The sequence below is a fragment of the Aphelocoma coerulescens genome, chromosome 1 (genome assembly GCF_041296385.1).
Source record: "Aphelocoma coerulescens isolate FSJ_1873_10779 chromosome 1, UR_Acoe_1.0, whole genome shotgun sequence".
Taxonomy (NCBI): domain Eukaryota; kingdom Metazoa; phylum Chordata; class Aves; order Passeriformes; family Corvidae; genus Aphelocoma; species Aphelocoma coerulescens.
The window spans coordinates 112221531-112486983 of NC_091013.1; the positions used below are offsets into that span (position 1 = coordinate 112221531).

Consider the following 265453-nt stretch of genomic DNA (forward strand, 5'->3'; position numbering starts at 1 on the left):
ATCAGTTTGAAAACACACATCTTATTACAGGAGCCCACACATTATTTGAGTGCTTTGAGGTGAAGCACAAGCAGCTCTGAAGCATATTAGGACTGTAACTCCTGAGGGAAGGCATTATCTTGACCCAGGATCTGCATCCAAGCGACCTAAGCTTCATCTCACCCCTTCAGGGTGAAGTGATAGATTTGAAAGCAGGTTTAGCCCAGAGGAACACGTTTGTGGGAAGTGTGTATGAGAGCAAGATTTCTTTTCTGACCGTGTGAAATGGCTGCTCTTGTGATTATTTTTATTCTCTGAGTTTACTAAACTTAATAAACTGTGAGTTTTCAGTGATTTTTCAAGCCTTGCACATTCCACTGAACTCCATGCAACAGGGCACTGCTCAGCTCTGGCTGCTCTCTGAGCACACACCTGGGAACATTGACTTCCCATGGCTGGGACATGGAAAGAATTGCCATGGCGTGCTTGTTGTTCTGTTACCAGAAATAATGAATAGCACTGGTGAAGGGAAAACTCAGACAGAACAAACAGAAAAATGATGATGATTTCTCCTTCATATTTACATTCTCCCCCAGTTAAACAGTATGTGACATGGCACAACAGGGTGCATATATTTATCATACTAATCTTTACTGGTTGAGTTCTAGGTCCAAGCTTTGGCCTGAGACTAATAACAAGTTACCAACTCGATTTATGGCAATGCATTTACTCACATAACTTATCTGCATTGAACTTGCTTTAGTGCTCTGGAACTTCACTGTTCTCTGGTTTCTTTAAAATCAGCATCATGGCTCAGAGAGTTTTCCAACAAGTCCTTTAAATACACAGGTGCATGTTATCTGGGCCTGTAAATTCAAAAAACACTTTGACAGTTGTCATTTCATGATCTCCCACTTTATTGCTCGAGAAGAATGTAGTCCTTACACTGTCAGATGTAACTATATCATGCTGGTTCTTTCCAAACCAGAACAGAAATATTTATTGGGTTCTTTTAACTTTTCTGCACCCTGGTTGACAGCTTTACCTCCTTGTCTAGGATAATCTGTGCACCACTCTCAGTCTTCCATGTTTCTGCTGTACTGAAAGGATTTCCTGCTCTTCACCTCACATTGTTATTCTCTCTAACTTTTCCACACATATCTATTACTCCTAATTAGTAAAAAATTATTCCTCCAACAGCTTCTCAGCTCTCAAAATATTTTATGGTGGGTTTAATGAAGAACACTATTCCCTTTCAACTGATGAAGCTTTCTCACACCATTTTGAAAATGTAATTTTCCTTTGCAACAAAAGGAAAAGGTTCAACCTTAACTACAGTTTTTCACAGTACACTCCTGAAGCAAGTTTATTACCAGCTGAAGACAATGCCTCTTCATACTTAACAAACAGAACCATACATACATTTTCATTCAGAATTTGATATTTACTTTGTTAAGCATTTTACATTTTATTTTAATTCATAATGGATAAATATTGAAAACAGAGAGAGTGCTGATGTGAAAACTTTTTCTGCCAGAAGTGATTATCTATGGAAATTTTTAAATGGTAAATAGAAAATTTTAAAGGAAAATGTGCCTTTGGCAAGCAGCTCTCTCCTTTTTCACTTTTACTTGTTTTAAAAGTAATGAGGATCTGCCCCTGCCCTGTCTATCAGATGTTACAACATTAGGCCATGTTCAGGTTTTCTTTTCAGCACCTCTGATGCAAAAGTCAATTAGTAGTGGTATGGTAGAAGGTAAAAGAGGAACCACATCTGGGGGTTTTTTGGTGAAAGACAGAAAAGCATGTCTTGCATCACTCCACAAAGGTGTGTTGAACAGACTCCTTTACACATTGAGCCAGAACACCTGCTTTAAACTGGTGGTGGCATCAGAAGAGAATTAACTTCTTCCTGTGGTCTGTTTAATTCCCCACAGCACCATTCTGCTTGCTGCATCAGGGAATGCCAAAAGGAATGGCCCCAATGCCATGTGCCCCGGGGGCACTGTGCCATCCCTCCAGGGTTTGTGTGCTAAATGCCCACCACTGTGAGTTCAGGCATTTCAGGCATCTAGCTACTTATGCTGTGGATAGTAGGCAAGGGACAACAACATTTAGGGCTTTGAACTTACAGTTTAGAAACTGTAGGAGGGAAAGTGTCTGTTTAGTTTAAGTTTCTGGATGGAGAAGCTCCTCCAAGCACGACAGGCAACTCAGGAGTACATACACAAGTGGCTGTTTAAAAATTTAACAAGCAGGCAGTGGAGGCTGCTGTAATAGGTTGATCAAAGGCAAGAGCCAGCATCCTGACAGTGAATGAGTGGTAACAGCTATGATGGGGTTGGACTCTAAAGGACCTGGAAGGCAAAAGCAGTTATTTCTGATGCAACACAGGAAAAGGAAAGATGCCAGAAAAGGATAGTGAAAGAAACTGATCTTTTCAGTATTATCCACCACAGCTACAAGTGGAACAGAACACTATTTGTCAAGGCCAGAGTGAGGGATGTTGCTGTAGCTGAGAGAGATGAGAGGCTGAATGATCTGTATACAAAATCTTGTATGGAAATCTTTTTCAGAAGTGCTAAAGGAGGAGATTTGTGAGACTGATATGTTGTCCAGAGGCCTCTCTAGCCAAAGTGAGCAGACTGTGGGCCTGACTGCCAGGTGAGGGTTAGAACACCAGGCAGGGGCTCTTCTATTCCTGCTGAGCTTTCCTGATGGCTCCCTGAATGCAGGTGCCAGAGGCGGACACAGAAGTGAGCTTGAGGAAAACATATAGCTAATTAGATGAGAGAAAGAGGGAAATAAACGTTTGCAAAAAAAAAAAAAAAAAAAAAAAAAACAAACCTGGGATCAAACAGCAGGAGGGACACAAGAAAAATAAGCTTTGAGAAGCATCTGAAGAAAGCAGGAAGGGGCTAGCAGGATTAGACCCCTTGTCAGTTTTTCCCTTACTGCTCAAAGCCCCATTACTTCAATTATTTCATTCCTGTGGCTCATCCCTCACCTGCTACAAAGGACTGCAGTGGAATAAGGATCTCGAGGTGGGGAGCACCAAGGCCAGCTTATGCCAGCCTCAGGTGAGGCTGACAGAACACTGCCAGTCAGCAGGCAGTCACCCATCCTCATTTGGCACAAGCAATCACTATAACTTAGCAAAACCCTCTGCTGGTAGTTGACAATCTGGGAATCTTCTCTGAACAGCAAACTATTGCCTTTTTTTTCTTTTTAATGAACTATTTAATTTTTCCAATGTTCTGCTTAGTCATTCTAAAATATTCCTCTTCCCATTAGCTATATAACACATGGCACAGTGGGAGTACTCTGTGGTTACAGACTAATTCTAAAACCAATTTAAATCAGTGTGGATGTAATTTACCATGTATATGCCTCTAACATTCCCTAGGCTGTTGTACCCTTTATTACAGTCGAGGAAGCCTTTTACTGTCGTTCTTCAGTTTTTCCACACATTACTATTTTTAAATAATGTATTACAAACACTTATGATTCTTAAAGAAAACAAATCCACTTACATATCTACATCCTGTGAACAGGCTAAGTTTATTCCTGCATAAGTTTTTGGGTCTAGTTCTTGCTTACAATTTTTGTAAAATATTATGGTGTCAAGAGGAAAGATGCAAAGAATAGTTCTGTTTATACATCAAAAGAGTCAGAGGACAATCCATTGAGAACAGAGGCAAGAAATCCAGGGAAGGTACGAATCTAAGGACAAATATGGATGACAACATCAGAGGCAACAGCTCAGGGAACAGAGCTTTGGCTGGAAACAAGACTAAAAGGCTTGGAAATCATTTGAAAAAGTAGATTATCAGGTATTGAAGCTAAATTTCAGAAAATCTGGAATGGAAACACAGTTCAGAGGACTTGGGCAGGGCCAAATCCTGCAAGGAAAGGAAAGATAAATTGGGAAAGTTACTTTTGTCACTCTTTGCATGGAATAAATTTGCAGGAAAATTTACCTAGATAGGTGAAATGAGAGGATAGGAGAAAATTTTTGAGATCTTACCTTTGGATCATCATCTGACAATCAAATTAGAAATGTTGCTACAAAAATTAAAAATGTGAGTAAACAATTTGACATTGGAAGAGGAGTGTTACCTTGCATAGAACCATACAGTACTTTATTATTTGAATATTTAAGTGACAATTTCTCTGAAAATAGAGAATTTAACCCACAAGTTACCAAATACTTACAGAAAGAGATGACAAGTTGTAGAAGGGAATCTGAATTGAAAATGACCTTCCACTCTCCTGCATAGAGATACAACATATCTACAATTCCCTGAATCCAGTTGCTGCTTGATTTCATAATTTCTATCTATTTTTACCTGCATTAAAATCACAGTTAAAGTCAGCTTGAAGGTAGAAGCACTATATTTATCTCTCATCTCAAATTTATACAATATTCTTAAGAAGGAAATCCCCAAACCCTGATCTATCTATTTTAGCTTTTGCTGCCTCTTCTGTCCCTCAGGAAGCAGGTTGAGTGCCAGGTCCTGTTGGATAACAAGGATGTAGGACTAGGACTTATTTTCATATATTTAGTTCTTTCTTATCAAATACTGATGCCAATTTGATGTATTTCTTATATCATTTCTGCCATCATCCAAGAGCATTTCACAAAGGCATTAAGGTATTATTTCCTGAGTCTCTGACAATATTGTTTGTTCATAAAAAAGATGAGGTTGCTGAGGAAAAGAGATTAAAAAGGCAAGTCTAAATTCTAATAGAAAAATTACACAACTGGGAGAACCCTACATATTATCCCTTCAAATAATGATGAGAGTGTCCTGAGGCGAGACAAATACATGAGTCAGTGAGCTGATAATCATTACATCAGAAATTAAGTTGCACACAGTACAATCGCAGTTGAGAGAATAAAGGGTTATCCAAACAGGTAAGACTGATGCTCATAAAGTTCCCCAATGCTACAAAAATCTATTTCCTAGATTCTCAGACTGTAAAGTTTCCTGTGTTTTCTGATCAGTCTCAAGGACAGAAAAACTGAGTACTGCACAGTATCTCAGTAGCATTACTCTCGTGAGCAAAACAAACTTCTTGGGTAAGACTTAAGTCATGATAGCAATTAGTAAACTATCAAAGTTACATTAATTTCACCAGTTTGACTGGAAAAACATTCCTAATTGGTAAAATGTAACAACAAAACACCCAATTTAAAATATACATCCATATTTTCAATATATCAGAATGAAGATTCAGATTTTAGGTATCCTGAGTTGCAAATATTTTGGATGTTGTATCAAAGTGAGCATGTGAACCCTACACATGGAAGATGACAATGGGAAAAGAGCAGGTCAAACTTAACCCCTCTTATATCTTCACTGAAGCTTACAAGATGCCCAGAAAGTCAGTGAAGTCCCCAACAACTGGAAAGAGCATTCTGAGTAGACCTGCTTGCATTATCAGAGCCAGCTACAACTGCTTCTGTAGATGGAGGCTGAGATTTATTCCATCAGCTGTCAAAAGCAAGAAGTACAAAATAGCTTCAGCCAAAATAAAGTTGCATTATTTCACATAAGGTCCTATACATTACTGGAGGAAGGTTTAATTCCTTCCTTCCTCTTTGGGCTAGATTTCAAACAACAAAACCAATGAAAAAAAAACCCCATGAATTGGTCTCTCTATTTAATTTAGTTTCACTTGGATAAACTACCTATCTGATGGAGGTAGTTAAAAGTATAATATTAATTAAGACAGGAAAAGCATTTCCTTAAATTTTAGCAGAAATGTTAGGAGTGTTTCAGGGCCAGGTACAACTACTGTAAAGGAAAACATACAGAACTTAAATGGGACAGTCATTTTAGAGTCCTTGCATTATTTTGTTTCTGCCTTGTTCGTCATGAGCTGTCAGGTCATCCTTTTCATTACCATTTCCAAGGACTGTTCAGAGCAGAGCTGCCTGGGATGTGGAGGAAGAGTTTCTTACCTTTGCTTTGAGTTCTTAGTTTCTAACAGAATAGTTTCTAATGAAAAACATTGAACAAGAATTTTGTAGAGAAACGTGTCATGCCCAGGATGACCTGTGACCAGAGCTCACTGCTGAGTTTAGATCCAGGATCTAAACCTCTTTTTTTCCCCCACCCAGTTCAGAGCAAAAATCTGAACATGCACATCTCAGATGCAAATTCTGACCAGGAGGAAATCTGTGCAGAGTAGGGGAAAACAGAAGAGGAATGGGGAAAAAAAAATCTCTCTTGCAGCTCCTCTCTACTCAACATATCATGTCAGCACCTCATAAAAGCCAGCCTTCCTCACTCAGGTGTATATGCTCATAAGCACATTAAACAACAGTGAGTTCAGCCTTTTGAGCACAGATCATCACAAAGTACATGCCAATAAACTTCATCCACAGTGGGCAATAATATGGCTTTCTTTAAACTTTCCAAATGTTTTTTTTTCAGAATTGGACAGACAGAAATAAAACTGAAGGAAAGAGCGGTGTGGGTTTTTTTTTTTTTACCAGGAACATCCAGCTGTCCCTTGTTAGGCATAACATATAACATAACATAACATAACATAACATAACATAACATAACATAACATAACATAACATATAACATATAACATATAACATAACATAGTATAGCATAACATAACATAACATATATAAAAACAGGGCTGATTCTTTTGCTCAGACATGGACTTGAAGAGGTCATCCAACTTAAAGATGCAGACTATGCCACCCAGAGTTAATTACATGAAACACAGGAAGCATTTCCCACAAACCAGTTTTCAAAACATCCCTTGTGGCCCGGGATCAAACAAACAAAATAAGTCACAGCGAGCACTCGAAAAAACATGGAGAAATGCTACTGGGAAGTTGTTTGTACAGAGAGGGAGATTTTGTGTGATTCTCACACAATTTAAAAAGTGGAAGATCCCAATAATTAAATATTAGGAGGGTTTTTGTTTCACTGAAAGAAGTGGTAGGTGAAGTTCAGACAGAAGCAGCTATTTCCAGTTGTAGCACCAAGAGCACCAGTGCAATCCTACTGTCCTTCACTCATAGTCTTGAAAGAAACTTTCCTTCAGGAAGCTGAAAACAAGCAATGAAATTCAGGACACTTAAGGAGCAAAGAGCAGCTTACAGAAAAGCTAGAGAAAAGTTTGAGTTGATCTTTTACTATGAGGCAGGATAACATTTCCCCATCTCTGAGTGATTGTGCGTCTCTGCTTAATAAATAGTGCAATAAAGAAGGCAGCCAGCACATGTCAGAGCAGAGAAATGCATCCTGAGTTCCTGCTCCCATGCAGGAGACAAGGAAAACTTGGGTCACCCACACTAGATCCAGGAATTTATGTTGATGTCTGTTCATCAAACAATTTGAACAATGCTTCTTTTGACATGTAGATTGCTTCTTGAAAGACACCTGCTATATGCATTTTTTTCCTTCTTTTCACACCATTAGAAGTGGAAGAGCATTTTCATATCTGATTTTCTATTGAATTATTTTCTTAGTTTAGTTAGAGCAGGTAAAAAGATAAAGCACTGAATTATCCAGCTCCACATTCCTTAGCATTTCATTCATAAGGAAAAGCTTGTTTTTCAAGCTATCCCTGTCCATCTACTTTTCTGAACAAATACCAGCTTCTCTTGGGCTCTTTTCTTCCTCTTGTTTCTTTCTCTTAGCATGAACAACAGCCCAACAACAAATGTGCAGGCAAACAAACATTTTCACGACAGCTTTGACAATTGTTGGAATTAGGCCTTCTTCCCCTGCTTAAAAATGCTGAAATAACACAACCCAAGCCTACCAAGTATGAGCCTCCCTGTCAAGCTGCAAGCTCATACTTGAGTAAAGTGAAGACAATCAGGAGCTCAACTTGAGCTGCCTATGGCAGTAGGGGAAGGGAATGAGGTACCCTCAGAAATGCTGCCCCTTGTGTGAGGATAGGTCACAAGAGGAAGGGTGGGGGGGCTGACAGATGCAAATGCATGCATTTTGTTGCCATAAGGAAAAGGGTTTAGAGAAGGAAAAGAAATTACTGAGTTTCTTACATTCTTCACTGTTACAGTAGATTTTTGTCCACTCACAACTATCAGTTCATTATTTCAGCTCCAGTCCTACCTGCCACGTTATTCAAGCACCATACAGTAAATTTGTGCTAGGCAGCTTCTCTCCTTTCTACTATTCATATTTCCGGAGACAGCACCATTCTTACAAGAGGAGGTATTTAATTCACATCCCTGCCACAGGCTCCCTGTGTGACCAGAGACAAGCCACTTAACCTTTCAGTGCTTTGGCTTCCCCTTCTCTAAAATGGGAAGAATAATAATGCATTTCTTACCTTTTATTCATTTTGTCTGTTTAGACTGTAAGCTCTTTTAGGGTGGAGGTTATCTGCACTAAGTTACAGGACTGCAGCATTTATCAGTATAAAAATATCTGTTGCTAGTTTAAAATAGTTCAGAATTTTTATTTTCATAGATGAACTGAAGTTCAGCACTATCTGAGCAAGTGCAAAATGTTCAAATGCTTTTTTTAAAAAGCAAGAAAATTGCTCCACACTGCCTGTGCTTACAGATACTCTGCTGTCAGCCTGTAACAGCGGCGTTTAAGCACTGCTGCTGTGCCTGGATTCCTGTTTTGTGACAGCTGAGAATCTTACAGATGGAGAGGGGATTAGGGACTGCCTTGTCTCTGAATTCCCCAGTTCAGTGCATTGTTAATGTGATTTTAATGTAGGTAATGAAGGTATGTTCTTGTTTGATGCAGTGGTCTCAATATGCAGAGTAGCCACAAGAAACAAAATATTTCTTGTTTCAGTCCAGAACGTGTCACAATTTGGGGGCTTAAGCTGCTAACACTTAAATGCAGCCAGCTACTTTGTATTACAAAGAGAAAGAAAAAGCCTGTGTGTATTGGCTTGCTAAGATCCCTGACTCCCTATTTACACTCACCTAGAATCAAGCACAGACCTTCCACCCTCAACAAGAAGACTTGTGGCTTTTTTGAGACTGGGGGAAATGGACACAGTAGTCTACATTGAGTCTCAGCAGGGAAAATGGTAGAATTGCCTGATAAGCTTGTGAAAATGGAAAAGCATTTGTCTTTTAGGCTATCAACCTCATAGTCATGTCTGCAGGCTTTACTTCAGATGCCACAGTCAGAGTGGCTTTGTTCTCCTTATGTGAGCTCCTACCTCTCCAGGAGAGCAGAGGACACACGCTCCTGGGCTTGGAACCAGTTTTAGGGAGTTCAGCAAGGTTGATTCACTCTTCCTAGTAAATTTATACTGAGATCTTTGGGAAGACAGGGAGAGAAAGGGAATATGAGGGACTGGGATGAAGAAACGTGTCTTGTCCGACTACCAGCACTGTTGAATTATTAATGTTCTTTCAAACGGAGGCTGTACCATGGGTGACAAGAGCATTAGCAATTAGACATGTCACCACTATGAAAAATATTTTCCCCTATTCTTAAGACAGCTAGGACTTTCTTATAGTTTAACATTAAAAAATCTCAGCCTCTACTGAGATATTTCCTGATTAGTTTTTTTTTTAACGTCACACTCAAATTTATTCAGCATACAAATTTCTAATGCAATCTGAGTTTTGTGCCCAAGATGATGACTTGCATTTTCAGAAATAGCAAAGTTCCAAATCACAGGGACAATACAGCAACCATTTCAGATTTCACTCAATACTATATATTGCTGACAGCCCAGGTTTTCAGGAAGCTGGGAGTTTGCCTTTGAAGTGAAGGTAGGAAAACATATATTTCAAGAGTTTCAGATCCCAGCTTTATTTTCAATCATCCAAGACTCTTGTGTTTTTCCTTTAAATCTGTCCTCTGTCATTCTTTCTGGGTAGCTTCTTTCAGAACTGATCAGAAATAATCAAGTGACAGAGAGCAAAATTTCTGGTGATATTCACAAGTATTCACAAAAATCAGAGGCTTAGAGCAGAGGTTTAATTCACACTCAACTATTTGAAATGTTACTCATCCTGATTTATAAGTGAGAGTGGGTTTACATTAAAGTTTTTATGATACACATTTAAAGCAGTCACAGAAAAATAAGAGGAGTTGGGATCAGCTGGAATGCAAAAAAACTAAGCAAACCCACTTTAAATAAATATATATTGTACTAAGAAGAGAAAATATTTGTTTGTATTTTATATATAGGTGTCTGTTTACCTCGACCAATGTGTGATTCTTGGAGTGTCCTGAACAGAGTCAGAAGTTGGACTTGATGCTTCTGATGGGTCCCTTCCTACGGAGCATATTCTATGATTCTATGACTTATTCAAAGTTCTATCTGCCTCTTTGTTCAAAGAGCAGTGATGCATAGGAAATAATTTGGATATTTTGTTCAAAAATTATCAGTATAAATAAGCATCATGGTTTGATACATAATAATAGTTTTACATGCAAGCAGAGGCTCATTATTTGCTACAAAGTTGGAAAAAAAGCAATATTTTTGCAGGGAGATATCATGCATCCATTAAATACTTGCTATAAAAAAAACGTGTTGGAGAGGATGTTGTCTTCAGGTTCTTCTTCTTCAGGGCATCCTGACAACTGGGAACTCCCTCCTTAACACAGAATGGTTCCTCTTCTATTAACAAGGAGAAAAGATGAGCCTGCACTTTCCCTCTCAGTGAGAAGAACCGTATTAATGCTGTGTAACTTCAGGCATAAATCCTAAACAAGTCCTGTGATCTATAATCACCAGAACCACTACCAAAATCATTTGCTATCTAAGCAAAACAAGGAAGACAACAAACAGAAGGCAAATACTTATTTCTAAATATTTCATTGTAACCACAAATTATCAGAGGAAAAGTGTCAGGGCTGGAAGCAGCAGAGAAAAGCTGTTCATTTAGTAAACAACTGTAGATGGTAAAATGTAATTATCACAAAAGCAAACTTTACTAAGGGGATAAGTGTGAGACTGTTACAGTAAAAGGTCTCTTTGCATTTCTAATCTGACAGGCTGAAAGTTCTCTGGAGAAAACAGTTCTTAATAAAACCACAGAGGCGAGAGGTTCTTTTCAGCTCTTGTTCTCCACTGAGCCTCTGGTAATAAGCTTACAAAGCAAATTAAACTTGTTTGTTTGCAGTAGTGACCACGTGTGGAAGATAAACAAAAGCCTTGCTCAGTATTCACTGGGAAAGTAATATAAGCAGATTTTAGAAAATTAATCATTCTTGACTCACAAGCTGAACTAATAATCTGGATCCCAGTTCTTCTTTCAGCCTTTGAAAAACGTGACAACTCTTTAAAGTCGCTTTTAGGGATGAAGTAAAATGCTCAAGGGGAGAAATAAAAGCCAAGCTCATTCCGTGACCAGCTTTCTAATCTTAAGCCTAGATACAGGAGACACCAGAAGCACCACCTCTTTTAAGAGCAACCATACACACACAGTTTCTGCCTACATTTTCCCTTGAGAGTAAATTCCTCATAAGAATCTTTAATACTGTAGATAAATTTATTGCAACATTTTAAATGGGAAACATAGTCTTCAGTTTCTACATTTTTATTTAAATATAGCCAACCCAATCCTTGCCATACTGCTTACAAATCTATCATTTAGAGCTTTATTGCTACTCGGTTGCCAAAAATATGCATATGCAAAATTTGAATTGTGAAAAATATATCCTAACATGGGACTGGTGAACAAAAATTCCTACCCAGGGTCCTCATAGCTTCTGTCCCCTGAGTGGGCACAGAGTTGTATTAAAAACAAAGGGGAGACTCACACACAATGTCAACAATCAGAGCTGTAGATCTCACAAGGACAAAAAAATAAAGTTGATAAAAAATGTTAGATGCAAAATATTCCAAGAGTAACCCTCTATGAGGAGTTTTGGAGTAACCGGAAGCAATCTGTACTTCCACTTGCATCCATTTCACAACAGAAATTGTGAAAATCCCTGGTCTAAAAAGTCCAGTCAGCTTTTGGAAGGTCCAAAAGGTCTTTTGAGAGAGAGTTGGAATTGTTTCACCAGTTTAGCCTGTTCATTTGGGAACAGGCACTTTGATGTTTTGAACACCTGCATTTGTTTCTTCCCTGGTCCCCAGGGTCCAGAAGAGCTTCGAACCACAAAATCACTTGCCTGTGTAATAAAACACCAACCTGCTCTTGGCAAGTTATCACAGCTCAGCAACAAGTGTTTGATTGACAAATCTGATGACATTGCTTCCCATTTCTTCCTTGATTCTATTGCTCTTTCTCAGGCAAAGCTCCCACTGAAACTAAATGGAGCTATGCTCTGGTAAAAATGGTTGTTCCTAATTTAGCAGCTGTGCCTGTGTGTGTGGATTAGTGGTTTGTTTGTGGCATCTTAATCACATCTTCAGATATGATTAAGGAGCAAACATTGTCTTAAGTTTCAGGGCCATAATGCCCTATTGATTTTGAAACAAACTCCCCATTGATTTCAGCAGGAAACTCTACTTTTAAAATTAAAAAAAAAGAAAGAAAAAAGAAAAAAAAATAATCAATGGCATATTATGGCCCTTGGAAGGTAAACAGGACAGGAGAAATCATTTGAAGATGTTTCAGGCATTACAGAGGGATTTTGTTTCAAAACATGAGGAAATAAGACTACTGCATTGTCTGAACTTTCTTATTGATTTCCAGGCTCAAACAATGTGTAAAGTAAAAACATGCAATGTTCATACCTGCCTGAGGGAAAGATAATAAAACCTGCTAAAGTTTTGGTGCCAGGCATGTCCAGTGCACAGCTGTAGCAACAGCTGTATGATGGTGAAGGCAGAGTGGGACTGTAGTTTTCTCCAGATCAGTTATTTCACTAGAGTTGGTCAGAGAAAATGTCTTTCCTCTAACACATACTCTCTGGGAATTTAAGTTTATTTAGGTTTGGCTTTGGGGATTTTTTTTGTCTTTTTAACTAGAAATACATTGCTATTAGTGCATAACATTTAGGTTTGGAAGAGAGTTCTTTTAGAAAAATAAAATAAAATAAAACCAATCCCTAATGAAAATGGATAAAACCTTCAATTTGTGTTACTGTAGGATTTTTCCAAAAGAAAGGAAAAAAAAAAAGGTATTTTATAAAAAAAATCTTGCATGCTTTTCCTGCAACTTCCTCTCTGTTGGTCCTGTGAGGAAATTGTAATGAGGAGCTACCAGACTCCAGCAGACACCAGTTCTCCTCTCCAAGAGCATCTCTGAACCTCTCTCTCTCAAAGACCAGCAAAACTTAATGGTGCATTAGCCTGTCAAATAAAATCTCTAATATATGCTCTTCAATTCCTGGTTCCCTTGGTGCTTAGCTTTGCTACACTGTAACTGTCCTCATCAGGTTATTCTCCGTGCTAATGCAGGTAATTTATTGTGGTCACTAGCCCTGTAAAAGCTCCGGAGCCTCTTGATGATGAGAGATGAGAGCCATCCATCCCACCCAGGAACAGCGGAATCATCCCTAACCAAGCGTGGAGAACAAGGAGAGGCAGCCTGGGTCGACCTGAAGTCAGCCATGTGTGCTGTATCAAATAGCACTTAGACTCTGAGGCGAGCCCCTGTTGACACCTCCTCCCTCCGTTTGCTGCTGTTTCCACTCTCACACAGCTTGGAAGAAGGGCTGGAGCTCTGCCCAAGTCCCTCTCTGCAGAGCCTGCAGCCTGACAAGCACATTTAATCCCCCACGTACAGACTGGGGTCAGGGCTGCCAGACTACAGCTCTCTCTCTAAAGCTGAACATTTCAGCTGCTACTGTCTGAAATGAAGGATTGAGGTCTCTACATGGGGCTATAATAGACAAACTCTCTGGATATCGACATAGGTAGGTCTGCAACGCACTTGGCAGTAGGTTACATGTTGCTTCTGACAATGTCAAACAGCATTATTCTCTCCACTTCCCTTTCTTTATTTGTGCTTGGATAGAAGATGTTTGATCTTCCTTCCTCAGGAAGATCAAATTCACATTCAAATTACAGCAAGAGAGGCGAGATGTATTCCTTTCATGTCCTGGCACGGTAGTAGCACTGAAAACTTAGAAGAAAAAGATTCCTGTGCCTGAAGAGTTTTCTAAAGATCCCGCATCTTTGCTTCCCTCTCCCCATCCACCACCCCTGAAAGCAACAGCAAAAAACTCTGAACTGTACAAAGGGAATAAACATTAAATAGAGCTATTAAAAATCTGGTATGTTTTGCTTTCCTTTGTGTTGGTTTTGCCACTAAGTCAACAAATACTGTTGTTATCTACAAATGCAGTGAAAGAAATGAATCTAAATGAACAACTGATTGCTAAAAATGAAGGTTCTGCACAATCCACTCCACCCTGTGAAAATACTGGAGCATCCCTGTGAGTCCCTGTGAGGGTTTCTCTCCCTGCCCCAAGGGAGACAATCCATGCATCCATCCTAGCACCTTCTCCTCTTTCCAACCAGCTGCTGTGGCTCTCCTGGCTGCCCAGAAAGGACACCCCACCCTGCACTTCCATGGGACAGATTCCCTAAGAAAACACACAACCCTCAGAAAAGGAAAGAGAGAGAAATTACTTTTCTAACACAATGATGATGAAGGAACCTTCGCAGACCTTTCTTGAAATGCTCTGTGCTGAGTGTTCAAGGAGAAAATAAAAATGATTGAGATGTTATTTTGTCTCAAAGTGAGGCTGGAAATGCAGTAACATCTCCAATAAAACACTCAAGGGGGTTTTCAGCTTGCAGTCTTAGCACATATTCATGATCAGTGAATAACCCATGGATTCCAAGGTCTGTAGAAATTCATGAACATGTTACCCTAGGACTGCACAAAAAAATAAAGAAGCTATCAAAATTTCTTAGCTTACTGATGAGCTTTGAGTAAGTTTTTAATGACAGACGTACACAACAGATATAATAGTTATGAAAATGAATGTTAGTCAGGTAAATGAAGGGAACTCAACTCATACAATACACATTTTAACAGTTTTGTATTTACCTGAGAGATTCAAATGGCTCCTCCAGAACAATTATGTCAATCCAGAAACAGCACATTCCAGGACAATGGTGTCCTAAGTAAAGAAAAGAAAAAGCATATGTAAATATTCAGAATATTCCTCACACCGCAAGAACCCAATTCAGAATTCAAACCGAAGCTGTGTCCTGAATGCATTGCCCCAGAGATTGGCCTTCCCTGTGGCTCTGAGACCAGCTGAAAGCCAATTATAATGTGTGATCCCTGGGAAAGAGGAAACTTCTTTTTTGTTATTCAAAACAGAATTCCTCTGTAACTGTGGCTGTAAAGTGACTTCTTGAATTTTTTTACATTTCAAATGCATCTGCTTCCTTGACTAGTAGCATTTAGTATTTAATAAGAGGAAGAAAAGGTGATTCCACTTTTAAAAAGGCTCCTGTTATAGGTGATGAATTTCAAAGCACTCTACTTGTTTCTGCTGTTATTTTTGAGTGTGAATGTCACAGAATAATTCTGCTGTTATTTTTCCATGTTATTTCTTGAGTTAAAAGACCTGACTGCTATACATTCCAAGGTTGCTGATTTCCAGTGCAATTCTTATATGTTCAAGCTTACATTATTTATACTGCTTTGTCTGCCACCTTCATACCCAGCTGTCTTCGTCTTAAAGTAATATAAGGAACTTTTAGGCATGCTTTATACTTAAAACAATATCATATGGCACACAAAGTCCTTGTGTTGTCAAAGGACTACAACTCACAGACCAGCTTTGTTTTCTTATTTCAGTTTGGCTCTAAGCTGAAGTACCTGGGCATGTATTCTATTGTACTGCTTGCACTTGAAAATCACAGAGAAGAGCTATCAAGTGCAGTATGTAATCAAATGTAATTAATCAAATGTGTCTGTAATCAGACGAGATGATCTAACTGAAAGATCATACAAGCTAGTGTCAGAAGCAAAGGACAGGTTAGCGAAACAAAATAAAAAAAGACAGCAAATGAATCAGAAGAACTACCCCATCATATGGAGTCTGTCACTGAACTAAGGTTACACAGCAACAACAGAACTGTCTTCAAATAATCCACCTCGGTAACATCACTGATTCTCCAGTTCAAAATGATGCTGCTCTTTGGGGACTGGTGTTCAGAGCATCAAAAGTGCTCTCTTCAAAAAGGAGAACTCAGGTGGCTGAAACAATTCTGAGACCTCAAAAGACCTTTCAGCCTGTGGAGGAGCTGGATGGTATTTGCTGTGCAGTGCAGGGATTTGCAGAGGAGGCTCCCCTGGGGTTGAAGCTATCCATGGCCGTGGGCCTGGCCACCTGGGTGCAGGGCACAACAAGGAAGCTCTGCAGTGGAGGAGCTGTCTCTGGCTGGCTCCAAAGAAAGACAAGGCAACAAAGAGGTGCTTGCAATAAGAAAAAATTCTCCATAAACCAAGGTCACACTTTCAAGGGAGCACTGTCAGCTTTCTTGCCTTTTCTTGAGGTTCCAGGCATTTTAAACAGGCTCTGGCAGAGGAATGACAGGTATTGGGTTTATTCTCTTACTCTCCTCTATAATATATGATAGCTTTCCCTAGAATGCACATATTTACAAATAACAAGCAAAGATTACCACCTCTTGGGCCTCCCATGAGAATCCCCCCGATACTTCTGAAAGACAGAGAGGTGCTGCCAAAGAGATCACCTGGGTGGATTTTTGTTGTTTGTTATAGGAGAGGGTGGAGTCCTTTTCAATCCATTTCTTTGGACTTCATATAACTCAGGAAACAAAGTGGCAATCAGGTGATAGCTTATAGGACAGTCTATTTACTTCTGATTATTTGTTATTATGTTTATATTTATATAATTTATTTACCTGCTAACTAGGAAAACACACAGCCAAACATTACAAAACTTGTGCAGAACTGAGCACCACCTAAACAACTCCCCTATAGTGAAAGTCTAAAAAATAAGTACCATATCAAAAGCTATAGCTTCTAAAGCATCTATCAATATCGATAACTTGTAAAAGACAGAAAAAACTGACTTTCCATATAGAGATCCCCATAGTAAGAATGAAGGGAATTTTTGACAACTTCATTCCCCTTCCCTGGGCGTACAGTGTCTAGTCACTGTAGTGCCTATATTGAGTAATAAAAATGTAGATGGGTGATATAAACAAGATGTTGTTTAAGGTATGAATTTATTCTTATTCTTCACTGGTATTGAGACAGAATAAACATTTCCTCATCGACAAATGAAAATTATTTTTATGACAAAAGGAAGAAGGGATAGAAAAAAATGAGTTACTTTTCTTCAGAAAGAAAGAAGTTTTCACCTGGGAAACCCATGTTCCCTGACACAAAAGAATACTGAGTATTAATTCTGAAATAGCATTCAGACTTTATTATCTCATAGATTCTAATAGGAATGAGTTGCATTCTGAGCCTGCAAAGTTGTACATGAAATAATCCTCTTCTTTCAAAATAAGTTTTAAAGGAAGTGAAGAAAATTCCATGTTTTCAAATGTTAACTATGTCTTGAAAGAGAGGCTGCATAGAGCTCTACCTTTGCGTGGGATTGCTTTGGTGAGGCTAATTTCTCACAATTATACAACATCATGCAAACCGCTGGGGATACTGATTCTATTATATTTTATTGTTCCTGAGTTCAGTGAATTTCTTTAAAGAGACCATTTTACCAATCAAGCTAACAGCAGTTCCAAAAATGTTGTAGTAATCTGTATTCTTTATTAAGTATACATTTGCTGACTAAACAAATGGCTCTTGTATATTTCCATCAGATAATAGCTCTGGTGCTATATTTTTCTGCAAGTCTATTGCATGATTTGCTGCCACAAAGAAATGAGAGTTTTGGCAATGAGCAAGATCCAACTGCAGAACCAAACCTCAATTCCACAGAACCCACCTGAGCAGGACCATAAAATGATTGTGTTCTGCTGTTCTTTATTAACGCTGAACATTTAAGTCTATTAAGATGCATTTCAATACCTCGTCCAAATGCAAATGCCTTTCAACCTTTTCAGAGCTGTAAGATTTATCATAGTATTTAAAGAATGATTGTGCTTTCTTTCTTACACAAACAGATTTGTTTTCATGGGTATGTTCCCAGCAATTAAATAGCTATAATTCAGTGGGCTTGATGTACTCCTGTAAATATTTGTGATGGAACTTGAGTAACAGCCCTGGCACATCGACTTTGATTTACTGAGAGATACTTGCAGGAATGCAGCCACAAATCTCACTGCAGTTCACATTGTTAACTGCTGGAGTAATTACACAGTTAAATCACCATACAGTGCAGAGAGCAACTCAGTCTGCATCTCCTGTTACCAACAAGGATGTTGTTTTGTGGTAGCACATGGGGTGACACACGGCAAAAGGTAATGCTTATGAGCACATTTTCATCCCTGCTCTTCCATGATTCTACATCACAGAAATTAGGTTGCAGAATTAATAAACTGAATGTGAACATGCAAACATGCAGATTTGAGAGGAAATTAACATTCAAATACAAGTTCAGATTGCATGTAAGTTTGTGTAGGCCCTTAAACTTAGAGGATTTTTGCTAAATTTGAATGAAAATAGTCTGTGTTGTTGAGGCATCAAAACATCCCTCAAATCACAGCAAGCAACATGATACCACAATCAATTCTTCTATTCATCACCGTCCATTCCTTGTACCCACCACCACCCCGATGAGATGGAAAACACACTGCTACAGCCACTGCTTCTTCCATCTGTCACCCTGTTCCTTGTCCTCCCCTTCATTAGGACAGATTAAGAACAGCTCCACTGAGTATAGCTGGCAGGGGAAGCATATATGCAGTAGGTCCACCCCACTACACCAGTAATTACTGCACAGAAATGAAGGCAAAACACCTTCTTGGGCCCAAGCACTGATGAAGATGTTTCCCAGACACTGGCAAGGTTGAAGAGTAGCAAACTAATCCACAAGAACACAACAATGAAGTATGAAAATAGTTTATGACATTGATCTCATTGGTTCAGTATTGATTTTTTCCACCTATGGGGGCCCCAAATTACGTGAAGCCTTTAATAATACTTCTCCAAAAAGAAAATTCTTTGGTGTAAAAAAATTCCCCAGAACTGGAATGCCCAATTTTTGGTTTTGTCAGCCTCAAATGTGAGCATAAGTAAAGATTCTACAAATAGACAGGCTTTTGAAATGAGTAAGGTTGTGTCTGCATCAGTAAAGAATCCTTTTGAATTAAGTCTCTCTGATTGGATGTGAAACAGTAATCTGAAGTCAATAGATACCTGGAGGTATTTCTACTCCTCAGCAGCCTACAGAATGTGTTATTCCATTTATTTTCCTTGCACTCTGAAAGAAATATGTCTTACAAACCTAGAGGACAGGCTACATAATGTCATCCCTACAACTCTGAAACCCTTCTCTAAAGTTCAAGCATGGGAATTACTTGAAGCTAATTGGAAGAAGGAAAGATGCATTGGGTAATAAAATGAAGTCAGTGCAATATATGAGCACCAGGAAGACTGCAATTACTCAGCACTGCTTTGAGAAAAACCTCTGCCTTCATTTTCAACTACCAACTTTCTAGAATTGTGGCAAAATTACCCTTGAAGATAAATATGCTTAGTCACTTAAAATATATTTCTGTATTAGGCAGGCTGCCGACTTGTAGGGTATAAAATTTTAACACGGAGTTAGGTATGTCACCAACTAGTCAGAAATAATTTCCCTAAATGACTCTCAGCCTCAGACTGGCTTCTCCAAGAGAAAGACCTTCAGCTAATGCTTCTCACAGTTATGAGGTCTCTGGGACAAAAGCCTTTTTCTAATTTGGGATGTGAATGGCAGCACAGTCTGGTTCTCAGGAGGATCCAGGAGTGCCAGGGCATCAAACAGGAGCCTGGCTTCCTTCCACCTAAACCAAAGATGAAACTTCCTTCTTCAAAATCTTCACACCCTCACTGCCAGGTCCTCCACCACGGGTAGCTTTCTGGAAAGGTTGGTAGCTAGAGCAGCATTAAACCAGGCCCCACAGAGGGGCACAGAAGGACCTCACAGTTCCAGAGCCTTCCTTATGCTTTGCCTTGGGCCTACAGATAAAACCAACAGCTGGCAGGGAATATTCTAAGTCCATGAGAACTCACCAGAAGGAAAAAAACTTCTCCTTTCACTGACAGCAAAGGTCTCCTGTGCTGAAATAATCTGACCTCCAGAGAGGTGAAGTCCCTCCTTCACTGGGTGGCCTCTGTGCAGGTCAGTCACCAAGGCTTTCTGCAAACCTATTGCCATGTCTGTCAATGTGATTTGAAGCAGAGACTTCAGGGCAGGCATCTGAAAAGCTCCTGCCAGAACATAAACACATTTTAACTTGTGCCACTTGAGCAGTTCTGTGAATCCATATTGTTCCGTAAATTCTTGTTTTGGAGAGCTGGCAAACAACACAATGTTTTTTGCTTGTATTTAGAATCTCTCAGCTCAAATAATTCCACCATTTTTAGAAGTAAAACTCACATAGCACTCTTTCTGTGAAGCTTTCCTTTACCAGACCGTAATACAATAATTACAAGGTGTCCCGTGTCTGGGAGCAATTTCAGGAACAGGTATTTTGGCTAAACATACTGAGGAAAATGCTTACATTGGATAATTCAACACAAGAACTTTAACTGCATGTGAATCACCCTTCCCTTGTAGTCTGGCTTTAACCTGAAAGTGAGATTTTTTTCCTGGAACTAGTATACAGCTTGCTTTCTTTTTTGCTGATGACAGGGGCTTCTTTGTTGTTGTGGTCATTTTCCACACTTGATACCTAAAGCATATTTTGCATAGTGGAATAAACAAGAAATACGAAATACACTTTTTTTGCAACATGATCTCTAAGGCTTTGGCCAAGCCTTCCTTCTGTTTTGCATGATTCCAGGACAACATGATTCTGAGTGAAAGAATCATGCATTGCTAAAAAGATAAATCTTACATGCAGTTTAAAACTAGACACAGCTATGATCTTTTCCCTTGGTGCTATTTGAGGGACTATTACTCTGGCCTTTCAAACTATTCTGTTTTTCTAACCCTATCTGCCCATAATCTATAAATGTATACAGGACTATTTATAATAAAATAGTCTGCAGTCACTCAATACATGAGTACTATTTCAACTTGAAATCTGTCTGCATTTGACCAAAAAAAGGGAGAAATCTGAATGAAAATTACGAGTTCAACATCACAAGGTTTCCTAAGTCATGTAATTACACCAGTGAACACTGAGCTAAAGTTACAGTAGCTTGTATCAATTGTCATAGAAAGACTTGACTCAAGTGGGTCCTCTACCCTGCAATCCCTTCCTAAATGTGTATTATTCAAGCTCAATAACTAATTTTGCTGGAATAGTCCAGAAGCCTTCTGATATCTGCTTAGAGTCATTACAGCTCTCCAGAGTAGACATCATATTATTATTATTTAAATAAAAACCGTGGCCATGACCAAAGGGAAGGTTTTATTCTATGCTCCCCAAGCAAGACTTAAGAGGTGACTCCAGATTAATGTTATTCCCTGAGAATTGATCAACCTTTATAAAAAGGAACAGTTAAATACATGTTCAGCAAAGATTTTCAATTTCTACCCCACATACAATCTGAGTGCAATAAGTGCCTCAGTTAAACAATATTTTACGTTGTATGATCTTCAGACTCTGAATGTAATATTTAAAACGTACTAGTTAACCTTGGCTATAGATTTTAAATTCTCAGCAACAGAACTGGCCAGCAGGTATCAGTGCATTCTACCAGATGGAGATTTTTACATTTATGCATAAAGGCACTGGAAAGATATGAAGTTTTCCTTGCAAGCTGTTCCACATGCTGACTGCAGCACAGAGTTTTACTGAGGCGAATGTAAGAGGTTATGAAAATGAGGTGTGCTTGAATCCCTTTAAGGATGCCTGAGCTATTTTGCAGACCCGCACTCTGTCAGGGGCATAAAGTTTAACTCTCAGAAAAATGGGGCACAAATCCTTCCCTTTCTGAACATCACAAGGACATCTGGCTGGATTATGATCAGAGTTTATTTGAAGTGCTGCATGATGAAAAAAGCCCAAGAATCCAAAGATTTTGCAACCTGAAGCCTTGTTCCATGCATTTGTTATTATGTTAAATTATCTATTTTTATAATCATAGTAGCACTTCTCCTAGGTCTCCACTAGAAGAAAAAAAAGGAAAAAAGTCTTCTTTACAAATTATTCTTTTGCCGTGATCTCTCTTTCCCCACATTCAGTACAATCAAATTGCCAAAATGCAAACAGGCCACATACAGTATTCCAAGTACTATGAGACAGATAAGGATGATTCTAAACTATTTTATTACAACCTTAATTCCCCTGACATACTAAACTCAGAAATGGAACTACCCAAACCCCGTAACATCAGCTGCTGCTCAAAAACATGCAAATGAGATACTGTCCTCTGAATCCAGTGAGCTTATCTTGCCACTCATTTAAATGATTGCACAACTGGTACTACAATGGTGAATTTGGAGTGGCAGAACAAGGTTGCATCCTTTAAATTGTACCTGTATATACACATATGTATATTTGACCTTGGAAAACTTATCAGAACGCAATAGGCACCTCACTAGATCCATTTTTGTGTAATGTGAGTGCCCATTTTAGATGAGATAGAGTTAATTTTCTCCCTGGTAGCTGGTAAAAAGCTGAGTTTTGGATTCAGTGTGAGAACAATGTTGAAAACACACTGATGTTTTGGTGCTGAGCAGTGTTTGCCCTAAGTCAAGGGCTGTTTGGTGTCTCAGGTTCTGCATGTGAGGAGTGGACCGTGGACAGGACAGCTGACCTGAACTGTTCCACACCACAGAACAGCACACCTAGGACATAAACTGTGGGAGCTGTCTGGAAGGGGTTGTCACTGCTTGGGATGGGCTGGACATCAGTCAGCAGGTGGTGAGCAGTTGCATTGTACATCACTTGTATTTCTTGGGCTTTATTCCTCTCTCCCTTTTTTTCATGTCCTTTTTCTTCTTCATTATTATTACTATTATTATTATCATCATCATCATCATCAATCATCATCATCATCAATGTTTTTCAGTTATCAGACTGTTTTTGCCTGAACCCATGGGGTTTATCTTTTTTCTGATTCTCCTCCTTCTCTCTACTTCCTGTGTGGTGCTTATTTGCCAGCCAGGGTTAAACCATGACAGTGAGGTAGACATCAATTTGACTTAATCTGTTCTGCCCTTGACTAGATTACAAACCCCTGCAGAATTAAATACTGTTAATGAGCTTTGGACTATATTCAGAAAGCCAGGTCTTGGAAAAAAAAGGAGCTTCAGTTCAGGCAAACGCTTCAATACAAAGGTATATTAAAGTACAGAATGTGAGTGTATTTGGGGGAACAGAGTGATACCTACTGAGCCTCTTCAGAACCTCCAGGCTTGACACCATAATGCCATGTTAGTGCTCTTGACAGCTAAAAGGTGGCTGCATCGACCAGGGACCAGAAGAGAGGGGAAGAAAGGGAAGGAGAAGGAAAAGAAAAAGCAATTTTCAAAAGACAGATATTGCTATTCCTATTGAATATAGGAAGTACAATTTTTAGTTTTCAGCTGCTAAATTTAGTTCACTGCCATCTCACTATCAGAAGAGAAAATAACTAAAACAAGTTTGTGAAAACGATCATGCAGGACCTCTCATGGGTTTGCATGGTTTGTTTTTTGGTTTTTTGTTGTTGGGGTTTTTTACATAAACCAGTTAGCATCAATCCAGTCTGATGAGCTCATAAGAAAAAATAAATGAAACTCCTACCTTTTCCAAATCACTCCTCTCCAAGCCAATCAGGTAGTTTAATTGAAAAATCTTAAAGGGAAAAAAAGATCATGATCATGATCTTTGTAGAAATGATCTAATTGATGCATCTTTGTCTTTACAGATTTTGTATTAGGATACCACACAAGCTTAAAACTTACAACAATAAGCTGTGCTAAAGAAAATTAGGAAGAAAAATGGGATGAAAATAAAATGCAACAATCCCAGAACATGTTTTTTCTTAAGGCAGCAGTTGTACTTTTTCTCGTGCCATGTTCTGTTCTGTTTCTACTCACCCATTGGAGAGCTGCTGTCAGAAGCCACAAATTCCTACCACGTTCTGTGGTGTCTGGGATCCACCAGGCCAGGCCAGGCTAGGCAAGGATGACACAATGATGGAACTTCATCATCTTCTGGACCTTGGTGTTCCCTGTCTCGTCCTTGTGTCTTCAGATGGATAATTGGGCTCTGCCCATGTCAGTGATACCTTTATTGCCACACTCTTGCAATATCCTGAAAGCTGAATTCATGAGATCCTGCTGTTTCTGCTTTGCATTGCACATGGACTTGCTTTCAAGGTGGGAGCCTCATGGAAGCAAAGGGACACAACTCATCCCTTCATGAGTTCATGTCCAAGTGAACTTGTTCAAAGACTGTCTCAGACTCCCACAGGAGAGGTACAGGCTGATTTTCTGCTCCTCTCTTATTCTAAAGAATGCTGGGCTAGGCTGGTTTTGTAATGAAAATACACATGCATGCAACCCACAATGTTTTTTTAAAATTACAGTAATAGTACAAGTAGGCTAGGATGGCTTAAGAGGGGGGCTTATGGGTACCTGTTCCTGTTATTGATGTCCAAAACAAAGACCAACCAATTAAAAGTGCTTTTCCTTTCCCTTTAAAAATTCGGGAATAAAGAGGCCTGTTTACTTTATTCCTCTAGACAGTTTAAAGTACAGCTGTCTAGCTGGTGGCAAGAAAGCAGCTTAGCATATGGTGATTCTTATCCCAAAGAAGACTCCTTCCCTGCTGTTTGAGGATTCTTTTTTCTTCTCCCCCAAACCCAACGTTTGATAGCTGTCTAATTCCTGACTGAGCTGCACACAGCTGCCTCACTCCATACAGTGTGTGACCCAGATATGTAGCTTACTGCTTTGCAAAGCACATTCCCCTGCACTGACAGATAAATCAGTTTCTTGTGGCTGCTTAAAAATAGCAGCTTTAGCTGCTGGAGAAGTTCTCAGCGAGTGCAGCCAAAACACGAAAGGGAGTAATCCACCATGCTCTCAACAAGCCAGAGGAGAGCCTGATGCACAAGCTATCACCCACACACAACCCCACTGGCACAGCAACAGAGCTGCAAAATCCTCGAGGCACAGCAGAGGCTGTCAGCAGCACTAATGTGATTAGTTAGGGGGATCTGCTTGTTTTCCTCACACAGGCCTGGGAAGGGTGAGCACCTCTCAGCTGGGGCACTCCCCTTAACTGGGTCATCTCTGCTGTAGGACCTAATGGATATAAAAGCTGTCAGCCCATGCTAATGCTGTCAATGCCAGCCTGATAATCTTGTCACTTTTTCTCAGGTGTCAGCAAAATTTGGCTCGGCCAAGAGGTAACTCAGCTACTTGTGTCTATGCCATAGCTTTTGGCTGAGGGTGCTTGTTTCACTTCCCACTTATATCATGTTCCATTACTGACAGGCCCCTGAAACACAAATGAATAGGTAAAAAAAGCTTGCCCATATTATAGCTCTTTCCCACACTGAAAATATTAGAGACTAAAAGACTGATAAATTAATGAGAAGCATCTCCTTCTACCTAACCTAACGCAACATTTCTCCTCAGACCCTCCCCCAAATGTTTTTGCACACAAAGCTCTAAAATATAAGGAGCATTATAAAAAAAACCTAGTAGTATAGAGGTGGCTTTTGAAACTAGCAGAGCAAGAGGGTCTCAGGTGCAATCCTTCATCTAGTCAGTATGCCATCACTATCGTGTCTGTGAAAGAAGTATTGCCTGCTTTGGGGTGTGTATTTTTTGTTTTCTTGTTTGTTTATTGTTTTGGTTTTTGATGAGACTGGGAATGTCATTAGGAAGTGGGAGCTGGTGATGATGACTACATAGCATTTGCTACATATCCTCCCTTCTGATGTGAAAATAATAATTCCTGGTTGTGCACTTTGTGTGCTGTAAAGGCCATGATGGGTGTCTTTAGAGCCCAACATGGGCCCCAACTGAAAAACCTGAGCGGAGCAAAAAGAAAAAAATCTTCAGAAAGGTGAATTCATTCATGGCAGTAATTAGGTCAGAAAGGTCTTTGAGAAGGTCAGCCATTCTCAGGAAGTGTTTAATCACTCAGGATGATTGGGAAGTGTGTGCACATACACATCCTAAAGAAAAGAAAATACTGTGATGATGGATTCCCCTGAAAATATCATATTAGACCCAGAATATTAGACCCATTCAATTTGATGGGTATGTTTATTAAATCCAATATATTTTCCTTGAAGCCTGTCAAATCTTGAATATTCACAGTAGACTAGGCAAGGTGAGCTAAAAGCAGCAAGACAAAAAAATGAAACTCCTCTGACAGGTTAAGTTTTGTGGCACATGCTGCAGATAGGAGGTCACATTCTTATCAGAATAATCCATTCTGACCTTAAAAACCTTTTGAACAATGTGAAAATCCTGGCATACCTAGACTTTTATCCACACTGCATATTGCCCAAAATGAAAACTTTAAGACAGCTCTCCAACCATTATGAGAAAGATTTTTCTGTCACTTGCCTGTCCCAGGTAATAGTAAACAAAAAACTAATTAAAAATTGAATAGAAAAAAGTATAACCCTTTTTCACTTCATACAACAGTAAAAAGCAAATATTCTCTCAGTTACAACACACTGGATTATATGACAAAGGACAGAAGAAAAATATTTTTTTCTGTTCCTTTTTGTTGAAGACATCGAGTTTTTTAATGGCTTTGTGTCTTTGCACACTGCATGAGGTTACCCCCACTTTGCTCTACCCAGGGAGATCAGTCAGCAGAATGTATTTCCCCACAGGTACAAATTCCAGTGGCTTGTCCTCCAAACCAACAAGAAACAGGCCAGCTCTAGTCTGGAAGCCAAAGCGGTGTGGAATTCATTCCGAATTGAAATGCAGTGTCTCTCAACCAGCTTATGACAGGGCCAGCCCTGAATTCATGCACTTGTGGAGCTTCCAGATCCCAGCTGATGCTCTCTGAGTGCAGGCTGAGTGGGAGCATGGCTGCTGCTGTCACAGGAGCACCGAGGGTGCTCAGCTTACACAGAGGCTGCACATTTGTAGCTTCCTTGTGAGTCAGTCCTGCTTGCTGGGAGCTGGCATCCTCAGAGGGCTTCACAAATACGCCTTTCAGCAGCTCTGGCCTTAAACTTTTCCCTTGCCTTGTACCTCCTATATCATTCCTGTTCCCTTAGTGCCACCCATGTTAGCAATTAGTAGGGTTTGAGGGAGGTGGGCAGTAAACCTCCAGTAAAATTGATACTACAGTCACAACACTGGCCTTAGTGGTATCCAGGCAATAAACCAGAAAGGAGGAAGAGTAATTGCTGAAATTAATTGCTGTTAAAAAAAAGAAAGGAGGAAGGGGGGTGGATGAAATTGTGCTCACTCTGTTAAACTGCAAATATACTGCTAGCACTGACTTTAGTCCCTTTCAGAGCTACTGCTGAACTCAGTAAAAGCAGGTGCAGACCCTTTGAATGCAGACTAATCACTTCCATGATGAGAATCATCATTTCCAGTATAATTTTCAGGACAATTAAGAGGAACACCATGGTTGCTAGCACCTTTAACTTTATTTGTGACAGCATCTGTGGCACAATGCTGCTAAAACTGGTTCCTCTTCCAGGCCAGTGCAGAAAGGTTATCTGCTCTCAGCTGGCATATACACCTTAAAGTGTCCAATGTAACTCACTACCAGATTGTCCCTCTTTTAAAAGCAAACCCAAATAAAAATACCAACAATTTAATTCATGATTTCTCCCACACAGTGTAATTAAACAACAAGAATGTCTTTTGTTTCCACACATTGTGTGTACAAAATGCAAGAGGACTCTTTTAATGGAAATTTTCTGCTGCTTTTCATGAACTGCTAGAACCTACATGCAGAAAGCAGAATGGGAAATAAGTAATTTACAGTCCTGTAAGAATCTTATCACTTTGGAACCTACAATATATTAATTGCAAACCTCAGCATTTTACCAAATGATATCAAGAATTCCTTCAATGAAATGGTCTGTCACTATTGACTTCAACATCTAACTTTTAGCCAATACAAGGTTAATTGATAAGACTTAGATATATTCCTGTAAAAGGCAATACTTATTTATGAAGCCTCACAATATGTTTTTGGAATCAGTAAGTATTCACATTATCCTTAAGACAGAAAAACAAGGCACAGCATCTGTAACTCACCCGTTTGTCCTTTATTAACCCAAGGCATAGTTACAGGAACCCACACCACCATCACATTTTACCAATAATCCTTAAAGTTTTCTGTTCCACTATTTTTCATGCAGGTTTAGAGCTCTTCAGGAAAGAGGGAGGAGACAGCACTGAAAAAAATCTTCACCACATGGTTGAAGTGAGAGACTTAGTTTAGAACTACCCTGCCTTGATGCTCTCTGATGGTTCAAAGTAGCCAGTTTTAGAAAGGCAAGAAGTTCTTGCACTTAAATAGGAAGCACTTACATTTATACTATCCTGAAGGAAAGAAAAAAAGGAAAAAAAAAGCAGTGCTGGCACTGTCGTAGTTAATTTATATAATAACTTGTTATAGGTATATATAAAATCTCCAAATCTAAAAACATCTGACAACTTAGGTCAATTTTATCTTTAGATTCATATCTACTAGAAAACCTGTAGCTGTACCAGTCAGTTTAAAACAAACCTCCTTAAGAAGTGATCACAGTTTTAATTTTTCTGCAGTTCTGGAAATGCACATTGACTGCACAACCCCACTATTACTGCAGAGCTTTAATCTCATTCGTACATTCTGGTTATTCTCCAATGCTAAACATGCCTCTAGCAAAGCAGAGCTCAGCTTATTAGCACAGATTTTTAATCATCTTTCACTCCCTTTTCTCCCTCACTTTATTTTTTTTATATTATCCCTTTTCAAGTGCTTTCTTTTTCTTTTTTGGTTAGCCATTAAATTTAAGATGATCCAGTACATAAAAACCTGAATTATATCAATTGGCAATAAATACATTTAACTTAAAGATTTATTGCTTTACTAACTATGTGTTCTTCCCCAGCCACACTCCAAGGTCTATTGTAATACATCTGGCTAAACAGTCTTGGTTTATTTTTCTCTAAAAATATGGATTCCTGCTGACAGCAAAATTTTATTGTGGAGATATTGGAAAGTAATACCTGTTCACTCTAACAAGCTCTCCTGAATCCATACTATCAACTAGAAGAAGAAACCTGTTGTGGGCCATTTGTTTGTCTTTTTTCACCCCTCTCTCTTTTAAACAAGTGTAATTGGAGCTGGAGCAAAAAGGCATCTTTGAAGGACAGATCTGGAATGGTCATCCCTCAAAAGTGTTAGGCAGTGCTCAGATGCCATCAGTCAGGGCCTCTCAATTCCCTTTTAGATGAGAGGACTGCCTGTCTCTCATTCCAAATGTATTTTGACAGCCAGGTTTTCCTTCAGGTCGCTGAAAAGAGAATATATCCTGACCCAATACACCTGCTCCCATTAAGAAAAAAACCCACCCAAAACAACACATGTGAACAATGAATTCTTCTTCACTAAGATAACTCATCTTCAGCTCTGAAAACAGGGCTGCCTCTTTTGGACACGGCTGAATACAACTCCCTTGAAGCAATCACTCTCAGAAATTCACTGGTCCAAATTCTTAGTTTTCCACATTGGCTTTTATGAGAGAGTGATTCATATTCCTTACTGAGCATAAATGAAATGGAAGAATACAAATTCAGCTGATCTGAACTGCCACTACAGTTAGAGTTGGAAAGCCAGGGACATTCACACACTGACTAATATAATTGTGACGGTGCTTAAAAGAGCAAAGACAGCAGCAGAGACATCTAATTTAATACACTGCTAGAAAGGAGAATTTTATGTCATAAGCAATTGGTGGGGTTTTTTTGCCATAGCTGCTTAACTTTCCCTAATATTGACAAGATAAATTTGAACCAAGATTGTTTGAAGTGACAATCTTTGCCCTTAGTTACAACTTGTATTTCAGTTAGGTTTTTTCCCCAACAAGAGATAAAGGTAGGAAAAGTTGCTTTCAGAAAAATAAAACCATAACATTTTCCTTTTTACAACTGCTGATTTATATTAACATAACAAAGATAGAAACTCATAAGAGAGAAACTCTTGTCATCAACAAGCCTGAAAAACAAAGGAAAGCAAAACAAAAATTAAAGATGTGTAAACATTTCCAATATGAAGGCTACACACATTGCCTTGAATCATTCCAAGCTCTCCTTTCTCTGTTCTCCATTTTTAGATTACTCATATTAGGTTTTTCACGTGAACAGGTTTTCCACTTGGGATAGTGATAGCATCCATATTTCTGCTAAAAAGAAGATGCCTGTGAGCATGTAAAGAGTGGTCAGGGAGAAATCTAAGAAGGTTCAAGTAATTTTTTAGACTTTAAAATTTTTCTCATTGGTACTATTTGAAGTCTGCAAGACAAATCTGATTCTCTGTATTACTATTCCTCCTAGAACTCCTCTGCCCCGTTGGCAAGGCTGATTGGAATATCATTACTTTTCTACTTCTAGGACTTGGATTTTTCCTACACTGCTCTTTTTTTGGCACATTGAAACATTTTTATTCCCCTTGTATCTTTTAAATATATCAGATTACTATAATAAACAGTAGCTGACCTTTATAGTCATGCTGACACAGACCCATAAATCTTGTTTGGTCACTTACTTCCTAATGATTGTAATAAAATGGGATGACTTAACTGGTTTTTTTAGCTTATAGGTTATTCCAAAATGGCCTGAATGTTCATGCACTGTCCAACACCTGCTGTAACTGAACTCATCATTGATGAGGCCTTCCGGCCACCCTCTGAATACAAATCAAATAGCCACAGCTGGCAGAACAAGCTGCAGGCTTTGGGTTTAGTTGCCACAGCAGGAGCAATTTTGGCCCTCCGTGATTAGCAGCACTTCAGCTCACCACACTGTTCAGCCTTCTCTTCCTTGATACCACCTCCCTCTGCTTTGCATCTCTTCTTGGGTTTCTTACTTGGCTGTTCTCAACACTTTCAACCTTTTACCCAGAGAGATTTAGAAACACATATCAGAGGATGTTCCAGCAGTTGGGAGCTTCTCAGATGTTTGGGTCAGAGATGATTTATTCAAATTCAAAAAGCTCAGCAATCCGTCTATTCTGCAAATAGATGCAACAGCGCCTGAGGGTGTGTTATACAATAATGATTTAAGGCATGTGTACATACTCATACAACACACATGCTCCTCTGTCACAGAGCTAACTTTCTTCCAAGCAACAAAACTGTGCCAAGTTTATCATGACAACTCAAGAGTCAGGGAGGAAAACAGGAAGTTCTAAAGAATGAATTACCATCTGTCAAGAGGCTGTGTACCTTGCCTTAAAACTTATTGTAGTGTAACTGATATGCATCTTTGCGTGTCTAGACACAGAATCTCTTTTTCCTCAGTTACTGATATTGATCAGACAGACTATGAAAGCAAATTTTCAGATGTTCTTCATCTGCACGTATCATTTTGAATGCATGCTCTGCCATGAGTTTCTTCACAATCACAGAGCTATTCCTTTCATGCATATGGTCTGTATAGCAAGGATAAGAATTAATTATGAAGCATATCCTATTTATCAATTTTTCTGTCAGGAAAGATGATGAATCCAATGCAATACTGATGGATTCCTCAAAGCTTGCAGAAACATCAGTCATATACAGTTCATGACCGGGAGTAAAGTGGGAAAACAATAAAACATGAACAGAAATCCTCTTTGAAGTTGACCTGTAACATATTAGTTCTGAATGACTTTCAGTTTAATTCCTGTCTGTTCTCACATGGGCAATTGTCCTCCACATGGGAAGATTTGTCACCAGGTTCTGTTGGGACTATTTCAAATGCAGTGTGTATGCACTGAATTGCAGCAGTTTCAGTCAGGAAAACGTTTATGAGCACATTTGAAATAAAAGTGAACGCAAGATAAATTTTTGATCTAAGGAATGATCAGTATGCCAAGAAAAAATGGCTCTGTTCATATCTGAAACTACAAGGAATTTCACCAACTATTAACATGAAAAGTTACATGTATTGGAAATTCAAGTTATTTTATCAGAAGATATGATAAGGGCAAAAACATATCACCCTTACTTGTGTGTCATGATCATTTTTTATACCTGAAGAAACAAACCATTTCCATTTCAGAAGTCTAAAAATTCTAGAGCAATATCACCTAACATCCTCATCTCCATTTATGCAATTCTGCTTAGAAATCTCATAATGAGCTTCTAATTTACATCAACCTGAAAGAGCTAAAATGCCAAAGATCTGGTTTAATGGACATTTGAGCCTGGGAAAACCTGGAGGGTAAGTATGCAATTGTCAAAACAATCCAACTAAACCCAGGACACCTTTTGCAGGCTGACCAACACTTATGACACCTTTGGCCCTTTTCTGTCATGCTGCTTTGCTCTCTAAACAAAGGGAGCAGAGCACCAAACTACCACCTTGGGCAGATTCAGAATGCTGGTGAATAAAGTAGCCCTGTATTCAAGGAATCTACCTCTAACCCAGCATCTATTTAGGGATACAAATAACCTACATTTTAAATTTGAAACTGTCTCATTAGACAAGCCTAGAATGGATCTGACCTGCCATAATACACTTTGAGCAGCCACTCACTAACATAGAAAATATTTAAGGCACTGGGATCATAGGTCTTATCAAATGGTCTGGATCTACCTGTAAGTGAAAGGAAATTTCCAAAATGTCCCTGCAAATGCAGCTTCAAAATAAAGTTTATAAATCTGTCCTGCATGAATACTAGCTCATACCACCAGGACAGGGAGCAATGAATTATTTGAAACTGAATCCTAACTGTTGACTAAATATGAACTCCTAAGGGGACTGTAAAAAGTGGTAATTTAATTTTAAGTCGCTTAAGAGATGCTGAGTTTCAGATACCAAAATAAAATTGCCTAAAAGTTCCTTGCTGATATTGTACATATTCCAGATTATGACAAAAAAAAAAAAAAAAAAAAAAAAAAAAAAAAAAAAAAAAAAAAAAAAAAGCCTCGCCCTTATCTAGCAGATTTATTAAATCAAACATTGAGCTATGCTCAGGAACTTGAGGGCTTACCTTCATCCTCAGTAAATCTAGGAAAACATTTGCATCTTTGTGTGTTTTAGCACAGGCAGAGAATTCCATTGCCCCCAAACACCCCCAATCTGCAAATGTTTCAGTAAATTAATTCAAGCCATATGGAAAAAAGGTGTTTGTTTTTGAAGAGCAGAATGTCTGTACAGAATGCAACAGACTGTGTGACAGCAGAAGTTTCTGTTTAGGTGAAATGCCAGGCAAAAGGATGCACTTCATCCCAGCACATAGCTGGAACAGCACATAGTGCCCATTCCATCCCAAAAGCAGTATTCCTATTGTCCAAAGGCCCAGGCTCTTCTGAGGAGCAGCTTTCTTATTCCTTCATCATCTCACATCTTTCAATACAAGTTTACTTAAAAGGCTCAAGGCTTGCAGTCCTAGTGGAGGCAAATTGCCTACCTTCCAAATTGGAGCAGAAAAACACTCAAATACTTTCAAAAATAACAAGAAGTGCCTCATGACAAAAAACGCACATGAAAAATAATTTGCAACCTGTCTGCTTTCAACGTCCTTATTCTCACTTTTCTCTTTAATCTGATAGCAACAATAGACTGACTCCAAAAAACTAAAAAGAGAAAAAAAGAAATATGGTGTTACTTGAATGTCATAGTTGTTTGAAACATCCACTTTTCATAGACGGCAAGGAGCGGATATTAATAATTTTATGACATCATTAACACCTTATATTAAATTTAACCTGAGTGAATAAATCAATGCTCTTTAAGATCAGGGTTATGACTTGGTGTAGTAGCACTGGAAGACACGTACCTCATTTCACAGCAGTGAGTCATCCCCTGTTGCTCACTGAGGCTGTGTCCGTAAAGAGCACTGCAGTGGGACATTAGGGACACCCAGGCTCATTCCAAGCACAGGATACACATGGATTACAAAAGCACTGCTGCAGAGCTAGGAAAGTGTCACACTTTTCTGGTCTGATATTCTGTTTCCAGGTCTGAACACTGCTGCAGGTACCCGGTGCAGTTTGCTGGGCTCTACACTAAGTCATCTAAATAGAAAAAAAAAAAAAAATCTGTTGTTCAAAACCTCATGAAAAGGCCTTGTCTGCAGTGAAAAATTACAACATATTCGAATATGGCTTCAGGAATACTAGGAATTTGGAGAGTTTTAAATGCATCATATCAAGGATTGCTGAATTTAGCAGTAGTCAGACACTGTTAATTCAAGGTTTGGTTTTTGCTAGCACTGAGCATAATCTCTTTGAAGAGATTGGATTTTTTTTTTTTTTTTCAAAAGAAAGGAGCTTACAAGTAACAAGTAGTGCCTAATCCAAAGTATATTCCTAGCAAAAATAAATGAGGAGTTGTGCTTCTATTGGTCACTAGGTCGAAGCACACTGTAGTCTTCCCTGTAGTGTTTACCCAGACCTAAAACTAAAATTCCAGCCTTTACTAAGATTTGTATTATGTTATTTACTACATTATGTAGTGCCTATAAAAGCTCTTTTCTCCCTCCTGCTGTGAGTTTGCTCTGTGCAGCCACATACAATACTGCCTTCATTTCTTGACCCCAGTGGGTTCTCCAGCATGATGTGATTTTTGCTAGAGCCAGGCTTGGGCAGGTCACGCACACTCTGCCAGCTCCTGGAGCTCTCCCATGAGCACAGGAAGAGAAGCCTGTGCAAAGGCAGGTAATTACAAAGCTAGATAAAGCTCTGTGTGGGATTGTACACTCCTGGGCTTGTCCATTCCTTACCATTCACAAGGCATAGAAGCTGGAAAAAAGAATGATTCCGAGTAAGAAAGAGTTACCAAGCTAACAAACCAAAAAAATCCTTTGAAGTTTTAGACCTGTTTAGTCATTCTGCTTGTAAGGCCCTCTGTAGATATACCACCTATACTGTCAGCTTCAGGGGTTCAGCCTCCCAGAGTATGACAGTGTGCAGTAGATTCCATAGCAGTGAAAATCAGGACAAAAGCTACTATTCACACTTCCAATGGAAGCCAGACTACTGTAATTATAAATGGAGTTAAGAAGAGTCATCTCCTTCTACCCAACTATTCTAGGATTTTTTGGGGGGCAAAAATGGTAAGGAAGATAACAAGCATGCTGAGAATCTGTGTTAGGCATTTCTACACATCTTCTACTCTGATCTCTACTTTTTTTAAAAGGCTTTCTTTCAATACTGCCTGTCTGAAAGAACAAATTTTTTCCATCTTTCTTTTAAAAAACAACAGTGTATAGTTAGGTCTTAAAGGATTAGAAAAGTCAAACGAGAAATTATAGAGAAATGAAATTATTTACTATAATTTAGTAATTAAATGGCTGAGGTTTCTCCTTGTTGCCACACCACGCCCATATGATGATCTCAAAATGAACAACCTATATTTTCAAACATCACACAAAGGGAATTTCCACCAGGGCTAAAAAAAAGATTGGGAAAAATCACTTTGCAAGTCAGTTCACTTTATTTTTAAAAGCTCACCAAGGTCACAAGCCCAAGGAAAGCTTAATTAAAGTCGATGGAAGATGCAGAAGCGAGGCAGAAAGAAAAAGATGGCAAGAAAAATCATTTTTTAAAACATATTAGATTATGTGAAGCCAGAAAGGCTTGACACCATCGATTTCAGAAATGGGTTAAAGATAAGGAACCAAGTATTGTAGGAATTACAATGAGGCAAAGCGTGCTGGGAACATCTGCTACACACATCCACTTTCTAATTCCAAGGGATACAATGAAGTTTAAGACTTAAGGGTGTCTAAACCCAGCAGGCTTTCATTAGGAGCCACATACAGAACTCACAGGTCTACAATGAGGAGAAAAAACTAAAAAACACCCAGACCAGAGGTATTGCTGGGCAAACATTTTAGTCTTTCCTCTCATTAATTGCTAGTAAAACTCATAATATTTTGCCCTATACATCTTTGATTTACACACCCCACTCTACCCACCCCCATTAGTCCTGGAAAAGATGTGAGCAGATTTCCTGCCCAAGATGACAAACAGTTTTCCATCAAGCTGAGAAGCTGTCTCAGAAAAGAACAGAACATGAAAAAACCCACAAGCTCAACTAGCACTTATTATGCATAAGATTACTGGCAACACTTTAAGATATTTTCATAAAGCTTCTCCTCGTCATTGTTTAATGACCAAGAAAACTCCCCATAGATAAGGTGGAGTTATGCTTAAAGCAGTCTTTTATACAACTGCATCTTAAACTCACTTGAATGGCATAAGGTCAATGCTTGAAGGTGTAATCCCTGTCAACAGAGCAATTTCCATTATCTGGGTGAAGAGCTTGCATCTTAACCTCTAAGACACTCGACTCCTCTCAGTGCTTGTGAGCTCTGCTGCTCTCTGCTGCAGTCAGCAACAGCAACTCAGAGGGATGGAAGCTCCTCACATGCTGGATGCCAGCTATAGGCCTATAAAAACTTTGGAAACTAGCACAAGGAAAAGCTTTCTGAGGCTTTGTGCAGAAACACACAGGTGTCTGGGAGCCCATATGCCACTGAATTTAACAGTCAGGGGCATTTGTGGAATGAAGATGGGGAAAGGTCTTCATCCAAGGAACTCCTCAAAATCTCCCAGGAAGTTTTCAGATGAAAGATGAATAGGATTATTCCCTTGCTTTTTAAATAGAAAACAACTGATTGATCTTTTTGGAAAAGCATTTGAAAATACAGCTCAGTGTTTTATCATGCAGAGCTAGACACTCTTGGGGAAGGAGAAAAGCTGCCTGATTCTAAAATGTTAAAAACTTTTTAGCTTGAGGCAGTGTTGGCTAAGGGAATATTAGATTTGTAATCAATATTACTAGCCCCTCTGTTGTTTTCCAGATGTGTTCATTGATTATTAGTTTTAAACAGTAATACTTAGTCTGAATAAAATATAAGTAGTTAAGAAAAGCCCAAACAATTATTAAATAAAAATTAATAAGTTAAAGAGCTCTATGGAAACCAACATCTACTACACCTTTTCTTAGCGTGTTGCTTCCCTTCTGGAGAATGTGACACTTGCTCAATAGTCAGATGAAAAAGAGAATGAAGGAATTATATCCAGCTCTGAATTCTGGAGGACTCTAAAGTTACCTGTTTACGTTTAGAATTACTTATCTGATTACTAGCCAAGGAAATAATTTAACCAAATACCAATATTGGAATAGGTTCAATACTGCTACATTTATGAAACCCATTTTCACTGTTAATTTGACCACACTCCTCTTGTTCACCACCAGTCAAAGCTACAGAAGGAAACCATTACCTCTTAGCATGTGAACTAGACATCTGCAGCTATCACTTGTCTGTACATAGACTATGGAGAGCAAATAAATAAATTAATGCTCACAAATATACTTTTATTTTTCTCAGTGTGACTGCAGTCTGCAGTTATTTGGAGATCTTATGTCGGCAGCATTTAGCCTATGACATGCTTCAATATTGTGTTTAGAGAATTAATATTGCTGTTTGTAGTAAGTCACCTTTGAATATATTTCAGCTCTTCCCTTTCTTGACGATAACATTTCATTATATTTAAGTACATTCCTGGAAGAGACAGACTGAAAAAAAAGCAATAAAGGGAAGCCAGGTTAATGAATAAAAAGTTAAGGGGTCTGGGTTTTTCTTTTGAAAAACTATTTCTTTCTGAGCACCTCTAAATATCTCTGGCCAGATGATGTGGATTAGGCTAAGAAAGTTAGCTAAAATCCCTAATGGGGGATTGCTCTCACTGCAAGGATGTGTAGCTGTGTTACCTGAAATTCATCCTACCTTGAAGGTTTCTGGTTCACCTGATGTGGGGCTGTGCTGGAGGCATCACAAGAATATTATCTCCTTGCTGAACCTTTGGAAGAGTGTATTTCAGTGCAGATTTGCTTGGTTCAGAGAAGGATTTCTCTCTTGATATACCTTCCTTATTCATTGGCAGATATCACCGGCACAGGAGTGACAGAAAACAGCAAGGGCGGGGGGATGTGCGGGAAGAGGGAGGGAATTTCTCAAAACAGGTCCCCCCAGATCTTGTTTAGATATTCAGGAAAAAGATTCAAATTGTTACCAGCAGCCTGTACTTCTCAGCCCACCAAGGTAGTTCTGGTTGGAAAGAAGTTTGTAATGGATGGGGAAGAAGTGTGATCATTGTGTCAGAAGTCTTTCTGATAGAAAGAAAGAGAAAAAACCCAATGAAGAGAGATCAACAATCACCCTATGCTGAAGAAGAAATAATTTTTATGTTGGGACTGTTAAAGATCTGTTTGAGACAGAGTTTTCTATAGTTATTCTATAAAGTAAAATATTAAAGAAGTCTCGCTATTGGAGATATTGAATTGCTCTAGGGAGTACTGAATTTGTATATGGAGATAGGTAATGGTGGCAATTGGGACAGCAAGGAACTGGGTCATTCAGAATCATAGAATCATTTAGGTTGGAAAAGACCTCTGAGACCATGGAGTCAAACAATTAATTCATGACTGCCACATTCACCACTAAACCATGACCCTAAATGTCACACCTGCCTCCAGGGATGTTGATTCCATCATTTCCCTGGGCAGCCTGTTCCAATGCCTGGCCACCTTTTCAGTCAAGAATTTTTTTCTAAAATCATGACCCATTTCTACTTGGAGTGCTACCTAGGGAAGAGAGAGGAAGTCAGGGAAGAGAGAGAAAAGAGCCTTCTGACAAATTTAATTGGAAACCCAGAAATCTATTACTTTCACTTTTACCTGAAATGGATATGGCATAGTACGAAACTGATTTCAGCTTACAACCTAAAGGTCTATTTCTCAAACTTTTGAACAGATAAAATTTCACTCACATGAATACAAATATTCGTGAAGAGATGAACATAAAATCAATAAAACATAGCCATCTGTTTCCCCTTCAAAATAATTCCAGATATTTGTGATTTATTTTTCCTATTATTTTGCCCAAATTTTTGTTGAACCTAAAGCCTAACTTCCACAGCCTTTAGGGGAAAACACAAAGATTTCTCTTCCAAGTAGGCTACAGCAATGCTCTGTCTACTTCACAAAAAGAAAAGGTTTTATAATTTAGTTTGTTGATCTCTATAATCCCTTAATAGTCTTCAAATATTGCACCTTCATTAAAAGACATAACCTTTTCAAAGCCACCTAAATTTTGCCTCTGAATATTCAGCTGGCAGAGTGAACAGAAAAAAAAATTATATTTTTCATGGGACAGTACTTAAAATCTCCTATGTCAGGCTTAGGGATTTCTCACAGTACTCCTTAATGTGAAAATTTGTCACTAGGCACTGCCCTTACAACCCTAGCTCTTAATGGTGGTGATTAAGTGAGAGAGAAAAGTTACTGCTGCTTTGTCTTTAGTTTTCACAGGATAATGGATACAGCGCAATCTTAGTGAAAACCAGAGATGCAAAGAGTGGTTTGATCCTGAAAGTCATTTCAATGCTGGAAATGGATGCTTTTTGGAATAATGCCCAGTGAACTGCAACTTTCAGAAAGTCAAGAGACTGTTCTATTAAATCTAAAGGGTTGGTTTGGCTGGTATACGATAGATACTAAACTCAAAGTACAAAAGTCAGATTGACTTATCTGAGACATTTATCTGCTGGAATGATAGCCCACCTTTCACTCTGCTCTGCTGAACTACCACACTCCTAATCAAATCTTTATGGCCATGGAGGCATATGAGTGACACAAGGCAAGTGTCAAGTGTCAACCCAAGGAACCTAAGGCACATGGCAGAGCTATTATCACTTGACAGGAATATTCTTTTCTTTCCAGGACCAACGTTTATGCTGTTTGACCCAATCCTTTCTCTGGTATGAAGTTTCCTGCTCTGTTGTCCATGGTGATTTATAGGGAATAAGGCAGAACTTGATCCAGATTTTACCATAACCCAAGACATACTTCCATGAAGAGAGGAAATGAGTTTCTGTGAAATGAGTTACCTAATTTTGAGCATTTGCACAGGACTGAGCCCCTTAGCAGAAACCCCATCAAGAATGCTATTTCACTGCATCCTGATAACTGACTCTGAGGCTCTCTTCTCCCTAGCCCTCCTGTTTCTGCAAGAAAGAAGTCTTGCACTGGGGACAAGAGCCACGTGACAGCTGAACTGGTGACAGAAAGCTCAGGCTGCACTGGGAGTACACTCAAAGGTCATATTAAACCAAAATTATTGGGCTTGGTCTTTTCCTCTCCAACATTACAAAGTCATGTAATTCCTTCTCCTTGGCCACCATCTCAGAGATAATAGTTGCAGAGTCAGGTATTGCCCTTACTTGTACTCAGCACAGAATGCTGTCATCCGATTTCACAGATATTGGAGGTGCCACTCGGCCGTCTCCATCCTCATTTTCCTTCAGGCTCAGATTGAAAATGAGAATGAAAGTGAAAGAGGAAATTAGCCCCTCGGTTACAAGTAAGAACATGTGAATGGGATCAGTGCAAAAGGCTTATTTCTGCTCTTCGTTAAAAACAGAAAGAAAAGTAGTGTCAGATTCCTAAAGCTTGTTCTCAATTTTAATGAGCACAAGAGAATAACACTGAATAGACTTGTATGTTTCAAGCTGCAATACATCAGGCTGTCAAAAACACTGGAATGCCACATACTCCAATTTTTTTTTCACTCACCATTGCACAGTCAGTACAATTATCTTGTTGCAACAAATTGGGGAGAAAAGTATTAAGAGTAAAGTAGTGTTTAAAAGCTATGAAATCTGCATTGCAGGTTGTCCCATTTCCTAAATAGAGAAATATTATGAAAGCACTAAATAAGGATGTGAATTTCCTTTCCACAGTGCTGCAAGTACTTCTGGTGCACAGTCATGGCATAATCTGTAATAGTATTGGTGACAAGGAAAAAAATTAAAACTGGATGAGACCTGTAATTTTAGAACCAATACATAACAGCAAGCAAATCTGATGGAAAATGCCATGAATAGTAATTGCTTGTTTGCAGAAGATATGAAGGTCAGGAAAAACACTGGGTGAAATTTAAAAGATGGGAATACATACTGGGAGAAAATAAAAAATTTCAATTCATGCATATACCTTTCTCAGTCAGCACAAGATTTTCTTTGCATCTTTAAAATGCTAAGTGTACTCTACACTAAAAGTAATTAATGGTAAATAATTTGAAAAACCTTTTCTCTTTTCAGGTCCCTGCTGTTTGTGACACTTCAAAACTGCCAGGATTAATTTGTCTACCTGTACCTGCTCACAGAAGTTCAAGAGCCACATGCAGTGCTTGGATACTCCATCACCAAGATTCCTATATGCCATCAGAGGTACAAACCTAAAGGGACATGGACAAACACAGAAATAAATGAGTAAGACCCTATTTGGTCTTGTCATTAATATTAAGAGGAAAGTAAGAAGAAAATTTTACAAAAGCAGGCTGATGTGACATATTTGAAACTTTTCCTAAAATTAGTAAATTGTGAAAAAAAAAGTAGGCTGTCTTCTGTCAATGGTGAAACATTATTTTGGAAACTGAGGTGTGGTTTTCTGTCTGAAGTCCTAAATACAATTAAGTTCACAGTTTCATAACTGGACTCTTAGGGGGTGTAGCAATAGATTAATACAGCCTAAAATGGTAGTTCACTCATAATATTTAATTACACAAACGTAATAGAAGGAATGATCCCTAAATTCAGTTGTTCAGAATTTATTTATCAGATAATTTTTTGGATTTTGTTATCATTTTTCTCCTGAAGGACTTTGCAGTGAGCAATGGATGCTGATCTGCTAATGATTCCCAGTGGCTGGAGCCTGATTCAGCTCTGGAATAGATGAAATCTCTGCTGTGATTCAGTTAATACCTCTAAACATATCAGTCTTCACTGCTGCTTTGCTTTAGAGTCTGGGTCTACATTTAGTCAGTCCAGTGGAATGCCAGAGAACCCACATTAGCTGATCCTATTGTGAAAACTCACCTGAGAGTGCTTTTTCAACTGCAAGACAGATGAAGGTTTTAAGATTATCTTTGTATCTTGATTCCAGTTGCTGTTTCCCAACTAGACAGGCAAGTTTATGTGGATAAGTTATGCAAAGAGAGCCACTTCTCTCCTGAGGTAATGGAAGCCATAAAAGACTTAAACCCATTTGCTTCTGTAATTAAATCATCCATCTCAGGAGAATCAAGGAAAAGATGCAAATGGAGACTTTTCAAATTAAGAAAAATTAGGCGGTAAATAAATGTTTAAAACCCACCCAGGTTAAATGAGTTTTCCTTTAATAGACTGAATTTCTTGCTCTTAAAAAGAAAATCAACAAAAAAAAATCCGATCACCACAACAACAAACTGAAAGCTGAAGTTACTCCCCAGTAACAGTCTACTCTATCTGATTTAGAATAGGAAGTTCAGACATTTAAAAACTGATTTGAATGGATTTTTTAAATTATTATTGATCAGTTGTCTTTCACCTTATGAAAGCCCCCCAACAGAAGAATGATAATTAGCCATTTTGTCATTCTAGTGGTTGGTGCATAATTCACATGGGTAGAAAATTCAGCAAATCTTTGTTGTTGTTCCTGCCTTTTCAAAGAAGTCTAAAAGGGCTTTTGTTAATTCGCTCTGGTACCCTCCTGCACTTGAAAATATATCTTCTGTTTGGATAAGGCTTCTTTTTCTTCATATATGTGCAATCACACCACCGTGCAGATTCCACAAGACCTTTGATTATATTGGTGAACCCTGCACAAGGGGCTGCTTCCAGCATCAATGTTTAATCGATTTTATAGACACAGACAACGAAGCCCTTGAAAACCAAATTCATACTGAAGTGGCTGAGCCTTCTCTGTTCATCCCTCTAACTCCAGCCTTCAATTCCAAGTAAAAAGATCACATTCTTCACGAATTCTTCACATTCCCCACACTTTTTTGGTGATTAGCTATAGAATGCAGTAAAGTGCCTGATGTACCACATTAAGAAGGATGCTAAGCGGTTTACAAATCTCAGTAATTAATGACTATTTTTATCACAGAGAATATAGACGACTTTCTTATATCTATCTGAAACTCAATATAAGCCTCTATAAGCCTCCAGGCTGCATAATTGGTGCAATAGAGCTGAAAATGAGATGGAGGATATAATACAGCTCAAGTAATCCTGCCTTTAGCTGAAATGGAACAGTGGAGGCTCTGAGCATCCAGAATGTTGTTTCCACTAAGATTTAAAGCCAGCCAGCTGTCGACTGCTGCAGTGAAAATTTTAGTGTTATTTACTTTCTTTAGTATACTCCAAATATTTAAAGTGACACAACCATATTTATGGGCATTTTTTTATCTTTAACAGCTTAAGCAATGTATGCGATCACATTTTTTCTTGTTAGGGGCCAAATGGGTGCATACCCTTCATAAAAGTTTCAATTCAAGCACTCTGGAAATTACCTCAGGTCACAACATACTGGAAACGATGCAATTGGTTTTACCTTCCCTATGCAGGAGCTGTGAGAAATAAAATCTTTTTAAAATCATAATGGGTTTATAAAGGGCTCAGAGAACAGGAGGGAACACTGAAAAGGTTTATACAGTGGTGACATTTTAAGATTGAAAGAGAGTGCTTGTTATACAGAGACCTGATGAAATCTGTCAGGTTGGGATTTACTGTTTAGCACATTTACCTCAGATGTAAAGCTGAAAAAAAGTTTGAAAAAGTAAAATAGAAACCACATCAATCTCACCTTTTCTTTTCTTTACAGTTTGCACTGCAGAGGAGATTTGAATGAACTGATGAAAATAATGACAAAATCTTTAGTATACTCTCTTTTAATTTGTTATGTAACTTTTTGGTAAATGATAAACCCAATATATCGTATCTCCTTTTCCTGTGAGAGCACTGGGAAAATTCCCCAATATTCTGGCTGAAATACAGCCAGATTAGGGTTTGGGGTTTTTTTCTCTGGGGAAATCTTGGTTATTTTAAAGTTATAACAGTCTATATGCTATGGTTTGGGGTAAGGATTATCTCTGTTTTTAATTGTGTGCAAGGAGCCTAGCACAGTAGAGCCCAGGGGCACTGCTGTAAAACAATCATTAAATAACATTAAGCCTGTGGCGAGGGAGAAGGAATCAGTGTAATCACTGCACATCTTTCCCCCAAGATTCACCCTCAGCCTAGAGTCTAATTCTTGGTCTGCTGGAAATGCCATCTTTTGATTACGACAGAAAAATCCCATTAATGTTTCTGCCATTGCCACAGTCCTACTGTGTTTGTCCTTGTGACAGACTCATCGCCCCGTTCTGCTTCATCATCTGCATGGCTAAAATGAGAACACCGATTTTCTGTCTCAGGGACACGTCATGGATTTTGACACTGCTGGCCTGAAAATGATGGGGAGCCGCAGAACATTGTCATTACTGTTTAATAATGGTGAACGATGCTCAGGAGCTTCTTGAGCCTCACAAGTCCTGCTCAGAAAGTGCACCCACCACTCAGGAGGGGAGGCAATCTCTGTGCTTCACCCAAATGGGCTGTGTAAATAACCTCTCCTGTGGGAACTGCTCTCATGTTACAAACCATCATCCACGATCACTCTACCCCATTGAACCTTTGTCCCTGGATAACTCTGTGGGACTGTGACCAGAGACTGTGGGGAGGAGAAGCTTGAAGGTCTGGTGGTATTCTGTCACCTCCCTGCAAGAGAACACACGCACCTCTCAGTGCTTTTAACCCAAGCATGGATGGGGTAATAAAAACTAATTTACCTCAGAGACCCTGAAATTCTGTATTCTGTGAGTTTGGCCTAGGCAAAACATTACTTACCTCATTAAGAGATAAGGACTTAGTTTCAAAGCTCCAAAGATGAGGCATCCTGACTTTTGTGGATGGACAGAAAGTATCTGAATGTGCTTCCTCTCATGACACAGCTTGGACCTCAGAAGGAAATCTGTGCCCTGTATTCATCTCTTCTGTGTACTGCATCTTTTATGTATTATTTTGCCTTTATGGATTACTCTGCCAAAGAGTTGCTAGGTATTATGCAGAGAAATAATCTAGAAAGCTATGCTAAAAACTGGTTTATCACACTTACACTAAGGCAGTGTTATCAAATATGTTTTGGTATTCACTGTGGAGAAATGCTTCTCCTTTTTTATGTTAAATTGTTACAGTTTCAACAGTATTAGATTTGAACTGGTTTCTTCCAAACCAGGGTGAACTAGGAGAGAGGGGGAAATACATTAAACTGGAGATGTTCTGAATCACACACTAGTTTCTTTGGTTCACAAAGCCTATTTGGCCATATGAGAATTCACTCCAGGAATATAAGACCACTCATTCTGAGAGACAACTCTACCATTAAGAGACAGGCATATGAGCCACAGAATGTTCTGATGATGTTTCTGGATCGATACATGACTGAGGAAACAGTGCTTAGGTTGAAAAGAATGCAATATTGCCACAGAAAACCTTCAACTAAAAAAAAAGGAGTGAGGAAGCAGGACTGAACATTCAGTCTCTAATAGAAAAAGTAACAGAGCTGTCCTGATGAGGACCATATTTTCTATTCATGTCTTGAAATAACTAATCAAATTTTTTATTTTACTATTCTGATCTCCTCTATTTTGTTCCATAAGTCTTCATATGTTTCAAATTTGCATATTCAAACACACTCCTTATCTTTCTACTACCATCTCTTCCTCTGGAATTCTCATCAACATTATTTTCCTGGTATCAAAAAAATCATGTGTCTATTTTCTTCTCAATATTTCCCCTTTAATTCCTCACCATATTGACCTATTTCCAGGAACAGCTTCTTATATCATCAGAAGTTGCATCCAGCAGCATGCATATTAGAATTAAGTTCTGAAAAGCAATCTACAGGGGAAAGAGACACAAAAACCTTTACCTGTCCCACTCTCCCTCCCCTGAAACAATACCTTAAGAGGACAATATTGCTGTCTGGATATGTACACACACAGCTACTGCCTTTTGCCATGTCCTATGCCTTTAATTGGAGTTCTGGGTGGTGCACAGAGAGTTTGCCCGAAGTTAAATAGACTTCTGTTGCAGGAAAAAAGTTCTGTTAACAACACTTTTAAAAGTTTACTTTATAGAACTCAATGTTGCAGATAAATGCAGAATAGTTCCTAAGCCTCAATAATGCAGAATCACATACTAAGTCATCTATTTCTTAATGTTAGAGGCATTAATGTTGGAAATTGTGGTGCCTGCCCACAAGATAACGTGTACCTGCAAATTTTGAAGCAGACTGTATTTGACACATCAGAGTAGAGAAAGAAAGGAGAGAAAAATAAGTTCTCTGCAATTGGGAAATAATTATGGGAGGATAGTTATGATATGTTATATAATATACCAGTAAAGCCATAGAATTGTTATCTGCTGAGCCTGTGGGTGCATTAGATGCCATAGAAACTGTACAAGAGTGGCAGCCCAGGCAGAGTGTGAATAATCTGGCCAGGTAGCTGTGAGAAACTGATTCAAGAAGCTCAAAATGTAGGAGGATAATTGAAAAAATGAATTTGTTTTCCTGCAAGATTATCAGGCTCAGTTTGGTACATTCAGTTTCCTGGTATCCCACAAATTTCCTCTGTCATGCTGAAGGACAACGAGCTCTCACACATGCCATGCAGAAGCCTAGGAGGAGCATTGACATCTCATCAGCTGGACCTCAATATGTCTAGAGTACAAAACCTGATCTGTGGGAATGGCAGCTTGGATCTGCCTGACCTGGCCATCTCCTGCTGCCACGTGCACTGTTCTGTGTCAGCAAAGGCAGGGGTCTGACAGCTCTGCTCTCCCTCTCCTGGGAACCAGTGGTGCCACACGTAGCAGGGACAGCACAGAACCTGGCAGGGAGCTAACATGAACTGCCAAGGAAGTAGGGGACCTTTACTTCAGTGAGAATGCAGCCTCATAGGCCAAAGGGTGGAAGAATGCTGAGATGTTTCTGCTGTTTCCTAAGTAAGTTATTTACCTATTTTTGCAAGCCTAGCACCACATTTATGTGTATATATTTCAATAAAGGGATCTGGTGCACCTGTGTCGGTGCATCTGCACAGGAGACTGGATGTGAGCATGGCCAGGGACGGAAGAGCTGAGGCCAGCTCTGCATAGTGAAGGAACAGCCTTTTAAACTCAGGTCTTTCTGTTAAGGAAACTTCCCCATGTGACCATTCACAAGATTCCCTGGCAGCCACACTCCCAATGTCACAGACTGGCACTGCTGGGACTGAGACCCCTTCCCAGGGGTGGCTCCAGTGACCCAGCAGGTCCCTGCTGGACTCCCTGCACACCCACTCACAGCCAGACCAGGTTTCCTCACTGGCTCAATCCCAGCTTTCCCAAAGCAGAGTATCACAGGTCTCATTCCACAAAGCCATTTATCCACAGCGCAGTAACACAGGAACAGCCTGAGCTGGTGCCTCCACGGAGGGACCCTGAACAAAGGAACCCCTGGGCTTTCATCTACTCACAGTCCAAGCACGACACAGTCTCGCTCTTCCTCCTGAGCCATCGAGCCATGGGCTCCTGCCGTGCCTCTCAGTGTCCCTCACCTGGCTGTGCCACAGGTCCCTGTGCCCTTTGTTGTGCCAAGGGTGGCAGCTCACAGCCTCTTGTCTCAGGCTCCCAGCCAGAGCTCAACCTGCAGCTCCATCTGCAGCTGCACCCTGAGCTCCCTGCACCAAATGTGTTCCTCAACACTGCCATCACATTGCCATGGCAATACCACCCCTGGGCCATCCCTACAGCCCACCACATTGCTCTGGATGATATCCCAGACATCCAGGCTCAGCTCTGACCCTGCTAAGTGCATCACACAGCAACAGGGCCCTGTGCTTACCATCAGCAATTCATCAAGGTGCTTTCTTGATTTTTGTGGTTTTGCTCAAGAAAAGCATTTCTGTATGGAGAACTGGACACAGCCACTTTGTCTTTGGAGTCTGGAGTTTTGGACAGAGGGAGACAGAGCTTTGATCAGGGAGAGGGGTGAATTGGGAAGCAGGTAATGAGTGATCCTCTCATGACAGAAGAGCACTGAGCTCTCCTCTCCTCTCCCAGCAGGTGCTGTGAGGAATCTGGTCACACAGCGTGGCTGCTGAGCAGCAGGCCTAGATACTGTCTACATGCTGACAGGAAAAAAGTAAGCTGAAAAAGTAAACAACCAGTATTTATTTGTGTAATTAAAGGAGACTAAAACATGATAGAAATATCTAATCACCACAAGAAATCCCGTAACCAATTTCCAACATGATTAAACTCGCATTGTTGCAAAATAAAGCAATCTAAACAAGCCTGTGCTCTAATTACGTCTACCTGATCTCAAAATATTTCTGAGCTTGTTTATATCCCCAAGCCCTTTTATCTTGACATACTGTAAAATAATTTCTAAAATGAATCAGGTAATGTTTTTTTCTTTCCGTGGCAGGTAGCGCAATGTGAGCACAGGGAGGTTCAGAGACCACTGCCATGAAGTGATGATTGAAAATCTCAGGCAAGTGGGGGGAGCAATGGAGAGGGAAATGAGAGTGCTCAAGGGGAAGAAATAGGCCTATTCCTGGAAAAGGAAGGAAAACACACTGTATACAAATGAGGATATAACAGACTAACAGAGGGAGAATAAACTATACAGTACAGGAAAAGAAGGTAGAGCAGAGACATGAATGCAGGGCAATCAGAGGCACCTAGAAATAGGATGGAGGTAGTGGAGAGAATTCAAGACTCCCTTAAATTACCATTAAGTTTCAAAAATTCACATTTCTATCTCTTTCTCACACTGTACTGTTTTATTCATTTAAGCATTTCCTCAAACCTGATTTTTACTCTCGTAGCCATAGGAGTTCAAAGAGTTAATGATGGTTGGTCAGGGAGGAGATGGGTGGATGAGAGGTGATACATGCACATAGCTGAACAGTTAATACTGTAAGACACATATTATGTTACCTCCAAAAATAGAGAAGGACAGGGACTTTGGGGAGTGGAAAAATTGTGTCCTCCTGTTTTGCTGTACATCAAAGAGCATTCCAAGGTTTACATGATAATATTGACCCCTGGATGATACAGCAACATGTAGCATAAACAAACATGGCATGGCAGTGGGCAAAGGCAATGTGCTTCAAATTAGAAAGACTAGAAATTGGAGCCTTAATACTTTTACAGTGGACTAAGCCCACAAAAGATGAAGAGGGAAAAAGAAATGTGGACTTTCAAGGTTTTATTTTCTGTTGTAAATTCTTACAAAACCCAAAGTATTTAAAAAACTACTTTCCTCACACACATACATATTTTACTTCCAATGTTATGATTTAAGTCAAGTTTGCCTCCGGGAGTGCTGAAAATCAAAAGGACCTGTAGCACACAGGCAGAGTCCCAATTAGAAAGACTCCAGACAAAATGCTGCACAGTGCTGCCCCTCATTTCTCAGACAACAGGAACTTACCTCAGGTAAGAAAAAGGTAACTTACTTTCAATCAATATGACAACAGCAAGACCATTTGGACATGGGAAAAGACAGAGGAGGTAACTTTCAACTGAAAAATAAGCAATATTCAGCACTTACAGTGGAGGCAAACATTACCACATTTTTTTAACATTCATGAAGATTTCAGATCTTTGGTGTGAAACACTAACTCCCCTGGTTTCCTGTTTCTTTGAGCAACCAGAAGGATACAATAATTCAGAAGAATAATGCAGAAGATACAGTAATTCCTTGTTTAACCTCCATGGAATAAAATTCACTGCATGACAGCTTTTTATTCCTCATCTATTTCATTTTAGATCCCTGAGATTTAATGCTTTTCCCATTGTTAGTCGCTATTAATGACAAAAACTCTCTTTTATTGAGATCAGTATCTGAGAGAGTGGTCTCTCCTCACTGAGAAACAGCAGGGTTCTGAAATTTTGGCAGGCTTCCTCTGAAGCACATCTAGAGGCCCTTCAGTGCAAATAGATATTCAAAGAGGCAGCGGCTGGAAAACTGAAAAGAGGGAAAAAAATGCTATTTTGACAATAACCTCCATTTCTAAATTAAAAAAAGAAAAGAGGAAGAAATAGAAACCAAACAACAGCTCTATGAGCTGTTACCAGGAAATATCATGGATGCAGCCTCAGAGCTAGAGGAAAAGCTTGGCTCAGATTTTCACATTTACTTTCTACAAGACAGGACCATGCAGAAAGGTTAAAACAACTTTTTGTGTGGACTAATTGGCTTTGTTTGGAACCCACTGTGACACACACATATCCCACAGGAGATTTTTCCTGGGGTCTAAAGGGCCTTGAGTGCTTGATCCAAGGGCAAAGCTAGGAAGGGCTTGAAGAACTATTTGTTATGGGAGAATGCCAAAAGATCAGGCTAAGATATTCTCCTCAACAAGTAAGAGGCAGAAAGAAAATGAGAGCAAAACAAGAAACATAACAAAAAAAAAAATTGCCTGGGTTAAAAAATAAGCAAGCCACAGCTTTAGAAGAAGGCTAGCAATTCCCAGAAGTCCTTACAAAACCTGCAGTACAGGTTTGGCTTTCGTTCAAGCATACCAGTGCCCATATTATAATACAGAGACATTCAGACCACCTTTGTAGCAGGGCAGGCCTGATTATAGGCAAAAACCTAATGCTGGCTGCATGGAGTTCAGCATCTAATCACTTATCTTTTTTTCCTCACCTCTCCTCCTCTGGGTGCAGTATTTATCTCACTTGAAGTGCTCAAATTTCATTTATTTTAGTACACCCCCTCTAAAAAGATCTCTGAGCTTCTGAGGCTTCACTGTTTCTCCTAACACAGAGAGACAGAGAAACAGGACAATTATAAACTTCCAATTATGCAAAAAGTTGGTGTAGTTGCTGATGATTTATATGTTGTTTGATCTTTTATAGGTCATCTTAAAAGTTAACATTTAAATTATTTGAGAAATTCTGACTCTTAAATTGGATGTTTCAATAACGTTATTGCTGGTGACTCCCTCGAGTGCTGGTGCTCTTATTTTCCTGATTTTAATTATTAATCCACCACCGCATGTTGTGTTTCTCTGTAGCAGCAGAAAGGTTAATATTCATAACCAGTTTTTAGGTTATTTTTAAAGGTAGGTGAGGAACAGTGCAGGGGAAGATGGAGGAGGGAATCAAGTTTTAATTACTTGTTAATATTGTTATCTAATCTGCGGAGCTGATTGCAGCTTTGCTCCTTCCTAGGATCTTTATGTGCACATCCACAAGCACGATTCCACCCAAGGCTGAACACCACTCCCTGTCTCTCCGAAATTACCTCTGTGCCAGCTGCTTTCAGGAGCCTCTGACCAGCAGCTTTTGTAATACTGATCTGCTGAAATAATAATTGAAGGAAATATTAGAGAATCATCCATGAAAAAGAAAGCCTGTACACACATGGATCTCATCTAATCTTATCCTGCATTAAAATACAAATAAAACAGACTGGCTTCTTTCTTTGGTTGGCAAGGACCAAATCCAGCTTCCATGCTGGGAATGCACAGAGTCTGCTGGAGACTTGAGCTTCTATCTGCCTTATTCTTTAGTGTCTCAGACTGATTTTTCTCCTGACAAAAATCTGGACTTAAATAACCAGCACAATTTATTCCCTGCTGCCCGAGTCTCCAGAAAGTGCAAAAGCTTTTTTTTTTTCCCCTCTACAAAGCCACACTGAGAAATCTTCTTCATTTATATCAGCAAAGATTTCCATCACAGACTTGAGTCCACATTTATTATCAGAATGCAATATTTGGTCCTTTGTCCATAATGGGTGCACTCAACTACATCATTTATAGTGAGGCCAAAGTAAGAAAGAAAAGAGGAAATGAAGAAAATTGAGCAATCTTTGCTCCATTTTTTTCCTCAGGAAAAGGTAAAACCAGTTCACAATTAGTCACATGTAAAACTTGAATCAAAGCTCAGATTTGCCCGAGACACATCTCTCTACATGTCCCTGTATAACCCCTCTGTGTTCACATGGGGAGATTCCTGCTGGGACTACTTGCTTTCATTCTACCCTAAAAATAAAGTTGAAAATGGGTCAGTTTGGTACCTTCCTGTCTTTTAAACATGAAAAGGAAATTCACACACACACACTTTTGTGCCATTTTAAGTTCTTAGCCCATTCAAAATAAGACCAGAGGCCACTTGCTTCCATTTCCCAGTCTCTCTCCTCCTTTTGCCCTCAGAAATGAGCCACCAGGAGCTACAGGGTATAAAGTCAAGTCTTGCCCAGAATACTTAGATGAGAAAACTGCCATTTGAAAGGTAACCCAGCAGATATTTATGGAAGACAGAGTAGGATGCATACTACAGTATTAATTTTCCCCATCTTACCAAGAGGTTCAGGATCACCTTTGGGATAAGAAAGCCCTGGATCACCAACATTACTCAATTCAAATTCAAAATTTAATGTTTCCTCGGCATTCCTGCTGTATCTAATAATGCAAAATGCATTCCAAATCCCATTTCCCCATGTTCTAAGGGAGTAATATGACTACAGTCCTGTCACATAAATGCAATGCCCATTGCCATCTTGACAAGAAACCCACATATTTAACTGATGAACAATTGGTGGAAAGAAAAAAAAAAAGGATGAGAAATTTTTTTTATTATCCTGTAAGATTGTTACAGAATTCCTTTCTACTGAATGAACTTCATGGATGCTATTATTGCCGCTCCATTTTTTTCTTTTCTTTTCTTTTCAAGCAAAAGTTTCTTTGCTTTCAGAATTATCAAGCTTTGTTTCACTGCCTGTTAAGACACAGGCAGCAGTAGAAAGAAAAATTATTCCTCATGTTTTTGGCAGTTTCACTCATCTATATTCACAAGAGGACATTTACCTATTATTCTCTACTGTAAGGTTGATGCAAATATTTATTATGCAGCACCATTTGAAAAGTCTTTTTTATGTTCTACATCAAAAAGATGAAGTGAATGAAAACTGAAAGTCTTGCTGCATACACAGGAGATAAAAACTCTAACCTGTAAACTGCACTCTGTTTTAAATTGCTTTTTCGAATCAGAAAAATGATGGAACTAACCTCAGCTTATTCCCTGTCACCAGTCAAAACTTGCATGCTCGCTCATGGCTTCATGCAGAAAGCTGAATTTTGACTAAGATTACATACAGCTAAGACAAAATACTTACAGAGACACTATAGTGGTGCTTCCCTGAAAACATTAAAATGTTCTTTCTGCGCTGTCAAAGACCTCTAGATGGCATTCTTTAGTAAACTTTGGTGATTGCACATATTTTGGCCTCAGTGCAGTTTACAGTGTTTTCACTAATGTTTTTAAATTAATCTACTGTAATGACTGTCAGTTTAATGAGTTATTAAAAGATATTAATGCTTTTATAGTGCAAAGTGTAACAAAAATAGAATAAATAACATTTTGTTTATTGCGAAAGTTCCTGGAATAAAATATATTTCTCTGCCTGAAGTGCATTGCAGGCTCTAGAGAAAAGAAAAGCAGCAGTATTTTCAAGCAATGAAATATTTTCTGAAACAGGACACATGCCTGAAAAAATCACAGTAACCCATCTTCCTCCCAAAGTAAGGTCTTCATAAATGAGAACTTCACTAAGTTTGAATGGTTTATCTGGTAGGGATTCTCTGAACGGTTTTACAAGCAAAACAACTTGTAAACAAAAGGAAAACCTGCTTCTAGGACCCCTGCTCAGCCCTACATCAGAATGCTGCGTTAATTTGTAGCAGGCCCACAAATGTCAGTCTCATTAGATGAGCAAACACAAATTCCTTTATAACTCAGGCTCTCTGTTACTGCTCCATGAAGCCCAATAACTTTGCAGAAGGAGATCCCAGCAGTAAAACAATGTGTCTGGAAAAGGGTAAGTCAGAGAGATTCTGATTGTCACTGCCATCAAACAAGGTGGTGATCTCCAACATCTCTACACACACAACATATACACCCACATATGGACTGGGACTCTTCCGTGCCAGTTCAGCACATGACCCCTGGACCCAAAGAATGGGATTACTGAATGGGTCATCCCCCTTTTATCCAAGGCTAGGGGCTATGTGGGGACTCCTGACTCCCAGAAAATCAAGGCTGGTACAGGACATGGAGTCATTCCCACTGAGATTCCCTGGCAAGCAGTGCCAGGTCTGCACTGGTTCCTTGGTGCTGCTTCCTAGCCCTGGTTCCATGCAGGGGGACTGGGGGCTGCACGCAGCCGTGTGCTGGCTGTTTCCAGACCATCTCCACACAACTTGCCTTCCCTTCTCTACTCCCAGGTCACCTCTCCCACTCCTTGTTCTCAGCTACAATGCTCCTCCCTTCCTCCTCTTCTCTTTCGTCTTCTATTCCAGGTCCTAAAGGCTTGGGAAAAGTACAACAGAGAAAGCCTTTCCACCTCTCTCACAGGTAGCTCCCAAATATTGAACTGGATTATACAGCCTCACCCACACAGAGACACCTAATAATAATTGCTCTGGGGCACATCTGCAACCCTACATGCTTTGCTAGAAGATGTAGATGTTGGAAGCAGACTTGAAAACCTAACCCCTAAACCTGAATCATTAGTTAGCTTGTTTGATTCAGTAAGTACATAGGTGTTCCATTTAGTTTTTAAACCCCCAAATTAAGCCATTTATTCACTCTTGGCTGTATTCTACCAGATGGATGCTACCTCATGCCTTATGCAGAATACCACAGGAAAAAAAGAAATTAACAAATGCTATATAAAAGAAGAACAAGCCAAAAAAAACCCCTGGGGTTATTTCAAACTCCAGCAGTTTTTTTGCAGGTGTTCTGGGCTTCAACAGCACAGTGAGACTTTTTCATTCATGTTCTGCCTGCTTCCTGGAAAACAACACTGATGTGAATATCCAGGCTAAAGAAAACAAACCCCAATGTATATTTCAAAAGGAGAACTGGCTTTATATCCTATGGATTATTATATAGCTGTGTTCACAAACTATGCCTAGGCATCTGAGGCATGTTGAACTATTCAAGCATAAACAGAGCCAAGAATATTTATAGTTCTGTTCTGTCACAGTGGATGTTGCAATTGGACAAATAATAGGGCCCAAGGTGACATACTATAATATTAATAGAGGGGCAGAGTGAGAAATTACCAAACTGTAGTGCTTGGAAATCTATAACCTATAGCAAGAACAACCAAAGTCATAAGAAAGTCATTCCAGACTAAGAACACATGGATTCAGGCTCCTTTTAATCATTTTGTCTAGTTGTGTACTCTATTTTATGATGGCTTAATTGTAGCTGTACTTCAAATGTGGTGCACTGATGGGGGACAGCAGGGGAGCATTAGGCATAAAATTTAACTGCAAAGCTCAATGCAATCCTAATTATGGTGCTGCTATGACACCTCCATAATTACTCATTCTTATCCACTGGCTCTACTAAAATAATTCACAAGACAAAAAAGCAAGCTGAGAATACCAGCATTGCCACTGCAGTCCAATGCTACACAGGACTAAAACATGGTGATTCTTGGCTTTTTGACACCCACATTTCTCCACAAAATTTACAGAAGGCCCATTTTAAGCTCTCAGTTCCTGTATAATTCAAAGATCATCCAGACTACCTGGAAGGAAATGCAGAAGAGGAAGTGCTTAAAATTTCATCTTTCTCATGTGTCTCTGTGTGATCTGTGTTAGCTGTTTTAATTCAGTCAGGATCCACAACCCTGCAGGACCTGGGAACCTTTTTAACACAGGCAGGCAATTTACACTTTCCTTTTAAAAACAGCTAGAAATAGAAGTGGAAGTTGTGCTGCTATTTTTCTTTTCCTAACAACCTAGGAGCAGAGCATTTCATTCATGGACAAAATAAATAAGCATCACCATGCCTTTGTCCCTCTCTAGACCAGGAATGCAGTGACAGGGCTGGCATTCTCAGCTTGCTTCTTGTCTTGTGAAACACTAAGCAGAGACGGCAGACAGGGAACAGTGATGATAAATGTGTCATAGCAGTGCAGTAATTAGGATTGCACTGGGTTTTGCACTTGATACGGGGAGCACGGATCAATCTTCAGTCCTCTCTTTGCCCGGGGAGTGCCCTTATCACGGGGCTGAGGAGACAATCCTTCACTTTTTTTCTAAGAGACTGGCCAATCTAGCCTCCAGCTTTACAATTAGGAGACTTTCATGGGAAAGGACAAGCAAGGGTCTGCCTTCCTCAGGTAGAGAATCAATTAAGACTTCGACCTTCAAATCATAATACAGGGATATGTATCAGGTCTGGGGAACCTTCTCAGTGCTTACTCTTCCTCCAGATACCTTTATCATGTGATGGAAGCTCAATCAAGCCTAGAGAAATAAATACCTGTTCATGAAGATAGAAATTTTGGCTATATTGCTGAGAAAAAAATAATTCTAGCCACCTTGGATGGTCCATTAAAATAGTATAGGTATGTATTCACAGCCCTTTCAACATCAAGACAGTTATTTTTTGCACTGCACTCCTGTATTGTGCCTCATCTTACCTGGTTTAGTGTTTTACAGTATATGTCTCAAAGTATCATCAGAGCTGGAGGAGTTACAAAACTCCTGAAAACCTGCAACACACACTCTGGGGTGTGAAAAAAGGCAGTAGCCTCTTCTATCACAAAAAGGTTAAAGAGCATTTGTTTTGGATGTGCAGAAAAGGTCAAGGACAATTACCAAAACTCTCATTGCTGTATTTCACTTTCTGTCCTTGGACAGAAGCAGCTTAGGTAGGGTACAAAATCATTTTTTGGATCATGAGGCAAGAGATCTTTAAATTTTAACAATAGAGATACAGATTTCCTCTAGTACTGGGAACTCCAAGTCATACAAAACATTCAAACTCTTGGTTTGAAATAAGAAGCTTTAAGAGCTTTTGAAACAGTGAAAGAAACCACACATAATTTTGAGGTTTTTTTCCTTTTATAAAGCAAAGGCTACAGCATTTTAAAAAACCTCCAAAACATACCTAAAACCAGAATCTGCAATAAAAACATAAGACCGTGAAACTGAAATGAGACACCACTTACTGCAAGAACTTCAAATAAACTCTAAGTTTGCAACCCTGTACCTGCTCAGCTCATTCATTTACTGAGTGCAAGGTTGGCTGATAGGTACTGACAGCAAAGGTTAGATCAACTTCCAATCTGCTGGAGAGTGCTTAAAGGATTAGTACCAAGGGACTTAATAATACTGAAAGTACCCGATTCTCTCTGCTGTTCTAGGTTATTACAGGGAGCTTCTTCCCTCTGCCTACACAACAGTAAAATATCTAATCAAAGGTAAAATCAGGTACACTTTTCATTTCCTGATCATTTCGTGGCTGATTTCTGAAAATTGAGACCCATTTCACGTAATCAAACTTGTGAACCAATCTGGACTCAGAAGGCACAAACACAAATCCATATATATCCAACAAAACCAGAATGTGCATGTTGACTGTAAGAATGGACTGTTTGTTTCACAGTAATCATATTTACAGTAACCAAAAAATTTCTTCCTAACCCTAATTTTTGCCAGAAAACAATCTAGATCCACACTTTTGTTATATATGTTTGTTTATACACATATGTATACACACACACACACATGCATTTGTATATATATATACATATATTTATGTATAATTAGTGTTCCCTGAAGAGTTTTCTAAATATGATTTAAAATTCAAAGTTTTCTCTTCATGAACACTGACAAAGCAAGGCAAAGGAAGTTTCAGTGTTTCACTTGCCTGAAGTCAGCTCAGGAGTCATCTGCCTGCCTACCAAACATGTATCTATAATGTACAAGGTATGTGAGAGCTGGTCAACCAGACTTTTATAATAGCACAGAAATGGAGGTTTATTCAGAGTGTGCCTGATCTCAGCTGAACATAGAGGTCTGGATGAGACCAGAGGTCTAAAAATCCAGTGGGAGAAACCTCTCCAGCCCATTTGATGATCCATCTCACAATATAAAAATTACAGCAGATTTCCATTAATTACAGAGAACAAGTGAAAACCAAATGTCTTAAGAATGCAAACCTACAAAATATATTCTTGGTTCAAATCCGCCTTGCTTTTTCTAAAGATCTAAAATCCAATTATTGCATCGTCCATTAAATTGCATCTTTACAGCTCTCCTGATTCAAAACGTATGGAGAAATCCAAAGCTAACTAAATTTTCTTTACACTCCAAAACATCATTTCTGATCTGAAGCCAACCATGGAACACAGCAAACCAAAAGGGATCTGGCTGAGGAAGCTGTGGAAAATTGACAAGAGAATGGTTAATGAAACACAGGCCTAAACAGAGTCACACTGCAGCAGTGCAATATGAATATTTCAAAAGCAAAGATGCCACTAAAAAAGACTTTTTAAATATGTACTTAAAATGGAAAGGTTTCTGAAAATATATATTATCCAACAATTTTTAAGGTTTTTTTTTCCCATAACAGTTTGGGGAATATCCACTTAGTGCCTGTTACCTCTTACCCAGTCCTTCCTGACAGGCTTACAAATGACCACACCTGTAGCAAACAGGATTGGAAGGGAGAGGTTACAGATTCATGCAAACATCTTCAGGTAAATACAGCACAAACAGAAGAGGAATTAAACAGATGGGAAAGGTTTTTTTATCTGCAAAGTGAACAATATCCGCGTTTCGTGTAAAGTTTTCTATTTCGTTATTAGTGATTCAGAGATAAAAGTTGAAGCACACATAAGAAAACTCTTAAACCTGAGTTGTTTTGTCAATAGAGAAGAGAAACATGCCTACATACCCATATATCATTCCTTAAGTGGAAAAAAGCTTCCTTCCTAGTGTCAAAATGTTCATCTATATAGGAAAATGTATAATCGCAGTTGTGCCCTCTGCTATTTATTCAAGAAAGGAAATTAGGCGCACAACGAACAGGTAATTTTTGTCTCTTTTGTAGGAACAAATCATCCTTCTCACCCTTTAACAATCCATCACAACTTTTTTTGCCACCAGCCCAAACCACCAACTGAGGGGATTTTGCTAATTAACTAGAAGTTGCAAGGTGCAAAATTCAGCCATCGGGTTGTTTTTTCTTCTCCTAAATAATACCATAATCAGAACATTAAAATGTTCCTGCTGGCTTTATCTTATATTCTTATGTAAAACAGAGTTATTTAAGAACCAGGGTAAATATTGAGAGTATTAACTAGTAAAAGCTAATGGATGATAGAGGCCCCATGAAGCTAAAAGTGAATGCCAAAATACTCCAGCAAATGAGGCCATTAGATTTTCCACTCACTATGCTGCCAATAAGGCAAATACAATGATTTCATTTATCTATATAACTGCTGCTAGTCACAGATAATGGCAGCTTAAGCTACTCAGTGTGCAGTAGGCCACTTGGAGAAACACAACAGAAATAAAGCACACTGCAGAAGAATGAAACAATTGTGCCATTGCGTGTCTGGGCTCTGACAGAGAGCACCCATTATTCCTGGTTACCAGCACGAGCACACAGGTGAGCAGATAACTGCCTGGATAAACAAATGTTCATAGCACAACTCACACACTGAAAAACTGGCCCACAGACCAAACCTGCACAACCTTGAGCATAAGTAGGCTCTTTCTTTTTTTTTTCCTTTTTCATGCCTGCATGTACCAGATAAAGTCACAGGACTCCCAGCCAGCGACTAGAACAAATGAGCTGGTTCAAAGGGCTGTTGTGAGGCGCTCTCTCACCACACAACAAAGTGCTATTTTTCCTTTGCGTGCTCAGTGCCATCTCTAATCCAAAGCAATTGCCCTAAGGTGCCAGACACATACAGAATGAGACAGCCAGCAACGGCAAGTAGCATCAATCTGCCTCCTCCAGATACTAAATGTTGCTGGACAGAAAACTCATGCTATATTCCGCCTGTGTCCCACCAATTCCAGAAGAACTCATAATAATCTCAGCTGCTGCTCCTCAAATCACCACAGTAATTCTGTAATGAATGTGTCACTTAGGAGAGAAAAGTCATCTAGATTCACTAAGCAAAGAATATAAAAAGGGGGCTTAATTACAAACAAGATGCTTTATTTTCAGACAGTACACAGTTAATTTTTCGCACAGACACCGCAGCAAAGATGTTTTATCTGATCCAAAAGCAGACCTTGAACCACATAGTTTACAGTGCAGAACTCCAGTGTAAATGGAAGTAGTTGCTGATTTACACTCTGCAGCTGAGGGCAGTAACTTTCTCAGCCAAATTATGCAAGCTACCCATGCTCATGTAGAAACCCAGGGGATGGAGTGAAAAGAAGTGTGGAGAGGGATTATCAATAAACATTTCTAGCATCGTTTGCCAGAAGACGGTGGACTCCATATGTTGTGCTCTAAAATGAGCAAAATAATGGAAAAACCAGCAAATGGACTGGATGTTGGTTTCTCAGGCTGCATGTCAAAGGGCTCTGAAACCTCACTGATACTTCCCTGAGGTTTGAGAAATTAAATGAAATATTGAAAAACATTCAAACATGTTACAGCAGAAAATATTGTGGGGAACAAAAATGGCTCATTGGTAGCTCATCTTTGATGAGCAGGTACTCTGGCCTCCAGAAGGGTAGTGTAAGGTGAACCTTGAAAACTCTCTCAAAGAGCTTTGGGTTGGCTCCTGTCTCTGCCTGGGGGATCAACAGCTTCAGTGGCACAGCAAATGAAAATATCATTCAGAAGCTTGTGAAGAAAGATTAGGATCTAGAATTATCAGTGCTCCTATAACATAAGGGGCATTAGAAGGACAAAGGTAAAAGAAAGTTATGAGACAACTGTTCTGTATCACTGAGAAAATACCATCTCACCAGCAGCTACCACATGGGAACAGTGAAGCATTTTCCACCCTCTGAAACATGCTGGTTTTCTCCCAACAGTAACAGCATAAAGATACTTAGATTAATCTAACTGGAGAGAATTTTTCCATACAAAAACAATAAAGAAAGGACTGTCCATCTCCAGGCTGAGGTGCAGCTGAACAGGAGCTGTCAGCAGAACCTACAGCTTGGGCTTCTACCTAAGAGCAGGAAAAATATCTTTCACTCAATGCACAACTTTAGGGCCCAAGCAACAGCTGCTGGAAAAAGACATCAGTGCAGCTTCACTGATTGTTCTGAAGTTATCTCAGGAAAGGCTTTTTCCCCAGATATTTACCTTTTGAACTAGCAGAGGCTGTGACCAGACGTAAAGTTTAAGAAACAGCTGGGCTCACATGTGCTTAACAAGGGAAGGACCAGAAGTCTGCATCAGTGAATGAGAGAGAGAGCAAAACACAGCTTTTTTTGTTCAGAAAAGTACCTGATTTCAGCCATCCATTTGCTGCACTGACATCAGCCCTGACCTTGGAAACGTCACTTCCTCACTCCACTCCTTTGCCTTTCCACCTGAACAGTTCCTTAGGGGCTGCTCTGACAGAATGGTTGGGGCTGGAAGGGGCCTAAAAATCGTCCAGTAATATTTTATCTACTAGTGCTATCTAAAATCTGAAAATTATTCTTGTAACCTGCAATCTGTCATAACTAAACTTGATAGATTCAATTTTGGTTTAAAACTTCGTATTTTATGTGTTTCACATATTTCAGTAGAAGCATGGCTCTTATTTTTTTAAGAAACACTTGACTCCTTTGTTTTTAATTGTACAAGGTGTATTTTTCTTCCCCATTAATATCTCTATAATGTAGAACTTAATTTATTTTCCACCATTTTACTTTTAGTTATTACAAGACTCCTAAGCAATAAACAGAAACAGCGTATTGATGGGACAAGCCTTTTAAATGATGGGACATAATAATTATTAATTACAACTTAAAAGTCCCCAGCAGCACTTTTTTGCTATAAATACTGGCTGACTTCAAAAGCTGGAAAAGTCTAGTATTGTGCAGCAGTCAATTAATTAGATATACTGCAGATACCTTTCTTAATGAATTTGATTATTAATAGCACCACTCTCAGATTTAAATACTGACTCAAGTGTTAGCATCCATCTATTTTTTTCAAGGATGAATATATTAGACTGCATGGGCCACCTAATTTAATTGCAAATTATTTTCTCTACCATCGTGTGGTGTATTGTATGTTGAGTTCACCTTATTGCACCTACTCAGACAGCTGCGCTAGGTGGTAAAAACTTTAAATCATCCATAAAAACAAACAATATTTTGCATTTCTTCTCTCTATTCTCTGTTATTTTTCTATGGAACATGACAGAATTTTACTTTTAGCTTGAATAAAAGAACAGGAGTGTAAAATAGCATGCCCGTCACAAGTAAATCAAGAGTGTCCTTTTTAAAGACATGAAAATGCTTAGTAAATTTCTGTTTTAATCCCAAGCATGTTTGGGAACTGGTAATTTCTTTTCAGAAGGAATGTCTCCACAGGTAGGGAAGTTGTTTTGTCAGTTCTGTGAAAGAGCTTTTAATTACCTGCATTTAATTGAGTCTTGCACATACACATTGGGAAACAATTTATGAGGTTTTCTGAGTCTGCAGCATAGTTCACACAATAAATAATTCTTTCTTAACTCCCATGCTGTCTTTGAGCCATGATTTGTTGGTGTTCTGTTTTTTTTTTCTTTTAAGAGACAATGAAAAGCACAGAGTGGTACCAGTAAAGAGGCATGGACCAGGCTTTAGGGTCAGAACAGGATAACTCCACTTTCTTCTCAGGTGCACCAGTTAAATATTAGGAGACTGGATGAGCCATGTCACCCTCATTCTGGCATTTGTGTTGATGTGGAGACAAGTATTTCCCATTTCTCTTGCAGTTTTCTGAGAACTGAAGAAACAAAACCTGCACATGGGAACAAAATACCTGCGACTGCTCTGCAGAAGTTCAAACACCAACTTAGGCTAAAATGAAATTAAGCATGCATTTTCCAGTTTGCTTCTATTTGCAAATTGGATTAACTTCAGCAAAATCCACTAATTTCCAATCGTGGCCACAACTTCCTGCAAAGATAATGGGAAGGGAAGACAGACGACTAAATGCTTGAGAAAAATTCCAAATATTTGAATTGCAGCAGGACCCAGAGGTCCCAGGTAAAACCAGCAGAAAACTCCCTCTGTTCTGATGTGTTTCTCTCAGGGACAGGATGTGGGGAAAGGAGTAGCTCTAGTATTATTTAGCTAATTAGTGTCTTAGTTTGCTCTTTGTGTCACACAAGGCGTGGAAGATTTGCTGTGGATAAGTCAGAGCACAGAGTACACTAAGAAGAAAGTGCTAAACATACTAAAGACCTGACTGTACTGGCTGCTACTGTGGGCTCCAATATCTTCATGATTGAAAAGCGTGATCCTCTGGCAAGGAAGACTTTTGCTGAGTCGTTACCTCACTCCCTGTTTGCCAAGATAGATAAAATTCAGAAATATACATGCTTCTAAGTCCAAAATGAAGTGGTGATGTGTTATTTCTGCAAGCAAAATCATGGAAGACATTGACCAAGCAGCCTCGACAGAGCCTTCCTCCTGATCCTTAGCTCCTGACCCTGCAAAATTCTGCTCCAAAGGAAGCTTAAAACAAACATATATTACAAATGACAGATAAAACATTCACAAAGCTGACACAAGAGTGTGTTACTAACTGTACAGGTAATACTGGTCTCCTGAAGAATTGATTAAATCCCTTATGAAAATTTTAAGGCGTTCTCCTTGGGAAAAAAAAGAAATCCTACTGAGACAGACAGAGAGACTACTAATCACATTTCTTCTCAATTCTTCTCCCTAGCCCTAATTAGTAGGGAATATTTACATTGAAACAATCTCTTTTTCTCCTTCATTCATTTGATCAACTGCTTATCCCTCACCTGGAGCCATAATCTCTTGTCTGTAGCTTCATAATCTTCTGCACTGCTAAAAGGATTAGGTATCCAGGTGAAGCATAAACAGCAGGAACAGATGATCACACAGGAAACAAACACTATTCTGATTTTTCAGATGCTGCTTGTCCCCCTGGTAATTCAGTAAAAAGAAACTCTAACCACCACTGCCTCTTAGAAAGCAAAGAAGGAACCCTATAAACATATATAAAAAAACCTAAAAAACAAACCAAACCAAAAGAAAAAACCCCAACCCAAATCTCAAGAAATAGCTTTGTAAATAATTCTCTCCCAAATTAAACTCCATAAAACTACAAAATGAGTAATATTAAAAGAGAATAAGAAGATTAAGGAGAAAAAAAAAAAAAAAGAGAGAGATTATTCTAATGCCTTAATAAAATTGCTGCAATCTTTAGAATGCAAATATTTTCTATTCTGAAAACAGATGTCACTTTCCCTGGGCATCTCCTAAAAGGCTGGTGAAGCTGAACTGGGGGTGGGAAGATTACATTTTCTGTCTGTAGTTTTCACTGGGCAAGACTGAGTCTGCCACTGTACAGGTAATGCTCATTTCTTTTATAAATATATAGAGCATTTCCTGCATGTGACTTGTTTTAAAGCTAGGGCATCTATTAAAGTGAAGCACTCTGACTGCATGTACTCATTAAAAATGCATGAGGGAAACATTTGTAAAATTCAGTATGTATTCAACTCAATTCAAAATTCAACATTGCTAAGATTCAATTTTTCCAAACTCAAAACTGTAAGATCTAAATACAACCAGTTCATACCCTTTTGACACACCTGATATTTAAAACTTTTCTTGTGTTATTTACCATTTCACTCTTTTTCAACTAGACTTCTGACATCAGGGTCAAAAACAGCCCTTACTAACATGAAAACATTGTCCCACTGAACAACTGGAAAAATTTTAGCAATTGCTTTGGTTGTGTAAATTTGTGAGAAAATAAAAAAAGTATTTTGAAATGCATTATGCTCTTTCATTAATTCTGGGTATACAATAAGTTTTACAGAAACCAAACAATGGAAGATGAATATTACTTTTTTGATTATTAAGTAGTGCTTATATGTGGGAACTGGGTGAAGTGACACCATCACCTGGAAAATGAAGACACTAGAGAAGCAAAAAAGAAAATCAATCTATTCAAAAAACACATAAATCTCCATGCCTCCCTTGTTCAGTTCAAGTTACAAGGTGCTCCTACTTACTAATCTACCAATATTGTCTGGGCCTAACAAAGTGTTGATTCCTTGCCTGGCAGTTTAAGGAGCAATAGATCTGCTTCCCTCCAGCAGGAGCCTATGGAGATTTACAGGAAGCAAAGCAAGCAAACCAAAGCCTATTCCCAAGAAATGCAATGTCCCTTTCATCGATTAGAATAGGTTTCAGTAAGTGAGTGGACATAATAGACTGGGTGAGGTTGGAAAGGTTGTCGAAGATCTGCAAAATCTCCAGTCAAATGTAGATTGAGTTAACACAGTTTTACTGATGGAACCAGACCCTTCTGTGCTCCTGCCAACAACACAGGGGCAGCTTCTAGAGAGCTGTCAAAAGACTGTCTGAGCAGACAAAACCCAGCATCCGAGCCAGGGGAGCTGATATTTGCCTATGCCTACATTTCTTCTGAACAGTTATTTAAAATCTGAACATCTGGCAAAACCCATTGAAAAATAACAGCCAAATAGATTCAAACTTCACCTGGCACTCCTCTCTACTACACTGTTACAGAAAACTACACACACTTGTTTTCAGGCAGAGATATCCATGGAGCTGGGAGCAAAAATTCAGCAGTGGTTTAGGCCAGGTAGAAGATGTGTGCTAATGCTGTGACAAGGATTGCTTCTGGTGGTGTTACACACCTCCTGTCAAGCTGAATTTGAAAAATGCAACTCATTAACTTGAATTCTGAAAATAATGTTTAAAGGCACTCACTAGAGGATATTATTTTTTCTTTTTTTCTTTCCTTTTTTTTTCCCTGTGAAAACACTACTGCTCTTCCAGGAGATGTATTCAGTGCCTGGAGGTTTCCAGGGAAAGTTACCCTACCTAAGACATTTGTTGTGATCTGAAAACCCCTCTCAACTCCAGCTGTGGTCAGAAGCACAGGAACAGCAGTGAACAGGGTTTGCCAAGCAGGCAGGCACAGCACTGGGCTCATTCCCCTCATTCCTCAGAGCAGCCTCGGGCCATTGACCTCCCAGAGTAAGCTGCAAAGCTCATCTCTTTCCTTCATGGAAGTGGAAAAATTATTTAAAAGGCAAAAGGTGAGTCTAAAAAAGCTGTGATATGGAACAGCCTGGGTTTTTTTTATTTTCCTCCTTCACATTTGTATTCATTATTCTAATCACAGCATATAGTAGAAGAGCCTAGAATCTAGGTGCTTTAAATGTCATACATAACCAATCCACTAAATATCTCACAAAATTGGAACACTATTGGTGATTGCTCAGTTACTAATTAACATTGAAGGACAAAAATCATTGCAAATTGGCCAAGAATTGACTAAAAAGCAAAGTGTGGGAAAGAAAGTGTGGGTGTATTAGTGAAATAGGCAACATTTGAGGGCTGTAAGCACCTGGGGAGGACAAAAAGTTATACTTTCTCAGATTACCTTAACTAAGAATAAAAGTCACACAAATTTAGAGATAATTATCAAATAAGAATAAAAATTGCTCTTTTTTGAGTTGCAAATCTTTAAAAAATATCTGTATGTAAACACCAAAGTTAAGCTATCAGGTTATGGAAAAGAAGAACTTAAATTTAAGTTGGGCTTTATATTAAATCATTCAAAAACCAAATTCCCCATCTATGGTACTCAACCAAGAAAATGTTGAAGATGGATATGTTATACATGTGAGCTGTTGCCCAAGAACTTGTAAATTGATGAAAATAGGATCTTTCAAAGGTTACAGCTTGAGCACATTTCGATACACAGATTGATAACTTCTTAGTCCAAAGATAACAGTGAGAAAGAATCAGAATACTCTAAAAAAAAAAAATAATAATAGTATGACAATAAGACTTTGATATTCAACACTTGCCCAAGATAAACTTACTAAAAACTATCAGATTTATGTTTCTAGAGAGGGGATAGTCAGTACTGTTGTACATGGAGTAATATTTCTTAGTACAGAAGAAAGAAACAGAGTTCCTATTGAATCTCAATTGATTCGTGCTGTGTTGCTGCCACCTCAGACAAACAGAGGAGATTAGTAAAGGGGAAAATGCTTATTTTATATATATCTGGATAAAATGTGATCTGTCATCCATGAAGGCACAGACTGTGCATCTCAGATGAAATTGCTCCTTTCAGCTGTCTGGTCCAGACCATCACCTGGCCAGTCTGGGCAGTTCAGTGCCTGGGCAGGTGTTCTGATGCCTCTCAGGTGCTGTTGGAATCACCTTGGGTTGTTTTGGGGCACAGTCACAAAATAAGGTGGATGAAAACAACTGAAGAAAGAACAGAACAGGTACTGGGGGAAAGCAGCAGGAAGTTCTCAAGGGTACAGAGCAACGATCTTCCTTCTTTCAGTAAATCCAGCTGATCTGCCAAAGTCTTTTTAACTCTTCTCCCTGCCCTCAGGTGCTTTGGTTTTGGGTTTTTTGTTTTTGTTTTTGTTTTCTTTTCCTTTCCTGCTTGTTTTCTTGGGGGGGGGGGGGGGGGGGAGTTTGGGGGGGTGTTGTTTGTTTTTTGAGTGTTTTTGGGGAGTGTTTGTTTGGTTTTTTTTATATTTTGACAAAGAATATGATGGAAGATTTTTACCATTTGATTCAGATAGGTTCCATTACTGACCTGTCACATTTGGTCAACTAACTCGGAAAGTATCCTCCTTTGCTTTTTCTGAATCACTCACAGTCCTTAGTGCAGTCCATAGTTTCAACAAAATTATTTTTGTCTGGATTAAACCAGTTTGTCTTCAACTTTAATGTTTCTAATTACTCCATTATTTTCTCATTTCATTTGCCTTTTTGTTTTTCCTTTCACTCTAATCTCCCTGTATTTGCTTTAAGTAGCAGGCTAGGTTCTTAAAATCATTGCAGAAGTGAAAGCAATATATTGACTCCATATTAACTAACATAACTGCCCTACAAGGATTGTTAATTCTGACCAGCCTAGTTCATTCTGAGAGCACACCAACAGGCTGCAAATGAGATAAAAACATGTGCACTGAGAATGCTGAGATGTAATAACACTGATAATTTCACATGGGCTAAAATTTTAACGAGGATTCAGGGAGATGTACAGGGAATATTTGAGGAAAGAACTACACAGCTGAAGGAAAACAAGAAAATGCAGGAAATGCACTGGGAAACTGCAGGAAACATGCCTGGAAATAGGGGCTGCTATAGTCAAAAACCTTACTGAACAATAGAGATTTGAGCCCATAAGTGGCAACTCAAGGGAGAGGCCAAGCAGCTTTAGTTCATATCTACTCTAGATGGAGCAGGTGAACTAAATAATCAAATTCCAGCATCTTAAATCAAGGCACTGGAAAGCTGAATTTCTAGTTTATTACATGAAAGTTATATTTCTTGTTAGCTCAAGTGTTTAAGTCATTTTTTCTTTTAGTTCAAAAATGTGAAATTTTGTAGTTCATCAATCCAACCATCTTGGAGCTGTTACTGCAGCTAGAAAACCTCATAAGGGAAAAAAATTAAAAACAAATTAATGTGAGAAGATGAGATAAATCAAGTAGTGAAGTCAAGAGTAAATTATCAAAAAGATCTTTTATAAAAAATGAATAATTCTTTCTACTTCAGGAGTAACCCATTAATTTTATTCCCCCCACTCCATTCCTTAGCATGATTGTAGTTCAAGCAGCATAATATAAAAATAGGCTTATTAAGATATGAAATGTGTTTAACTCTCATCATAAGCACCACAGTCCTTCAAAATTTAATTTTAAAATATATATAAATCAGGAGAGCATAAAAGCATTTGCACTTTTCAATAATTGAGGGGAAAACACATTTATAATTGGCAAACGGTAAGCAAAAGGGAGCCAGAAAATAAATGGCCTGGGTTGGATTTGGCAACTCTGACAGTACTGTGACTGCTTTAATTGACCTTAAATGAGCTTTTGCAGCACTTCCTACAGAGTAATTCCAGGGATTTTTTTCAAAAGGCAAGAGTTCCAGTGTGAATTGATATGAGTCAAGCAGAGTGATTCCTTGCATATCTGTGTGTCATTTCTATATGACACTGAGCTCCCCAGCCCTGAAGGAAAAAGGAACACAAAATAAAAAGCATAAAATGTATATTCCTCTCTAAGGCTTTTCTCTCACTGGCATCCCTCAATTAAGCAAGTTCTTAAATTCCTGTCTGGAGTGGCCAAAGAGAAGTGGTGGGGCACGGCAGCACCTCCCTGACACAGGTGTAACAGGTGAATCCCTCTCCAGTGGCTTATACCACGTGTAGACTTGTTCATTTTGCTTATTCACTTCTGCACATTCCTGTGCATTCCTTTTCTCTCATGGAGTAATTATCAATGAGAAAACACCAAAGGGTGTTTAGGCCAAGGCTCCATGGTGCTACAGGAACATCCAAGGCACTGCCATCCCGAAAGCAAGAACCTGAGCGACAAATTCTGACCCAGGGGAGTCGGCTGCAGAGGTTATCAGACATTATGAGATAAGTGGCACAACAATTTCAGTGACTTCTGGGAGCTTGTTGAGAGAACTTGCAATAAAATAACCAGGTAAATCACAGCAGAGCAGATTGGAGATGCAGCAAAAGTACTGATGGTGAAGGCAAAGTAATCAAAAAGAGGTAATACTTTGCCAATCATTATCAGCTCTTATCATATGATTATTATTTGACTGAGATATCTATATCTATCTATATCTATATCTATATCTATCTATATCTATATCTATCTATATCATCTATATCATCTATATCATCTATATCATCTATATCTATCTCTCAGGAATTGTAGGAACCCAAATTCCATTTCATAATTCATATGTAGCCTGATGAGGCTAAATTTTTGTGCTAATTTACAATATTAAAAGACTTCTGCAAATTCAGCATACTCAGCCTTGAATTCTGCTTTCCCCTTCATGTAATTCTGATCCCAAGGTATCAGAGTTCTGGTGATGACATCTCTGTGTTACCAAGACAAAGCCACATCTTTAAGGAGGAAAAACAGTTCCCACCAACCTAGAATTTGTAATCCCAGAACTTCCCTGATTCACTTCCTTAAGGGAACCCAGTTCAATGAAAGATTCAAAGGAATTCACTGAACAAACAAACAGCATTGAAACTACTTAAGCAAGAGCATTCAGGAGTACACAGACTCTATGGCTGCTTTATCAATTTGTCAGGGCAACAGTTTCACTTAATATTTAAATAAATAAAATGTGAAAGAAATATACAGGCATGTGGTATTTGCCTGTCTGTATATATTCCTTAATGAATGCACAGCCTACAAAAAAAATGCTCAGTAGCAAAACTCCACAAGAGGAAGATCAGTCTTTTCATCCTATTCCTAAAAAAAAAAACCACAACTAAAAAACCCTCAAATGTCTGTAAATGAACAGTCTGATGACAGGTTAAGAAAGTTTCCATCATTTATTTGTTATGCATAAGTGTCTACGAGTTTCCTAAGTAAACCAGAACTTTTGTGTTATGTTTGTTCAGGCACACAAACATGAGCTGTTCCTGACCCTAAAACAGATGGATTCTGATAAGTATTGATGCAATCTTGCACATGCATAGGGCACACACACATCCAGAAACGTACACATGTGCTTTCTGTGGAGACAAACAGCCTTAAAAAGGAGAGACAACACAGACACAGTAGGCCAGGTATTCCTAAAAGAAAAAAGTGGTGCTTTAGTACCATTTCCACTTAAGGTCATGACAAAGATCCACTCTGGCTTTTCCCCTACTCAGGATCAAGGAGCCCAGGTCCACCTTGCTCAGTTCCCCAGGCACATTAAGACCAAGATGTCCAAAAATGATGATTGGGCCAAATTAAGTGTTTCAAGCACCACAGAACATTGCTTTACCTTGGCAGCAAAAAAAAAAAGAGAACTCTTTATATGATTCTTAAATATTTCTATATTATCAGTGTGCTGAAAAAACCCCCAGTAAATTCAATTCTTCACCCAGAAAGTCACTGAGGTCTGCATAGGCAGAGCAATTAATTTTAAGTTATTGCTGGATTTTTACAGAAACAGAAACAAATTTTCCTGGACAGCTGGAATGAGAGTGACAGCTTTAATACTTTTGCTTAGCTCTCTTAAAATTTCTTCAAATTTATTTTTTTAAGCTTTAGTGAAAGTTAAACTGTATTTATAAATAATTTTTGCTTTCTGTGATATCGAATGAAAGCATAAACAGAGATTATTCTATAAGTAACAAATCTATTTGAAGTCAGTAATTTTTTTTGTGACTTCTGCTGTAATACCCTGCATCCACAAGATGCCTGGGCAATGCATGTCTCCAGTGACCAAAGATGGGCAGCACCTGGAGGTCTCCTTTACCTACTCCAGAAATACAACTTTTGCCATTTATACCTTTTCATACCTTTGCTGTACCTTTATCACACAACATTGCACCCTCCATGATTACTCCACTTGCTGCAGAATGCAACATTACAGTGCAATGACAAAATGCAGTGGAAAATGAGAAAAATCAAATATGTGAAGGACATCAAGGGCAGTGTTAATCCCATCCAGCACAGAGGTGGGCTCTTTTCATTACTGCAGTTAAGGAAGAATTTAGTAAGAGAAATACATTGCAAGCTCTGAAAGCAATGAATGAATATCCTCAGTGCATCCTCTTTGTGACAGATCTGTCAAGTGGGCCTGGATCACTTTTACTTCTGAGCCCTTGTTGAAGATGCAAATCATCCCCCACTATCCCTCACGTGAACATAATCATGGAATTATAGAATTGTTTGGGTTGGAAGAGACTTTAAAGATCATCTCATTTCAACCCCCCTGTCATGAGCAGGGGACACCTTCCACTATCCCAGGTTGCTCCAAGCCACATCCAACCTGGCCTTGAACACTTCCAGGGATGGGGCAGCCACAACCCCCCTGGGCAACCTGTGCCAGCACCTCACCACCCTCACAGTAAAGAATTTTTTTCCTAATATCTAATCTAAACCTGCTCTCAGCCTGAAGCCATTCCCCCTTGTCCTGTCACTACATGCCCATGTAAATAGTCCCTCTCCATCTTTCATGTGGGTTCCCTTCAGGTGCTGTTTGTGGCACCAGGAAGAACCAAACTCAAATACTGAGAACCAACTCCTGATTTTGAGCTTATGGCTGTACCAGTGGGAATGGCAACCCTCAGGTGAAGCAGCCTGGAAATGAAACAGGGAGGCTGCAGGGGGTGAAGGGAGCTAAATGTTTCACTATGTGCTGCTAAATAAATCAAAAACCTCCTCACATAAAAAACAAAACAAAACAAAACAAAACAAAACACCACCAACAACATAAAACTTGTTAGCTTTTAAAAAATCTTCTGGCACATGAAGACAAATTAGTCCCAGCTAAAAAAAACCTCCCCAGCCAAATTACAGTTGCCATCCAAACATCCTGTTGGTAATGATTTCATTCACGGAAGTGTTACATGCACTGCTTCAATTTATAAATCTGCATTTCAGATGAAAAAGTGCAAAATAAGGTCTAGTAAATTAGATATTAAAGATTTTGCTACTGACTGCAGTTTCTGTTGCATTAGACAAGCACATTATTTGCCATAGCAGGCAGAAAAACAATGACTAAAGGCTGTTATTATGCCATAACAGCTACATTAAGATAACTGCAAAAATAATTGCAGATTCACAACATCAGTTCTGTGTAAATAGTTCCAGAAACATTTCTATAACTTTAATTTGGTTTGCAGTGTTACATAAAGAACAGGGCTTAAGCCAAGGAATATGGATTGACAGTAGGAAAGTCTTGCAAATTTAGGAATAAGTGCTGGCCTATTATGTTACATCTGTGTTAGCAAAATTTTAGGAACAGATCAAAGTGGCTGCTGAGCTCCTTACACTGCTATTCCACGTGGTGTGGGCAGTATGCTCTGGATTAGAGCCTGTCTCACCTCCTATGCTGAAGCTTCCTGACAGGAAGATTGATTTGATGCACGTGGGAAGTCCTTGCAGTGGACAGAGGCCGTGCATGGAGATATTGGGGGTCTAAGCAAATCACACTGAGGGACATTTGGAGTGCTTTTGGAGAAGAGGCTGCTGTTTATTTCCACCGCTAAAGAATTTTTCTGTCCCAAAATTTCTCTGGGAACTGCGTTAGCATGTGGTAAAAGGAGACCATCAGGGGAATCACTTCAAAACTGCACATTACTGCTCTGATCTCAACCACTGCTGTAGACACAGACTTGCAGGGCTACCAAGCAATTTGCAACATATTTATCTTTCTGAACTCAACTACAACCTTCCTGTTATCACTTTAAGAGGCTCAGGCCTTTTAGGTAACACTTCTAGAAAAATGCCACATAGCATTATTACACATCACTTGTTAATTAAGCAGCATAATTTGCGGCAATGCGGTGCAACAGTAGGTTCCTGTTGCTAATGATGTGACTTAGAGATGCAGAAAGAAGTGGGTACAAAATACTACAGAATGTGTACTTTAAAAATAAGGGCCATTTACTCACATTTCTGTGACTGAGAGATACATTAACAGAAGATTTCAAAGCAGGAGAAACAGCTTCACTACAGACACCTACCAGAGATATCTGGATATCTGTGCTCCACATTGATTCCCCTATCACATGCCCTCCATCCCCAAACACACCTGCCTTCCCCAGAAAGAGGGTTATCTGACAGGTACCTGCTGCTGGCTCCTTGTGTCTTTTGCCAGCAGCAGTCACTGTGAAAGATGAGGTGAGCACCTGATCAATTCCAGCAAGAACTGGGAGTTAGAAACACTAAACTCTGTGTGAATGTGCCGGGCACTTGGCGTTTCATATCCTTGTTTACCTTGGTCACTCTGTCACCTGAGTTCTGTAATCCCTGGAGCATAGGCAGTACCTGTATACTGGTATGGACATGACTGGCTCCCCAAAAAGAGGTGGGAAGAGGGTGAATCTGGTTGTATCAAACCAGCAGGTTGCAGCAGGACTCACATGAACTCACTCACTCACACACTGGGCATCAGAGCAACCTCAGCAGGTGCTGTGTCATCACAAGCCCTTCCCATCTTCATACTTGCTTTGCTTCCCTCAGAGCAAAAGGCTCTACCTGGTGAGTTTTGGAGTGATTCTCTCAAATTCTGGGCAAGTCACCTGCCACATACCAGCTTTGCAAAGTAAAGATGTGTGGAACACAAAACTGACTTTGAGATATATGCAAAGACATACTCAGACTTACCATTTTTCCTCATGAGGAAAATTCCCAAACTGCAACATACAAGCACTGCTCAGCAGATGACATGGAGGAATACATTTCAGAAGCTGAAGATGGTTCATTTGTACAGCTCTGATTGCAGCTTACATCTGTGCTGTTCTAGTCATTGCTGTGAAGGCAACAGCTGAAACACTGCTACTGATCCTTTCAGGTCAGGGACAGCCCTGAAAAGGGGCCCCAGACCAGAGTGGCAGAATCCGTGAAATCTGGGGAAGTTAAGAGGTAGAAACTGGACCTTTAAGGATGAAGTAAAACATGGGCCAACACAATTGTTTCTGCTGCAGTTCCCTGTGTCTCCAAGCACCTGAGAGATTTGTGTTTAATGACTCTTTTGATGGGCCCAAACCCTTGTAAATACTTGCACATCAACATCCCCACCTCCCCAGGGGGTGGGAGACAGGAAAATAGGAAGGGATAGAGGAACAAGGACTGCCCAGAAGATCCATATGGCTCCATGCAACAGAAAGAAAACAGCTGGAGGCACACAGGGCTGACCATGGCACAGTCCTGGGATGTGGCAGGACTCTGCAGGGAGCACAGGCACATCAGACACCTGCTTACATTGTCCAGAATAAACAGGAAGATTCACAAGCTCGGTGTTCAGGAAAAAGCAAACGCAGACAAGACAGATTGAAAGCTATGCCTCGCATCAAAGCATACATGGCTTTAAACCCATCAAGGCTGGTAACACTAAAGGTCAGTGTATTTAATCAGTCACAGGAATGTCTACCTGTGAGCTACAGCCAGCAAGAAATCAGCAATTATCTTTCATGTTTAAACAACCTTGCACAGTGTTTTACATAACAAGGTGTGTATCACCACTCAAGCTTAAATGGGACTATTACAATCAGCCACTGTAACAAGCAGGCAGTGCAAGGAAAGTGTTTCCTGGTGAGAGCTTCTGTAGCAGCAGCAGATGCATAACTCCAGGATATTTGCTCCTTTCATGTTTTATACCAGCTCTACCCAGTTAGGCAAATCATGTTCAGCATGTTTCTAAATACTTACATTACTGAATGATTCCTTGGGAATTTTAAAAATGGAGTTAACTGTCATAAAGAACTGTCCACTATGTTAATCCATGAATATGAGGTATTGCATTGCACTTATCTGATAAGCTTCAGGAACAGGGGCTGGTAGATCCAGGTTATTGAAAAATAGAAGGAAGAGTGAGTTCTGTGTAATAGCACAACTCGAGCAAACACAAGTACTGAATGCAGCAGTCAACCCCACTGACAGGTTGCAGGGAGACTGAGACATCTGTCAATTGTAAAGAATCAGTTTTCCAGATAGAGCTACAGATCTTGGCAGCTTATGCCATTCTAGAGAGTTATATTTTCACAAGATCAGTACCCCAGTCCAGTTCATCACTTGGCATTGCCAGCATTTGTGCAAGGACCACAACCAGGACAGCCTGGCCCACCTAGGAAAGAAGATGCTGAGGGCAGCAGCTTGGCCAAAACACTGCCTGCCAAGCTCCCAACAGGCACCAGACAAAGCTACATGGGTGACTGGAATTTTAGAAGCCCAAGGGGGCCTGTGGAAAGCCAACCCAATAGCCCTATCACTTTTTAATGATTATTAAAAATCTTTTCTTTTTTCTTCATAAAAATTGCTCAGTAATTCAATTACACAACAAATTTAATGAAAACCCTTTAAGCAGCTGCATATACTAACAGAGTTAAAGCTGTGAGGGTCCCAAGCTTTGCACATAATGTAAGCATTGATTTTGAAGAGTGATTTTATTTTTATAGAACAGTTCTGGAAGGATTTTTGACAAATATCTTCCTATGAAAGTGCTCACTTGTCATAATCCAATATTTTTCATGAAAAAAACTCCCATATTTGAAATACTGGAACATTTTTTGCCTTGGGAAAATAGTTTTTTTTCACAAAAACCTGTTCTCCATGCCATACAGCCCATCTGCTCCATTTCATGAAGTGATCAACACTAGGTCCCTTCAGATAAACAAACCTGGATAGAAAAATACATCTCAGTTTTGGACATGATGTGTCTGCATAATTGGCTTTCTCATGCCAGTCTAAAGACATGCTTTTTTTGGTGCTGCATAGGGCTAGCTTTTTTCTCACAAAACCATGCCATAGTCAAAGATTTAAAATGCTTAGTGGAATTGCAAAGGCAGGAATTTAAGTGGTATTTAACAAAACCAAGAAACATCTTCAGTCTTTCCTCTTATCCCCACCCTAGAAACTCCCAAAGCAAGGCTAACCCCAGCTTCTGACTGATGACTGAAAACTGTGATTGCCTCAAACTTTCATAAGTAGTAGTGACACAGATTACAGAATACAGAAAGACTGAGAGCAGTGCATTTGGTCTAAAATCAGAGTTATGAACAAAAAAAAACCCAACAAAACACCAGAAGCAGCATTCAACAGCTTGAAAGTAGCTTTGTACAAAAGTAATGGTTGGAATTCCATACATTTTAAAGATCAGGTTTTCACTTCAGTTAATTTCCCATATCTTTACTGTACCAGAAGATAGTCTTTAGACAGAAGCTTCTCTCCCCTCCTCCCCCTTAAAAGTGAATAAACTTTTATGAAGGATTTTACATTAGAAATTACTTCTATTTTGAAGTAGAAAAGTATTTTTACACTTTTCTACAGGGATGATCATATGCTACCATTGAAAAAGAACAGGCCCAAGGATTTTTAGCAAGAAATGGACTGAATACATAGTGATATGTACAGGTGATACCTTAACAGCAGGATAATTAACTGACTCCAGTAGTCTCACTCTACAACTCAAGCAAACACGAGATACACACTCAGTGTTTTGTGAAAGGCAACTAAGGAAAGCAGGGATTTATCTCTTACCTTTGACTTCAAATGACTTTCAAACTACTTCAAGCAACTTCACCTGCTTTCATCCCACCAGCCAGTTTCCTTCTGAGGTGCACAGCTCACTCAGATTTTGCTGGAAGTGGTGGGTTGATCCCAGAAAACAGCCAAACACCCTCACAAGAAGCTCGGTTACTTCCCTCTCCTCCACGAATAGAAGGAAGGTGAGAATGCTTGTGGACGAAGACCATACTTTAACAGGGAGAGCAAAAGAAGCATGTGCAAGCAGAGCAGAAATAGGAATTCATTCACAACTTCTCATGAGCAGGAAGATGTCCAGGCACTTCCTGGCAAGGGGCGAGTGAGGACAGGGTAGGAAATAGAAAGCCTTCACACTGTGCAAGCACCATTCAGCAACAGCCAAAACACTGATTTATAAACACTATTTTAGCATGAACCTGCCCCACCAGACCCAGTACCCCAGGACAGCTGGGTGCTTGCCTCCAAGGCCCTCTGTGCTGGTTTTGGCTGGGGTAGAGTTAGATTTCTTCACAGTGGCTGGTATGGGGCTGTGTTTTGGATTTGTGCAGAACACAGTGAGGGTAATAGAGATGTTTTTGTTATTGCTGAGCAGGGCTTACAACAGGTCAAGGCTTTTTCTGTTTCTCACACTTCCATGCTGGCAGGGAGGCTGGGGGTGCCTGGGAGGTTGGGAAGAGACACAGCCAGGAGAGGTGATCCAACTGACCAAAGGGATATTCCAGACCATGTGACATCGTGGTCAGTATATAAAGTGGGAGGAAGAAGGAAGGCACATTTGGAGTGATGGTGTTGGTCTTCCCAAGTCACTGTTAGGCGTGACGGGGCCTTGATCTCCTGGAGATGGCTAAAGGCCTGTCCAACCATGGGAAGCAGGGAATGAATTCCTTGTTTTGCTCTGCTTGTGTGCATGGCTTTTGCTTTTCCTAGTAAGCTGTCTTTATCTCAACCCATGAGTTTTCCAGCTTTTACCTTTCTGATGCTTTTGTGGGCAGTGGGTGAGTGGCTGCCTCAGAGGCGTGGCAGCTGCCTGGGGCTAAACCACAACATCCATTACAGCACTGGCAGCTTGGTTTCTTCAGTGTTTGCAGACACAGCTCTCTTCCTAAATGCACTGTACCTGTTCTGTCAGAAACCTCATACCACCAGCAAAGACAAAATGAGGTAAATTTAAAGCACTGAATAGTCAATAACAGACTGTCCTTGTTCTATACATTTAAATTGTCATCTGTGGCACAGTCAGAAGAAACAAGCAAGAGGAGAAAGTTCACTCCTAGCTTTTAACTACACTGAAGATTTGGAGTTAATTTGATGTTGAGTCAAATGGCATGGATGATTAGTGCTGCATCAATTTTAATACTCTCCTAATATTGAGAAATTATTATCTGCCTTAACTTTTTAAGACAGTTTTCAGACCTAGTTCAATTAAACACTTAAGATTTTTTTTAAGAGTTCAGATTAGCTTTGTAAAAATGCAAAACCAGCAGCTAAGCTGAGACTGATTTCTTCAATACATACAAGTGCTTACATTGTCTCCTAATTTATTTTAGGCTTTAATTTCACATGAATAGCCAAAACTTATTTATATTTATGGGGTACATATTGTACTCACAGGCATGAAAAATATAATTTGTCTCATCTAATGAGTCATCATTAGCTTTTGTTTCTACCTTTCCACAAGCAGAATACTTTTAGCTTATTAAACTGGAGTTATTTTTACCCACCAACTTATATAATTATTTTTAATAAGAGCAGTCATATGTCAGCCCATCACTACTACTGCAGCTTATTTTCACATAAATCAAAACCTGACAAAGCCTACTTAAAGGAAACATTGCATGAAGAAAATAAATCCTTTTCTCTCTATGTAAAGGCAAACATGACCAAAACCTTTGGATTTCCTTTTTTTTTCTTAAATGCTTGTGAAACTTTTAGAAAGAAGCTGCTTCTCTCCTCAAGGATCTGAAACCAACTCTAGATAATCTAAACAGAATTAAAAAGTAAGATTGGCATAAGAGACAGCTCTCCATCACAGCAAATTACACTCTCAACCCTTTCAAAACACTTGCACCATAAACTCTGAGGTGTGAAAACACACACATGTCCAGAATCTTCCTTGGCAAACTCTTCCAATTAATTGTTACAAAGATGCTACTTACAGGCTGATTTTTATGAAACTGGGATCCGAGCCAAGGTATGATATATGAAAATATGTAAAACACTGCTTCATCTCTGTAGCAGTAGTTCAACAATGACAACACACCCAGTTTGGAAACATCAGTCAATGATAAAACACTTAAATGCAGAATACTTAAATCCCTAGAAAATCAAATTATGAAGCAGAAGACAGACAAATCATATGCCTTAACGTATTCAGAATAGAATGTCCACATTTATTTAAGTTAAAGGAAACAATTTCTGATGTTCATTCAGTTACCCTTCACTCTTAACTACTGAGTTACTTTTAAGCTCTAAGAAATGAGACTTAAATAGACAGGAAGTTCTTCCTTTAACCACTGATGGGCTGTTAAGAACCTGGAGTCATGAAAAAAATGGGGAAGCTAAAACTACTTCAAGATGCTTAAAACATCATTTGAAAGCAGAACTGTGACTGACAGATTAATACACAAAAATATCACCTTGCAGTATCTGCAAGTACCACACAATTGCTTATCTGGTATCTTACTGTTCACACAGCTGCTCTCCCTTTGGCAGAGTACTACCAGCACCACATTCCCATCTTTCAGAGCACATGGTTAAAAGTCTTTACTAAATTGAATAGAATGAGCAAGAAAAACTTCATAGGAAAGAAACCCCAGAAAGTGCAGTTTTTTCCACTAAAATTTGTTTTCCAGAAGTACTCACCAATTTTAAACAATGACTCCATTCTTCATCTTTAAAATAAACCTCAGGACAGTAAAGCTTGAATTGTGGGAGGAGGAGAAAACAGCATGGAAATTAAAATTCATTGCTCATAGAACACAGCAGTGTAGTGGATGCCTGCCTGTTATCATAATAACCACTTGGTCTGGAGAGTAACTCGAATTACTAAGTACAAAGAACCCTTCACACACAAAGTGCAAGACAGAGGGAAGGTCAGTCTGAAACTTCAGATGAACTGGCAGGTGAAGGTGAGCTTGAGTTCTCATGGAGTGTTAGAGAAATTGTGGAGCAACAGCTTCTGTGGCCAGGGCTACCAAGAATTCCCAGGTGACGGGGAAGTCTGCATTTCTAAATGTTGAAATATAAATCCTTATCAGTCCTGTAGACTAAGAAAGGTTATCTTTAAAGAGTGTTCCTTCACTATGTCTGAATATCTCTGGAGAGCTTTGTACCCTGGGATAAATCACCACAGACCATTTACTTCCGTGACAGAACTAAGGAGTGCTGATTTGAGATGTGGCCAAGCAAAAAAGCTCTGGAGCTCCTGTGCTTCTCAGAATGTGCCAGGCTTCAACCAGACATGGTGACAGCCTCAGAACATGACCGTAAGGAGGAGCCTTGGTTGCAATCAGAGTGTCACTAGAAGGAAGGTGAAAGCTTAATTTCTCTTCATAATCCATCAAAATTCAAATGGCAGGAGGAAGAAATTGGCTTTCCAGGGGTATTGCAAGGGAAAATTTTCCAGCCTTGCAAGACAGGCAGTAACACTCTCACAAGTGCAGAGGTGGGCTCCAAAAAACCCTAATTATTATGCTTTCTGTAGCTGCATGTTTACCTTGCAAATTTTGTGGTTCACTTTTATTAATCTATCACTATGTTAAAGAAAATATGCATAGGAAAAATATTCTACCAATCTCATTATGATTTTTTTTTTTGACCAAGACAAGTCCCCGATTTCAGGATGGGGCAAAATCTAATCTGTCTTTCAGTGTTAACACCACTGTAAAATCGTTTTACAATGCAAGGAATGAAACCATATATGTATTTGTTTTCTCCTCCTCAGAGTTTATTTTGCATGTAATTTTACAGTTTATACTTCACATCATACATTTATTCCTTCTCTTGGAAAAAGTTTTGACACAGACGCTTGCCTTGCATTACATTTTGAAACCTGGAACTGGTGCCAGTAAAAAAAAAAAAAACAAAACAAACCACCCTATAAAACATATTAGATCAATACAATGTAAATATAACATGTATTAGAAGTTGCTCGTTATTTCACTACAAGGAAAAGAATCTGGGAAAAAAAAAAAGATAATCAGTTCCAGTTGCTAAAACAGTTCAGTATATTTTATTTAAAGTCATAGCGTAACAGGAATGCTTTTATTAGCCCACAACCAAACAATGATCAAACTGGTGTAGAGGAAAATGAAGCATGATCCTATGGTACTCAACTGCAATATAACATTCTCTGTCACACAGAACATATCAGACTGGGGATGTCCACAAAGTCTTCTCAGTGTGAACTCTGCAAAAGACTCTTTTCCATCATGCTGCATTATTCCATCCCTTATTTTGCTTAGGAAGTAAGCCACAAGTAAGCATTCCAAGAACTGTGAATAGATTGTCAGTGTTGGCACCAACTCTTCAGTAGTTTACACAATGGTTCACAAAGGAAACTGGGTAAAATTATGACTTGGAAATGGTCACGGACATCTTCCTCTTTGGCTACTTTAAAAGTTAGAAAATTCAGATTTGTACAAAAGACATTCATTTCAGAACCAATTCAAATATGTTTTTAAATAAATGGAACAAAATAAAGCATGTCTCGTTAATTTGGTATTAATTTTCCAGAATACTCTGCAATACATTTTCAAATATACAAAATCTTATTCTTTACAAAAAAGTTGTAGCTCGTGAAGGAACTCACTTGAATTGTCTTAGCAGCACTCCAATAATTAACTATCTTAATTTTAATCAAAAAAACCACCTTAGTTTGATCACTGTATTTTGAGACTGCTTCTTCATGAGAAGCAATGTTTCAAAAGTTATAAAAGTGCAAGAACATCATCATGTTCCAAGCTGAAAGGCAGCTTCTGGAAGTAGTGAAATCAGTACTGCAAGGTCCTGATGTCAGTGAAATAAATGCAGTGGGAAGAACTGTACTTTAAGTACCTCTTCCAGTGTGGTATTGTTGCATTAAGACCAAAACATGCTTCTCACTGAACAATTTAGTGATCTAAATAAAAGAGTTGTGTGACTTTTGTCCAGCTGCAACAAGTGACATGCTCAGACTAAGTGATTAGGTGGGAGCAGATAACCAGCACACACAATAGCATCAGCAGGCCACCACTCAATAGGCCTGCTCGTTTTGCTGCCCAGCATTTTTGTGCATTTTTAATTAAATAAAAAATGGCAAAGTACAAGACTCTCAGAGGACCTTCTCATCCTTTTGGATAAACATTTCTAATTCCATGTTAGACTTCATTGAAGAAGAGGAGCCTCAAATTAGGTCCCACAAACCGTTAAGGCTGCCTTTTAGCCAAAAACTTCTGTTTTATTTAAGCAAACTACTTACTTTTAGTAAGAAGCATTAATATATAATGAATATTTGAATTCACTATCAAAATGAGGATTATAAGAAATTACAAACTTTGGAGCAGGATCACTCTTATCATTCCTGATAAAGTTCTGTAAACAACATTTTAATTGAGAATACCTGCTGCTTTGCAACACCTTAAGTGTAATTTTGTACTACTAGAACTACAAACCCAACGTTTTCCTTTCTGCTTCTTTGTAAAGCTTCCTCAAAAGAGGGTCTAGCAAGTCAAGAGCTCTGCAATTACATGTGAATATTAATCTTACATTTTAAACACCTAATATTACTATACTCAGTCTCAGAAAGCCTCCTTAGAGCAAGTTTTGTTATACTTAGTACTAGTACAGTGTATCAGCACTTCTTTGTGACTTGCTTCCTTGGTGGTAGTTACAGAGAACTTCACTTTGGGATATCCGTGTTCTGAAGCACAAGAGCCACTCTGCTTGGAATGTACACCTGGGAAAAACGAGACAAGAACAAGAACAGCTGAAAAACCCAGAAACCTTACAGGACCCAACTTCTTAATAACAGCATTTGGAAAAAAAACCCCATATTTTAACTGTTAAAAATCTTTCATTTGTGCAGTGTTTTGGGTCATAAATATAATATTTAAAGTATGATTATTGACTGCTTAGTCCCTAGCATTGGAATTACACAAGATAAAAATTTAAAAGGCAGCCTGATTACAATCTATTTTCAATCTCTTTTCTACTTTTTTTTTTTTTTTTTTTTTTTTTAATATCTCCTCATGATATATTTTAGGTGGCTACCAGGAGAGGGCCTCATATAACTTACAACTACCAGTTTCAGAAATCTGAGGACATCTAGGTGAACAGACTGGTCAATGATAAATGACAAAGTTTTGCAACTCCCTTCTGCTGTGAATGACAGTTGTCCCAAGGCCTGTGATGTCATTTGCTACAGGTAAATACCAGCAATATGACACAGCAGCATACTCTTCACACTCTTGGCATGTCTATGGAACGTCAGTGTCTGAGCAATAAAACTCACTCTCAAGATTGGACAGAATCAAAATTAACCATTTAAATGATGGCATTTGCCTTCCCCTTTTTTCCCTGCATACCACAAAAATAACACATATAATCAAAAGAGTCCTCATAGATCACAAAATGTGGCAATGTATTTTTCACAGCATTCCTTCCAAGCTGAGTGGTCACCATCAGCAAACAAGACCGATATGTGCTATTTACCAATTACCTTGATACATGGTACTCCATCAATTGTCAGGTCTATGAATGTGTTTTCTGAACAAGTCAATAAAAATGCAATTATAAAAGGTAACACAAGATTGAAGATTATTGGCTTCAGTCTGACAACGTCCTCTTTTAGACTATCCTTCATCTCTGTGGAATGTCTAATATTCTGCAATTTCAACTGCGTTATCTGCTAACGAGAGCCTGATGGCATGAAAGGCTTTCATTGTTTTCAAAACAGAGTAAAGCAATAAAGGAAAGAGCTTTAGGAAAAGGAGAAAAAGGGAAAGAACAGCTGATCTTCACTGAACCAGACAGAACTGTGTCCAATGCTTCTTGAAAGGCAGTGAACATAATGATTTCCCCTAAGGTTTCTGTGATAAATAGCTTCTATAAACCTGTGCAGGAGAGGAAACACTTAATGAAGTCAACTACCTCAAAACATATAGATAAAGGAGAGATTTTAAAGTTGTGTACTGAGACATTCATCGCTCTGGGTTTGGATGATGAAGTGAGAAAGGAGAAGGAACAAACAGAAATAAGTTTTCTGAGAAAGAATTTGTAAAATGTTACTTCAGTTAAGAGAATAAAAATTAACGTTAATAGAGGACACAGCAATTCTCAGTTATATTCTGGTCAATAATGTGTCAGATCCTAGGAGGAGTAAATTGGCCCAATTCCTTTAAAGTCAATTTACATCATCTGAGAATCTGAGAGCAGTGTGGATCATCCAGCTCCAACCACTTCACCGACAATCAGGATTTTAAAACTGCTTTAAGCACAATTTCAGAATTTGTGCAGATGATTGTATTTAAACTAATGACAAATGTGTTTTCCATTTGCTGTGAAGAGAAGTATCTGCCAGCTTCTTACTTTAGTCACATACTTTGTCCTTACCTAGGGAAATTAAATATGTATTTTAGAGCTTTTCATGTTGGTGGGCTTCTTGCTAAATCATAGAAAAGCCACATATGGCGCTATCTCCTAATCTTATTTCATTGGTCAGTGTAACCACCTCCAAGGCTATTTGCTACAAAAAGCAACAATTAAGGCATGAACAATGAAAAAATATCAATTGTTGATTAAACATATTAATAATTACAAATAAGATTATTAATTATTCATTCCACTGGTGTACAATTTTTTTAAAAGGAAAAGTACTACACAAGTATTAGGTAATACTTGTTACAAATATATAAGTAGTATTCCTTTCCCCCAGCCCAACAATATTTCCAGAACTACTACGTTCTGTGTGCTGTGGCTTTGTTACTTGTTTCAATAGACAGAACTCAGAACATTTGTGGGATGGACTGAGGAAGAAAAATGTGACCAGTGAGGTTGGGAAGATCGCTCATCTTTCCTGAGGTAAGGTGCAAACTGGAAGGTTATCTGCCCAGGATCCCAGCAGGGTTTTCAGCCCAGATTTCTCAGCTCCACTCCTCCTTCTGATAGCCTGAACCACAGAACTTCCTCAGCCTTTTCACTCCAATATTATTCCTTCTCTTTCAGCCCCTTTCACCTGAATTACCACTCTCGTAGTAACATATCCCCCTTAACTTAAATTTCTTTTCTCCATATTTTTCCTGACTGTACTGACTGTTTCAAGCCATTGTACCAAGTTGACTGTGCTCCAAGCATATGCTTCAATCTGCCACTAAATGACACGATTAAAAAAGCCAGGAATCCACTACTGACAGGATAAGTTGAAATGCAAGCATTTTATTGTATGTTTGAGACCAGACACCTTCAAATATATAAAAGTATGGACAATCCTTAGCTCTAGATATGTCTGTATTGGACCTTCAACACTCAATTGATCAATGGTTCACTCCAATTCAGTGTCACCTACAACTGTGCTCTGTCTCATCATGCTGGCCACTGCTCAAGACTCCAAACAGTATCAGTATCCTTGATACCAAACAACAGCTGGACACTGCACTGGGCCTCTGATTGCTGACATTGCAGTGGCCCAGCCAAACCCAGTGACCCAACAATCTTATCCAGCCCTGTAGATCCTCAGCTCTTAGGCAGGAATACTGCAGGAGACCAGGCTGAAAGTCTTACTGAACTGACTGGAGCAACCTTGTGCATACAGCTTGAGTCATTTCATCAAGACAGCAATCAGGCTGCCCGTGCATGTTCTGACTTTGCTAAATCCAGGATGGCTTTCTGACTGACCCATCTCATGTAACCCACTCGCCTGGACAGAGATTCCAAGAGGAGGTGGTTCTTGACTTCTTGAGGAACGTCCCTACAGACCCCTCAGCCTTCCTTTTCAGCCTTAGTTCCATTGTCAGAAATTTCCCCTGGCCACTATGATTTTTCTCAGATAATAGTCACCAGCCTTGCAATCACATCACTGAAATCATCCAAGCCTCTGGGTGTATCTCACTTATATACAGCATCTTTAACCTATTGCTCTGCCACTTTATTTTCAGTGGTGCAGTGTCACACAGAAAGGGTCTGAAAGTCAGAAAGCAGGCTTTGTCCTTGGAGTCAGAGCCAAAAAAAGGCACTGAATACTCCTGTATTGTCCATATTGTCCATCAAAGTTTTGAGTCTTCCCTTTGTCAAGGGACTTGCCTTTTTTTTTTTCTTAAGGTGCTCTTCCAATTAGTGGATTTGCAAAATCACCTTCTTGCCCTTCTTCATTATATATAGTATACAGCCTGAGATATATATCTATCTATAAATAGACAAGTATGCTAAAAGTACAAAGAGATTTCCTGATTAAAACCATCACAGGAAACCTAGGTATTCATCAGCAAAAAACATTATCAGAGATATGCAATTTTTGACTTTTTCCATACCCTGGGAAGTGTGTCTCAGAAGTTTATTCTTTCATATACTGTTGCTGAATTATATACTTTCAATTACCAGCTTCAGTTCTATTGATCTCTGTTCTTTTAACCTGCTTTTTCTGATCACAAGTTTTATCCCATTCATGTCTCCTTCACCATTTCCCAAGGCTCACTTGATGAACATGGACAGAAGTGAAAACCCAAAGAACAGAACACTAAAGAGAATTCATTCATAGCTAACTCACATCTTGATTCGCATCAATCAAATCACCATCAGAGTCTCTCTTCTGTGTCAAGTTTTCTGCTCATCCTGAACACCCTTTCCAGCCACTTCCTCCCTTCCAGGCTCACCCATGTTGGAAAGGCCCTCAGGAGACCCAAACTCCCTGCTGAAAGCAGGGTGAGCTCTGAGGTCAGACCAGGTTATTCATGTCTTTAGATCTCAGTGAATTGTCCCTCTGCTCTCTATACCAATTGCTAACTTACAACCTCGAGCCCTCTAAGGTTTGCACCAACTCCACTATTTTAGGAAGCCATCAAGACATCTAAAAAGACCCTCAGGAAGGTTCATGAGGCCTTTTCTGATGGGGGAGTGTAACATGGGAACTGGAGACATCAAATCTGTTTGAGACAGGATGACTCAGCTGCAAAGACAGTTTTTGACAAAGTTAACTTTCAAACATTTAGTCATAAAATATCACTGAAAGTCTTTTTATTCTCAATTTGGCAGGAATGGAGTAAGTGCTGTTACTTCATCAGCAGATGTGCTAACAAAGAGGATGGTGGGAGACAGGAATCTTGTTTATAAGTCAAATACAAAACAGGGTTTTGTTAGCACCTTTGACCTTTTTATACTGCATGTCAATATGAGGCAGTTACACTATCTGAAACTAGGCAAGTCCCACACAGATGAAGGCTTCTGGCATTCAAACAGTATCTCTAGTAAGGAGACAAAAAAAAAAAAAAAGAAGGAGATTTTTTAAAGCCAACCACTTTGCCACCAACACACATGGAGTTCTGTCAAGATCATAGTCTATTCATGATGGCTATCTCACAAACAGGGAAAAAACAACTGGTACTACTACTGGCCAGGAATGCAAGATGTTTTCAGCCAAATGCTTACTCCTTATAGGTTTTTTTCTGTGAATATCCAGATAATTTCAAGAAAAAAAAAAAGACATTAAAAGAGTTAAGAAGAGTACATGTAGGAAGCACCTGTGAACAGCAGCAGCTATAAGCAGAAATATCACCTTATATATTCCAGGAGAGGACTAAAATACTCAGCAATCTCCAAATGTATCTAAAAACCCACAAGCAAGAGATTCTGCAAATGACAACTGCTACTTTCAGATCTGTCAGACTAATTCAGTACCAGGTGCAAGCACAACTGAAATTGGCTGGAACTGCAATGAACTACTCTTCATCTGACTTTCAGGATTGGAAAACACCAAGCCCTAAAAATAATTTCAAGGTCATTTTGTAACAGATGGGAGAATTACTAGAACTCAGAGCTAGATCAGGCACTGCAGAAAAATACTCAGTAGCACATATTGCAGCTGGTAGATGCAGAAGGCAATGTCACAAGAGTCTGTGCCAACATTATCCCAAACTTTTAATTAAAATGAGGGCTTTAGACAATCTCCTGTCCCTGTATCACTACTAATTGTCACACACGGACACTATTCTGAGAATATAATTAACCATCAAAGAATAAAATAGATGATAGCTCTTCCTTTCTGACTATAACTTATTATACAAAACCTCACACATTTTGGTTTTCATTTTGCTAGATATTGCACATGACAAAGAAGGTACACTTAAAAGAATGTGAAGTTCTGCCTTCCAATTTGTTTTTCAATTTACAGCTATACAGCATGAATATGCAGAAAATAATTTCTTAGACTGTCTTGCTTCATTTATGCAAAAGAAGTCCATATATTGCACAGGGTGTGTCTCAAAATTGCTCCTGTATTATCTTCTGCACTCTTCTTTCATATTGACAAAAAGTACTCTAAAAAAGATGGCAAAGCCCCCTGAAAAACAAGTAGACTGAGAAGGAAGATAGGATAAAACAAAATTACTGACAGTAACTTTGGAAGCATTACATTTGCTGGTGGTTTTAAGAAGTCAAACAACCAATGAAGATGAACAAATGCATTTAGAAGTCATAATCATCAAGAGCTAAAAAGACATTTCTGGTATTAAATTCTGACTGATTCACCTCGTTTGAACAGTTAAGTTTCCAACTACAAATGTTCTTTCATTTAATCTGTATATCTGTGCATGCCAGGGGAGACAACAGTTAAAGATTACATCAGTCCCTTAAAATTCCATACATAAATCCTTATCATGAAAGTTATTTAAATGAGTATTTTCAAACCTAAGGTCACTAAAAGCTTTTAGATCATTTCAGTCTATGGGAGTATTTTAATTTGTCCACAGACTCAAGGAAGCAGGAAGTTGCACTTTGACATTGAATAGTATACATTGAGGTCAAGGTTAAAAACCCAAGCCTATAATAAGGATATTCTTAAAATAAACTACATAATTTCACTTTCATTTAATGTGAAAAGATTATGTCACTGAATGCCAAAAATAGAGAATCAGAAAAAAGACAGCACTGGGGACAACGGAAAAGGAATACTCTGACATCTATTTATTTTTTTAACTAATTGGAAGGAACTACAGAAAAAGTAAATCTATGGAAGTTGAAATATGTTAAGCAATTATATTTCACAATAAATCATATACTGCTTGTCCAATGACACAACATCCTCTGCAATATTCCACTTAGCCTTATTACTCAGTTCTGTTGGTGCACAAAGTAGGAAAGTATAACCCCCCTCCATTTTCATATAAATCCAAACTTTTGCTGGGGTACAAAAAATTTAGTAGGAGACTTATTGATAGCTAGCTCTTTCCTACAGTAAAATTCAGTCAAGTTGGATACCTTAGAAAAGACCAACAAAACATTTTGAGTGACATTTTATTAAAATATTATACTACTTCTTCCCCCTGCCCCACACCTAAATTTCACATCCAACCATGAAAGCCAAATTCCTTACCAACAAAGGAATTAATCCCTAAAGGGGCACTAAGATCTGGCAGGGGTTGAAATGTGTGTGCAGCACTTAATTTACATCTTGGAAAGAGATGATGAGACATAAGCAAGACTAAAGGTTTATAGAAGCATTCAAAAAGCACACATCTTTTATAAAACATACCCCAAAAAAGACAAGTATGAGAATACCACAGTGGAATTGTAAACAGAAATGAAGCTGTGGTAAAAAGTGACAAAATGGTTCACAGCTCGTTATTAGAAAGTTTGATTACATGGAATGTTATGTACATTTCATATATTTGTTAACAATCCATTATAAAAAAGCAGTGAAATGGAAAAATTAGTACAATTATTTAAATAAGTCATATTACAAAGGAAACTTCTGTGCACTTTCTATGGCATTTTCAGGGTGTTTCTGATGATTTTGAATTCTGGCCCTCTAATAGCTTTACTAAACAAGCCTGAAAATTGTACAGTGAAATGCTCAGCGGCACTTACAAAGCTTCATCTTCTTCCAGGATTCTTTGCTCCAGGAATTTCGTATCTCCCTTCTTCTCATTTTGATATGCCACCTTGAATCTTTCTTTTATTAGGTGATTTTTTTAGAATGAATCATGTCACATTTAATCTTCTATTTTTGTAATGCATTTGGGTGCTATTTAAGCTTGACTTGAGAAGCAGAATTATTGCATGTGATTTCATTTTGTCACGACCCTCTGGGCATGTTTTGCTGACAATGTTTACTCATACACCTTAAGGGAGGTGCATCTGTCATTAAAAAACTACCTCCTTGAAGTTTGTGGTGGAGGAGGAACTACAATTTTTGAAACAACAAACTTAAGTCTCATGCATTATGAAAAGAGAATAAAATGATTATTAAATGGCAGGAAAATAACTTTTATGAGTTTATCAGGGTGGCATCATACATTACTTGAAAAGAAATCTGATGAGAAGACTTTTGAGTTGGATTTTAGAAACTGCAATTAAGCCTAAAGAAACACCTAAACAGGACAAATTACCCAATAACTTCAATGTAAATTGCTATTTAAAATAAAACATCTTTGTTTTACTGCAAAATAGCAGCTGGAGGCATTTACTGTAACTTCTGTTCTTTCTTACGTGAAGATCTATTTGCTGAATTTAGGTTTTCCAGATTTTTTTCCCCAGTTACTTCTACTCGGTGTCCTTTCACTGGTATTTTACCTTTATTTGGTGCATGGGGCATCCTCTGGGGGCTTGGCTGAAGGTGGTCTGTGAATTGTGAATATGAAGGACGTAAGAGTAAGTTTACCTGACCCATGCTGCTGGGTTTCTTTCTTACCTAGAGGTGCCATTGCCATGCCACAGCTTATGCTGCACAAGTGCATTTGCTGCTGTGTTTGCCACATGCCTTATCTTCCACATGCTCCTAACAAACAGCAGCTTCACATTCTGTCATTCTTTTTGCTGCCTTGGATGGCTTGCACTCACCATCAAATGGACTAAATGTGAAATATACATTCAGAATTACAGTTAGTTGGCTTGCAAAAGTTAGTGATAGATAATTAAGATGCTCTCCAATCACCCAGGCAATGTATTTGAATTGGGCACACGAAGCAAGAACTCTGGAAGCATTACTTTGCTACATAACCTTCAGGAATGAAATTCTAGACCTTTCATTTCAAATTAGCACAAATACTTACCCACACTATGAGGACATTGTCACATGCAGATACTTTAAAAAAACCCACGAGAAAAACATTTCTAAGATCCTTTACACCAAGCACAATGAAAGCACAAAAGTTTTTTATGTAATGAAATTATTTTAAATCAGGCAAATGAAAGAAATGCCAATACTCTGGATACAATGAAAGAAAGAGAGAGAGAGAGTAGAAGTGACAGTAATTCTCAGGAGTCTAGATCTCATGAGAAAATTTTAGATGTGACATTAGAAATTCATGTTTCGTTCTGCCATGGAAGAGGAGTGGCCCACACAAATCAGTGCAGATGCTCCATTTTTGGAGGCTCTTAAGGTCACAAGTGTAACTTATTTGCAGGTGTCCACATGTACCAATATACTTGTGCATAGAGACACATACCCCTCACCCACATAAATGTTTTAAGCATAAAAATCTACTCAGCAATATAACTGTTTTCAGAATTTTTTCAGTGAACTCTTGCCTTAATTCTCAGCCTTTTTGAATCTTATTTTCTTGTGCTTGTGAGCATATAGACATATGTGAGTGCATAAAGAATGGGAAATATGTGCACATATATATGTATACATAAAGAATGGGGAAAATATAGTTTTCAAATTGCTACTTGTAATGATTCTGATTTCAAGAGCAATTAAGAAAGGTAGAGTTTTATTAGTGACCACCTCAGCTAACAGAAATTGTATGCAAGGATATGTCTCCCAATTCATCTCAGGTGATTTGTTGGAAAGTCTTTATTCATTACTCATATACTTTAGGACTAGAGATCCTTGAAATTCTTGATGTGAACAGAGAAATTCTGTTCCATTTGGCAGTTTTTCTGTAAGCTGAGTAGGAAAAAGCCAGTTGGCAAACACATGATTTGCTCTAATTCTTAGAGTTAAGCACATGATTTTAAGACAGCAAACCAAGATTCAGTTTCTGAAGAGCTTCAAACAAAGCAAGCATGAAGATGGAGTTTCTCAGACATGAATATAAAGCAAATTATAATATCAAGGATAGTAACTCAAAAGCATATTAGGAGGTTTTCATGCATGTTGGCAAGGAACACTGTGCACCAGACACTGCAAAAGTGCATGAAAATATAAAGGTAAGGTTGAAAGAGAAAAAATTAGTTAACATTATTGGTTAAAATCAAATCATAATGTTATTATCTTTACTGTATTTAGACAAAGGTTAATTTCAGAGAATAAATTAAAATTTCCCCCTCCCCCAGATACTAGAATAGACTCCATATTTGTCCAAAGAATTGCAAAACTTACACAGATTAAAGTAGAATTAAAAAAAGCAAACAAACCCCCTCCAAACAAACAAACACCCCAAACAATTTACTTACCATAATTGAATTAGGTCGATAATTGTGAGGATATTCTTCAGAGAAGTACTCTGTATTGTGGTCCAGCCTTTGATGCCCTCCATACTCTCCAGCATCAGAATCCAGAAGGATTTTATACTTAAAGGCAACTGTTAAGGAACTATGCCAAATTACTCTTAAACAGGAAAGAAATCAAAGCAAAAAATCTAGAACTGCAAGAATGGAAGCATGCCAATATATTCAATATAAAGCAAAAATCATAACAAACCTAAGAGTGGAAAAAACATTCAGAACACATAGAAGTCATATGAAGTTTCATCCTGAAAATTTAACTTTAGCAAAGTGACTCCTATGAAAGAGAGTACCTGCCAGTGTCTTCTGCAATCTGCCATGAATGATAAGATTATTACATTACATCAGATATGCACAGCACTTCAGGTGACAAACTAGACTAAAAATGTACCACTAAACAAAAGGATGCATTTGAATTGCATTTAAGAAGTAACATAATTGTGACCATCAAAATCCATCGGTATTTAGCAATATTTTACAGTCTGTCAGAACCTGATCAAGTGTCAATGAGAAAAACATGTAATTTTACAGAAGAAAACCTCACAACTCTTTTGAGAGTCTTCTGAAAGAAAAAAGTTTGAATTATTACAGCACAGAGGAACAAAAGAAAGAATATATTCTAAGAGAAGTCTTTTTAAGAGACAAGCATTCTGACTGAAGTTGTTAAAATGGGTTGAATTATTTAACAAAGCGTAGCAATGAGTTGGAATACCTGTAGATACTTAAAAGGATTCTAACTGATTTAGTGAAAAATAAAAGATAAAGTTGAAACAAAAAAGTCAGAAAACATAAGGAAATAAATGGGGAAATAAAGATCTAATTCAAGTTCAAAAGTCAATTTCTTCTTATATGAGACAAAACCAAACAGAATATTTTAATTTTTTTATTATTTCAGTACCTTGTATTTTCTTGATTGGACATAATTAAATCATCTTTTTCCCTCCTGAAATTACAACAGAAAGCAATCCCCATTCCCCACCACCCAAAAAAAAGAGGGAAATAACAGTGCTCTATAACCCACAATCTGCTTCCTCTATTCTAAGCTGTGGAAGAATCTTATTTTCCTAGAGCTTGTATTTAATAGGATTAGGGATGAGTGAAGCAACACTCTTTCAAAAGAGTCAGTGGTTCTCAAGCTGTTCTTGGGCTTCTGTGTTTGCTCAACCTTTTGAAAACAGGCCTGCTCAAAACCTGAAGGACTGTGATATAAACAGAATTGTTTTCAAGTCTCTTACACAATTCCATCAGATGAGCTGGAAAATTTCCCAACCACCAGCCTTATTGATTGAAATCTCTAGTGACAAGGAAGGCTGAAGCATGACATCACACAGAAGTAACCACAAATTTACTCTGAGACACTTCAGTCTAGAAGATTGCAATGAAGAAAAGTAAATGCACATGAGGAAAAGAGCAAAGCTGTCAATTATCTCCCAAACCACGAATGGTAACTAATCCCTTCCCCACAAGTGTTTGCAGCAAAATGAAGGAATAGTCCAAAACTGCCAAGCTAGTTGTTGAGTTCTACAGGGCAGGTGCCCAAAGATCACCACATTCTCCAGTAAAATCCTCATGCTTGTTATCTTTCCTTACCAAAAAAAAAAATAAAAAAAAAAAAAAAAAAAAAAAAATAAAAAAAAAAAAAAATTGGAAAATTATACTTTGCCAGCTTCAGTCCTCAAAGGCTTTCATGTGCACACCACACACACCTCTCCCCTCCTTTATCTCATAAGCACATTCAAATTACCATCCATTTGTTGTCATGTACAACAAGCAAAGCCACCAAAAGACAAGATCTAGTCGCTCTTCAGTGTCCTTTCAGCAGCAGCAATGTCTGCTACTGTTCCACTACATTTTTTATTAACATGGCAGGAGAATGTCTCCATGGAGCATTTCATGGCTTGCTTCTGTGATCTACACTACACGTTACATTTAATAAGTTATCAATGTTGTTGAAAGCCCTGACATGTTTAATGATTCCCTTAAAACTATTTACAGCAAATGCCATCGTTATGGCCATGCTGTTTTAAAAACAATTCATAAAATTATGTCTGTATTGCCAGAGAGCACTGCTGAATTTAATAGCACCATGTCTTCACACATATATGGCCTATTTTGTGTAAATACTGTTAACCAGATCCTGAATAATGGGGTCACAAAAGAATTTTAAGATCTTAACAAATTAGATATTTGTCTGGGAAAAATAACTGGTTTGGTAAACGTGTGCATTTGCCTTCCAACTTAAAGCCTCACAAAAAAGTCAATTTTCACATTTCAGAATTTTTCAGGCATCTAGTTCTCTGAAGATTACTTTCACAAAAACATTAAACAACAGATGTACATTTTAACTAAGTACATAATAGAAGGATTTTTTTATGCAGTGAGGTCTCTTTGGTTTTAGCAACAGTGTTGGAAATACTAGCCTGTATTCTCACTGGAAAAAAAAACAAACCTGCTTTCTGTTCAGTTTGGTGCTCCAACTAAACTTCCTACCCACTACAAGGGAGGAGAGCAGCAAAAGCAATAAACCCTTGTATAGATAGAGCTGAAAATGGAAAAACTGACACATTATCTACCACATTAATTACTGAATTCCTGTGCTTTCACAATGTTTTGAAATACATATTTTAACACAATTTTTAATTTTAATCTTCTGTATGTTTAATGACACATTTGCAAAGTAAATGCAAATCATACAATAGGATAATTCGTAATTTTTCCAACACTTACTGCTGATAAAAGAATCGAAGTGGTGCCTGTGGGGGTGATAGAGTCTAAAGTGATTCAACCATTTTGTTTTTAATAATTCTTCAATTTCACTGAAAAACTAACATAAATAATTTCAAGATGAAGGGTACCACTGTTGCTCCTCTCCACACACTTAATTTTGAAGACTAAGGATTCAACCTAGAAGTGACAAAAAGCATATGGAGAGTATTTGGCTAAATTTTGTAATGAAGTTAAACACCTTGGCCTGATAAAATTAAGATCAGGATATTTCAATGACAGCTGAAGCCATTTAAGCACTCAATACATTCACAAGTACTGAGAGGGAGGCAGTACTGTTACTTTTTGCTTCAGCCAAATATGATTTTTGTTTAAACCACATGTAAATTTAGAAATACATCAATTCATGTTGCTTGGTGATTATAAACATAAAATGCAGATTTGCTTTTAAGCCAAGATAACAAACTTTGTTAAAAAAGGGGGGGATACACACATATAGCTTCATTTTAATGAGACTTCCAACACAGACTAAAAATTATTTAACAAAATCAAGTGTGGAGTCTCAAGGAAGGAAAAGGAGTCGTTTCTGAAATCTTTAAGCCTCTTTTCTATTCTTTCTCCATCCTTTCAGCCACGTTCCTTTTGAATAGAGGAAAGAAGGTTTCCATATTGAATTTTCACTGCAGACTGGCCTTGGAATCCAAGAACTATCCCACAGAAAGGCCTAGGCAGTATTAAAAACATAAAATCAGAAACTTATGAATGGTTTTCCTGTTAACATTCAAAGTTTTATCTACAACCAGAAAACTAGAGACAGCTGACCTAGATGTTGATTATTCAGCTACCTCAAAACTGAAGCAAATTAGGCAGAAATAATTTGTTAGTTCAAGCTGCCTTTCTCATGAAAAGGCTTCTGAAAGAGCATAATTTATGAAGTAAAATTCCAGCATAAGCACAGAAATGTTTTTCTTTTTCCTTCACACAACTCAGAAATCGGGCACTAGAATATGCCACTCTGATACTTACACAGACTCCGTCTTCTCCCATGCAGATCAAAGATGCATTCCCACATTAGTATGCTGTATTTCTTATTCACCTATTAACCTTAAGTATCAACTACCTTGATGGAATTCAGTATTTGACTGATCCTAAATTAAGTCCTTTGTCTCGACGTGCCAGAATTCTACCAGGCAGGGACAGTTACACAACCGCACTTCAAAGCGGCGTCTTTGCCTTCAGCACTCGCATGCCACTGACTCATTTAAATGACCTTCCCTGTTCATTAGAAGCTCTAGGTGCACGCTGTAAATGTCAGAGAGCCTGAATTAATGTGGGGATTTGTTTTTAAAGTATGCTTTTGCAGCACTTTGATGACAATATTTGTGATTCCTCAGGTCGAATCTAGTTATTTGCTTATGGACAACTCTGACTTCAAATCACAGAATATCCTGAGCTGGAAGAGAGACACTAGGATCCAAGTCCAGCTCCTGGTCCAGCACAGGACAGCCCCAAGAATCACATGTGCCTGAAAGCACTGTCCAAATGCTCCTGGTCTCTGTCAGGTTTGGTGCTGTGACCACTGCCCTGGGCAGCCTGGTCCAGTGCCCAACCACCCTCTGGGTAAAGAACCTTTTCCTAATATCCAATCTAAATCTGACACAGCTTCATACCATCTCCTCAGACCCTGTCACTGCTCACCAGAGAGAAAAGATGAGTACCTGAATGTCCTTGTGAACCCTAAATTCATGCCACTCTGGTATTCAGTCTGGGACTACAATGCTTTGCAATACATGCTATGCAAAAATGGCAATATGTAAAACAAAGAAAGTACTCTTTCCCATGTCATTTTTTTCCTGCTTTAGCAGTATATGACAACATCAAATGTCAAAATACAAACAGAGATAAGCTAGCAGCAATTCATACTGCTCAGCATTTATGGACTCCCATGCTCACACAAAAAATTAAGGTCTCATTCCTTGAATTCCTCAGACCAAGGTACAGCATCTTAGGAGAACAAGTCGTACAACAGAGCAACTGAATGTCAAGGAAAATAAGTCAAGAGTGAAGGCTGAAGTATAAGGAGGAAGGAAAAACTGACCCCAAACCGACTGTGACTTTTCATATAGACATTGACTGGCTGAATATCCACAGAAAGACTTTCCAAACCAGGTGGGACCAGCAGAACTCTAATGTCTACTGACTACAACTTCTCTTATAAAAGTAGAATTACCTTTGTTATGCTAACAGCCTATGAACACAGAACAGCTGAAAGAAGAATGACAATTTCAGTGAGTTCAGAACAGAGGACTCCCTACAAAAATGCAGAGCAGGCAAGAAGCTCTGTACCTTTAACATACCTGGTAACATATCTGAGAAGCTCTATATAAAAACAGCTTATATAGCACTACAATATACTGATAGGCCAAAGCTGTCCTTAATAAAGGCAAATTTAATGACAAGTGTTGTATGCACTCATTTGACTAGTTCAATCCACAAAACAAACTCAAACCTAAGCAGTGAAAGGATCATCCCATTTCCCACAATTCCCTGTATCATTCAGAAAAATGTTTAATTAAAAACCATTTAATCAGTATATTATAGCAATTTGTCTCTTCTGGCTTATAACAGCAAAGGGTATCAAATTAAAAATCCACTAACTTATCAAAAGAAACAAACTGACTAACAATAAACTTTTGCTTTTAGGTACTTCCTCTTCCTGTCTAAGTTTCAAAGAGATCATAAAGAATTCCTTTTCAAGTGGAGAAGTTGTTCTGAGGATTTAATAGCACGGTACCATATGTCCTAGTAATAGGACATACTTTTTTGAAGTCTTAGGTTAAATGGTTCCATTAAAAAACTATACATAAAATTCATGGTTCTAATAGCAGGAGAGGAGTTAGGAAAAAACCCTAATCAACATTAAAACACCTCAACATATTTAAAGAAAATAGATAAGGAAATTCCCCTAGATATTAAATAGCTCCTCTACTCTTGTCTGGTGAGCTCTCCCTCCCACAAAGTACTGTGTGCAGCTCTGGGATCCTCAAGATAGGAAAGACATGGACCTGTTAGAGAGAGTCCAGAGCAGGCCATGAACGTGATTAGAGGGCTGTGAAGACTGAAAAAGTTGAGGTTGTTCAGACTGAAGAAGAGAAGGCTCTGGGGAGACCTTACTGCAGCCTTCCAGTACCTGAACAGGGCCCAGAAGAAAGCTGGGGACAAACTTTTTATCAGGGCCTGTTGTGCTAGGACAAAGGGGAGTGGTTTTAAACTGAAGGAGGGTCAATTCAGACTAAATATAAGAAAGAATTGTTTTACACTGAGGGTGGATAAACACTGGAGCAGGTTGCTCAGGGAGGAGGTGGATGCTCCATTCCTGAACACATTCAAGGTCAGGCTGGACAAGCAACCTGATCTAGTTGAAGATAGCCCTGCTCATTGCAGGGACAAGATGGGGTTTAAAAATTCCCTTCCAACCCAAACTATTCTACGATTCCGTGACTGAACTAAAGCAACTGAAATGTGGAATTACCCAGAAGGGCTGATAAATAAAGAGTGGGCTAAAACTGGAACAGCAGTGCTTTAAACTGTCACAGTACAAGTCACTAAGCTGTGTTTGGCAAAGAAAGAAACTGAATTTGGGCAACTAAAATTCCTCCTGAAAATCAGCTTTAATTTTTGGAATCTCCCTCAACACTCAGAATTTGGACACAAATGCAAAACCAACCAATTATTCAAGTAATCATTTACTGCTCAGCTGATCTAAGAGCACATTCTCAGTCCACCCAGTTTTAAAGTAGAAATGTACAAATACAAATTTCCTGATAAGGTTTTTACTAATGCACTTTCTTGTGTGACTCCATGCACAGAATCACCCCACTGTAGTGGCTTTCTGTAGTTTATTTAAGAAGTGGGAGTTACTTGCTTTTTCATGTCTCAACAGAATTCAAAAAAAACCAAAGCATCACATGTCTTTATATTGAAATTTTTTACTTTTGCTTTCTACAAACTTATCTCTTATGAAGAAAACAAATTTCTAAATTATCTTTTTGCTCTACACAAAGAATTTAAGCAAGATTATATTAGTGACAAATAAGGGATTTCTTACCTTTTAACTACAGGTTGCACTCATATTAAAAAAAAAAGAAATAAAATTAGCTTTCAACTTCTAAAATTTTCCTCACAAGCAAAACAGTATAGAAAAGGATATTTTCCTGGTGTTTCAATACCCACTCTGTAGTCCACATAACTTTGGTATGGATGGAAGTTGAAAATAAAAATGAGACCTGCTCTCTCAAATGCTATGACCTTATTGGATTCATGCTTTTCACTCACATAGGCCTAGGGGAAAAAAACAAATCAACACCTTAAAATATTTCATTTCTAACTAAATTAACAAAACCAAGAAAAACCCCTCTGCTTCTGTACCTCATTTCAAGTAATATAGGTAAATATTCAAGTGACAGAGATAAAGGAATTAACATCCAAAATGAAATCGTTTACCTATGAAATGTCATATAAAGTTTTTGATTACTAAACTCTAGCTTACTTTTTATAAGGCAACGTAAAATTAAGGAGGTAGAACCCTGTTCAGCCCAGAGCACTTGAAAAATTCTTGCTCAAAGACTGGTAACATGGTCTTTCCATCACACTTTCCTTTAGTAAAAAATGGATTTCTTTTTGTCAAATGAAATCTTCAACCTACTTGTTACGGGGATCTGCATCACATACACTGTTATTAATTTGGAAAATGAAGCACTGGATGTGTTTTTTTTGGTTGTGTTTTAGAAATCTGTGTAAGAACCAGGTTTGATAAGCCACATTAAACAGCTGCACATACCACCTTTGTTCTATTTGCTCAAGCCATTAATAAATAAGTAGATATCAATTTAAAAAAAAAAATCTTTAAAGTGGATTATGACTAGTATGAAATAATTAAATACTGAGAAATGATAATAATTGAGCTTCTTTCATAAAAATTACAGTGTGATACTAGTGTAAAAAATGCAAATGCAGAAATGGCAGGTTGAGAACTGGGAAACTATAACTTACACTAGACTCTACTGAGAGTTTTTCCTCAGAAATGGAGTAATTATCTTTATAAAGTGTAGTGTCAGAACAATTTATTCTTTTTGAAAGCAATTCTTGGATTGGATTACGGACAATTTTATAGTCTGCTTTATCCAATCCACAGATACTAAATAAAAATAGGAAAAATAATAGGAAAAGACCATGCTATGAAGCTAAAACAAGACTGTTTCAGGCTTCTATTATCTGTGGAAGATATTTCAGTGCCATGTTTTGACAACTTGAAATATATGATGAGGCATTACACAGCGCACTATAGTGTTTAAAATTTCAGCATGCAAATTTGGAAATGTTGTTACTCTACACATGTACTCAGCTGGTGACTAAAACTTACCACTTTGTATATACAGCTTACCTGGGGAGATGCAAGCCAGCCAAATCTTTCCTCCAATTTATTCATATCTCTATCAAAGGCATTTAGGAATTTATAGCGAAGAAGATCATCCTCAGTAAGATTAAACTGTCTTCTGGCGTAGTGGTAGCTCTCATTATTCCCTATTCTGGGGAAGTCAAGCCATTCTGGATGTCCAAATTCATTACCTGTATTTAGAAATATTAAGGATCTGTGAAATCACATGCTAAGAATACACTATGCCTGTAGAAGCAAAATATATTAATGCATATTTCCTTTCTACAAGTTTTAAATTCCACCGAATCTGCTTCCATACTTAAAGCAGTCATTTTATTATTATGTCTCTCATTTATTAATACATCTCTCAGAACTTCAATTCATGTTAGCAAGTTTGTTTGGCCATTAAAACCACAAGAGCAAAATATCCATGGACTCCAGGGGAAGTAGAAAGTGATGAAAGAATTGTAAACTCCATGCTATCATGCCATGCTTAAAAATTTTCCAAAAATTTTTCTGTGTAGCTAAGTGCCATTATGTCTCGATTTTCTACAGTAGTAGCTTCACAAGTCTGCCAGTCTCAACCAGATTATCTAGCTCACAAAACTACTGAGCAGACTTCTCTTGAAGACAAAGAACAGGTTTATCTGGACTTGGATCACATTCAAAAAGAAGGAAAATGTTGACATTTAATCAAGAAAAAGTTTAGCTTCTTTTATGTAGAATTTCCAAAGCAAATCTCAGCTGTTAAAACTAAAGATTCAAAGCAAGACCTCATTTGGGACTCAATATTTTGAGTGACTTTAATGTATCCAAAGTTTTCTTGGTTGATATATTGTCATTATTACAGTTTGAGACAACTCTAAATGCATTTAATAATTCTAACTCATGCTATGACCTGCTGTCCTGCAGACTCTCAGTCATTTTGGACTATTCATTTGATACAGGATTAAAGGGTATCAATTACCTTGCAAGCTAAACACTCATTTCACAGGCCATGACAGTTGATTCACGACAAACATTTCACAGATTAGACACACCCCACTCACCATAAAACACAAATGTGTACCTGGAAATATGTACAGAAAGTAACATGATGAAACTGAAGACGTTTTGTACTAAAACAAACAAAAAAAAGGAAAAGAAAAAGAAAAATCCTCACATTTCTACAAACTGTTACTCAGCTTTTGTCAATGAACTGGAGCTCTGTGGGCCAACAGAGGGCAGGGATACCCAGGGAAGACAAGAGACTCTTGGCTGGACACCCAGCATGTGCACCTACCACCCATCTGCTGGCTCACTTAGCCGGCACTGCCTAAAAGGCCTGGAGGATACAGGCAGCAGTGGCAACTAGGAACTTCGATTTGTGAAGTGATTTTTATAATTCCATGCTTCACAGGAACAAAGAAATGAACAGAGAATAAAAGACAAAAGCCTCATATATATTTAGGAGAATCCTTCAGAGTGGTATCCGCTTTGTAAACAAACTGACAAGTTGTAAATTAAATTTCCTATTCGAAAGCTAAACCACTAAATTTCATATTCAGCTCAAAACTGGAGACAAGTACAAAAGAATCAGAATCACAGCAGGACTTTCAAAATGACCTTGGAATAATGCTGGACTGAGCTCTTAAACTGTGCTAACAATACGGTTTGGAAAATGAGGAAAGCTATTGCTACAAAACAGACACTGTATCTAACCAAATTCAATATTCTCTGAAGAGCTAGGCAAGGTATTACCTTCTTTCATGATTTGCACACTATTGAAAAGATGAACTACATGAGATAGCTCAGCTAAAGACAGCAAAAAACATCAGAAAGTCAGAGATGATACATATCTTGAATTGATAGGCAAGGAAATCATACCTATTTGTTCAAGAAAAAAACAAAAATGGGGGAAATAAGCAATAGAAGATAGCAAATAAATTAGACTGAACTAGCCCATAATTTCTATGGACTATTTCACTGTAAGTAGAGCATGCTTCCTTCAGGTTTATAATGCATAGCTCCCTCACCTCCACTTGCTTTGCCTATTTCCCCACCACAGTAACTAGTGTGGCTCCAGTGCTGTTTCGTTGTCTTGGCTTTTTGAAAAGAACAATATAAGTGGAGCAAAATACTTAAAGCAGTCCTAATTTCCTAACTATTACTAATGGCTATTAAGAAAAAAAGGGAATTTAGCACAGTGCAATTTGACAAAAGACTAAGATCCTTTTTGTTGCCAAAAACACAAGCCAAGGTCTAAACACGGCATGTACTTTGACAGTCTGTGTCTACGAGCACCGTCTGGACAATATGCTCCTGTTTTTGTACTAGTTGCTTGACTGTAAAAGGGTCACTTGGTTTCTCTTTATAGAAAAAAAACTTGTTCATACATTGTAACAGAATGAATTCAAGTAGTTTTGGTTAGGTTTTTAAACTGTGGTAAAGGGAAAAGAAAGTAATATTTAGGATGCATCTGCATCTTGCGATGCATTAAGGCCATGCATCCTATAAAAACCCCCACATCTAATACTATTTTTTTTTAATTGCTATTTTTTACTAGTTTAACTTCATAACAAATGACAGGAAGGACTAGGAAAGGAAAGGCACAGATAAGTGACCAACTCTTATTTCTAGAAATAACTACTGGTTCAGTAAAGCATGATCTGCCTCCTTCTCCATGTTACACTTCTCATCTCTGACAAGAATCAGCAACATTCACTTCTATTTAGAGGCTTTCACAACTATCAAGAAGTACTACTGGGATTCCTTTTCCTCCCATTACTTTACTGTTTGTAAGTGTCCAAACTACAGATTGACAAGAAGCCAGCTGCCACAAGTGATGCAAATCAAGACAATGGAACTAACACGGGGGAGGCAGAGAACAAAGCTGAAATTAACTGAAGTTTTGATTAGAGAAACAAAACAAAGACAAATCCTTGAAGAGCAATGCATGCTAATTTTATCTAGGAATTAATTGAAGTTTGCTGTTTCCTGCATATTGCGCACACTGGACAACTTTATTATGTACAAAATTTCAAGATCACAATTCCAACAAATAAATTAACTTTCTACTACCATAATGAAAATTTATGTCACCCTTGTTTATGAGGCTAGAAATGCATTTACACCACAAAGGAGTTAGGCTGCTGCGGATTCTTTTGAAGTTGCACCCCACAGGTCATTAAAGTTTTCTTGATCTCTCTTCTTTGGACATCCTTAGTAGCAATTCTCTCCCAAAGAATAAGCAGAACTGAAGGGATATTTAAAAGATGGAGCAGGCAGATTAAAGGGATGCCTGTTATTTGGAGTTGTTTGCATTTTGAATTACGTATGACACTAAATACTTTAAAAGCAGTTAAAACAAGTAGTTTATTTTATACAACAAAGGTAAGAAGTTTAATTAGGTGTATAAGGCTAAACAAGGTTTTAAATGATCTAAAACACTACGAAAAGATCCTATTTAAAGCTGATGAGCTGGAGACTGGACACATTGGGATGAAATTCCAACAGCTCCACCTTAAAGTATATCTATCAACGTATGTGGAGTTACACCAATTTACAGAAGCCAGACAATTAAGTCATCCAGGAGCTGTAACTGGTTTGAACTTAACTTCAGTGCCTTTGTGAATGATGACGACAGTGCAACAATTTGCAGGCTACAAACAGAATCAATGTAAATCAGATCTAGATAGCATATGGTATTTATCATTATTTCAAACAATAAACACTTCAAACAATGAATCTTCATTTTCTCTCGTTGCAAAGCTCTTGGGTGTTAAGTAATTCTGATACTCTGTATTTACTCATATTTGTACCAAATCTTCTTAACATTCATTACTACCAAACCCAAACAATAAACACTATACTGCCTCTGAATGATGAGAGAATGAGCCTCACTGTAAGCATTCCTTTAGTCTTGTAATCCATGCAAAAATAAAGTGAAATTCCAAATGGACTCCTTCTGAAACACCTGGGTTAGATGTCATGAAGACTTTAATATTTTTTTAATCCTCTAGCATTGGTATTCGGTGACATATTGGGTCAGACAAGACTAACAAAACCGATTTAGGCAAATTATATTTTAATTTCTGCATAAAATCCAGGCTAGAGGAAATCTCTAGCATGAGGTAATGGTAGAGAGGGCAATTGGTAAAGCCAGTTCTGTGAAAAACTCCCATTTTTATTTTTCTCCCATTTTCTGAAAATACCAGATATTGTCTCCTCCCAAATTATGAAAGCTAAAAATCAGGATGAACACCATATTTGCTTTGCAGCTTGGATCTTCTGTATTTCCTAGGGGAGAAGGGAGGGAATGCTTAACCTTCCCTGTATTAAAGGATTGAAGAATGCATCTCCTCTGGGGTGATACAGTCACAAGGAAACACAAGGATGCCTCCAATGTACCCAAGACACGGGAAATGATTGAGTCCTTAAAATGCTTGCCCTAAATCACACAGGGTCACAGTACTCTGTGCAGGGATACAGTTCCTGTTGCTTCTCTCCCATTCCCACTTCCCACCAAGGGTTGCTCTGTCTTCACTCATTTCCTACTGATGTTTAAAAGTTGGGAGTTACTGCACCACACAGTTTTATAACATTGATAAAACAGTTTCAGCTTCTTAAAGGAGATAATTTTCCAGTCGTTCCAACAAAAAATGCCAACCATACTAAATGGCATTGCTCAGTTCTCAGATTTTGAACCCACACCTCTCTTTTGTCAGATCAATTACAGAAAAAAAAAAAAACCAAACCAAATAACAAGAAATAAAGCAATTCTCCTCAGAAGCACCAACTCTGTACCTGTATTAGGAAGGGCTGGATGGCTGAGAAGATTTCTTACACAGAGGAGTAAGCAGCCACAGGCATAGTAGGCAAGACATGGCATTGCTTACCATGATTTATTTTTCAACAGAAGCAAGCATATGACGGCTATGCCCACATGCTGATATTCAGCAGAACTATATTTACACAGGAAAAAACCCCAACATTTATCTGGAATAAATTATCCTTTCATTTACTTATGTTTAGTGTTCCATCAAAGGAATATTCAATAAAATATTAGTGGCCTCACTGACAACAGTATTCGGTTCCCAGATGAATGTTTTCCCTTGAATGCTTACTGGGCAGAACAAGAGCTTCTGCAGTTCACACTAACATACAAGGAAAGAAAAAAAAGAGTATCAAGAGAAGTTACCTAGACTAGAAAGGATCTTGAGAGGATAATTATTTTATTAATCCACTCTTTGAAACTTGCAGGCCTGAAAGTTTACATTTCAGCCCCCTTTTCCCAGTGTAGAATAATGTATGTCTGACTTACAACTTACTCAACCCCCTGATATAATATTTAATACAATAAAGTAGCAATTAAACTCTTTGGGGTGCTTTTACACTGAAACAGTTGCCATTTTGCTGTTTCCTATTAGCTGCATCCTGGTAAAAACAAGAGATGACTTTGATACCGTGACATTTCCACCAGGCTCTACGTGAACGCACAGTATACATTATTTAGTCAGGTTTGGAGTGCTTCCAAGAGCTCACTAAAATATTTAAGAACAGCAATATTGCACAACACATGGAAAAGGTTAAAAAAACCCCACAAACAGACAAAAAAAAACCCCAAATCTAACAAAAGCATATAAATCAGTATCAATAAATTTTTTCAACAGAAGATGCAGTCAGGGAAGTTCTAGCTAAAACTTTCAGCATGGTGCACTGCCAAATATTGACTGGCACCACAACTGACAGGTTAATGGGCTTACAAAGTGAATTTAGGACAAGACTGGAACAGAAAGAGGTCCAAGAAAGGTGGCAACTCTTTCGTCCTGGGATATTCAACAACTAGCAGTTTTCTTTCTGGTGTCAGCAAGAATTTCATTGTCTAATTTTGAAAGAGCATATAAAAGATTGAGAAAGAAAATGTAAACTGAAGAAAAAGACCATTTAAACAATATTTAATGCATAAGAAAGTTAAAGCTTTTTATGTTAAGTAAATCAAAAATGAAAGTTCAGTATTATTCTGTTCTTGTTACAGGAACAAATCTAATTACTTAAATAACTATGCATTTGCTAACAGCACAAAATGAGAAAATTTGAAATTAAAATTTGGAATAAACTTTAAACAAAGTAGGGGGAAAAATAGGCAACCTAAAATAGATGTCAGTAATCGAAACAGAAGGTGTATTGTGAGAAGCCCCAGTTTTCTTGAAACAGTACAAATCAGCCATCAGAGTATACTTCTGGTTGCAGGTCTAAAACACTTCTTACCTAGTGTCCTCAAAAGAGTACATTCCCAAGATTCTTCCTAGACTCACATATCACTGCTTTGAGATTAAAGCTTCTTTCTGCCAGCTGCTTCCTGCCCTGCACCTGAGGCTGGTTCAAGCCTGCCATGCTGAGAATGTATTTATAAACTTCCTAAAAACATTTGCTTTAGAAAATATCAAGACCTTTGTAATTTTAAACATCTCTCATCTGCCACTGTTTCCAGTGAACCTGGGTACTTACTAAGGTATTTTGAAAAACAGAATTATGTGATTACTGTAAAAGTCTTTGAAAAGGCACAGCATCATATGCTACACTACCTTTTCCTCAAAGAAATGGAAAACCCCAAGCAGCCACTACAGCACCTGAAGTGGTACCTGGGCACGTTGCACAGTTCTTAAAGAGTGCAGAGATCCTTGATGCACTCAGTCTCAAGGCTGCCAATGTTAAGACTCCTCTGATGCAGAAAACCAATCAATGGTATTTCTAAGTTCCCATACCAGTTATGCTTTAATGCAGATAAGAAAATGGAGTTGTTTTCTGAATGTTACATAAGTGATTTTTGAATTTGGAAGATACAATCAGTGTTTTGTTTGCAGGAATCAGCACTGTTTCAAAGAAACCTGTTACTGTAATGTCTCCTGCGATGAACTTGCATATACACAAATATAAGTAAACATATATTAACACACAATTCTACACAACACCTGAAATCTTAGGTGTAACTAACACCTAAGTTAAGCCATATTTTAGATATACAAGGATATTTGCTTACAAATTAGTTGGAACAAACAGAAAAATGGCAAAATCAAGCAGAAAAATAGCTGCAGAGTTAGGTGTACTGCAAGTGAGCTAGTCTTATTCTGGAACATTTCCAGTGTGTAACATTCTCCCTATAGGAGCCTCCACTGCAACAGGGACCACTCTATCCCCATGTTTTACAGCACTACATTCACTAACATTTAGGATGTGCTGTCTGTCTTCTCGCTCCTCAAACTCTTTGTGAAAAGAACCGAGCAGAAGCTCCTGTTGGCAGGTTATCACTGCTGTGTTCAAATGTGTGTTCTCTAGATGTATGAGGGCAGCCAGGCTGAAACATGGCTTGCACTTCAAGCACAAGGTTGCACAGTGACAGCCTTTACTCCAGGAGCTTGTTTCACATTGTCTGATCACATTTCATTGATATCTATTCATTCATAGATCTGCTTCACTTAATAAAGCTGTCCTGGAGTTTGAGATGCCCATCTGTGAGCATGGTCCTCAGCAGGTCTTTCAAACATGTATGACATGTCCAAGCACTACACTTCATTTGGAGATATGGAACAAATGGGAAACTGTGCAGAGCACCAAAGAGTAGCAGAGTAATCTGATATATTTGTGCTTGATGACAGCTGAATGTGAACTTTCAGTGCTTAAACATTTTACACTCCAGCACTCCAGTTCTGGTGAATGTATTATTAACCAGCCTGCTCTGAATAAATACAACCCCTATACAACCAGGTCTGGAAATAGTTTAGTCTTAGACATTTATCTCTGAGGTGAGTTGCAAAGCTCAAAGGCCTTTTCCACATCCTTGGACAAAGCAAAAATAAAAATATGCAGAAACCATAATGCAGAGTAAAATTCAATATCCTATTCTCAAAATAAAAGTTTATAGAAAGAAAGGAGTATAAATTTTGATATCAACTAATAGAACTCTCATGCAGAAAATACTGAATGTTAGCAGAGAATTTTACCACACTGAAAAGTGAAAAATAGTAAAATGATTCTGAAATAAGCCACACATCATATTAGATAAGAAACTTTTTACATTAAAATCCTACCTTTCCATGTTCCTACTTCAGCAATGAAACATCATGGCAACACATCAAAGAAGTTTTTGACCATAATTGTATTTTCCAACTAAATACTGTTCAGAAAATAAAGATTGGGAACATACAGATGTATTTTTCAGTTGTTCAATTACTATGGAGTTCGACAACACCACTCCAGCATAATATGTGGAGTGTTTGGTCAGTAAACCCAAACCCATCATTAAGGAGAAAGGCAAATATTGTGATCCAGAATTGTATGTTAGCAAGGTTTCAGAATGCAATAAGTCTTCCAAAATGACTTGCAAGCATTTTAAAGTCAGGTTTCTCTTACCAAGTGTCCTCAAATAATTTATTTTAAGAAACAGACTCACCCCAGCGAGCTGATAAAAAAGCATAGCCCTAGCAAAATCCAGACTTCCTACTGTTCAGAAGTGCATTTTCTTTCTACAGTTACTTCAATTTCACTACTTTGCAAGAAGGCATTTGAGTTTTTATTGTACTTCTACCTCGCAGCAAAAGAATGCATGAGATTGATGCTAAATAATCATGGACTGAGGAACCAAGGTCATATCAGGTTAAGGTTCTGGGCGTTTTTGTTTGCAGTTTGATTTTGTGTAAGATTTTTGTTATTGGTTTGGGTTTTTTTACACAACAGATGAAAATAAATGCCAAGTACTGACTCTGGAAAAGATTGGCCAACTACTCCTTTGGCTTCAAGGGCTACTTCTGAGGGATGAATGAAATATGAGCCATCTGTAAAACTCAAACATGCTGGGGAAAATATAAATACCAAAAAAAAAAAAAAAACCAAAAACAAACCAAAAACCGAAAAAAACCAAAAAAAACTCCAAAATCCACATTTTGAGATTCACTTCGTTAATAGTTTAAAATAGTCCTGAAATAGGATATATCAGCTAAATAATCCATTTTTCTATACTTATTAAAGTAAATGTTATACATGACAGTATACATGAGATAAGGAGATTCACGAAAATAACTGAATGTGTAGGAAAGAGGAAGCCTCAAAAGTTTCAAATTCTCATTAAGCCTATGCCAAATTAAACAGTACATTTACATCATGATTCATTTTCCTTCTGTTTAATAGTAAATAAATAATCAAGTATCATAACCAGTTTAAACTCTATCAAGTGGAAATAATTTCCTGATTTTTCCTCTCACAATAATTTGACTCTTAATCTGGGAAGAAAATCCAAAGAACAAAATTGCTGCTTTGCTGGGCATTTCAAAAGCATATCCTCAGTGGATGGTAAATATCTATGTTGGTATAAACATAATTGATGTGTATATTAGAAGAATGTCCCACATCAACTTATGTACTTTTTGCATTCATTGTTTCAGAGTCTTTTGCTCCCCCCCCCCCCCCCCCCCCCCTTCATCTTGTTCATTGTTAGCTTCACAGTTTGGGGCTTTTTTTGTTTGTTTTTGTTTTATGGGGGATTTTCTTAAGATACTCTTACATAAAAAATGCAAGATGATGAATAGTTTATGTAAGACTCTAACCAGATGCTTGAAAGCAATTTTTCTAAGTCATGTTTATTTGCTTTAGCATATTTCAAAAATCCTAGCATACAAATCTTACAGTGACAGCATAATTTGTTGCAAGATCTCTGCTCACTAGAGTCAGTCATAACCAGGATGTCTAAGTCAAGATTATTTGTATTGCTGGGTGGAGTTTTTGTTGGATTTTTGGTGCTGTTTTTTTATATGTGGAAATGGATCTTTAAATTTTCAAGTTTGGGTTTTTTTTTTAAGAAAGAACAGTGAGAGATCAGGATTCAGGGGTCTGTAATACTTTACCATGCTACCAAAGGGGCAGGTTTTAAGAAGAGTCTCATCTGCCTGATAATCAACTAATTTACTTATGACTATTACTCGTGTATTAAAGTCAACTGCTCTTGAATGGAAAATGCATGGCTTAAACTGAATGCCTTGTCTGTAAATGAGATCTATTAATGAAGTGCACAAAAGGTGTGTATTAATGAGAAAAACCTGTGATGATGTAATTCTGACCTGTTCAAGGTAGCAATCGCCCTGGTCTTCTCTCTCCTTCTTACTAGAATAGGGACCAAGTCTCATACAGTTTTCAAAGAGTCATTCTGAACTTCTTGCAAGACACAATGTGTCTATCAGACTGCACCTGAATAACGTTAAAAATCAGAATTCATTTAAAGTCATTGATATGTGCTGCTTCCACAAAAAACCTTAAGTCTTGGAATGCTCACTGCATCAGATTTTAAAATTTACCATAGATTTACAATTGCTTCATGTGGATGTTATGCATGCACATCTTACATGAAAGGAAGTGTCATAAAATTTGTTTTTTAAGCATCTTAAACCTGATCCTTGAGCCATCTTTAGTCACAAAAAAGGAAAAGTTAAAATATCATAGCAATATAACACTTGCATATTATTAAAATTTTTATGACTGTTTACAACGCCAGAAGAGGACAAAGAAAGGCTGTAATTAAGAGCCAGCCTCTGAAGAGCATCACTTTCTAATACTAATCTACAATTAGTTATACCAGACTAACTGCAGGTGTTCCAGTATGAGTGGCACAGTGGGCACGTGGAGACTGCAGCTACAGTTCAGGCTGGGGCCTGACCTTTATACGTATCCTGATGACCAAATGGGCTGGATTCACAATGTAAAGATAGTCTTGGCTCACCTGAACATTAACCAGTGTCAGCACAAGGGAGAAGTGGGAGAAGGGAAAAAAAAAAAAAAAAAAAAAAAAGGGAAAGAAAATAAAGCAAAGAAGGAAATAATTCAGATATAGACGAGCAGGCAACAGTTTTGAAAGCTGAAGCAAAACCACTGCTCAGATAAAAAAGGGACTTAAAGGAATTGGTACTGATGGCACCTTTGCTGCAAGCAGCAGGTGAATTATCAAACAGCCACCAAAATCTATAGGAACTGAGCACATTAATCCAGGAAGGTGCTCATCTTTTTTTTGTGTTGTTTTTTTTTTTTTTTTCTTTGTTTGTTTGGGGGTTTTTTGTGGTTGTTTGGGCTTTTTTGTGTTTTTTTTTTCTGTTTTGTTTTTTTTTTTTTGGTCTTGTTTTGTTTTGTTTGGATTTTGTCACTGTTGTTGTTTTTGTTATGTAAAGAGACAGGAAAAAAATAAATCTCACAATATTGTGAAAAGAGGCTTAAAACAAGTTGTTCATTAAAATTTAAAACATAATACAGAAACAAACCAGACTGTAGCAATAGTACCATAGCCTCTCAAAAAGCAGTTGTGGCCAAAAAACCCCTTTCTGCATGTTTAGTTATTCCTTCACATTCTCCTTCCCTTGTACTTCTGAATAGCCTTAAAAATCAGCTATAAGAGACATCAGAAGAGTCACAATATGCCATGACTTAAGTGGCATGATTCCACTCCCATTCCTTTGGGTAATCACTCTCACCTCAGCCAGAAAGACTAGAGAAAAAATTATGGACATTTGCTCCCTAATAACAGGTCATTTGATAAAGAGCTTTTAAGAGGTACTCTGAGTATCATCATGCAGAGCTTCTGCCAATTTTCTATTTCGTCCACCAATTTTCAGGGCTTAATAGAGAAAATTTTTCAAACAACTGGGAAATCCAAGACCCAGTAACACACTCCATTTCCTGATGATGGGCACATTACATAGGTAACTCCAGACACATAATAGCCTGTACATTAAGAACTCTTAGTATGGGGCACACCACTGAAAAGTGATCCAGTGCTCTTCCCCACTGTCCCTGTGGTGCAGGTGGGAGGGAAAGCTGCGTTTTGGATGGTGGAAACCAAAAAAGGGATGACTGAACAAATGTCTTCATGGAAAAGACTGCTAATTTCTGTCCAGAGTAATTCCCATGAGAAAGGAAGGTATCATGAAGTCAGATTGGTTATCTGTCTTCACACATGATTTTTTTCAAATACCTTTATTCAAAGGAGGTTAGGAAACAAGTAAGTAGCTGTAAAAGAATGGTCTAGAACTGTGAACTTTTGAGATTCAACTTCTAATTAAAAGAGGTTCACCATGAGCCATCCCCTCTGTTCATTCCATTATCTCATGCTTCTTTATTTGCAGATGACAGCTATCCCTTCTGGCTTTGAAATTCAACAATTTGCTATATACAGAGGCAAACATGGCAGTATTCATCTTATGCTCAAAACATATTTAGATTAGCTCCAAGACCTAAATCAGCTGAAGGCATAGCTGTGAGCCTTTCAAGACACAACTAACTAATAATTTTAGATTTTTCTTGTGACATCAAGTTAATGGACAGAAAACAAATTTACACCAATAAATAAGAATCAGAGTAGAAATTATTCCTAGATTACATTACAGCTGCCTAAAACTTGATAAAATTTTAATTTGTTTTTCAGTTTTGAAACAAATACTTCTGAACTAGTATACAAAGTAATAAAAGCCATCTCATTTAGGTAGCAACCTCTAACTTTTTCCTGGATCAACTTTTTACTAAAAATGTATGTTCATATGTATTGCTCCTTTCCCTACCCCAAAGTTTCACATAACTGCTGGAATTTATTCTGTATGCATGCATTCATTTTTTCAAAATATCATTTCCAAAAATAGTGTTTCAATTCACTGAAATAGGAGTGCATTCAAAGTACTCCACTTCATGCTGTCATTGCACTGCACACAAAGAAGTGATACAGCTTTTTTAGGGGCCAAGCTGAAAATATACTGCAACCCTATTAGGCACATAATGCTTTTTGTGCCTTTAAGACAAAACTTCCTTGTCAAGGGAAAAAGTAAACTTTGATCTCAGAAAAAAAAAACCCCAAACCTTCTGCCATGTCTGAAAAGTGTTGCTACAACTGTTTGAGGAAAGCCAAATATGTACAAACACCAAGATGATTTCTCCTCTCCCCTTCCAGCAATGCTTTATGGAAATTCGAAATGACAAAAGCAAAACACAAAACACAGGCAAGAACCCATTAGAGATTACTTGCACAAAGACATTTTGAATTGGACATATGAAATTTCTCAGTAATGATTTTTCATTCCTTTGTGGGTTCTTTCCTTAAAAAAAAAAAACTTGTTCAAGTGATAAATGCTTTACATGGATCATCTATAAAAAAGGGGAGAAGAATCCTCTGAAACAAGTAAAATTACACCTTGTATCTGCAAAAAATTATTTGCCAATGTCATTACTCATTTTGTTTTGTTCCATTTCATTCCTTTACACAGCCACATTATGGTGGTAGCTTGTTTCAATACTTGTTTTCTTATTTAGACCTTAATGGGAACATTTTACTGTCAGAAAACAACATATCCTTTGAAAAACCTAATATGTCATGGTAACAGCAGGAGGGGAGAAGAGAGACAGGGCCGTAGCAGGAGCCTAGTAAAAATTTCTCATGTCCCTGAGCCCAGCCTCGGGGTATCTCAGACATGGATCACATCACCCATTCATAAACTGGGAAATTAAAAAAAAACACAAATCAAAAACTTACTGAGAGATTATGATGTGTAGACAGCACCTTTACTAAGATAAATTTTATGTATTTCTACAAGCCTCTTCCTGTATTTCAGTTTCCAGAAGCAAGCAATGGATTTAGTTCTCTACTCTTATGTGCAGTGTACAAACCAAGCAATAGCCATCTGTGTAGGAATTAAAAACCTAAAAATACAGTCTTCCTGGGCTACAAATATAAAAGCAAACAGTAAATACAAAAAGGGAATTTCACAATTTCTCTGAAAACTTCAATTATGTATGAACTCCAGGAAATGAAAACTATTTCAAATGAAGATACTCCCTGCTTCACATTTAATCAGGACACCCCTTTCCAACCCATAAATAGGAAAGCAGGATATTAATAAACTATACTGTATTTCTAAGACTAGTCACAGCCAGAACTGTAACAAGCTTAGTGCAATATTGATTTTTCTTTCTCTTTTTTTTTTCTCTCTCTTCAAATGGAACAATAAATTTCACATACTGAGGAAATTTGCACAAATAAGGCAAGTTTTCTTTACATCTATTGAAATTAATATGTCAGTACTCTGGCATGCTTCTCAGCTTGTGTCTTTGAATAGTCATAGAATCATTACAGTTATCTGCAAAGTCCACCACTAAACCATGCCCCCAAGAGCCACATCTGATAAACACCTCCAGGGATGGTGACGCCACCCCTTCCCAAGGCAGCCTGTACCAGTGTCTGACCACCCTTTCAGTGACGAAATTTCTTAATACCTAACCTAAATTTTCCCTGGCACAACTTGACAGCATTTCTTCTTATCCTATCACTTGCTACCTGGCAGAAGTATCTTCTTATCCTATCACCCCCACCTGGCTACAAGCTCCTCTCAGGTGGTTGTAGAGAGAGATATGGTCATGTCTGAGCCTCCTTTTCTCCAAGCTAAACAAAATGTATTGAAAACTACAGAGTTTTAAAGAATTAACCACTCACATATTCAAGAAGATATATAAAACACTGTTTAAGTACAGCTAAATAGTACACAAGGAGGAAAAAAGCATGGTAAGTGAAGACTTATGGAAAATAAAATATACATTCACATCATATTTTGGTATCTATGAATAACTAGCATTTGCACTATCTTAGGTTAGACAAAAGAAAAATGTGAGTTATGGAAGTCCGCCCATGTTCAGACAGCTGCACTCTTCCCTTCCAGCAATACTGTGTGCAATTCCTCACTTGCTAAAATGGTGGCAGCCATTAGGAACTACAATAAATAACCCACTGTGAAAATAAACAAACAAGAACAGCTCAGCTTGAACCAAGTTTTTTGTTTGTTTTTAGGAGCTCAGGATAAATAATGGAAAAGCATGCTGCCAATCCAAGAGTGTACGTTAACACAGGTTAATATTTTCCACCAGATATCCTTTTTTTCCCCCATTAGTATTTTGAAATAAGACCATGCATTTCTCCATTATGAAGATAAAGGTTGTGAGCTTAAGCTGCACAAAGAGCTGCCCTATAATACAACCATCAAGGCGATCCAGCCTTTCCTGCAGTATTTTGTATTAACAGTTAGCTGGATTTAAAAAAAAAAAAAGAGAGGCTTAAGGGAGCTGTTTCATAGTCTATGGATTGACTCTTAAATCAGGAGTGAGTGGATTACTAGATTGCTTTTAAATAATCTCTCCAAAAATGCCACTTGAGAAGATATTCTATGAAAATACCTTGCTTGCAGGACCTGCTCTGAATTTCACAAGAAGATCAGAATACTTAACCCAACTGAGTAGAAGTTCTAAGCTTCTAGCTGTAAAAAGACTGCAATAATACTTTTGACTTTGTGAATAATCCTGTTCTCCTTGAGACATTAGTCACTTGTCCTGTTACCCCTCCTGCCCTGCACTTTTAAGTTGTGCTTTAAGATAGTGGTTTATATTCAACAAGGCATTCCAACTCAAAAGGTACCTGGACTATATGGAAAACAAAAAAGATCTAACAAAACCCCAAAAGCAATCCCCCTCCAACAAAATTCATTTCCTTTTCAGCCAAAAGTAATTTTATTGTCTTCATAAACTCCCTTTCTAATTTACTCCACTATAAATTCCACCTCTCCCTTCTTGAAAGCTTACTAAAATCAGCTCTGTGTTCATACTGAAGATTATCCTCATAACACTTAACTCTGAAGTAAAACTAAAATACCTCATTTCCACCCTATTCTCTCAATTCCCATGAGCCCACAGAACAAAATATTACCCTGAATTATGTATAGGAATGCATCTTTTTAGCTGGAAAGACAAAGTGACTGCCATGGGCTAATGGTGCCCTCAGCTGAACACCAACCTGACTGTGCACTGCCGTCACCCTCCCACTGTCCTGATCCCCATCCTACCTTGCACACCTCTCCTCCCTCCAACACCAGTACTCAGCTACCTCTCTGTGACTGATACTATATAAAAACATTTTTCCATTAAATGTCTTGCCACATGGAAGCACACCAAGTGAGTTAGAGTGCTTTCAAGCACTTTTTCCAAACTTCAACAAGGTTATAACAAATTACTACAGAAATGTAGCTCCAAGACAAAGCATGTTGTGATACATTCCAGAGACACCTGTTGCCCACACAGTTTTAAGAAAGAGGGTGTATTTAGATCAGATATTAGCAAGAAATTCTTTATTGTGAGCGTGGTGAGACACTGGAGAAGTTGTCCAGAGATGTTGTGGATGCTCCATCTCTGGATTTATCCAAGGCCAGGTTGGATGGGGCTCAGAGCAACCTGGTCTAGTGAAGTGCCCCAGCCCATGGCAGGAGGGATGGCACTAGATAATGTTTAAGATGATCTTTTTGTTGTTTCCCGTCCAACCCAAAACATTCTACAATTCTATGGAATTTCAAATTGAAGATCTCAAAAGACATCTGAGAAAGACAGGTCAACATTTCTCTAAGATGTTCTAGTGCTAATAATATGCTTTGCTCTGCAGACTTTACCACTTCTCAGGAAAAACAGAAAATACCTTGTCTCCTGAAGATCAAGGCAAATTTAACTACAATGTTGTTCAAATTCTCATTTTAGCAAATTCCTCTGTATGTTGGATTGATGGCCTCAAAAAAACTGGGACAATGAGAAGATTTTAAGCTAATAACATCTTGTGAAAACAAGCTCTTGAACACATAAAGACGCCTATTTTTTTATTCCAGTGTCATCACAAAGTGTTAGCTTAAGCTACATTGATTTGAGGAATTAATGACACTACTGAGATGAACTCTGCACGCATTAAAACCCAAATTGGAATATACGCCTAAGGATCTATTCTTCAGACTTTACAAATACAAAATGTCACCTGCTCAGTTCATGTCTCAAACCAGGAATTCCTTATGGACTAACACATGGGGTTTAATTCTATCTGGGTTTGCACTGCCCAAAACCAGTCTGAGAAAGAGCAGTGTGTCACCAAAGGTAGGCTTGTGATTAACAGATTCCTCTGCATGCTCCTGCACCAGCTCACTAGAGTCTGATGTTGCTCAATTACTTGATTTGGATCATCTTTCTCTATCTCTTTTAAAACCAGTCTACAAAGTATAATCAGAAAGAAATTTTTTGCTCTTTGGTAGATGGCTTTGAACAAAATAGTTCCGTTTTTCTCTCAGCCCATTCCAGACTTCTGAGTACAGAAAGACTGCAAAAAGCAGAAGTAAAACACATCTGGGTGTGGTAAGAGGCTGCTGCTGCTTCTTTTCAGCACCGGAAATTTCAGAAATAAGTAACTTAGAACAAATACTGATAAATTATCAGCATCAAAAGTGCATGAAGCACAGTGAGCAGTAGGGAGAAAAGATAAAAGCTTTAACATCCATGTCATATTTACCCCTGCCTGCTTACTCTTTTTTCCCCTGCTCTTACACATAAACTTCTAGCATAGATTTAGTTTTTATCAGGTGCAACACTCCTGTAGACACCTGGCATCCAGGAAATGAGTGACCTTCTGCAGTAAGCATTTCATTAATGACACTGATAAACTCAGAAATTAACTTTACTCATCTACTCTGTGACATGGCAGAGGCCAAGTTCTGTGTGAAAACTACAAGTTATTACAAGAACATACTGAAGAAGGTACAACAGAGAGAAAATCCCCCCAAACAAGTCTTATCTCTCTCAAAAAGGTAAATTATAATGGAGACCTGAATGCTGGACTTCAGTTTTATCAACAGATCAATTTAAAAATCTTGAAAAAAATACTAGAAAATCTGAAAAAAAAATTAATTTCCTTTCAGTTTTGCATTATGTCTTTCAACCAAGGACCCAGAGAACTAGGAGTAGAAGTCTGAGCAAAATCATCTCACAACACCTTACAATGCAAAGGCTCTTTTGAAGCACTAATGATTAACAAATTGTTCATAGAGTGAACCAAGCTTTATGCTATTTTTAAAGTAATTGTAATATGTAAGAGTTTAAAGAACTTCAAGACTATATAAACAGAAGATAGTCAAAGCATTTTGTTTGAATCAAAGTTAGCCACAACATAGAAAGTGTAAGATGGCTACGTTTAATTGCTTACACAATGAATCATTGAGTGAAGAAACCTTTATGCACACACAGATATAAAAATTTGCATATGTAGATACAAAAAAATTTCTATATATTATCAAATTTAAAAAACCTAGCAGTTCCATACTCCTAGGCAAATATATTATCTTTTACTCAAATCTTAATTTCATACAATGCCTAAAGTCTAATCAAAACAGATTCTTACATACAAAACTCTGTGTTTATATGCACAACTCCCAAGAAATTTGTGATGCATTTTTATGACCAAAGCTTTTACTACAGAGCTTGCATTCTGAATTTTAAAACAGCAAGAAAGTCTAAAAGTCAGGTAAATCTGTTTATTTTAAATGTATTTGAATTTAACATCAAGAAAATGAAAACAAAATACAATTTGGTCAGATTATTGAAGTCTTTGGATCTATCTTTAATTATATTTTTCCATAAAAGACACCTAAGTAAAACTAATCAATGTCATTTGTAAATACTTTAATTGGAGTTTACTGTAAATAAATTCTGAATCTTATAGTTATGGAAAGAACAAATCACCAAACAAACACAATTATGACAGGAGAGAATAATAGCCATGTCCTGTAGAGTCAGAAATCAAGGTGTGAAAAAAGCTTTTCATAATATGATTTTTTCATAATTTCTGTAATAAATCACATTTTTAAACAACTGAAAAGAAATTCCTCTAAAAATCTGTGCTGAAAGCTGTAATACATTGTACAGTTATAATATATAGTGTAAAGTTATATAAAATAAAAATATATAGAGGCCTTTTTCTGTGTTCTTCAAAACAACAAATAAAACAACAATAAAGCAAAAATGAAGGCTGTCATACAAACAGAAATAGAACTCTTGTAACTCCAGTAACTTTGAGATTTATTTTACAACTTCATTCATTATTCTTTAGCAAGCCCTCATATCACATCAAGTATTATACTAGCAGACCAGGCTGCATGCATTCACACACTGACAGAGGAGATGTCACAAGTCTGAAGTGTGAGCTGTACAAATCATACAACATTCAAGGCAACAGATGGAGCCCTAGGCACAAGGCTTGAGACACTAGCAGAAGTTTCAACAGCAGTATTTCATGGTTAAATGATGCCAATAAGCATATTGATAAATTAAATAAATAAAATTAAAAAAAAAATAGCAGTCCCATCCTTAAAAAAAGCCCAACACCTTGTAACTGAAGCATGATGTCAGAATGCCTTGATACACTACAAATCTTCTCCACTGGTAATGCAGTCATATCCAATACCCAACAGATGTGGGTACAAACTCAGGAAACATCAGCATTACTCTGAGAGAAAAATAAAGTACCACTCATGTCAGCTACCTCAATTAAGGCTATTCCCTCTACAATCCTGGAAAATCCTACCTGGATTTCAGTCCATGAACTCACTTGCAGCAACTTGATTCTCAAGCAGTTCTGAGGATGCTGCTGGTTATGAAGGTTTCTGTTTCAAGGTTTCTGCCTTGAGAGGTCATAGTGTGGACATGGATACACCATCACATACAGATTGCTGCTAATAATAATTTTATTTATTTATTTGAATAACATACACACATGTATAGTGCTTTATTCCCATACACTTTCCAGGGGGATGTACAATCAACTCCCACAACAGATTCCTAATATTTGGACATACTTAATTTGTGAAGAGAGGTGGGATAAGACAGGTCTGTGTGATATTGAGTTTTAAATTATGAGACAGTCTCTCTCTTTAATTGCTTTTCTTCCAGTCACTCTAATGTGTTTTGAGCAAGTGTAGCAATGAAGCTTGTTTCAATCAACTCTAAATGAACAAATACTAACATAAAATAAATAAGGCATTATGACATTGTGCTTCAGTTACAAGGTGTTGGGTTTTTTTGCACCTCTAGACCTTGCAGAAGAAACTGTCAAAGTGATTAATGAAGCCTAATAGATAAATTTGGATTCTGCTCACTGCCACTGCCCAACCCAAGTTGTGAGGGGGGCTGCATATGGGGGATTATGCAACAAAGTTGTAGGTGGTCTATCACTAAATCTCTGAGAAACTGCAGGGATGATTTCAGATTACACCCTTGTTTTTTACCTTTAAGGGAACATAATTGTTTTCTGTCAGGCTGTCAGGGAATTAAAGCACCCACTGGGACTGGCAGTGTCACCTATCCTAGGCAAGCATACTAAGAAGGATGACTTCAAACCACCTCTCCTAAAGCTGCAGCCTGTACCAAGTGAGCACTTCAAGGCTGCTTATCAAGAGGAGTTGCCTGAACTGAGCGAGTTTGAAGAGCATCTGCTCTCCAAAGGCCACTCTTTAGGTGATGGTCTAAAAAGTCACCCTGTTACCAGTGCACAGATGTAAGAAGCATAACAAAGTGATCAGAAGAAAATATAAAAATGCAACATGCCAAAGAGAACCAAACTCCCTCAGGTTTACACTAAATATCCTTGATCTTGATACAATTCCTTTTTCACCTAGAATAGGTAGCAATAAAATAGTGGTTCAAATTCTGTTTAAAGTAACATTCCTATTTATATTGTAAATTGTGCTGTATCATTTTTATTTCAGGTTTTTAATTAATATTCTCAAAGAAAATGGTACACACCTTTCTCACACTGATATTGGTGCTACTAATACAGTTTTTGTACCATTTCTTTTCTTGTTTGTCAATATTTTTTCAAGAGCCTGCTGTTATGAAATTCATTAATTTAAAAGTAAGTAGCTGAAAAAATATCTAAGTTTCTCTCTCTAAAATACTGAGGAATAGATGATGCATAGCATTTTATTTTTAAGGGTAAAGAAAGAACAAGGTCTCATCACAAGAAACCTCTTTCGGTGCATGCAAAAAGCCCTAAGATTAGAGAAGGTGGATAGAACTACTGTGTAAATGAATTAACAAGTGGGAAAGAGGAAACTTAACAGACAACTTTGATAGTACTGAAACAGGTAAACATCAGCCCAAACAGTAAAATCATCAGTCAGTGCTCATGATGGTAAAAAATGTTCTAGTTACTTCAAATCACTTCCTAGCTATATATTTATATATTTATATATATATATACATATATAGTCTCAGAAGTTGTTTTTCAGGGAGTGAAACTTCGCCTCTGGAGTCTTAATTAGGAGTTGTTTTACTATGGGAGAGTCACGAAAAATAGTGCTAGAAGTTCATGTAGGAACTAATCTCCATTTAAATCAATAGATTTGAGCTTAAGCCAATTTCAAACAAACAAACAAAAAAGAACCAAGGAAATTATTGTTAGCAAGATGAAAAGCAAGACCCTATAGTGGCATAAAACAGTAAGTATTTGTGCTATGAAGGATCTCAAGGACCCAAAATGCTATTTTGGGTATGTATATTCAAGGCATTAAAACAACTACCCTTGCTTGTCTAAATCTAGACACACAGATATATCTTGGAAGATAAGGAGAGACCATGGAAATAAGTCCACTGAAGAACTGGCACAGCTGTTTTACACCTCCTGCAGGGTTTCCCTAAGTGCAGGTCACATGCAATGAACAAGAAAATAGAAAAGGAACATTTAAAGAACAGCAATTACCGTTGTCTACAGCTTGTCTTCAGGGGCAGAATGAAAAATGAAGCAAAAAGAAAATGTAAGGATGCAGAGACAGAACAGTTTTGTAGTGCTAGGTTCAAGTATTATTGTCAGGAAATATATGTGAGTCTTTACACTGAAGTCAAACATTGCTGGGTAACAACAGTAGTTGCTTTATTTTCAAGCTGAGATCAGAAGATTCTTGTAATACTCTAGAAGTCTTATAACAACTTCTTCTAGTCCTTGTTTAGTGGTTGGGGAATTTTGCTCAATCTCAAGCCCTTTTGTTACTTTGTAGAGGACTAAAATTGACAATTAAGAATTTTGGTGAGATACAAGGTTTTTATTTTGGATTTGTTTTCAAATCCTGATATTAGGGAGGGCAGAGATCTACGGTCCTGAATATTTTTGCATATACTTTTCTGGTTTTAAGTTAATTAGATATGCATGGTATTCCAATATCATTACAAATAAAAATACTTGAGTAGGAAGAGAGAGTTTTTTATTATTTACAAAGACTACTTCCACTATTTAATATACACACATGGTAACTGCTTCAGCCTATAAGTGTCATTAAAGTTCAGACATTTAAATGTGCATTGTCTATGTCAAGGTCTTCATAGAAAATCAGTAAAGAAAGAAACCCCTTAAGAAGCAAACATATGTGCTCCTAACTAAAGCATTGTGCAGAAGAACTTGGAACTTTTGTGATTTCCTAAAACTCTGTGACAACTTCTGACTCGTAACTGGTCTGTCTCAGTATTAAAATCTGCCTAAAACAGGAGCTAGGTTGCACAAACTACAGCTATATTGGGATTGTTGCTCTCTACCTGCTCTGAAAGAAAAGAATTTAGACACAGAAAAAGTTTCAAAACAATTGCTACTTTTTTACTATTACTATGAAACAAACTGGCCTCCCAGAGAGTGCATTCACTGCAACAGGACGTTTATCATTTTCAGCCAAGCATATGGAGTTTTTCCCTTTCTAGGTTAAGTCTTCCATGCCAGATGCACACACGAAGCCCAAGAGATCACTGGGAAAGCTGCACATAAAACCGAAACACAGACTGGAGGAAAGAATACTCCCTAAGGTTTTTGTTACAAGGGAACCAATTTACTGAAGCAACAGAACTTTCCTATCCACATTAAGGTTTGCATACATCACTCATTGCCAATACTGGGATATAAGCAAGTGGGAAGAAAAATAAAAGCCTCCAGTGAAAATTAAACATCCAGAAACATGAAAAACAGAATCACAACTTCCAGGATTTTTGCAGTGGTTTCTTAGAGATACTTATAAGAAGGACAGAGAACCATCCAGTGTGAAAAGTGAGAAAGATGAGAGAAAGCCACAATCAGTGTTTGATGCACAACTTCTACCAACAGGAATCTGCTTGCACAGATGGAGCCCAAACGATGCTCCAACCTGTGTCTAATTAAATATTATTCCAGATCTTCAAAGAGAAATTCCAGGATATATTTGGGAACACAGATTTCCACTCCAGACACAACATTTTTTAGATGAGGTTTGCTCTTCCTTAAGGTGAGCAAAGCATTCAGAAAGCAGGGGGTTTCTTTGCTGTGTTTTCAGAGACAGAAGGGACAAGATTCTTAACAGAAGGACTTAGGGAAGCACAGAGGCACCTGGAATGCCTTCTCCAGGCATTGTGAAAGATTTCCACTCCTTCCCCCACCCCACAGGAGGCTTCTCTTTCTTACCTTTCTATTCACACAAACCTGCAAGTTAAAGAACTCATTTGTCACTTTATTTGCTTAACTAGATAGCACATTGCAACATGGATTTTAAATCCACAGCATTCTGAATTTATATGGTTTCTCCTCCAACAGTGATTACAGTCTTTTCACCTTTTACATACAGCAAACTATAATATAGTTACTGAACCATTTGCAGTACTCAGAGATACCCAATATTAATTGCTCAATCAGCCAGCATTGACACACTGGATTTAACATGCCATATTGCATTACTGATTATATTTCTAATCTTACTAAGTCAATCTGGGGCGAAGACACCTGCAGTTTAGCTGGAGTATTTTGTAAACACCTGCCTCCTTAACTATTGTAGTACCACTAGTTTGGATGGAAGCAGACACCTCATACCTTGAACATTTCGGTGTCTGATTGCACATTTCATAAATATTCATTTCATTAACTCTTCTTCACTCTTAAGAAAAAAAAAAAAAACAAAAACAACCCTGAATTTTATTGGAAATAATAGTTTTACTGGTACTGCATATAGTGAATTAATTTGTTCTGTACCAAAGTTGCTTCAATTATTTTTAAGAAAATCAACACAGTATTTTCTGAATCTTCTCCTAATACAAAGAAAGAGAACATGTACCAGTACAGGCATGCTTAAATCCAGTGTTGCTATTGTCTTATGTTTGCCATTTTGTTAATCAGAAAATATGATGTTAAATACAGCATTATGGAAGAAGAGCAGTATACTTCCAACAGTCCCCTTAGACTTTATATAACAAAACATTTAACCACAAAAATAGAAGACAATACTAAGCTAAAATTTCTATAATTTTCAAGTATTACATTATCAGAAAACTGAGATGGTGATTTTGTAGCAGGCTTTCAGTCTTTCTTTTCCCCATGAGACTATCCCAACTGCTATACAGAACTTGTCAGACCACATTACAAGATTTTTACTCTAAAATAAGAACTATTTTGCAAAGACATTAAAGGACTGAATGTGGTAAAAAACAGCACAAACAGCTTTGGAATTTTGGATGAAGTTAAGAACATTGAACTTTTAAGATGATGACATGAAACTGTAACTTGCTGATTGAATTAGACTAACAATTGAACTTTCTTGTAGCAACCATGCTTAGGAAGTAATGCAACAGTTTTATTTTACAGCTTATGGACCAGAAGAAAGCACCACTAACTCTTACAATTTCTGTGCTTTGATAGCAGAATGTGCCTCCTTTGTTTGTGATTTGTCCTTGCCTACCTCATTAAGCACTAAGAAGGAAGGAAATAAGTCAACTGATTCCAGACTACTTCCTGACAATTAATTACTGAAATAAGCACAGAGCTACCTTCAGTAAATTCAGTTACCCTAAAAAATTTAGGGGTGCAAAAGAATAGAGATGAAATACAACCCAGCTGCATAAGCCACAGCTCACCACCTGACAAACTTGCAGAACAGCACTTAAAATACTAGTCTGAGTTGTAAAAGTTATTTCTCTTACAGTTAGGAACCACCTTGATTTTATTTTCTTGTCTTATAATGCATCTTACAGACAGAAAAACAACGCATATTACCTTTTGTAATATATCTATAAAAGCATTTATGCTCCAAATTTCAGCACTGTGATAAATACTGTGGATGTAAGATGATGTCAGATCACTTTATTTCCCTGCCACGCATTCTGTAGATGAGAAAATGAGAGACTTTTTCCTGAGCTTACTTACCCATGAAGTTCAGATAGCTCTCTCCTCCAAGTGCATGAGTAATGAGACGAATCATTTTATGAAGCTGTATCCCACGATCAATAACTGGCGTCAGAGGCATGAGCACACTCATGTTTGTGTACATCTCTGCATCCATCAGGCGAAAGGCCAGTGTCTTATCACCAACCAGCGCCTAGAACAGTGCAAAAAAACACTGAAGAAAACCCTCGGGTGTAATAGAAGTGTTTCTAAATTTTTTATTTTTTTTTAAAGCAGGAGGTCAGTAGGGGGAGGACTTGCAAGACTGCTGAGGAGCAAGGACGTGGCTCAGTGTGCATGATACAGCCCCTGCTCCTGAAGGAAACATCCTGCCACTGCCCATCAGGTCACGGTGACCCTACATTCTGATCACTGCATCTGTGCACTGTGTGATGTGCCATATAGATCTCGTCTGCTGACAAAAACTGAAAGATGTAAACTGAGGCAGGGATGTCCATGAGCTGAGTTGGGGTCAGCCCCAGTTGTCTGTTTTCCCCTTGCCATCCTCCCCCGCTTACTGGGGCTCCTGGACTGATGGGATTGAGTGTATATGATAATGGACTGGCCACTGCCTAACCCCTGGTCCTACATTTCACCTGATAGGATCAAACTGCATAATTACTTCTAAGAACTCTTTCACCTACAGATATCAAATGTGAAACATCAGCATCAACTCAGTGAGTGAAAAGTGACCATTTGGGAATTTTTATAGGAAACACAGAAAATAAGAAAGCTAACGTCTAAAGTAACAGTCCTTGGAATGTAAAAATAATTGGGTAGTAACAAAACTCTGATTTAGATATGCAGAGTATGAAGGATTCATTTACATGCAGTCAAGAATGTGATTGGTTTTCTGTGATTTCACACAAAGAAAAAGCTGAATTACTAACTTGCTACTTGAGAAAGGCCACAAAATGCTACTCTATGTATTGGTAGGCAGGTAGTTAAAAACATTTTGGAGCATTTATTATTTAATAGCTGATTTTTGTCCAATTAGACCAATTCTTATTTCACACTCTTGAAGGAAAACCTACTAAATTCCAGAGATACAGATGGATTGTAAACAGGTCTAGCTGAAAAGCACCATCATCCTTTTCATTTTCCAACTGACAATATAACAGCATATATAGATTATTCCCTTAAGTAAAAAATAGTTTATTTAAAGGGAAAAAAAATCCCTATGCAACAATGACAAGACTGAAGACTGCAATGAACAACTATTTTCTGGACTCAGAATGTGGCATTTGTTACTGCCATTTAATATCCCCTAATCTTTCCATTGGAAGAGAAGCTAAGTGCTCCCTATTCATGTTTTCTGTGGCAGCTGGGATTTTATAAATGGATGTATTTCCTCCTTCAATGATCTCTTTCCTACCCCAAAGAATCTTACTCTGTTTAGTTTTTTTCTTATGAAAATCAATCTGCAGCTGCTATTCCTCTCTCACAGCATTTTTTCCAGTGTATCCTTTAAGATACAGGACCAAACCTGCCTCCAACACTCAAACCATGAAAGACTGCAGTGGCATACTGATGGTGCTCTTTGCTCCATTCCACTCATAATAATTCCAGGACTGCATCTGCTTTTTTGACAGCTATTAGCTTTGGAGTTGCTGTTTTCACACTCTCCTTATAACCACAAGGCCTTGTATTCTGACTGGCAACAGCCAGCTCCTAGCCCATTTACATCATGTAAGAAACCAGGATTGTACCCTCACATGCATCACTCCAGACATCTTTAGACTGAATTTTATCTACACTTCCTTTTTGTTTCTCTATCCTACTTCTCACACATCAGCCTGATGTACATCTGTAATCATTGTTTTATTTTCATTTAAAATAATGAGATTTGTTCCCAAAGTATGACATTCTAAACTGAAATTTCATAGTGATATGGAAAAAAACTCAATTGCTAAAAATCAGCATGAAATAAAAGAACAGCAACAGTAATGTTTTATGTCATGCTTTAGGGTGAAGGATCAGTTTTGATGAAAGCAGGTTATCATAGAAAAATCTGCATTTCCAAGTAATCTCTGAAGTTCTTTACCAGAAGGATGCATTAAATGAACACTGTAACAGACTCTGAGATTAGAATGTAAATAGGTAAACAAAATGGATACAGTGAATGGTAAACTCAGAATGCACTTTTTAAAATATACAACTCATTTCAGACACTTCTGTTGACATTTACTGTCGAAAGTACAGGAATTAAAATATCAACCTCTACTATGTAAAGGAAAGAGTTGAAGGTAAGTTACTTAAATAAAATATCCATTTTCTAATAAAACATTTAAAACTCCTAATTTCACAATTCCCAAATTACGTGTTTTCTGTCTCTTCAGAAACAAGGGATAAAAAGATTGTGGGAGATGAGTGTTATCCAAACTCATCATTACTTTTTCATTTTTCCACACATAGAACTATTACAATTGCTGTGGTTTCAACCAGACTGTTACAGAATATTTCATTTAGGTCTCAAAAGAGGATGCTTGCAATCCAAGTCACAAACAAATTTCTTAAATTGGGATATTGTTTACCCTTATCATAAGTTGTGTTCCAGCTTACTTAACAGAAACTGGATTTTCAAAAGCATGGGTTATACACCTTTGACTCTTCTCTTAAAAATAAAACAAAACTGAAAACCTACTACCCACACACTCCAGGAAGGATTAATTTATGAAAATGAAGGATTTTTATCACAAAATAAAAACACAGCAAAACCAAAAAAAAAAAAAAAACCCCAAACAATAAAAACAAGAAAAGGAAACAAACCAACAAAACAAAAAAAAAACCCAGAAACAAACAAAAAAAAATAGCCACCAAAAACCACCAAAAAACAAAAAGGTAAAAAAAAAAAGAGCAGTAGCCCAAATCTACCCATTTCTGAAATTCTTGCCATCCTTCTCAACTCCTTTTTCATCTTTAAAAAATAAAGCCCACCAAGCCTCTAAAGAAGATCTTTTACTTGCTTATGAACAAACAAACAGCTGAAAATACCTGGTCGTGACTCTCTGCGTAAGCAATGTATTTTTCTTCGTACCGTCTGTTTGTTAATGTATGCACAATATTGCCCATATTCCAGTCTTCATCTTTCAGCTCCTTAATTATCTACAGAAATAAAAGAAAGATCACTGCAAAGGTATTGATGTTTTAACTAAAAGCACTTAACATTATCCTGGCACAGAAATTCCTAATGGATAGTGAACTCTGTTCTCGTGTTCCCAAGTTTTGAAGTGATGAGCTTTCTCTGATAATCCAAAGAGATTTCTTTTTTTCTTTTCAATTTTATCACATAATGATAATAACTAGAATCCTTTGTTTCTCCTCTACCTCCCTGGGGAAGCATGGACAACAGGAGTTGCCATTTATCATGGGAATCCTCTGATACAGTGGATAATGTGTTTGATAGGACCTGCAAGAGAGCACTGCACCAAAATCAAGGAAGAAAAATGTGGGCACACACCTATCTGATTTGCAGTATCAGGAGATGCTACCCTGGCATGTGGGAGCTTCCAACTAAAGCTTAACCACTGGGCAGTGTGGTGCCACCTCTTGATTTTTAGAAATTGAAACTAAATCCCATTAATAGGAATTTTCTGCCTCATATCACATTATTTCCTTCCTCTGCTAAATCTAGCTCAATGTCATTGTTAGTTTTTTCTTTCTTTTCTACACCACTTTGTAGACCTCCATTGATCACTATGACTTAAATGCATATATGCAAATATATAGACATAAAAATAGAAGTGCTAAAAAGGCAATAGCCCCAAGATGGCCAATATCACGCTGTAAAATTTAACATTATAATTGTAACTGCCCACATACTCCTAAACAGTCTTTTCTTTCCATTTCTTTGTGGATTTTTTTTTTAAAGTCCGTAAATTCTGTCTCTGAACACATCCAGGGCCCTAGGCAGCATCATATTATGTACTACATCTATCCTTCATCTATCCTACTACAGCCACTGCTGGGAACAAACAGTTTCTCTTCCTTACTTTTACAGATCCCTCAGAATTCTTTCATGGAATCTTTTGGAGATTCTCCAGTTTTCAAACTGATTTTAGCAAGTTGCCTAGAAAACTTACTATTAACAAGTATGCACTTAAAAACTGGAGAGAAATGAGAGCAAGCAGTCTAGGAGAGTTTGATAACAGCTGATAAACTCTTTCTAAACTTTTCCCTTCCAATCATCTCAGCTTTATTTTCCCTTCAAGAAATGTGGTAACAAGCTCTGCCATCACCTCTAACTCCATCTTTCTACTGTGGTCACTCATATGCAGTTTCCTTGGCAAGAAGCTTCCTGCCTGCATCACTGTAAGTTCTTGTACAATCCCAATCACAACCAATTTGCATCCAACATCCCATCAGTGTCCCATGCTGCCCCATGTCAAGTACGTGTTTAAGCTGGAAAAAGTGCCATTTCCTCCAGTTAAACAACAGAATTTACTGCAGCACTGTTTCCTATCCAAGTATTGTGAATTAAATTAATCAGACCATATCAGAGATTGCTATATCAGATTATCAATTTTTTTTCACTTGTAAAATGCTACAGCCTGTTTTTTTCCCATGTAACATGAACTTGGCCACTTGCATTTTGCCTTCCTAGGAAACTGCTCATATTTGCCTGCTCTCAAGTGTGGTAAGGAACAAAGCAAAAAACCAAAAAACAAACTAACAAAACTCCAAGAAACGCAAAAAACATCACAATCACATCACAAAAACATCACAACATCATCTAAAAAAATTAGATATTTATTGTTAAAAAAATATGAGCCCTTGCTGTATTCCAGGACTTAAATATCTAAATTACACATTCCAAATTTTAATCATGCTGCCTCTGTTGGAAAAGCAGTCAAGTTCATCTTCAGAAAAGAGGTTTGAAATATGTTTTTCAATTGGCCTTCTACCTCCTAGTTACAAAATTGAAAGATGCTAAAGGTAAGTTAATTTTTTTAAATTATTTTTAGCTACTCACTATATTTATTGAAGCATTAATGTTCATATAAAACATTTATTGTTGTCAGATCATCATGACAGCCCCAAGGGATTTGGGTGTAATCTTCTAACTGAAAAACATTCTCTAAAACATCACTAGAAGCCTTTTCAGAACACTTGGGGTTTTATGCCTTTTCTTGTGACTCTCTGTATGAAGGAAAAGGTGATATAAATCCTTATTGTAGTCAGAACTTATTAATATCTTACTGTTCTTCAGCATTTACAGATTTTTATTACTCTTTTTGTAACTCCCTGTACCAATTGCAAGTGTTTGTGTAGTTCACTTAAGTCTACTTTGCTTAAACTTTCAGGTCTATCTATATTCAATGCCAATTTCTATGTCCAGTGTCAGGAGGGTTTATTGCATGTTTTTGGAGTGATTCTTTATTGGGTATTTTTTATATTTATATGCATATAAACTTTTTAAAACTACCTGTTCACATTCAATATAGATTACACATTCTACAGCTGTTGCAAGATACAGATCATTTCAAAGAAATTGAGCTTATGTGTATTGTATGAAGAAAACAATTATCAGCTGGAATGCAAATCCCAGCTCCTGAACTTCCTCACCTGAAACCTACATAACATCTGACAGCTCTCATTTCAGCCTCTAATACCTGTGCTCAAGCCTGTCAGAATTTATTTCAATAGCACATTAACACAAGAGAAAGCAAAACTTGTCAGAAAGGTTTAGAAGTGTTTATGTGTATGCACTGACAGAGAAACACCCCACTTGGAAGAGCACAATGGATTTCTTAGGAAGTTCTCACCTGTATCCACTTATCTGGAATGGCCATGGCAAGTCGATAATCAAAGCCCCCTCCTCCCTCTGCGACAGGCCGACAGAGAGCTGGCATTCCAGAGACATCCTGAAACAGATCAAACACCCCACAACATCATTTCCACAGCACTGAAAATATTACTACATATTTTCTACCCTGGAGTTACACTTGTATGTAAACACTGTATAAACAGCTTCACAGATTGACCTAGTTAAGGGAGAAAGTAATAAATTTAAATCAGTTATTACTACAGCCAGATGTGCTGTTTGAACACAAAAGTTACAAAGAAAAGCATTATGACTTTTCTCACCAAATACTCTACCTCAAAATATTTTAATCCAGTAGATATTTGAACGGGAAGAGTCCTCAGTAGATGCAGAGTTTGAAATAATTAGCTCTCTTGAGCTCCAAGCAATCAATAGAAAGTACAAAGTAGTCAACAAAAGACAAATTAAACCTTCATTTTGTTTATTGATATTTTGCATAAGGAATGGCATAAAAAAAGGTTAAATATAAAGTACACCGAGGAAGAAAAATACAATCTCTACTCTTTTCCCAAAACCAAACCTATTGATCCAGCTAGTCCTGGAAAGTGACATGTTCTTACTGCATAATTTTCCAGTTTCATATTGATGGAAGCTGACTATTCTTAAATTTGTAATTCCAAGTTCTCAAAATATTTATTTCACCATGTTGTTAGGCAATTTTATCACACAGCATTCTTTTCTAAAGTTATCTGGACAGAAAATGTAAGTCTCCAATAATTTCAAAATATCCATCAGTACTCAATTTTATTAACTTTTGTGGGGAAATGGCTTCTCACTGACAGTGGTTATGGATTAACAAACACCTCTCGCTTCTATGCAAGAGAATTTATGGAATTAATACTGACTAGAAAAAAAACAGGGCTTAATTAGGAAGCTGATTTTGATTTTCTGGATTCAATCCAGTTTTCAATCCAGTTGCTGCACTGGAATAGTGAAAAAGATATTTTCACATGAAGGCATACACAGACACTGACCTAAGGGAGGAGACCAACCAGACCACCACAAAGCTCATGGATGGCATCCCAGGAGTGGAAGGCAGGGCTGCCATCCAGAGGGACTGGCTGGAGGAATCAATCAGCAGAAATGTCACCACAGAATGACACCGAGTTAATCCTGACCCTGGGATGGGCCCCATCCTGCATCCATACGGGCTGGGCCAGCCAGGCTGGGGAGCAGCTCTGCTGGGAAGGAAGGGCCTGGGGCTGTGGGCCAGCAGCAAGCCCAGCATGAGCCAGCAGCCTGGCCTGGCCTGGCCTGGCAGCAGGGATGGCCAGCACATCCCAGGCTGTGTGATCAGCAAAGCCAGGAGATCAAAGGAGGGCATTAACCCCTTCAGTCAGCAGCCGCTGGATCACACAGAAAACTGCATCCACATTCCACATGCTGTAAAAAATGAACAGTGAAGTGGAAATTCTTTACAAACTTTTAGATGTGATAAAAAGTTCAATAACTCCTAAATCAGTCAGAAAGGATTGACACAGACTATTGGTCTCCAGGTTATACAGGACAAGATGATATGAAACAAAAGCCTTTTTCTGTGATGCCATGATGCCTACCTGGACAAGGTCCAAGTCTGAGATTTAAGCAGCTCCCATCTACATTAGTAACAATATTGAAAGCCAGATTTTTGGGAAGTAAAATTCCAAATTTAACAGTATTTATATCTATGTCTACAAATTTTAACTGGACACCAAAAAAAAAAAAAAAAAAATCATAATTAGTTTGTTTAGTAGATCTTCCATCAAATGTACTTCTACCAGGAAACTTCCTAGCCTGGTACAGCCCTCAAACTACAACCCATTACTGATCTTCCACATAGGGGGCAATGAAGTGGCAACACATGATCCAAGGGAGATCAAAAAGGACTCCAGGGCCTTGGGGCAGTTGGAAAGGGAAGCTGAGGCAGAAGCCCTACTCTCTATAACTCTGGTTGAAGGCAGCAACACTGAAAGAAATAGATGGACTGAGTCTATTCATACATTGCTTCATGGCTGGTATCACTGCCAAAATTTTGAGGTTTTTGACACTGGAATGGCCACAGCACCAGGCACGCTGGCCTCAGACAGGAATCACATTTCTCAGTGATGTCTGTATTGAAACCAGTTTAAGTGGGCCTGTGGGAGTCTCACGAGGTTTAACAAGACAAGTCCAAGGGATTGCAGCTGGGCTGGGGCAAACCCCGTTATCAATCCAGGCTGGGGATGAACAGATCCAGAGCAGCCCTGGGAGAAGGACTTGGGGGTGCTGGTGGGTGAGAGGCTGGACATGCCCCGGCCGTGTGCTCTGGGAGCCCAGAAACCCCCGTGTGCTGGGCTGCATCCAAAGCCCCGTGGGCAGCAGGGCAGGGAGGGGATTCTGCCCCTCTGCCCCGCTCTGCTGAGACCCCACCTGCAGTGCTGCATCCAGCTCTGGGGTCCCAGCACAGGAAGCACAGGGACCTGCTGGAGCCAGTCCAGAGGAGGGCCATGAAGATGGTAAGAGGGATGGAGCACCTCTGCTATGAGGAAAGGATGAGACAATTGGGATTATTCAGCCTGGGGGAAAACAAGGCTTTGTGGTGACCTAATTGTGGCCTTCCAGTCCCTGAAGGGAACCCACAAGAATGATGGAGAGGACTCTTTACAAGGGTGTGTAGTGACGGGACAAGGGGAAATGGCTTCAAATAGAAAGAGAGCAGGTTTAGATTAAATATTAAGAAGAAATACTTTACTGTGAGGGGGGTGAGGCCCTGGCACAGGTTGCCCAGAGAAATTGTGGCTGCCCCATCCCTGGAAATGTTCAAGGCCAGGTTGGATGGGGCTCTGAGCAACCTGGCCTCGCAGAAAGTGTTCTCTGTTCATGGAAGGGAGCTGGAACTTGATAATCTTTAAGGTCCCTTCCAACCCAGGCCATTCTATGATGCTATGATTAAACAGCTAATTTCTAAGCATTTGTTCAGGCCAGGTTTGAAAAGAAATGCATGTCAAAATAGAAACCACAGCGTACTCTTTTTTTGCCTGTTTATGTTTATAATACTTCAGGCATGATATAATTTTACTTAACATTTTTTCTTCCCATTATAAAGAACTTTAATCACCGCTTTATTTAGAAGACCAAAATGAAAAATAAGCGTATACTCAGTAACACCTAAAAAATTAGCAATTACTAAGACAGTGAATATACAGAATATTAAAAAGCTGTAAAAATCATCAATTAATTACATTAATTAAGGAATTTATTATAATTAGTAATGGCTAGAGAAAAACATTTTTCTCACATGGCACTGATTCTATAGGCAAGCTGACATTCTTCATTGCCTTTTGTAATTTTCAATTATGTCAATAGTTTCTCCTTCTGAAATTCTCCTTTAACCATGCAGCACATTGATCAATTCTATGATTCATGTAGCAACTTCCCGAGGCAGAAAATTATGTATTGAAAAAGAAGCAGCTCTCAACTTAAGCAGGAGAAACTGAAGACACATCTTATTAAAAAAAAGAACTTAGGCCAGGTAATACAAGACAACTAAACTCAGAATTTCTGTGGTAGGAATGCTTATAATCTAGGACTACCTAGAAAATTAACTGATTTAATTTCAAATAAGCCTACAGCTCAAAGAAACCACCCCAAGTTTGCTACTGATTGCTCCCCACATGCTGTTTTGGTAGCTTGTCATGTAGCTCTTAGCAGTGGTTGTCTATAAAAATTTTACCGTAAGTAAGAAATTAATTTAAGCAGTATTTTGTTTCCTAAAGATAGAGAACTCTAAAGCAACACAAACCCTTTTATTAGAAATCCATATAGTCCCTAATGATACCAGATAGATCCAACTTTTTCTTTTAAACTGAATGAATTATTTAAACATAATAACAGAAAAAAATCCTCAATGTTTAAATGATTTTTCTTCTGGATAAAGACAAAATATCAGTGAAAATATTAATAGAATTTTGAAAGCTCTGCTGTCTCCAACTCTTAGAAGCTCCATGTCCCAGAAACAGTTTTCAGTCAAAAAAATTGATCTCAATCAACTCAAATAATAGTCTTATTTACTCCTTTAGAAACCTGGAGAAATTAATAATACATTTAAATTAGCCTATATATTCAACATTTGTAAGTTTATTGCATTTAATTTGAAGGGTAATTGTCAGATATACCAATATAATTCAAAATATGCAAAACATCATTAGGGCTGTTAATCTTTAGTACTACAGAGCACTACTGACAAATGGCTATGATGCACAAGGAATAAACTAATAAAAACAATTCTCATTACAAGTTCAAGGTGATGAAGAGAAAAACAAGAAAAAGGAATTGCCACATTAATTAATAATCTATTAATGCAGAGAAAATTCCCAAAGTGCATATTCAGATTATTTTTCCCCACCAGGCAAAGTCTGTCCACTAATTAATATTTTTCAGCTCATGTCATTGCTTGAGTACCCAAAGTGTGACTTGATAATTAACAGGAAATTCACATCCGAAAGCAAAATAATCAATATTAATGTACTGAGGATGGCAAAACGATCTTACCTCTGCTATGGTTATGCATTCTGGGTGCAAGGAATTAATCATGTGATTGGCCAGCATCAGGTAACACAAAGCATCTTCATCCACATGCAGGCCAAAATATTCATTGTAATCTCCACTGAACCCTGTGCCTAATAAGACAAGGAGTTTTAAAAGCCACAGTCAAGTTTTTTTTAGAAAACACAGGTATTTTTATACAATATTTCATTTTATAAGCACAAAACGTATTAATGATTTTCCATCTATCCTCATAGGAACAAAGCAAGACGCAAGCAAATCTGGAATTTTTTGATCATTCACAGAATCTCCTGAGTTGGAAGAGACCCATCAGGATCACTGAGTCCAGCTCCTAGCCCTGCACAGGACCATCCCCAAGAATCACACCCTGTATCATTCAGGTGTTTCAGGAATCTTCTGAACCTGTTTGTGCCAGCTGTGCTGTGCTCCCATCCAACCATCCACTGTGGCACTCAAGTCACAGGACTCATCACACCAGTTTTGCTTATGCCAATGATGCCACATCCCTGGGACTGAGCCAAAGCTTCAAGCTCCACTTGTTTCCTCCTCATGCTGTGTGTGTTGGTCCAGAAGAACTTCCAGTGTGGTTCGTTGTAGCCGACAACTGGTGGAGCAGATTGAGGGATCTCCCTAGTGCTTACGTCCTCAAGTTTTGGGTGAGCCATCCCACTGCTCATCACTGGCAAGCCTGGTTTTGACCCTTTCCCCCTCCCATCTAGTTTCAAGCTCTATTGATGAGCTAGCTCCTGTGCTAAACCCCTTTTTCCCCTCTGAGAAACAGCAAAATTTACATCAACAGAGCTGCAAGGGGACTGCTGAGATCAGAGCAGATACATTGCTTACCAATGCCGTGGTGGTGATACAACATAGACGTAACACCATCAAATCGGAATCCATCGAAGCGATAGTCTTCAATCCACATCCTCAAATTAGACAGAAGGAATCTCAAGACTTCCCAGCTGAAACAACATGAGTTTATTAAGCTTTAAAAACCTTGGGATCAGCTAGAGTTCCTTATACCATGTTCCCCACTTGCACATATGGTACTTGTACTGTACATTTTACCATTTTAATGGCTTCTTTCCTGTTTTTCATTAACCTTTCCCTAAAATGTTTGTCTTTAAGTCTTTGTATTTTTAATTGCACAAAATCTTAAGACTGGAGATAGGAGGTTAGTAAAAACTGTCAGCTATCTACATAGACATCTAACAAGGTAGTGTCTGAACACATATACTGTATTTTACTACCCGTACTTGCTGGTGTAATTTTCCTTTCCCTCTGTAAAGATGGGGAGAGATGTTATAGAAATGGAAATAAAATTTTAATAAGCAAGATTTTCTCCCCAAGATTTTATGGATTTACAGCAAATTTTAGGCACAGTTGTTGTCAGAAAGCTGCCTTTCCCAATTAATTACAAATCACATGTCACCAGTAGAGTACCAAATCACCTAATGTGTGGCAAATTTACACATTTGAAAAGTAAACCAAGGGGAAGTTGAGGAGAAATATTTTGAAATTCAGAACAGGAATGGGGTATGACACACACACATACACAAAGCACAGAGATGAAATCAAAATATAAAGGAGGTTCTAAAGTGAGCAAGCATATGGAAACATTCATGAACAGAATCTGATATTAAAGAACAAAATAGTTTCATGAACAGTTTTCCTACTATTCATCACCTCCTCTCCCAGGACACTGGTCTCTGTAGCTTCAAAAGATCCCCACATCTTGTTTCTACTGTTCACCCACCATGGCACAGCCCTCTCTGACACCTTCAGGTCATCTCCTGCAAGCCACATCTCCAAAGAGCTCGCCCATCTCATTCATCCATCTCATGATGTAGTGGAACTGGTTTTGCCCATGTCTTCAACACTTGCCAATGTGATGATTTCTCTCTAGCCAATTTCCCAAGACAGCAGAACTAGGACCCTGCTTCCTACCAAGTTTCTGTTCAGAGAAGAGCACCAGCCACACAGCAACATGCAGTGTTTCTCCAGCCACCTTCTGAGGCAGAAGGGGTAACTTTGCACAAACCACATGACAATTTATGCAGGCATAAGGCAGTGAAGGGGACACTTCCTGTATCTCATTAAAAAGACATCAGAAACAGTAAATTCAGGAAGAGATTATGGCAGAAGGAATAAACTCAGTTTTGACAAAACAAATGTCCCACTTTCCTTCCTCCAAAAAACTTCCTCATATGAAGGATGCTTGAAGTCTTGAATAAGTGGTATTACAGGAAAAGATGGGAGGCTATGGACACACTATAAAGTCAAATCCTGATCTCACTAAATAGCCAATTATTATTTGCTTCCATAGAGTTATAATATTTCTCCATCTTTTTGCATGCACTGTACAGAGATACACACTTGTGCATATAAACACAGAAATGTTACCAAATCAAAATCTCCAGATGTAGGAAATGTGAATCAGCTCACTGTGAATTCCCTCAGTTCAACACCTTTCCTGGGCATACATTACCTAACAAGATTTTTTTTTTTTTTTGTTCCATCTCTACACCCCCCTGCTTCAAATCATCCAATTCACAAGTGAACACTACACTAGGAAGATCTCAGGAGCTTGTCTCAAGAACCTTTCATATATTTATTATATCTCAGGTGAGATGGTTTGCAGCGAATGAACAAGATTCAGAATGCTCTGATATTGAAAGGGATAGAAAAGTATCAAAAGTCCTACAAACTGGCAAACCAGTCACAAAAAAGCAATTTTGTACAAATGTTTGCTGTATCTCTTTCTGACTCAGCATGAAATTCACAGAAAGCTATTTCCTGCAAGCCAAATACCATGAGAAAAAAGCGCAGTATTTTAGCTAATAAAAATAGTATCTCACACAGAATTAAGATAATGCATGTACAAAGAGTACATTAATTACTACAAGCACCATCCAGACTTAAAATTTATTTCTTCTCATTACAAACTGCTTGACTTTATAACCTTAAGGTCCTTAAGATGCTGAAGAGGATTTGTACATTTGTAAAACATACACAGGAGTCTCAAACTGGGTAACAAATGTAATTTTTTCCACCATTGCTGGCACTGAAGATTGATTTTTGGGAAAAGATGGAGAACTAGTATGAAAATAAACTGTAATGACTTTTAGATGAAAAAGTGACTACAATAAGAACAAACAAGATGAATTTGTTGCACCGAAGTATTAGTTAGAAAATTGATGAGATCAAAAACCTGAGTAGGAGCAGCAGATGTTTTCCAAGCATCTGATTGCACATGGGAGAGAAGATCATAAATAAATAAATAAACAATCACATTAACTCTGATTTTAGTCTAAACTTGGAAAAATTCAGATTTAGGACAATTTTTAGGAAATACATCAAGTACTAGCAACCAGATTGACTTTTAGAGAGATAACTACACAGCTCCAAAACATGAGCCAGAATAACAGAGTTTTTGAAACATGCAAATGACACAAACCATGCAGAGGTTCATTTTTTCATCCAAGTCAATTTGTTCATTGGAGCAGCAATATTAGACATAGAAGTTGACTGAACAAATAACTTTGCAGAAAGCCAGCAGAGGCTAAAATTTAAGAGGCATAATTGTGATACATCCACCACAGAAGCAATAATTCAGGAGCATTTCTTGAACAGTACATTCTTGTATTTTACAGACAGATATGGAAACAGGATAGCACCCATTAAGAATGTAATTTCTTCTGGAAAAAAGCCATATCTTAAATGATATCCTAAAAATCTCACATTTTTGCATATTACAAAATTGAGAAAGTTCTTTCCTTGCATGCATGATCAAAGAGAGGAAGGTTATGTTGTATCATCATTAAGGAACAGAATGATTTACAGTGCAAGAAATCTAAGTAATTCAGAATTCACTCAGACATTCAAAACAAAGAAGGTCTTTGCAGGGAAGTATTACTGGATTTTTTTCCCAACCCGTGGTGCCCATAGCTCACTTATTAAAAAAACAGATTTCTTGTTTAAAAAAGTGAGATGAGCACATCTACCTAGATGACCTGGTTTCATGAGGTAATGAGAAATTTAACAACTTTCCTATACTAGATCAGCAGAAAATCTGTGAAATTGCTTACAAGACACACTTATTATTTACTCTTTTCCTCTATACTAATAAAAAAGCAAAATAATGACTCACCAAAAGCATTTTAAATTCCAATCCATGATGAACATGAAATATTTAGATGCCAGCAATGCATTTAAACCAGTTAATTTTGTCACTATGGACAAAAAATAATATTGGCTGTGTCTAATACAGTTTGAAGATGTAATTCTTGAACCATATTAATGCTGACCTTCAGGAATTGCATTTATTACTATGTATTGGAGAACTGCTGACCTTATAAGAATCTCGACTTTTATGATGATATACCTGTTTCAGTTCTTAGTGCTTAATTAACTTAACATATAGTAGCACTGAATTGCTAAAATACTATTTCTCAAACTACTCCCAAACGTTTCAACAGCTACCTGGCTTAAATTCAATCAAAAGATTGCTAAACAAAGAAATTAGAATTCAGTCTAATGAATACATTGCTAACTATAATGTTAACTTTCACTGGATCTGGTACAAGTTATTTTATGGCCAAAACATCTAGATCTGATAGAGAAGTGTTCTTTTTTTCACCAATGCTTATGAGCACAGAGCAGTTTCCCTGTTACTTTGTTTGATTAAAGTTATACAAAAGGGTAACCAGTCTTAACCTATTTGGAAAATAACAACAGCAACAATAAATCCCTTTGAATTTCGACCTCCTTAATTTAACACAAGTAATTCCCTTCTGTAATCTACATAATATCATTGCCAAGATCCCCAGTCCTCTTTAGCCAGAAGGGGCTGAGAAACTGAAGCAGTGCCCCAGTGCCTTTTTAAACCAAGGGACAATCCTGACTCACATCCCTACACTGCTCTCAACACCTGCACTCCAGTTACTGCAAACAGCATTCCATGGCAACATACTCATCTCTATCAGTCAACAGAATGAGATGAAGCCCTTAACAGACCAAAAGAATTTTTGTTTGGCAATCCAAACTGCATTATGTCTCAAAATGGACTGTGCAGACAACAAACAAAAGAGCTGTCCTCTTGGGGCGTATGATAACCTGGGAGCAAAAGGAGTCAGCAGCAACATGCCATTTCCCCTATATCAGTCCCTAGAAGAGACAGAAGCAGCAAATTAACCTCTAAATCCAGGAAGAGAGTTTTATTCTTAGCCACAGAAATTGAGGATTTATTGATGCCAGCATAATTACAAAGCTGATAATATTACATAATTACAGACAATATCAAATAATTTACTGAAAGATTTAAAGTTTCCTCTAACAGTAAAAAATAATGGATACTTTTATCAATAGTTGTGGCAGAAGACATCTCTGCTTAAGCCTTAACATTCCATTCCCTGAATTTAAACAGAAAAGCTCTAAAGTATTTGAGAATTTCAAGGCCAGCATTCAGGAAAAAAAGTCCTTAATTATTTAAGTAGTATTATCAAAATGTAATGAGAAATCGAAGTGAAAGGACTATTTTCAAATTTGGAGGCATTTGTTCAGTAAAGATGTGAAGTTTTTTCACAAACTAAATCATACTGATTTCTCTTAGGCAAATGTTAGGAGTGGTAAATTAATTGGATGCAGGGATGCACAATTATTTCTGTGCCTTTTTTGTGGGCAAAATTCCAATTCTCCATAAGCCACAGACAAATAGACATACTATATGCATAATATATAGAATAACAGAATGGGTTAGGTTGGACAAGATCTCCAAGATCATTGAGCACAACCATTAATAGCACTGTGTTCACTACTAAACCACGTCCCTATACGTGCCACATCCACACATTTTTAACATTGCCAGGGAAGGTTCTTCCAGCTCTTCCCTGGGCAGCCTGTTACACATGCTCACCCTTTCAGTGAAGACATTCTTCCTGATATATAATCTAAACTTCCCCTGGAGCAATGTGAGGCCATTTCCTCTCATCCTGTCACTTGCTACCTGGGAGAAGAGACCAACCCCACCGTGCTACACCCTCCTGTCAGGAAGTTGTAGAGAGCTGTAAGGTCTCCCCTGAACCTTCTTTTCTCCAAACAAAAGAGTCTGAGTTCCCCCAGCTTTTTTTCATAAGAGAAGCAGTTTGGCTCTATATGTGTATACATATATATATAAATAGAAAAAATATATAATAACAATACTAATATATACTGCACATAATATACATTATTTACAATACATTTACACTTTTCTATTTAAAAATTCTACAAAGCAGAACATTGGTTATTATGTAGCTGCTGTTTTGAGAGCAAACAAGAGAGCAGCTTTGAAGATGCAGAGGATTTTCCAGTTTAGTTAAAATTGTAATTCTAGACTGCCATACCAGACAACAGCCCTTCTGGAACCATTAATCCTGATGCCCCATAAGTCCACTGCTATGCAGGGAGAAAGCACTTTTTCTCAATATGCTGTAAACAATATAACAGCAATATGCATTTATTAGACTTATAGACTCATATTCAGTAATTACTTTGGGAAAATGATTTCTTAGAAATAGACACATATTTTATTCATACAGAACCAGCATGAAGTGTCCATGAAAGTATTTAAACTTTTTTTCCCCTCAAAATTCTACTTCCTCTGTTGGTACAAAGCAGTGCCATACAGCAAGGTGAAAGAAGAATTTCCCAATTTTCAATTGCTTAGACATTTGATCATTCCTTGAAAAGACACATCATTTTAATTGTGCAGGTTGATTCTGCATCAAGTCTCTCTCATATTTTGCCAATGAAATAAACAATTTTATGAATATATTCACATGACTTTACAGAAATGCCATTTGCATAAAAAGAAGTTTTCTCCTCAAATGAACTATAGACTATATAAGGGTTTAATATATCAAGTAAACAGCAATGTCCTAGGCTTACATTTTTCTGGCTAGTCCTATCCACACTTGGTAAGAGTAAACTAATATCAAATAAAGCATTCAGTTATTTGCCCTATGAAATGGAAGCAATAATTCAAATACTACTCAGCAAAGGTTATGTCCTGCAAAATGTGAATATAAGAACAGCCTTGGAGGCAAAGCAGGTAGGTACTTATTGTAATGAAATGTAATATTCTTGATGCTTTTTGCTCTGTGGGCTTCCTCAGGTAAATAGAAAAGAAAAAAAAAAGTAAGTACTGAAGACAATTACCTGCAGTTTTAACAGAGCCTGCAGGGCATACACATTTTAAAATAGAGAAAGTATCAAAAGTAATATTACAAAACTCTTTTAAGTACTGATAAAGCGTACATGGATTTCAGCTATGATTTGGATAAATTAGCATTTGTCCCACTTATATTCTACCCAAGTAAATTATACACTAAAAACCCAAAAATATTTGAGTTTATTTAAAATTCTATACTCCCAAAGTAACCTTCTTAGAAAATATTAAATTTGTTTGGTCATATAATCAACCCTGAAAATTAACAAACAAAACTTGCTGTTCTGTAAAATACAACTAAATCACAACTTTAAAGACATACTGTCAGAATTTGCATACAATTAAATGAAATTCATGATTTCCATAATTAAACTGAGATCTCAAACATTTCACAGTAGTTTACTGTTCAACACTGAGTTTGCTTTCAAAATAAGTCTAAATGTAGTGCAGAAATAGCTACAAACTATTACAGATCTGGTGACTTTTGATTTTAAACAGACCATTATCCTGAACTTTACCCAGAAAACAGCACCAGAGGTGAGATGGGGACTGGTACAGAATCAAGTGTCAAGGGAGATTTAATTATTTTATTGTGAGGTGCTTTTTCTCCCCAGAAATAGTGTGCTATTATATATGTATAGGAGTAGAAAATAATTATTCTCAACTTTCTTTATTCCCTTTATACCAAAACAAAATTACACTCAAAATCAATTCATTCCATTAGCAGTGACAAAAATATTAACTAGTTGGCAAATTGGTAACATCAGAACCATCTTATTAAAAGTCTGAAACAGTGCTTTCTATAAACCTAACTTCATTTTTTATTTTAAAATACTGGTTCCCTAATTTATGCTCAGATAGTGACTTCAAAGGGACACTGAGAGGGTGTCTGGTTCACACACAAAAATATTTAAAGCATTTGTATATTTCCTATACCTTCAAAATGAAAATACAAACTGGTTTAATTGGAATTCAGGTGCCTTTTTTTTTTTTTTTTTTCCTAATGCTAATGAATAGCAACAGGTATTTAAGAAGCCAAGAAGTAGAATTCTTCACAAAAGAGAACATTTTGAAAAATCCCCAAAAAAAGCACTAGAGAAGTGAAACAAGACCAGACCTCTGCCCTTGAGAAAATTCCAGCATTAGTACAAACATATCATCAAATATCTGTTTTTTTTAAATTTAGAGCCCACTGATGATTGAAAAGTCTTTTCTGTGCACAGATGATAGCAAATCAGAGTGCTGAAGTGGTGTGAGACTCAAGTTTATCTATACCATGATACCCTGTACAATACCTTATCAATCTACCATTCAGTGTCCATATGCTACTACAGACTTTTTTTTTAAGTAATTACTTTTAAATTCCCAAAGAAAAACATTAATCCTCAAGCAACAAAGCATGTCAGCTGCTTTCTATGTTAACACAGCAAAATCAAACTCATAAGGAATAGTTATTATCACATAGAGAAGACTGAAAAAGGGGCAAACTTTTGCATTTTACCAGCATTTTACCATTGGCTTAGAACATATTATCTGAATATCCTTTCACTTGAGACCCTCAGAGACAGACACACTGAATCCCTGAAGACTTGGTTCCCTGTCTGTATTTTATTGACTAAAAGTCTATCCTTCCCTTCCTCCCAACTAGGCAGTCGGTAGCAATGCCAAATCTATAGAAGGATAAGAAAATTTTAAGATGAGTAAAAGTGCTCATTGTCAGTCATCATGCAGTACAGACAACACAGGGAGCTTCTGAGATACTGACTCCACGTCCTGAATGGTGATCTACAGATTTCCAACCCTGGGGAAGCAGGTGCCAAGGGAAGTTCACTCTTTATACTAGTCTTAGCTAATACAAAGCTTAGATTACTTCCTCTTAAGATTCCAGATTTTATCCTCAACATGAGCAACTGCTCTGGATACAGTTCAGAATGTTCTTTTCAGCACTGTGGTAACAAGACTCTCAATTACATGACAAACTTTGGCATGAAGGGCAGAAAAGTTTGTACAATGAATGTGTTACCTTCACAGAAAAACATTTCCAGTGGAAAGCTCAAAGAGCCTGAAGACTGTCTTAGATCATCCCCAGCACAAGATTCAGGAGATCTGCAAGGGTAGGCAGCCACCTGGCAAAGCCAACCTGGGCAGGGATCAGTCCCCACTCCCCTTCAGGAAGCACAGAATGCAAAGCTGTTGCATTTGCACAAACCATCACAGGAGATATGAAGTACAGAGTTCATATTAAAAAGGAAACCATCCTTAAGCACGGTGCAGTATTTCTCTCTTTGCTGCACTTTTTGAAGTTACATTCTTCAGAAATGTAATTCAAGAAAGATATTAGCTCAGATTGTGCTGTACCAATAGTTGTGAACTTGCAAATACACTTTCTGTATGCTTCATAAATACTTTTTCATCTCAGAGACCTGAAAAACAGGTTTGTATACAAAGACACCTAGTTTTTAATCTCAATTTCCTACTAGATACTGTCATTTCAACTATATAATTTGTGCTTCATGAAGACTAATATGAGAATAATAAACACATTTATGATAGATTGTTACAGTAGCTTTGCTTAGTAAAATACATAGCAAAATTATTATTTGAATAGTCTCTGACATAAATAGCTACAATGTAATTCTTGTATTGATTCACAGCTATACTTTGTTTTATCCATTATTCTATTTTTCAAGGATTATGTACCTATTTTAAAACCTCTTGTGACCTGAACACATTCTAACATATTCACCATCTTTCTGTAGCCACCAAAGTTGTATCCACTAATGACAGGTGGGAAAGATACTGTGCCAAAATGTATCCAGTTGTATTCCCACGAATTCCCTGAAATTAACTTGGGACAATGGAAACCTCAGATAGTATCTTGTCAATACTGAGAGAATAATCAGTGTCCTTGGATATAAATTACAAAAATCATATTCTACTGCCTACAGCTTCCTTAGAAAGTTGCTTAAAAACAAAACAGTCCTCCACATTTCAAAGAGCTTTGAGTACTGTATGAACATTTTTAAGTCAACAATGGAATGGCAAATCTCACAAGGCAATAGAACCCTTTGACAGTTTTAAACCAACTTCTGTTCTTCTCAGATAACTGATTAATGCATGAGAACTTTTACAAAATCACAGAACCACAGAATGTCTGTGTTGGAAGGGACCTTAAGGATCATCTAGTCACAGCTCCCCTGCTTTGGGCAGGACATTGTCAGCTTGGAGTCCTGTCCAACCTGAACTTAAACATTGCTAAGGATGGGGCATCCACAGCCTCTTTAGACAACCTCGTTGATGTCTCAGCATCCTCATCATGAAAAGTTTTGTCCTTATGTCCTTCCTTATGATCTAAATCTACCCTTTCAGTTTAAAACTGTTGCCCCTTGTCCTGTCACCTGTGTCCTGTCCTGCATCCCTTCCCTCAAGCCAATCAACTGCACCACCCAGTTTGGTGCCATCCACAAACTACAATCCCACTAAGTTCCTCAGGGACACCACTTGTTACTGATCTCCATTTGGACATATTAATCTACCAGTATAATTCATACACTGGAAACATGTCTATTTTTGACAGTAAGGTCTTTTAATGAAATTCCATGATTTTTAACTGAAATGAGATCAACTATTCCTAGTACAGATAGCCTCTATTTCAGATCATATTTCACTGCAACTGTTACTGATCCTGGCTTATGTGGTAGCAGAATGATGGCAACTTTTAATTAAAATATGTCTGAAGTGAATGCTTCGTAATATTATAGAAAAAAAGTTTGTCTAGGCCAGGACAAAATACAAAGAAAACTAAAGCTAAGATTCTCTGAAATAGTTTAAAACAAGTTTGCCCCTGCATATACTGACAGTCTAGGATTGCTGGCAAATGAGCTGCTCAAGCCTCAGACTCTAATCAAATGTTTCTGCTTTTCCAAGTTTGGGTGAGGATGGTTCTGTGCTAAGAGCAACTGTTGATGAAACAGTTAATGAGTTTATAAGAATGCTATTTTGCACTACTTTCTATAAGTAACTACCTTTTTTAGCCAACATTGGGTAAGGGTTGGAAAGAACATCCAGCTGAAAGTTGTTTCAGTTTGCCCATTTCCTGACAGACTTTCCATTTCCTCCCCAATTAACACAATGATAAAACAATTACCTTGGAATTTCTTATAACAAAGTCAAAGTAGATTTTCATCTTTTCCAATGCCCTTATCCAAGAAGGTGGTGGCAAAGGAAGCCTGAAAACATTGATAATGCAAATTTTAGTGTTTTGTAGTTGATTTTTTTCCTCTCCAAAAAGCATTCACTTTGTGAATCACCTACAGGGCCTAGGCATCCACCCTAGAGTGCTTAAAAGCCCCCAGCTAATTTGCAGAAAGAGAAATACAGAATTTCAGATTTCCGGGTAGTGAATAGTCTAAAAATCCAGGGTAATAAACACTAAACACTCAAATCAGAAAATGGGGAGAAAGAGCAGTGGAAATCTTTTGGGATATTTTTTTTTTCTTCTGTGTTTGGCTGACTAATTACTCCAATTCACCAATTCTTTGAACACAGAAACTATCTACGGAATCTTAATGGCAAGAGTTAAATTTGAACAAGAAAAAAGTAGTTCCCCTACTTGTTATCCCTAAAACCAACTGTATATTTAGCATTTTGAAAGATTATGCTATTTGCTTCCTTAAACACCAACTTTTAGAACTTGCTTCTGAATGTCCAAGCTTAGTCCATTTAAAACTAAATAAAGTAAAAGAAATCTGTTCTATTTAAATGACATAATTCAGAATAAGAAATGTTTTTGGCTCATAGCTATGGCTACATTTACAGTCACAAAATGTCATTCTTTCAGACAAACTTGACACTTGAAGCCAGTGAAGTATATATACTTCCTCTGCATGAAAAATTCTAATTATTATTATTATTATTATTAATTCTGATTATTTACCAGGCTGACTAACTTGGTGTCATAATAAATGAAACAATAACTTAAATGTTTTTTTCCACTTTTTTTTTTTTTTTTTCCTTCAGGGGAGAAGGGAAGGGAGAGAAGACAAGGGAGAATTTAGCACTGCCTCCACCTGCTTGCAAAAGGTCAGGGAATAAAAATGTAACACTGTACTCATAGTACAAATAGGGATGATCTCCCTTGCAGCTGTGGTTTAATAAGAAATGGATGCTTTCCTCAAAAGACACCAATTTCCCTATTACTCTACTGGAGAACTCTCTTAGAAAATTTAGATATACTAATAATAAGTCTGTGCTAAAATGTGTTCTAAAATATCATGCCCTAATCAAAGGTATGCTACAGAGCAATAAAAATGTTGCCAAATAACAAACAGTAAGAGGGGAAAAAGTTGATCACTCTAAAGCACTGAAGAAAACAGTAAAGGACAGTGCCAATCTCTGAAGCTTTGTGGGTTAAAAACACAGACTGGAGGGTCTAACTCTTTTTTTGACAGGGAGAAAGGAATATGGCTTCACTCACATCATGAAATGACAAATTCTATGGTGTTTATATAAATCCCTGCAGCCAAGAAGAGGATATCTAATGAGTTTATTTAATCAGGAAAGTGACAACAGTCATTACTTTACTTTCTTCCCATATCTTAAAGGAATAAAGAATAAAAATAAAGATAACAAAGAGCATTCTTCTCTTCATTGTGAAGCCTTTTGATAAATACATTCCGTTAAACACCCTTTGTGCAACGACTAAATATATTATAGATACAAAAAAATCCATACTTTTACTTAGTAATTCTTCAGAGAACTTCATACTCAGCTCTTTGTTTGAACAAATTAAGTCATCTCCTACAGAAAAAAATTACTAGAGCACATAGTAGTGACTATGGATGTGCTCTTTCATTCTTGTTTATTTGCTCACATGTATCTATCCTTAAAACTACACTTGACAAGACTTAATTATTGTGCAGTAAGACTAAATAAATCAAGACTAAATAAATCAAGACTAAATAATCAAGTATTACTTGTACGCTCGCTTCCCTCTCCCTGAAATAAACTCATTAAGTTAATTGTAGTAGAATAACTTAGAAAAACTTGTGTCAGCTATCTTAACTATTAAGTAATAACTACAGCAACTACTTTTTTTTTTTCTTTTTTTTTTCCAAATAACTTTATACCAGTTTTCAGGAGCTGACAAGGAATTGTAATATAGATACATACAAATATTGGGTACAGAGTTAGCCCCCTTATCAAAGAGGAGACACAGGGATGAACCAGGACAAACAAGTGTTTGATTGCAGTTTTCATGGCAAACTAGAAAGAATTCTATAAAGATACCTTTTTTTTACAAGAAACTGCCCAAAGCAAATGCATGGGGACAATGGCCAAGCAAATATAGAATGCTTTAAAAAAAGAGACCCAAAAAACCACCAACCACTCTTTTTCCTGACCTGGTTTAGAACAATTTGCTCTGTTCCCAGGGATAAAGCTTTTAATACAGTACCTTCCTTATTCATTAAGACACATTTGACATGGTACACTATTTCAGTTCTTCTGACTTCTCCTGTAACTAAATCAGCCAGAACAGAACCAAAAGCTGCTCCCTGTCCATCTATTATTATTATAACAGGAACAGTAGAACCATTTTTATTTTTTATCTTTATAATTTCACCAAGAATTTCTTGCTATTTCTTTAGTATGAACTCTAACAAAATTTCTCTCAATAACACATCACTTTCAAAGTAATTTTGGCATTTAAATAGCCCCTACAAAGAAGTTCATACACAGCTGAGTGAATCCTTATAAATACTCCCTAAATTTTAGCATGCTATCACCAGTACAGTCTCATCACAAGCTGAATCTCAGTCAGTGGCTACAGGTGGGAAGCAATTTGTCTGGACAGAAACAGCCACTCCCTGAAGCAGCAGGCTGCCCAGCTCTGTTGTATGCATTGCTCTCCGTCTCCACTTTCAATCACCTTCTACAGACAGGAACTTTTGTCTTTATGGTGTCCTCAAGAAAACATGGCATCCCATTTCAAGCCTGTAAGTAATAAATTAGATCAACATAATTATTTGCAGATTATTTCTGATCTGTTGGCCATACACATGCTACTGGCTTTTGGAAATGCTACAGCATTTTGATATTTCCCTACTTTGTGGACATAGTTGTTAATTGGTTTGTTCCCTGTTGTTATTTATTTTCTGTTCTCTCCACTGAGCTTTCAAAAAATGGATTTCAAGTGGATCTGTGCATTATATAACATGTACATACTATAATCAAAAAAACCCAGACAATCATCTTAATGTTTCCATCTTCTTTCCCTGCCATGCATAATTTTCCTCCAACCTTGAATTTCTTGGGATGAAACCCTATTAGAAGCAAGTCAACATCCCATATTTCAGTTGTGGATCCTTCTCAAACTTACACAACCATCAGCCTTTTCTCCAGCACAATCTTCTATTCACAACAGATGCTGCTCATGTAATCACTTAAGAATGCTGTGGAAATTGTCAATTCAAGTGTGGATTACTAAATGCCAGATCATTATTGCATTTAGACTGATGCAAAATGATTCTCTGCAATGTGTTGAATTTTGGCTAATTTTAGATATTTCTTGAAATACCATAATCAGCTTCAGGTAAGTGTGACTATATTTTTTCAAGATATGATTGAATCTAATTGGCTACAAGTGGTGACCTCTATATTTCGAAATGTGCTACCTGACAAAATTTAGAACTACTGACTGCATTTTTTCAGTGTGCCTTTCTTCACATCTCAATATCTTCCTTTATCGCGGTACCACTTTTTTTGCAGCTACGTTTTAGAAACTTCACACAAAGCTGTGAATACTGCATAGGAGGTTAATTTGAGAAACTGGACACTTCAAAGAAACCTACATGGATCCTTATGTGGAGCTCTGAGTTTTAGAGCACCTATGGATTTAAAGCTTCACAGTCTGTTATAACAAAGTTCAGTACAGTAAAATAATTAAGCTTGTTTAATTAAAAATTTAAAAAATAAAAAAATAAAGCAATTATACAGCAGCTCTGGACTGCATATACTATAAATTATATGATCATGGCTGGAATTTTTTTTTGGCACTATTATTTTAATTTTTCTGATTACATTGCAGCAAGTTCCTATATATCATCCCTTCTGTCAATGCTTTCAGTAATCATTCCCTTCAAAAATGGCAATTTATAAACTGCAATGTCCCCATACTTGAAAGTGTTTACTTACTAGCATTCACAATGATGACTAAAAAGAGGAGAAAACAAAAAGAAACAAAGATTTTTTAGGCACAGAAAGTATAAGGTTTAAATTTTATAAAGTATTTTTATACTGTCACAGTCACCACCAAAGTCCAGTCTATTAGAAGCAGAGTGCTAAGGAACATAGGCAGACACTGTTTTGAAAGACAATCTTTAATCAAAATAATGACATTTATGAGGAGTGGGGGGAAGAATAAAAATCTCACTATTACACTGCAAGCAGTGCTTCCTTAAAACAGTCATTAAGAAATAATCTTTGCCAGCCAAATGAAATTCCAATGCATATTATGCAGATCTTTAAATACAGAGCTTTCCTAAACTAATTTAGTAGAGGAAGACTGGCAGGAAATGAATTAAAATCAGCACAGCTTTATGTTTTACATAATGTAACACAACTCACATCCCCGCTCTATTGTAATTACCCAAGAATCAACAATATACCACGAAGACATCACATGACTGAGAATCTCTCATTGACAACTCTCACTGTATTACCTTTAGTCTAGCTGGAATTATGGCCAAAGATTCTCCCCAATGCAAACATGTTTGTGACAACCATGGCATGACATTGGATGTCCCTACTACTGCCTAAATGCAGCAGGGAGAATGTCACCTGTACCATGCCAAATCCTCAGAAGCTGCAGAAGAGAACACTTCAGTTCTTACACTCTGGGAAGTCAACTGAATATGATTCACTAATTATGAGCAAGCTACCCCTACTTGCTTTTCCCTCTCTTCCTGTGTCCCAAACTGTGTCCCTTAAGCTTACAGCATAAGCTTCTAAGAAAATTACTTAGCTGAGAGAAAATTGAAAAAAGTCTTTGGATTTGAAGTATACAAGGTAAGAAAGGTAAAGTTACAGACAGAAAGGCTTGTTAGGAGCACTAGGATTCAAAAGGAAGAACGTGGAAAGGCACAAAACAGTAAAGAGGATAACCCAGTACCATCAAGGGTCTGTGACAAGTAATGGCAGTCTCCTTTCTCCCTCCTGACACCTGCCTGGCCAGCAGAGTCTGCTCAGGCGTCACCTTGGAGGTAATGAGTGTCCCAGCAGCTTTTAAATCCTACCTATCCTTTGTGTGCATGAAGTTTGCAGTCAAATCTTTGCACTCTAAAACATGTGTGAATAAAGGGCCCCTGAGGTAGATGCCAAGATCACACACAATGTGTTATCTGCAGTCTGTATCTCATGCTCATGGGCCAATTTTCCTTAAGTACACTAGGCAAGGAACCTGAATCTCTAACACCGTGGGGTACTGCACAGAGCACTAACATGCATCTATTTAAAATGCTGATGGTATAAGCAATAAAGAGTAGCAGTATCACAGTGTCCTGCAGTGGTAGGGAGAAGAAGAAAGACCCAACATGCAGGAATTGTGCAGCAAGATTGATTTATTTAATTATTTTACAACTCTTTTATAGACTTTTTTCTTCACAGTCTAATTGGTCAAAGGATCAGTCACCCCTTGGGGTGACTGGCTAAATCCTAAAACATCCATTGTCAAAATATTTTTCTACTGTACTATAAACAAGACTTTGCAAGGTCACAGGCATTCATAGTTTATAGAATATAAATTCTATAATTCTACTAATATCTTCCGTGAGAGATAAAAGTATCTCAGGGGACTGGAAAGAAGCAAGAAAAATTCTTGCTAGCAGCAATATTTGTATCCACATAGCAGGGCATCCATTTCATCCTGAAAACTGCTACAAACCATGGGGATGCTCCCAAAGAAGGCAACAAGTCTTTACCTCCACTGATATTTAGAATTCACCACTGAATTGAAGGAAAACAAAACCAAAAAATATTCTGGACAGCTATGTTTAGGGAATTATGAGCCCAGACAGGTACCTCTACTAACCAAACATTAAACTCTGAAAGATTTATGTTCCAATTCACTCCACCTACTAATATCTCCCAGTGGCAGATAAAGACTGGCAAAGTAGGAAATCACAAGAAAGAAAAACAATTTGGGTGAAGAACAGCTGTTCAAGGAAGAACTAAACACCGAGCTTAACAGAGGCTGCTGAGGATGTTAGAAGACAAATATATCTTTAAAGAGTCCGATCCCAAAGTCAAGCAAAATCAGTGGACCTTTTCTCCCCAGATAATACAGCATAAGGTTTATGCAGGATTTAAACACTGGGTGGCAGAAAAGGCCACTGTCTCAGCATCCAAACATAGGTGGACGTTTTAGATGCAAGAGAGCACCCGAGATACCCGCCCGAGGGTGGACCACAGGACAACGGAGAAAAGCTTCAGGTGACCCACCCCACTCTGGAGGGGCAAGCTGGGGAGGAGGCCACCTGCACCAGAACAAGCACACAAACTTCAGCACCTGACAGCCGCCCTGTTTCTGCAGCACTGACAGCAAGGTTAAAAGCATTTTCTGAGCTATGGCAACTTATAACCCACTTTAAGAAAAACTGAATTAAAAAAGACGAAAAAGAGAAAGGAAAAAAAAAAAAAAAAGTACTGAGCTATAATCAGCTGTTCCACCAGAAGTTCAGAAGACTGAGCTGGAGAGAACATCTGGACTGGCAGCAGGGGACTAGCAAGTCATCTGTTGTCCTGATGTAAAAACTGTGGCTCATGGGACAAAGTGTTTATATACATTAACCCTACCTGTAGCATTTCAAAGCACATCTGCCGTGAATGTCACTCGAAACTCCATAAAAATGAAGGAGGAGGAAAAAAACTAAATAAAAGATTTCTTCCATTACACAGCTTAGTTATGACTTTTAACCCTCAAAATATGGACACAACATCCAGTCTCAAAAAGCCTTGAAAATAAGGCCTCAAAAAAGGCCCAAAGGAGATACTGGGGCATCGGCTGACCCTAAATCCTTGTAACCAACATCATCTCTTACTGATTATACTGCTGCATTCAAGGAAGCTGGACTAATTAAAATTAAATCCAGATTGTAAATCAAACTCTTACTTTTGTACCAAAGTCATCTCCTACACTGTGAAATAACTTAAAATTTTGCCTAAGTGCTCAGGTGAAAAGGGTCATAGCATTAAAAAAAAACCCAAATGAACCCCCCCCCAAAAAACCCCAAACAAACAACAAAGCAAAAAAAAAAAAAAAAAAAAAAAAAAAAAAACAAAAAAAACCCAAACCTTAAGGCATCACATGATTTCTGAATTTTACTTCTACCATTATTCCTAAAGGCTCACAGAAATATATCAGTATACCTATTGACATTCAGAATTGGATTAAGACAGAATAGAATCCCACAAAGTCTAATAAAAAAACAGGAAAAGCCTTAAAAGTCTCAATACTCTCAGACCTCAACAAGTCTAGAAAGGCAACATCATTTACACATTCTATTTATGTAGTGCTGTGGGAAAAATCTTTACTAGGCAATAGCTTGTTGACAATTATTTTTAAATTGTTTTCCTGATTAGTATTTTAGACACATTTGCTATTTGGAGAAATGAATTTAAATTAAAACACAATCAATCACTCCAGTTGTGATCCCACCTGGTCTCCAGAGTCTACAGCATCACTTCTAATGAACCTGGCAGCTGAATAACCTTTGAATATGATTTTAGGAAGAAAAAATTGTTATACTTTGTAGCAGCTTCTACATACCTCCCTTGTGCAAAATTAATTACAAGTAGAATTCTTACCTAAGGTGGGAGACCATTAACTTCCTCCAAAATTAACTAGACAGTGCCAACTAGAGTACAGGTCTGGAGTTTCTGGCACCCCTTTTATATTAAAGCATTTCCCTCTCATGAATTCAGGGCTAGAAAAGTCACAAATTTTAACAGGAACCAAGGCAAATTATATAAAAGTCTGTTTCTCAACAGAAAATATTAAAATCAACTGCAATTCTCACTGAATCTTTGAGGTTCTGGTTTTTGGGTTGGTCACTGAGAGAAACAGGGGGTGGACACAGATATAGACAGGCAGGATGGAGATGATGGAGAAGAAGATTCACCAAATTAACATATTTGAGGAAAAAAAACGCTCAGGATCTAGATTTTAGAAAAACTCACAAGAATGTGCAAGAGCTATTAAAATTATTAAAGTTAAAGTTTATTTCTGAATATCTTTGGTTGATTTTTAAAGTGCAGTTTGTATGCTTTTATTGAAAAAAGTTGAGCAAAAAGTATTTTTCTATCAGCCAGTTAACTTACCTGCAAGTTCTCATTTCAATTAAATTGTTTCTACTTTCCTGTGACAACATCATGAACAGCATAATTTTAAAATGCTGTTCACAATTTACAGAAAATCTCCCTGTTCATACAACACTTGTATAAATATAGATTAAAAAAAAAATAAATACAAAACATTCCTTCATCTTTTTAAGTAGCACTGTGGTGCAAGATCCAATATCCAGGTTGTCTGTTGAACAGTTTTACTATTGCTTTTCTTGGATTTACTCTCTATTTACATGAATTTTACTAAAAAATAGTATTTAAATACATAAGGGATATAATCGGGGTTTTTTGGTATGGATATAGATCTTTTGCCACATTCTGTTATAGCAAGTATTCACAGTCCCCTTCACAGACAACTGAATAATCTTGCAAATGCTGTGAGATAAACTTACTTACATCTTGCCTTTCAAAGAAAATGTAGACAGACTAAACTGATAAAGCAATTGTTCCTTAATCTCTTTCACGGTAGAGAATTAGTTTCTCTCAATTCCAAAGTGAATTGAGCATTCTTTGCATTTGATGTTTAAGTACCTGTAGATTTAACAGTTCTTCCCACTACAGAAGGAAAGGGATTTAGTACAAGCTCTGTACAGGATAGAAGGCTGTTCTAGCTGAAGAAATTTCACTCAGCAAGCAAGCTTTTCTGTAGACCATTCAATAGACCGTGTTTGCTGTCATTTATTTTGAGCAAACTTTCAACATCTGCCAGCAACTTGAGTCTCTCTCACAGATTTTTATACTCCCCTCATCCAGACTAGAGCTGCTCATCCACTGGTATGGAAATTAGCAGCATGCCAATACAGACTACATGGGGGGGAAAAAAACCCAACCCCAACATTTTCAATGAAATGTCAGTTTGATTCTTTCAGAATTTTCCTTGGGACCTGCACACACAAATAATAGGGGAAAAATGAATGCTATTCTTTATTCAGTTCCGTGAAACTTACAATAAACATGAGGATTATAACTCTTCAGCCTTAAAACTTGACTATAAACACATAGAGAATATTTACTGTCTCAGGTATTAGGATGGCAGAAACCCTTAATGACTAGAAAAAGCTCACAGCTTCCTATGCTTGAAAGGAAAGGAAGGGCTTCCACAACCCCAAATTTGTTGTTGAATATCTCAAGAGGGCAGGGGATGGGAAATGACATTTGAGGGACCCTCAGTCATCCAGTGAAGAGTTTCAGTTTCTCTGGTCTTTGCTACTCCCTAATTTCATCTCCTTCTCTCACAGCTCTTCCACTTCCCCTTTCCAGCATTCTGGCACCTATTCCAATCCCATAGCACGAAAAGAAATTCCACAGGTACCAACAGGTACATATCACTGACCAAACCGAGCCATGGAAGCAGTTCTTCACTTCTGAAGAAATGCTTAACAGCTACCACAAAATGAGCTTGTTGTTTCTCTCATTTATAAATCCTCCCAAACACTCAGCAGCACTTTCTTTCCCAGCAGGAAGAACTTGCCTCAGCTTGAAACAGAGAAAGGTCCATAACTGCATTCAATTTCCCCACTAGAGATATTGGTACTCACACACTTGTTGATTATTCATAAGCATCAAATGAAATAAAATGTGCAGTGCTATCATATTGATATTAAAGCTTTAAGATTATTTGAAATACAGTTTATTTGAATATTAATTTAAAGCTTAATAGGAAGGACTAAAATGGATTTCTTACAATAATTAAATCACAACTCAAAAATTCCCCCAAAACAACACATTAAATTGTCACAAATAATAAGTAAATAAAGGACAGCTCATCCTACTAAGTACTGAAGTGCATAAGTCAGTTTTCACACTGCCCACTTGGTTTATTTGACACTGTGAGTTCCATTAAACAACTGGCCTATGCTATGTAACATGACTTTTGTAATAGTGCAATGTAATCATATCCATCCAGTCCATGGCAATTCAAAGCAAGCAAGGGAGAAAAACAGGAGAAAAAGGAAATTGAACCTGAAGCACACAGGTTAACAACTAACAGGTTAACAAGAGACCAGAACTCTACAGCTGCTGAGTGATGAGCCACCACAGGAACCATTCAAACGTAACCTTGAAAGGGTTAAAACAGAACTTTGTAATCGATAAGAACATCACACAAGATTATCATGCATCTCAAGGGGGGAAATAAGAGAATTTATCCTGGAACAAATGATTGATTCTGTATAGAATTTATTAAGATATGCTTTAAGGAGATGTGAAGATATGCAAAACTTATTGTGGAATGTTTAGGGAAACAAAGACAAGCAAGGGAAGAATCAAGGTGGTTCAGGGAAGAACAAATGGGAAAAATGTGAGAGGGAGACTGAAATAAGCAGGCTGCTTGTGCCTGTTTCTCCATTTAAACCACTGAAACATTCAGCATACAAGATCAATCTCCTTGCCCCCAATACCTCAGAGAATACAGAGTAAACAATATTAAATACTGCTAATCATCTGGCATTAATACATGCTTTGACACACACTGTATTTATACTGGTTAATTAAGCTTGACCAAACTTGGTCTCTAGAACTGTCTACTGAAAATGACCCCTGCTCTGTATTAACTGTTGATTGACCTCCAGAAGCTCTTTAAAATGGAGCTAGTTGTCCTGGGGGGAAACTTTTCCTACATTTCAACAACCTGACAGTTCGGCAATAAATTTCCCGAGTTTACAAGTTTTCACCAGCTTTTCTTATTTTTATATAGAAACATTATCTATTCTATATATGCAATATACTATATAGCAGGAAAATATTAACATTCTAGAATGCATAAAATACACAATTATATATTCCTATATAACACATATTTAAATTGGTATTTATATAGAAATATATTTTTAAATAAAAGTAACTACACCATTATATAATACATACAATGCACATGGTATATAACATGCACATAGGTAGCCAAGGATGACAGGAAAATAACAAAATTGAAATACTATCATTTAGTGTTAGATTTTAAGCATTTAGGCAAGTAGAGGCATTTAACTCCACATACTGCAACTGTTGAACAATCCAAATGACTTTACCAGTTTGGCAAGGAGTGAAGTTTTAATATAACTGGTATGAAATAATAACCACTAGCACAGCTGAAGTGCCATTTTATACTCACTTTGCATAGTCAAAGAGCCTGCTGTCCCAGAGCTGGTGATTGCCTCTATATCCAGAATGGAAGAAACAAGAATCTGTACCATCAAACTGGTTGAGACCATCTTCTGAGTTTTTTGAGGCGTGGCTGTGCACCACATCAAGCAGGACTGTGATGCCCATTGAGTGAGCAACGTCAATCATTTCCTTCAGGTCATCTGGAGTTCCGTACCGGCTGTGGAAATGCAACGTGGTACAACCAGGACTTAGGCTGGCAATACTGAACAGTCATCATGGAAACCACATCAAAGCCAGCAGTTCTTCACCACCCACTTTACAGATATACACAGGTTACTTTTTCAGCCTCTTAAGCAGTAGCTATGGCTTACAAACTAACATTTCAAACCATTTTTCATTATAAAAATTCCATCATCCACACAATGTTTTGCAGAAGTAGATTCAGTTTTATTTTTCCCTTTCTAATAATACATCAAATTCAGTATAAAAGATAACAGATACAACTTAAAGCTGCTATTTAATATTGAACATTTCCTTAGTTCATAAGGGACAAGAATATATTCATATTGCTGGAATAAAGTAACACAATGATTACACAAAAGTAAATGTACATCCACAAAGTCCACAAAATACACCATCGGCTGTTTTCCTGCTTAGTTATTCGACTTAGATAGTACACCATTTTCTTATTTTTAAATGAAGATTTTTGTCTCCTGTGTCTGACACACCTTTTTTTAACTAATTAAGCCAGTTAAAAACTTCCTATCTAAATTCAGCCACTTAGGCTGCTCCAAGATTAAAACAAAAAGAAACCAAAAAAATCAAAACAAAACAAACAAACAAAAAAAAAATCAAAACTTCCAGATTTATCATGATTTTCTTAACAACTACCTAAAGTCATTTTTCATCTATTTTCACTCTGTGCCTCAAATCTAAGTACAGTCTGTTACAAGCCTGGGAACAGGTTCCCACAGAATACACAGAGCCATGATTTTAATCAAGTTCATTATGAATAGTGTACAGTTCTGTTTGTCATAAAAGAAAGCCCTACACATCCTGCTTGTTACTGCCAAGAATTCCACAACCCCAAACCCATGCATAAAGACTGCTGAAGGTGGATTACCCAGAATATGCTATGGCAGCTGAAGTTACTTATAAACTTTTTGTCTCTTCCCTATCCAGAGTGTTTCACAGAGCAGCTGATCACTGTGCCAAGTTGATTTCACATTTAAGAGGAAGGCAGAGCAAATACCTAAGCCATTGCTTCCCATTGCTACAAACACACACCTGCAAGGCAATACTGACTTCAGTGGAAGGGAAGAAAGGGAAAAGAACAAAGAAGATGCTGGAGCACTTAAACCTACCTTGATGCTGCAAAGAAACTTGTGACCTGATAACCAAAACTGGCATAGTATGCATGTTCCATAATAGCCATCAGCTGGACACAGTTATAGCCTATAATAAAAACAAATATAACAAACAAATGCATTCAGGACAATTAATGGAGTATTCAATATCTGTAACATATCCATTCCAGTCTTCTCTCATTTTAGCTGCCTCTGACCCTAACAGGTAGCAACTAAAGATTCAGTAACTTTCAAGAAGAAATTCTACCTAATAGTTTATACTTACATGATCTCCATTACAAATGAAACAGTCAATTTGTCAAGTGACCTACACATATTGAATCTCCTGGATGTAGACAGAAATGTGTGTAATCTTTATTTAACTTCATAATACTAGCTATGCCAACCTGCAGGCCCTGAACTTCTGCTTCGCTCCTGACACTTGCAGTTAGGGGGTATAGGGTTAGTCACCAGACACACATACTCTGATAGAATCACAGGATGGTTTGGATTGGAAGGGAACTGAAAGATCCTCTAGTTCCCACTCCTCTGCCATGGGCAAGGATACCTTCCGCTACACCATGTTGGGCAACATGCCTTCCAGGGATGGGGCATCCATAACTTCTCTGAGTAACCATTCCAGTGCCTCACCACCCTCACAGTTAAGAGTTTTTTCCTAATGTCCAATCTAAATACACCCTCCTTCAGTTTGAAGCCACCCCATCCCTGGTCTGCACTTGGACATCAAGTCATTGACTGAAACTCTGAGTGTGACCATCCTGCCAATTCCTTATCCACCAAGTGGTCCATCTGTCAGACTCACATCTCTCCAGCTTAGAGACAATACTACCACTTCACGCCACATGAAATCATTTTATCCCTTCAAAACCACTTTTTCCAACTTTAATAGTTACATCCTCTCTCCACAAGAGTCTTCTGAAAAGAGAAAACACAACTGTAATGTGCTTTAATTCTGAGTTCACTCAAAAACCAAGGCAGTCCAGGAGGGCTGGGGGACACTGGGTTGTATCACCTAAGATAGTTCAGTGCATTCTCAAGGAAGGGAACTCTAAAGAATCAGGTGTTATCTACAGGCTGTTGAGACTCACACCACCACCACTTCTCTATCAGTTTGAAGAAAATCTTCACTTCATTCCTTAGTTTCAACAAGATGCTATGGGATTTTTTTTTTATTCTTTCTGGGTTTTTTATTGCTGTGACATTTAAAACCAGAGGTATTATTAGAAGACAGTTGGCATGAGCGCAGCAATTTGTCAGATTCATTGCTGGTTTAAAATTCAGGCTTATTGTACTTATTTTTATTTACAGCATTTTTATAAATAGCAACATTACATCAAATTAATCTCATTCAATTTGCTTGCTATTTATTTCGCTATTTGTCATGCCCATATTTCTACAAACTAGTAATACATTACAGCTCTCATACAGTGATGTATTTAAGCTTGTCCTAAGAAGTAAGACATTCCAAAACTGAATCTAACAGACCTTAAAAATATATTTTAGAAGTGCTTAATTTCCACAATGTTTACTTAATGTAAACAAGAAGGAACGTTAGTTATCATTTCTGTATACCCTACCTCAGTTTGATACTGCTTTTATTATTTGTTGAATCAGACTTTTCAATACATTTCTCCACAAAGAAAAATTTGTAGGCAAAGCAGAATGCTTTCCTAATTCTGTAAATGCTATTAACTTCCTGGGACAAGTGAAATTCCTTTGCAGTAAGAAGTCACAGATATGTAATGTAAAATCCAAATTTACTTTTTTATTACAGACTTCCAGATGTGCAAACTCCCTCATCTCACCTGCAAGCTCAAGATTATTGAAAGGCAAAAGCCACAAAACACTGACTCAACATGTAAAGCTACAAGAACATGTCTTCTTCAGGCACTCTGATAAATAAAGAAAAAAAAAATAAAAAAAAAAATCAAACACAAACACAGCCACCATCCACGAGGTTTCAGCTACAGATGTCATGATTATTTTACAGCAGAGTGTAAAATACATATTTCATCAAAAGGCAGTAAAAGCCAGTAAGTTCTAACATTGTCCATTACAGAAACAGTGCAAAGACACCATGGGAAAAAGTAGCTAAAGAGAAATTGAGGTGAACAGCTTTGCTGTGTTTCCTGAGATAACAGTACCAGCTCTTTCACACACCCTCTCCAAGATACTAGAAATTCTTTTCCTGAAGAAGATTTTTCACATTTAAAGTTTCCTTGTTCTGATGCTTCAGAGCTACTGTTCAGGGATAAAAAAAGTCCAGCATGCTTATTCTGGCAAAACAAAGAAAAAATATGCAGGTATTTCTTTTGTCTTTCCTTAGGACTAAGTTTTACATTAGTAGAACCAATTAAGGATGAAGTATTTTCTGAAGACTGTCACTAAAACAGATCATTTTTCAAGCTGAAAGCAAACCATGCCAAAAGCAAATTGCCTGGTAATACTTACCTAGGCTTTAACAATCATACTTTACTTAAAAATCTGGAATGGGTTTTGATTCACATATCCTATTTCAGTCTTTGTTTGTTCTCCATGATTTCACTTGTTTATAATTTTTTGCTCACATACTATAAAAATAAAATCTATTTTTATAGTATGTGTAATTGTAAAATGCAAAAAAAACTATAAATACTTGAGAGTTATCTTTTCTAACAAGAGCACGGGCACAAAAAAAATTATCTCTTCAAGCATTCCTGGTATTACTTACCAAGATCCTTTATTCTAGGTAGAACATTGTATGTGAAGTTTTTATAAGAAGCTACTTTCCCTTCTGGGGAAGCAATTCCCACATGTGATTCATAGATTCTTAGGCTTTTTAATCTCTTGGGGGAAGGATTCTTATGCTGTAAGGAAAAAAACAAAAAGTTGTCATTAGGAACAGCTTAGGAGTCCTTCTGAATTACTATGAAGCTTGTTTGAAGATAGAGGAAACAGTAAGATAGGATTTTATTTTTTAAGCATATCTGCTTTTTGCAGATACGTGAAATCGCTGTCTTCTCTTAATTGAAATTAATAAATGTTTTATTCCTAAAGAATACAGTTCCACAGCACAGAATCACCTATATTCTAATTACTTAGGATGAAAATATAATTTAAAAATCCCAAGTCTTGAGATGAGTACGCAGCATTTCTAGATGGGTGAAAATATTTGAAGAATATAGAGGCCATTGAAGTTAATATCCTATTTTTTTGTTTATTATTCAGGTGAAATTTTGAAAAGGCAGAACAAAATTAGTTGAATACACACATGTGAACAGAAATTAAAGAAACAATGTGAAGTATAAAACTTTTGGTTGAGGCTTCTTACCTCTGTTTTATTTCCATCTCTACTATTCATAAAAGTACTCTTTTTTTCCAGTAAGGCCTTGTCTTCACCCAACTGTTCTGGTCTCCTTTTCACTCTAGGTCATCCCAATCACTGCATTTCCAAATACCTACAAATTCCTTTTCTCACAGGGGATTGAGGTATCACACAGCATCATATACAGAGTAGGCCACTAAACTGATAAAGACTATGGACTTCAATAAGAGTTACTGTACAGTATGTTATCTATTTTTTAAGAAAATATTTTCCATGTCAGTAACCTTTCCTCTTCATAATTTGAAGTGGGTGCTAAAAATTTAACTCAAAATAGAGGCTACAGCACCTCTACTATAAACCACTGCATACCATTTTTCAGGGAAAACACCAAAAAGTTTAATATGAAACAACATCACTCAGACAATCCAAAGATTCCAAATGTTCTCCTAGGGTATCTTTCATATATCATACAAAGATATGATATATGAAAGATATCTCTCCCTTACAGCAGTGCATGAGAAGTAAGAGGACTTTAAATTCAAAAATGGGATTTTCCTGATACAAAGAAACTGGGATTTGACTGGAGCGTGGGCACCTTATATTTTAAAGTTTTTTTCTGACTTCATACAATATTAACAATGTTGAGTACTGAACTTTGCATTTGTAGATAACCAGTTCTTAAATCAAGTACAGATAATTCCCTGCTTTCCCCCCTACCACAAACAGCCATCTTGTCCCAGAACACTTGTCAATCTTGCCTAACAGGTGGGAAACCAAGTTTAAAATATCACATTAATAACTATTTTTTATATATTCTACAGAAGGCTGAAAAAGCAGGTCAAAAACATCCATCATTAAAGATACTTATTTCTGTCAAAGCCATGAACAAAAGCCCTTCATTTCTCAGTTAGCTGTTTTAACTAGTTTGCTATCTCCTTTTATTTTCTTCCAAACAGGGATACAAAGATAATATGATACACCTCTTGAAAATAATATTGAAGCCTTACTATATATGACTGTGGTGGATTCCAGTGAACCCAATCATAATTCACTTTGTCTTCATCACGGACCACATATCTTGCCCAGGGTGAAATACGATAGAGGAGGGCGCCGTTTTGAGCACGAATCACCACCTATAAAATAACACAACATATGCAGGCAGTCACTTATAACTCACAGAACACCTTCTATGCAAGCCATAGCAGGGAATGAAATAGTAGGCTACAGAGAAATTTAATTTAAAGAACACACAAACACACAATGCAAGTCAAGAGAAGGAAGAACGACCCTGCTCGCAGAGATGATTTGCAAAGGGACAGTAAACCAGACATGTCAGACAGGAGTGATGTTCACCAGCAAGAGCTGAAAGGTGAGGATATATACCAGCTTTACATAAGTAATGGGAGCAGAAGCCTTCCCAAATGGATTACTGTTAGGTTCCCTAATTACCCCTGTCATTGCTATTTCCTTTCCATGTTGTTATAAATTTAAATAGACATGCAGTATAATGCCATTAGGATGAGAAGTGTTATTTGTTTAACTTGGCAAACAATCTAGTAAGGCAATTTTAGTATCTTAATTTCATCTTCTTTTCCATGCTCTGTGAGTCCTTACAATGTCACACAGAGTGGAACCACAGATCACACAAGCAGCACAGGACAGCTTTTGGGTCAAGATGAAGAAAAAGTTCCACCACTCTCACCTCCTCCCACCCTATCCCACCTTCCCTCTCCTCAGCACAGAAGGAACAGCACCACTCTAGTTCTGCTTGGTATCTTGGGTGCCACTAAAACAGTAACACAGATGGTTTGCAAATTTAAAACCTAGAAATGTACAGGCAAGTGAAGGCATGGAATTCTTAATTCTATTTTTTTGAAGAAATTCATGACGGAGACTTTTTTGTTTGGTTATTGGTTTTATGAGGCTTTTTTATTTTGTAAGAAAAACCATGAAATTATAAGAAGCTTCAAATAAAAAGGGAATGGGGTTGAGCTTTTTTCCCATCCTTTTTTTTTCTTTTTTTGATTTAAAAAAGTGAATTGTCTTTGCTCTTAATTCATAACAGATAGTCTGGAAGACAAAATTACCAAAGAATTGCCTTTTCACCTCTGGCAAGTGTCTTTCACTGTTTTGATAGATCATCTATATCCTTAACCCAACCATGGAAGAAGGCAAGATCACAGAATCATGGCATACTTTAGTTGAAAGGGACCTTTTAAAAGTCATCTAGATCAACAAAGAGGAAAATATGTATATGCAGAAGGTTAATGGGAGTTGACAGAATAAGGAAAGGGAAGTATGATTGCTGTGCCTCAGTACACAGTACTAACTCCAACAATTGAAAATAGGTTTTATAAGATGGAGTAATTAATACCAAAAACCTCATTAGAAAAAGCTGAGAAAGTTATTGCAAAGATTGTACAGTTGCATGGAAAATTTATTCCGTTAACTGCACTAGCAAAGCTGACCCAAAGAGTATTTCTGCAAATTACATCAACACTGTGAAGATTCTCCTTGCTGATATAGCATTGACAATCTGCAAATTACTCTTAAGATAATAAAACTTATCTCCTCTTTCTAATATCACACTTCTGATGATGTTATTGCTTCCTTTATTATTTTGCCTCAATTTACCCATCACAGAAATAAGACAATTACTGCCTATAATAACCTACTCGTGTTGGCATTCCTTTTTTCTAGTATTTTAGTGTAATTCATACTAGACAGGCTTATGAAGGGTGAGCACATTTAAGAAATGTGAAGTAATTAATCTACATTCAGAACATTAATTAGCTGTAGTACTGATTTAATCCAAAGATGATACTGGAGGGGAAAACTTAAATTTCTTTATTATGGTATATTAATTCAGTCATGCACAATCTTTAATTTAAACCATTAAGCAATGAAAAGGTTGGGGGGAAAAAAAAGATATTAGAAAACCATTTAAATGACCAACCAGTTATTTCACTTTTTCAACTAACACTTTTACAGATATACTGCACAACCAATCTCTGTACACCATCCTTCTGACAGAGTACAAGAACTTCTGTTGTTCTGTAGTGACTTAAATTGACTATATTTCCCCTCATTTGTGAGACAGCAGTGCATCTGATTTACCAGTTATTCGGAAGTCATTTTGCTCAAGTACTAGTTTTTCATTTATTCAAAACACTTACAAAGCCAAGTTTAATGATTACACTTTCCAGGAACTGAGAGACTTACAGGAAGTCGTACAAGTTTCTAGCAACATTCACAGACAGAATTTTAATAGGTAAAACTAAAACTTCCAAGAAATACATACATTTATTTGTCATATATTATGATAGTAATAATGTAGAGCCATAAAAAAATGGTGGAGATCTACCACTCTAAGGGTTGGGTTTACACACTTGAACAGTCAAACTTTAGAGTCTGCTCTGTTTTAAGGCTCACAATCTAAATTTTTTGTTTTAAAACTTTACTTTCAGTTCTATTATGCAAAGATATAAGAAAACTCCCATGCTCAAAAGAAAAGGATACATTTATCCAACAATAAAAGTCATGAAATTAAACCATGCAAATATCAGAAAAATCTCAAAAAAAAAGTGGGGGAGCACTTATTTTAAACAAGTAATCATAAAACTTATTCATTGCTTTCTTTACAGTGTAGGTGGTCTTAAGAAACATTTTTCAAATATATCCAGCCATGGTCATAGATTAACCTCACCCCAACAGTACAAACCTCAAGTTTGCTCATTTGTTGCTGCAATTTTTGAGTATCATGGGCTGTGCACAGAGAAAGCAGAGTCAAGAAAAACAATTATTACAACCCTAGAGCTGGTAAAGTTGAATCCTTTCCTTCTCTACTTTGTAGATGCATAATCAACTCCGTGTCCTTACAGATCTATCAGGTGATCCCCGACAATTTCAATTCTTAGTTCCTATCCTTGTTTAATACCTTTCTTAATTTTATGTGAATACCATTTACAGAGTCTCTTCTAGGCTTAATTGTCAAGGTCTGTACTCAGCTTATTCCTCTCTCATGATATTGTATAAAGTTTATTAATAAAGTTAAAAATAAAAAGACTTCAAATAATGTTTTCTGAAGTTTCTTGAGACAGAACTCTCACACCATCATGCTTAGCTGACGCAAGAGAAAAAAAAACAAAAACAAAAACAAAACAAAACTGGAAAAAGCTGAATGGCACCACAAAACAAATAGCAATTCAGCCCAAGACTGACAAAAATAACTCAACTGCAAACAGTCTGACACTTTTAATTCCCATATTTTTGCTATTTCTTGAAACAATTACGGATAAATAAGTGCTAAAATAAAAGAAGTAAAAATATAAAGCACACATAAAACAAAAACAGGTAAAAACTCTTGCTCCACTCACCCCAAATTATGACTTGTGGTCCTTTCCCTGCAGTGTCCAGATATAAAAATTAGCTGCTGTGTATACTCTGAATGTGCTGTTACAGATTTTACATGTAAGGAATACTGAATATAGTCATTACACAGCCATTTTGACAGAGTACCTAAAAATCTGTTTAACAGATACTGTACTTTTCCTCCAAATTAGGTTGAAATGAGTAAAAAACAAATTCATAAAAGTTGCAGCCTAACTAGCTACCACTTAGTTCATCAACACTTTATAGCTGACTTTACATTTTCTCATTAACTCAAAAAATTGTTCGCTAAAGAACATACATAAAACCATAATGTACATTAAATTAGGCTTCTTCAAGCTGGCCTTGGGATTTACCTACATCATTTTCTAGAGGCCCTGATCATTCCTCAATGTATATGAGGAGGCACATCTCACTATTTGATATAAAAACTAGAGCCCCCATTAAATAAAGCTTTTAAAATGCATACTACTACAGCATGAAACGCATGTCAAGTGAACCAAGCAAACTGACAAAAGCTTAGCCTCTCATCACAAGTAACCTGTTTTACACTTATTTAGACTTTAGTTAAAGAAAATCCTAGGTAAAAATAGCCCCTGTGTTTCTGATCCTATTACTACAGAAAGAACTCCAAAACAAGAGAACAAGTGCAGGGGGAAAAAGGAAATCCAAGTTTCTGACACAAGCTAATACATCCTCCCCAAATTGTTAAAAAACAGAAAAAACTGGTTAAGAAGAAAGAAACCTGGATCTCAAAAGAGTAAATTTACACTGCTGTCTTGGGGTGACTTTATGATGCGTATCCCCTACAGCCACTCTATGCCCAGAAATTAATTTTGTGCCATTCTATGCCTTTGAACTGAGCCTGAGAGGGGGAAGAGAAAAAAAAACTGAGCAAAACTTTTCAACGCAGTTTGTTTCAAGGACACAGAGACAGAGACAGCTCTCTGCATTGAGCTAACAGCAGCAAGAGCAGAGGAAGCAGCTTGCTTGCTTTTCAGCCAGATTTCGGCCCTTTTACTCCGGAGAGAGACGGAGAGTTGAACTTTGCTTTTCCTGTGACTTTGGTTTTTTTCCTTCTTCTTTTTTGGACTGTTTCAACATCAGAACACCTTGGGAGAGTTCTCCACTGAGGCCCGGAGGTGGGCCCACACCGACCCAGCTCGAAGGAGGGGGAGAGAGATCTACGGCAGGACTCTGAAATGTTCCCAGGTTTCTCTCCACAGCGAGAGGTTTCATTATTTATCATCATTATCCTCCTCCTGTGTGTTTGTTAAATAAATAGTTTTTATCTCTTTCACTTTCCTTCGAGGAAAATTCATTTTTTCCCAAACCTGGTCGGGGAGGGATGGTTGTAACCTGCCTTCTATCAGAGGATATTTTTCCTCCAAATTTGTCCAAACCAGCACAACTGCCCAAATTTAGACAGAATGAAATGAAGACAAAATAAGTTGTAAAGAACTTGCCACCATCTACATTAACCACCTCTTTGAGACATGAGGTAAGTAATATATTATGAAACTGTATAATACATGGACAATATGATTTTGTGTGAGGGAGGGTGTGTGTGGGTGGGTGTGGGTGGGTGTGAAGAGAGGGAAATGTCTTAAAACAGCAAGCCTGTCTAGAATTCTATTAAAAAGAGCTTTTTTTTCCCCTATTCCACCATCTCCAAGATGGCTTTCCCATTGGAAACTTCTAACAGAAGAATGTAGGAAATTCAAAGTAAGTCATGCTGAATTTGCCTACATCCACTTTACAAATAGCTCACCTAAATAGTTCAGCATTCCCCCCCCTCCCCTACTGGTAAGCATTCAAAATCCTCGATGAGACCTTGGAATGTGACACAATTCTGGCTTCCAAGTGAGATATAAATACATGTAAATAAATGGTCTCACACAAATGAGTGTCACAAAGATGGAATGAAAACGTCCTTCAAAACCTGACATTAAAAAGTCAATTTGCTCTAAAAATGGACATGGCACAGACACACAGTTTATGTAAGTACAACTGCAAAACAAAAAAAAGTGAAGACCTTAACCTACACTGTACATCTTTTGTATGCAGAGGTTAAAAATTTATGTTTGGTATTCATTTTCCATTATAGGGATGTTGGGTGTATTTTCAAAGTTTCTGTCTGAAGTGTTCAGCATCTCGAAGTTTAGCATCCCAAACCACTGTGGTAAGTGCTGTGGATTTCACAGATGACTGCATCCAGCATAGAAAAAACATGCCCTTAAACCTGAGTTTACAGTATCAGTGCTACTAAGTGATTAGTTTTGAAGAACTTTCAGATCTGAATACAGAACAGTAGAAAAACAAATGTATGGCTGAAGTCAGACAAAACACACCCAACAAAGGCTGGCTTTGAAGGTATGCAAAAACTAGTGTGCAAAAGTGCATCCCAATTTTCCAATTGCTGGACTGCGGGAAGACAAAGCAGGACCTATTTCTCACAACAGCATCAGTACCAAAGTGACAATGTGTCCCATGTCTTTCCACTAGAGGACAGGAAATTCATGAAATGGGGAGTAAGCTGTATGATAAAACTTAATATAGGGGCTATGAGTCTGTTTGATGATGTTTATAACTCTCAAAAGCAGTTTATTACAGTTAAGGGGAAACCATCACTCTGAGGTCAGTCCAGTATCATAAAGAAAAGGCAATAACACATAGGAGCAATTCAGAAGCTGAAATAGGTCTCATTTAATGTAATGATGCTGCCAATGCAGGACAAGTGAGATTGAGAGGCCTTGATTTTTCAGGCATTTGAGACTCTTGGGTATCCCATTATTCTGCCTTTCCAAAATAACACAGGCCTTTTATATCGCCCACAGTACATTCGCCAACTCCTTCTGGATGTCTTGGGGCATTTAAAGGAAAACTCTCCTCTTACATTCAGCAATTTTCAACCTACTGTGACTCAGTGAGATCTTCTGGCTTTTTATGAACAGACACCACACATTTTTTCCTTACAGGATTGTTGGGGTTTTGGGAATTCCCCTTCTGTTTTCTTTTTTCTCTTGAGGAATTTTTCCCATATATGTTGCCGGGGTGACAAATTGCTGGGTGCTTGGAAGAAACAAAAGACCTGGCCACAGAAGGAGGGGTCCAACAGGGCTACTGTGTTTCACCTGGGTTTGTGGGCAGTTGTTCTCAGTGTTCGGAGGGAGAGCGAGGCTGCCTTTGTCAGCACTGCAGACTTCTGCTTTTTTGGCTGCCTTCCTTCTACCGTGAGTGGAGCTCGCTCACTGGAGCGGCTGTTGAACCGGGACCCTAACAGCTCACCTTAGTAAAAGGGGGACCTTTTCACCATCTGCTTGGGTACCTCAGGGAGAAACCCCGGGATTCCCAAGCCCACCTTTCCCTGCCCCGCTGGGAGCCGGGCTGCAGCCACCCTGCCCCCACCGTTGCTTTGAGCCTTCACTACTCTCTAGCTCCGCACATCCTGCCTGCCCAGACCTCCGGGGGTTTCCGCTGCAGCTCCGGAGTTCCATACATCTCGTCTGCCACCGGGGATTTGGGCTCGTCCCTGCTCTTCCAGCCTGCTCGTCCAGCCTGCTGTTCCCGAGGGTCCAGCCGGACACCGGGATCGGCTGCCCACGGGTTTGTGGGTTGGGCAGGTTTGTGCCTGCCCAATCTGTGGGTTTGTGAAGCCTGTGTCCCATCCCTTCCCGGGATCCCAGGGCTCCAGTGCCGCGTGCTCCCCGAGCTCGCTCCGGAGCGCCCCCTGCAGCCGCGGGGGAACCATCGCACCTGCCCTGCTCACCGGGAGCCGCCAGCGCCCCTGCCGGCTGCGAGCGGAACTGCACCCGAGGGGAAAGGGCCTGACAGCCGAGAAGGCTGGCACTGGGTTTGTGTTTGCTGTTACTGCCAGAGTTATTGTTGTTTGTTTGCTCGTAATACACATATAGATATATCATAGTAAAGAACTGTTATTCCTGTTCCTCATATCTTTGCCTGAAAACCCCTTAATTTCAAAATTATAATAATTTGGAGGGAAGGGGGTTGCATTTTTCATTTTAAGGGAGGCTCCTGCCTTCCTTAGCAGACACCTGTCTTTCAAACCAAGACAACGATCTATAATTACTAAAAAGTATGAAAGGTTTACAGCAAATTTAAAAGCTTTGTCACAAATACAAATTCAACTGACACATAAATCCACCTGTAAAAATGGAGCTTAATGTGGTTTTGCTATTGTTATGACAGATGAAACTGTGCAGGAGAGCAGGACACAAACTACCACATTTAAAATTCATATGTTTATGAATATCCCTTTTTTCTTTGTGTTTGCCTACCTTCATCTTCTCTTCACATCAGCTCCATTTGGCTACCCCAACTTCCAGTGTACACATACATAGATCTCCAGAACAGTGTGAGAGAATAATTCAAGGGACAGTTGTACAAGATCAGACAAATCCCCTGCTCAGCAACCACTCCTTTAGCTTTCAGTTCCGGCATCTAAAGCAGACTTCAAATCCATACATGAGCATTTCATTTAATTATGATGTGCTCCCATAAGGTGTCTGCCTCTGTTTCCATTAATTAGGAGACAGGGTCAAACATCAGAAAAAAAAGCCATGCTGTCATTCCTTACTTTTCAGATATTTATTTTGATTTAAAACGATAATCTTCTGGACTAGTTCTTAAAAAAAAATATATATATATATATATACATATAAAGAATTTAGACATATTTCTGCTGTTTGAGAAATTTGTTATATAGTGGTTTATCATTTATACTCAAGTTGGGGAAAGGAAAATGAGAAAATGATAACTAACTAACTAACTGATGAATATATGCAAGCCAATAAATTGCTCTGAGACACTGTATTATTATTTCATTACTTTAATAGCATGAAAGCATTTAGAATGATTCTTGGTATATGTGGCTTTTAATACAACGATGAAATTAAATTGGCCATCAAATCAACAATAGCTAATAAATGAGAGTGTGGACTAGCTTTAATATAAATATGGAAATGTCAGTAAGTTGTTATATAAGGGCAATAAGCTATCATTTCAGCATTTTACAATCTATAGTATTTCATCAGCTTCAGATCTATTCATTTCTGAAACAAAATCATCCAAATATAAAAGCCAGAGGAATACAGGTGGAAACATCATCTCATCTCAGTAACATGCATCTGATCTAAAAGCAAGTTCAAGCCAAAACATAAAACATGGGCAGGATAAACTCTTAAAGACTCCCTAGGAAGTTTATATTAGATGCTGTGATAACATAACAAGGTTTTTCTACTACATGAAATTTACTAGAAATTTAGCATCAAGGTATTTCCCTCCCTCAGTTGTTCTATAAGTACATGAAGACTGAAAACAACTGCTTGAATATCAAGATTTTTTTAGTATAACATGCATTGTAGAAAATAAAAGTTTACCTTTTTACATTTGCTGTAGATAAATAAGGTAACCAAGAAAAAGCACTATAAATTTACAAGAATACAAAAGAATTTGACCCAATATACTTTGGACACATTGCTCCTGTAAGAAAACCTGGTCATAGATTTTATTTCATAAATGCTGTTCAGTTTCAAAGACACATCCTGCATTCAAGACACCAATACAATCCTGCCATTCTCTTTTTCCTGAAATTGTACATCCTTTTCTCAACACCCTCAAGTTGCTACAGAAACAGAATCACAGAATTGTTTATGTTGGAAAAGACTGAGTCTGTTTGATGCCATGAAGATTATTTGCCTTTTCTTTTATACCGCTGCTACACCTTTTTTGCAACTTCTGTATTCTTAGTGCTTTTTCCCTACATTCTTGGACTTGTTTGTTCAGCTAGGAGACTAAACATTTTAGAAGCTTCGTAGTTAGGGATCAGTGTGCTCCAGACCCCAAGGTCCTCTCCAGAACACCTTCTGTAAACTGAGATAGAACCATCCAGGGGAAGGCTCCTTGGGGAGGGGGGGCTCACTCGAGCCTCTCATTGGGGAATCTTTGATAATTATAACACCTATAATGTGATACCAGATCTTTTGGGGGTGGGCATTGCAGTGGGCATTGAAGCGCATTCAACCTGGATGCGCGCACCTAAAATAAATACCAAGGTGAAATCCCTTTTCCCCTTCTAACCACATTTGACTCTTGATTTTAAGACCAGGAAAAGGCATCAGTTAACCCAGCACCACTATGCTCACAACTAAGCCATGTCCCCGAGTGTCACATCCATATGTTTTCTTGAAAACTTCTGGGGATGGCAACTCCAGGACTTCCCTGTTCCAATGCATGACCACTCTTCCAGTGAAGAAGTTTTTCCTAATATCCCAGCTACACCTCTTCTGGCACAACTTGAGGATATTCCTCCTTGTCCTGTCACCCCTTACCTGAGAGAAGAGACTGACCCCCACCTTGCTACAATCTATCAGCTGAAAGTACCCTTCCCTGTACACCCTTGCCTGTCCTTTTTTCTTCCACAAAAAGTATCAGTCCTGACTTTAGCACCCAGGATAGAATGCACAGTTCTGATGGTCTTTTGCCAGTGGATAGTGTACATTGAGGCCATTTACAAGAGCAAATAAAATCATATCACCACCTCACAAACACAGAGGAAAACAGAGAGCAACTACTCCTTTCTTTCTACAGGTCAGTACAGGTTGATGGGAGAAGCGCTAGAGCATAGAGGCAGCATTTTGGTATGTTTGGTTCTTAATGCCTGGGAGCACAGCAGAACACTTTCTGATAACACACTGCAACCTGCTGCAGAGCCCAGGACTGAAATCTAGAGTTTCTTCTCTGACAGTTTGCTTTAAAGAAGCTTTAGATAAAAATACAAAGCCTGATAAAAATTTGGTATTGAACAGCACGGTAAAGAGCATTATTCTGTGATTGTCTCACTCTACCTAACAGATTTTAGAGGCCAGATATTTTTTTCCCTTTAATAGCCTCAGAAATAGAAGGCAAGAAATGAAGAAGCAAACACAGCTTTCTCCACCACTGCCTCGCCCTTCTTGCTCCTGCATAGCCCTGTAACAAAGCTCAGGAGAGGCAGCAAGGAAGTAAATGAATCAGAAGCTCTTCAACACTTCAGCTTCCCCTAGTTTAGGGGTACCTTCCCAAATGAACCTTTACCCAAACTGGTGGGGCAAGAAGCATGGAAAATGGGAGATCTTTCCAGAACTCAACTTCCCCTGAAAAACTTCCATACTCCATTCATACTGTCCCAAATAACCAAGAAATCAAGTGTATCTGTCAAGGTGCTTGTACTCACTGAAGTTATTTCCTTACAGTGAATTGAGTATAAACCTTGAAATGAAGTTTTGGAAAGAATGGACAGCATGTTACTTCTTCCAGGCTGTTCTCCTTCCTAAATTGCAAATTGGTTACACTGGCAAGAAAAAAGTAATAGAACACTAGTCACATTATTGCTTCCCCCAGCTTTATTTTCCTCATCATTTTATGATTACTGTCAAAACTATGTCAGCTGATACAAAGCTGTCTGGTTTGGTGTTTTTCTTCCTAACAGTTTTCTCGAAAGGAAACCTGCTAAAGGGGCAAGCATTTAAATCAAATATTGAAAAAAATATGCCTTAGTTATCAGACATAATAGTACTTTTCAGGTGGTTTACACGTGTAACAAAGTTCTGCAGACAAATCTGTGTCATTCAGAAAGCACTGGAGATCTATTTGCTCTGTAAATACATCACAACATCAGCTATTACAATCTAAACTTATCATGGACATTAAATATTTGTTCACAATTCCCCCTTCTTTTCCCTTCCCTTCTCCCTCAGGGAAAGAAAATAAACTAAAAATAAAATACAATCAAGATATGAAAGAGACAAAAGCCTATCTTCTAAGCCAAGTCATGAAGTCATGCCTCGATTTTCCAAAAGAGGGAGATGCAGCTCCGTTTGTGATTTTAGTACTTCAATTGCATTGAAGAACTTCTGAACATCTTTAACTAGTTTACTAGATCAGGTAAAAAAAGGAAAGCTTTTGGTCCTTTTTCTATTTCTGTGCTTCTCTTAGAAAACAAAGAGAAACTAGTATTAACAAAAAATACAGAAAACAATGTATTAGGTATTTTAATAAAAAAGTAATTCAAAAGATGGAGCCAGCAGCCTAGTATTATAAAATATCTATGCAGATAAAAATACCGGAGGAAAATCAAACTGTCAAAATCCAGGAAACCATAGGAGAGTTGTTAAAAATGAAAGCAACATCACACAGAAACATTCCCAATTGATTTTAACAGTCAAATGCATAGAAAATACTTCACTTAATCATCCAAGTACATGGATTTATAACTGTTACCTACACAGAGGCAGCATTATTAGGTATGAGGGACAGCCAGTTTATTTTCACAAAGGGAAAACACATCTGAGCTGAGGGAAAGCATTCAAATTTTTCTTTCAGTCTAGAATCCTGATTTTTAAAACCTTTTTCCAAAATAAAATTAATAAATCAAAGGAAAACTGGAATCTCTAAAACACACAGTTCAAAAAAGATTTCCCCCCCCATGACTTAACCAGAAACAAGTTACTATAAAAACAGTGATGAAGGTGAAAGACTATAACAATTTGTATGCACAATATAAAAGCATTCCTGTGTGTATTCTGTTGGTCTCTTTATTACGAGGCTTGGGGTACATGAGCATGGTTTGAAAAGCACCCATAATAATAAAGCACATTACACATACAATACACATACAGTAAGTGTAACTTATTAGAGTTGTTTCAAGCCATGCCAAGTAGAAAAGAAGCTGATGAAGTATGTAATGGGGCACCCAAGCATTAAGTATTACTTATCCTCAACTATAAAGCATTTGTATCAAGGACAACTGCTGTATAATGCACCTTGCTACTTGGTGGCTGTGCCACACTGCAGAGAATGTCAGGAGCTTTCCCTAGAAAGTGATCCTATCCTCCAGATAAAAACAATTCCCATAAGAATCACAGCCACGCATATATACTCTTAATATGGACTCTCAAATTCTGTCTCAAGATCTCTTCTTCTTTAAGAGGTCTCCCTCTTTTCCTCAAGGAAGAAAAAAAAACAAAAAACATCACATTTTCTTAAACATACACCTCATAGTAATTGAAACAATTAGTCTTCTGTATAGATAAACTAAAAAGTAAAGTATTTTAAAGTATTTTTAAACAGCAAAACCTCCTACCAGAGGACTGTGCGATCTTCAAGTCACAGGAGAACTAAGCCTGCCAAAATAACTGAACAAGAATATTCTCAAGTACTGAACTCAGTCTGCAACAAAGGCTCCAAAGAACAACAGTCACTGCATAACAATGGTTCAGCGGTGCTGCAACCTCTCCTATGAGTCCATGAGGAGCTGCAAATTGTTTACTAAATCCAAACAGGCAACATCAAGAGATCATTTACCTCCCAATGAGATAACAACTCTTCCTGCTGGCAAACCTCATGTGCAACCCAAAAAAGTCTACAATAACTTGCTGAAGGGTCATGGCTCACTATCACATGGTGAAACATGAAGGGTACTGCCACAGAATTAATGTTCTACTCCCCTTCAGCATGACTTATATCTAGAAATGTATACAGTACATAACTTCAATCCTGTTCTGTAAGATTCAAAATCCCAGGAATGCCATGTCTGTTTCTTCTTGCACATAGGTTAGGTACCATGATGCTGCAGAACACTTGTTTCATTCACTGTTCAACTTTGCAGACCTGGTGATTGCTTTTTGGATTGTGTTTTTTTGCATCCTACTGACCATTTAAGACAGGACATTTAAGTGATACAGAACTTAGCAGGCTGAGCAAGAATATTCCCTCTTCCCCCAAGCTAAGGTACAAACCAGAATAATTAGAAGTATTTCAATGTATACAAGTAAGGAAACAGCAAACATTTCTTCAGGAAGCTTTCCACTGAAATCAAGTTTAGTACCTCTGCTCAGGGTACCCAGGACTCCCTTTCTAAAAGCCATCTGACTGCACATAACCTATCTCACAATGAAAACAATGTTCCCAGGGAAGTGCTGGATTCCCCAAGGTTGGACACTCAAGATACAGCTAGACAGGGTGCTGGGCCGTCGTGACTAGGCCAAGGTTTTGCCAAGAATGGTTGGACCAGAGGATCCTTGAGGTCCCTTCCAACCAGGTATTCTATGTTTATGTTCTCATCTTACAACCCTGAAAGTTCACCACATCTTTAACACCTCTGTCCCTAGAACTCTAGCCACCAGCCTGACATTATTAAAAGATTTCCTGGTTTTTCATGTTCTCATTATAAACACATTTTTGACTTCAGACTGCTTGAAGTGCATGAGACCTGAACTCCACACCAGTCTGGTACTATGCTGCTGCACCTTCTGATCAGTAGGGTCAGATGCAACACCATCTATTTCATCAGTGACAGTAGTTACACTTGATGAATTTTACTAGCAGTGGCTCCACAAATTAACCTACCGGCTCACCATATTTGATTCCTTTTCAAGGTTTACAAGTTAAACACAGACCAAGCAGATCTACTACGAAGTATAGGATACAGTGGTAAAACTGTAAGGATTATGTTTTAAAACTATTCTTCATAACTAGCTTTCCTCTACCCAGCACCTCATGAATACAAATGTACTTTCTGGTACTTTTAATCATGATTAATAAACTGTTAATGTTCTGACTCAATGTAGTTCTTCCTTTGCACACTTGAATATTAAAAAAGGTAATACCTTTGGACTGGAAAACTGTTAAAACCAATCGTAGTGAACTTTGAAAGCACTTTGTACAAACTGATGAAACAATTGTGTTGTTCCTGCTTGCCCTGATCTTATATTGACTTGGCACCTATAACTGCTGTTCAGCAACCACTGAAACCAATCACACATGCAAGAGCAGAATATCAGTAGAAAAATATTGTGCTAACAAGTGCACAAGATATCAAATCTAATCGCCTCATTACAGTACAAGATGGTCCCTCAAAAAAACCCTACAAACGTCACCATTTAAATACATAGAATATACATACACTGACATGTGAAGAAGAAAAGGATAAAGACTCAATAAATAATGGAATGCAGAGTTTTTAAAAAGTTCCTGCCACTTTCTGAGGTGTTCTTTCCATGAAAAGTGTATGAACTACATCTCATAAATATACAAGTGATATTTAGTTGCATATATCAATTCATGCACCCACCCAGCACATGGTTAACTAAAGTCTCTGATGAGTTTATTAGTCTAAAAAATTATTGTTCTGGTAATAATTTCAGAAATCACATCTCTATTGTCATTACTAGAAAGTTGAGCAATATTTTAATATATCCTCTCTCTATTTTAATATATCCTCTCCAGCTCACAAAAGAAAATTTAGTGGTACTGCTATACCAATTCTTTTCCTATTCAATGTTCCAGAGCAGCAGGTAGCTCTATCATAAATGTCAATATTTTTTTTTTAAGCACTGATCTTGCCATCTATTTTTTTGAGATGTGTGAAAATATTGTAGAACTTGACCATGAATTTGGAAATTATTTTCAACTAGGTTTGAGTTCTTATAGGATTCAATTTTGCAGTTGTTTTCCATTTTCCGTGTTGTTCCTTGGCATTCCTGTAAATAGCATTAAGCAAGTTCCCCAATGCAGACACTAAGATCTCAGTTTTTACCAATACTATCCCCATGACTGAACTCCACTGACACTATTTCAAAATTAGGATCTTGCCAACTACAGTGAAAACTTAATTTACAGGTACATTTAAGCAGTTGGAAAAATCATTTAGAAATAAACAGTAAAAGGACAAAGTGGAACACTGATTAAACTCCTGCATTAATACGACCACACAGGATGAGACTTGCTATAAAAGTCTATCCATGATAATTTTTTTAAAAGCTTGCTGTGTCCTGTAAAAGGTAATTAAGAATACCAACAATGAAGGAAAAAAAAAAATCAGTCATTTTCTACCACAAAAGACAAATACTTGCACTCCAACTGCTATCACTGTAGAATGACAAACACGCTGATGTTTAAGGAAAGTAACTTTCAAACTACCTCTCTTTATTTGTAACGGGGTAAAGAGGCTTTACTTATTAAGGCATAAAGTTTGGTTTTGGGTTTTAATCTGTGCTCACTTTGACATCTGTCAGAAGCTTAAAAGCCAACACTATACTACCACATCAGCAACTATATTTGCTCACTTAACTCACTCTAAGCTCCCAATTGATCCATGGGAGAAAGAAAAAAGATGCCCTTTTCTAGCAGGTAACCTTATTTTGTAGATGGATGTCAAAATCCACAAGGGAATCATTCAACTGTCATAAGCATCCATCTCCTCACACAGAAAGTGTCAGAAGATTTACAGCATGTTTTTTAATTACTCATTTTCTTCAATGTTTACATTTACTTATGAGAAGACTGCCTGAAGAGCTAGAGTAGACAGCCTGCTACTATTGAAAAGAGGCAAACATTTGACCTCTGCTCCTCATTTATCTTCCCACGAAAATATTTTTTGACCTCATCTAAATTAATGTCAGCAACTACACTACATCCATTTCCCATTCTGGCTTAGATATTACTTATTTAAAAGAAATGACCTTGTTACCATTTCAGAACTTGGCATTCGCCTGTAGAAGTTAAGATCAAAACAGCATAGACAGAAGCTAAAGATAAGGACCTTCTGGAGGAGACATTTCTTCCTCCTACAGATTAATCACCACAATAGTGTCTGAACTTGACTATTTTAACTTAAATATTTAAGAATCATACTGGCAAAAGAAACTGTGATTACCTTATGCTTCTTTAGTAAAGAAAAATGGGAAATACTTCCATTACTAGAAAGATGTCTGTTGCCTAGTCTAGTGCAGATACCAATACCTGTGTATTTCAACACTATCTCTGCAATCTGCATAGCAATTTCCATCTGCAGGCAGTCCAATATCTCAGCTTCTATATGAACAAAGAACTGCACAACTATTCTCTAACACACAAGTCCTCATGTTCCCAAAAACAGAGACATTTATGAACAATCATAAACTAACAGAATCATGTAGCTCAACAAAACCTTAATGAAAAGCAGAAGTTTCCTGAACCCATCAGTGGAATGGGAGAGGATAAGATCAGCTGTAGCATGAGGGTAAGGTACATGGTTACCATGTGAATATTCCAATAGCTTTTGTGATAAACCATCTTTGAACTACTTTAACTCGAGACCTGTCTGGTTTTTTCTCCTAGTCCCATCATCTGACTACATTACAAGTACACATTGTGAAGTGTTAGATTCAGTCCTGAAGGCACCACACGACAAAACCAAAATGTCTTGAAAGATTACTAGCAAAGCTACAGATGAGGTTGGGTGCAGCTCCATATGGATGGAGTCATCAATTATGACTACATACACTCAGGAATCAAGTTTCTAAATACTTGGTCTTTTTTTTTTAAGGATACTCCTAAGCAAATTTGTTTCACATGCAGACAGGCAGTTCCTGCTTCACAAGCCTGTTGGACAATAATGTATTTTGAGCATCAGTGACAGCCACATATCTTTGTCTAAAATTGACCATGGAAAGCACAACTAAAGTGGCAGGGTAGAAAAATCCTAGAACAATCAAAACAAAAAAAAGGAAAAACTCACATTCTAGTCTGCCAGTGGGTATCTTCTGGCTTTTTCTGAAAACTCAGAGCAACTACAGAAGTAAAGCAATTCATCTTACAAGTACATCAGTACCAAGTGCAATCAGTAGAAATTCTGCATACTAAACAAATTACATATAATGCAATCTTTGCTTTATGGGGTTTATATTTCAAAGAAAATGCTGAACAGGAAAAAAATACTATCAAGACCTGTACTTCAAAATAAGGAGATATGACCAGTGAATATCTAAGAAAAAAGTCATCTTATGTTGCTCCAAAAGCATTTAAGAATCTATGCTTTTTTGCTATTATGTTAATAATTATCAACACTCATCCTCATTCACACCTCTTATCTTTACAAAGAGCACAGAATATTCTACAGCAGATGAGTCAATAGTTTTGTAGATAAAACACAGAAGGTAAGTTTAGCAACAATCAAAAATCTAACCTACTTATATCTCAAAACCATGGAAAATATTAAATAACCATTCTGTACTCTCATACATTACTGCATAATCACTGCATTTCTGAATTGCAAACAACTATTTTCTTTCCTGCTCTGTAAAATAAAAACAGCTTTCTTGTCCTTGAATGATTATTCCATAATTTCAATTTATCTGTATTTATTACTGGGATGACCTCATAAGCCATAACAAAAAGCATAGAGATAAGCACACACACTGAGTAAGCATTTCCAGAGTATTTTTTATACATATCTTTGTTTTAACAGATTTCTTCTTTCCTTAAGCTGATTTTCAGCAGAAAAATTAGGAGTTTTGTTGATGGAATCTCTGAAAATGTAGCAGTATTATACAAATGCTCCAATTTCTTAATTTTCCTAGTCTATAGACAATTTCAGTACATTTGTGTCCTTAACTACTTATTACTGCCCTCCATTAGCACCCAGAATCTCTGAAATTCAAGTTCTGAGTGAAATGAAGCATATCTCTGATTTAAATCAATATTCACCTAGAAGTAATCAACTCAGCTGTTAGTTAGTTGTCATTAGGTGTGTCTGCACTAAGCATAACAATTGTGGCATTTGACAGCTCAAAGAAATTTTCTATTAATTTCTGGAAGAAAGCATTTTAAGCTCATGGATGCTCATGAAATACAACTGTATTCAGTTTTCTTACTTAAGCCTTCCACTCAATACTCTGAATTCCTAAGGGATAAGTAGAAGTTTTACAAATCTGCATGTACCAATCATTAAAATAACACAAAAAGATCACCTGAAAAGCCGTGGTTAAAAAGATCACAAAAATTACCAAGGTATTGATATTTTAATAGGATCTTAACACATAGTTGCATCAAATATGGAAAGATTTTATCTGTACATTACTTAATTCCTCTTTTTCAGATTATCAATATGCAAACAGTTTTCATCTTATAACATGGTGCAATACACTATAACCACATTTCAGCCACAGATGCCGGTTCCAAAAAATCTAACTCTCTTTGTGATACTTAATGTTTCGCTCCTTTAGGTCACCTTGCTCAGCTGGACAAACTGATTCTGCTACTTAGAACAATTATAAGATAATAAAGTTACTTAAAAGAAAACAAAATGGACAGCTGAGTGAGAAGGGTTACAAAAGTTAGAGTAAGTCTAGAAACAACACCTTTAGCTTTGATCCATGGGGCACAGGAGAACAGCCATCTTCAGGTGGAATGAACAACTCCCACTTCCCATATTCCAACTTCTTATATGGATGAGAAAACGGATTCCAGCCATCTGCAATATAAGAAATAACACTAAGTGTTCATCTTAAAATGCATGCAATTACAATCCAAAGGTGTAACTCTGAGTTCCATTTTTCTCAGAATAAACTTCAATGAGTGCAGACACAAATACTTTTATACCTGGTACTACACACTCAATCAAGAGGGGTAAAATGAAATGCCACGGTTTTAAGTCTTCAGGAAGATTCCTTTCTCATTAAAAAATTTACTGAAGCAAGCTTAAATCCCATAATTCAAGATTCTTTGTCCTCTTTGGATTTACTGAGCACTGGAGACGTGCAAGGATGGTCACTATGGCCTGTCCAGCTGAACAGACACCTGCCAAGGGGGTCTTGAGTGTTTGTAAGTACATTCAAGGTTGACTCCTATGAATGGAGTGAAGATATCACTTCTGAACTGAGACACTTCAGCAATGGAATAATTTCTAGGCTAGAAGGAAGTAACAAGCTAAGTTTCAAAATTGCTTTTTTTCCTTTTTGCCTTGAAACATCTATTTCACATAGTTCAAGGCAACAGACTCTTAAGCTAAATAGGAACTAGTCAACACAAAAAATTGAATTAGAAGACATTAAAGCAACACACGTTATTCTTCCTTTATGGTAATCTATCTGCATGCCATGGCCTCCTGTAATTAAAAGAAAAAAAAACAACAAACCAAAACTCACACACCACTGAAAGAAGAATAAGCATCCTTCAGTTTAAGAATATTAATTCACTTGTATAAAACAACATTGCTACTAAACATGTCAGGGTTAAAAGAATTTCAATGTAAAACTGAACATTGTAACTGAAGCAGGATCATCACTTTTGCCACCATGGAAGTCACAGCAGGGGAGGTAGAGAAATGAAGAAGTTCTATTCATCAGCATATGTATTTTCCTAAACATCAGCAATCACAAATATTATCTGCTGTGCAACAAAAGAATTGGCTTCCCTAGCAACGGATGGATGTGTTGAGCTTCAGAGAAAGACCAGACTGCTTTCAAAGTTGCTGGTTGTATTTGCATAGCTGTTTAAACCCAAGAACTGCCAATCTTTAGTCAAAGAATACTGAAAGACACAAATTAAACAAGGCCACGCAATGTGACAAAAATAACTATGCCAGACAAAATAACTATGCCATATTCTGGTACGTACTCATTTCACGGTGGAGAGTAAAACAGAAATGCAATTAATTCACTACGCCATTTAGATGATAGTTTTTATCATGATGAAAGTATTTGGACAGTGGAGCCAAATTACACATATTAGCAGAAGGAAAGTATTTACTAAACTATTGCTTAACAGCAGAAGAGCTTACATATTAGTAAGATTTAGATGGTTCCTCCCCCTTGGCTTTACACTGAAGTTTCAATCAAGAAAAACAGTTAAACAAACACTACTAATATCTAAGACTAACATCAAACAAACACCACCTAGGCAATAAAGCAATGCTCCCTAATAAAATGTCTAAACTGCAAACTATAGACAGTGTTCATACATTAAAATACATATATTTCTTTTATTTCAGGGCATGGTAAAAGGATGTAGAATACAGCACTTTAAAATGTTGGGGTTTTTTAACTCTAAACAGTTAGACTGTCTCAAATAAACATTCCACAAAAAAATGAGAAAACAGAAGAAAGATGAAAAATGTAACAAAGATGTTAAAAAGTTGCAAGAAGTTTGCTTTAAAAACTGGTTAGGATTTATGATAGTCAAGACCCATCTTGGGGGACTTACTCTAAATTCTTTCCGTCTTCTTCTCCCCCCTAGATGTCCCACTATCTCCATGGCTTCTCATGAAACTCTTTCCAATGGAGCTACACCTCTTGATTACAATGCACAAACTGAACCACATATGCCAGGTGATAAATATTGAGCAAAATTAAAAGTTACAGCAAAAAAGTCTTAGGCCTAGTTTTTATTAAACTCACCCAGGGGAACCTGCATGGAGTTAATCACGTTCACCAAAACCACTGAATTCTTACAATATTAAAAAGATTTTCATGACCTCTACTAGAACCACATCTCTTCCCTCCTTCAGAAAGGGAATGGTTACATTTCTCTACCTTTTTAAATATTCCTGCTCTCCACAGACAGATTTGATAATTCCACCGAAGTTGCCTGAACTTTCCCCTTCACCTGCCAGCAATGCCAGATGCTCCTGTTAATCCCTCCTGTTCCCAGCCACAGTCCATGATTGCAAGCCTGTGGCTCATGATTTAAAAATAAATGCAAAGCAATACCCATCTGCCCCAGATGGTCCTACTTAAACCCACTGTTTACTAATTACCCCTGGAGAGGAGCTCACTTACAAAGATTATAACAGAAAACATTGCTTTGTATGCCAGAGGCATAAAGAACATAAAACTCCCTGAAAACTGAAGATTCTCTTCAAAGAGAGAGTGGCCCAGGATTCTCTCAGTTTTACTGCTGGGTTTTCTGATTTTTCAGCAAAACTTAGCTAAAAATGCCTGAGGGAAGAAGAGAAAAATAACAAACTCAACTAACCAACAAGTGATTAGTAGACTATTATGAAGATGAAAAACAAAAATGTCAGAAGAAATATTTTAGTTTGAGAACATAGACCTCAAAGATTCTGACAATAACTACAAACAGGAAAAGGCTGAGAAGATTACCAGTAGAAGTTCAAATAATCAGCTTGAATAGGTCTTAGGGGAAAAATGACACCATCACAGAATACCCATAAACCATGCACAAAGACAAGAGCTTCTGTACAAAAGTTCAAGCCCCAGCTATGTCTTAATCCAACACAGAAGACACCTTCAACAGCCTAATACTTTGTTTCCTCTCATCTCTGTGATTAGATCTTCCAAACCAGCCAATTATTTAAACATTACATCCTAACTCAGCAACAGGAGGCACAAGGGAAGTTCATGCTCAAAACTACACCCTTAGCATGCCAAAGAAGCATGAACTGAGCTTTAATGTAGAATTGAATTCAAAGCTACAAAGGTTTGGGTTCTACTATTTGTGACAAAAACTCAATTTAAATGCAGTATTTCTAGCTATATGATAATTAAAGTGACTCCTTCTTCAACCTCCTGGTTTTGTTTTCACATTGACAGGTATATAGCCATACACCTCTGACACTCATGCCTGAACTTGGAGTTTCACACCAGAAACTAACACCTCTCTTGCTTCTCCTAGAGGAAAGACATTCTTCTTGCATTTTAACAAAACCATTGACTTTGTACAATATAAAAACTGGAGTTATTTTTTCAAAAGTGAAAAAACTTCACAAACTAATGCTGAATTCTCAAGTGGAATCAACTCATCTCTCGCAGCAATTATATTTCCACAAACTTTCCGATCAACTGAAAGACACCTAAAGAGAATAGAGAGTTCAGAAAATACTCACATAGCATCCTCGAAGAAAGTCAGTCAGACAAGGAGCAGTTCAGACAAGGGAAAGGCATCAAAATTCCAGTATCCCAACAAGATACCTTTATTCCACTTGATTAGAATATGAAATCATAACACAATTTGAGAGATTCTCCAAGGACACTATTCTGTTCTACACAGTGACCAATTAGGTCGTCCTTTCCTCACATTAATCACTTTTTAAGTAGATTATGTTAATGATCCTGCTCTTGAGCTGTTGGAAATTGATCAAACAGCTCAAACACTGATGTAAAAACAAGCATCATTGCTTCTTAGGATGCTTCCCTGTATATTAATGCCACCTTATATTTCAGTCTATTGCTTTCAATCATCTGCACCCAGAGAAATATGACACTATTTGACTTTACTCATCAAACTTAGCTATTTTTCTATAAAAATCCTGGAAGGAAGCAGTAAGACATTCAGTATGATATCATGACAATACCAAGAATCCATTTCAGTAAAAATCTGGAATCAAAAGCCCCAGAACATTCTACATAAAGTCTGCAGTCAGCTGTCAGATACCCAAACTATGAAGGCTGGTGGATTAAGGTCCTCTCTTTTCACTCTGAAGGAATCCTGTCTGAGTTTAAATAATAGACAAACATCCTCCCAGAACCAACCCTCCCTCCACCCTCCAACCCCAGCAGAAAAAGGAAGCAGAAACCAAACCAGACAGACATATTCCAGACTGATCAGTATTTTAGATCAACATTAATTGGGAAGGATGGAAGGGAAGACAAATAAAAGAACAGAAACCACAAATACAACAATGTATTATAGCAAATGCCAACTTCCAAATTAATATGTGCATACTTACTCTCAAGCTTCTTAAAACCAGAAGCTTTCTTTTTAAAATCAAGGAACTGTTTACAGATAACCCACTGAGCCTCTGCATGACCAAATACAAATGTGAGTGTTCCAATTCCCAAATAAATTCTGTGGGTTACTCTCAAAACTCACAGTTCAGTGACTTATTTTGAAATAGTCAACTCTAAAGTAGCAATAAATTGCCAGCAGTGACCGGGTTCCTCAGCAATAGAGCACGCAAATGAAATATTCAGTGTTATCACTGAGAGCTTTTGAAGGAGCTATAATGTTGATAGTGCCTCTGTTATTGGAAATTCAACTGACTAATTGCCTTATACACTTGATTTACTGAGATGCTGAAAGTACTAATTGACAAATCTTAATGTTTTTGGCTGTTCATTTAATACTCCTCATCGTACTAAAACACCACATACAATACTTTTTCTTTCTCTCTAATTACAGAGTTTTAAAGAGACAAAAACAGCTCTAAAAGAATCAGGATTTTCTTGAATTCATGTTTTTCATTCTCCAATCCACATACAGATTTGTGTGTTATTACTAGTTTCTAGCTCTTTCTTTTCCCAAAATGCACAGTGATACTAAGAATTTTTCTATAAATTGGAGTGATACCATTCATTACCAGTTTCTCAGAATAAGGCCAAAAAAAATACCATAATTCAGGTCAAAATACCTTAGTAGCAAAGCTTTTATTGTCTGTTATAAAGCATAAAAATCATTCACAATAAACTTTACATGTACAGGACTGAGGCTTCACATGTATATAACTACAGAAATAAATTATTCATGTTTATCTTAGGCATAATTCATAAAAAAAGATATTATCAACTATCAGCTTTATTATAAATTTTGAACAAAAATTCAAGGTCTGCACACAACCTATATTTGCCATTTTTATTTTTGCTAGTTTTCAGTCCTCAAAAAACTTAAGATGAAATAGTACAGACTAATACTTTGTGTCTTTCCATCAAACATTAAGAGATTCTCAGAAAATACTGTATTATCAAGGAAAATACTGCTATCCATATCCAAAAACAAAGCATGAATTGACAGTTTTTATATTATATACCACCCTATTTCAGTTTAAAACCTAAAGAGCTTCTGTCATCTAAGTTCAATGTTTATTTCTTTGTCTAAGATTTCCAACTTCCCCTGATGTGGTTACGCTACAGCTCTCTTTATAAAAAAATTATTAAAGAAAAACTTATTAAAAGCAATCCCAATAGCCAATTTAAACACAATATAATCATAAATTTAGTTTGAGACTTTAACCTGCTTGAAAACTTAAAGAAAGGTTAAAGGGATTCAGTTTTAATTAAACATATCTGTAGCAATCTGACTCTAAATCTTAGGGTTTTGCAATCCAATTTCTCATGAGAATATTATTCAAGATCATATGAATTGAATGACAATCTTCCATTCCTCTAGTCTTTCCAAGTATGCTATTGTCCCCTTTGGGAATGAATACCTTACTATGACTGACTGATACATAGGAGAAACAGTTTTTCCACATTAAAATGAATTTCTTTTCAGTTTTTGGGGTTTTTTTTCACTTCTTATTGCCATATTCCATTCGGGTCTAGATACAACTACTCTAAGATATTACTCCCAAATTTCTGCTCCATATGATGTATTACATCAACTATTTTAAACAAAGTAGGGTTTAGAAAACCATTCCAAATTTTAGGTGCCCTATTCTGGTATACATATACTTCCCCCCGCAGCCTAAGCCAATTTACAAGTTATACCCTCTTTTCAAAGTATTAAACATATCATTCAAAGTCTGTTTTTAATATTACCATCTCTTAAAATATGTATTTAAAATAAATGCACTCCAGTCTTTAGCTGTATTTAGTAATTTAACCTACACCCACCCCATGAAAACCTTGAGCAATGGGTGGGGCTGCAGCAAGTGGAAGAGGGGGACAAGGAGGAGAATTTTCTTCACGTTTATATAAAAAATTGACCTATGAAAATAACTTGATCTAGCTGCCATGCAGTCTATATTGATACTTGAAGTCACTGTTATCTAGTAGTAGGTGAACTACACACGATTCATTATTCAGTTTTGAATTAGATGGCATATCCAATTTCAATATTAAAATGTAAGAACTACACTAACCTATTTATCAATGTCTATTCCAATAGAATGACAAGCAGTACTTCAAGGAAAGCCACTTTATCATTCACTAGGTTAATCATATCAAACAGGATCATGGCTGAAAACAGTGCTGCACTAACTTTTCTGTTCAACTTCTGCATCAAAACCAGAAGTTTTTGGTTTTTTGGTCTTTTTTTAAATAAAAATCTTCCTAAAATAAAGAGATTTTCCTTTCAATAGTTTCCTCAGGCAGGGGTAAGGAATGGTCAACATTCAGCTTTGTGTTTAAGCAGAAGTTATTAACTGCTTCAAATTACTTTTTTTCCTATTGCAATTTTGCAATATAAATACACTGAACACTCCCCAGATCAGTATTTTTGCAAAACCAAAGTTTGACAAATAACACTGCATGCTTCTGAAATGTGGTTAAATGAACAAAATAACTTCACAGATTAAGTCCCTGTTCAGAAAGAACCAGAAATGCAAGACCTGGTACTTTGATGGACTAATCCCTAACCCTGAAGAGAGAGAGTAGAGGTAAAAGAGAAAAACAGAACAAAGCTCTCCAAAACTCCAAACAGAAAGGAGAGACAGGAATTGCATTTTAGGACTGAAGAGCAATGAGGAATGTCACCTTCTTTTAAAAATTTTCAAAACATGATTTGAGTGTAGATAGCTTTCAAATAAGAAGTGAATTTATATTTTTGTTTCAAAGAGAATAGTCTTCCTGGTTCTCAGAGCAAGCAATGCAATTCCTTCATGTAATCTTGCCCCTTTCCCATTCTGCTAACATCTTTCCTACTTTTGCCCTCAAAAAACCAGAGTAGCTACTCTTTCAGTAGTATTTAGTTTGATTTTAGGCTACCATTTTCCAGCAGAACTTTTGTCTGAACTCTCAGGATGGGTGAGAATTCTCAAGGGCCTTGGTCCTTAGACAGCACTGTTGCTCAATCAGTAAAAGAAGATAAAGCAAATTATTTTACTGTTATTTTTGCTTCTCTGCATATAGTTTTATAAAAGGCCAGTTATAAAGCTTTAAAAAGAACTTCAGGTAGTTTAGACATAGCCTCAAGTTGCAGTGTGATGCAGTGTGACATGAGTCATTGCCTTTGGGGTATTAAAAAAAAATGCATAACACTGACCATGCAACAGGAACATATATCTTCATAAGCTACTGCAACACAGAGGAAAATATTATTCATTTAAGCCATGACATACATTTTTACTATCAGAATTTCATCACTGAGACAAAATTTTCTTTAAAAGAAGAGAATATTGCTGTAAAACATTGTTCAGGGGAGAAGAAATTGTCCTAAGAATACTTACTGAAGTCACCTGCAAGAAACACTGCTTCTGCTCCTGGTGCCCACTCTTTACAGTATATTCCACCATCCGCGAGCTGGTTAACCCCGAAGGTTTTGTAACTTTTTGTAAATTTATCAAGGCCGCCTTCACTTTCCTCAATGTTCTTCAAGTGGTTATAAAACAGAGAATACCTTGCAATGAAAACAGAGAACATTTTTTAGAAAGATTAGCGAGTATCTCTCTTACATTAACAAGTGTCAAAACCTCAAAAGAGAAAATCAAATGAAACACACTAACATGAGATTCACTGCTCTCTACAGGAATAGAAAAAAAAAAAATCAGATACAAACCATACAATTTTTCCATGGTTGTTACACAGCCTAAAGTTGCAATCTTTGTGTTTGTCAGTGCTTTCTCTACTTTACAGGAACATTTTGCACTTTCAGTCTAGAACTACAACTCCTGATTGGCAGCCAAGAAATCCCAGTATTACTACACAACAGGAGTACTTCACACTCTGAACAGCCCAGCACTTTTCCCTCCATCTTATTAATATCAGACATAAGCCTCCTAGGGAGAGCTGGATAGGCCTGCCACATCTCTCACAGCCAGTTTTAATAGACAGACAATCTCAGGCCATCGAAAAGTTTGCAGTAAAGCGTAACAGCATGGACTGGTCCTTGCTGGAAGGGGCTCATCAGGTGACCTCTTTACAGAGATGATCAGCAAGACTTTGCAGTCAGTCCCTGACACTGCAACAATTTAAAAAAAATTACAGCTTCTTAAAAGTAATTATTTGGACTATACCCTACTTACACCAGTAGGAACAGAAATGCCCTAAACCTGTAATATAAACTTTGCTAGTAACAGCTTTGAGTTTTTTGCCATATTTTGCTATGTTTTCTGCAAGTATGCTTCCAGAATTGATGGTAACATCAGGGGTACAATATAAACAAGAGAGCCAACTTTGGCCCCTAAGTTATGAGCTATTTTGTGCAGAAGCACAGCTAAAAGCTGCAGTTGAGCACTTAAATAATGCTACCTATACAGCAGGTTTTTTGTTCGTTTGTTTTAAATATTTCACTCCCAAGGTAAATTGGAAATGTATTTGTGTTTCCATAAATTATAAAGAATCTTCTGAAGTGTATAGAAACCAGTAAGAACCCCAGCAAAACCAAACCTGTCTGCCTTATTACACTTCCTGTATTTTGCACTAGAAAATAGAAGTACTAAAACAGCACTATGGAATAGCACCTTGGTTAAGGAAGAAGAAGCAGCGGTCTGCTTGCAGTGTCAGGACTTAGAACTCTGTGATCTGTTTTTTGGCCCTTAATTAGTTCAAAGTAGAAGATTAAAATATCTAATTACTAGTTAAGGTAAACAGCATAACCTTTATTATTTTAGAGTACTATGACTACTTTCAAGGTTAATCTCCCAGCAAGCTTTTATTATTTTATTATTAAGACTGATGCTCATCTTTAAAAGGAGAAAGATTTTAAAATCCCTCCAGGATACACTGTAACAGATACATTCATAACTATTTTTGCCCATCCACTTGCATTATTCCTTTAAAATTTGCTCATGGGCATAATCCTCAGAAGTGCATTACTAACTACTACTGTTCTGATAATCAATTTCATTTATGTGCTTGAGGGAGGATATTTTGTCAGATTTCCAACTATAAGTGTATTATATACATATACAAACTCAGTTGACTGACTTATATTTTAAACAATTGCAATCACAAAGATTTATATAAAGCTTAAATACAGAAACAGAGCAAGTCATAAACAGCCCCAGAAGTTCAACATAAATCATCTGGTAAATTCAAATTATTTTTGTAGGGTTCTCCTTGGGGAAAAAAACAAAACAACCACTATAGCTTTGAAATTTAAGTCATTCTTTAAAATAAGATACAAGAAATATAGTTATGTACATCTAGATATACTTTTTGTGTGTCTATATATATATTTAATTGGTTAGGGAAAAAATTATATAACAAGAAGTGTATCTGGGGTGTTATCTGCCATCCCTATTTCTTTGCCATACATAAGCTTTTTCAAAATTGCTGCCTGCCACATGCATTGTTTCCACCTTGTCCCCCTGTGGCTGAAGCAGGATCTGTTTTACTATAGGTAGCTGCTGTAGCTTCAGAGAAGACCTAAGTGAAGCAATGAGCCTGACACAGGTAAAAATAGACGAGGAAGTTTTGAAATATGTTATCTGACCAAAATTATTCTTTTCCTCCCCACTCATACCACAAATACATTTTCACAGCTTTAAGAACATGATTAGTTGGATATAGCATTTCCCACATTGAGCAAAAAGTAAAAAGTGGTGAGCTTTACTTTTAAACAAGTCAGTCAAAACCCCCTGAAAGCTGCAGAAGGAAACGAATTCTTTATTACTAGAGAGGAACAGCAGGCCATAAAGAAGTACTGAAATCTCAGTGCAGAAAAGAAAAAGGGTATGATGCAATTCACATCACCTAGAGGTGCAATGCATGCCAGTGGCCTACTCCTCTCCCTCAACATGATTCCTCCCTAGGAATCAAACCCATTCACCTCATTCCAAAGAAAGAAACGTCTAACAAATTCAGGATGTGAGTGTGGGATGGATGAAAATGGATTTTCAGAAGGCAATTACGTGGTTCTGTATCTTTAGGAAAAATCACTGACAGTAATACACATATCATAAGCTCTTGATTTTTGTCATAAAAGTACTAAGAATACACCAACTGCTCCAATTTTTGTGTTTCAGTAAATTCAGAGTTTAAGCAAACCATAACACAAAAAAGACCATGGCATTTAATATATGAAATTATCATGAGTATTACTGTAAAAAAAGACTACTCTTTGCCCACTTTACAAAGAGTGGTGAGCAGATTACATGGTCAATAAATTATTTTTTGGGGGAGAGGGAGAAGAGGCAAGAAAGGGAACGATTAGAAGAATTGTTGAGCAAGGATGTATAACATTTTTACAATAACAGCTTTTTATATAGGACAGATTTGGAACAGACAACACAGAATCCTGCACATTAAGTAAGAATGCTCCTTCAATTTATACAAAAGCATGCTGCTTGTAATAGACCAAGTTAATTCAGGTACCATTAGTGCTACATCACATTGCAGAAATACAGATTCTTGCAACAACTAGTGTTCTCTGTAATTGATTTAAAATTATAATCTAGAAAGAATTTTTTCTTTAACCACCTTCTGAGATTATCCAGTCAGGAATTGTAGTTTGCTCAAAATTCACCAAAAAAACACCAACTTCTGAAATGGGTCAATTACTTTTGCTGTGAACTATTCCAAAAACTCCTCTCAGGAGATGAAATACACCTGGACACAGAACAACGTTACTTGTCATAGAAGGCCTTGTAAAACAGCAGAAAGGTCTTGTAAAGCAGCAACTGTACCCTGTTGCTCCTTTGAAGGAAAGGACTGAGTTAACTACATGCTCATGTCCAGATTTAGGGAACTTTAAGGTTTTGCTTTCACAGATATTTCATCTTTCATTTCTACATTACTAAGGCTTGTTAAACACTTTTTTTTTTTTTTTATCTTCCAAAGCAAACCCCCAGGATTACACATAGAAAATGACAGAATTTTTTTTGTTGTTCAACCAATTCCAAATATCTATATTGTTCACTATTAGCATACAAGTCTTAAAACCAGAGATAAACACTTGATTAAGACTACATTTTGTGATCTCCTCTTCAACACTGAAAGTTATGTCATGTTCACTTATGCATATATATACTTGTATGACTTATGACAGACTCTGAATGCATCTCATAAATGAAAATCTCAAAATTCTGTGCATGGAAACAGTCAACCTCAGCATCTAGACCTATAAGGCACAACAAAAGACCGATTTCTGTCTTCGTACTTTTCAAGTTCTCAGAGCCTAACAATTGACTTCAAAGTCCCTTAAGATTTTTCAATTTCCTGTCATTAACATTGACACTGATGAGGATTACAAGGTAAAAACTGTACCCAACTGTGACTTGAAAAGTACAGCTATTACCTTGGGGAAAAACAAACCCTAAACAGAGCAAACAAGAGGATCCATAGAACTTCAGGTACAGAGGGTCTGAAGTGACTGAAAGAAGTTGCACACGAAGGCCTTTACTACAGGTACAGCAACACACATCTGGCAAGTGCAGGCAGCAGAAGGGGACTGCTTCTGGTGTATTCCTGGCTCCTGGAGTTTTTATAAAAAAGCAAGCTTTTCAAGTCCCATATTCATTCATCTCACCTATGTTAATAGATCAATGTTTCTTAAAACTGGAACACTGAAATAGTTTTCTTCAGACTTACTGAAAAGACTTCAGTCTTAGCATTTCCCCAACACTGAACACCTAGTTTGAAACTAAGTACTACACTGTTACCAAACGCCTTTACACCAACAATTTTTCCCCTCCCCATGATTATGTCGCTGTGAAACACTGGTAATCGTAAACATCACCTGAAACAAGGTCACAACAGTCTTTTCCCATTGTTACATTCATAATTTGTAACACAGCATTGCTTTAAATCCCATGCTTTATATGCAGCTTTGTTTAAAGCCTTACAATAGAAGTGTAGGAATTGGCTGACTTTCCATAGAAGCAGGATTAAAACATCAAACATGAATTAGTATAATGGCTATCCAGAAAACAAGTATCTTGCCAATAAAGTAACATTCCAAGTGAACATGTAAAGACAATATTATATCAGCGGCCACTTCAAGAATTGGCATGTCAGGTGAGCACTTATTCCTCACACTTCTACCACTGAAACACCCTCAAATATTTTGTCTTATGGATACCTATATATCCAAAATTTATACAGTAGAAGTAAAGAGTCCTCAGTTTAATGCAAAACTATACAGCCTTATTAAAAAAAAAAAAATAGTGTTCTATTTATTTCATAACTTTGATATACAAACACCCCTGGTTCTGCCATTCCTATGACCACTGACTGAATTCAACTATTAAAAAAGTCTCAGGCATATATTAAAGTTGGTAGCCTCAATATGGAGTATAAGAAAAATAAAACTAAGCATCTCCTTCCTCCCCAAAGTAGACTGCTTTATTGAAATAAGACTTTTGGCAAATTATTGAAGAGTCTGATGGTAAGTCAAAACTTTGAGTTAGAGCTCCACAGAAAGCTTTCACATCTTTATTCTTCTAAGCAGAACAGGCACTAACTCCTTCCTGGCCACCTCATAAAATAACAAAGAGGTATTGCAGTATTTTAAACTTTTAGATTTAACCAGATTAGCTTTAGTTTCTTAGGCATTACAGTAACCTAAACAGAAACTAATGTAACCAAAAAGGCCTTGGCAGCATAGAAGATACTCTCATTTAAAGAGTCTTCTCATTTAAAGAGTCGGGTGCTGAACCCCAAGATAGCTGCAAAGCTTCAAGACATCTTTATGTCCATACTCATGCTTTTTTACAAAGCTGTTGTTATTCCAGTTTATAGAACAGTCAGTCAGCTTATCATAAGACCTCTGGCAACAACACTGAAATTAATGATTTTAGCCCCTCCTCTGCTTATAATGCTGATTTTAGTAGCTATTCATCTTTCAGATTTTTGTCCACATCAGCTTTCTTGTCATTGTTTATTTCTACAGTATTGGCCCAGTATTAATGCCAATTTATTCAAAAGATGAAAGCAAGTAGGAGAGACTTTGATAATGGTAACTGGTATCCATATGGAAAGCCCAGTTCTGCAGATACCAAAGGGAACAGGATATGAAAGAAAATAACCAGTAAGGTACTCTCTGTAACCAAATCCTCCATTTTCCAGCAAATACAAACACTGAAATTAATGTCAGTGTTAAAGATAAAACCACAGTCCATAGCTTTATGAGGCTGTTCACAAATCACCTTTTTCTAATATTGCTGCAATGCCTTTGAAGATGCAGCTACAAAGACTTTCACTGACACCAAAGCCAGGGCAGAGTCCCTGCTCAGATTAGTGAGGTCCTGATTCCCATCTTCCCCTTTACTCTGTAGCCAGTTATTCCCTCAAGTTCTTGTCATTCAGTAGGTTAAAAAGCAATGGATTGAAGGAAGACAGAAGTAGGAGAGATAAAGCTCTTCCTAAAGCAAATTTCTGTAGCCCAGGCAGAAAGGGACCAGACCACGCTGAACTAGAATTATGCAACAGAAGCAAATTCCTGTTTGCAGCTTCTTCTTCAATTTCATTTATCACTAGGGAAAATATACCAAAACAGGAGCCTTGGGTTTTACTTCATTCTTTTCTCCACCCTCTGTTATCCACTTTTCATTTAGTTATTCAGAGTATTACACAGAGTATTCACACTTAAGGAAAATAGGAACTAAAGGCACAGTAAATCTTGGGTAGGTATGACTACTTCAAAACAACAGATTTACTGTATTTTTAACTTTTACCAATTTCACAGTTGTAGCTGATTGACTTAGACTTGCCACATAGACAAGTCCTGTCCTGTTCAGGCAATCTTTTTAATACACATTGAAATGCATTAAGGAACATCAACAACATGCAACACATGCAACCTTTGAACAATCCTGAGAGAGATGCTTTAGAAACAAAGGATAGCAATGGATGATGATTATAAAGACTCAGGAGATGACCACTTAATTTCCTGTTTCTGCAGGTTAAAAGTAAAGTTGTTACATGATTCTGAAATCATGATCTTAAGAAGTCTTTCTGCAGCTAAATCTGAATTTCCCCAACATTCCAACTGCTCCATTCACAAAATTGTTCCCTACAAAGCAATTTGCCTCTCTGCAACATCAGGGGCAATTTAAATCACACTTTTAGCTGAAAACTAAGGTTTCTGCAGGTTGGCCAGTGACACTAAGCCCCTTTTCAGGGGTAATAAAATCAACAGTTATCCAAATAAATGGGGGATATAGTTTTTCCAATACGGAACTTACACAGTTAAACCACTTCTGCTGTAATTCCTACCAAAAATGTGGTTTTTAACTAGCTACTGGAAGACCATCCAGCAGACAACTTGTAAGAGTGAACAAGAAAAGCAAAAACTTCAAAAAAAGCTTTTCCAAATTTTCTCTACTTGGCAGATAATGAATAACTCTTTGGATGTTTCATGATTTCAGAATGCTGAGATAAAGCATTTATGCATAGAACACTAATGTAGCTCATATCTCAAACTAAATGCAGCATCAAAAATTAAGAAAGATTTGCTTGGGATAAATAATGCATAATCACTTGCTCTGTTGAAAGCCATCAACACAAAACAAGGCATCTGATTCAGCATCACCTCTTTTCCAAGCAATTTAAAGTACAATGACATGCAAGTCAAGCCCTAACAAAAAGTCTAGTACATAGAAGCATGACAAAAAATGGGCAGAAAAAGAGAAATTACCCATTTTCTTGACATCCTACCAGCAATTTCTAGCAGAGATGTAAAGACCTATAAACTGCAAGGTCTAATACAGATAAATATAATTCCATAATATTTTAGCAAGATTATTTGCTGCTGACCTTCTTTAACCTTTAAAGTTCCCTTCCCTGCTTTAACCCTTAAGGTAACTTAGTGGCTTTGGCAGAATTTGACAGCTGTAATGTTTTTGCCATCAGCTTCAGAATGAACACACACGGTTCTCAATTCAGAACCAAATGCAGGAGAGATTATAAAATGTACCAAATGCAAACTTAATAAATGATTGCATTAACAATTCCTCCACTGGCTTATCTAAACCAATCCCAATCCTAAAAACAATCCCGCTCCCCACCCACCTCCCCCTGGCCAATATTTAGATGCTCTCTTATACACACTCCTGTTCATCTCTCACCCACATCAGTTTATTAGAAACACATGGATGCACCTCACAAGGTAAGTGTAACAAATTAGAAGTGTTTAGAAGGACCAAGAGGCATTTTCTTTCCATCACAAGCCCAGCAAACTACTTAGAGACATCAATTCCAGGAGAGGAGAAGAAAGAAGTGAGCATGTATCGACACTTCCTGCAAGAAAGCCATTTACTTTAACCCTCTAATGGAATAAAAGGTACATAGTAATTTAAAAAAACTAAACAGCTGAAGCACACACTCCTCAAGGAACAAAATAAAACAAAAAAACCCAAACAAAGAAAAAAAAAAAAACAAACAAAAAAAAAACCACAGACAAACTCCCAAACCTGACAATACTAAGCTGTATTACAACCTCCTGAAATGGCACAGCTATGTATATTCTGTATCTGACTAAACACTCAAGACAGCTTCCCTATTCTGAGGACACAGGCTAAATAAGACAGCAATTACAAAATAATGAGTGTTCTATATATTTTTTTCTCTGTATGTAAGGAGACAAATTTACCAGTAGCATAATTTCATTTATTTAGGTATAGGATTTCTTCATTTAATAGTCATTGTTTCACTATTCCTCTGCTAAGTAGTCTTTATTATGCATGAATTGTACACTAAAGCCCCTCTTCTAGCTATAATAATTTGCTGCACTGTTGTGATGATATCTGAACTTGATGGAGTTTCTGGAATTAATGTAACTACTGAGAAACCCCATCACATCTGAGCAGAAAGCTGCAGAAATGCAGCGACAGATTTTCTCGGAATCAGTAGACTAAGGCTGCGTTAGCTCATGTTTCATATTACACAAGAGAAAATAAACTGAAAGGTCAGTTGAACAGTTACAGCATTGCCCTTTTCCAAGGTAATCAGCAGAGCATGTAGCAAAGACGTGAACACAAGCGTGACTGGAAAGACAGTAGCTGATAAAGAGGCTCCTGCTGCCAAAAGTAGTGGGACAAGACACTGCTCTCTCTCAGTGACTGCCAAGGAGTGGGGCACACTGCACACCTTATTTCACTAACTCTGATTTATTGCTTTAATTTGAAATTGTGTTCTTGTTAAACATTCAGGTTTCCGTATTGCCAAAATGCACTAGAAAATGTAATACTGAACATTAATCACATTCACAGGTAACCTACAGGAACAAGATAATTATTAATTTGCTTGCAATAGGGACACAGTACAGTCAAAAATTCATCTGGTTTACTAATGCATTTTTCTTTCAAGTTCACAAATTCTTCTTGTTGTTCAGTACTATTTACCTGGAAACCATAGATTAGATTTTCTCCCCATGCTAAAAGCAGCTTATTGTTCCTTTTCTAAGCAAGTACTTATTAGTGGAACATTCCAAAACTATTTCTACTCATCATATCAACATATGCTCAAAAGCACCTTAATCTAGACAGAACTCAGATATTTTATTTACCAGAATTCATTTTAATGAAGCTGTAAACAACAGCTTATCAATTCCCATTTGATTCTACTGCCAACTATTGCTAACAGACCACCTTTGTGTTAACAGAAATCAAGGTCTAGTTTGGGGGAAAGAGTCAGGGATTACTACAGCACTACTACAAAGCTGGAATCAAAACAAAGTAGCTGTGCAAGAGGCTTCAGGGAAAAGAAACAGAATTTTTTAAAAAATAATTTGTAGTTTCCCTCATGGTGGTCAAGTGTTATTAATTCTTGCAGGACTTCAGTAACCTGGAAGCACCAGTTAGTACCATTTCTAAAACATTTATTTGTGCAGTGAGAACCAGCTCACACACCTCCCACGGATTGTAAAAGCCCTGCACAGTGACAAAATAATAGACCTCAATAACTCTTTAATTTTGGTTTGAAGCTGGTTTGTATATTGTGGGTTTGGGATTTTTATTAGCTTGCCACAGCAGCAAACACAAGCAGACATGGGTTTCTTTTCAAACTTGGATTTCAAGGCTGCTGCATGAGTTTGACTTCCACATTGAAAAGCTGCAAGTAACATTAACTGCAACAAATGAAGCTCAACACAAGGCTGAATATTTATCTTTCTAAATAAATTCAAAAGAAATTAAAACAGCAAGTTTTGTCTACCAAACTGAAAAAAGCTTTTAAATCAGAAGTCAGAACTCCTGATTTATTTGAAAAAAACCACCAGATATTCCTCACGACCTTTGCCACTCATCCCACTTTGGCAGCAACATGATGGAGTAAGAACTGTTATTTGAATTCCCTGACAGAAAATTGCCCAGCTGCTCTAGCTACAGCTTCATTGCTCATTTCCACAAGTCTTACTTCACCTCCCTTAAAAATATGTTTCAGAAATTAAAGTCATGATATAATGGATCAGATCAACATGTTGCATGTTCAAACTATTGTATAGGTCTGAAAGATGTATTAGAAACTTTAAAAAAAATTCTCATTCTTGATAAATATCAAACAAACAGAACCTCCCCTTACTACAGGGTTGTTTCTTTGTCAAACTTTAAACAGATTTAAATGGACAGCCATCTTAAGAGACTGTCAAAAAGATGGTTTGAGAAAAGATACCTATAGCAATACCTGGCTTCTTTACTACCTCTTCAAACCTTTCTCCCTGTAACAATCTTCCTCTCCATAAACCTACACTATTCCACCTAATTAATTAACCCTTTACATTCTATTAGTTTTAGATTGTGCATGTACTTGTGTGTCATCTAAAACACATGATTTGTTTTCTTTTTGTCATGCACAAACATATACTCCAAATCCCTCTGTCATGCACACAAATATACTGCCATTGTAGATTTCTTGCTGGCCCACTTTTCATTTACCTCTGTATTTTATTGTAACCAACAAAACTTCACAGTACTCCAGGAAAGAACGGCCTGTGTGAGATTTCTACACAGCATCATAGCTAGAAAAACAAGTATTAAACATGGAATGAGAAGGAAGGACTACTGCTTTTATTACTGACCACTATGCCAGCTTTGATCAGTCGTCACTGGTTTGATCAGGGAATGTTGTCTCTGCAGGCTCAGGAGCTGCGGGGGCTATTCACACAGACCATACATTCAACTCCCCCAGCACTCCTCCTCTGCTTGCTGGGTTCCCTTTAATGCCTGGGAAAAGCAGCCTTTGTAGAAGACCTCTAGTGATTGGGAAATAAGATGGGGGATATTTGGGCTGGGGGAAGGAACACCATTATCACACCAGCTCCGGCCACCTCAGCAGAAGCACCACAGTGGCTTCACAGCACAGACTTTTCTAAATTTAATTCTTAACTGCTTTCACTGCAGATGGGACCAACAAGGGGAGCCAAGCACTCTTAAACAGCCCACAATGCCAAGTCTTTATAATTTACTGTCAATGTACTAGAAGTATAATTAGAGCTTGTGTACTTGAGAAATGTCTGTAACTAGTCCCAGGCAATCAAGTCTAGTCCCACAGAAGACAAGCAAGCTAAAAGGAACTATTGCTGTTAAGGGCTGCTGTGAGTAGTTTATACAACAGTTTATGTCAGTCACAGCCAGGCATTTTCAAGGTGCAGTCTAAACACATTTTTTCAGACTTCAGTTAGAATGAATACCAAGATAAGAAATACTAGTCATTAACTAGCTTCTATTATCCAAAAAAAGGTAAACATCAGATTCTCCAAGTTGTTATACTGAATATTTTAACGTTTATAGAAAACAGAAGACTTCAGCTTTTACATAGCCTGGCTACTCTTATGAAACATTAAGGTACTGTATCTCTTTGACATAATCTCTAATCTGACTAAAACTGTATGATTTGCTGCATCACACAAATTGGTTAAGCACGTAACTGCAGAAAAAACACTGCCCAGCTGTTGGATTCGTCCCACATAGCCACTTCCACATGATTCAAGCTCTGACATAACTTCCAAGACACCTCTCTTCTGATGGGATTGTAGCTGTATTTGATGTTAGGGACAGCCCAATAATCTTAGACATCATTATTTTGCAGCCTGCAAGCACGTGAATTTTCTCTACAATGCGACATGTCTGTCACAACATTAGAAAGCTTATGATTCCAGTTTTGGATTGATATGACTAAAGAAAATTGCAAACAAAAGACAGGAGAGAGTATTAACTAGTACTTCATTACTATGCAAGACTCAAATCTCTTAACTCAAGACACAGCAAGACAAACAAGTGAAGTTTACAGCAGAATTTTACGTATCTGAAGTGATGAGGTAACTTGGGACACACAGGAAACCACTTGCAACAATTCAAAGCAAAACTACAAACTCAGAAAGCCTGGCATTGCCAGGGTTAGTCATCCTGCTACGCTGCACATGCAGGTGGAATTAGTCTTACTATGAAGTACTACTAGGAAAACTTCAGAGATCAGGGAATAAACACTTGTCTAATATTAGGAGTTATGAAATATAAGATGAACAATCTATTTACTGGGTAGATAAAATTGGTTTTTGAAACTTCAGATTTATCTTGTCTGCTTAAGCACCTTCTAGAGACATCTTTCATATAAAATTTTGACATAAGCTTTGTTTATACAAAACATTTTTTGTAGAAAATTAATTACTAAGTACTCACTTCAGATGGATACACTTACACAGCAAATAGGTTGAGCAACATAGTAATGGATTATATGTTGGGTAGAATTTCTCTTTTTAGTAATTTTCCACTCACTATGACATCCTTGTGACTTCTTTGTATGCTTTTTAACTCTATATAGAGGAACTTAGACAATTTGTACTGGCTGGCCTGCTTGAAAAGCTGTATTTTAAAGTACCTGTCTATTTTTAAAGTATAAAATAGAAAAAGCAGTGCACTATAGTCTTGATTGAAAAATATAAGTATATATACGAGTATCTGCAAATCTGATTGCTAACATCCCCTCTCCTGCCCGAAACTCATACAACAAAACATAAAAGTAATATCTCTTTTACTGGAACTAAGCCTAGAAAGTACTACTAGCTCCAATTCCCAGCCTGGAGAGCTGCCAGAGAAAAGCCTACAAACTGAAGCCAAGAAGGACAACAGGTTAGTCCCAAAGCTTCAGTCAGCACAGCCTCCTCATTTGAGGTCAACCTGATATGCACCAGGACAAGGGAATAACAAAGCAGAAAAACCATGAGCCAAAATTTCAAGTATTCACAGGTTTTTTAGCAAATTAATCTTTTCATTTGTGAGCTGCATATGAAGAATAAAGCTGGTACTAATGCTTCCAAGGCATCAAGGAAGAAAAACAGTATTGTTAGCTATGCAAAGAATTAATGTGTTTAATTTTTCATCACATTGTATTCTTTACATCAGAGTAGCTTGGCTATTTATTATTCCATAAATAAACCTATAACCTGTAAACTGCATATAACCCTCCCAAAAAAAACATACTTAAACTTTTCCTTCTATTCTTGGAGAGCTTGAACTCACATTCAGCTTCTACAAAGCTACACATACCATCTATAGGCATAATCTCCTATTCTTTCCCTCCTAACACGCACAGTTTGTGCACTGCCAGTTAGAAGCCTCAGTTGTCACCTGAACTGGTACAGAATGAAAGATTTGCAAGTAAAACATATGCAAAAATTGACAGGAGGTGCCAGCTAGAGAGAAGGAAATAAACATTCCCTTAGGACTAAGGCCCCAGAGAGGGCGCAGAATCTCTGTTCCTGTAGGTTTGACATACAAGAAAACAAAATCCTGAACAATCTAGTCCCAATTCAACATCGACCCAGTCCTGAGCAGGGGGCTGACACACAAGCAGCATTGAGAGGTCCCCTTAAACCAGAATTGTTCTGTGAACGTTTAGTACTTCACATCTACTATAGCTAGACAGTTCTGTTAAAAAAAAAAAAAATTAAAAACCACCACAAAGAACAAAAGAGATATAAAACCAACAATGGAGACCATGACAGAAATACTACAAGCATTGTAAATGCCAAAGCATCCTAATATATCTTGGATTACTGGCAATCACAAACACCTCCCCTAAGCTTGCATTAATTTTCTTCATTTGTGTATCTATGCACACAGGAATTCCACAAGGCTAAAACAGAAAAAACCATGGACAAAACAGCCCAGCTACTAGCTTGAAAGAAGTTTAGCATCTGTCTTCCTTTGCAAAGCACAGAACATACCTCTACATCACCAAGGAGGGAGTCAGACAGTTTGATTCACTGCAGTGTGATGGCTAGAATTAGTGTAATGCCACAGATTATGTAGCCTTTTACACAGCAAAGAGCTGTTAATATGCACCTACTTTATTTTTAAATCTGAAGGAAGACTGAATTCTTATAGTCTATCATTCATTTACTCTCAAAAAAATTCCTAATTATTCTCACTCCTTTTCTTTGAGCTGAGCATTTAGTGCCTTTAAGAATGTGCACACGAAATGAACTCTTAATTTCTTTTAAATGTTAAGCCACAGAGTGGGTGATTGTAACTGCAGTTATGGTTAATGTCCTCCATGGAGCAAAAGCTCATTTAAGGTTTCCAGCACAAGATGTACATATCATGTGAGGAGGAGAACAACAAGCAATTTTCAAATTTAAGTGTTCTTTTTTCCTTTACATGCACTGGATGACACCCCTGTGCATGGCAGTGGGGTTGGAACTGCATGATCTTTAAGGTCTTTTCCAACACAAACCATTTGATGATTAAGAAATACAGCTGAAAAAAACCAAATTTTCAACTTACCAGACAAGAGAAGCTTCCTATGTTTATCAATTACTCCTAATCAAGCATCAACTTTCAGGTTGCTTACAGAGGTAAAATCCACAAAAACAAGATTCATGAAGGCACAGTCAGTATATGTAATGAACAGTATAAACAAAAAGTGTTCTGGACAATACTAAAGAGTCCAAACCAGTAATTCATCCCTCTTTTCCAGTATTAAAAAGTTGCTAGAACTGCATTGCACTTAGGTCTAACACTTGACTTTGGAGGAGGCTCACATCTATCCTCCAACACAAATCTCAACTTGCACACATTATACAACTCTGTTCTATGAGACCCTTCAACAGCACACAGAACCTACTCAGCTTCCCCACCAGCCCTCCCACTTAGCTCCTCAGGCTCCCAGCACTTCCCAAATCCAGGACAAGCGAAAAGCAGGGTGCCACAGCCAGGATCTGACCTGCCCACAACTTTCCCTTTTAGCAAGACCTTCCTCCTCCCCTTCACCTCAGTTTGGAGCAAAGGCAAGCTTTGAACTCCCCAAGTAACAGGGCAACTTTTCCCCATATAGGTCTCAAAACAGGTACAAGTGTCCATGATACAATTTTATGAATCTGACATTGCAAATAGCTCACACGTAGCCAAGACACACAGGAAAAAAACAACATAAAACAAAATAAACCTATGAAAAAAAACCAAAACCAATTCTGTTAAAAGTTTAAGGTATCTTGAAGGGAAAAACTGTTCTTTAATTAGCTCATTATTTACATATAAAATGATTGAGCAAAACAGGTAAGAACTTTCAAAGTATGTATTTTGGGAGAGGCAGATGCCAGCAAATGAATGACATGAATGACAATGAACATGATATGGTAACATTTTACTAAAACAAACAGAATGCAAGGCTTAAACTTAAAAACTAAATCTTGTCTCATTGCTGGTCAGCTAGCTCTTTCTAGACCAAATTCCAGCGTCAGGCACCCTTTGTTTTTCCTTTAAGAATAAATTCTAAGTAGCAACTAGTGGCCAAAGTGTTTTGTGGGGGGTTTTGTTTGTTGGGGTTTTTTGTTGCTGGTTGGCTGGGTTTTGGTGGGAGGGTGGTGTGAAAGCAGCGGCTATGGGGGTGAACGCAAAAGAAACTATCTCAGCCTACTTAATTATTGATTTCCTATTTTGTTTGTTCTCCCAGAAACAAAAATAAACCTAAAACTAAGTTTAACTTCCATCCAGGACAGCTATTCAAGGACCATTCAGTGAACTTCAAACTTTGCTTACTGCTAGAGTTCAGAAAATCCTCACTCCTTGGACAGTTCACAGAGAAATTCAGAAGGGGGGAAAAAAACAAACAAAACCACAAAACCCCACACCCCAAAAGTCACAGAAAACACACACACACAGAGCACCCCCACCCCCCCATAAAATCCATTAATAACACACCTTGAACACAGTTGAGTAGCCAAATAATCCCATTTTTAACACCTTTGAAGACTGAAGAACAAATGCCGCCACAATTTTAGTTTGCACTTGTAATCTCCTTTATTTCTGAGCTGTATGATCCCATGCCACCAGCTCCATACAAACTGACTCTACTCCCTCAGCCCTGAGGTCACCTGGTTCATGAGTTTTCATAGAGTTTCAGTTGTATGCAGCATATTCCAATTGAATATTTCAGTGCTATTAAAATATGTCAGTTATAACAACAACACAGAATCAGAGAGATTTTGTTCTACAGGTACTTTTATTCAGAACGTTTACAACACAAATACACCATAGATATTACAGGAACAATTAAAAAAACTGTTCTAGATTACTACCAAGTACTTAGGTGCTTGAGTATCAAATTTCCATCTTTCTAAAATATTTTGCTTTATTTTGTAATTAATGCTATGGAGTGAATTCCCTCCACTACCTTGCAAAATAAACCAACTGCTGTATTTTTTCAAAAGAAAGATTCATTTTATCAGCCTCAGAATCCCAAACTTCTCAGAGACCATGAAATGCTGCCCTGCACACCAACAATACATACTCCAGATTGCTCCCTGTGTAAAAAGAACACAATAAATGCTTACAAGGAAACAGTTCTCATGGCAGGAATGAGGTAATTAATGTAAAGAGCAAACAGAAGATGTCATGCAGATATTTGTTAAGATCTGAAAACACACAAAAAGTCTGTATATTTTATCTTTTTATAATACTTATTTAAATTCAAGATACCTTTATAGTGATCACAAGGGTTGTGCATTGTCAGAAATGTATGATGACATGATTTTTGTTTGGCTGGGTTTTGGTAGGGTACAAACATTTCCTGTAATATACAGCATTCCCTGGAGCACTTACACAATCGTACCCAATACAAATTGCAACAGGAATAATGCAAAATCTATTCCTTTAAGATTTGACAGTTACCTGTATTTCCAAAAATTTAACAAAAAGCAGTTACATGACTCTACCTACTAATAAAAATTTCTTAGTGATATCTAGTCAGGATATCAGGACACTAAGAATTAGTGAAGACTCACACTGAAATATGCCATTATTTCACCTGAAGGTCGATAGCCATCTTGCTCAGGTAGACACATGATACAATGATGCAATTATTTAAGCTCCCTGCATTTGGCCATCTCCCTTGTCAGCTATCGCAGCAGAGCACAAAGGAACAAGCAGGCAAATGCAATTATCCAACCACCAAAGTTATTGAGATTTCATGTGATCTGCAATTACCATGTCACTGCAATAACCATCATGAAAAGCAACACTACAGGTTGCAATTACAACCTGTTTACTCCTGTCATCTTATGACCACCCTAACTATTATTAAAAAACCCTACCCAGGCAACTCCTATACCACACACTTCCCCTTCATAGCTGGAAAACAGAACACAGCAGAGTCTGGAGACTTTTTCTGAAAGAGATGTAATCCAAGGCTTCATCACAACCTTTAGAGATTGTCTGCAAATCTGCATTTCCTATTTTCTTTTCCTTCTGCTCCCAAGTTTGCCTTGGCTCTCACAACACCCATACCTTTTAATTTTATTTTTGTTGAAGCAATGAAGGTTTTTTGAAGTTGCAGAGTGAAGTTATTAGATAAGACAGGAACCCAAATTTATATTGCAACAGCCACTGTGTGTGTACATGCCTGTGAGTGTATGAAATCCCACTACATTCATTCAATCCCAAACTTGCTTTGGCTATATTATGAACTGCAGAAGCAGCAAAGTATATTAGAATCTCATGGTAGTCTGTGCAACAGTATCCTAATATTTATCCTCATCACGTCACCAGTTATCCAGGCTTCCAAGTCAATAGAAGTTTTGAAACACTAAACTTATAATCTGACATCCTACACCACAACTATAACAGACTATCCCCCAAGCAAACAGCTTGTTTCCTGGAGCTCTACACAATTTTAATACTGTTTAATAAATAGCTGTCATTCAGTTAATGTCATACATGTAATCTGTAAAACCTCCCCACTTTATTCCACATCACAAAGGAACCTTTCCTGAGTCCATCTGTCAAGACCACCATTTTCTCCTTGCTTCCATTTCCTCATGGTTTCTTTCATAATTCACAGTTGGATCAGTTGAGGAAAGAGTATCAATAGAAACAGCAGGAAAACCGAAAATTTTAAGCCAAAGCTTTTAGCCTAACAAATGATGCATTCATTGCCAAAGCACATGCACAAGAGCACTGCCATCTCTCCTGTTTTCTAGATGCCTCTTTACTTCTTACAGGCTATTAGATTTTTACCAGGTAAAAGCTCATACCCTACTGAATTTTGAGGTTTCTACAATGCCTCTTCTCTTCTGAAGGGGAAAGCAAACCACAGCAGGAACACCACCTTGATGAAGCACAGCAAGACCCAGAGAACTCTTAACTGGCACTCTTCAATTCCTTCTATCTCCTCCAACAGAGCTGTTCATGCAACCTCAGTCTTGGTCTGCCTATTCTGCACAAAGCTTTAGAAAGCCAGAAAAGTAATTTACAAGCTGCAGGGGATGGAGTACTTTCTTTGCACTGACATTTGAGAATCAAAAACTTCAGCACAATAGATTCAGACAGCTAATCTACTACAGACATATTAAAAAAAAACCCACCTTCTAGTTTAAAATAAAAATACCCATACACCTGATAAGCTTTATGGAAATACACCGTTGCAAAGTATGAAAGACATTACAAAAACAGCCACAAAATATTGTTTAAGACTACTTTTCTATTACAGTTTCCTTACCACAAGAATTATAGTCCTTGAAAAACAAAAGCTTAGCTTTATTCTCCTACTCATCACTTACACTTTTGCATGATCAGAAACATCAAAGCCATTTGGAGCCATCATATCAAAATTATGTTTCTCTGTGCCAGGAAGAAGCAAGTGTCAGCTTCCAACCACTCCAAAAAGGTGGTAAACAAGTTAATTTAAGAATTTTAAGGTTTTATACCATTGTTTCTCTAATACAGATCTGTCTTATCTTGCTCTAACTAGCAGCACTCACTGGAAATACCAGGAATAATGCTACCAAAACTAAAAAAAAATCCCCACAAACACCAAAACACAGCACAAGCCACTTCTGGTCTTAGTTCTCCCGCTTTTCCTCAACTAGTCATCATCACATCATGGAAAAACCAAAGGATAAAACTCATACCTGTTCAACTCAACAATATTGATGCATTGTCTGTGTTAAACAGCATTGTAACAGACATGACTGTAAGCACCATGTTGTCTGACACCTATCACAGAGTAATATCGACAGAATGAATGCCAGAAAAGGTTCCAGAGGCTGAGAGGCTTCTCCCTTCTGACAAATCCCTGAATTTCTTACAGTTCCTGGCAGACAATCCACACAGGCTAGGAAAGAGAACCAAGATAAACTTAAGAAACAGAATAAGGGAACAGCAAAAAGAAAAAATATTGACACACTTAGTACATCTGTTCTTTTGAGCAAGGACTGGACAGACAAACCTTAGTTTGGAAAAAAATGTCAAAAAATAAATACAAAAATCACCACAGTTTACAACTATCACATTGCTTTCCTTCACACAGACTAAACATGGCTTGTATTAGACAAATGTCATGAAGCATTTAATAAAAACCTATCTGTGGAGAAATCTCAGTGGCATTTTTACAGTTATTTAAACAAGCAATTACATACAGAGGCTGCTGACAAGAGTCAATAATACCCAGAGCAGCCTCTGAAACTGATAACCCACAGTAATCAGTGGAGTTAAATACCTGAAGTTCAGCGTGTTTCCTCTTGGTAAAGTCCACAAGTTACACAAATGTGGTGTCAGACCTTGTACTTCAGTCAGGCCCCAGCACCACCTAAAGGAATTATGCAAGTGTACCCAGGATCTGTCTCTAACCTTCCCAAATGTGAAGAATGTTGTGCAAAAACCAGGTTTACATTAGAAATGCTTGTCAATGTATTAGCAAACACTACTGGTGAGCAATGTCCTTCTTGCTGCAAAAGTCTTTAGTGGATATGCCATTAGATGAAAGAATTCATCACTACAGTTTTTGTAACAGGGTTGGAGTGGGCACCAGCAACAATTTCTATTATGAAAAGCATCCTCTTACGCCATAAACTGTGTCAGTATTGTATGCTATACTGGTAATGTCTTTTTGTAGACTTTTATTACTTTCTGTGGACTTTCTACTTCAATAACTCCCTCTTTTGGTTTCCCTGTCAAGGAGTGCAATTATTATCCAACCTACACCCCAGGACCCACCACGCATTTTTGAGGAAACACTGTTAAAATTCAACAACAGTAACTGACAGGTACTGAGTTTGCAGCAAACTACAGTGAACTCTACCACATAAGGACAAAGAAGCTGTTCAGTGAGATACCTGGAGAAGAATCAGATCTTGACAGACTTGGCATTTCCTGCATCTGTAGGGCTTGGGAGGTGTTTCTGTCAAAAGTCATTTTGGTAAAAGTGGTCTACAATGACACTTAATGGACATAATTGCCACTTACAGCTACCTCCATTTCAAGCTGGAAATCACTCAAGACAACCCTGACTGTTGCTGAAAGCTCAGTCTGATGCCTACTTTGATGGCACTATGTTATTTATGATATTAGGGAAGGTCATGCCTTACTTCTTATTCTGCAACTCAATGGCCCCCATCTCAGATGAAGTATTTGCTTCTGCTTTACAAGAAAGTCTGTTTATGTCATTGTTTATGCTACTTACTGCTAAGCAAAAAATCCAAATCGCTTGGCCAAAATACAGAATGCCTGATAGTCACACTCAAAGACATCGTTTGTTATCTTGTACTACTCAGTCCATAACTTCATGGTCCAGAAGAGATCCTATTGACAATGCAAAGACACTTTAATCCAGTCATTGTTATTGTGCAGTAACAACATTCCTGCTTTACTGGCTGCACTAAAATAGTAGACATCCAAGCCCTATTTTGGTCCAAATTTAATAAAATTTCAAGTGAGAATAGTCATTAGTTGTATTTAGCCAGCTAATCTTTTTAGTAAAGCTTTTCTTGTCCTTCCTCAATTCACAAGCTGTAGCTGAAATATACATATCTCCAAACACAAACTGAGTGTATTAATTTGATTCATTTGGAACCCACAGATACTTTGTGCCTATTAAAGGTATAAAGGTCTAGGTTAACTTCTGTACTATCGACATTTTTTCATCCTATTATCACTTCACAGAAGAAGAGGATTGCTTTCCTCAGAATAAAAAGCATATTTTTGAACAACCAGATTTATAGATTGAGTCTTTCATTGTCATTTAATAACCTTATCAGCACCAAGAAATTATTATTCAGTTGAAAAAGTTAACTGAAACAGTTTAAGCAATAGATGCATGAAATCTGTTGAAACCCACTGTACTGGGAGCCTTGCAGAAGAGGAGCTGGTGACACTGGCTCTGTTTGGAGTTGCTCTTAAGGCTTGAGCAGCCTGAAGGTTCACCTGAGCAGCAGTCGCTACCTGTGTGTGAGGACAAAGTGAATTTTAAACTACTTTATGTGCCATCTTCAGTCCTAAAACATGCTCACACCTATCTCTGGAACAAAATACCTTCAAGTTGGACAAAAGACCACTTCTGCCATAAACCAGCATTCACTTCATGGCAAATTCAGGGGATAGAGGGGTGGAATTTACATGCAAGTAACAAAGCTAAATGTGCCCAAACAGTACCAGTATGTGGTAATATTAAGTCTGGTAGTAAACTTCTCTAATCTCCCCCCAGGTCCTGCCCTCCTGCAAACTTGAGCTTTTCAACCATCGTCTCCCACAGCAACATGAAAACAACACACATTTCATACATTACTTGGTTAGACAGTGACATTTTGATCCAAGGACTCTTTCCCAAAAAGAGAAAAAAAAAAGAAGCACCATACTAATTATTAGGGTTTTGAATTTTTGAGGAAAAGTTCTACATTCACCTACATACAGCTACATACACTTCAACCATGTGGCATCTAAAACTGAGGGCACAGGAGGGAGATGAATGGGGAGTCTTCAGCTTTGAAGTGTTTTTAACTACATGAATTTGCAGTGTTCAAGTGAAGTAGCAAATAATCTGATTTATGAACTCATACACTTACTTATTTTAGGACAAGTAGCAAATAGAAAAAGCTCTTCTGTCCAAAACTTTTTGATGAAACAAAGAAAATGCAAAGAAGTTTGGTAAATATCTCTAAATGATAACACTTCTTATTCATAATTTTATGTCTGAAAGAACTAATCACTGTAATCACATTCAAATTACACTGCAAGACAAGCAGATTTTTTAATAGTAATCTGCTATTTAAAGAAAACTGTTACAAGCCTGATTTTTTTTCCTTAAATACTTTCCAATTGTTGTAAACAGGATTAAAATAAAGTAGCAATATTTTTAAAAAACTTTTCAGATGTTTATCATATTAAGCATTAAGGAACTCTTATTAGAAAATTTGTAACAAATACACCATAGATTAAGTCAATGAAATCCATAAACCATAGTTAAACTTGCCAATGAACTCTAGTGGAGGCTGGATTTACACACAGACTAGCTAAAACCCCTCAGAAAAAGCTGTGTCTGTATACACTTATGCTTTAAGCACATAAAGTGCAATTAATAAAGATATTTTTATGGTCTTTGGGGAAAATATATAAAAAGCTGCGCAGCAAACAAAAGAAAAACTAGCTTTCACACTCAAAACAAACTCTACACCACTAAAAGCTAAGATACAACTACCCTGAATTTTGCACAGACTAAACAAAGCTGTAGGGATCAACTTCCTTTTTAGGGGGGAGATTTGTGTTTGGAGGTTGCATGTGGAGGCAGGGCAGGGAGCAAAGAGTTAAAACACAGACCTTTCTGATACTCTTACCAGTACCAAACTCCTACCTCAACTGACCTTTTTAATCCCTTTATCACTTTAGGCTTTCCCCCTCACTGCCTGACAAAGCAGCCAGGACCGCCTCTTTGGATTTGCTTTCTCCAAGAAAGGTGAAAAGCTGCTTAAGACAACGGACACAGACTCAAAGTGTGTAACCCAAATGCCATGCTTTGCTGCAGCCTCTCTCCCACCACTTTGGAGCTTGCCAAAGAAGAGATTATTTTTCTACTCATGCTACATGCTGAAATTAGTGCAGCAACCCAAAAGTACCTGTCGTTGCTCAAAACAATTGATAACCAGCATCAAGAAAGTAGCCAAGGGCTGAAGAAAAATAGAAGCACAGGTACAAAGAGCACCTTAACTAAAAAGAACATGGGCAAATTGATACAACTATTTAAGCCTCCTAAAGGCTGGACCAAAGGAAGAAGACAGTACAGCCACCACACTACTTACAAGATAAAAAGATTTAACGATATTCTGACGATGACTTTTTTTTTAAGCTGTATTTTTGTAAGTAACTTCCTCTTTAAGTGACAGTAGAAAATGTACAGAAGACATCCGATCCCTACTGAAAGGGAAATGAAAAACTTCTTCCAAGAGACTATGTTTCACTGGAAAAAAACCTCACATACATGTTCAGAGAGGGCCATGCCATTGCCAGAACTAGACACGTACTGTTTACTTCCCAGAAGTGAAATATGTTATTAAAAACAATATCCGTCTATTCAACTTGAAAGATACAATGATCCGTGAGCTTTCCAAAGATTAAGTTAAAGCTTGGGAGTTCACGTCAACTGAGAGAGAGGATTTGGTTGTTCAGACAGTAGATTTAAATCACCTGGCTCATTCAGCATGCAGAAGCTTTACCTTGTTCTCCACTGCTTTAACATTCTCAAAGGAAGCTGTAGTCTAAACAGCCCCTGAAGTTGTAAAGCTTGTCTTTTTTTCAGCTCTGTTCCTTCTTTTTTTATCAAGGAGGGATTTTTCCTCCATTCCTTCTGTATTTCTCTTAGGGATGTCAAAGGTTTTTGGGGAGAAGGACAACTGCAGAAGGGTGGGACACGGACATAACACAAGATGACAAATCCCATCAACATACAGACTGAGAAAGGATTTGAGAACCAACACAAAATATTTGCCTTAAGTCTTACCTTGATGTACCAAGTATAGATTGCTCTCTAATTTCTCCTTCTCAAAAAGTAGAATTTTAGCTGTAAGCTCTGGAGAGCCCCAGTACCAGCTCCTGTCCTAAACCATCACATCTGCTATGTCACAAATGCTTCTGTGGAGTCATTACTACTGTTTGTGCAACAATACAAACCTATTGTGCAAGAATTTACATGCTGCCCAAATTTGCCCAAAAAAGCTGGTAACCAAAGCAGCATTGCAAATTCCATATTTCTATAAAGCTTCGACAATTTCCTAAAGGAGCAGCATTTGTAAGAAAGAACTATTTATTCAGGTCTAATTAAACCTTGCTGAAAGTGATCAAAGAGCCATAATTTCTTATGATGGAAATGGAATTTTTTTTTTCTTAGAATGGAAAAAAATCCATTACCTTACAGTTTACCAATCCCTACCATAGCAGGAACATTTATACTTGGGACATATACTACAATAGGTATCAAGCAATTATGTTAACTACTAACAGGTGTCAAATAATAATGTTAACTTAACCCTGACACACAAGACACAATTTATTAAACTCTTTTTTTAATTGTTTTTTTGCTGGGATAGCAAGTACAGTACAATCAGGATGCCCCCTAAAGCTGCTAAAATGAGCTGCTGACTCTTATGTTCATGCAGTGAATACATTCTAGATGGGCAATTTCCAAACAGTTGTGGTAGTGCAGCATGTTTTCATTTACAACACACAGTAACTCAGCATGATTTTAATAGGAGTCTTTCAGACAATTCCCCCTGGCCTTCCTGCCTTTCTTCCAAATCATCTTATCTAATGCTTACACAACCAAAAACGTGGATCTGATGATGACAATGCATTCACATGTGACCATGGGGAATGCCTGGAGGTACACATCCTGTACATAAATGTAGCCTGCCTCTCAGGGACACATTATGAAAAAGAGAGTGCCCTCAAACCAGAAGTCTGATCCACACACCATTGGCAGAGTTTAGCCACCATCTAATATATTGTTTCCTCAAAAAAAAAAAAAAAAAAAAAAAAAAAAAAAAAAAAAGACCCCACACTAACAGTAATAACCTACCTACATCTGTGATCAGCACTAAGTCTATTTTTCACTTGTCCCAAGGCAATGTCTCCTAAAGAACCTTCTCTAGCAGCTCCCTCTTGAAGAGAAGGATGAGAACAAATGACAACCAGACCCTAAACAATGAACAATGCCCAGAAATAGAGAAGTAATTATCTTACAATCATGCAGATTAGCAAGCACCATTCAAGATCAGTGTAGTCTGTTTGTGTACATCAACTTATCCACACTTCCAGAAGCCTTTTCTTGACTGAAAAGGTAGAGTTCGGCTTTGAGTGAAACAAATTAAAGAAGAAATACGGATAAGCTTGAAGTCCACATTCTCCTAATATAATACTTTGGCAAGATTCCTCCACTTTTTTATTCCTACCATCAAGGACAGCATCCTTACTTTGGCATGTCATACCTGAACCACTTGTGAGAGAATCCAGACCCCAACCTCCCTTTAAAGACTGTGAAACACACAAATCACTCAATGAGCACAACCCCAATTCAGGCAACAAGGGCTGAAACTCACATTTTCTATTCCATGAACTATACACATCTCAGTTAATTTTGTGTGACCAAGCATCACTCAATTCCTTTTGTACATCTAAGCTACATTTTTTTGAACTTGGCATAACCTTTGAGCAGTGGCACTCCTTCTCTGCAGAATGTAGGTCCACCCTTATTGGATCTTCATGCTCCACTTTGAAAATATTTTCTCTTTCCATCACCAAGCACAAGAGCAGACATGCTAAGCACTAAGAGAGGCAAAGCAACACATCAGGACAGCAAGGATACAAAGGAAGCAAAGTATCCTATGCCTGAAGAACAGCTTCAAAAAGAAAAAGAGGGTGTCTAACAGAAAGCATTAGAGCTACCTGCAAGTAATACCAGTCAATGGAATCAGAGTTGAATAACTGTCAGTAAGGCTTTTTTGTTGTTAAGTATACCCTAGAGAGTAAGTTCAAGTAAGTTCAGCCTTAGAAATTCCCAGATTCATGGAACAGTTTTTTAACATGTTCACATAATAGAATGAATTGACCTTGATCCTTTGACAGGTCTTCAGACATCTATTTTACCACGAGCCTATACAGAATTTTAATTGCAAATAATGCCCAGATAACATTCTAACGAGGCATTTCCAAGAGCAGCATCTTGGAGGCCTATTCTTTGTAGAATGAGCAGGACTCATCTCTAGCAACTGGCCCTCAATTTCTTAACATGAGGTGCTATAAGAGCATCAAACTGTCAGATACTTGGGCAGGAGGCAGCCATAGTCTAGGTAGAAACTTTTTTTTGCTGACTATTCTTTTTTCCAGAAGAAAACTTATGTTTTAAACATTTTAAATACAAAGACCTGATCTTGTTGCACTAGACACTTTGCCTGAAGACATTATTTTCTTTTTAACCTGATGAATAACTGTATGAAACAAAGGTGCAGAAAGTACAAAGCAAACGGAAGCATAAGCGAGAGCTTTTAGATTGCTGCCACTGCACAAGCCAAAAGGAGCTCTCTTTTGTGGAAGGCAGAAGATGAAGGAACAGCTAGGATTAGATAGTGGGAGTAAATAAAAGGTAACAGGGAGCCTGAAAGAGAAGTGTCTATACATAAATATTGAAATTGAACAGGGGGAGAAAAGTATCTTCAGGAGATAGGATGTCAATTTAAGACAGTCCTCCATAAGAATGCCTTCTTTGCAGCTTTGAAGTAGAGAAGAAACATGCATAAATACCTGAATGTAAAGTATTCAGCAAGACAAAGCTTTTCCTCACTATTACAATGAAACAGTTATCAGATTCCTGGTAATAAATTGTTCTAGAATTCCAGGCAAATTTTCAGAGTCGATCGAGCATGCTCAGATATGCTAACACTACATAACAGAGCTGAGGAGGCCTCAATTCATTTCTTCAGAGAATACCAAGTTTTAAACAGAGGCAACTGCTCTGCTAATGAAAAGCAATACCTACATCATTATATTTCACTGCCTTTTTATAAATCTAGCAGCTATTAACACAATTCCAACTTGAATCTTTCGATGAGGACTACACCAGACACACATGCTAGATGTACACTGGCCTATGCGAGTACTTCCTCACACACTCAAAAATTAAGGTCATCGGTGAGATAGTCAACCACACTTGTCACTGTTAGTAATCCAAATGCACATGAGTTAGAGACTACCATAATGCAGAAGGATTAAATCGGCAGGGTTCTAGAATCATACTGAACTGATGGGATGCCACCAAAACCAATAAAAATATGACCATGTATATGACACAGTTTTTCACAAATATTTAGTTCTGCACACCCATTACAACAGTCTGCATGTGATAAAATAGACAAGGAAAATCCAGTTTTTCTGATGATACGTAAGAGTTGTGTCAATTCTGCGACAGATCATACTCCAGTCCTTCTCCTATCTCCATCTTCATCTAGAAATAGGATTCTAGCTTAGTCACCCTTCAACTGCCATTCCCAAGCTTGCTAGACCCCAACAACAGCTGCCATCCTACTCAGCTCTATCACACCCAACTCAGCACCTCTTCATTTTCAATATCTCAGTCAGATACCCACCACTGTTCATCTTCAAAATATATTTAAAAAGACAGAACCATAAAGCAGCATTAAACTGATATTAAGCCGATACAAAATGGGAGATAAAAATGGAAGAATGGCAAGTTCTTCCCTTTTGTAAGAATGGAGGGATCTATGAACACTACGAGAAAGCTACGAACCAAGTGACAGGACATCTTGGTAATTGATACTGCTACAAAAGCCACTGAGTAGATGTTCCCATCTTGACCAACTCACCAACACTTGAGAAGGAATGGAACTCCTCTCTCTCAACCCATACACATGGCCAAGCACTATCAGCAGCATTTAATCTAGCTGAAGAAATCAATGTTTTTTGAGAACAAAGACTGAAGCTATGCATCGGTATTATTTTTCTTATTTATTCTACAAATTGAACTATTCAAAAAAAGCTTTCACCAAAGACTACATAATCAGTAGGTTACAGAGGCAGTTCCATGGACTGGTAAAATATAACAAGCCATGTGCATTGTTATAGCGGAAAATTCTAATAGGCAGCACTTTCTAACACCAGTTTGTAATACCATAAAATGAAATTACACCACAGGCATTAATGGTTTTAATTGAACCAATTATGGTCTAAGAGGTAAAAGACTAAAAATACATGCTAAGTTATACAAAGTCTTTAGTCTAAATAACACTTGAGACTTAACAAAATACTTGTGGGAAAACATATCCCAGATGGTCAAACAATGTAGCACAGTGATACCCTACACAAACACTATCACTTGAGGATTTTTTTTGTTTGTTTTTTTTAAGCAGATTCTTGTTTAGAGATCTGAATAGTGTGTATTTGGGTCAAGACTGAGCAGTTCGCTATATATACACTGATTTCCCCTCATCCCAAAGAAGATACTCCTTCCTCAACTCAGGATCAAATTCAGGCATTCATCAAAAGAAAAAATTACAGATTTCTATTTTCCCCATGAACACCATTTGCAACATGCCCAGGCATGGCAAAGTACTGAAATGGGAAGGTGACTAGAAGTCTTTCTTTCCCCTAGTCACTCATTTAACTATCCTCCATGCTTACGGCATTACTAGGTCCTACCATCACATTTTAGGCATTACTTCTTTACAGAAATCCTTTGTTCCTATCAAAGCACTCATTCAGCAGTTTTTGGAGGCTTTATGAAAGAGAAGAAAAGCAGTCAGTTGTCTTAAAGCACAAAGCTACACTTTACAAGAGGTTAAAGGAGACAGTCCTTGAAAGCAAGAGGAAAATGTTCAGAACTTGAGGCAACATCACGATTCGTTTCATCATGAATCTGGCAATGCTCAAGGTGAATCAGGATAATCATATTACATTGTAGAATCCAGTCTGATGTGACTAAAGCCTGTCTGTCCTTCAGCAACCCACTCCCTCCGAGAGAAAGGAAAAACAAAAGAAAGCACAAAGATCTCAGTATTAGCTACGCTGCTGTGCGGACTTGGTCACCATCCTGAGGGTGAAGGAGCACAGCACAGGGTAGGAGAGGCAGATGTGAACCCCAGCAAGAGAGGCCTGCACTTGCTCAAGGCATAGATGAGCAGGAACACACTAGAGCCTCTCCAGAAGACAGCTTTTTGTTCCTGGTCTGTTATCTAAACTATGGCACACAGGTAGGGCCTGAGAGATGGGTTTCTCAGAACAGATGGGCAAAAGCTAACTTGAGGAGGCGTGGGTTGCTCATATCCACTCACAGTTCTAAGCTATCTACAGGGACAGCTAGCTGGGAGTGCCTAAAGAAAAGAATGAGCCAGGCTGTTCTCCAAGAGAAACAGGGAAAACAGATCAGAAGCAACAAAGTTGCATCAAGCTAAGTTACAGTATAAAAAAAGAAATTCCCAGAATTTGGGTAGCCAAACACAGGGAGAGGCTGACCAAGGGGGCTGAGGAAACACATCCTCAGAGACCTGGCACAACCCTACAAGGTCTTGAGCAGCCCAATCCAACACCAGAAATGGTCAGTCTTTGGGTGTAAGAATAAGCAAGTCACCTGTGCAGAAGTCACCACAGTCATGGATACACAGCTATAAAGTTCTTTACTAACAATCATCTGGCCATGCTAACACAGTGCCACAGATAAGAGAGCAGATAGGCTCAAGCCCAAAGGGCAACTCAGCAACTTGCTGATGTCACTACCAAGATTGGCCCCAAGTCTTTTATTTCCCATCACTTCCAGAAAAGAACTTTCACTGAGCAAGAAAAAGGGAAGACTATTTCACATGTTACTGCACAAGGCATAATATAAGGATCTCCACCAACAAATGTTTAAAAGCTTTGTTTCTCAAGCATCCTTAATCCTGTGCCAAAAGCCCCAATTTTTATTTCTTTAGGCAATACACAGTACAATAACTATAAGCTATAAAATTTCCATCACTCCATGATGATTTAGTTTAATATTAAGTAAGGTCAATATCACTGCAAACTCTAAGAAGGGATCCAGACTACTACAGGAAATGCATCCATGTATACTATATTTGAACAAGTCTCTTTCACTTCTATTCTTTCCCAAAGCTTCCTAATCCAAGCTAGTAAAATACTTTTAGTGCAACAGGGTGCCAGGCACCAAATCTGCCTCCTGTCCCCTTTATAAGGAAAAACTCAACCTTCTGAACTGAGAGACCACATGTACTTTTGTTGTCTAAACTATTCAAGTGGGAAAAAAAGAAATGTCACTGGGCAGGGGGTATCAGGAGCAAAGTTAGAGGAAATCAGTCAGCAGCATCAGAAGGAATAATGAACAAATTGTCCCCGGTTCAGCAGTTGAGTAGCATGATTTCTACTCAGTTTTCCCACTCTACAAAAGTAAATTCATTGCTAATAGAGATAGTCCTCCTGTCCTACCTATGATGAGGCCATGGCAAGCAGCTGACAATCAATCAACACTTAACACATAGATTTGCTTAACAGCACATATGCCTAGCAGCTTCATCACAGCCTTTTCCTGCATCATGTATGGTGTAGGAAACCAGATCCATTGGGTTATTTAACGAGTGCCATACCACAGTGATGGGTCATGCAACCACCAGTTAAATGCATCAGCATCCTTCAGTCTGGAACAAAGATCACATAGCTCCACGCTGCTCAGGATTTCAGACACAGTGCACACAGTTGTGCAGGGCTGTTCACCACCTCCCCCAGCACAGGAACTGGACATCAAGTAAGCAAATCCCATATACTGAAGGCCCTAAAGAACTGGTTCTTCACACAAACAGCAATTAGGCTGCAGAACTCCTTTCTCCTGGGCAGTCTGGATAAAAGACACTTGAAGCATTAAATACAGACTGAATCACAATTCATAGAAACTGCAATGAGCATTGCATGCAGCCACCAACAGGAATTTCCCTGTGCTTACAATTCCTCCTCCTTGGTACACTCTATCATCCTTCTCCTGCTGCTTCTTTGGGCTTAGAATAAAACATCCAGTTTATCACACACTGCCACAAAAGTTTTCCTTTATTCTTTTAAATTAATTAACAGTATACATGTTTCCACAATAATTCTATGGCAACTGACCAGTTGGAGGTTCAGGAGCCAGAAAGCGACAAGATACAGACAGGACCATCTGAAGTTCTACGCTCCAGATGCACAAACCTGAGAAGTATACAAAAGTTTTGCAAACTCACTGTACTCAGAACAGTCACACTATCCTCATAAATACAACCACCACTAACCACAACGCGCCTGTTTTGATGGCAGGCACACTCAGGAAGCCCAAATGTTTTAATGAATACTTTTATTAAGAGCCAGATCTGCTCATTTATTAATTCCTACACCCTAGCTCCCCACTGAAAGAATTAGGTGCTTTACAGCACTGCATGCATGGCCAGGAGCTTGTCAGAAGCCATTGTATGAAACTCTCAGTTGTTCTGTCATTAAGAGATTAGTTTGAGAAAATGCTCTGCAAGTCAGCCTAATAGTTTACTCAATCCTTAATCCTATTTTACAAGATCTAGACTTACCACTATTCAATGCCAGAACCCAACAGGACACCAGGTAACGTTAAACCACATAGAACATAGTAACAGACAAAAAAAGCCAAAGACTTAAAAAAAAAAGATATCTCCTCTTACATCCCTCTCACACAGAGACTTTTCCAGACTTCTGGGACACAGTGCATTGGTCAGTACTACAATTATTTTTATTGCCAGACGACCACTAGCGAAACACAACATATAAATGCACAGCATAAAAGCTCCCAATGGCTGTGTTCAACCAGCGGGTGAGGTTTCAGCAGCTTTTCCAGGCCAGCAGCCTGGCTCTGCAGGATGCAGGCCTCCTCTGCCCAGACTGCTGCTAGCAGGCTCTCACCCAGGCCCTGGACAGAGGGTTGGTGTCACAGTTCCCAGCGAGAGGCACAAAAAAAGGGATGCTCAGACCGGCAACCCAGCACCAACCTAACGCACGCTCTGCTACTTCACACATTGCAGGTCTGCCGAACAGCTGAGCTGGCGGTTCAGGGATACCTCAAAACATGCAGGAAAATTCTCCAGAAAGACGAGATTCAGAAGCAGTTTATTTACAGATAAACAGAAAAACGCTTTTGTTAGTGACAGCAACTCAGTGCATCAACCTCACAGCCTGACTGCATCCATCTCTGGGATCCCCAACACAGGAAGGGCATTGATCTTTTGGAACGAGTCCAGAGGAGGCCACCAAATTGATGAAGCACCTCTTCTACGAGGTGAGAGAACTGGGATTGTGCTGCCTGCAAAATAGAAGGCTTAGGGGTGACCTAATGGCAGCCTTACAGTAGCTGAAGGGAACTTATAGGAAAGATGGGGCTAGATTATTTACATGTAGTGACAGGTCAAGGGGAAATGGGTTCATGCTGAGTAGGTTTAGATTAGATATTAGAAAAAAATTCTTTACTGTAAGGGTGGTGAGGCACTGGAACAGGTTACTCAGTGAAGTTGTGGCTGCCCCATCCATGTAAATGTTCAAAGCCAGGTTGGATGCAGCTCTAAGCAACCTGGACAAGTGGAAAGTGTCCCTGCCCACGGCAGGGAGTCTGGAACCAGATGAAGTTTAAGGTCCCTTCCAACCCCAACCCTTCTATGGTTCCGTGACTGCCGCAAGCTGTCCCCGGCTGCGCCCACGGGCCCGGCTGCCACCGCCGCCCCCCCGCCGCTCTCGGGAGGGCCCGCGGGGCGCAGCGCTGGCGCCCGAGGCGCCGCAGAGCCCGGGGGGTGCCGGCTCCGGACGGGACGGCCCGGCCCCACCAGGCCGGCGGGGAGGCCCGCGGGCGAGGCCTCCCTGCAGCGCCCCGGCCCGGGAGGCCTCGCCGAGCCCTGGCAGCGGCTCCGCCCGCGGCAGCGGCGCCTCCGCCGGAAGGGAAGCGGAGCCGCCCCGGCCGAGGGGAGGGGAGAGCAGCGCGGGGGAGGGGACACCGCCCGCCCCGGCGCCCCCAGAGGCGGGCGGGCGGCCGCTCCGCGCTCCCCTCCACGCGGCGGTACCTGCGCTGGAAGTCGGTCCGGAAGGGCGCCAGGTAAGGATCCCGCTCCAGCAGCTGCTGCAGCCTGGGCGGCTGCAGGGGCTCCGTGCTGGCGGCGGCCATGTCACCACCGCGGACTCCCCGTGATCCGCGCCGCCGCTAAATACAGCCGGGGAGGGGGCCGGGCGGGCGGCCGGGCGCCCCTGCCTCTCCCCGCCCACCGCCCGGGGCGCCGCCGGGGCCGCCTCCGCCGCTCCTCCCCGCCCGCGGTGCGGCGGAGCCGGGGCTCCGCGGCAGCGGGAGGGGGTGCCGCTGGTTCCCGGTCTGGCCCGGCCCGGCCTCCCCGCGGCGATGGCTTCGGTCCGGCAGCCCCGGGTCGCTGCCCGCGGGGCGGGAAGGGGCCGCGGGCGGTGCGCGAGAAGCGCCGGTCTCCGAACGGCATGGGGTGACAGCAGAGGAAATAAAAACAACTGGGGGAAAAAAAAAAAAAAAAAAGAAAAGCATCTGCGGGAGCCGACCCGCCCGGCAGGAGGGGGATGTCTGCCTGCCGTGGCTCGGCGGTCCCCCAGTTTCTTTTCTTAGTGGCTCTTTGATGTCTTTTTCAGCGTGTCAGCTGCCGGGTGAACTTCGCGTTCCCACACACATAAAGCCCACCGCATACCCCAGCCAACATCAACACCCCCCAAAGCAGATTTGGCATCATCATGACTGATGGAATAAATTTCTCGACTGTTTGATGGGGTGCTGGCGTGCTCATAGACAGCTCAGCAAAAGACTCTGGGGACGTCCATGAGTTCTCATAAACACCGAGTCTGTACTGTAAAATGTTGCTTTATCAGACACATAAAAATTTCCAAACCTAGTAAGATTAGTTCAACTGATCCTAGTGCAGCTCTAAATGCTGAATAGCACAGGTAGATTGCTGTGGGAGTTTTTGACCTAATATCAGCTTGTCTCGTTTTTGGATAGGCCACCAAATATCCAAGGCAACTAATCACCAGGCTGACCGTGCCTCTAGGCCAGCATTGAGCACTTTTATTTAAGGTCCAGCAATTTTGCTTTGTTTAGACATGTAGTGAGAAAGTTTATTTAGAGGCCTCTTTTGAATGCTTTTCAGCCACAGTTTATGAACTTTTCAGCTTCTAGATACCTTAACTCGTTCCCACAACCGTCTCCAAAATTGCTGTCCTCAGTTTGACTCATCCTCCCTATCTTGGCTTCCTCTGAATTTAAGTGCTGTTTCTCCTTCCTGTCTGCCAGGGACTAACAGCACCGTGTGTGATGGACACTAACAGCTCATTTATTACTTCACCCAAAACTGGCTACAGTGAAAGTTTCCGTAATGATTTGTTTCATCAACAGTGCATGTACACTTAACTGCACTGTATTTCCTTCCTTGTAGCAGTTTCTAACTAAACAGGCAAAAACAAAGTACCTTTGTTCCTTTTTTTCCTTGTGGAGTGCAACAAGTATTCTGTCCAAAGACTGTGTAGGGCAATAATTATACTATTAGCTAGAGCAGTTGCCCCAACAGAAGGCCCAAGGAGTTTTGGTTTGGTTATTGAAACAAGTAGCATCTATGCTGTATCAGAACTACTTGTCATATCCAGCTCTGATAGGTCAAGATTTCTTTTTTTTCACAGTGGCCACAATTTCTTCAGTCACTGGAGACTGAAAAACTGTTTTTAAAATTTCCTGGGCTTCTCAAAACTTTCTGCGTGGCAGTGATTTCAGTGCCTGAGTTTAACAACTCTTACCATCGTCTTTTTGCTTCTTTCCTCATACTGTGTGTGTGTTCTTCTGCAAATGTGCCATCCTTACTCTCACACTTAACTAGCTTGGTCAACTAAAAGGAAAAGATAAATTCCAGCTTATTATCAAGAGCCAGAAAACTGGTTTTTTTACAAAAGTTGCATGTTACATGTGCTGCTGCTTTGGGGCTTCCAGGTGTTTAGTACTGGAGAGGGTACCTGCTGTTTGAAGTGGAGGTGGGAGAGCAATTCCTGCAGCCTTTGAATGCATGAGCATTGGAAACAGGAGTTCCACTCCTTAGCACTTTTTTGCTTGTTTGTTTTATTCATTGTCAGGAAGCTCAAGCAAGTTCACAGCATTGTTATTAGCTTTTAAGCATAAACAGAAGAGAGACATCTATAAATGAGCATTAGCAATTTGTGTAGGAATGTAGCTGTGGCTTGCACCACCCTGGAGACAGGGACCCCTTCTAACATTCATTTTAAGCAGAAACGACATAGCATCCAGCCTCATATACAAGCAATCCTGAACTTCAGGAAGTTAAATTCTGCAGATAGCCCCTGTCTCTGCAACAGAGAAAGCCCCAATGATATTTTTAACACTCTGTGAACCAGGATATGAACAAGCATACCATTTGTATCTACTCATGTTCCATTTTACAACTTGGGCATGATTTTATCTGCCTGCTTTGTCACAAGTAAATCCAAGATACTGAGGCATATGTTATTTTGATCATTGATTACACCATGATCCTGGTGTTCCCACCCTGAGCCGAGGTTGGCTCTCAGGACACTGCCATTTAGTCCTCTACCTGGAGGCAAAAACAGCAGCTCAGACAATGAATACTGTCCCAACAGCTGAATGTGTCTTTGTGCGTTTGGCAGGGATGGATACAAAGCTGCCAGCTGCTGCTGCCAGTGCAAACAGAAAGAGGAGGACTGTTGGGAATAACTGCTCTTTTATGTAGACAGCAGTGGATCATATAAGAATGGTGTCTAAGGCGTGTGTCTCGCACCCAGTTACCAGTGAGGCTGGAGTGTATCAATTACTCTAAAGTCATCTTTCAAACGATGTTCATGCTTAAGTTATATATACTTTAAAATTTTGCATAGTGATGCGAGCAGTAACGGTATAATTAAAATTATAAAATCAATTTAGATTTTTTTTTAATATGCAAAGTTCAAAGATAAATCTAAATTTTGAAGACAAAAATGGCTGCTCCTACCATGCAGCACCTCCATTTTGATTCACTAATATTTTGCATTTATTTTACAAAAAAAAAAGATGACAGAGATGATAAACCATAGGAACTAAGTTAAAAAATCCCTTTTTTGTCATTAAGGCACTGGTTCAGATTCTTCCTCATCAGTAGTGTGTCTGTTCATATTTCAGCCAGAATGGATCTGTGAGGCCTCTGGCCTTGACTGGCTCTTACAGCGCAAATTCCAGGTTCTTCTAAACCAAGTGGCTTAGAGCAGACCTGGCTCCTGGTCCTGGCCCGGCTCTGTAAGATGCTTCCAGGCCTGCCTGAGTTGCCTTTGTGGTACAGGCTTCTGTTCTGCAGCTAATACAGAGACTGCCCAATCCCACAGTTTAACCTGTCTGAGAAGAGATGGCAGGTACCAAAGGCAGCAGGATATTTCTTAACTCTGTGTTGAGAACATGTAAGAGTTGCTGGTCTCACAAAGTGACAAGTCACAAGGCATGTCCTTTGTATGGTTCTGTTCAATACTTAATGCTATATCAAGACTTGTTATCATTTCAGTCTGGGCAAAACTCCTCCCAACTCCTTTTCCTGAAAGTCTTTTTACATCTAGTTATGGTTGGTCCACTTTGCTTGCTTTCATGTAGAGAGATGTATGTATTTTTTATTTCCATTGCACCTTTCCATGACTTAAAGATGAGAGGTAGTCCATGAGCAAGGACTGACAAGCTGTCACTCGTGCCTATACTGGATCTCATAATGCGACCTATCAAGAAAAGGTGTTTCTGTGGACAGAGACAGCTGTTCAAAAAGATTTATGCTTCAGTATTCCAGAAGAATGGATTCCTGAAGGATCCCCTATCCTTTAAAGAGGTGTCAGACACCTGAGCATGTTACAGTATCCATTGCAACTTCCCACTTTTGGACTGGTTTCTGCACATTCAGTACTTAACACAAAGTGGACTTCAAAATTTGTAAGAAAATTATCTTATTTTGCCACATTGGCCAGCCATACTTCCCCATGTTATTTGTTCCATGATCCATAAGTATTTAACTGCACAGCTGTCATCCAGACCCAGTGCAAATGCCCCCGTTAAAAAAATAATTATCCTTTATCTCAGTAGTCTTCCCAAAGAGGTCAAGCATTGGTTGTGGAGCTGTAGCTCATTGCAGGGTGGTTGTAGTAGGTGACCTTTAAAGGTCCCTTCCATAACAAGCTTTTCTGTGATCCCATGACACTTATCCCTATCTTTGGATTTGCCAAGGTGAGACACATAGGAGAAAAGAAATGGTCAGTGTTGCACAGCTGCTTCCAAACATCATGTCAGTGTTCCATAATTAAAACTGTACTTAAGCAAGGATTGAACTGTTTGATTACATATGAAGAACAAAGCACATATCCTTGAAAATTGCAGCAAACATTCCAAGTATCCATTGATATATTTATTAATTAGTTCATAGGCTTAAGAATTTTAGGGTTGGGATTTATAAGAAAAATAGGGTATTGATACTGTCTTTTAAGGTATTACCTTTGCCCTGTCATGGTTTCAGGAGCTTTACATAACCACGCATCTTCAAAGATCAAAACAAATATACAATCTGAAACACTAAAAAGCCAGTTTCAGGGTTGTAAGATTCCAGTAAGCACAGCTGATGGGAATGCCATTTTCACTTACCATTCAGAGCAAAATAAAAACACATTCCAACAACCTGAAAGTCCTAAATAATGACTGCTTCTTGCTTTCACAATATTGCAGTGTGATTATGCTTTGGTGTCCTTATTTTGTATAACAGAATATCAAAAAATGTAAATATCTTTCAAAGTTGTTTACACATTAATCAAGATACTTCAAAGTGTGATACCAATTTTAAAATATCCACAGATGTAGAACAATATTTGTTGTGAAAATGTCTATGAGTCTTACTAAAAAATCAGGTAAGAATTTGTGAAACAGTTCACAGATACAAAATACAAATAAAACCTTCAGGAAGTTCATAATATTTTTGGATGTTGTAGATACTCTATTGGTTATATGCCTTCTGTATTTCTCAGAAGTAATTACTGCCAATAGTAACAACTTTCTACAACTCCCAGTACTGCTGTTTCCTGTTGTTTGCATATGTGTTTATGCATTAGGGGAAGACCATAAAACATTCTGGACTCTCTCCTTAATGCCATACCACAATACTTGGTAGCTGTCACCTCTGTCTTACCAATGTGTGTTTATGTGTAACACTTAGAAAATAAGTAGCTTGAGCTCTCCGGATAGTTGCCCCAGAGGAACACTCTTGCTATTATTGCTGAGGCTTTTTAACTATGTATTGCTATTAAACAAGCAACTTATTAACACTCACCGAATATTGTATGCTTTATATCCAATACACTTAGAACTGAGAATGAAACCCCATAGCAACAGCAGCAATTTTGCTTTCTTGCTGTTCATTGTCAGGTCTTTCCTAAAACCCCTGAGGAATGATATTGCCTTGGGCGTTTCTTGGTTGCATAGTCCCACATTCCTCCCTGAAACACTACAGGCATTTAGACGGCCCGGCCTTTTACTCAGAAGAGAAAGTGAGGTTGCCAGATAATCGTTCAGAGGGTAACACATCTAATCCTTCGGGAGGTCAAGTGAGGTGAGAAGAAAGGAGGAGATGGATACTGCTAATGCTCTGACAGCTCTGTCAATATAAATTCATTAGTATGTATAGAACTATTTTAGTTTTCAAAAAGCAGAATAGTACCTCAGTTGGATTCATGAATTCAAGTCTATCCCAACCACCACAGGAAGAGCAGATGAATCTGGTGCAAACCGTGTGTGAAATGCAGAACTTTTGGAAGTCCAAAATGCTTTCCACAGACAGTTTTTTAGATCTTATCAGTATTAGTTCTGGTTTACTTTTTAATGGCAGTCAGTGGCATTTGACCCAATTGATTCTCAGGTGCAACCACCAGTGTGTTGAATGAACAGAAAGATGGGACAGGGACCAGATCCTTAGTGCTACACTCAAAATCTTTCTATAGTCAGAAGAAAACACCAAATATGGAACTAAGAACTTATTGTTATGAATGAATGAATATTTTAACAGTATCGTTTTTCAAAATATTGGATTCATTTGGAAAAAAAAAAAACAAAACCAAAACCCAACACCCTTATTAATAATGCATTTATATATACATATATGCAATGCATACTTGTTATACAGAAAATGCTTTAGCACACAAAAGGGTCTGAGAGTATAATTACGTATAATTATACAACCACTGAGCAACTAAAATTACAACTGTAAGGTGTAAAGCTAAGCTCAGGTTTCTGTAGATGTTAGAGACCACAGTCTTACTTTTAAAGCAGTGGCGTTATTTATAGCTTTACGTTTCATATGTGCTTGTCAGTGTGCATTTTACACACTCTGAGATGGTGCACAGTGATTTCTGAATGTATCCGAACGTAACTGGATCCTACATAGATAATTGCACAATGACTGGAGCTATTTCATAATTACATCTTTGTCAAATTCTGATCTGAGCATTTATCAAAACATGGAAAACTAATTTCCTTACATACATAATGCATGTTTTGAGCCGTTGTTTTTCTGGAATCTGCCTAAAGACACTATGAAGAACATCTATCATGTTCAATTACCCATCTTCACATGCACATATTTCTCATCTCAGAAATGCTATACCTTTAGATCTCCAAAGTTACCTGAATTAATTGAATAATCACGTAAGGTTATGTACTATAAGTTGCATTTTGATACCCTATCAGTTTAGGGACCCATAGTTTCTACTATTTCTGTCTTGGAATATCCCCAGTACAATAACTGAAGGTGTAGCCTTCACAATCCCAGTGATGCAGAGCTACACTTACAGGTGTGCAATCCGTTGCCATAGGTGATTGTATTGTATGCAATACAATTTTCCATAGAAAAATTTTTATGCCTCGGTGATTCACCTTTTCCTCTTAGAACACTCAAAACTCTCCATTTCTATAAATACAGAAATCTTCTTCCAAGACAAATATATACACACAGACATTTTTGTTAGTAACATCAATATTCATGGATTAGGAAGAACTAATCTGTCTTCACACAGGTTTTTTCTTGCTTAGAGATAAATCATTTAGGTTGGATCCTTTTTCTCTTATTAGAAAGGTTTATATCATGCTTGTTTTTAAAATCAGCCATGGCATTTCAGTTAAAAGAAAAGTGGTATGACTTTCACTTTTTCTATATGTAGGCAGCTTAATAAAATTATGCAGTAAAGAAAACTAAGTGATACGCAGCTTACAGTGTGAGTACATTTGGAAGGGATTGCTTAAACTGCGTTATCTGTGGGAAATAAAAAGAGCAAATATAATTAATAGTTATCTTAGTTACCCAGGCACCCAGCACCTCCTTCAGTATGGGTTTCTGAGGACATACAGGATTATTAGCTGCATTTCTGTTTCCTGCATATTTTATGTTGAAGTATGTAGTAATAAAACTTCATTACTACTTAGTAAAAAAATTTTCTTCATATTATTAGGTAACTTTCATTAGATGACAATTCTTTGCAACGAACAGCTAAATATTTATATTTTAATCCAAATAGCAACCTTCACTGGTAATGTATTAATTACTATCATGTATTAAATGGGTAAATTTTGGTTTTCCAAGTTAATGCACTCCCCGTTCCATTAGAATAGTTTAAGTGCTGATGGCTCTCAGTCAGTTTTCCTCAATCACCCTTCCTTTTTGATGTATCTGAGCCTTCTGTTTATCTCTCAAAATTCTCTCTGGATGTTGTATTCCATTACCTAATCCTACTCAAAAAAATGGTTAATATTGGTGCCCAATCTCATTTTAGCTTGAGCAGCCACTCGGTGCAGGTTTCCTCACTCTTGTACCATCAGCTCCTGCAGCAGGGCATCATCACATATAGCAGTCCCCGTGCTCACAGCAGTTCTGAATTCTCCTGCATGAATATCCAGCTTCTTTGTTTCTTTCTGCATTACATTATCTTCTCAGGCAGCATCCAGGCTCTTCATTTTCTGCTTGTCCCATAGTTCCGCCAGGAAGGCAGGCCATCCCCAAGTGGGGAGGTTCACCTTGGTGTCTGTAAAGGTGGGGCATAAGCAATTAATTGCACTTTTCCTTATGGCACTCTTCAGTTAGTGATCTGCTAGTTCCAGGATTGCATTCCTTCCCCAGTTTTCTTCTGTTGCTTCCATGTGTGTTTGTTCTTGGTCTATTTCCTTACTGCACTATTTCCTACCATTGCATGTGTGGCATGGACTACTTTTCTGCCTCTTTTCACTTTGTCATCCCCCTTTTGCCACTTTTACCAGAGAAGATTATATGAGAGTGAATGCTGACAAAAAGAAAGAGAAGTTTTTACAGCATCTGAGTCATGCACTCTGATGGACTTTTTGTTTGTTTTTCTCACTTGCTAGTATTTTGTATCCCCTAGATCACTTCTTCCCTTATATGGCTTGCTAGCTCATTCTGTACTGTTCCAGTGTCTACTGACCTTAAAACTGAATGCATTTCTGCGTCCAGGACATCCACTACAAGTCTTAAAATACACCCTGGTCATAATTCAAGGCTGGCCTGTCTCAACCACATAAACTTCAAACAGAGACTGACAGCTTTTTCTGGTCCTAATACATCTCTGCTTTCTTCTGGCTTGTGATCCATCCTCAGACGATACAATCTGTCACATTCTGGGCCTCCTTTTCAAACTCATGCAGTGTTACACATCCACTCACAGCAGGCAGTTGCTCCTGCAGGAAGAGCTGGTTTGCAAGAATCTGCATCTCCAAGACTTAGTCCCTGCTGAATGTACCGTTCCCTCAGCTCAGCCATTTCTTCTACAAAAAGAGAGAAGGGCAGGTATTTCTAGGAGCAGAGTGGGCATGTGTAGTAAGAGATTGGATTTGGTTTTCTCCTTCCTTGATTCCCCTATCAGTCTACCTGATTTTGTCCTTACAGGTAAAGCCATAACAAAAACTATCTCTACTCAGCTGGGTCATGAGAAAGGGGCAGAGACAGAGATCTCTGATCACACAGGACTATGATCAGAAGCTTTTAAAGCAAGTATCAGCTTCCATTCAGTATCCACCTATCAGCAGCTTGCTCTGACTGCCATCTGTTTTCTCCTCTTTCTCTCAGATTTTCAACAAAGTTTCCTTGTCCCTCACAAAACCTGCCACTTACCAGGGCAAGGCTTGGCTGGAGTGAGTCATAGCCAGATCATAAATTGATGTAACTACTGTTTCTCTGCTTTCCTTGGATTGTTAGTCACCCTGAAGCACCTGGGTTGCCCAAAATTCTTTCATTTTACAGTAAATGGGATAATTACCAGAACACAGGACTGCACACTTCTGCTACATTCATTCCCAGTCTTCTATGATGACTGTAGGCTTTCTCCTACAAAAGTTTTTGCAGAGGCTTGGTTGTTCACCAGCCCAACTAGAAGGGTTCACAGATGGGTTTTCCCATGTCTTCCCCCGACTTATTACACTGAAAATCTTCTTTTCTACACCACATACACATTGCTAAGAATTTACTGAGAATTTGTTAGTCCAGTAAATATTCTAACAGTATAAATTATCTGATTAATGCAGAAGAGCCCCACTTTTCTGATGTTCTGGTCACCCTTCCAGTATGCCTCTAAGTCCTGAGCTTGTCAGTCTTCCTGATGCAGACAAGAGACAGGACTTGCTTTATAAGTCATAAGCCCCTGAGGCCTTCACAAGAACAGTGATGTTCACGTTGAGGGATTCCAGTTCCTCAGCCTTGGGTAAATTTGCTTTTGTTTTTAAACCTTTTCATTATACCATCTGCTTCTCTCTTACCTATTTCCCAGCCAGTTTGAATATTGCACAATATCTTCACTCCAGGGCTCTCAGATTTCTACTGTTCTCTGCAATTTTATTTCTCTATCACTCAACCATTTACTTTACTAAAATCAGTAATTTCAGCAATATAAAACTGTAATTCCTTAGTGGAGAATCCAGGAGACAAGTTAGAGACAGGTTGATTTTTCAAAATCACAGTAGTTTTGCTGAAATGCACAGTCAGCAGAGCTGTATAAAACTGGAGGTCACTGCATTGTTAAGTTCAAATTTGTCATTGAGCTACTCAAGAAAAGCATCTATAAATGGAAGACATCATGAATGTTTATACTGTTCAAAGGCCTGTTTTACAGCCTGTCTGCAATTCAGTAGTTTGTCAATATAGAACATAAAAAACTTAAGCCCGATATCTCTTCCAATTTATTCTGCTTTTGTAGAATTTACTAAATTTATGTTAAAATCCCAACAGATGTTACAACAAAAATTTATATCCATGGCTTTTGGGGCCATGAGCAAATCAACTCATTGTGCAATAGTCTTACATTAGCCAACTGTTGATAAATATGCTGTAGAAATACTTAAGTATTCAAAATGCTATGTCCTGGTAAAAAATTACAAATATTTTTATGTCTTCTTTTATTCCAGCTCTTTTTCCTCAAAGAATTTGAAATATGAATAATTGTGGTGGGATAAATGAGAACTCGTGGACCTGTAGGTATTCTGAGTCTCTGGAACCCATCTGCCATTTGCTTTGTGCCATCACAGAATCTCATAACACAATGTTCCAGGCAAAATTGCCATTACAGATTTATGTTGTTATAGGTTGTTATATATCTTATTATAGATATATAATACATTGTTATATATATTATATGGTTGTTATATACATTATTATATTTATAAATTGTTATAGATATATTTTTTTGCCTTAATACCAACCTTCTATAAATTTAACTTTTTTTAATCAGTGATACAGTTCACTGTCTGTGGTCAGTCAAGCTGATCGTAGTCAAGGAGTAGCCATAATAGTACTCTCTAGTAGGAATAGCACACTATAAATTAGGAATCTTTTCAGAAGCCTTTCATGTCTTACCCTCATTAAGCTTAGTCTCATAAACCAGACTAAGTCCTCTCCTGAAATTTTTCTGGTTGTAATTATCTGGTTCTTTTACTGTTTATGGCTAAGGAATCAATTTATGCAAATAAAGAGATTTCTTTATTCATAAGATAGTTGTCCACACTGTTAGAATTATTTGTTCTATCTCCTCCTTCCACTGTTTCAACTGCACACAGTTAAAATAACTAATTACTCTTAAAATTCATAAATTATCTGTTGCTTCTTGACCTAAGCACTCCGTCAGCTGTCTCCTCAGGAACTCCTGTGTTGTCATCTGATTCAACACATGCACAAGGAACACTTACAAAGGGAGCTGAGTCATTCTCTAAATCTGGACCATCGTCCTCTGAACACAAAACCTTCCTCTGCAGGACCTAAGGGCAAGTATTAACTGTGTCATGTTGCACAGGATGTTTTAGCTTCTCTGACTTTAAATTACTTGTGTGTCTAACTGAAAAGCACATAATTTAGCTGCATCCACCAAAATTTTCTTTGTGTCATTTGTGTTACATAGTGCCAAATACTCATTTATCTTCTTACTTCTGTGTACTTTTTCTTTTATTTGTCATTTCAAAACAGACTCACATCTTCACTGGACTGTTTTTTATACATATGTGTAATTTCTGTGAATTGTGACTACTTTGCTGTCATTCAGGAACCCTTGAGTTGCAAGGAACGTAACCTTCTGTACAATCAAATTGTTATTCCAATCATACCATTAAAAGACACTCACTGTGAATATCAATCTGACTTAAGTCATCTGATATACCTAACATTTAAAAGGGCTGACAAATGAGGACGTGTATTAGACACCCTAAAAGTGAGGATAAAGCAAGACCAACTGTTCATTTCTTATTATTTTCTTAGCACTATGAAATATCATACGCATTCTTTGCATTTTTCAATGGATGAACTTGTTCTCAGTCTTATCTCTGTGCTTGCCAAAAATGTGTGTTCTGGTAGGTTGAAACCACTCTAGCACTACTACAAGTGATTAATACTAGGATTTTTTTCAGGTTTATGTCCAAGTTGCTGGGTTACTTGCAGTTCTGAACAAGATTTACATGAAGACTTGTTAAAGAGCTCTGTATCTGAGTTGTATTACATGGCTTGAAATAAAGCTTTTCAGCTGACTTTTCCAGTATAATTTTTTTTGTGGTTTAGGAGTTTTCATGCTAGCTCTGTTTTTATAAATACTGCCTTTATTAAATTTGTAAGATCCCAAAGTAATGCTTTTTGGTTTAGGTTTATTTTCTTGATTTATGTGCTTGCATGTGTATCTTCTCCCTCTCTCTTTTCTAGTTCTTTTTTGACTTAACATTGATTTTTTTTCCCCCATTATTTTACAGTAAGTCGTGAGGCATTGACATCCCTAAGGAATTTAAAGTTACATGGAAGAAAATTGAGCAGCATATCAATGGATGAGATAGGCATGATGGTTTCTCCACAATGTCATTGCATGTTGATGAAGGGACAGGACTGTGAAATATGAGATGCAAGTGTCATCAAAATATTACCCTGGTTTTGCAAGGAGCTGCAAAAGGAGCCATTCCTTTTCTGCAAAAGGAAGGCTTGAGTATTCGTAACTGTAAAAACAAAAAGCAACACTGCCTGCAACAGAAAAATAACTGCCATATGTTTCCTGGTTTTCTAATTTCCTTTCTGTGCCATGAAGTATAGATATTCCTATTAATGAAAAAAAAAAGGCAATCACCTCTTGTCTCTGTTTTTCTTAAATCTAGAAATGTTTTGCAAATTTAACGTGAATCAGTCAAATGTCTTGTCCTGTTTTTTTCATTTTTGGAATAAACTGAAGTATTTCAGCTTTTGGTGTCCGTCCTGCTTGTTCACATGATTTCTTTTTTATATCAGGGTTCTGTTTTTCATAAACATCAAGACCTTTTCAAGTACTGAGGAACTGAGGTGGGTTCTGTTGTATTTCTGTACTAAATTAAATTAATTTTATAACCTATTCAGTACTCAGAAACAAGTCTTTTTCTGAGTTTAAATTGGGTACATTATGACTTTAAGGTTAATATATTTTACATAGTGCTTTGAGTGCAAGTTTGCATATTAACTGAAGGAGGTTTGATTAGTTTTATTCTTTTCTTTCTTTTCAAAAAATTATTTTGCATTGTGTATTATCTCTATTAGTAAAAAGTACAAAATCTTCTCTGATAACTTTCCATTATGTTAGAGAAGATTCAACAAAGCCTTTAATTTCTTTTGTCTTACATTGTGAACCAGGATAGTTAAGGGAAAAAAAAAATCTTTCAAGAATGAATCAAGAATCTGCTTGTAAATATAATACTGTCATTCATCATTAGAGATAACACACAGGGGTTATAGCTGTGTGAGCTATTTAAAAATCAAAAGCAGCACACTCAGAGTGTGGCCATGTTTGGAGGAGCAGTACATAAAAGTTACCCCTCAAGAACATATCGTTCTGAAGGGTAACCAAATATAATTATTTCATGTGGTGCCACATAATTGAGATGACTTGGAATTCCCCCTCTTGTAACACTTTTGATCTGTCTCTTTGACAGGGTAAGGTTAAATCTCCGTCTCCTATAACGAGTTGGGAAATACTTCTGGTGCTAAGAATAGCTCATTAAAGGTGGATGGAAAGTCTCCTTTTCTAATGTACATAATAATTACCATAACATTCAGTGAATGTGTCTTTGCTGGCAGAATGACATACCTTGCTGCTGTATCAATGAAAACCGAGTTTCTTGTTGGTTAATACTGTCACTCGCCTGGAATAACTAGGTCAAATGAAGTAAAAACATGGAAAACGGAAAAAGATTATTTTTTTAAATATACATTTCTATTCTAAACAAGTCAGCATCTATTTCTTTTTAGAGAAAATTTGAATAGAGCACAGGATTTCTGAGTCAGTAAGCTCAGATGAGACAATCCACGGCTCTTCTCCACCTCATATTCCGGTAGCTGAATTACTGACTTTACAACAATGCCACTCATGGCAGAAAACATTAGTAGTAAAACGTAGCAATGTGCTTGAACTTTAGAACTTGAGGTGAGTGGTGCCAGGGACATCTGCAGCCTGGAGGCAGGGCCAAAACATTCCTTTGCTCCTACAGTGTACGTGGAAAACTCTTGGTAAGGAGGAAAGGCTGGAGAATATATACATCACCAGGTCTGAATGGATACCACCAGATCTGAATGTACATCACCAGATCTGTGTCTCTTTGGTTCCACAGGACTGCCCTTGCCTTTTCCCATATTCCCTGCCCCAGCACACGGAGAGTCCCTGTGTAACCACAGTTTAAGATGTGGCTACAATGCCATCTTTTCCCAATATACCAGAACTCATTGACTCACCTCCAGGAGTGCAGTGGATGGTGAGTAAAAATATCACAGAGTGGGTCAGGTTGGAAGGGACCACAGTGGGTCATCTGGTCCACCCTCCCTGCTCGAGCAGGATCATCCTAGAGCACATGGCACAGGATTGCATCCAGATATTTCTGGTATATCCAGAGGGAGATCCACAACCTCTCTGGGCAACCTCTTCCAGTGCACGGTCACTGTAAAGTTCTTCCTTATATCCAGATGGAACTTCCTTGTGCACCATTTTCTGCCCTTTGCCTCTTGTTAGTACCACCAAAAAAGCCTGGCTCCATCCTCTTGGCACCTCCCAATATATCCTAAAAAACTAGTAGTGTATGCAGCCTTGTTTGATTTTCCTTTCAGCTGTTGAAATAAGATCCCGATTTTCTCTATGTGTATGTAGATGGATGTCCAGAGTTTGTGAAGTGCCAAATGTGTCACTTGTGGGATAACTGTCAGAGAGGCAAGGCAAACAAGGAGCTGCTGAGCACTGGGTAGTGACAGTGCTTGCCTAAAATCCAGGTAAGGATTCACTGTTCCTAATAAGATGGGCAATCCATCTGTAGAATTTTTTCTATAGAACGGGCATCTCCATCATGACCGTCATCATCACAAAGCAACAAAGTATAGAAGAAATATTTCAGTGCACATTCAAAGCATGTGGTACTAGAGGAAAACTTACAAAATAAAATTTGCTGTATCTTATTGGAGCTTGGCCAATTTTTTAGCATAAACCTAACCAGAAGTAGTACATGATTATTTAAGTACTTAACTGTGTCCGCTCTGGTATTGAAGGGAAATAAAGAGCATTATTCTTTTAGAAATTTTTCCCCAGTTGTTTAAAGTTTTTTCTGTGAATTTAAAATCTCATCTGTGCATTATTTTTGATCTGTAGGTAATCCACAGATAATCACAGAGTAATAGAATGGCCTGGGTTGGAAGGGACCATGACAATTTGGGGCTAGAATTCATATCTGGAAAAGTTAGTGCCTTTGTCTTGTTTCAACTGAACTTGTATGATATTCCTGTTACCTGTGGATACCTAGCACACTGCCACTGCTAGACATTTTGACCTGGCTATTCAAATGCCATTTTGAGTGATTTTTCTTTAAGGCTATGATTATCAAAACCCACAAGGAATATTAACTTACTGAGCATGTTCTTTTACCAATTTGACAAAATATTCCCAGAAATGTTTCTAAGCATTCACTGACTGGCAGACAGCAGTGCCTTTATATCCAGTGGCACTGTGTCCCATGGGATCAGAGCAGTTGCTGGACCTTGCCTTTGTCTAATCTCTTCAGTGCAGTCTTTCTGAGTGACAGGGCTCTGCCCACGTATTACTGTAGCAGAACTCCCCCGAGACGCCCTCTTTGAACCTGAGAAGCCTACGGCATCCCATATTCTTTATTTCTGAATATCAATTTCCTTCTCATAAGTGTATCCCTTTAATGTCTGGCTTACAGTACATTTGATTTTTCCGACTTTGAGTGTCCTACAGCTAGCAGGTTTTGATGAGCCCCAAAGAGGCACCTTTCTGTTTCTAACCTTACTAACACAGGAAGCTAAAAGGATGATTTGCCTTGTGTGACAGTTCTCCTGGGTTCTACACCACTGTGCAGTGACTTGCAATCTCCCCAAGAAACTGTTTTACAGAAGAAAGCAAAATGTTTCTCCTTCTGTAGCTTGGTGGAAAGTTTATCCACTCCAATACATGCAGGAAGCCATCCTGCCAACAGTATGCCAAGCAGTATTGCCAAGAGCCACGGGTGCCCCTGGGTGTTTTTCACTGCTGCTCTGGAGATGCAGCCACCTGGCTGGGTTTGCCCCAAGTTTGGATTGTAAAACTTAAAATCAGAAAGCAAGGCTGTAAAATGGATAAAGGCAAAGTAAGTCATTCCTCAGTTAACAATTCCACCACTTCTTTTTTCATAACTCTTGATGTATTTTTGGACATACTGCCAATCACAGTCTGAGTCCCTGCTTCCTTGATAAATTTCAAGCAAATTCACCATGAAAATATTAAGTAGCTGAAGTGAGATATGTGTAACATTCCTGAAGCAGTTATTTCCCCAAGTTCCAGTCTAGTCAGAGGCACTTACCCTGCTGGTTAGCTTTCACTCAGCATAAAGAAGGATTAAACTCCTTTATTAGTTGCTAGAGAAACCTAAGCCTAAGTTTATTATAACTACTGCATCAACCAAACATGATTGTTTGTAACAGGACAATTCTTAGTAGTATTACACATGGCAAAAAGAAAATTTTTTGGAGGACCTGGTTCTTTAGCCCCCCCAGGCAGCCATCTTACATTCCTGCCTTCTCAAAGAAACATCTGTGGGAGAAGGGGGGCCAGTCTGAACCCTCAGAAGAGTTCTCAGAGCACAGCTCACAGATAAGCCAGTTTACTGTAATTCATTTCCTAATCTACTTCACACTGCTCTACAACATTATTCATTCTGCTCACCCTTAGGACTTTTTTTTTTTTTTTTTTTTTTAGCCTGCCATGCCAAAAGGCGAGGTACAGACCTTATTTAATCCTGAAGAGCGGGGATGTTAATTGGGTTGAAAATGGTAATGATGCATCTAATTCTGTCTTATCTACACTGCTCGTCCTGCTCTCAGGACACCTGAGTGCACCTGCATCCCAGAACAGAGGCTTGAACACGTATTTTTCTGCGTTACACCCAGCTCCTCCTTTGACCCATTATCAATGGCACATTACCCACTGACTCAAATATGAATCCCATAATATTTTCTCTCATTCTGTTTCTGAGTAAGAGCAGGTACCTGCTTGAGACATTTTTGATGTATATTGCCTCAGTTAAAGCATAATTACCTCCATGAAAAGGAAGCGGATTAACCAGCTGCACCTTAGCTGAAACCTCTGTCACCTTTACATTTCTAACTTTTATTTGGTTCTTCAGCTATTTCAATTACCAGTCAAGGAGAGGTTTAAGTCCACAGCATAATAATACTTGCAATTACTAGTAAATAGCATTTCACAGCATTAACTAGTCTGTCCTTACTGCATCCATTTCAGGCAGGCAAATAAATGCTATTATCCTCATTTTACAAACACATTGATTAAGTGACTTACCTAAAGGCCACACATCAATTTCAATGTCAGTGCCAAGATTAGCAGAGAGGAACTTCTGCATTGCAGACACAGAACAAAGTGATTGGTATTATCAAGCCCATCCCCTTCAGAAACAATTATTCCTCAGCTGTGTAGTCAAGTAGCATTTACTCTCCTCACATCCCCCTATATGTTTTGTCCACCTGTAAAGCTGCTCCTTGATGATGGCTCAAAATGGTTCCCAAGTATGTCTCTAACATGGGAAGATTTCTATCTGCCTCCTGCTTTTAGCACAAGGGTTGGAAAGCACTGCCTGGAGAACCTGTGAAACTTCCAGGGTGGTGGCTGAGCCTGTGGAGGCAGAAGGTGAGGGCAGGGAAAGGGGCAAGGGACACATGCTGCTCTCCGAAGGGCAGTGTGAAGATGAGTAATGAAAAGAGGAAGCAGCAAGGGCAGGGTTAGGCAGAAATTAGGATGATCTTTTACAATCTCATTTTAAGAGCTTTTTTTGGCTCTCCAAACAAGCAAATTTTCAGTTTTAAGGTTGTGTAAAACAGGTATAATTCTCTTTTCTATTGCTGCTGTAGTTGCTGTTTGGAAGTTGTGGTAATTGTATTGGAAACGCTGGAAGCTGAGTCTTCAGCTCCAAAACACAGTAGCATCTCTAGTTCTCAATCTGCTGAGCTATTGGGTAAATTGCTCTATTTTAAATCCCCTTCTTTTGAATTTGGAAGGAGTTTTGGATTGGATCTCTTTTGTCTAGACAGACAGACAGTGTCTGTTCAACACTTAACTGATGAGTATAGACTTTACTGTATGCATGAAGGTATAATAAGTAATATCACAACAGGCAAAAATCTGTTAAACATTAATAAGGTCCTAAAGGTAAAAATCTGCTCTGCTTACAGGCAGTTATTTCTAAGGAAAAATAGATGGTGGCTATATTTGTTTCCCCTCCAGAACAAGTCTTCCTACCTGGAAAAAACAAACCAGTGAAACTCAGGACAGCACTTTTAACAGCTAATTAAGGCTGTCTGTGTGTAAGGGTGGCAACCTTTTGTTCTGATTTAGGTACAGGTCACAAGATCTTCTTGTCTCCACTTCTAAATGTGACAAACAATCAAAATAACCATAAATCTTTTGAACCACAGTAGTTTCGTTCTTCAGCAGATTCACAAAGCTGCCATTAGAGTCCACAGTGTCATCTGGCTACACCTGAATTTGACCTAGTCATTGAAGCTGATGCTGTGCCAATGTCTGAAAGCAGATACATTGAAAAATTGTTGAGCATTTATGATAGATACTGGTATTTCAGAGCAGATTCCCAGGCAATGAATTATATCCTTAATAAGCAGACATGACAAAGTCAAATTTAGAAGTAGAATTTGAAATGGTTGCCAAGTTTTTAACTGAAGGTCATTTATTTCTTTTTTTTTTTTTTAAACCATGTGCATGTAAACACAAGAAATGTGTGAACTTACCTTCAAAATACCTCAAATATTAACCATATGAATTATACATTTGCCTTTTACTGACTTTTAGAAGATTATTTCTTGCATAAAACTAACATCATTCAATTTATTGCTTGTGAGTCACCTGTAGATTGCAGTATCAGAATTATTCAATAGGTTTATGCCTGTCAGAATGTTGTATTAGCTCCATTATTCACTAACAGTAAAAAAAAAAAGCATCTTTTTAAATGAATGCTTAAGCATGGGTGTTTTCTTGTCACTTCATTGGCTTGTCTTCTGTGCAATTCTAGTCCTTACTCTTCCACCTCAGAATTATTAAGGTGTCATATACAGAAGTGATGAGTTTAGCTGCATCGAATTGTGATAGAGGGTTAATCTTGCATAGGGAAAAAGCAAAACATGGCTGGATGGCCAAAGATGTGATTATGTGTTCTGAAGCCTGATAAATATTGTATCATGCCACAATTTAAGATGCTCAAGGGCTTCACAACCTTAATTGCATTTTAATCATGGCAACTCTGTTCAATTATGTACTTTGGCTTCTTCAAAAATAAAGCACTTCAGTCTTTGAAAAGATGTTATGGTACATCTCACCTGCAGGGCTGCTGCCCTGTTTTCTTCAGGGGTGGTTCTGGGAGCTGAGAAATGCAAACCAAAGGCTTCTGCAGTGGGAGGAAAACAATGTAACTGATCAAGACTAAAACAAGAGGAAATAATATGGCAGACAATAAAATAATGGAAGAGAGTGTTTTCTTGAAAATGGTGCATTCTCTTTAGCTTGAATGTTCTGCAGAGCCAGTAGCACCTAGTGCTTCCTGAGATGCATTACACTGCACAGTGGGAACCTCATTTGAGGTTGATCCTTAGCTAATACCACAAACATCACTGTTGAAAAGAAGTTTTTCTTATAGTTCTTTCTGTTTTGTAACTTATTTTACTGAGTGTCTCATAAACTCTGTTCTACCTCCTTGCTAAAAGAAATTAATGATTGTGACTAGGCACTTCAATTTCAGTCTATTAAAGCACTTAGAGGCATGCCTATATCTTCTGAAACTTTTAACACTCTCATTGCCTTTGGTGAAACTTCTCACGCTATTTACAGTCCCAGGCACGCTTTAGTGTTTCACTGGATTACGACTTTAGCCATTTTTCCTTTCTTTGCATTTATTTATGTGGCGTGGTTTTTTTTAAATCTCCAGTGGGTGGATGATACTTCAGCATTTTATCATGGATTTTGGCTCAGTTTTCTTACTCAAATGTTCACAGATAACTTGTGTCTTTCATTCACTTCCAGAAATCCACTCATGATTTTAATATATACCTCAAGTCAGAGATAAAATGAACTTAAATATTCAGCTGTGCTTTGAAAAGAAGTTAAAAAATATCTAGTGAACATAAAAGTCTAGGGCAGAAAGCCTTATTTTCACTTTAAGGAGCCCCTACAAACAAAAGTACTGTGTTTGTCCAGAAGCACAACTTCTGCAGGAATTGTTAGTGGAATTCTCTTTGGTTTTCTTGTGCAAGAAGTCAGGCCTAGCTGATCAAAACACTCTCTTGTGGCCTTAAAAGTCTCTGATGAATTTTGAAGCATCAGATCAATGATATGTTATCTTTGTTGCAAAAGAACAATCCTCTGTGATCATTACTGCTGTGCAGGTGATCATTTTAAATTAACATAACACAAAACAATTTCACAAAATCAATTCATATTCTTCTCTCCAGACTTCTAATTTTAAATATGGGAAAAGTGGAGTCAAAAAATGGGTATTTGCAAGAATAAGGTGCCTTACATCTCCCAGCCAACAACTCTGTTGTGGGTTGAACATGCCTGGGCTCCAGGACACCCTTTCACACTAAAGCCACTCTTTCTCTCCCCTCCTCATGCAGACAGGGGTGAGAAAATATACCTAAAGGTTCATGGGTTGGGATAATGACAGGGAGAGATCACAAATTGATTACTGTCGTGGGCAAAACAGACTCAACTTGGGGAAGTTGATTTGATTTACTGCCAATCAAATAAGAGTAGGATAATGAGAAATAAAGGATAAATCTTAAAAATATGTTCCCTCCACCCCTCCCTTGTTTCCAGGCTCACCTTCACTCCCAACTCTCTCAACCTCCTCCCCTCCAGCAGTGCAGGGGGACAGGGAATGGAGTCTGAAATCTGTTTATCACATCTCTGCCACTCCTTCCTCCTCAGGAGGAAGGAATCCTCACACTCTCCCTGTTCCAGCATGGGGTTCCTCCCATGGAAGACAGTTCTTCACAGTCCTCCATAATCTTCTCCAAAGGGAGTCCTTCCCATGGGCTGCACAAACTCTTCCAGTGTGGATCCTGCCCATGGGCTACAATCCTTCAGGAACATATTGCCCCAACACGGGGCCCCTGTGGGGGTCACAAGTCCTGCCAGAAAACCTGTTCCAGCATGGGCTCCTGTCTCCACAGGCTCACAGGTCCCTGCCAGGACCCTGCTCCAGTACAGACTTCCCATGAAGTCACAGCTTCCTCCAGGCATCCTCCTGTTCTAGACTCCCTGGACTGCAGGTGGATCTCTGCTCCCCTGTGCCCTCCATGTGCTGCAGGGGCACAGCTGCCTCACCACGGTCTCACCAGGGGCTGCAGGGGAATCTCATCCCCCAGTGCCTGCAGCACCTCCTGCCCTTCCTTCTGCACTCACCTGGGTGTCTGCAGAGCTGTTCCTCTCACACATTCTCACTCCCCTCTCTGGCTGTCACCGCACATTTTTCCCCCTTCTTAAATGTGTTATCCCCAAGGCACAATCACTGTCACTGGTGGGCTGAGCCTTGACCAGTGGCAGGTCCATCCTGGAGCCACCTGGCACTGGCTCTGTCACACACGGGGGAAGTTTCCAGCAGCTTCTCACAGCAGCCACCCCTGCAGCCCTCCCTGCTATCAGAACCTGGCCAACCCAATACACCCTCCATTATCTCATGGTGCTTTTCAAATAAATGATTTCATGTAACTCACAACTTCTGAAGGGATTTGAAGGTTATTGCGTTCCATTCATTTCCAAGTAGATTGGATACTAAAAATAAAAAGTAATGACTCAGAGCTTACCTTTCCTGAATCTGGAGCTGAAATTGTAAATATTTAATGAGGGAAACTTTTTCCCCAAGTTTTGTTCTTCTTTGTCCTTCTCTGTAATAAAAAGCAAAATTAATTTCTGAGCACATCACTGTCCAGGTACCACACTCATGGATAAGCATGTTCCCATAGTATAGATGCACAATCCCCATCCTGCAAAAACCTGTGAGGATGAAAATAGCTCCAGTAAAGACAGTGAGAAAATAATTGAAGAGCTACTGTTCGCTGTGGAAAAAAATCACCCAGATACACAATCATTTCTTCCATGCAATGCAATGGCTAAATGGGCTGAAAAAAGCCTGTTACCATATACTTTATTGTCTTGATATCACTGGAACATTTACAAACAAAATATACATATATGTATTATGCAGATTACAGTAGATATTTTTAAAAATATCTATAACATATATATAACATTACCATTCACGTACTTGGGAGCAGAGAGCACAGTGCAGCATTTGTCCTTTAGCCTGCTTCTCAAACAAGGAAAAAGGCAAAGGCATAAGGCTGGCAGTCCTTGTGCTTTCCTTGCAAGGTCTGAATAGCTGAATATAATTTGTTTCTAATTCTCATTGTTAAAAGACATTTCCCTAGAAGAAAAACCTATTAGGAGGAAACAGATGATGCTTTGTGCAAAACCAAGTGAACAAAAGAATCTTTTTACCAGGATCCATCATCCCAAGGAGACGCTGCAGTTCCTTTGGAAAATCTCTCTCAAAATAGCACAATATCTTTGGCTCAAGGTAAGAGATAAATAAGGGTGTGCCAGCTGGGAGAAGTGTGAATAGGGAGTACAAGGGAGCAAGTACGAATAAAATTGCCGAGCTGGACATTTCAGCTCCCTCTCCAATCATCTTCCCACACTGTCAGATCCACACAGGCCTCGGCTCAGATCCTTGGTCTCTGAATGATTTCAAAGACACTTTTTTTTTTTTTTTTTTTTGCTTTAAGAGGGGAAAATAAATTTTGTACAAAGTAGCTGGCATAGAAACAGCAAGTCTCCACAAATCTTTATTGATCCTAACAGCTCCCTGCCAAAAGCAAGTGCACAAACCATAGGCACCGCAAGTCCAAAGGGGTTTTAAAAACAACTCACACGTAGGAAATAGCAAGGGTGTTCTCTGGGCCTCAAGTCTCCACGAGGAGATAACATCAGATGGGTTGGGGATAATCTCCATCAGACAGCCCCTGGGGCTCAGATTGCCTGTCCTGCTTCCTGTGCAGCCTTCCCATAGCAGCACAGCCACGGCGGAGCCTTGGCAGGGAAAGTGTGCTCAGACAGCTCACTAAGTGCATGCAGCTCAGGAGAGGAGGGTGCCCATCCATGGTGTGTGAATCCAGCCTGCAGATCTCAGCAGAATCATGCAAACCAAACTGTGCCCTGAAAATCCTTGTGCTCCATCGATACTGTAAGATGTTATCATTGTCCTTTTGCTGTGCCAAATACAAGAAAGTTTTTCCTGCTAGTAGCATGAAGAGAGAGATTCCCGTCTTTCAAGAAGCAGCTAACAGAATAGGTCACTAGTAAAAGACACAGCATAGTGCACAAATGTGTGTACACAGCCACCGTGGGACACAGTGAAGCTGTCTGACTGCTGAAGGCATCCTGAAGATCAGCATGGTGCAAAACTCACTTTGGCATCTGGTGTGATAACCAGAGCTAGCTAATGTTCAGCTCCTGAAGTTGAACTGCCAGAGTAATCTACTTTAAAGATATCTTAAGAACATCTGCACTCACCTGCAGTTCACATATCTTAGATGTATGTTATGGATAATGCCACGGCTGTTCTTCAGATTTTTCTTTTTTTCCCCTCAAGTATACTACAACTGGAATTCTAATGATTCTCTCTGGTTCAGATCTGTTCTAAAAAGTAAATTTGCATCTAGGATTAGATTTTAGTTTAAATTCTACAACAGATATAAAAAACAACCCATGAAGTTCACATAGACATTTGGATTTCCTTAAAAGTCACAAATGATTGAATATTTCAGAGATTATTTCTAGTTCAAATGTAGGGGTATTTCCTAGAAAATTATTCTACCTGAAAAAATGCAATTTCTCAATAACTTGGACTGCAAGCTTTCCTTACCTTTTGCTTTCCAAATTTTGTCAAGATGAAACAAACATGAATAAACTTCATAAAAAGATAAAATGTAATTTTTTTTCTGACAAATACATTTGCATCTTGAGACTCAGGACGCCTTGGGAAGACTGAGGGATGAAAGCTGCAATGTTTCATTAACTGGCTGTTTTACCAAGGCATAGTAAGAAAACAAGATATTTACATGCTTTACTTATCTGACATGTATTTCTCTGCATTTCAAGGAGGGCAAGAGGAAGCTTGGAGAGTGTTAGAGGGACCCAAGAGGAACAAGCTTAATGGAACACTTATAGCTTCATTTTACCCGTCAAATGATGCCAGCCTAGGTTATGTCTGTTGGATCTGTATTCCTTGGCTAGGAATCTAACATTTAATTTCTTTAATCTCTCCCAAGGCAGAGTAATGATGTTACCAAACCCTTCCAAACCTTGTGAGCTACTCACAACAATATTATTAGTGTTATTACTTTTACTCTTCCTTACAAAAAATGGGTGATTTGGGAGTCCAGGCACGAAAGTCAAAGTGTCAGAGATACTCAGGGGTGCTGCTGTTTCCTTCTGCAGGCTCAACAGCCACTGCTTGAGCTGAAGAGAAGACTGGTTTTTGTATTCCCAGATGGAAAATTTTCAGTGGTGCTAATTAAATAGCGTGCATGGTTCCAGGTTACAGCAAGTCACATATCACTCACAGTCTATTGTAGATTGTTTTTGTTGTTTAGCTGTTTGAAAATCTGTGTGTCTAAGACAGATACAACACTTTTTGGGAGATTCTTCTGTAGCACCAGCCATACTTACAACTTCAGTAAGTAATACTGTGCCTCATTACATCCTTGTGCAAAATCAGAGGATAAGGATGAAATTATTTTACAAAATTGTACAGCAGAACAGGGAAAGAAGCCAATCTTACCCTTCTCCCTCCCAGCAGCCTCCACTTACCCTGTCTCCTGGACCAGCTTGAGGACAAGCTGGGTGACTACAGGCTTGCTGAAGTGCATTTGTTTCTATTGTCTTGTCAGGAATTTAATTTCACAGCATCACATGCTACCAACACAAGCGTGTCATTGCAATTTAACATGCGTTTTGTTGGCATGTTCTATATCTCATTAAAGTCTCATCTCCTTAGCCAATACCATATGCTACTCATCTGTAGCAAAGCTCTTAAATGTAATGAAAAAGGTGTAATTGCCATCCAGAAATGAACTGTCGACCAGCAACCTGCAGATATCCCAATTCCATAACACCGGTGAAAGAAACAATATTGCAAGAGCAATCCTTTATAAACCTCTAACATCATTGTCTTACAGGAAAAAAGTATTGGTCTTAGAGATGCTTCAGTCATTCCAGTGCTGTTACAGGATTTTCAGGCCACCAGACAATACTGTGTCAACTTGTAGGGCAAAGATCAATTTCTAACTTTGTTTTTTTCAGCTGAGAAGAAAGTTATGCCATGCTGAACATCTCTGTTTTCAAAAATGCTAATTGAAGTTAAAATAATCTGAAAGAAGTTTGAGACCATTAAGCCACCTTATTAAATGTGTTGATAGGTTTTCTTTCTGTCGGATTTTTATCGCTTTTGAGTCCCGATAGGAATTTTAGCTATTTTTCTGGCAATAGGTAAATAAACAGATAGTTTCTAAAAACTGATAGTTTTAAAGGAATAACATATTAATCATTGCAAATTCTATTTAGTCATTATAAATTATAACTAGTCATTATAAAACAAAAAAAAAAGAGCTAGTGGTGATAGAGATTAAGAGATTAATCAGGTTCTGTCCTCAGACGTGTGAAGATAATTATGACAAATCAACGTGAAAAGCAGCTGGGTTAGGTAACAAACCAAGCTTAGACACAAGACCAGGAGGACAGGTTACTCAAAATGGCTGCTGACAATGCAATGTCTGTCACTCTGCTGATGGGGGCCCTCACCTGCCCCAGGTGCTGATTTGAGCCCGTGGTGGCTACAGCCACCCAACCCGAAAGGTAAATCTTTATGGGTCACTGTCAATGGGAGTTCCAATAAAACAAAGGTAACTTTTACCCCTTCAGTATCAACAACAGCTTCTTGAAGCCATGTGTCTTGACTCCAGTGCATCTCTAATTAAATCTAAATTGAATTTCACCGAGCAGAATTGCCAGGGCCTAATTTTTTGACCGTGATAAATCCTGATGCTGACTGCATGTTCACTAAAAACAAAGATCCACTGAAGAACAAATAATTTTGGCCTTTCTTGGTATGTTAGGTCACAAGATTTGAGCCAGTAGCTTTCTTTGGATAGGCAGTATAATGCACATTTATGTTTAGGCAGACATTTTAATTGTACATCACAGAAATTATGTTTAGAGTTAAATAAGAGTCCTTAAGATTAAAAAATAGCCACATATTCAAAACTAAACTTTTCTTTCTTTGGTGGCAGCTTCTTTAAAATACTTTCTTTTCCTACATCTTCCTCTATCAAAGCTCTATAAATGTGCTAATGGTTGCTTTATTAATGTTGCCTTAGTCTCACTGAAGTTCTTTCTTTCTTTCTTTCTGCTAGTATAATCTATCTTTTGCATGCCTTCCATCTGGAAAAAATTGCACAGAATTAGATGGACCTTTATAAAAGAGCACAATTTAATGTTAAGTTTTAATTAAGCAGTCTTTTTCATTCATTATTTTTTATCCTAAGAGGCTCTAAATCATAGTCTGTTTCTGGCTGAATATACATAGATTACTGCCTTATTTTATCTTTATATTTATATATTCACTTTGAACAAACTTGGATGAAGCTTAAAAAGTTTCTGAGGATCACATATAAATTATTTCTCATACGCTCCTTTTCTGTAAACACTGAATAAATAAAGTCATTTTGCCAGTCAAGCCCTGTAAAAGCTGATTACTATTTCATTAATCATTGACGAAAAATTAGTATTGTGAAAACAAAATGGCTGCATTCTTATGAAAATACCACTCTCTCTATAAAATTTAGAAGATGACTGATGATCTTGTGTGCCTCAGTTTCTGAATGCCCAGCAGCCTAAGGTTGAAAGGCCTGGAGTACCAGCTGGAAAACAAGGCTCTCTAGATGCAGTCAATGGATGGGTCTAATTTGAGCAGTGTGTGGTGGTGAGGAGTGTGGTGGTGCTTACAGTTCCTGCCACAATAAAAGGTCACTTCCCTGGCTTTGCTTATAATTGTCAGTCTTCCTTACGGCCTGTCTAAAGCATCTGCCTGTGCTTTGTTCAGGCTGTTGGCTGGTCTGAAATCCTTAAGCAATCTTGACCATTAATAATTAGCATTTATTCTGGATTTATTATACAAAATGATTAAGAAATTCCTATTTCAGATGTCTACACAAAGCTATTTCCCATGAATGATGCTCCCTGAAAAAAAAAAAAAAACCTGAGTGAATTAATACCACACATCTTTTATAAATAATAAGAAATTGATTCTTAAATAAAGATGCTTACATCTGCCTCTTGCTCCAGATGGTGCAATTTAGCTGCCTATGTTGGTTTTGGTTTTAAACAAATACTTAACCCAGCAATTGTCATATCAAGAATTCTCCATTTCTCACAGCTGAAACCTAAACTGCGTTGCTGCTTTAATCCTCAGAACAGGGAGTTTCCCGTCTCACAGGTCAAAAGTACAAGGAAAAAAAAAATTTTTAATATTTCAGTGCAGCAGCCACACTTGTAAAATTGCCTGATACTGTACCCTCCTGTTACTAGCAAAAATTCAGGCAGCAAACTTAATCTAAAATTCCCACAAGGTCTGACAGTGTGCAGACAGTAGGGCAGACCTGAAGCAACTTTTTTTCCTCCTTTTCTTCCACATCACCTGATCACTGAGTTTACATTTCTGTTCCAGTCCCTGGGAGTATCAGTTCCAACTTACAGCAAATCCTTCAGCATACATAGGCTGTGTCCTTGCCCTAAAATCTGCCCAGGAGGAGGCAGTGAGCAGGCTGCAGCTCTCTGCCAAGGACAGACAGGTGCTGGATGCTGTTTTCCTAGGAGAACCACAGTGGAATGGCAGAGCTCCTCCTGGGGAAACCAGAAAAAACCCCAGTGTGTATGGGATGTCCTGTAGGAATATAAAAAGCACAGTGTGTATAGTTTGACAAGGTCCTAGCAAAGTTATGGCCCAGATCCACCATGTGAGGAGAGGTTATAGAGCTCTTTGGATGAGATTCACCTGGTTTGCTGGCATAATAAGCAGGGATGGCTGAGATATCCCTCTGCTACGCCATGCTGTGGCAGCAATTTTTGCCTTGAAGCTTTACTGCAAAATAGCATATTTTGAAATCCTATTAAATTCTAAAAAGTTACAGAGTTATTCAACTCTGATTTTTTAGAATCATATTCTTATAAAAACAAATTCTTAGACTGATTTTAAAACTTACAATTGTCTTTAGACTTTCATAATAAAATCAATGTGTAGTCTGATTGAACTTATTACTAGCTAGATTAAAAGCAGACTAAGTGAATGCTTTTCCAATTGTTATGTTAAAAAAGTGATTGGAAATCTCTGGTTTAAGATGCTTGGGGGAAAAAAATTACAACTGCCTTTTACTATTTAAATTAAAAACTTAAATCTACTTCATGGAATTTTACTCATGGACTAATTTTGCAGCCAGAAATAATTGGAAACGTAAAATTTAAATACAGATAATTTTTTATTTATTATTTCTTCCTATGTTTCTTTACTATCGTTGGGGGTTTGGGTTGTTTTTTTTTTTTTTTTAATTGGTTTCCATTTGATTTTTTTTGTTAATTAAGATAAGAAAAACACTTGGAATAACTTAAACCTGATTTGATTTACTTCCTTAGCTAAGCTGATACATACTTTTACTATTAATCTTTCTTGAAAGATAAAAATCTCTTTATCCTCATTTGTCCAGGAAAAATAGTGAGGAGGGTAGCTACAGCTTCTTAATCTTAAAAGGTGTGTGCTGAGTATCCAGAACTTTTTACCATAGTGGACATTTGATCTGATTTTAGCTGAAGCTACTGGCAGAGCTGTTTCAAACAGGAGTAGTCCCATGATCCCTAAAAATATGCAAATAAGAGCCATGCCACTGTAGGCAACCAGTGAGCAGGAGATTTGGGATGACACTGTAGATTTAGGTCTATTCTAAGTAATTTCCTACAGCTAAAACATCTAACCAAAACTACTGAAATGCTTAGTGGAAATCTAGTCATTCCCTGGGTTGGTAGCCAGCTGAGAACCAGTCCTGCTAAGGAGCTCCCTGTTTAAATGAGTAGTGCAAGCTAAGAGATACTTCAGGAAATTCTTCCTGGCCACCTCATGACTATTAGTATCATTTTTCCACCTTTTGCAGGTGACTGGCTGTAGGAATGTGTTTTTAAAAATGGAGAGCTAGCACCTCTGTGGGTGTGAAACGGCAGGAAAGAGCACCCCTTGTCAGCTCAGAGGCGCCTGCCAGCTGCACAAGAGCTCTTCTTGGAAAAGGAGCCTGGGTCTGACCAAGCACTAAGTCACAGTTCACACTGGAGATGTTGGCAGAATTCTTTGCTGTGGGCATCATTTTAAGTCCCTAACACTGACAGACACCTGCGCCTCTGTGCCTGGGATAATTAATTCAAACTGCCTAAACCCAAGTCCACAGCCTTTGCAAAACCAGCTTTAATTAAAATCCTACTCTCCCCAGGCTTTTCATACAGCTAAAAAAGAAATGCAGCCTGAACGTTGCTGTCTCTGTAAGATTGAGCAGTCCTATCAACACAACAGAACTACACTTAGCAAAGCACTGCCCTACTTGGTTCAGTATGTTCATGCACCATCAAGTTATCACCATTTTGTTGATGTACAATTTTTATAAATCTGCTAAGCTATTGCTAAGCTGTCAGTTCAGACTGTTTCCTCTAAAGCTCAAAGATCCGTGACTGAAAATTATGGGGTTTTTGACTCTCCATTTCCCAACACACTTTGACAGTGGGTCCCCACTATTCTTTTTTTCGGATGCACTTAAAGCCCTTTTACAGTCAATGAATGGTATCTGGAGATACTGTACAGTATCGAAATCTTCCCAGGTACAAATAGGCAATTATAAAATGCAACTCAGGGTTGAATAAATTCTTTACTGACCTTGTAGGTAATAAAGTGATGGCCAGAGGTGGGGGGTTCATTATCTGTATCATTATCACAGCTCATATGACTCCCATGTTAATGCCAGCAATTAGTTTGCTCAGATTGTCCATGAGAAATTTTCTGTATGAACCTAGCAAAGTACATCCTGATCACTTTGTTCCAGCTTCCCAAGACAGAGACATAAACCCTGTGAATGACCATATATCTACTGATTATGAGCTTGGACAGACTTAACACCCACACAATAATAAGACATGTCCAAATAAGCATTAGGGTCCAAGGCAGATCAAGCATGCAGCAATTGTACCTATCAGCCTCATTAGCTAACCCTGACCATACTTCATGCTTCACAGAAGTGCTTTCTGCATTTTAAAATATCGTTAATGGGGAAAAAACGTGTTTGGGATCTCAGATTATTTCTTCTGAGTAATGTTTTTCTAATGTGCTTCTATGAGCATTGGAACTAGCTGTTCATACGTAATTTGGGTTGCCTTTCTAAGCCATCAGAACCACTCCTACACAGAACAATGCTGTATCAGGTGTGCCTTATGGAAAATAAAAGGTGCGACAGAGACAACTCTAGTTGTCTGGAGACAACTACCTTTAGAAGTAGCAGTTTTATAACTTGCATTGGTTGTCTTCCTACGCCAGAGGATGCCTTCCATTTGTTCATGTTCCCATGAACTTGCCACCATTACCATCCCTTCCAAGATGTGAAAAAGGTGGGTACTTTCCTTTAGTCCTTGTGCTTTGTTAACTGAGGAGTCATCAGGAGCAGAGGGTGTAGCTCACGAGCCTCCTTGGTAGTGAGAATGGAAAATAACATTAAAACTGATCAAGAGACAGCAGTCACTTTTCTTTTTTAAATTCCAGTTGTTGACACTTAGCTTTTCATCACACTGAAAAAGAAGTAAGCCTATCAAGAAAATGATACAAAATATTGGGGGTGGGATGTACTTATACACTTTCTTTTTTTTTTTGTTTTAGGATGTATTGATTAAGATGACAGAATCCTGCCATGTAGTAGTCAGGATACTGTGCCCTAGGATGTACAAAAGTAGTATGCAGAGAGATAATTTTAGTTTTTGTTATTTCATACCACACACACACACATATATATATAAAATACATACATTTGTGTATATATGCACGTGTGTGTGTGTGTATATATGTATACACATATATATATATATCTCCCCAGAATTTTTTCACCAGAGCAATAACTTGAGGTATATCTGTTCCTTCCAAATCTCAGGCCACTGTTGAAGTTGCCAGGCTACAGATCACCAGAGTTCTTAACTTTCATTGTACCCATTCCAGCTCCTGCAAAACAATATACTGTAATGTATATGTGAAGGGGAACATTTCTCAACAAAATTTCAGCTACCTTTAGCAGAATTGCTTCTGTATCTTTCTAGATATTGCCATAAAATAAGAGAACCTAAATACAATAGAAAGTGTTTTTCTGACATTACAAGACTATAAATAGGACAGTGCAGCATAAAGAATGATGCACTAAACCAGAAGTCCGACTATTATTTTAGGTATTATACGTGGAAGCATCCCTTCTGGTCTATCTCTGCTTGTAAAAATAAACCATTCCAATTCCTGCTTTCAACATGTGATCCTGCCTTCATGCCTATTTGAAGGTGTAATTTGGCAGGTCCTTTAAACTGAGATCCTAAGTGGCCATGCTTTATGAGTGCTCCCCTCAAGAGCCAGCTCCAAAAGGAAGAGCAGAGCAGAGCCTGTCAGTGAAAATAGAGTTATGGCTAAACCTGAAATACTCTGTGATATAAGTTACTGAAAAATGAAAACAATCTCGCAGAATGTCGTTGTTCACGGCAAATGAGCCATGAGAGATTTGGTGGGTAGGATGAAAGGTAATACACCACTGTAATAACTCCAACAGCTTAAGAACAACCTGTGAACTGAATGTGCACAACAGCTTCAGTAAACACAAAGTTTGAATGTCAGGAAAGGTTTAACCTGCAGTCCTTTGAAACAACAGGTGTGCTTCATCTTTTAGTAAAATTTGAATCTCCAACAGCAGATTTCAACTTTCAATACAGGACTGTTGCTGATGCTGAGAAAAAAAATTACTTTACATACATGTGGAAATTAAAAAACAGCCTAATTTTCTCCTTTCATTGCTGTTCCTGCTCAATATCTTTCAGTATCAAAAACACCAGGATGCCTTTTTCGTGAAAAAGACTCATTGTTGACTCATTATCTTTACTTAATGTCTACCCCATATACAGAGTGACAGGATTTAAAGGTTCACTTAAATAGAAACAATAGTGTGGACATGTGCTGCCAACATTATCCCTCACAAATTTACATTTGAAAAATTACTTGCAAACAACTGCACATCACTTGCTGGACAGTAAGGTGATGTTCCCAGTCTGCTACTCTTACCGCAGGCATGGAAAAAAGTAAAAATAAAACATTTTCTAAAGCTCTGTTATAAATTAGGAGCTTCCAGACAGCTTAGAAGGGCTTGTTTGCAGGAACTCATCTCTCATAAAAGGCTTGTTGCAGCTCTAGGGAGGAGTAAAATAGCTACTGATGACATTCAAATCATGATCTGTCTTCTCAGTCATTAATTTTAAATATGATTCATACTCCATTATGCTCTGGAAACCAAAGAAATTATCCTTTATTGTGTCTAGCCATTTTTCATCACTATGTACTCATAATGACCAATTTTGCTCTTCCCTTCTGGTATGTACTTGAAAATGTGCAAAAATTAACCCCGATATTTACATTTGCTTTAATTCAGCTTCATAAGGATTTTCCAATGTAAATACATATTTATACAATAGAATAGGATTATTAGCATTCAACATCTATAAACAACATTAGCCTTTAGATTGCTAAATATTAGGGTTCATAAATTAGAAACAAGTCCAGGTCAAAATTCAGGGAACAAGCCCTATTGAGCTTTATCCTACTTAAACACAAATACATTCAAACCCACACATTTGAATGACTATCTAAATCTGTGTGCATTTTAATAGCCATTGAAGTTAATTCCAATAACTGATGGTTTGTAATATTCATACTCCATTGCAATATCAATGACTTTTTAGTTCTTGGTATGATTTCATTATTTTTTGAAAAATAGAACACAGAAAAAGATTTTGGCTTGCAGTTTCAAAAATCCAAATGCAATTCCTTGTTTCAGCTATGTGACTTAGGACAAATCATTTACTCTGTCACTCAAAATCCCACCTGTAAGATGGAAGTTTTCATTATGCATTTTCATAGAAAACAGATATGCTGCATAAAGCTAAGGTACCATTTCCTTCACGTTTAAGAGAGAGGGTGCATCCTGTGCATCCTCCTACTTTCACCCAAGTCTAGGCAAAGTTCCTCCTCCAAAGCCTGTATGAGACATTAGTCTGCTGGAACTCCCATTAATCTTTATTCCCAGGGGGCACAGTAGTGGAATACTATTTTTAATGTCCCTCCCTCCTGCCCAGGTGCACGTTCACAGAGGAGCTGCAGCAGGGAAGCACAGAGTAACTCTCCATCACTGCAGAATTACTCAAATAAATACTGAGATAAGTGCACTGAGCTAAGTCTCACAGCACACAGTTCAGTTTGATAAATATCTGATGGATTAGGATGGAGAGCTAAATAATATTAGTACAAGCTACTTATTAAATAGGATCACAGCATCACAGAACTTGCTGAGTTGGAAAGGACTCACAAGGCTCATCAAATCCCACTCCTGGCCCTGCACAGAACCATCCCCAAGAGTCACAACCTGTGCCTGAGAGCATTGTCCAAGCATTCTTGAACTCTGGCAGGCTTGGGGCTGTGACCACTGCCTTGGGGAGCCTGTAAGCAGGGTAAGGCATGCAGCATCCTCAGAGACAAGGTCATTTTCATTCCTGCCTGTCCAGCATAAGAATTCATGGGCATTAGATGTTGAGTCCTTTGTTGCTGGTTTATTTAAAAAAAAATAAAAGCCTCATTACTCTTAAAATAATGTTGATGAGTGCAGGATATAGCAATGCTTGTAAACTCCTGGATTTTTTTTTCCAGAGTAAGGAGAATCAGGAATTACCTCCACCAGTGAGGGATAGCAAATGATATTATGCAGCTCACACAGCTTGTCACACGTGAAGCAAATCCCACACCTCTCACAAGTACAAGCTTCAAAGAGCACATTTTCAGCTTAATCACTGAGATTCAATGTTAAATTAGGTTATTGATGGATTGCAAGTAAATATGAGATTTGAAGTGGGGAAGCCAGCACTGCAAAACCTTAAAAGTGCTACAAGAAAAGAGAGATGATGTACTTAAGTGTGGGGTGTCTGTGTCAAGGTGTTGGCAGCAAGGGGGCTGCAGGGGTGACCTCTGTCAGAGAAGCCCAGTGGCTGCCCTGTCCTGGACACACCAGGATCCACAATGGATGTGCCACAGGACATCAACATTGGTGGCACTGCTGGGAAAACACAGTTAAGGAAGGGGAGAAAATGCTGGACAGAGAAAAGGGACCAAAATTGTGTGAGAAACAGCCCTGTGAGCACCAAAGTGAGAGAAGGAAGAGGAGAAGGAGGAAGAGGAGGTGCTCCAGATGCTGAAGCAGCCTGTGGAATAGATAATCATACTGCAGCCATGAAGGACCCTGTGGTGGAGCAGGAGGATATGACCTGAAGGAACAGGAGCAGGTTTATCACAAAGAATTGTGGCCTGTTGGAAGGACCCACACTTGGGCTGGGGAAAACTGTGAGGAGTAAGGAGCGTCAGAGAGGAATGATTATGGGGTGACCACAACCTCCATTCCCCAGTCCCCCAGTCTTGAAAGATCTACATAAATTCTGAGTGTGAAAAATACACAGATACAGCATTAATCCAAAAAGTGACATTTGTAGGATCAGGTAGGGAGCCCATGAAAAAAGGCAGGAATTCTTAGAATCACTACAAAAGTAATTTAATTAGCCTTCTCTCTCTTCAGCTTTTTAAAAATGTATTTGGCAAGATCCCTCTTTGGCAATTAAGTGATTCTAAGCCATTAATTGTTTCAAAGTTTCATTGCCAAGAGAAAGAGATAGTAAAACATAACTAAGGAGATATTCTTGAGAGAAAAGTATTGGTGGTACTGTGGAAAAGGCAGGAGTTGTGACAATATGGCATTTGGCATAATTTATAAATTGCCACTTTAGGTTCAAAATTACTCAATAAAGTAAGTTGTTTAACAATTCAGTTTAAATTTTGCCATTTCTTCAAAACTGATGAATTCTGTCATTTAACCATTACACTATTTATTCTGAGGAACAGAAACCAAACTACTGTAATAGCCATTTAGAAGGAAAACAAAGTTATAATTTCATTCCAAGAATGTTTCCACACTATAGAGATTTTTCTCCTTGATTTTCCTTTGGCGTACATATTTGTCCCATCACAGATCTACTTAAATTTAATGCTGTAGCCTATCACTCAAGCCTAGGTAGGCTTAGGTAATTACAGTTCTTCTAACAATAACTTTTAGAACAGAAGGCCACTGTGAGGCCGCATGTTTGTTAAAAATTAAGAATAAGGACCAAAGGATTAGTTTCGGATAGTCTGCAAGACCAAAGGCAGCATCCTGATAGCTGGAAGTGCATTAATGACTGTAAGAACCACCCAGAAATAAGGAGAAAGAGAGCAGAAACAACCAACCAGGCAATTCAATGGAAAAGCTGAGCCTTGTTCAGCTTCCTCTGCATTATTATAGATTACAGTCATTTATATCAGAAGACAACTGATCCATACGACGTTTTCCTAATGGAAATGTAAAGGTATCAAATACTGGCCACCTGATAAAGAAAAAGAAAGGTAAAGTCATAAAATTTTCTATGATAATCGTTCTTATAAGTTTACATAATGCTAGCCAGCCACAATAATTACTTCCCATATCAATTTTTCATTTAGCCTTGCCACATTCCTCAGAATTTTGCTTAAAAAAAGGTATGTTTGCAGCATTTTAAGGAAAAATATCAAAGTTGTTGTTGAATTTTTCTTGAATAAATAATCCAAAGCCTCACTTGAAATTGTTCCCATTTTGACCTCTGACTTGTCAGAGAATAACTAATAATCAGACAGGCCATCTGTGCTGCCCAAGTAATTGGTTGGAACCTAAAAGTCCCCCATATATTGTTCTCGTGCTGTGACATCTAACTGGCTTAAAGTCAAAAATCTTGACACCGCCCCACACCCTCCTGGACATTTTGTGCATTAAATCAATTAAAACACTAGAACGACAAGTTCTACAACCTGTAGAAACAAGAAAAGACAATTTAATTGCTGAATAGAATTTCTGAGCTGGAAAACAGTGTGGATACAATATTGCTGCTAGCAGGATTTTTTCTTGCTTCTTTCCAGTCCCCTGAGATACTTTTATCTCTCAGGAAGGTGGTAGCAGAGTTCTATAAGCTATGAACGCCTGCGACCTTGCAAAGCCTTGTTTATGGTACAGTAGAAAAATATTTTGACAATGGATGTTTAGGACTTTAGCCAATCACCCCAGGGAGGGGTTGATCCTTTGTCCAATTAGACTATGAAAAAAAAAGTCTATCAAAGAGTTTGTAAAATAATTAAATAAATCAATCTTGCTGCACAATTCCTGCCTGCTGGATCTCTCCTCTCCTCCCTACCACTGCGGGATGCCGTAATAAAACAGTATGAAGGTTTTTGTATACCTGTTCTCATAGTTCTTTCAAGAAGTAGATTTCAGACTGCAAAGCAAGTGACCAATGAATGTATAGCCACTTTCCCCTCATCTTTTTTTTATCTGGTCTCAAAATGAGTGACAGAATTGAAAGAAACATTGAAGCAACACATCATGAAATAATTAATGAAATTTAATGTCCTAAAGATGGTTCAGCATGCCTGAACAAGAAAACAGTGATTTAATTATAACACTTAGGACTATTAACTTATTTATGTTGTAGATATTTCCTGTGATTGTTTACAAAGCTTTAAACAAGCTAAATTTAGTAATCTAAGTTTACTAATCTTAGTAATCTAAGAAATTATTTTTTTAAAATAACTGAGATGACTGGTGCTAAGGAATTAAAACGAGTTATATAGAAGTGAATGTATGACGCAATTCAGCTACTGAAATTGCCTTAGCATTGTTAGCAGTTAAAACCCACTTCTCCAAGTTTTCAATGCGTGTTTCCAGAACAACTTTGGGTACTATGCCCAGTTAAGAATAGTCCTGAAATAATTTGGTTTAGTTTGGAAATTCTTCTGTGAAGCAGATTAGGAAAAGACATTTGGATAGTCATTTACTAAGTGTCAGCTAAGATCCTGGCAGATTAGAAGGCCACGTGCTGCAAAAATTTTGATGTACCTAACCTGACATTAACAGGGCTCCAATTCCCAGAAAATGTAACCAGAGAATTACATTTTGCAGTGGTTCACATTCAGCAGATTATATGGAGAAACACAGCACACATACACTAAATAAACCTATTACAAGTTTCTTGTATTTTAATCTTTTCTTTTATACTGTTCATACACTAAGTATACCTATTAAAAATCTCTTGTATTTTATTCTTTCTTTTTATACTGTTCTTCAATAATGACCACTTTTGAAACAGCATTTAATTTGTGAGTCACACAACTTCTTAAAAACCATGCCACTGATTTGACACGGTTTTGGATCAAACTTGTAAGGTAACACCATTTCAACCTTGAACTGGCCTGCTCCTGTTCACTGTATACTCAGCTTTGGCTTAATCCTATCTACTTTTGTGTTAGTGAAAGTCTAGCTGTGTCAACAAGGCGAAAGCAGTTTTAGTTCTTTTGCTTTACATGTGTTACTTCCAAAAAAACCCCTCCAAACCAAAACAAAACCCAAACAAATAAAAAAGCAAACAAACAAAAAATACCAAAAAAAAACCAAATAAAAAAAGCTGTTAAATCCTCTGCACCTATGCTATTTCTCTTGCTGCTATTACCATGTAGTGGAAATCTTTTAAATTGCTAGAAATTTTTTCAGTGAAAACACTATACAAAACCTTGGGGAAAAAAAAAAAAAAAAAACAAAAACATCCCATGAGTAGTATGGGGGAAAAAATAAAACCTCTATTTTTTTAAGGGAAAAATTTGTTGCTGCAGTCAATGTTATTTGTAGTTTAACTCCTAGAAAAAAGCTTAAGCTGACTTCAAAACCCTTCTATACCTCGCATGCACTGAGGCCATATAGAATCTACCACGGTGGCTAAATGGAAGCAATTTCATGTGGGTTTTCATGCTGTGTGTAGCTCTTGGCCTTCTTGAGAACCACGGCTCTTCTAGCCTGGGAAAAGAGAGCAGACACAGAGGAGCACGCATTAGCCAGCACCCCAGTCTCCCCATGGACATCAGATGGGGAAGAGGAGGAACCCCAGATAAACAAACCCCATAATTATGTAGTTTGCAGAGTGGGAAGCTTACTGTACAAGAAATTACGGAGCTTTTCCTAAGCCGTCTCTAAGGTTCTCTCCCTTTAACAGAGTGTAGAAGGGTCTCAGCATAAAGAAATTAAGATCGAGCTGTGAGTTTCTGATGAGTCTCCTACACACACTAAGAAAGAACAGTAATTTTCTGTGCATATTTGGGGTGTATATACTGGCATTTTCTTACCAGGCTACAAAGTTTTAAAGGAGGTATCAGTTAAGCAAAATTTTACTACTCATAAATGTATATTTCGACTCATAAAAAGGAGCCCTTTTAAGTTTTGCCACAGAGCAGAGTCTGAAGAACTGAGCAAGTTTCTGGGTTTAGTATGTGCCTGGCATACTTGCTGTGCTGTGTGCTGCAGATCCTATGGTTCACTGGATCAATCCCAGCTCCCATGCCAGCCTTCTGCTGGAAACAACTGGCATATTCTGACCTTCTTAAATACTGATATAAGTCCCATTTACCCTTCCTCCCTATACACAGAGACTCTTGTGCACCAGAATGAGAACACCATAGAGATACATATATGCATACGTATGGATATAAATGCAATCTCTCTAAAAGCAGTAGAGCATTTGCCTTTTATTCAGCTTTAAGCAGAAATTCAATAATGTAGTTGCAAATATCTGCATATTGCTCCTGGCAGTACTAAAAATAAGTCATTTGGATTAAACATTTTCAAGTAGAACATTTTATAACTTAAATAATATTATTTTTATTCAAGATCCCATTTGGTTTAATGCAATTTGTCTGAGATCATGTACTAATTTCTGTTCCTGGCATAGCCTTGGGAAGATAAAAATATTAAATACAATTCTTCGTGGGTTTTAAAAAATCATTTTGCCTTATTTAGGTTATCACCACCAGTGAGGCCAATGTACTGATAGCATTCATGATTATATGTACAAGAAAAATACCAAAAGTATTATGTATCAGGTTAGACTATATTCTATATAGGTAGCTATTGAACTGTAGCCAGTATCATAAAATCATAGAAAAATGTCAGGTTCTCTTTTTTTTTAACAGTTGGAGACTTTTGGTCAAATAAATTGCTTTCATACATCTAACAAAAATTGTTGCAGTAACTGTTAAATCAAGAGTTTAATTTAAGTTGCTAAATTGAAAAGCTCTACTAATTGAAAATGTTTAATACAGAGTAGTCCAAAAGAATGAATGAGGAGTAAATCACAGGTGAAAGGACTGACAAGTAAGGAACTCATATGGATAGTTTGATGTTTACAAATTGTGTCTTAGTATAATATGCAATTTTGCCTTCATTTTTATCCTTATTGCCTCCATGTGATGTGAAAGTAGTGACTGGATTCTCACTCGTACAAACACAAGCCAAATACTTTCTGCAGAACATATTTTTGACAAATTTAAACAAAACCTGCTGAAAACTGGTCTCAAATTTCCACCTTCTGTTTAAGCCTCTGTTTAACATTTATAGCTCTCCAGTGAAACTTAACAACAGAAAGAGTATTGGTAATTCTTTCTGCTAGTTTATCAAGGTCTGGGTTTCCTCTACAGAATGAAAATACCAGAGTTTTTGCACAGTTTCTAAACATATTAGACTCCATGTCTTTTATTAGCTACCTCTTTGCTTCTGATTGGTAAAATGTCAAACATTTTTAATTGCAGCCTTGAAAATTAGAAATGGAAAGTAGAAAAATAAGTGAAACAAATCATCTATTGAAGAAAGCTGAGGGCAGTTCTAAAGTTCAAGAAGCTTTTCATAAAGGAAAAATGAATGCTACCTTTGTGAGAATTGTCTATTCCGGGTATCTGCAGTTAAAACATGAGGAGTTTAGCTGGAAGAGTCAAGAGCCATATGCTCAGAAAACTGTAGGAAGAAAATAATAAGGGGAAAGGTTAACATCTTGACATTAAATTATGGGCTTTAATAAAAATTATTATATATTTTTATATGATCAGGTATAATTGACTACTATGGCAGGTAGTAAAACAAAAATGAAAATGCTTGTTTCATCTGTCACTACCTGGTTGCACCAGAGCTCTGCAAGAAACTTAATCATGTGTGTCTTTGAACTGAGTTAAATTACTGTGTGAAATAAACCATTTTTGCTTTCAAAGCCTCTGTTCTATAGATAAAAGTATTGTATTCAGGCTGCTTTGCTTTGTTCAATAGTATAGAAACATTTAGTCCATATTTCACATTCACCCTCACCTTTTACAATCTCTTCTATTGTTCTTTTTAATTGCATATTTTCATTACTAAAATAATCAAATTCATATATGATTACAAAAGTGCAATATGGTCCTTACACCATGCAAGCCAATCTTTTATGAGTTGTAGTTTAGATTACCCCTACTTTGGAAAAATACTTTTCCAGCAAAATACTGCATTAGTGTGTCATTAACAGCAATTTTATGGATTACTTTTGTAAGGCTTTAAAAGAGCCCTTTTTTTTTTTTTTATTTCCTCCTGAAATTGACTAAATAGATGAAGCCAAAGGGAGAAAAGTATCTAACTTGTTAAAGATCCTTGAAAATCTCAATTGGTGTCCCTCAAAATCATTGGATGCTTAAATGCCTTAAGGGATCTGAATAATTCTTTATTCAAGCATCTATGACTGATTTGATGTCTAGGAAAAGTTTCAGTACAGTTTCTGTACAAAGTTGTTTTCAGAAGCATGCTTGGCAGACGCTCTGCCTTTTAAATCTCCTGCATTTTTAAAAGGTTCCTCAACTTTCTTGTTGCTGTGAAATTGTTACAAAGAAGCTCATTTTTCCATTGGCAGGGAAATAATCCTATACTGGTATTAGGCATATTCATTCCACTGAGAAGATTTCCTATTTATATTACTGAAGCCATAGTCAAGATCTTGTTTTTTAACAAATATTTAGAAAACTAAAATGCATTTTTTTTTTTTCCCTCTGTATAACATATATATAGCATACCTTATAAAAAATAGATGTACTTTTCCTTTTCATCCCAGATCAGTGAACTAAATTGTGGC

At 38.0% G+C, this 265453-nt stretch overlaps 1 protein-coding gene and 1 long non-coding RNA gene across 3 annotated transcripts; one reads left to right on the forward strand and one right to left on the reverse strand.

The window, feature by feature from the left end:
• Positions 1 to 80948: 80948 nt before the first annotated feature.
• Positions 80949 to 224112, reverse strand: GBE1 (1,4-alpha-glucan branching enzyme 1). The gene is made up of 16 exons (XM_069024673.1): positions 223945 to 224112; positions 190937 to 191106; positions 183174 to 183286; positions 164613 to 164738; positions 163012 to 163147; positions 160299 to 160389; positions 158942 to 159151; positions 137076 to 137191; positions 136218 to 136345; positions 131650 to 131748; positions 128879 to 128989; positions 125867 to 126038; positions 100828 to 101012; positions 99595 to 99725; positions 92610 to 92727; positions 80949 to 82959 (listed from the first exon to the last, which is right to left on the reverse strand). Exons 1-16 carry the CDS (start codon positions 224043 to 224045, stop codon positions 82903 to 82905), a joined length of 2064 nt encoding a protein of 687 aa, XP_068880774.1. The 5' UTR covers positions 224046 to 224112; the 3' UTR covers positions 80949 to 82902.
• Positions 223811 to 236654, forward strand: LOC138114796 (uncharacterized). Of its 2 annotated transcripts, none has more exons than XR_011152815.1 (4): positions 223811 to 223976; positions 224528 to 224732; positions 234360 to 234425; positions 235065 to 235839. It is a non-coding gene; the product is annotated as an uncharacterized lncRNA (long non-coding RNA). The 2 variants fall into 2 exon arrangements; XR_011152813.1 differs by lacking the exon at positions 224528 to 224732 and adding an exon at positions 235848 to 236654 and having other exon boundaries at positions 223822 to 223976; positions 235065 to 235211.
• The last annotated feature ends 28799 nt before the right edge of the window (positions 236655 to 265453 follow it).

Bases quoted from the DNA above. Each gene is read 5' to 3' on its own strand.
- GBE1 (XM_069024673.1), bottom strand. From the start codon at position 224,045: ATGGCCGCCGCCAGCACGGAGCCCCTGCAGCCGCCCAGGCTGCAGCAG. The intron at 99,726-100,827 runs GTAAGCTGTATA...TTTTTCCCCTAG, and splicing joins GCTGGCTTGCATCTCCCCAG to GCCTATGTGAGTGAAAAGCA. The intron at 92,728-99,594 runs ATATCCTTTTCT...AGTTGCCTTTAA, and splicing joins GGTATTGAAACACCAGGAAA to GTATAAAATCCTTCTGGATT.